The 288,358-nt window shown below is 41.6% G+C and overlaps 1 protein-coding gene and 1 long non-coding RNA gene across 2 annotated transcripts; both read right to left on the bottom strand.

Annotated features, from left to right (window-relative positions):
- Window positions 1-90,235: 90,235 nt before the first annotated feature.
- On the bottom strand, window positions 90,236-228,091 carry LOC138258620 (uncharacterized). The gene is made up of 3 exons (XR_011198459.1): window positions 227,960-228,091; window positions 102,578-102,654; window positions 90,236-90,485 (listed from the first exon to the last, which is right to left on the bottom strand). It is a non-coding gene; the product is annotated as an uncharacterized lncRNA (long non-coding RNA).
- Window positions 223,343-227,589, bottom strand: LOC138258660 (uncharacterized). Its single transcript, XM_069205976.1, has 2 exons — window positions 226,306-227,589; window positions 223,343-223,599 (listed from the first exon to the last, which is right to left on the bottom strand). The coding sequence occupies exons 1-2, from the start codon at window positions 227,465-227,467 to the stop codon at window positions 223,343-223,345; spliced, it is 1,419 nt and encodes a 472-aa protein (XP_069062077.1). The 5' UTR covers window positions 227,468-227,589.
- Window positions 228,092-288,358: the final 60,267 nt, after the last annotated feature.

The raw sequence follows: 288,358 nt of genomic DNA, 5'->3' as shown, positions 1-288,358 counted from the left end.
TTATTCCTGTAGACATAGCTTCACAATTCCCTCTTGCCTGAAGATTAGCAGGGGACAACTCAGGTGAACATACTAGTGGATGTTCACTGGAGGTCCCAGCATAGCAGGGACCTCAGCACATTGTAGACTTTTGTCTCAGCAAGAACGATTAGGATGTTGGGAGGACATGCCTATTAACTTTGACTTGCTGCAATGGGCACGTCTTGTATTCACAGTATGTCCTGGTTTTATCTATCTCCAACTCAATATTATTTCGCTGGGATGAGGACAAAAGGATCTAGAGCTGAAGAGGGACTTGATTTTTTTTATATAAACAATTTTATTGAGTTTTCATAAAATGAGCTAAAATAGCACTCAGCTAGTATGGTCATGCACGTTACAAATAACCACAGCCCAAGCACATAAAAGGGTATTAGTCTACTGGGTACAAGGCAAGATATTAAACATGGAAGTGTAAAGTTTAGTCATATTGTCCCAAGTAGTTCCCCTGTACTCGGTCATGGTTTGAGGGGCATACCAGGGCATCATAAACGTTCTCTCCTGCTATGAGTACTAGTCAACTCCCTTCGACCATTTCGCAAAAGTAGGGGGGAAGAGAGTCCCTCCATTTGGCTGCCACATCCCGACTGGCCCCTATCACGGCTGTACCCAGGAAAGACCAGTCTGCCCTTGAGCCACCGGATCCCTCAATGACCCCCAACAACAGCACCAAAGGTGAGAGAGGCACCTCCCATCCAAACACCTCCTTCAACTCTTCTGTCACATTAGCACAGATCTCCTGGAGTCTTGGGCACTGCCACACCATGTGATAAAAGTCTGCAGGGGCGTATGTGCAGTGGGGACAGGATGGCTCAGGGAGAAGGCCAGTGTGGTGCAGCCTAGCTGGTGTGAGGTATGTGCAGTAGAAGTAGTATGTCTGGATCAGATGTATCTTGTAGGAGATCATGATTACCCTTGATGCCATCACTGCATTGCACCAGTCATCATCTTTGAGTGGGCCCAGCCAGCCTTCCCAGCGGAGCAGCAAGAACTCTCGAGTGCAAGTAGTATTGATAACTAGGGTGTGGTAAATCTGAGAAATGCCTTCCCTGCCCAGTGCTCCCATGAGGAGCTTGGCATCTAATGGGCTGAACTCAGGGAGAGGTGTAGCTTGCAGTACGTGGGCACCAAGGGGAAGTCTTAGTTGTAGGTACTTAAAGAGTTGGGAGGGGGGTAACTGTGTACTCTTTGCGAGGGGACTGGAATGTGAGCATATGGGTTCCCTACCATACATCTCCCAATGTTGTTATACCTATGAGTTCCAAAGGCCTCCCCCAGCAACACCTCACCCCACCATGTAACATGCAAAAGGGGGGCTTGTTGCATGAGTTTTGTGTTCATTTGGTGTGTCATAGTGCCACCCCATAAGTGAGGAAGACCGTTCTGGTCATCTCAGGGATGATGACGGCTACTTGAGATCTGTAGAGCATACCCATTATTCGGAGGAATCCCAGATTCGTGAGCCCTAACCAGCACAATGGGTCATTCCATCCCCTGTTGAACCAGTCGTTAATTACCAAGAATGGAGAGCCTCAGTAGAAGAGATATAGGTTTGCCATTCCAAGCCCTCCATCGTAAGGGGAGCGTTGACCGTGGGTGAAATCCAGGCAGGGACTGAAGTTGTGCCAAAGAAATAAGGATGCCTCTCTGTCTTGGGCATAAAACCAGCTTTGTAGTTGGAGCATCAGGATATTTTGGAAGGCATATAGGAACCGTGGCACTATCATCATCTTATACAGGGCAGTCATGCCTATGACATTTAGTGGAAGGGATTGCCATTTGTGGAGGTCTGCCTTTGTCTTCTTCATCATGGGGGTCAAGATTAAGGGACCAGCAGATCTCCGGATAAAACGCCATCCAGATGCCCAAGTAATCAAAGCAGAGGCGGTGCACTGAGATCTCGGTTAGCCAATCAATACAGTCACAGGTGGATGACAGAGGCACTAATACTGATTTTGATGGGTTGACATGGAGGCCCAAGGTTTCTCCAACAAACTAGAGGACCTGGAGGCATCAGGCCCACTATTCGTGGGGTCAGCCAGATAAAGGAGGACATCATCTGCGTAAAGTGTGATGCGGTCCTCATGCCTGTTGTTCCATCTACAACCATGCATCTGTGTGTCTCATCGGAGGAGATGTACCAGTGCCACTATTGCCAGCGGGAAGAGGAGGGGACATTGGGTGCAACCCTGTCAGGTCCAGCAGCGGACAGAGAAGGTGTCAGAGATTACACCATTCACCTGACTCGGGCAGTGGGGTTGGTGTAGAGGATGTGGACAAGTCCACAGAATTCAGGTCCAAATCCGGCCGTCAGTAGCACCCGCTCTAAGTACGTCCAGCTCACAATGTCAAATGCTTTCTATAAGTCAATGAGAAGCACTGCCAGCGTGGAAGTGAACTGGTAACGGTGGGACAGGGCAACATGAAGTCTCCAAAGACAGTGCCACGTACTGTGGGCCAGTATAAAGACACACTGATAGGGCTGTATAAGGGTGCCCAGGACCCAGTTGAGGTGGGTAGCTAGGATTGTGGTGTAAATACTGACCTTGCTATTAATAAGGGTGATCGGGCAGTAGTCTCTAGAATAGGCCGAGGGGGACTATGTCTTTGAGATTACTTAATTGGTAGCGGGGTCAATCTCAGGTGAGAATGCGTCCTTCTGTAGCGTTTCAGTGTACAGGGCTAGGAGCTGAGGGGTCAAGGTCTGTCAGAAGGTCACACAGAATTCTATGGGGAAGCCAGGTCTCAAGACAAGACAGTTGTGGCAGAGGATATTCGTCAAGGAAATGAGGGTCAGGTACTGGGTCCACTGTACAGGGCGCCGCATACAGGTTGGCAGAGTACTTGCCAAATGTTTGCGTTATGCCGTTGAGGGTTTGGTGTGTCCACCCAAGCTCGTCTGTGACCGCAGGTACTATCCTGTTTGCCTGTGGATGAGAGGCCAGCCAGTATAACAGTTTCCTGTTCTTATCGCTCCAGCTGTATATCCTGGCAGTCGAGGCATTCCAAAGGTGCTTTGCACCTTCTAGGGATTGGAGACAGATTTCCTCCCATTTGAGATTCAACGGGACGCCGCACCCTAGGGGTCTGCGTGAGGTCCTTCTCAAGAGGAAGGGCTCGGGCCTCCAGGAGGGTGATTTGTTGGGAGCAGGCATTCTCATCACTCAAATTTGGGACTTGGCATACCCCTAATGGTTGCCTTGCCGGCTGCCGAAAGGGTGCTGACCAAGTGGACCAAACCCTTGTTAAGTTTGAAGTATGTTTTAACAGCATCTTCGACTCATTACGGAGATACCATGTGTTGAGTCGCCACACTGGGCAAATTTTCTCACAGGGGAACCCAAGTTGGAGCAAGGGAGTGTGGTCGGATATGCCTTGAGGGAGAATCTTAATGAGGGTGACCAAGCAGCAGTCTGGGGGCAACATAAAGATAAGATCTATAAGAGTTTGGTGCACTTCCAACATATGAAAATATTGACGTTGTCAGGGGTTCCATATTCTCTATACATCGCATAGGCCAACAGAGGCAGCCCAATCAGTGATGCGTCGGGCGCCGGCACACTGTTGTGCAGAAGCAGGGCCTGTAGCATCTATGTCTGGGCTGGGAACTGCATTGCAGGCACCTCCGATTATTGTCTAACCTTGGGGAAGAGTCAGCAGGAGTTTAGAGAAGTCCTGGTGGAGAGTGGCTTGTGCCAAAAGGGGTGTGTATGCACATACAAAATAAATGGTTTGCCCTTCAACTGTTCCTGTAAGGGCAAGGAATCCACCCTGCGGGTCCCGTGTTTCTTGTGTGACCACTGTGGGGAAGGAGGAGGATGGCCAGAGTGGGAGACCCTGTCAAAGCCGTGACCTATCAAGAAGGGAAAGAGGTTGCTGAGTAGATGTGTCTTCTGGAGCATATGGACATCAGAACTGTATTGGTGGGCATATTTCAGCATCGCTGCCCGCTTCACGCAGTCCAGCATCTCATTAACATTCCAGGACCAAAAAACCTATGGATATCATAGATGTGGAGTACTATAGTTTGTGGCTGAATGGGAAAAGACACATCCTGTTGTATGCGAGGCGTACGTCTGATTATGCTCTGAACCCTTACATGAAATAGTGTTAGGTTTGGGCCATGCAATAAGGAAGAAAGCGCTGATAGGTACCCAAGTGCTGTGTGAATCAAGGTGAAACAACAGGTCAAAACAATTTCAGGTAACATAACATTTTTAATTCCCAATCAACCCCCAAAATTCTTCCTCCCCATACTTCCACCATAGAAGCATCTGTTGACCTGGAATCAAAAGCTAGTGCCCAACACAACTTGAAAGAGGAATGTAATGGTAGACCCCTCCATAGTAAAGATCAATTATGGCCATCGAGACAATTAGCAAAACATCATCTTTCTGCACATCTTCCAATGCCTGGGGACCTGATGGCTAAATCTTTGGACTCTGGGATAAGTCTGTGTCCTCCGACTATCTCGCCATTGAAGGGGAGGTCTTGAACTGTGAGTCTTCTGGATTAGCTGAAGAGTCGTTGCGGTGCCTGATGAGAGGGGGAGAATTGCCATGGGGTTGGTCTCACGTTTCGCTTGGAGGTGAGGAGTGCGATTCAGACCTTTTATAGCTGTGACGTCTGTGTGAGCGGGTGCGTTGCCTCTTCAGCCTGGGGGCCACAACTGGCAATGCTTTTTCAGAAGGCTTGTCCACTCAATGGGAGGTTTCATTTGTGATAAGGAATGGACGTTCTTCGGTCAGCCATGTACAAGTGGTCTCTGGAGTTTTGAAGAAATGGGACTTGTTTCCATGGACGATGCAAAGTTGAGCTGGTAAAAGGAGTCTATATGAAAAGCCAAGCTTCTGGAACTTCTGTTTAACTGCTGTATAAGATCAGCACTGTTGCGGAATCTCTTTAGTATAGTCTGGAATGACGAGTACCTTCATCTCAGCGCACCAAAGATCCGCATGTGAGCAGGCCTCTCGCAGGATTGCATCTTTAACTTTGAAGTTGAGGATTCGTGCAATCAAAGCTCTCTGGGGTGCACTTGGAGGAGGCTTGGGGCTCAGGGCCCTAAGTGCCCACTCTATTGTGAACCAGGGGGACGGTTTATCTTGTGGCATCCAGGTCTTAATCCAGTTTTTGAGAAAGTTGGCAACTTAGGGAGGCTCAACTCCTTCCGGGATCCAGACAAAACACAAGTTGTTGCGCCACAAAAATCTTTTGGCATCTTCTGTGTGGTGGTGGAGTTCCGCAGTGTGCATGAGGAGGCAGGAGATCTGTGATTTCAGGTTTGAGACATTGTCTTCCACTTTAGAGAGGTTGGTTTTGGCGTCAGTGATCCTGACCGTGGCACTGCTCATGCCTTGGCGCAGTAGGGCGACAAATACGCATACTGCCCCAAGTTTGGTTTCCACAGCTGTTTGGGAGGTCTGGATGGCCTGAACAAGTGTGGATAGATTGCTCCAGGGGTCCTGCTGCATCCCTGGAATGTTGCCTTCGGCCTGCCCGTGGGCCACTGTAAACTGGTCCATGCAGGTGTGGGAGGGGACCGGGTCGGCGTGTCTGCCCTTCACCATGGCAGCTGGAGATTCAGGAGTGCAGCAAGCCCTCTGAGAGGGGCCTAGCCCGCTTGCCCCAAGACTGTGGCAGCACAAGCAGCCGGGTCCCAATGGGTAGCATGTCTCTGTGATGGTGGTTGGTTCCTCAGAGGTGGGGTCCATCAAGGGCAAGAACTACAGTTTATGTAGCAATGGAGTGACCTCAATACAAGTCCTGCAGTGCCTCAGTGCAGTGTCCTGGGGACAGCACGCGGCTGGCGCAGTCCATATCAAATGGGCCTCGGATCCATCTGCATAGGCCTATATTGCTGCAAGGGGACAAGAAGGCCCAACACCGGCCAAGACAGGGAAATAAGATCTGTTTGTTTCCACTGTGCAGCTATTTGCGAACAGCCATTCGGCGCTGGAGGCAGTATCAGACCCTGCACAGTAGTGCCTGGGTCGCTCCACCCTGAGGCTTATAGGTCCCAGTGGGCCCAGCAAAGAGGGCAGGAGAGAAGAGGCAGTTGGGGGCACCACAAGGTCATGAGCCCCAGACGTCAGTGGTGAGGGTTTACCTTGGCCCAGCACAAGCATGGGCTGCAGGCCTGAGAGCAGGTCCATTGCTTCTTAAAAGTGTCCGTGGCATGGCAGAGCAGTTACTTGTAGGCCTGACCGCCAGCATACGCCATCGTGCTGAGCTCCACAGGAAGGGGCTTCAGAGTCTCAGAGCCCAGCTGGAGCCTGCCGGAGACCAGAGACCAAATGGCTTGCTTTGCGGGTGGCCCAGGCGGGTCCTTCTGGCTCGATGTATCCTCCACTGCGCCCCAGCCCAGTCGGGGGTGAGGGGAATGCCAGGAGTCCTGGGTATAGTTCCAAACCCCGGTGGACCATGGGACTCGGCCGCCTGGCCCGCAACACCTATGCACAGCTGCACAAAAGCTCAGGCCCGATGGGTCAGTCGCAGGGGCGAACCCCAGAAGCGCAGGCAGGTCCGATAAGGCGGGCAGAAGGGAAACATAGCGCAACAGTAGGCTGTGGATCCTGGCCCTGCTGAGTAACGGGGAAGCTGAGAGCACACAGGTCCCTAAGGTCCCGCGGCATCGCTTGTCGGTCATACCCGCGTCACAATGTTTGAGAGTAGCATGATCTGGCCGTCACAGAGAGCAGCCGCGATGGTCGCAGCCAGTCTTCATCCACGGCAGGTCAAGGGAGAATGCACAGCAACTTGCAGGACTGCAGGTTTCTCCCTGGTTTATGGATGGCAGCGGATGACGGAGGGGTCCAGAGCACTCTTAGAGTGCCACCGCCATCTTGATGCACCAAGCCACACCCCCAGCCTTAGTTTTTAAAAGTCTGCTTTGTCGTGACATGTCAGCACTTTCAACAGTTACTGCATTTGGCCACATCATCCAACAGACTAGTCAAACAGATAAACGTGCAGATCCACCTAACATCACCATCTCCCTTAAAACTCCATCAGCTACTCTCAAAGTAGCTGATGGAGTTTTAAGGGAAATGGAGATGGATGGAAATGGAGGAAGCCTGTGGAGTGCATCAGGTCAATTTACAAGGAGTGGAATATCTGTCTAAATTTATCAGTCCTCCAGAGGGTCCTAAATCTCCATATCACACCATATCCTCCCCTGGCCCAACTGCCTACTCTGGAACATTCCCTGCCAACCAGCACCACTGCAAAGTACGCAAGGCTGATGAATGCTGAATGCCCTAGCTTCTACTCTAAAATCCTCAGAATTCCCTGACCCACGGCAATGTCACCCAACAAAATGGCTTTAGCGAGCCCCAACATGCCTCAAAATTGTTAGTTCTCCCAAGATGTTACTGTAGGAAGCAGGCTCTTTATATGCTATACCAGAAAGAGAGATAGTGTGTACAGAGCCCAAGGGTTCTCCAGAGCTACAGTTACTTTACTACTTCTGCATCTACTGCACATAGTAAACATTACAGCAAAACAATACACTACTGAATTCTCTGAACTGTGCATGTGAACATTCTATAGCTAAACAATCTGGCTTTTGTTAAGTACGTTCAAATTGTCTGGAAATAGTCTAAATAATAAATAGCTAGTAAAGATTAGCACATATATGGAATGATTTGTCTAGTCTGTATTGCATTATTAAGTTATTGAGCACCCCTCTGAGAAACCTCCAAGGCATGCAATAATACAGAGGGTATCAAGATGTTTCATGTGGTGATTATCTGTTGCCTCTTTTGGTCCAACTCTCAGTCAGGGTGTCCCTGGTACTGAACACCTGTTTTGCTTCTGACCCAACTCCCGGGCAACCAATCAGCAAGAGAGATTTCCAAACCCTAGTCCAGGACAGAAACCAGTGCAGCATAACAGCTAAGTGTTTGATCTTTAGTGTAAAGGGAGAAAAATATCAGTATGTGTTTTGGGGCAGTGGAAACCCAATAACAGAAAGAGCTATCTGACAAAGAAGAGCCAGAATGATGAGAGACAGGCCAAATAACTACTGACGGAAATAAATTTGCCCCCTTCTACTTGCTATGTAATAATAACTTTTAAAAATATTAATGGGCATATTTATAATCCCCTAGCGCCACCTTGTGCCACATTAGCATCATTATTTTTTATGTTAACGTGGTCCAACGAGGCCGAAATCCCTGCGCTGTATTTAAAGAATGCGCAATGCATGCATTGCGCTACTCTGTAACCCTTTGCGCTACATTATGACTGTGCCAGGCATAATGTATGGAAAGGAGGCGTTCCCCCGTTACGGGGGGAGGGGGGAAATGGCGCAAGGAAATCTATGAGACTTTATGCCACTTTATGGCTCAGAGCAGGCGTTAAAATGGGGCTTCAATTATTTAGAATGGGTCCCCTATGTACTCTGCGGGAGTAGCGCCAACATTTTGGCGCCACTCCTGCAGAGTACATCAATAGCGTCACATTGAATGATGCTATTGCTCCCTACTCTGCGCCATGGTACGCCGTATTTTAAATACAGCACAAAAAAGGTGGCGGTAGGGGGCTACTAAGGGGCGCAGGGAAAGTGGCACTGAACTCGGTACAGTGCTACTTTCCATAAATCTGCCCCTTAGTGCTTAATATTTTAGCTTGTGACCTTGTAGGTAATGTAAACAACTGGCCCAAAGGGCACTTCATCCACTGACCTCCAAAAGACAAAATGACTTGTGCTCCATACTGGAAGCAAAGCAGAAGCCTTCAGTTGATATCTATTCTCATCAGTGAGCACAAAACCCAAAGCCTTCTTGTGGCATGCCTCTGCTCCCTAATATTCCTCTTGCTGTCTGGGTCACCTTTACATGTGGTTCATGTAATTTTATATGTCCAATCTAGGGTGCTATTGAAGACAATGAAGTGGTTCATGGCTTTCAATGGTTGGTATCATCCAACCAGTGTTAAGGTTAGGCGGACTGGACTTTTACATTTTATTGTATATCTGCAACACGTTTAGTAAGTCTGCTCTCAACCTTTTTTAATGTATTGACTTTTTATTCTACCTCTCATGATGCCTGTGTTCAGTGGCATCTGACAGGTGTATTCATTTTTTACCTTAGTAGCAGGGTGTTATACTTATCTACAGATCTGCTAATTCTATCTGCACTCTAAAAGTTACTTAGCACGATAAAAATTGATTTTCTTCGTCTTTGTGTTGCCTATCGGGACGGCCAATTTTCCTCTTTTACTTGGGGCCATCTAGAGTAGCCATTTTGGGAGGCGCTCTAGTTGTTGTTGCTGTTTCCTTGGCCCATTATAAAGGGCCTAATTAGCCAGACGCGCAACCCTGTCTGTGCCCGTCCGTGCCCGAATGGGTCCAAGGAGCAGAAATTCTAGAATCAGGTAAGTTAATTTATTCTACAAGACAACTTCTATTGATTAGGAGTCAGTCTATAAATCCCTGTCAGCACTCTGTCAATCCTGACTGACTCTCCTATTAAAGGATGTAATTCCTGTCAATGGTCCCCTCAGCTTAAATTCTTACCAATTCCTACCAACTCATAGGAAACGACTCTGGTAAATTTCTATTTGTTAACTGTCTCTCTTTACTTGCCCATAAACTACATATTCACTCCCTGTTGAGTGAATTTGCCCCAGAAGCCCTATTTTTAATGGAAACCTGGCTATCTGAGGAATCTTACCCGGACGTATCCATGGCTCTGTCTCAGGGTTACTTAATACATCGCCTAGATAGGCCCCACTCTAAGGTTGGGGGAGTTGCAATCATTTATAAAAATTCGATCAACTGCCTCACTCAAAATGCTTTACCTGACAGTCAAAGTTTGTTGTTTTCTTTAGCTATTAGTGCTACTTTCACTCTCTCCGGAATACTGATATATCATCCCCCTGGCCCGTATGGGAAGTTCTTACAGGCTCTACCAGAATTGGCTGCAGATTTTGCCTGCAGACACCACAATTTCACCATCTTGGGCTACTTTAATATTCATATAGATGAGGCCCATAAAACAGCCGGTAAAACCCTTTTGATGGATTTGGCAGCCTTAGGTTTTGCACAGCTGATAACCGGCCCCACCTATATCAAAGGTCATACTATCGACTTAGTGTTCAGTAACCTTCTAAATCTATCTGCACAGCCTTTCTTCCCCTTAGTTTGGTCTGATCATTTTCTAATTCCGCTCATGCTCCTGCTTACATCATCTGCCCTAATTTACCAACCGCCTAGGAAGTTGACTTCACCTCAGTGGTCAAAACTGAGTTGTAGCGACTGGTAAGACACATTAGAACACACTTGTACTATCTCCTTCTTCACAGAACCTTGCTCAGCAGAGAATTTTAATGAATGGATTTCTAACTCCCTAGATATTATATTACCGATTAAGACTGCTCTAAAAAATACTGGTCAGAAGAAATCACCCTGGTTTTCTCCGCAGTTGCGTCACCAAAAAAAGGAGTGTAGCAACTGGAGAGGAAGTGGAGGAAAACCTATGACCTCGCCTCCAAACTTGAATATAGGAAAGCGATGAGATCTTATCATATGAAAATTAAATCCGCGCAGGCAGCCTACTATGCCTCTAGAATAGAACAATCCTTCAATTCCCCTAAAGAGATCTTCTCGGTATTCAAAGAAATGGCTCATGAATCTATTTTTACTAATTTAACGGAAGCAACCAAAGAACATAGTAATATTCTGGCGTGTTTTTTTCCCAAAAGAAAATCCTTGACATTCAGGCATCCTTCCCGAATAACCTGTCTCAAGACCTTAAATTGACATCTCAGGTTGATTATCACCCTCTCAGACATACTCTTTCAGTCTTTCAGCCTATGACTGAAGAACTACTTGGAAATTATCTATGAAATATAAAATCAGGATCCCCCTTGGATCCTGCCCCTCCATCCATACTAGCCCTAGGTGCGGATGTCATAGTGCCTGTCCTAACTAATATTCTTAATGAGTCTCATACAGCCGGTAAGCTACCACAAAATTGGAAACATGCTGTTATCAAACCTTTATTGAAAAAGCTATTGCTGGATGCATCTCTACTAAGCAATTACACACCTTTTTCCTATAGAATCCAAAATAGTTGAAAAACATGTCAACAAACAAGTAAAAGGCTTCTTAGGAGAACATAAGCTTCTTCATCCCATCCAAATGGGCTTCAGACCACAACATAGCACAGAAACTGCCCTTCTGGCTGTGACAGAAGACACCCGACAACGTCTAGATGCAGGTGGTTACGCGGCAATCATTCTATTAGATTTGATCGCTGTGTTTGATACGGTGGATCACAAAGTCCTCCTTCAAAGAATCATCCGAGCAGGATTTGAGGGTACTACTTTTAATTGGCTCTCCTCATTTTTGGAAGACAGGTCTTTCTAAGTCTTGGATAGGTCTTTTTTTTCCAATACTTTTCCTCTTACTTGCGGGGCTCCTCAGGGCTCCTCCCTGAGCCCCACCCTTTTTAATATTTACATGTCTCCACTGGCTAAGATTGTGGAACCTTATGATCTATCCTTAATATATTATGCTGACGACACTCAGTTGGTTTACTCCTTTTTCACCAATGTGAACTCTGATCAGGCCGCTCTATCTTCCTGTCTCTCAGATGTCGCCACTTGGATGGCAGACAGCAAGCTTAAACTCAATGATAAAAAAACTGAAGTTATGTTGGTCGGGAATTTTTCCCTACTTAAATCCCCCATTTCGACCCCAAAAGGGTTGAAAGATCTCCCCAAATGATACTATAACAAGTTTAGGTTTTTGGCTGGACTCTCGCCTTACAATGGAATATCATGCAAAAAAACTTACAGCCACTTGCTTCAATCTCTTAAGAATCCATAGGAAAAGGTTTAAATCTCTTCCTTTTCTCGCCAGAAGACTTATTACTCAGGCCCTCAGATTGTCTCGTTTGGACTATGTGAATGTCCTGTTTTTGAGTTCTCCTACTTGCGTATTAAAGAGATTCCAGGTAGTGCAAAACGCAGCAGCCTGCCTACTCATGGACATCCCTAGACATATCTGCCAAACCAGCATTATCATTTATCCACTGGATTCCTATTCAGCAAAGGATTAATTTTAAAGCTATGTGTATTGTGCACAGAGCTCTTCATGCTAAGGGTCTGGCTTTTCTCAGACGAATCATCACATTCTTCGTTCCTCGGAGATCTCTTAGATCCTCATCTGATGCTCTAATTAACACTTGTAGTGTCAAGAAAGCAAGATGGGGAGGCAGATTCTTTGCGTTTAGAGCAGCTAATATATGGAATTCCCTTCCCTTGGAACTTCGACTGGACAACTCTGAACTTTCTTTTTGTGGAAAACGGAAGATTTTGGGGGTCATTACGACCCTGGCGGATGGCGGAGAAGTGGCGGTAAGACCGGCAACAGGCTGGCTGTCAATTTTTTGCAATTATGACCATGGCGTTACTGCCATGGTCATCTGCTTCTTCTCCGTTCCGCCCGCCAGGGCGGAGACGACCGCTGGGCTGGAGACCTCGGTCTCCAGCCCGGCGGTCGTCACTATACCTCCGGCGGTATTTGGACCCGGCTGACCGTCATGGATTTCATGCGGTTTGGAACCGCCATGAAATCCATGGTGGTAAGCACTATCAGTGCCAGGGAATTCCTACCCTGGCACTGATAGGGGTTTCTACCCACTTCCCACCCCAACCAGACTCCCTCCCCTACACACCCCACCACCCCTGCCACCCCCCAAAGGTGGCAGGACCCCCCTCCCCACCCCTACCCCCAACATCACATCACTCATTCACACCCGACACGCAGGCAGGCACCACCAACACACTTACACGCACACACACCGACATTCATGCCAACAGCCACACACACAGTCAGACATGCACATCCACATAGAAACAGACACGCACACATCCATACAGACATACCCACAGACATACACGCACTCATTCCCAAACACACAACACCCCCGCAAGCATACACGCACTCACACCCCCCCTCTACATATACATACGCACACCCCTATGCACGCACACAACACACAACTGGCGGTCTTCAGCACGGCGGTCCCTCGGCGGTCTTGACAAAAGACCGCTGAGGTCAAAATGACCCCCTTTATTCTTTTCAGCATAGTCCTGTTTTTGGTTCCTCCTGTTTCCGTTCTAGCGCTGGGATGCCTCCGGGTAGCCATGATGTGCTCTATAAATCCACCAAACTAAACTAAACTAATCTGCTCCAACATTCTAATGTTTGTCTTTCTGTTTCTCTCTTTTTAATTCAGAACATTCTACTCTTACTGGGTGGAATGTTCCAACAGCCTTATAGCCATTCTGCTTCGGGCTATACTAGTTGTTAAAGGCCCTCTGCCATGTTATAGTTTGTCGCCTGTGTCTCAGGCTTATAATTCAGTTTAGGGCTTTTAACAGTTAATATAACCCTTGGCAACAGGCTATAAGGCTACATTCATAGTGTTCAAGTGCTCTTTGAACCCAAAGGATAAGAGAAGCCTGCACTGCTTCCCCCAGACTGTGAGCATTCATGTGTATATGAGAAAGGCTTGTCCTGCTCCTACATGTACTGTGCTTGCTGTGTGTTTGTCAAAGAAATTTGCTCATGGTCTCTGCCCGTGGTACCTGCTCTGTGTGTGTGAGACCTTAATCTACTGCCACTTGTGATATACCAGTTCTGTAAATGTCTGAGGAATAAAGGCAGGTGAATCTATGATGGTAAAAGGGGTAAATAAATTATTAACTTACTTATTCGAAAATCCCAAATACATATATTAGCCTACAGGGTTACTGATAAACTTTACCCATTTGAAAAATATGATTTTCAAAATTCTTTTGGTATATACTATCATTTAAAACTCTTTTTGTGTTGAAAAAAGAAAAAGAGTATTGTCTACAATGATGTGGGACAATCTGATTAATGCAGTTTAAAATTATACATTCCTTGTAGACTTTGGCAAACTGTGGATTTGTAATACATTTCTATCAAAGTAAAGTTCATTATTATGTCTTGGTTTATTTCAGCTCCCCTACCCTATGTGCTTTACAAATCAAGAAAGTACACACAGTGCAATAAAAGGAGGACAAAATCAGGTATATACATATATACAACAAGGTTACACAAATATCTGCTATAACTTTCCTTCAGCAAGCATCCATGGTGTACAGTGAGTTCAATAGTAAAAGTGATGTGAGCTGTATTGTTTAAGCCAAGACACCAAGATCTGGAGACCCCATCATTCAGATGCTGGACAGGCCAGAGAAGACAGGAGGAGAGCTGTCAAGCTGCAAAGCTAATAAAAACGTGGGTACCTTGCTCACTGTGCCACTGGATTCAAGCTGGCCTGGCTGATGAAGGGTGATACCCTGAAACCGGTCTCAGGATGCTTGTTTCCGGTCCAGGAAGGACCTGGCTTGGCAGTTCGGGCTGGACTGTTCCCATGAGGAACAGGTTCAAGACTGAATTGCATATGTCTGGGTCCAAAGTGGGGTGGCATGGTGAGCAAAAGAACCATGGATTAAACCCAGATCTGTGACTGGGGGTGAGTGTTTGCATTGTTCAGCACTCCGTCCATCATCCTTTTGTGTTGCTGAAGTTGCCCTAAGTGGGAAGGGTATGGCCAGACATGGGTCCCTTGCTCACTGTGCCACTGGATTCAAGCTAACCTGGCTGATGAAGGGTGATACCCTGAAACCGGCCTCAGGATGCTTGCTTCCAGTCCAGGGTGGACCTGGTTTGGCAGTTCGGGCTGGACCTTACCCATGAGGAACAGGGTCAAGACTGATTTGCATATGGCTGGGTCCAAACTGGGGTGGCATGGTGAGCAAAAGAACGATGGATTAAACCCAGATCTATGACTGGGGGTGAGTGTTTGCATTATTCAGCACTCCGTCCGTCATCCTTTTGTGTTGCTAATATACATATGTACAACAAGTTTACACAAACATCTGCTATAGCTTTCCTTCAGCAAGTATCCATGGTGTACAGCAAATTCAATAGTAAAAGTGATGTGAGCTGTATTGTTTAAGCCAAGACACCAAGAGTTGGAGGTCCCATAATTCAGATGCTGGACAGGCCAGAGGAGACAGGAGGAGAGCTGTCAAGCTCCAAAGCTAATAAAAAGCCAGTTTCCAAGCCTTAGGAAATAGGAAAACAGAGGGGATATTTTTTTCGGTGTTTGTTTTTTTTAGTCCAAATGCCTTTACTTGCCTCAATACTGGCATAGAGAAAACGACTGCTTTCTGTGTATATTAGGAAAGTTAACTGCACATACACACCTTACACACATTGTTGTACAATTCAGAGAACAGTATTTTATGTTATCAATAGAACACCAGTTTAGTTTGCAGACAAGAATTTTTAAACTATCAGCATAACAGTAAAGAGTCAAAAAGAGCAGAAAAGTTGTTGATGTTTTTATGTGAGAACCAAGCTTCTATGTTTGTGACAAAGGAAAATTGCATTCCTGCAGACTATGTTTAAAGAGAATGATATAACGTTAGAAGCAACAGGTATTCATGCTTCCTATTGCTATTTTAATTTCAAGTTCATTCATTAGTTCAAGTCTTCCACCCAAGGTCGATAAATATCACAATAAACATCAACAATAAAATAGAAGAAAAGAAGGTTACTACAGTTAAAAATTATGTAAAAAAATATAAAAAGTGGCGCTAGCCAGAAGTGTTTGGGACCATTACAAAGTCCAAAGCTTCTTTTTCCGTCCTCACTTTGTTATGGAGAAAGATGTTCTTGAGGAGGGGTACACATATCGTATGGAGCATGGGACAAAGAAATATAACATGTTTTAGGTCTTGATTACCACTGTACCTTAGTGGACAGATGCACTCATTATACCACATTGCATAATTTAGGAGAGAAATGTTAATGCTAAATATCATTTCTTATGTAATTTCTTAACACAAGGGGCAATGCAGGTAGATTTTTTTTTACCCAAGTGGGCTGATCAGGTAATTCCTGAGCTCGAAATTACAAACCCTTATGCGAGCAGCACAGTTTTGACCATGAGCTGCAGTTCCCTTAACCTTCAGAAAATTAGTCAACATACATTTCCAGCAGATTATTACTTGAGGGGAGTATTCAGTAATTTTTTAGCACAGAACTACAATGTATATTTGATGTTTGTTCCCTGTATTTTTGTAGGATCAAATCATAGAAATTGCTTATACAAGCATACTTTGCTTCCAGTAGTTATTAATTGGGGAAACATAGAATTAAAAAGGTTACGAACCAATGGTTTATAGCGACAAGATTAATCAGCTTGGATGTTTTCAAACATCATTTATTATATCATTAACTTAATGGGCATCAACAGGTACATACGTTTATTTGTTTTCCAAACGAGGCTATATAAATTTCTAGGTGTAATATTGGAGGGTCAGATTTATTGAAAGTTTGGCTATTAGGTGCCCCTCAAAGACAAATAACTTTTACATACTTAACTGACAGCATCATGTCATGTTCACTCAGCTCCAGGGTCATTCTATTGTTCAGCATTCCGTCCATCATCTGTTCTCTTTGCATTTTTTATATTCATAGATGTGCAGGAGTACGGGGATATGAGAGTCATTTTAGAGCAGTCAGTCCAAATTGCTGTGTCTCGACTTCCTTGCGGGAATGGTACTATTTCTGCTCTTTCCTATTAAGATAAACAACATAAAACTTCAAATATTAACCCAGACCACTAAATCAAAAAGTTATGGATGATAAGAAAATCCAAAAGTTAGTCATGCATATGACGGAAGGAAGTAAATTTAGTGTAATCACTCATATCTTGGAGTAACAAAAGTGCAACCTGTTTAGTAAACAGGAGAGAAACAGAGAATACATTGAAAATGCAAATATCAGTTTAAGGAAATAGTTTTTCACACAAATGCAGGTCATTTTATCAAACAAGGTTCAATACTGTGGCGCAAGCTGGGGAAAAGAACTTTGAAGATAATTTTACAGTTCCTTTGCAGGTATATAACCAGAAATGTAGTCCTATATCTTTTTTAAACCCATGGTTGCTACTTGATATTTCAGAATCATCTGACTTTCGCATTGCCTTAAGCACAGTTCACGATTGTCTCCTCTAGAATTTTTGTGTATTAATTCTATACCTGTAAAATGAAACATTTTATTATATGGGTGTGTCTCAGTAAAGTGCTCAGTCAAAGGATGTCCAGCCACATCCTTATGAATATTCCTATAATGTCCTTGGATCCTGATACATAGGGATCAAATAGTTCAGCCTATGTAAATTATCTTGCAGGGACAGGTAATTGCATGAATGTCAAATTTGTTGTTACAGTCAATCCATTCATGGATTCTTATTAGTTGACCAGTTTCCAATGTAACTTTCTGTGTTTTTTTGCTGCCCAGTTTACAGACGTTACAGTTATAGCAGGTATGGAACTCTGCTGGTCTAGTGAGAAAGGTAGATTTAACTGTTTGTTTATCATTGAATTCTGATTTAAACAAAAGCTGTTTTAGGTTTGGTGCCCTAATTTTGGGACAAATATGCACAACTACAACCTCGAAACACAATGAAAAAGCTCCAATCAGTGTTGGGCTTTTTAAACTTTGGCAGAATATACATTCCAGATTATGCACAGCGCATCAAACCATTGTACGACTTAATACGTCCTGATTTTACTGGTAAATTTTGGACAGTCGAACACACATGCATTTTGAAAGATTTGCAAAAAGACATGCTTGAAGCAAAACACTTGCATACAAGGGACAATCAAAAAACATTTGGTCATCAGAGTAATTGCTAGTGCCATTGGTTTCACATATGTGACATTCAATGAGGGTGAGACTGTCCAAATTGCATATAAATCACGCTTATATTCCACAGCTGAAAAACGCTTTGCTCCCATGGAGAAAATCCTCACTGCTGTCCTATATATCTGCTGTGCAACACATCTTCAAAGGAGGTCCACACAAAGCTCCGCAACCTAGGATTTAAAGTACTTTGGTTCAGCTGGACTAACTGAGTTCCTGTAGCTGGCACACGCTCCTTCGCGGTTGGCCTGAACATTTGACTTTGTGCTGGCATGACCAGATATTCACAGTTGGCACTTTACACTTCTTAGAGCTATTTCCTTAAAATAGTTGAAATTTAATATCTCCAGTTCTACTTATTGGATTTTTGTCTTTTATATTTCTTAAGGATCTATGGGCCTCATTCTGAGGCCGGCGGGCGGCGGTCGCCGCCCGCCTGGCGGGAACCGCCATATGGCCGCTCCGCAGTCGAAAGACCGCGGAGGCCATTCTGGCTTTCCCGCTGGGCTGGCGGGCGACCGCCAGAAGGCCGCCCGCCAGCCCAGCGGGAAACCCCTTCCCACGAGGAAGCCGGCTCCGAATGGAGCCGGCGGAGTGGGAAGGGTGCGACGGGTGCAGTAGCACCCGTCGCGCATTTCAGTGTCTGCTAAGCAGACACTGAAATTCAAAGTGGGGCCCTCTTACGGGGGCCCCTGCAGTGCCCATGCCATTGGCATGGGCACTGCAGGGGCACCCAGGGGCCCCATGACACCCCTCACCGCCATCCTGTTCCTGGCGGTCGGAACCGCCAGGAACAGGATGGCGGTGAGGGGGTCGGAATCCCCCATGGCGGCGCAGCAAGCTGCGCCGCCATGGGGGATTCCTCAGGGCAGCAGAAAACCGGCGGGACACCGCCGGTTTTCCTGTTCTGACCGTGGCCATACCGCCGCGGTCAGAATGCCCTGCGGAGCACCGCCAGCCTGTTGGCGGTGTTCCCGCCGGGGTCGGAATGACCCCCTATGTTTCTAACTTGGTGTGAAATTCTTGTGTGTTGTGTTTTCACTGTTTTACTGGTTGAAATACTTTACACACTGCCTCTAAGTTAAGCCTGAGTGCTGTGTGCCAAGCTACCAGAGGGTGAGCACAGGTTAATTTAGGGTTTGCCTGGAGCTTACCCTGAATAGGATTGTGGTTGCTGCTTGATCAGGACCTATACCCCAGTCAACCAATAACCCAATTTCTAAGACGTAGTCAATAAATTAGTGGCGTACAGCAAAGGACACTAGGCGCAATGTACTAAACACTGTTTGCAAACTACTGGTCCAATTGCGAACTGTCCTATGCACTAATAAATTAGTTGGCAAATTACTGAATTATAGTGGGTGGCAATTTGACCTACCTCATCAATATAAATGAAGTACATAGCAGATCGCTACCCAACAAGATTCACTGCAATCACAGGTATGTACAATGTCTATAATTGCTTTCAAATAAAGTAGTTTTTTAAAGTGAAGTCTGTTTTTCTGAAAGGAAAATGGGATGTATTTAAAAAACAGAATTGAGTGAACAATTTTAAAGAGTAAACAGTGACCCTTACGGCCACTGCTTACTCTTAAAAATTGCTTTTGTCAACATTCACAAAGTGAAAGGGTTCATTTGGTGACCCCTTCCCATTTTCTATGTGTTACCACTGCCTTTGTGTAGTCTGTAATATACTAATGTTTTTCAACTGGATTTCAGTTGCAAAACATTCATACATGCCATTGATAATTGCTATATGAGAGGGAGGACCTAAAGAAGGGGTCTCCAACCTTTTCTATTGTGAGAGCTACTTATGATCAATAAAAATCATTACGAGCTACTAATATCAATAGGGTTGTAATAGTGATTCCATCAGACAGGTTTATGTTAGTTGCCACCCTATCTAAAATTACCCAAAGTGATGACCACTGCATCGGGCAGGGTAGCCAACAGTAAAAACAGATGCTATGTCAGTTTGGAATGACTTTATGTGGGTAATACAATATAGCTATAGCTTAAATGTCCCTGGCACCTAGGTAATAATATTTATTATAATATAATAATAAATCAAGGGGTGTTGGGGAGGTTTATCACTCAGATATTAACTTTAAATATATTTTGGAAATTCAACAATCAGCTTAGTTCTGTAAATACACACATTTACACTTTGAATACACAGTTTTCAATTGAGACATACATATATTAATTCAGTCTAGCAAAGTCTTCTAATTTAGTAGACTAGACACAGGAGAGCTACTTCTAGGCAGTTGAAGAGCAACCAGTAGCTCATGAGCTACTCATTGAAGAAGCCTGACCTAAACACACCCCTTTCAGATACTGATTTATATATAGTTGTATACTTAAATCAGCACCTTTGCAAACACAAAATACCTTTGTACATCTGGCAATATGTCTAGTTATCTTATAGTGATGAACAAGTGGAAGAAGCATGACAATGGTGATCTGGGTGTAACCAATACTCAAAACTGTAGAATCAAATGACAATCATAACAGCAGTTCATTATGCCAAAAAGATTCTAAGATAGTTGGTATCATGCATTGATTATTTATATTGTGAGTTCACTGAATACACTAAAAATGATTAGGAGTAAAGTTAGAAGTGTAAACCTTCATACATGGATTAAACAAAAGGAAAGGTAATCATCGGTTAACCCTGTTAAACAACCCCCAAACACAAATATTGGCAAAGCCTGTAGCAATCAATTTAGCCATTGTTTTTGCCAATTACATGCTAATGTCTTTTTCAAGACGCATAAACAGGTATGGCCAGCAATCTTGCTTGAGTCAGAAACAAATATTTTTTTGTAGCATGGTCCACTATTTATATGTCGTTACAAACAATGCTTAGCAGTAATTAGGCCGTTCCCTGGTGGACGCCCCACAGGATACCGGAGAATTATGACATGTCCACCAGCACTGTGTGACCTTCTCACAATGGAGATATAGGGGGTTATTACAACTTTGGAGGAGGTGTTAATCCGTCCCAAAAGTGACGGTAAAGTGACAGATATACCACCAGCCCTATTACGAGTTCCATAGGATATAATGGACTCGTAATACGTCTGGTGGTATATCCGTCACTTTACCGTCACTTTTGGGACGGATTAACACCTCCTCCAAAGTTGTAATAACCCCCATAGTATGGAATCAAGCTTCATGAAAATTAGTACATCAGTAACTGTTTGCAATTCATGAATTAAACCCGTAAAATTTGTCAAGCTAGAAACTGAATAAGAATGAATGGCAATTAATTTCCTTGGAATGACCCATCCATCATCTGTTCCTTTTTGCATTTGTCGTCCTAAGTGGGAAGGGTATGCCCAGACATAGATCCCGTGCTCACTATGCCTCTGGATTCAAGCTAGCCTTAATGATGAAGGGTGATACCCTGGAACCTGTCCCAGGATGCTTGTTTATGCTCCAGGGAGGACCTGGCCTGGCAGTTTGGTCTGGACTGTTTCCATGAGGAACAGGGTCACGACTGATTTGCATATTGCTCGGTCCAAACTGGGGTGGTATGGTGAGCAAAAGAACAATGGATTAAACCCAGATCTGTGACTGTGGGTGAGTGTTTGAAAAGTTTCAGCACTTCGTCCATCATCTTTTTGTGTTGATATCCATGAATATACACACAACAGGGTTACTTTATTTTGATTGCCTAACCTTTGAGGACATGTTCTTTATTGAAGTCTCTATTTTGACTTTGGTCTTTCTTACTATCCATGTTTTTTTGGTTAAGCGATTTGGGTCATTATTTGGAGTTTTATGTTGTTTACTTCCGTAGGAATCAGCAGAAATAGTGCCCTTTCTAGACATAGCCATTTGGTCTGATTGTTCCAAGATGGTGCTCATATCCTCATACTCATATACAACCATGAATTTACACACAACAGGGTTAATTTACTTTGATTGCCTAACTTTTAAGGACATGTTCTTTACTGAAATCTCTTTTTTTCACTTGGGTCTTTGGTGTGGGGATGTCAACTCTTGCCCTCTCAGGGACTAATTGCTGTACGTACAATTGAAATAAAGAATTCTGCTTTCCCCCTTTTATCTTTCTATGATTTGGCTGGGGGGAGGACAGATAGCTACCAGTCACAGGAGCCGTAACTTAGAATTGCTGACAACGTTAACTTGCTTTTGCTTGTCCACGTACGATATAAAAATGTGGTACAGTCTGTGGGAGTTTTTTCGGATTGCACAAGATACGTTCAGTTGCTGTGATGCTCACTGCAGACCGCATTTGGGGATTTTGTAGCCACTGGTATGTTGGCAAAAGATAAGTAAAAAGGGAAAGCGTCGGCATGCCAGAAGCTCGATCAAGAGTTTTCTGAAGGGTAAAGAGGGGACTCTCTGAGTCTCAGAGGGAGATCTCAAAAGAACAAAGGGCAGAGAGGAAGATATACTTCCATGGACTCAGCATATAGGAAAAGGTATCAGCTGTGCATCTTCAGGCAGCAACAGATCTGGCCCAAGGGAAACTGCTGGGCTCTCTGAGCAAAGTCCAAATTGTCAACAGTATATTAAAAATCAATCATCATCCTCATTCATCAGGTTCAACAGGCCACATTATGCTGAAAGGGAATCATCCAATGTGGATCAATCACACCATTCCAGGTTCATTCTTTCCCACGTCTGTCAGGAGAAAACCATCTCTCTGTCCAGTTCCATGTAAGATTGAAACAAATGTTAAACTTTTAGTCCATAGGCCAGAATGTTATTTCTCCAATACCCTGTTGCCTTTCACTCTATATCTAAAACAATAGGGAATCTATTACCAAACTAGCGTCTTAGGGGAAGGAAGTCTGAAAGAAAGTTCACATTAAGCAAGATGACATTGCATTTTCTGCACAGTCACAACATACAAGAATACAGGTCTTAGCCAGGTTAACACAAATGAATCAATGTGGCACATTAATTAAGGCATTCAAATAAAACATCACACTTAATATTGCAAAATGAAGTCTTTATATAAGTTCATTAGAACCATGTGACATGAATTCAAAACTAAATAGCTCTATTAATATATTTAAATTAGTACGATGCAGAACTACATTTCTCTAAGTTTTCACATGTATATAAAATAAAAAGCATTAGAAATTCGTCTATATTACATCATAATATCAGGTGTGTCTTACTAAAAGTTGGATACCACCAGGGTTTCTAGCATTATTCTAAATAAATGCAAATTTAAAATGACTATGTGGTGCATCATTCTATTGTTAAAATCATTTGTTTTCTGTTACCCTAATGTATATATTGTCATGTAACTGTGATCACTGTGACATGAGGGACACCATCAACATTTCTGCTATATCAGTCACCCCTTCGATTGCAAGTCAAGCCAGCACAAAATAATCTAACTCTCATTTTAATGAGACAATTCAAAAGTTCAGTCCCTTAGATTGATAAGGTTGTCTAAACTCCTCCAGCATTTTGGTATTATTGTAATATATGCTCCTCCTGTTCTCCATAGCAATCTCCTCTATTCTTTGTCTATTTCTAGCTCTCCTCTCCTTCAGCTTCTTGTAAAGTTTGTAAAGTTCAAAAACCCAATAGGGGTCTCAGGGTGGTTCCCACAATTCCTCTTCCTAAATACCCCACACCATTTTCCAATGGCAGTAAATCCACTACCTATTGCCTCTCATGCACCTGTCGTTATTAACTTTTTCAGGTCCTGTTACAAGTTCGTCATGTTTGCAATGTAATTTCTTACATCCTTACTATTGTCAGATATGTAAGTGCAACAATGTTGCCTGTGTAACATTTTGCTTGTTTGAATAACTTTATTTTGATTGCCAGGATCATAAAAGTGCACAAAAATACAATACACATAAGAACATCATCACAAAGGTGAACTCCGCCTTCTTTAGTGAGTAGTATGTGTAACGCAAGATGATTTCATAAAACCATTGATCTGAAAACAACCATTTCAGTATCCATTAACAATATGGCACCTGCAGTGTCTGGAAACAATGTATCTACAATTGTTAACAGCTTTCTAACCTTGATATCATTCAAGATTTCAAGATGACACCTACTGATGGAATTATGGCACCAAAAATGTCTTCTACAATCTCTGAGGCACTAGCTCTTCTTTTAACACTGGTGGTTGATTTTTCTGTCCAAGCTGGATCATTAAAATGATCCACATGATATATCTTTGGAAAAACTACTCCTAGGTCACCTGTACTATACCAGCCGCTCAACAGCTTGTAGTAGGCATCTTTCCCACATATGAAATAAACACCTGGTGTGGCAGGGTCCTGTCCGTTCAACATAAAAAGTCCAAACACTCTTAAACAAAGACATGTCTACATTCACTTGTTCCTACAAAATGAGTGTCAATCTTTGATTTTGGTCTATATATCTATATCTATATATCTGTCTATCCCCTTTTCTATTTTTGTTTTTATGGCTCTTCTCCTCTCCTCAGCTTGCCCAATGAACTCCTTTTCTACAGGGCTAAGAAGGAAAGCCAGGTTGTTTTTGTGTGTGAAAATTGTACCAGATGTCAATGTAGGTTCTCCTACTGTGTCAATGTTTTTTCACCTTTGCAATGTTGCTCGTGTGCTTCATGACTGGGACAAATGAAAACATTGAGGGCCCGATTTAGAACTCGGCAGACAGGTTACTCCATCACAATGGTGACGAATATCCTGTCCACCGAAATCTAAATCATATTATATTCTATGGGATATAGATTTGGGAAGATGGAATATCTGTCACCGTTACGATGGAGTAACCCATCAGCCGAGTTCTAAATCAGGCCTTAAGTCATAATTTGAATAGAAGTATTGATGACACTCCTGGTGATACAACATGGTTAATAACAGACTATAAGATATGCCATATGTTAGAGGCAGCCTGTGATATTTAATTCCCTCACTTACTGAGGCAGGTAACTGGGTGCATACATAGCAGTTTCTAGCTGCCATTGTTTCTACATATTCATAAAGCAAGCGATAATATACATTTGCTGATAAATCACCGTCAGAACCATCAGTGTGTAAATATGTCTCAGCCTTGTGCAGGGGATCCTGTTGTGCAACGGTATTTACAAATTTTGGGACAACTGTAGATGTAACCTTATCTCATTCATATGCTATGCATAAACTCAATCCAATGAGCATTACTATAACCATGATAACTGTCACAGTTGCTAACCCTACGCATATATATGTACACTTTGTACTTTTATTTCGATTCAACTCCATGAGTTCTTTAATTTCAGACCAAAAGTCCCAATTCAAAAATGAAGGGTCAAAAAGTTAAAAAATCCAAGAATCAAAAATGGAAAGCAGCTTTATCCCTGTCTCTTTTCAGTCCATTTTATTTATGAGCAAAGCAATATTCAAAAATAGTTTTTTCATAAATGTAATATCATTTACAAAGTTGCTGGATCATCTAAAAGGTTTTCTAATTGCAAAAAGCTTCTAATAAAGTTCAAATGTCTCTAATAAAGACACATTTCACAATCACTAATAATCACTTTCAAGGTATAATGTCTTTCTTCATCTATTGGCAATCAGACGACAAAAAAGTTCTGTTGCAACGCAATTTCACACTCCAGAATATTGAACTGAATTTTGATAGTTAACACAAAAGGCTCCAAGTCATTGGCAGCAAAATATGACTACTGAGGGGCTAAGTACTTTCGACTAAGTACTCTTTTTCTTTTGGATCTTCTGTTTACTCTGCTCTCAGTATCACTGTCACTCTGACCTGACTATTCAGTTTCTTCAGTAATAGTCAGAGGCACTTGCACAGCTGGTACTAGATGTGTAATTCCCCTCACTGTAACCGACTCTCCTGGAGCAGTTGCTGTATCATTCAAGGGAGCTGGAACTTTGCGAGTGTGGCAGCGGTCATGAGAACCACTTAGTGGAGGCCTTTCCAACACAGTTCGAAGCATGTTTTTCTTACATGCTTTTTTTTATCATGACCCCAGGACATAGGTCATGACAAAGCTCTTGCTGTGCTGTGGCTTCTCCAGCATAATGAGACAAAAAAGGAACCACGTCCGCCAGTCCTTTGAAATAATCCAGCACAAAGAGTCAAGACATCTGTAATGTTCACAAGCACATTTGCAGGCAATGCTGGCAATCTCATGGCTCTCCCCATGATGATTTCTTGAGAGGACAGCCCAGTCTTTTTGTCAGGTGTACTGCACATACTCATCAAGGACAAGCGGCAGAGCATCAGGCCATTTCAGAGTAGTGGATGCACAAACTTTCACCAATCTGTGTTCCATTAATCTCCTCTACAAGTTCTGACGCTTCTGGCGTGTTTCCACAATATAGTCTTTGCTCAACCTGTAATGCCTCACATAACAATTTTAAGACCTCATTGTTGAAATTAGTTCCTCTGTCTGTCTCCAGAGAAGTCAAGAGGTTGAACAGACCTCCTGGGTTGCCTATCTGACTATGTGACTTGCCTATGTGACTCAATGTAACCACTGTATGTTTTCCTACATTCATATGTTGGCATTGTACACATCTGTGGCACACTGCTGCAATCATTCTGCATCTGGGGTTAAGCCATGGTCATACCAAGCCATGACATACTGTTTGACAAGACTGTTGTTCCTTCGTTTGAAATCCAAACATCATTTTCATTTATCTTAACACACCCTGCTCCAACTGACTTTGCTACTCTTCCTCAGTCACTTCCTCCTGCAATCTCTTAATTTCCTCCTATGTGTTGACGTCCATTAACATTAAGTTTTGATGTTTCTCATCATTATTATCACTCATCATTTCTCTGTTGAAAGTGCAGTGTAAAGCTCAGTCCCTGATGACCTCGTCGGCATAATTTTTGCCTAAGTTCACATAGTCTGTAGACTTCCTATGGACAATAAGCTTCACAACAGCAATTTTCTCAGGTAACTATAATGCATTCAAGAAATCATGAATTTTATCCAGTTTCCGATTGGGGAACCAGAAAAGGACAAAAACCATCTCTGGGTCCACAACTATCTGAAATCATGAACACTGTGCAAACGGCATAACCAGCTCTGAGGGTACCATCTTTGTCTCTTAATGTAAAATAATCATTTTCATCTCAGGGAACATCTTGGATGTCAGTCACATTGGGACAGTCATGTTCAAACCTCATCAAACATCCTCATGGTCATCAACATTTTCAACACAATTTGGCAAAAGAGTTGCTGGGTTCAGAACAGTACAACATTTAAGATTCACATTAGGAGCAGCAAGAATGATCTGCTCATATCGAGTCAAATGTGCACTGGTTAACTACTGTGTCTTGGTATGGGTCAATAAAAGTTCAACCGAATGGGGAATGAAAACATTCAAAGGATGACCCATAACAATGCCTTCGCACTGCTCAATGCTGATGCTAAATGCAGCGACCACCTTCAAACAACCAGGCAGTGCTGAAGCCACAAGATCAAGAGTGGCAGAAAAATAAGCCACATGCTTGTTCGCATTTCCATGGAGTTGTGTCAAAACTGAGAAAGCACATCTATCCCTCTCACAGCAAAACAATGAAAAACACTTGTTATAATCGGGCATTCCCAGAGCTGAGGCTCGGCACAAGCTTTCTCTCAGCTCAGGGAAGGCACACATACAATCGTCATCCCATGGCACCGATCAGACACATCTTTATGTGTCAGCCTCTCTAAAGGCTTAGCCAAATGGAAAACGTTTGGTATTCACTGACAACAGCAGCCAACCATTCCCAGAAACATTCAGACTTCTATCTGTGTTGTAGGGGGATTCATTTTCATAATGGTTCAGATTCTCTTGTGACACCTTTTTCACACCTTTCGCAATGTGGTGACCTAGATACAGAACGTCTCTTTTGCAGTATTGGAGTTTTGGAGGGGAAACCTTATGTCCATTCTCTTCTAAATGATTTAAGAGAGCAATTGTGTCTCTTATGCATGCTTCTTGCGTGTTTGATGCAATGAGCAAGTCATTGATGTACTGCACTAAAACTGAGTTATTTGACATTTTAAGGGAATCTAGGAACTTCTGTAAAATCTGATTAAAAATTAATGGTGACTCAGTATACCCTTGTGCAACACAACACCATGCCACAACACAACTGCAGAATTTAAATGCGTAGAGAAACTGGCTTTCTTCAAGCAATGGCACAGAAAAGAATTTGTGGTAAAGATCAATGACGGTAAACCATTCAGCTTCACAGGGGATTGAGAATACTATTACTGCAGGATTCAGTAGCACTGGACAACATGGGACTACAATCTCATTCACTTTTCTCTGGTCGTCGACTATGAAGTATTTGCCATTGGGCTTCCGCAGTCCCTGTATGGGCAAGTTACACAGACTTCCCATTATTAGGATGCTTTGTTTGATTTAGATGTCAATCAAAGGGGTAATTCTAGTAATCACTTCTTAGGACATGTTATACGGTGAAATCATTGGATACACTGCATTGGGCGTCTCTGTTATTTTAGTAGGCCCACCTCCTTTGATGAGTCCTATATCTTTTCCTGAAAAATCCCAAACCTCAGGTGTCAGTGTGTCTTTTAAATCATCAGGCAGTAGGTACAATGTGACATTTGAGCACTGCTTCTAAAGTTTATAGGGCACATCTTCCTCATTTGTCTGGATTTCTATTCCTTTAGGTGTGCAGCTAAAGGGACAGTTTAGCTTATGCTGTAAATCACGTCCAAGCAGGCTCACTGGACTTGAATCACAAATCACAAATTGGTGCTCATCTTCAAACAAACCTATTTTTATAGAGATGTATTATGTTACAGGATTTCTTAACTGCCTATTGTGAACCCCACAACCTGAATTCTGCTTCCTGAAAGGGACACATTTGGTACTTCCGCTGATCTAACTGTGGAACGTGTGGCTCCAGTGTCAACCAAAAATGACACATCATGGCCCATAATGTTGGTATGTTGGTAATGATCTACTTATAAGGATGCAGCCAGCATGTAATGCTCATCATCACAGCTGTCATCATGTAATAAGTCTGAAAATTCCTTGTCACTCAAATCCAAAGGGGAAAATTGTGATGCAAGTTGATTTACACTGACATTTTCCATCTGATTTATGTTTTGTTGCAAGGCTATCATTTGCTGCTATGTCATCAGTGTTTGTCAATCAATCAATCAAACAAGTATTTGTAAAGAGTGACTTCTAACCGGGGCGATCTGGAAGCGCTGATGGGGGACACAGGTCAGTCAAAGAGCTAGGTGTTGAAGTCCTTCCTGAACTGAGTCAGCAAGGGGGACTGCCTGAGGTGAAGCGGCAGCATGTTCCAAGTCTGCATGATGAGGTACAAGAGGGATCTTCCTCCAGTCATGTTCTTCCGGATCCTAGGGATGGTGGTGAGGTCCAATTGAGCAGAACGGAGTTGCCTGGCGATTGCGTAGAAGGCGAGGCAGTGGTTGAGGTAGGCAGGTCCGGTGTTGTGAAGGGCTTTGTAAGCATGTGTCAGGAGTTTGAAAGTGATGTGTTTGTTGACAGGGAGCTAGTGCAGGACTCACAGATATGGCGGATATATGGCTGTGACAGAGGATGTCCTGGATGAGTCTGGCTGTGGCATTCTGTATTCTCTGGAGTCTTGTTTGGAGTTTCTTGTTGATGCCAGCATAGAGTGCGTTGCCGTAGTTGAGTTTACTGCTGATGAATGCGTGGGTGACTGCTATTCTTGCATCAGTGGGGATCCACATGAAATTCTTCCAGAGAAGGTGGAGTGTGTTGAAGCACGAGTATGAGATGACATTGACTTGGCAGGCCAGAGACAGTGAGGAGTTGAGAATGATGCGATGTTGCGTGCGTGGTCGGTGAGAGATGGGTCAGTTCTGATGGTGGGCCACAAGGAGTCATCCCAGGCGGTGGGGGTGGGGACCAGTATGAGGATCTCTGTCTTATCTGAGTTGAGCTTGAGGCAGCTGTCTTTTTATCCAGTCATCGACTGCCTTCATTTTGTTGTGAAAGTTACTTTTGGCTGTTGATGGTTCGTCAGTGAGAGAGAGAATTAGCTGTGTGTCATTGGCATATGAGACAATGTTGAGCCCGTGGTGTCTGACGATCTTGGCGAGTGGGGTCATGTACACATTGAAGAGGGTGGGACTCAGAGAGGAGCCCTGAGGTGCTCGGCAGCTGGTTTCCGTCATTTTTTAGGTGAAAGGTTGGAGCCAGTCTATCTGGGTTCGGCCGGTGAAGAAGGAGCGAATCCAAACCAGGGCTTTGCAACGGATTCTGGCATTGTGTAGTCTGGTGCACAAGGTAGTGTGGGAGACGGTGTCGAAAGCAGCAGAGACGTCGAGGAGGATGAGGGCAGTTGTTTAAATGTGGTCCAATAGGGTGGGGATGTCATCCGTGGCTGGTAGGAGTGTAGTTTTGGTGCTGTGGTTGCTCCTGAATCCAGACTGGGAGGGATCTAGGATGTGGTTTGTCTCAATGAACTCAGTGAGCTGTGTGTTGATCGCTTTTTCAATTACCTTGGCTGGAAAAGGAAGCAGTGAGATTGGTCTGTAGTTCTTTAGCTCCATTGGGTCAGCAGAGGGCTTCTTCAGTATTGGGTTTATCTCAGCGTGTTTCCAGTCATCCAGGAAGGTGGCAATCTCAAATGAGTGGTTGATGGTATGGCATAGTTCAGGTGAAATGGTGGCGCTGGGTAGGTTGAAGATGTGGTGGAGGCATGGGTCTGAAGGTGCCCCAAAGTGGATGATACCCATGAGCTTCAGGGTGTCTTCTGAGGTGAGGAGGGTCCAGTGGTTCAGGGTCAGTAGAGGGTGTTGGAGTCTGTGGTGGTGCTGGTGGGTGGGTCTTTGCTTGCGAATCCTTCAAAGATGAACTGGATACTTTGGTGGAAGAAGGTGGCGAGGTTGTCACATAGGTCTTAGGGGGAGGGGAGGATGTCTGTGGTGTCCGTGCCGGGTTTCACAAATTGTGAAGAGTTCCTTGCTGCTGTGTGCGTTGGCACTGATGCGCTCCTGAATAGCTGATTGTCTAGCTGATCTGATGAACAGGTGGTGCGATGTGACAGCGTCTCTGAAGGCTTTGTGGTCTGTCATGCTCTTACTGATTCGCTTTCTCTCAAGTTGTCTGCAGGCGCTCTTGGATTCTTGGAGGTCGGGGTGAGAATCAGCTGGGTCTCCTGTGGTATTGGTTGCTGGCGTGTTACTGTCAGGAATAGAACCCTGCGCGGTCCAGGTCCCGTCCGAAACTCCGCTGCGTGGCTCTGCGGTGCTTTCTGCGCACCACTTGTCATCCCCTCTTGCTCCAAAGGTGGCCATCAACGTCGTCTGCCCTGTGGCAAAGCTCATAGAGCTGCAGGTTCAGGTCATTGGTGGACAAGATGCACTTATCAGTGAAGGGACAGCAATTCCCATGTTTTTAGAGGCAGCTGCCATCTTTGGGTGTGACAGGCCTATAAAGCACAGCCACACCCAAGCACGTTGCTCACTATTTTGAAGACTTCGATGCAGCCAGACCTTGTGGGGATTTCTCTGGAGAAGAGCAGAATTCCTGAATGGCAGAGTGTCATCCAACCGAAGTATCCTTGTTTCCATGGTGCATTCAAAAACTAGTAGGTCGTACTCGTAGCAGTAAGGCCTTGCTAAATCCAAGTTTGAAGTAAGTCGTTAATTCCAAAAGGTAAAACGCCCCTTAGCATAATGAGCAAAGCGTTTCAGGCCACACTGGTAAAGCGCCCCAGACACGACATATAAAGCGCTTCAGTTCACAGGAGTAAAGCGCACTTGGCATGGTATTCAAAGTGCTTCAGTTCACAGGAGTAAAGCACACTTGGCATGGTATTCAAAGCGCTTCAGTTCACAGGAGTAAAGCGCACTTGGCATGGTATTCAAAGCGCTTCAGTTCACAGGAATAAAGCGCACTTGGCACGACATTTAAAGTGCTTCAGTTCACAGGAGTAAAGTGCCCTTGGCCCAGCAATCAAAGTGCTTCAGTTCACAGGAGTAAAGCGCCCTTGGCACAGCATTCAAAACGCTTCAGTTCATAGGAGTAAAACGTCCTTGGCACGACATTTAAAGTGCTTCAGTTCACAGGAGTAAAGCGCACGTGGCATGGTATTCAAAGCGCTTTAGTTCACAGGAGTAAAGCGTACTTGGCACGACATTCAAACCGCTTCAGTTCATTGGAAGTAAAGCACCCTCCGCACAGCAATCAAAGCGCTTCAGTTCATATGAGTAAAGCTCCCTTGGTCCAATAATCAAGGCGCTTTAGTTTACATGAGTAAAACTTTCAGGCCTAGTTGGCAAATGTGAAAACATCTCAAAGATAAGCAAATCATAGTTTCATTGTTTTTGGAAGCATAATATGTGAGAAACATATTTAAATCTTCGATGATATGTGAGATACATATTTAAATCTTTGCAAATTTTTTAGACTGAGACCGAACGTTTTATGTTTATGAATGCATAGTAGTTGCATGATTGATGTTCAGAGTATGTCCATGGTCCAAGCTCTTGCCTTCTCAAGGTTCAGAGGTCTCAGTTCGTTCTTGTTCCATGATTCAGAGAAGGGCCACGCTCAGTTTTGTTTAATGCTCACGACATCCTGAAGTATCATGATATTACTAATTGTTCTTGTTCCATGATTCAGAGAAGGGCCACGCCCAGTTTTGTTTAATGCTCACGACATCCTGAAGTATCATTGTTTTACTAATTGTTCTTGTTCCATGATTCAGAAAAGGGCCACGCCCAGTTTTGTCTAATGCTCATGACATCCTGAAGTATCACGATTCTACCAACTCTTGCACCCACGGAGAAACCTTTGTCTATTCTGTAAGGGTCTCAACACTTGCATCCACAGAGATGCCTTTGTCTATTCCATAAAGGTCTCAACTCTTGCACACATGGAGACGCCTTTGTCTATTCCATAAGGGTCTCAACTCTTGCATTCACGGAGATGCCTTTGTTTATTCCATAAGGGTCTCAACACTTACATTCACGGAGACGCCTTTGTCTATTCCATAAGGGTCTCAACTCTTGCACACACGGAGACGCCTTTGTCTATTCCATAAGGGTCTCAACTCTTGCATTCACGGAGACGCCTTTGTCTATTCCAAAAGGGTATCAACTCTTGCATTCACGGAGACGCCTTTGTCTATTCCATAAGGGTCTCAATTCTTGCATTCACGGAGACGCCTTTGCCTAAATGTATAATTGAATTTTAATGCTGTTATGAACAAGTATATACATACATGCTTAACCATTTTTCCTTTTCAGATCTCTCTCCCTGCTGTTCCCTACCCTAATTCCCTTCCCCCGACTGGCTTCACCATAACTCTGTGCTATAATAGCTTTCTGAGTTGGTGACACCGGAAGGTGGCCTGTTGTTCGACGGCGTGCAGATCCTGAGGAAAGGACACTGTGACAGTTACCTTAGGGGGGGCTAGAATGTTGGCGCAGTAGGCAATCCATTGGTGGAGGTTGTGGTCTGAGGCGTTGGCATCTGTGGTGCCTGATGGGAAGGGCAGAGAGCAGCAGTGAGGTGGGCTTCAGTGACGTTGGTCCAGTTTCTGTGGGGTCAGGGGGTGGTGGGCGTGGTACAGTTCAGTGGGCTTGGTGAAGGAGAAACAGACACAATGGTGGTTATTCCAGTGGAGTTTGGAGGTGTGTGAGGAGATGTGGTCTTGGGTGGAGAAGACAGGGTCAAGGGTGTGTCCTGTTGAGTGTGTGGGGAGGTTGACCAGTTGTTTGAGCCCAAGGGGGGTGAGGTTCTCCGTGATGGTTGAGGTTTTCGGGTCACTGAGGTTGTTGAGGTGAAAGTAGGGGTCACAGAGGAGGATGTAGTCCATTGAGGGCATGGGGAGCGATAAGGTCGGCCAGAGATTCGCTGAAGAGGGGGCAGAGTATGGGGGCATCAGTAGATGAGGATGCCGCAGAGGGTGTTGTTCAGATTTGTCTGAATCTGAAAGTGCACGTGTTTGGCCACAGGGGTTTGGACATCAATGCTGGTCGTGAGGCAGAGTGAGTTTTTGTGGACAATGGCAACATCTCCTGGTCGGTTTACACGGTCCTTATGTGTGATCTTGTAGCCATCAGGGATGGCAGTGGTGATGTTCGTAGTTGAGGTGGTGGTAATCCAGGTCTCTGTAAAGAAGGAGACGTCAGTGCGATGGAGTCGAGGAGATCCCATACTCCTATTGTGTGCTTGACGTGGGAGCGAGTGTTGAGTAGTATGTATCTGAGGTGTCCGGGTTGTCTAGCGGAGGGGAGATTTGGTGTGCGAGGGCAGGTGAAGGTGCAGTTGTAGCAGGAGAAACAGGCCGTGGGTGTTGGCGTCTTATTGATGGATGGTGCGAAAACCAGGGTCCGCGGTGCTGGGAGTGGTCTGGACGCGGACGGGCACAGACAGGATTGCTCATTGTGGAACCTGCATTTGTTGTACTTGGGGCACATTCACATTTTGTACTCGGGTCTTTGAATTCTTTGAACCCGAACCTGATTATTTCTTTGTACTTGAGAAACTACAACATTCTGCAGTTGATTATTCACATTATCATAAGGACACTCCTGTCGCCAGTGTCCAAAATGTCCACAAGCATGACATGGGCATGTTTCCTTCAAAGTCTGAATATTCAGAACACCTCCACTATGATGCACCTGAACACCATGTCCTCTACCTCTCTGATGAACAACATTTGTCACATGATGCAGTACTCCTTGCATATCTCCTTTGTTGACCATCATATGTGGATTCTGACTAGCTTTCTATGCAGCCTTCAATTGTAAAACCATCACCTTTTATTTTAATTTCTTCTACTTCATTTCCAATTCATTGCTGTATTATTTTGCATATTGCAGGATTTCATCATTTGGTTTATTCTGCCAACAAATTAGGTGCTTCTGAATCATTTCACTTATGTCTGACTTCAATCCCTGTACAAATCTGAACACAAAATTACCCATATGTTTAGCGTCTATTGTCTCTGTATCACTACACTGTTTAAAAGCCTACAACACCCTTTCATAGTAAGCATGAATCAATTCCTTAGACTCAGAGACATTCTGTCAATTTTCAGGCCAATCAATATCTTTCAGGGACACTTTATCCTTTAAACATTCAATCACCATATAATACTTTTTAATCACTTCTTCAGATGATGCACCAGTAACTGGATCTCTTGGTGGTTCACGATCAGGCCAATCAACATGAACCTTCCATGCTTTCCACAAATCATTTGGAACCACAATGTAAAATAACATATTCAAATCTTCCCACAGACATTTTGAAAGTTTCACAAATCTCTCTGTTTGCTTGTACTGTTCCACAGGTTTCTCTCTCAACCTTGGGTAATCATTGGTGAATGACAAAATATCACCCCTTTTCCAAGGTACATGAAAATACCCTCCACCTGATATTTCTCTCATGTGCATCATTTTCACATTGCCCTCAGCTTGATTTAATACTGCTGGAGGCACAGGCTTTCTTCTGATCTATTTTCTTTGCCCATCTGCTTTCCCACTGAATGTGTGTGATTAATTCTTTAATATGCGGTTTCATTCCAGAAGACCCCTTGTTAATTACGGCTTTGGTGCTAAACTCTAATCTGTAGCTTCAATTTAACAGTTTTGATTTTTCCATTTCCACATCATATTTTTCAGCCACTTCAGCTAATTTGTCATACTCCTGTCCTGCACATTGTGTATCATCTGTGCATATGAACCGCAGTTCATCTTCTGAGTAGCTCTCTAAATGGACAAGCTCTAATGTCCTTGAAATCACTTCATTTAACTCCAATTTCAATCTGGGTGTTTCTTCTGTTGTAGTATTGCAATTTGTATTACCTGTTGCACCATGAGGACTCAAATTATCTATTCATTCAGTCAGCTGGTGTGAAGTGAAATCTTGCAAGCTTATGTTATTACTCCGCAATACTTCTGCTCTTGCTGGGCCTAAATTCAGTCTTTTTGGGGTTTGGAAGTTTAACATGTTCTCTGGCATATTGCAAGATACTAATCCTTGTAGGGTACTGTAAGTTACATGCGGGATCTGATCTGATCTGGGCATGAAACAAGGTAGGGTCCCCTGCAGTAACCTCACATCAGGCATAAATCATATCTGTTTTATCGTTCCGTTCGGATGTCCAGCTCGTGTAGGGGTCAATGGTCTAATAAGAAAATCTATTCTCTCTGTTTCAGAATTATTTAAATATACTGAATGTTTTGCACCAATTTGCAACATTCCAGTAGATGTAGTTAGTGTATTAGGAACTATCTGAACATTCACTGACTACGTATTGCTTCCAAGGGCACCTAGAACATACAAAGGAACAACTGGACCAATAGTTATAGGCATTGTTCATGTATCTGGACCCACATGATTCACAGGATTTGTGGGAAATGTCATTCCTACATGTAAACAATCGACAAGACAAGATTGAAAAGATACAGTATCACCCAGGGTTGACCAATGCGACAAAATAAATGTAAACGAAATAACATCAGAAGAACAAGACTTTCAACAATTACCATACAAAACATAAGCAACAAAATTTGAGAATTAGTATATAAGCATTGCTCAGTTCTAATGAGAATTAGTTCTGTTCAAATTATCAAAGTTTATTAAACTGAGTACAGTGGACAACCCTAAGCCTAGCCAAATTAGGGACATACATATGCGGGGTGGAACACATGTAGACAAAAGAAAAAAAGCACAAAAGAGACAAAAATAATTTGGAAAAAGGTAAGCTCAGACATCAATTGACTCACTAAGATTGGCAAAAGATAAGTAAAAAGGGTAAGCATCAGCATATCAGAAGCTTGATCAAGAGTCTTCTGCAAGGTAAAGGGGGACTCTCTAAGTCTCAGAGGGACATCTCAAAGGCGCAAAGTGCTGAGGGGAAGATACCTCTTCAATGGCTCATCATACATGAAAGTGGATCAGCTTCTCATCTGCAGGCAGCAGCAGATCGAACTCAAGGGTATCTGTAGGGCTCTGTGACCAAAGTCCAAACTGTCAACAGTATAATTTGTCAATGTCAACATGCCCTATTACACTGAAAGGGCATCATCCAATGGGGATCATTCACACAACTCCAAAACGTTACAGGTTCATTCTTTCCTAAGTCTGTCATGAGAACACTATCTCTCCGTCCAGTTCCATGTAAGTTTGAAGCAAATGTTAAACTTTTGGTCCATAGTCCTGGATTTTCTTTCTCAGAGGACACTGCTGCTTTTCTCCCTATATCTAAAATAATAGGGGATCTATTACCAAACTAGCTTCTCATGGGAACGAAGTCTGACAGAAAGTTCATGCAAAGCAAGATGACACTGCATTTTCTGCACAGTCACAAAATACAAGACTACAGACCTCAGGCTAACGCAAATGAATAAATATGACACACTAATACATTCAAATAAAACATCACATTTAATATTGTGAAATGAAGTCTTGTATTAATATGTTTCATTAGAACCATGTTACATGAATTCAAAATAAATAGCAATATTAATACATCTCAATGAGTGTGATGCACGACTACATTTCTCTGTTTACACATGTATATAAAATATAAATATTTGGAAATTCAATATCGCTTTAAAACATTCTGTTAGTTTAAAGTCTATATATCATCATAATATCACTTGTGTATTGCTAATATTTAATAAAAGTCAAATACCACTGTGGTTCTAAACAATAGTCCAAACAAATGCACATTTAAAATGACTATGTGGTGCATCATTCTACATTCAAAATTATTTGATTTCTGTTAATCTAGTGCATATATTGTCATGTAAAGGTGATCACTGTGAAATGAGGGATACCATCAATATCTCTGCCATGTCAGTATAACAATACTGATATCAAAACCAAGTAAAGAGCACAAAAGGAAGGGACCTTTTATGAAACATGGATGCTGCGGTTTAAAATAACTCATAGGATGGGAAAAGGAGATAGAGGCAAAAGATTAAGCCCGTTTACATTATCTTTTGGTTGGTAAGTAACTCCGAAATAAGTTAGAGCCCATAGAACACCATTTTTGTCCGACAGAAAGCGAGACCTCAACCTACTTGCCATCATAGCTGAAACATGGGTTTGTAAAAAGAAATTGATCAGCAAAAGCAAGATCCTCATTGCTGTAAGCCAAATGGGTATACAAGTTTTGAGCGGCATGAACAGAAGCCTGCCTAATAAAACTAGTCACAGCTACCTTGGAGGTGAATGAGAAGTCACTCATAACTGGGAGGTTCCTATTTCCCAGATAAAAGCCGTCTTTGGACAGGACTTGCTGGTTACTACCAGAAAATGTGCGCCCAATTATGGGAACACTGTTGATCCCCTGACAGCCCTAATCTTAAAGAACCAGCACAGTAAGTGATCAGATCTACAGAACATTATAAATCATTCAATGACCTGAAGGATGCACTATTTCATGAACCAGTTATTAAGACTCCTGTTAGACCTGGCATCTTTGGCGTGGTCTCCCCTGTCTTTTTTGCCTCTGCTTCCCATGTTCTGATTGTGTGCTGAACTTGCTTTTTTTGGTACTCTGGGCACATTACCACTGCTGACCAGTGCTAAAGTGCAAGTGCTCCTGTGTAAATTGTATGTGTTATTGGCTTTTCCATTATTAACACATTTGATTTACTAGTAAGTCCCAAGTAAAGTGCACTAGAGGTGCCCAGGGCCTGTAAATCAAATGCTACTAGTGGACCTGCAGCACTGGTTGTGCCACCCACATGGGTAGCCCTGTAAACATGGCACAGACCTGCCACTGCAGTGCCTGTGTGCAGTTTTGACCTGCCAATTTGACCTGGCAAGTGTACCCACTTGCCAGGCCCAAACCTTCCCTTTTTATACATGTAAAGCACCCCTAAGGTATGCCCTAGGTAGTCCTATGGACAGGGTGCAGTGTATGTTAAAGGTGGGACATGTACTGATGTGTTTTACATGTCCTAACAGTGAAACTGCCAAATTTGTTTTTCACTGTTGCAAGGCCCATCTCTCTCATAAGTTAACATGGGGGCTGCCTTTAAAAATCTTTTAAGCGTAGTTTTCCTTTGAGAGCAGATAGAAATATGGAGTTTGGGTTCTCTGAACAATTTAAAAATACATGTTTTTGTAAAGTTGTTTTTTAAATTGTGAGTTTGAAAATGCCACTTTTAGAAAGCTTAAACCTTTCTGTGACTCTGCCTGCTTGTGTATTCCCTGTCAGGGTCAGACTGTCTGCCCTGACACAATACAGTCTCTTACCCCCTGGTGTGAGTCTGGAGCCAGGCCCGAGCAAGGCAGGATCTTGTGAATAACAGAGACTTTCCTTTGAAGTTTGCCTACTTCAAAGGCAGAACGGGGTATAATTAATGGACCCGAAACCCCAGATTTTCAGACTACTTCTGGAACCAAGAGGAACCTCTGCCAAGGAGAGGAGCTTGAGGACGAGTACTGCCCCTTTGCCTGTGACTGTGCTTTGCTGGGTTGGCCTCCAGGTGCTGCTTCTGCCTGAAAGAGGACAAAGACTAGAGTTTGTGGTATATTCCTTCTTGTGAAGTGTCTCCAAGGGCTTGGACTGAGCTTGCCTTCTGTTTTGAAATCTCAGGACCATCAAAGACTCCCTGTGCCAGCACTTGGACTCTCTACTGAGACTCCTGCTCTGCCAAGTGGTGCCCTATCTAGTCCCTGGGCCCTTGAAAGGTGAAGCTGGTAGAAAAAGGACTGAAATCCATGCACAGGATGCCAGGCGGGGAAAATGTTGATGCCCCACCTGCAATGCGGCTTTAAAAACGACATGCTACCCACCTTGCGGCTGAAATCGACGCACCACCTGCATCGTGACTGGGAAATTGACACATCACCTGCATCGTGGCTGTAGAAATGATGCAACACCCGCTTGCGGCTGCTGAAAATGACTCAAACTCCACGCAGAGTGATTTTCCATCACTGTGTGTCCAGATTTCACACGCTTCATCGCTGGGTGTCAAAATTATTGTGAACCTGCGAGGATCCGAGATGCCCTGTTAGGAAATCAACACATCGCTCTCTTGTGGGGGAGAAAAACGACGCTTCGCCTATCCGACCGGAGAAGAAACAACGCACAGCCTCACTAGCAACTAAGAAATCGACACATGGCTGACTTTTCTGACGCACGTTCGCCCGTAAGGCTTTATTTGAAACGCAAACCAGGTACATTGTGTTTCCATTGTTTTCTATGGAGTAAGACTCTTTATTTGAAAAATTCATATCTTGACTTGTCTATGTTGGATTTTTGTTTTTTTGGTCTTGTTTGATTTAGATAGATATTGCCTATTTTTCTAAAATGGTGTGGTGTCCATTTTGTTGTGTTCTCACTGTATTACTGTGTGTGTGTTGGTACAAATACTTTACACATTGCCTTTGAGATAAGCCTTACTACTTGTGCCAAGCTACCAAGTGGGTGAGCAGGGGGTTATCTTTTTTTTTTAAGTTTTATTTTTATTTTAGGTGAAAATATACAAAATGTAGTAAAATAGTTATGCCTATATAGCATTAAACAGACACAATCCAGATTCTTTGAGTGGTCAGATCGCAATAACCTTGGCATATAAACCTTGATAACAGAATCAGCGAAACATTGGTTCTAGTCTATGTTCAATTTGTAACCATATCAAAGTTGCAATCATATGATATAGTGTGTCCATAATTATATTATATTAACAAGCTCTAGTTCCCATCAGAGTAACTTACCTTGCTTATAACTTACTACTCCTCTAAATAGTGTCATATAGCTGTAAATCCTTTTATGCTCCCAACACGTTTAGAGTATGCTTCCTCATATTTCTTAGTTCTTAGCATTTTATTCCACCAATTCTGCATAGTAGGAATCGTTTGAGTGCACCAATGCTTAAGTATTAATGATCGGGCTACAGCAAAAACTATCACTATAAAGTATTGTTGATATTTTATTAGCTGACGTGTTTTCTCGGAAACTCCAAACAAAACAAAGTTTGGATCTAGCTGGATCCTAAAGTTGGAGCTAAGGTTTATTAATTTCTCTATTTCCAGCCAGAACTTCATTAGTTTAGGGCAGTCTAAAAAACACGTAGCCAGTTCCCGTCCTGATGGCAACGAACGCACTTATCAGGAATTGGCAGGAACATTTTATGTATCCTTTCAGGAGTATAGTAAGCCATCCATCTAGAGAGAAAAGACATTCTTTTATAATTAGCTGCCCTCAAAGATTTATAGCCTGATTCCGAGATTATTCTCCACTCTTCATTAGTTATTAAACATTGTGTTGTTCTTAAGATATTATCCCTGATATCTGAAATCATCGACGAGGCGTGGCTATCAACTAGCAGTCTGTACCAGTTCCCTATACCAAGTACATTACTTCTAATTAAAGCCCTCCATGTTGGATGTTCCAGGGCATTTTCCGGAGGTATATTGACTCTAATGAAACGGGAAATCTGGAAAAAGCTAAAAAAAAGTTGAGATGCCATATCCCGAGCCTATTTGCAATTTCATCCCAAGCATTGTACCTGTTACTTAAAATAAAGTCGCCCATCTCTTTAAAACCCATTCTAATCCATTGGGCTATCACCATTTCTGGAAGATATAGACCAAAATATGAACACTCCTGTAACTGTAGATAAATATAACCTGTTAATATTTGATATGTTTTGCTTAAGATCTCTGCTCTTTTACCAAAATCGTAAATATATTTATATCGGTTTTTTTTGGGAAGTTTTGTGGTTTTACTAAATGCTGGGAGACTTATTGCTGATTCTGCACTCATTCTTTTAACCAAAAACAAATGCCATGATTCTGCCAATAGCCAAGAGTTGTGCCAATATATCCTGCAATGCGGCCTGATAATAAAATTGAAAATTAGGGAGCGCCAGACCCCCTTGATTTATATGGAGTTGAATAACTGAAAGCCTTACACTTGGGGCTTTCTTCCTCCATATAAAACATTGTATCATGGAATCGAGTTCACGAAAATAAGTACTGTTTATTCTTATTGGGACATTATTGAATAGAAAAAGAAACAACTGGAGAATTGACATCTTGATTAATTCATTTAACTTTATTTCGGTTAATAAAAACAAACCATTAAAGTACAATACACAACAAAAAGAGAGAGGACTTCTAAAAACAGGATGGTACTAAAAAATAAGATAAAAGCACAGTTAAAAGGGACAAGACAAGTTTTTAAAAAAATAAACAAGAAGAACAGTCAATTGAACATCACTTAATATGATGAAAGGCAATACTCAATAATGTGAATAATTCCATGAATCAGCACTGGTTAAAAATATAATGCACCAATATCTGTATACTGTGGAGCAATCACACAACCAATTTGATAAATATAAATAGATAAGTCTAAAAAATTGATTCCCCACTCTTGCTCCTAAAATTGCTGATCTCAGATGTCATAATAATACAAAAATTTCCCCTATTTCCCCCATTAAAAAACTGTCCGGGTGGATGATTTTTGCTTTAAAATTCTCACGACATAAAGTAAGGGATCAGTTCCATAGGTCTATAAATAATCCATAAGGAACCAAACCAAAGTCTATGTCCTATACAAAAAGAAGCTACAATCATGCATCCAAGTTAAATAAATATACATAGGTAAAACTAAACAATAACTACACAATTTTTTCCCTTAAACTTGCTAATCTCAACCTCCAGATAGACTCGAGAAAACTTGCCACTGGTAGAGCTATCTGGACGGACGGGTCGCATTTTAAAATTCTCTCAGCAAGGAGACAGGATCTAACTCCTAATTGTTTGAGAAGCAGGATGAGCCAAAGTGCTCTTTGTTTATGATATGCTTGACAGTGGAAGAAAACATGGGAAACAGTTTCTTCACTTTTACAACCCATCGGGCAACCTTTAGATCTATTAGTTGAACTGGACCATTTGTACGTAAGGCAGCACAGAGGGAGAGACACAATCCTAAACCTGATAAAGAGGGCACGAGCAAATGGAGATAACTTTGCATCCAAGAAGGGCTCAAATTCGTAATGACATTTAACAAGTAAAAAATTATCTGACATGGACAATGGGATAGAACCAGCAAATTGGGCAACCTGAACATTATGCCAATAAGCATCCTTTAACAGCTGTGCAGCATTTTTAGGAATAGAAATAGGATCATGCCAATAGGAACCTAACCCCAGACGGGAAAAAGATTGTTCAACGAAAACACACCATTTAGATTTAATACTAGAATCACGGCCCACCACATTTAGGAGGCCACACCGAAAAGGGATTAGGGCATCAGTTGTCCACAGCCGAATCCAAAACAGCAGGGGCCTTAGGGCAGCAATCTGTGAGATTGAAAAAAGATTTAGGTCCAGGTGAATGGGCAAGGATGGGGTACTCGATGGAACCTTTAGCATCATTTTTAAAAACTGATTTTCCGCCCTAGCCAGATTCGCCAGATTACAATGGCCCCAAAGTTCGGCTCCATATAAGGCGGCCCCCCTAGCTTGAGCTTTGTATATTTCCAGTGCAGGAGATATTGCAAATTTCGGGGAACTAGAGGCAAATCTGGCAATTCCACCTGCCCTCTGCTTCAGGCATAGTAAAGATTTATGGCGCTGGGCATGCCAAAGATGTGAATCTTCCACTTTAATACCTAGATAATCAAAGGTACCCACCCTTTCCAAAGGGACATCATCTAAATATACAGGCCTCTTCATTTTTTTTCTAATATCTCCAAAAACCATGTATTTTGTTTTTGCTGAATTAATTGATAACCCATGGTCAGTGCAAAACTCCAGGAATCTGGAGAGCAGCCTAGAAAGGCCCATAGCAGTACGTGATAGCAATAGGGTATCATCTGCAAACAGAAGACAGGGGATCTTCTGCCCGCCCAGGCTAGGGGCATCACTTTGACAGTCTAGGAGATATGGCAAACAGGCATTAATAAACAAGAGAAATAAGGTTGGCGCCAAGACACAGCCTTGCCTCACGCCCCGTGCAGTTGGGAAAGCAGGGGTCAAATCGCCAATGGTACCCCAGCGGACCTTAGCACAATTATCAGAATAAAGATCCTTGATAATATTAATCATGGAACCCAGAACACCGGTGGTGCTAAGGACCTCCCAAAGCTTGGCACGCGGGACCAGGTCAAACGCAGACTTCAAATCAACAAAGGCCACAAATAAGTGGCCTTTGTCTGCATCTACGGTCTTCCACTTGATGGTGGTAAATCAGAAGATCTGATCGATAGTGCTGATCTTGTCCCTAAATCCTGCCTAGAGATGGCTTAAGACCTGATTTTTCATTATCCATTGTTTTAGCCTAGTTAGCAACTGGTACGAAAAGATTTTCTGCAAGTTGTCTAATAAACTGATAGGCCTATAGTTCCCAGGGGAGCTCTTGTCTCCTTTTTTATGAACAGGGACAATAATCGCCATCTTCCACGAGAGCGGATAGGATCGAGATGCCATGGCAGGGTTTGATACCCTGTTTATATAGCGGGTCCACACAGATAGGTCTGATTTGTTCAGATCCGAGGGAATACCATCTTGGCCAGGGGCCCTACCAGATCTTTGAGCGCAAATTGCCATCTCTGTTTCTTTTAGGGTGAAGGGTGGCATTTCAGGCTGGCACAGTGCATAATCTATGGAAGTATCACAAAGTTCTATCCGAGGGCCATACAGTTCACGAAAATAAGAGAGCCAGGTTCCTGGGTCGATATGACATTCAGTAGTGGATGACAGGCCTGGGTTGCTGAGCGCAACCAAAGTCCAAAAGAGCTTGGCGTCGCGAGAGCTAGCAGCCTCCGCCAGAGACTCCCATAAATGCTCCTCATATTTGAGTTTTGATAGAGTGAGAGTAGAAACATAGTTCTTTCTCGCATGTGTAATGTCGTCCCGATTCTTTGCCTTTAAGGCTTCAGATAGAAGATGCTTGGCCACCCGGCACTCTTTATCAAACCATTTGCAACTAGGAGCAGAAGATTTTGTTTGGGATTTGGAAGGTTTAGTGAAAAGCTCCTTAAGTTCCGCAAAAAACCCCGCATGGGCGGACAATATTTCTGGAGGAGATAATGCAATGGAGTCCTCAAAAAGTTGGTGACGGGACATCATAATGCCAAGCTTATGGTTCAGTAAGTCAGATTTAAAAAATGAGGGCCACTTTACCGCAAACTTGTTAGTGGAAAGTTTAGACTGCACACTTCGGCCAACCAGAACAGCGGGTAGATCAAACAGGGCTACGTTGTATGCAATTTGCAGGGGGGCGTGGTCGCTAGTGTGGGGAAGACCCACCTCTACATTAGTTATGAGATGCCAAACTCGTAAGTCCAAGATGACATAATCCAAACAACTACTATAATTACCTCTGAAAAAAGTGGGCCTAGCAGGGTTATCATTTGAAAATCGGCCATTTCCAAAACGGAGGCCATAGGTAAGTGCAAGGTCTATTATCTGAGACACCCTAGGGGAAGGAGTGAGTGGCGTAGGATGAAATTGAAGTGGGGGAATGTTCCACACTACGTCCTCATCCTGAGTGGACTCAGCAAAGGCTGAGCCAAGCTCAATCTGGGCGTTAAGATCACCAGCAATAATGACTCGATATTTAGAATGGAATTCTGAAAGAACATTATGCAAGCGATAAATGGTATCAGACTGTTGGTTAAGGGAGCCTGGACGGTTATAGATATTAATACACAGCACAGGGGTACTAGACCTAGGCTGTATTACTATGGCTAAAATATCACAAGAATCAACAGCAATTTCCTTGACCCTAACCATCTCAGACATCTTGACCCAGATACATAGACCCCCAACCGCCCTTCCCCTGGGGGATTGAGTTGCCTTTTTTGTGAAAGAACAATAACCTTGTCTATACACACCACCCATTGCCCAAGTTTCCTGGAACATGCAGATAGAATAAGATTCCACAAAAGCCCCCCACTCCGGATCAGGCAATTTGCTCTTAATACCTGCCACATTCCAGGACAGCAAATACCCTTCAGAAGTTGGAGTGTTACAAGTGAGCGTACCAAAATCAGTATCCGTAATTAGTTTAGAATTAACTATAGGAATACAGAGAGAAGCACTTGGGATGGGACCACCTGGGCTGATTAAAGGTCTTTGAGACAGTACAAGTGGACCACAGGGTATGCAGTGATTAGGGAAGAGTAGTCAGTCCACATCAGATGTATCCCCTATAGTAACGGGGACTTGAGTACCACTATATTTAGGATTGTGAACCAAAGCAGCCCCATCAACAGGGTAAGGCAACAAGCCAGACTTAGGAGCAAGAACTGGAACACTGCAGGGGCTTCCCTTGGGCCTAAAAGGATGTGCGGGCAAGATCTTGTGGCCAATAGCATGCAGGCGTTCGCGGAAATGTATATCCAGGTCAGTTCTTAACGTATTGCGGGCTTCCATCTGCAAAAGTCCCCTAACTAATTCGGGGTTAGTAAGGTTAATTTTGATGGTATCACGGCCACCGGAACAACCACGTACTCGAGGAGCAAAAACAATGTCAGAATGGATAATAGAAGCACAGCCCCTGGTATGACGAATCCAATATGCCACCTTGTTAACAAGGGAGCACGTGTCTTCTCTGATATGAGATGTAAGAGGAGGAACATTGCACAAATAAATAGAATTTGAATTGGCCACATGAGTAGAAGGGGCTACAAATTGACCAAAGTCAAAGGAGGAGGGTGCTGAACGTACTGTCGAAGTGGCCGGTTGGATCCTATGGCTTGGCTTATTAGTGGGGCCCTTGTTGTGGACCCCACTTGTTGAAGAAATAGCAGGCAATGCAGCCGGGCCCAAAGGACAAGAAGGTTGTACCGGCACAGGAATCAAAGTCCGGTGAGGAGGTGAATCAATTTTTTTTAAGAGATTGAGAACCTCAAACAGTATGCCCTTTAGCTCCCCAACTTCACGTTTTAAGCTAGAGACTATTGTTAGTACGTCTTCTCCTGGAAGGTCACAGGGAGTGATAACGTGTGAAGATATCGAAAGTTGGTTAGCCCCCTCCGAGTTAGCCTGGTCTAAAGTAGGAAACCGATTAGCGCAAGGGATGCCACTGAGAATGAGATCATAAGAGGTGGCATCTAAGTTGTCCATTAGACCTGGGGGAGACAAAGGTTTAGGCAAACCCAACTGGCTAGGCAATACGGAAGCTTGCACAAGGGAATTCAAGGGCTGGGGATCAATAGAAAGGTTAGGGCCTGCTGTTAGGAACGGGAGTAAAGTCCCAGATTTCAGTCTCTTACAGGCCTTGTTCTCCTTTTCCTTAAGGATAGATTCCACCTCCTCAATTAAGTTGTCAATTTCTCTTGAGACGCAATTTGAGTGGACTTGCGCTACTCTATTAAGTTTTAGGTTTTTGGATTTAGCACTTGCAGCATCAGGACTGGTGCGCGCCTTACGCTTCCCCATGCTTGGCAAGGGAAGTAAAATAGGTAAGGCAGGGAAAAAAAGGCACTCACTACACTCTTGTAAGGTGCATGAACAAAAATTCAGAAGAGAAAACCAAGGGGGGTGGCCCAGCCCAGCCTCTTCCGGGCACTGACAGGCAAAGGACGGGCCCGCCCTTGGCCCGGGCTTCGCCCGGGCACGTCCCGCGGACGTTCCACGAAGCGGGTGCGCTCTGCTCCAATTTAAAGGGCTCACAGCCCCACCCCCAGGCTTCAGGGACCCAGCAGCAGCACTCCTCCTCGGTTTCATGAAACGCACGACCCGCGAAGCGGGCGTGCTCTGCTCCAATTTAAAGGGCTGACAGCCCCGCCCCCAGGCTCTAGGGACCCAGCAGCAGCAGTCCTCCTTGGTTTTATGAAACGCCCGACCCGCGAAGCGGGCGCGCTCAGCTCCAATTTAAAGGGCTCACAGCCCCGCCCCCAGGCTTTAGGGACCCAGCAGCAGTAGTCCTCCTCGGTTTTATGAAACGCGCGACCCGCGAAGCGGGCGCGCTCTGCTCCAATTTAAAGAGCTCACAGCCCCGCCCCCAGGCTTCAGGGACCCAGCAGCAGCAGTCCTCCTCGGTTTTCTGAAACGCGCGACCCGCGAAGCGGGCGGGCTCTGCTCCAATTTAAAGGGCTCACAGCCCTGCCCCCAGGCTTCAGGGACCCAGCAGCAGCAGTCCTCCTCGGTTTTATGAAACGCGCGACCCTAATGAAACGCGCAAAACATCTTGATTAAGTATACTCTCTCTATAAAAGTCAACAGAAGAGCTATCCATCTATCGAAAAGTGCTTGTACTTTTGCAAGTATCTTAAGATAATTAAGATGAAACAGCTGTCTGTACTTCTCCGTGAAATAAATTTCCAGATACCTAATAGGTTTGGATGAATTAGCTTGCGACTGTAAATCTTGGGAAAGATTCTATATTCCTGCATTAAATAAAATAACCTCAGTTTTACTTACATTAATCTTGTAACCCCCTACTTGAGTGAACTCATTGATCTGATCCAGTACTCTTTGAATATTGGCAATCTCTGGTTTTAAGTATTAAATAATGTCGTCGGCGAAGAGCTTGATTTTGGGCATATCAGCAATAGGAGGAGTGATTTCCTTTGTGCTGCGTATCATCTGGGTGAGAGGTTCAATAAAAAAGGCAAAGAATATGAGAGACATCCCTGTCTAGTACCCCTTTTAATCTGAATTGTGCCCCTAACCTTTGAGTTAATAACAATTCTAGCATGAGCATCCTGGTACAGCTGCCTTATCATCGAAGTAAGTTTTATTGGGAAGCCAAATTTAGTTAGAGAATGTAACAAGGCTCCCCAAATAACTTGATCAAAAGCTTTTTCTGCTTCTAACATTATCATTACCGCAGCTATAATATTGAGTGAGAAATACTCGATTGCCTGTATTAAGAAGTTTGTATTGGAAATCATCAGTCTCCTAGCTACAAAACCGTTCTGAACTTTATGTATTAATTGCTGCGTGACTGGTGTAATCCTGATAGCCCAGATCTTTGTTAAGATTTTATGTCTGCATTCAGCAGACTGATGGGACGGTATGCATTAGGTTTCAGCTGATTTTTATACTTTTTCAGAAAGCTAACTATTGTTGAGTCTTTGAACGTTGAAGGAATTACTGCTCCCTTGAGTATTGCATTATATAAAACCATTAGAAACGGTGCAAGCTCTTCACAGAAGGTTTTGTAGAATTCTACTGGAAAGCCATTGCCACCACAAGTTTTAGCACTTGGCATTTTCTGGATAGCTCCCTTAATCTCAGATGGGGTAATCTTCTGTGCTATGTCGTTTTGAACTTTCGGTGAGATTTTTGGTAACTTGATAGATTTGTAATACTGCTCTAACTGTACCAGTGAAACTGCATAGCCAGTCTCATAAATTCTAGAGTAATGTGTAATAAATACCCAAGCAATATCCTCATCCTCAGTAACAATAGTGCTAGTATCGGGATCCTGTATTTGATGTATTGTCTGCTTTTCGTAGTTTGTGTGAGTGGTCCAATATTTACCTATCTATTGACTTTCTTCATATACCTGCTGTTGATACGCCCTCGAGCTAGTTACTTCCTCAAGAACAAAAAAATATTTTAGCCTAGCCCTAGTTTGACTAAGATTCCCCCTTGCCTTTCCCTGACCTTCTGTTTTAATACATTCATCTGTCGCCTTATCTATTGCCATCTGAAGTTTTTTAATTTGAAGCTCTCGCTGTCGCATCTGGAATACTTTAAAAGAAAATAATTTGGCCCCTGGCTGTCGCTTTGAATGCCTCCCATACATTGAATAGGGATGCAGAATTTTGATTACACTGGTTGAACTCCTGTATAAATTTACTCATACCTGTGACTCACTGCTGATTGCTCAGCAAAGATCTATCAAACTGCCATCTGGGTCTTTCTTTACCTGCTAGCTCAAGTTCTACCGTCACTGAGACTGCTGAATGGTCAGAGAAAGCATTTGCCCATATCTCCGAGCCAACCCTCTTCAGCGTACAAGATGTTAAAAAGAAAGCTGTCCGGGAGGCAGTTCTGTATGTTCTGTTCTGATGCAAAAAAATGTATATTGAGTGGCTGCTGGATATTCTTCTCGCCAGGGGTCAATTAACTGGAAATCACTTTTTATTATGTTCCAAAAATATTTTAGCTGTGGGTTTTAGTTTCCTTTTTTCGTGATTAGAGGTATCTAGTTTTATATCTTGAATGAAATTAAAATCCCCTCCCATAATAAAAGGGCCGGTGGCACTCATAGCAATAATATAAAGATGCATTAGTGGCTCAGCTCCATCCATGACTGGCCCATAATAATTAACCAGATTAACTTGGGCTCCAGACAAATAAAGCTTTGAGCCAGATCCACCTCCCCTTGGGGTCTCCAATAACCTCTTTTGTGATCCAGTCGACTCTATTACTGAGGTATGTTGCCACCCCTCTGACCCCAATGAGGTGAATAAAGCCACTGTGTACTGTTTTGGAATATATATTATGGGGCAATTACTCTTCAAATGTGTTTCTTTGAAATAAATGACATTGAGGTTGAATGAAATCAACCATCTTAACATTGCCTTATATTTTTGCCTATTAGAGATACCATTCCCATTGTAGGAAATGACCTTAAGCTTGACCATGCTTGTCAGTTAGCACAATAGTGGACTTTATCCAGCTATAGCGAGAATATGCCACTTTGTAAAAAAACCTGAATTTTTTCATTCTTTGAATCCTCCCCATGTGTCTTCCCTTTTTCCATGCCTGAACCCACCCTCATCTCTCCCCTACCTCCCTGAGTGATGTGAACTCGAGGACCTCCCGCCTAGGGACTCTCAGGGCACTCCCCACCAATCGCCCTCACCCACCACCACCCCCACTTGTACTTGAGTGCATAAGTGTGGCAGTCGAGAACCCAACCCCAAGAGCGAGCAAGATTGACCATGTTGAACAAAACTGGGTGATACTGGTCCCTGCTTAAAAAAAAAAAAAGGGTAACGCATCCTTGATACGGTGATATTTTTCTATCCTTGGTCTCTTTTGGTCTGGATGGAGATTGCCCCATTTATACTATTTATTTAATTGATCTAAGAAATCCCTGGCCTTTTACACATTTTTAAAAATATCGGCCTGGCCCTTATGCAAGACTTTCAAATTTGCGAATTGAACAATGCCTGCTGGAGCCCCTGCTTTCTTTAATTGATCTATGAGGCCTACAAATTCAAGGCGCCGGCGAGCAGCAACACTGGACATATCGGAGAAAACTTTGAAAATATAGTTCTCAGTTGTTTTAAAAGTTTTTACTCTCAGCGCTTGGGATAGAACCTGCTCCTTAATCCTAATGTCCCCAAAACTTACTATAACAGCATGTGGATATTTAAAAGACAATGGTTTAGTAATGGGGACTATGAGCCCGAATAATGGATAAGTCGATCCTAAAGTCTGATTTTTTCAGAAGTATATATTTATGAATGAGATCAGATACTGCTTCTGTCGTTGAGGATGTTGCCTCAAGGTCTTCAGGAATCCCAATAAATCTCAAATTAGAACGTCGTGATCTATTTTCAATATCGTCAAGTTTAAGCCGAAGCACCTCCAATTCCAGCTGTGATTGGACCATCACTGACTCTTGCCGGGTCTGCGTATCCTCGAGGTCTGAGACTCTTTGTTCAGCCTCCAAAATCCTCTGTGAAACATGGGATATACTAGAGTTAATCTGTTCCAATTGATCATTAATTTTCCTGTTAACTTCATTTTGCGAAACCTTAAATACTCTAATCTCACTCAGTATCTGGATTAATTTCAATTCAATTGAAGATAGAGGGTCGGGAGGACAAAGAGGTCTGTGAAGTCCTACTGGGACTACCCCTGGATTTCGTTCCACAGTAAAGTGCTTCATTTCGGCCCCGGAGCTGACGTTAGAGGCAGATTTGGGGGGTGGCCTTTCAACCATGGTTCGCTTTAGCGTGGTGCCAACTAGAAGATCGTTAGTGGAGTTGGCAGAATAGTCTGAATCAGCTAGGTCCTGATGGGCATTATCCCTGCCATCCTGCTCCCCCCTTTTCCGCTGCTTTGTACAAAAAGAAGATATAGTTTCTCCCTGGAGGGATCAGTTGCTTCCATATTAAGAGAAAGTTTAGTAGTGGCAGATGACTGTGTAGGCAACAAGGTCAGGACTAAGATTTAAAGCAGCAGTGGTATTATCATTGTCTCGACTCCCTGACTGTGCTTGCAGAGCTTGCCCATTAGTTTGAAAAAGGGGGAAGATCCTATTTAAAGTCTCGACCTCTGTCGAGGTGGACTCAACATCAGAGGTACATTCCACGCCGGAGGGAGTCAAGCTGGAGCCTTGATCAGTAAATTGAGTGGTACCCATAGATGGTTGCAGAAGATCCTGGCCCGCACCTTCTATTGCTAATTGTCCACCTCCTTCTCCCTCAGATTGTCTCTGTGAGTTTCCCTGTGGAACCGACTTTCTTTTCTTGAGGGGAGTTTTAGTGCTTTTAGCTGTAGCAGCCTTGCTGGTCTGGCGTGGCCTGAGAGAGTTATTCCCAATATTTTGTCTCATAATCTTCCTTCTCTCTTTTCTCCTTATTCTTCCCTCCCCTTCTCCTCCTTTTGCCCCTTCTTCCCTGCTCCTCCTACTTATGTCTCTTAACACACATTCAATGGGCTTTGACTCCTACTGTCACTTTTCCCGGGGAAGGCTCAATCTCACTGCTGAGTGACCGTAGTCGTTAACCACTCCAGGAACTGAGGGACCAAGGTCCTAATGTCCTCGATCAGCTTTCAGGGTTGCAAGCGTGCTAGGGGGTTCTTGGTCTGGGAAGCTGGAAAAACTATGAGGGAAAGAGAATAGCCCTCAGCGGTGCAGGTCTCTCGACAGGGTCAGCAAGCCATAGATTTAAAGAAAGGCAGAACTTCTCCCTCCAGGTCTCAACCCCCACCGCTCCTCTGTACTCCACTTATTACACTTATTACAGGAGGGTGTAACATGGTGTAGAAGGTGGGGCCATATGACCCCCGAAAACTGCAGTTAGCTTGAGAAGGTATTGGCAATGTGTCCAGACCTTTCAAAACTTTTAAAGTGTCCTCACAAATTCATAATGCATTGCCTACTGCCACTCCTAGAAGCCCCCCGCCTCCGCTGATGTTTCTCTGCGAAGCTCCCTTCTGTCTTGTCAGTGCGGCCTGGGGAGCTGGGGCCATCACCGTGCTACACACCGTAGCCAAGAAAGCTCCCCTTGATGTATTCCCAGAGGTGCCCCCAATAGTTAAAAGATTTTGACTACTTGCGGCTCCTCTGGTCCTTCGGGGCGTCGTGCCCCTCTCTTCAGTCTCGCATTGTCACTCGGCATCTCACTCTTCTCCTAGGACTTGGAACGGCTCTGGCGCCTCCAAGCGCCTCCATAGGTGCTGGTCTCGCAAGACAGGGTGCCAGCAGGGTGCCTTTAAAGATTCACAAATCGCGGGGCATGTTATGATACAGCGACGCAACCATTACTGCATCTCTGCACAGCTCTGGCGTTCTGCCACAACATTTACTCGGCCCAGCGTCTCCTCTGTGATAGCAGTGGCCATCTTGCACCTAGGCCATCTGAAGAGTGAGATCTAAGTTGTCTGGGACCAAGCTTGTGGTCAACACAAACCTCTCAACTGGTTGATATTGAAGGAGTATGAAAATCACAAGTTACTTGTGAGGTCCGTCTTTCTACAAGGGTTGTTCTTCACTATAGAGGGCACTGCAGAAATGTTGCACTGGAACACTAGCGGCCATTCTTGAAGTTTTACTCAGTCTTACTATCGCACCTCTGGTGCTGAGGAGTAGCTGATCTGGGTGGCAATGGTTTTTGCGACCAACATTCTATGTATTATCTTATGAAGCTGTGCCACCTTTCCTTTGTATGTTTCTGGTAAGCCACATGTTCTCTTTCCTCTCAGTGAACTTGACAGTCTACTGAAGGTTCTCCCATTCACTGTCCTCAAAGCAGTTTAGGTTTCAATATTAACTTGTTTTTACCACTTATTTGTAGCTACATCATTTTTTTAGGCTAGATCATAGGCATAGAAGGTGATAGATATCTTTGGTTTTCACTGTGTATCATAGTTTTATGTGTGGAATATTAGTAGTAATTTAGTCATATAAATGGAACAGTATCATTGTCTCTGTGCGCTATTGGTGAACAATTTCAATTGCAGTTGTGAAGCTCTGCGTTGTCCTACCCCGAAAGTGACGGAGCGAAGGTGCATTAAAGTAGCACCCCTGTACACCAACATCAGTTCCTTGCTTCACTCTTTCTGTGTCCTTGAATATGATTACCAAAAAATAATCAGAGGTACCAGTATGCAGAACTCTAATTTGGACCTTTTTAGATGACAAAAGGAGAATACTCACAGAACACCCCAGTGGGGTAGGAATTGAGAAATCTCTGGTTAGAGAGAGTATCCACTAGAAATAGAATTACTGAATATAAGTAACTTATTCTTCTAATGGTTGCTTCTCACCGAAGATTCCTTGAATAGGTATCAAAGTAGTACCTTCCAAAGGTAAATGGCCTGTGGCATGGGTGCAGACCAGAAACTCCTGTGGGATCAAACAGGTAAAGTGTGTCTCCAGCCAGACCTGGGTATCAGTGCAGTAGTACCTCGTTACCATGTGAACTCATGCCCATGTTGCAGCCCAGCACCCGTGATAGAAACCTTGCTTTAAGTTATATGCACACTTACCATTTTGGGGCTACATCTTAGCCTGTGCATAGCAGATTTTAATGCAGGAGACTATCTACATTGAGATCTTCTGCACTGCTTTTCCCTTCTTTGCTCCCATGAATCCCACAAAGAGCTGATTGACAGCCTGATGTTGTATGGCGCGATTGATACAGAAGCTCAAGGCTTTTTTTGAGTCTAAAGAATGTAGTCTCCCACTTCCTCTTTCAATGGATGGGGTGGAGCAAAGAACTCTAGAAGGGCAATGGATTTTCTGAGGTGAAAGGGCCTTACAACGTTTGACGGTAATGCTGCTCTGGACCTCATCACCAGTTTTCTATGAAGAAGGTGGTATATGGTTGTTGGCCAAAAAGGCTTGGAACTCACTCATGTGATTAGCTTATGTTAATACTATAAGGAACACTGTCTTCAAAGACATGGAGCACAGAGGACAGCTATGCATTAATTCAAAATGATTGAATATTGCTGGGACTAAACTGAGGTGGCATGGCATGCAAAAAAATGGTAGACTAGGATGAAGATTTTAGTAATTACCTCACGGTCTTGGATGGCCTTCAGGTTCATCTGAACACTGTTGTTGCAGGACTTTGAGCCATGTAACTAGCCTGGACACCAGAGACAGACCTTGTGTGGGTCTGTCACCGACATCTGCTCATGGTTTGAAGCCTTGGGTTTTTGAGGGAGACCCCATTTTTGCACTCTGTGAACAAGTTTTGGAAAACAATCTTTTATCACTCAAAGACAAATGAGGGAGTGGGCTCCGGATCAGTGTGGGAAGGTGTGGAAAGAAAGGAACCAATGTCAGCGTGGAGGGTTTGTGGCTATTTGTGCCTTAAGTGTCACTTTTGTGGCGAGACGGACGGAACATGGAGTTTCACAATGCCACCTCCCGACATTTGACACAATTGCTAAGAGTTATCTCAGGATCCAGTCTGATATCTGGCAATAATCTCAAAATGGGGAATTGGGAGTTAGAAGTATCCATCAGACTAAGCACTGTGCATCTGTTTGTATGGCGTATGTGAACTCTTGAAGGGAAGTCTAGTAGGATGGGATGGGATGGGAAACTCTAAAAATTGTTTGTGGCGCTTGGAAGGTCTGTATCTCTGTGATTGCTGTTCATCAGGGGAGATGTGATGAAGTGTACTTGTGAATTTTATCTAGAACACCAAAACCTGCAAGGCAGTTTTCTGATATCTAAATGTGTCCTGTAGTGCTTGGATATTGATTTATCAAAATGGCAACACTAGCAGAAGTGCACAACACATTTTCAGATACAGATTAAATACAATTGCAGCCGCTCATCAGCATCCTGTCAAGAGGTACAGGGAACAGCAAGAGAAGAATTGTATTCATTTTTTGCTTTCTTTTGCACTGACCTTATGGCTTCCTCAACCCTAGGAACAGGGGTAACAGATACACTGCCTTGGGTAGCAAAGGTGCAATTCAGGAGTAGCAGCTACAGCCACTAGCGGCTTCTGACTCACTTGTATGCTTCATTGTGGAATAAAAATCACAGTTAGAGTAAATTACTCCGTCACCCTGATAAAGGTACCGTCTGCTAGATTTAGAAATGACTGCCAAGCAGGTGCCCATTTCTTAAAGCACTCCTAGTAACCGCCATCACAGCGGTTACTGCCAAAGCTTTTTCCAGTTTGGTGCAGGGCTCTGTCAACATGAAGGAGCCTTGCTTCAAACAGTTTCCTTTATTTTCAGAAAAGTCTCAAACCTGGTTTTCATATTGCAAATAAAAATAATGACATTGAATGATGGGAGACATCTCCCATGGCAAAGGGGGCATTTTGTGTTTTTTTTCTGTTCATTACCACCAGGGTTTGCTTGGCGGTGATAGACAGTAAAAAGCAAATCCTGACAAAAAGTAGTGGGAGATAAAAGTGCATTTGGTAAGAGGAAACTCTGAGAGATAACAAGCAGAAATGGTGAAAAGAAGAGGAAGAAGTACAACACAGAGAGAAAAAAGATGCCTGTTGAAACAATAAAGATGTGGAAATCCAAGCTAAACAATTGAAGTGAGAGGTAGCCAAGAAGGCTTGATCAAAATAAAGAGAAAATAGAATATTTACATAAGGGGGGAAGTGAGACACAAGCATAGCAAACAAATAGGTCACACTATTTGTATAGAAACAAAGAATCAAATAATGTGTGTGCACCTAACCAAGACTAGAGGCATAACACAACTCTATTAAGAAAGTGAGTTGAGTTGACAATGACGTGTACAACAACTACTAGTACAGAAGCTTAACCATTGAGTTGAAGGGTGGGCAGGTAGAAAATAACAGAATTAACTCTGGTGGAATTATATTATGCTCAAAGCCAGTGCTAGTCCCTGCCATGTTCCTGTGTCTATCAATTTTTGCATTTGTTCCTTCCACTGAACCACTAGCTTCAAATCATGTGCTTACAGTCTACATAAAGAAGGTTCTTAAAGCAGTTCTGAATACCATCAACATACCATACACATAGCAACACCAAGCAACCAAGCAAGACAAGCCATTTTCAGGCAGCTTCATCACACCAGCCCGTTAGAAATAGTTGGGGAAATTGTTTTGTAACTGCATATGTACAGCACCTACTGCCCTTGAGAAGGCATTGAAGCTCTTTACACATGGCAGCACGGTGCTCCGGAACCCAAGGTTAGTGGTTAGGAAAGTATTATTGGTTATTGTTAGTTACTGAAACTAATCTTGGGAGCTCAATCAAATCAACTCATGCATTCACTCCAGTTTATTTGCGGTCGATTGAAGTAAAATCAGTGGGAAAATGAAGATGTGTGAGTTTGTGAAGATACTTGTGCGGTTAAAAGAAGATGAGCTGGAGGAAATTAAGTGTGTTAGACTGCAGGGTCATCACAAACCAAAAAAAGACAGGCTGTAATCTTTTAAATACGTTTTGGGCAATTTGCAGAAATTTATTAATTGAGATTAAAGAAAACATTCATGACTAAGAGAAGTTTGTTCTCGGAGTTAAGAGGCATGCAGAGAATGGAAAGAAAGGAGAGTGGAATTTAAACGAAAAATAATTATTGAATTGCATTGACCAGAACAACTGAATATGACCTCTTTATTCTGAACTAACCAGGGACAGTGCGTGGCATATTCATGTGCTGCAATCTTAATGGTCCTTGTACTACACAAATGTACAGAAATGGTGATAAGTATAGGTAAACACACCCTTAAAATAACCAAGGTTTTGTTTAAAAATACTTATGATCTCAAAGCCGGGATGCAAAATGAACAAATTATTTACCTTTGGTAATGTTATTTCTTATGGATACTCTAGTTAATCGCATATTCCACACTTCTGAAATACCCTGAGGTACCAGATTGAATCCTAAAATTTTTCAACAATTCCCTCCCATGCCGGTAAGTGGTGTTGTGCTGCTCCACGTCTAGTCTGTCCCGCACTGGAAGTGACCGTGATGTCACATCTGCTGAAGTCACTTTCCTATGTGGGTTCCTTGTTGAGATGCTAGAAAAAGCCTACCCACAGAACAGGGAGGAGGGAGAGTCTATATGGAATCTTTGGCTAGAGAGAGTATCCACCAGAAAAAAAGGTCAATAATGTGTTCTGGTAGAAAATTCTATCTGCCGATACCGTACCTTGTTAATAGATACCAAAGCAGTACCTAGCAAGGTGATGGATCTGTGGAACAGTTGAAACTTGAAAATCCAGCAGCACTGAACAGGCAAAGTGCTTTTCCAGGTGGGCCTGGCTATTAAGGCAGAAGTGTTTTGTGAACATGTGAAATCATGCCCAAGTTGCAGCCTGGCAGATTTCCAAAAGAGGCACCTCACATGCCAATGCAGGGGTGGTGGTAAGTCCCTGGTAGAATGCGCCCTCAAGCCCTCTGAGAGCTGCCTTCAGGCCAATGCATAGCAGATCTTGATGCAGAGCTCTTTCCACTTTGAAAGTTTCCCTTCTGAACAACCTTACCCTTCGTTTTTCATGTAAACAATATAATGACCTGATTGTACACCTGATGGTCCAAGATACGATTGATGAAAGCTCAAAAGCAATTTAGGTTCAAAATGCTGAAACCTGTCTCCCTTTGTTTGAGGGATGGCATGGAGCAAAGAATGTTGGAGGGGCTATGCACAGGTTGACATGAAAAGGTGTCTCAAATTTGAGCAGCAGGGCAGCCCTACCCCATATTAACAGTGTGCCCAGAAAAAAGTGGGTATATGTTTACTGGACTTACAGTGCTTGTAACCTTGTTCACACAGCAAGCAGATGTTATCACTATGAGAAAGGCTGTCTTCAAAATCAGAAACCATAAGGAACTCCTGTGTTCTAGTGCGTGCAAACAGATTACACATCAAATACATGGGAACCAAATAAAGCTTTGCGGAAAATCCAAGGAAAAACACCCTGCACCCTTACCCACATTGCCAGTTATCCACCTGACATGTATGTTAAAGTGATAATATGGAACGGTAGGGAGACAAAATAAATCACAAAAAGTATAAATCACCAGTTCTACAAAGTATACACATATTTTTTACCTGCATTGATTCAATTCATATACATGTGCATCATGTGTCTACATCATCATCCTTAACTGAATTTAAAGACAATAGTTCTAAACTCATGTTTCAAAGAGTTGTTGAATAGTGAAAAGTAATAATATACAGACACCAAAATTGTCAGCAATACAAAATTGTCAGCAATGCAAAATTCTAAATCATGAACAGTGAAGAAGCCAACATGTGCTTCCTGGATCCAATCTGCTTCTTCAGGACTGAGAATACTATAATGATATAATTTACTAAACAAATCAAATAAAATGAAGCACAGATTTTTAAGTGCAGTATAAAAACAGAACAATTCAGAATTATGAAATACTGATTATATCATTTTCTGATACAGGAAGATGTCTGCCAACATTAAAAAATATAATAAGAGAAAAAGAAGAATGAGAGAAGAGCGAAAAGAGAAAACAAGAAAAGCCCCAACGTTTTCAGATGCGATGCAGATGTATTCCTTGTGTACCTACGTATATTCCTTGTGAATTCATGGTTAGGAGTAGTGTATGACTATACTTATTAGAAACGTTCAAATACTTTGGATGGTTGGAGCGAAGAGAACTTGACTTAGTAGAAACCTGCATACAGTTTAGGCATGTCCATATTAGTTTACCATGGCGTTGCAACGGTTGGTTCTGTTGTTTTTACTAGGTTTGAGCAGTGCCTTTAATATCCGAATTGAATTTTAGCAACTTTGATGTTGGTTTTGAACTGTTTTTAAAATATTGGTTATTGTGTATTGAGTCCACTTTATGTTCAACTATGATTTGATGGGCTAATCATCTTACAGATAGTTTGAGGTAGATGGAAATGTCTCTGTTATCCTGTGCGTTAACAAAATTATTCTTCTAGGTCAGTCTCGGTCTGGGGCACTTTTGTGTAATGTGTTGCAGTTTGGTCCTTCATGAGACTGTGGACTATGTATGTGAATTGTATTCACTCATCACCATGGATTTAAAATGGGTACTCAATCTGACAATTTTGTACATATAGTATTTCCGAAGCCTCGTGATTCAGACTTTTTATAACATGATTTTGTATCCTTGTATATTTTTGTTTGTAGCTTTATCTTTTCTTTGTTTATACCCTTAGGAAAAAAGATTGCTTTGATGACAAGATTTGACTGTTTTTTTGTCATTTCTACCTTTGGGACAGAAAGAGTTCTTTAAGCAGACATATGTTATTCCAACCAAACTGACTGTGATATAGTTTCACATCTTGTAATGTAACTTCTTATCTTCCGAGTAGCACTAGCCCTTTGAGATGTTTGTTACCACTGTTATGAGAAGTTCACACATATTGTTTAGCTTTTTCACATCTTTTTATATTCTCTAGTTCCTAAAGCTGCATATGTTTCTTATACTCTTTTGGGAGGTGTTGGAGATCTTCTTTTCCTTTTTTCTCTTTTCTCTTTTCTCTCTTCTCTTATTCTTCTTTCTGCAGGGTTATCCCCAAACATTTTGCCTTTCTCCTCTTTTTTTCCCGACCCTCCTTTTGTTGGCTTAACGACTCTGGGCACTTTACCACTGCTAACCAGTGCTAAAATGCAAGTGCTCGCTCCCTTAAAACTTTGTATGATTTGCTTAGACCCGTTTGGCATACTTATTTTACCTGTAAGTCCCTTGTAAAGTGATATACCACATACCCAGTGCCTGAAAATTAAATACTACTAGTGGGCCTGAGGCACTGCTTCTGCCACCAACAGAACTAGCCTATCAAACTTGTCTCAGGCCTGCCACTGCAGTGCCTGCGTGCACAGTTTACTGCCACATTGACTTGGCAACTCAAACTACTTACTAATGCCTGATCCCCCTTTTTAATGCACCTAAGTTACTCCTGATAGGACCTAGATAGCCCAATGGGCAGGGTGCTTTTCATGTGAAAGTAGGACATGTACTTATATGTTTTACATGTCCTAGTAGTGACAAACAGCCTGTGCTGCAAGGAATACTGCATCAGGGGACCCATCAGCACAGATGCAGTGTGCCTTCTTGGTTCCAGGCAACAGCCTCCCTACAGGAATCCCCCTTAAAGAGGCCCCACCAGAGAGCTGTCTCTCAGCGCAGCCTCTGGAGAAGGAGTGTGACCCCCAACAGTTCAGAGATCGGCAACTTGCCCCTCCCTTGTTTGGGAGACCTACCCAATATACTGTACCTGACACTTGTGTTGCCGGAGTTCACCTGAGTATTGTCCGGCCTCTCACCTGCTTCCGTGAGGGAGGGGGAAAGGGGCTGATTTGCTACAGGGACCACAGTTGCATTCCTGTCACTGAAGGGTCATATTCATCAAAAGGGGAAGTGTAGTTGTTGTCATGCCCTGGAGTCAGAATTACCATAAAGGCCATAATAAGAGCATCTGGTTGTTTGCCCTTGCCCCCCCAAAACCCGCTCCCCACCAATCAAATTCTAAAGGAAAACCCCACCAATTACAGTAATCACTATAATAGGAACCCCAGTGCTTTGGTGCTCCTGCTAAGTTGTGGTGAATCATGTGCCTCCTGTTCGCTACGTTGGCTCTATATATGTAAAAAATTAGACTGGCAAAATTGTTTATTAAGAAACTCTTCAACGTTATGAAGGAATTGACCCATAATTCCGTTCCAGTCCTTATGGACCCCTCGCAAGGCCTCTGCGATAAACTTGCCCCCTACTTCAGATATAAAATTCTTAACATACGCTCTGAATTTAACCCCCTTTCAGAATGCAATATATCTACAGAAGTGTTGGTTATCTCCATCATTCCCCTCCAGCTTTTAGCCTTTCCCCCTATTTAATCATTAAGGGGCTCCTCATGAATCTCAAGTCAGGGTCCCCACAAATAAATATTTTTCTCCCCATTGTGTCATTCTCACGCCACTCCTGAGGTGAAGTAGGAATCTGATGAATTCACAGAATTGTAAATCTGAAAATGCATCAAATTCCTTTGGGTTCCATGTGGTTTGCGTGGGAAAACTCCAAGCAGCACCCATGGAAACCTCCTTTAATGCAGTGTTATGAGTGAAAGAGGTCCACGTTTACAAGTCTGTGAAAAGCCATGCAATGTGGCCTTGCAAATATGGGCTGGCACACTGCGCACTGGAGCGTAAAGAAAATGACGCTCAGGCGGTACAGTTTGCTGCTAGGGCTTAATAAATGAGGCCCATAGTTTTGAGGCTAAGGGCCTGATTTAGATTGTGGCGGATGTCCCATCCAACCAAATCTAAATCCCGTAAGAAACAATGGGATTTAGATTTTGATGAACAGGATATCCGTCACCATTGTGATAGAGTAATCTGTCTGCCAATATCTAAATCAGGTCCCAAGAACAATCGTACCACAAGTACTTGTTTCTATATCACCAGGGCACTCAGGAAAATCTTTCCATTTATTCCATCAGAAATGCATCATTCTGTAGTGATTGTCTTGATCTCTTCTTGGCTTGACTACTACATTACTTTTTACCTGAATATTAACAATGCATCTTTGAACAAGCTTCGAGTGGTACCGATTATGGCAGCTCACCACATTCTTAATATTCTTAAACGTTTGTTAGTCAGAAAGGACATCCATGCCCTTCACTGGTATCATATCAGGAGTGCATTTCCTTCAAGGCACTCTGCTTGGTCTTCTGAGCCTTCCAACATAAAGGACGTAAAAATATCTTGTCACTTTTAATTGGTACTCAACAGGTAGAAATCTCAGATCATCTTCAGGCATGAAGATGACGATCCCCAATTTTCATAATGGCAGATGAGGTGGCTGATGCATTTCTGTTGCTGCTGCCAGGCTGTGGAACATTCAGCCCTCCCTCATCTCTAAGCTAAAATCTTTTTCGCTTTTTCAAAAAACTCTGAAAACCTGGATATTCTCATCTTTTACTTGGGCTTCTCAGACTTGTAAACTACTTTCTCCTTGGCCTAGCACTTTGATGCCTTAGGGTTTAATGTCCTTTATAAAACTTAATTTAATTTAATTTAATTTCACTTTGTTTGTGATGTTCAGCTCCTGGTGAATCTAAACTAATGTCAAAGATCCATCAGACCTAAATATAGCGAGGATTTCTCCCTGATAATGGGGCTCACCCTCCCCCCCCAAACACTCTCCAGATGTCCCCCTCCATCCACGCTCCCCCTTCAGATCCCCACTCCTGTATACATGCACACACCCGCAGACATGCATCACGCATACACCCGCTCACTCACACTGGCATACATGCATTCATACACGCATACATCTAGTCATGCTCGCAAACATCCGTACACACATTCACACTGACATGCAGACACGCATTCACATTTCCATTCTTACACGCATTCATACACATGCATACACCCACGCAAACAACACTACACACACAGACGCTTTCACGCACACACTTACACATTCATGCACACAACCCCAGACACACACACACACACACACAACACCCTCCACCCCCCTCCCTTGTTGGAAGCCCAACTTACCTTCATCTAGGTGGTCTTCTGCCAGGGAACAGGAAGGAGTGCTGCTACTGCCAGCAGAACACTGCCAGGCCGTATCACAGGTCATGATAAGGCTGGCGATGTTCTACTGGTGTGGCGGTGCTGGTGGTAGCAGCACCACCTTACCACCATCCGCCAGTATGGCTACAGCTGGATTTCCGCCCTTCTTGTGGCGGAAGTCCAGCTGTGGTCATAATCTGGCAGACGGATGGTAGCCGCAGTGACAGTCTTTTGGCGGCCGTCACCGCAGCAGTAGGCGTTTTTTACCACCAATGTCATAATGTGGGCCTATATTCCCTTTGGCGGTAAGTAATATACACAGTATATACACTAGAATGCAGAAATACCTGTAAAAACAGTTAGAAAACAGTGCAAATAGTGCAAATCACAATAGGTTGCAACCCTAGGAACCCCAATGCCCTTAGTACCTAAGTACCATATACTAGGGACTTATGAGGGGTGACCAGTATGCTAATTTGGGATGAAATTCTGGGTTACCAATAAGTAGTGACAAATTTGGGAGAAGAGAGAGCATACGCACTGGGGTCCTGGTTAGCAGGATCCCAGTGACACAGTTAAACATACTGACAAAACAGGCCAAAAACCATAAGCACAGGGTTCCTGTCTAGCAGGATCCCAGTGACATAGTCAAACACACTGACAAACAGGCCACAAATTGGGGTACCCATGCTAGAAAGAGCCTACTTTCTCACACAACCCCCTCCCAAACGAAGGACAATAAGGCTAACCTTGGCCAGTTGAGACTTTATTGTCCAAATGGTGATAAGTGGAGAGTAGATCTGCAATAGAGTGGTTACTCCCTTTATCATCCACTGTATGGTCCCTTCCCTGTGGGGAGGCACACCACCCTGTTTAGAGATTCTTAGCTAGAGACCAGTGCAAGTGTGTACTCTGAGATTCCCTATTTGTAAAGTTAAAAAGTTTTAAAGTGGGGCAGTGAGACTGGGATCCTATGTCAGGACAGGGCTGCTGTCCTAAGGATTGTAATGCTACACAGGGATACTGTCTCAACAAGGCCAGAGCATGGCAAAAGTGTGTCCCTATGGCTGTAAGAGAGGATAGGGTTGCTGTCCCTCTTGGGATAGAGCAGGACAGGGCTGCTGTCCTAAAGGCTCCACATAAGGACAGGGCTGCTGATCTATGTTTTTAGATGTAGTGGAGAGGTGCTGCACTAAATGTTCTCTGGGAGGGCTGGAGGGTTGCTCCAAATTTACTAAAACAGTGCAGTTATGCTTGTCTGTTTCAGTGTTTTCACAGAGAGGGACCTTTACCTCTGGGAGTTTAGCTATGGTAGCTGTAGGCTCCCTTGTAGCAGGCTCCACCCTAGGGGAGGTAACTCCCACCATAGGAATGGTATCCTTAGTGGTAGGATGGGGAAGGGATACTTTGATACCCTTTTTACTAGTGGGGCGAGGAGGATCCTGGGGCTTCAGGGCTCCTTCTCTTCTTTGCTTTTTCATTTCACTTGAATTGACAGGAAGCAATTTCTCAGGGATACTCAGCATGGATGCCTGGGTCCTAAACTCTACATCAGCCCAACCTAGGTCATTACCTAAGAGACAGTCTACAGGTAAGCTAGGTGACACCACCACCTGCTTAGGGCCAGTAACTCCACCCCAACTAAGTTGCACTACAGCTAAGGGGAGAGACTGTGTCGAGTTGTTGACATCAGTAATCTGGTACTTCTGTCCAAGGAGGTGTTGTGCAGGTGACACCAAGTTTTCAGTCACTAATGTGATGATAGCACCTGTATCCCTGAAGGCCTGGGCCTCAACACCATTTATTTCAATTGACTGCTTGTACTTATCCATGTTAAGGGGACAAGGGGACAAGCAGCCAAGGTGGCAAGGCCAAGGTCACCAGGTGAGACAGAAACTGTCTTGGGGGTTTCTACACCTACCCCAATTTCAATGAAGGACCCAAAAGTGAACCCAACCACACCTTTGCTTTGGCTATTGCTAGTAGTCCCACCACTATTACTACTACTACTAGGGGCACCATAAGTTGAAGTAGGTGTGGTAGTGGTGATAGGCTCAGGGGCTTTACCTGGAAAGGACTGATCCCCTGGCTATGGCCTTTTCCTCTGCACACATAGCACCAAGGCTTTTTATTGGGTGTAAAAGAAGAAGAAGTTGTATCCTCCTCCCAGAGGAGTGTTGTGTACCAGAAGAGAAATCTTTATGTTTATGTTTGCCTCCATGCTTGTCCTGAGATTTTCCACCATCTTTCTTCTTTTCTTTGTCACTGTTATAATGTAAAGAGATCAATGGTTCTTTAGAATCACGCTTTATTTTCATCTCCACTTCTCCTCATCAGCTCTCTCTCCCAACATTCTATTGTGAACTCCTCTACCTAACAGTCAGAACATTCCATTCTAAAGGGAAGGTGAGGGGGGAACGTACCACTTATATTTAAATATGTCATAACCTCTAATCTAACAAAATCTGCCTATATGTAATTACATGTTGCTACCTTAAAATATTACAACTAAATTACAACACATCTTCCCTTCCACACACAATATATACAAAGTGATCAAAAATATATACATTCAATAATAATTTGACATACCTACATTGATGTTTTAAATATATACTTTCAATAGATAATTTGACATACACTACATCGATGTTTTAAAAAAAGTTCTATTGGTACTCTCTGTATCGGCGTCACGTCTCTGCTGAATCTCCTCACTCTCGCCATTCTCCATGGAATTTCCTTCACTCCTCACGAGGGCTGATGGCTGTTGGACAATCCTGTCCATACTCCAACACTGACCATTTGTTAACGTAACCACATTGTTTTTCACTTTGGCAATATCAGAAGGACCGGAAAATTTAGTGCCTCGCATATTCGGACAAAAACCCCTTACAGGATTTTTAACATAAACCTTATCCCCCACTTTCCACTGTCGTTGTTTAGTACCATGTTTAGTATTGTATCTTTTTTTGTAATTGTTTTGATGATTTTCTATTCTAAGTCTGAATTGTGGAGTTATGGCATCACTTTTTCCTCCTCCACCTAACCATGAAGGGAAGAATTTGGTACTTGGTTTCCTGCCCTTTAGAGCAGAAAATGGAGAGATTTTTGTAACTGAATTTGGAGTAGAATGGTACGCCCATAACATGTCTCGAATAGCATTTTCAATTATTATTTGGTTTACAACAGCTAACTGGATGCACTCTTTAATCATGCGGTTGGTCCTTTCGACTAAACCATTTGCCCTGGGACAATATAGCGCTGTAGTGAGGTGGTGTATGTTTAAAGAGTTAAGAAAATCTTTCATTTTTGATGAAGTTAATTGAACTCCATTGTCAGTGATCAAGGTGGCGGGTATTCCTTCCATAGCAAAAGCATCTTTAAGGAAATTTATAACTGATTCAGTGGTGATTTGGCTTACCATTTTTACATTAATCCAATGCGAGTAATAATCAATCAGTACTAAAGCAAAACATTTCACAACACCTTTCATGTTGATAGGCCCTATGATGTCTAATGCCAATTTTGTCCAAGGCTTGTCTGGTACAGCCACAGGAGATATAGGAGTTTTACGAATAATTTTAGTTTTGTCACTGCACGCACATTTAATGCAATATTTTACTTCATTTTCTATCATAGAGTCCATATTAGGAAACCAATATCTTTCTCTAACACGAGCTTTTGTGAGGCTCCTGCCTAAATGACCTTCATGAGCCAGATTGATAATTTTGTGTATCAATCCTGCCGGTGGTATTATCTTATCATTTCTTAAAACAAAATTTCCGTTTTCATTTATTTCATGTCTAACCTCCCAATAGTTTTTTAGTGTTTCGTCCAGATCCCTCCTAAATTCCGGCCATCCCTCCTTCGCTAATGTTCTCAATAAGGATAGGGATTCATCCTTATGATCAGCCAACTTCCATTCTTCTTCACTGATAGCCAGAGTACAAACAACCATTACTGGGTATTCCGGGGTCTCATATTCTTCATTTATAGTCAACGGTACTCTAGATAGAAAATCCGCAGCACAATTATTATTACCCGGTAGGTACTCAATCTTAAAACAAAAGCTTTCCAGACCTAAAACCCATCTAGCAATTCTAGGTGTACAGTTGTAGAAACTTTTTGTAGAGAAAACATAAACTAGTGGTTTGTGGTCTGTACGTAAAGTAAATTGTGTACCCCAAAGGAAGAATTTAAAATGTTTTATAGCCCAGAAACAAGCCAGAGCTTCTCTTTCAATTACTGAGTAATTGGATTCTGCCTTATTTAAAGCCCTAGAAGCAAATGCTACAATTCTCTCTTTACCATCAACCACTTGGGATAAAGTGGCTCCCAAACCTTTTTTGCTCGCGTCAGTAGTAAGAATAGTCTTCCTTTCATGATTGAAAGTACCCAGGAATGGTGCTGTTACAATGGCTTGTTTAATCCTTTGAAATGCAGATTCATGACATTCTATCCATTTGTAAGGTGTGTGGTTTTTTAGTAACTCTCTTAGGTCATGTGATATCTCTGAGAATATCTCTTTCCTGCTTGTGGCATTGTGGGAAATTTACTGTTCTCAGGGCTTTTCCTCTAAATCAGCCTACTGTTCTCAGGGCTTTTTCTCTAAATCGGCTGCAACACTAGACTGTGCATTTTCTTTAATGTCTTCATAAATATGCATTCAACTGTTACTATTTAGATTTAATAACACGTGATGATTGCTATATTTATTTTCTAACTTTTTAATGTTTATAGTTGCACTTTGATAATATACTTGATAGTACATAGTAATTGCTATATTTTATACATACATAACTATTTAAATCACACTATCCTTTAGAAATGGCTGCAGCGGGCATGTCCCAGCCAATTCCATTTTTAAATGAAACTGGAGAACCTAACATCCCATGGAAAGAATGGTTCAAAATTTTTGAATCATATTTAATTGCCATTGGTGGAGATAAATTCAACCCACTCAGGAAACAACACATATTGTTACACAATTTAGGGACGCATGGCAGAAAAATTTATGATACATTACCTGAACCTGATTTTCCAGATGGACAAGTACAGGATGATTATGTCACCACATATACGAAATTGGAAAAACAATTTGGAGACAGAGTAAATGTGGTCTTAGAACGTCATACATTTTTCTGTCGTTCCCAAGGCAAACAAGAGAGTGTGACTAATTACGTGGCTGCTCTAAGGGGATTGAGTACATTATGTAACTTTGGGAATCTTAATGACTCACTGATTCGAGACCAAATAGTCCGTTGTACTAGTAATGTAAAAATTCAGGAAAAATTACTACAAAAACAACCTGATCTGCAGGAAGCAGTGGAAATAGCAAAATCCATTGAGCACACACAGCTATGTTTACAAGAAATCAGATCTCCTTCTGCTTCTCCTGATCAAGTTGCAGAGATTAAGGTAAATGCAGAAGAAGAAAAAGTTATGAAAATTAAAACTGGAGGTAAACAACCTATAAAAATCACTAATTCTACAACAGAATTAAAATGTTACCGCTGTGGGAGCAGCACTCATTTGGCGAACTCTACCTTTTGTCAAGCCAGGACAGCCATATGTAGAAAATGTAATAAAAAAGGCCATTTTGCCAGAGTGTGTAGGGCGGTGTCTAAATTTGATAAACAATATGAGCATAAAAAGGTAGATGATTCTCAAGAAGTTAAAAAGATAATACTGCAGGTTAAAAAGGAACAGGAAAATTCTTTTCAATATCCTCAGTGTAATACTTCCCTTGATGACAGTCCAGTAACAGTTTTCGCTGACTCTTGCTCACCCCTTAAAATCATAAATGAATTGGATTTTAAAGGTATTGGTAAAGAAATGTCCGCCAGATTGTCAAAACCAGACATTAATCCCAAGGGTTATAACAAAGACCCCATCCCTCTTAAAGGGATGTTCAAGGCTTTAATATCATTTAAGGGTCGTACCACTGTAGGGAAAGTTTATGTAGTTGAAGAAGGATCCAGTTTACTGGGTTGGCAGCATCAGAAGGAGTTGGGAATCAAACTGGACCCTAATAATCCGGAACAAGTACTGCTCATGGACAAAAATAACTCCAATGAGTTATACTTGTTGAATAAAGGATGATCCTTATGACTCCTAGATTATCCAGTCATTTAATTAAGAATAACAGTACCTCAAGTAAATGGTGGTCACTTTGATGAGGATGCAGCACAAGGGGTAGAGATGAAAGTGCCCCCTTTCGCACTCCAATCGTCGCCAGTGTTATAATGTAAAGAGATCAATGGTTCTTTAGAATCACGCTTTATTTTCATCTCCACTTCTCCTCATCAGCTCTTCACATCTCCTCTTCTCTCAGCTCTCTCTCCCAACATTCTATTGTGAACTCCTCTACCTAACAGTCAGAACATTCCATTCTAAAGGGAAGGTGAGGGGGGAACGTACCACTTATATTTAAATATGTCATAACCTCTAATCTAACAAAATCTGCCTATATGTAATTACATGTTGCTACCTTAAAATATTACAACTAAATTACAACAGTCACCCTCTGTATGAGCCTTTCTGCTCACCCTTGTTCTGACCCATTTGTCTGCCTTCTTTCCCAGTTCATTAGGACAGGTCAGATCTGAGTCTACCAAGTACTGGTGCAACAAATCAGACACACTAGTGCAGGGGAGCCCTCACATACAGGTACTTTGCACCCAGCCTTCAGGGTTAGAAGGTCTGACATGTAGGTGATTTATAAGTGACCTGGTGTAGTGAAAATGGCTGTGAATGTGAAAGGGTGCATGCACAATTTCATACAGGCTGCAATGCCAGTCTTGCAGAAGCCTTTGCATGGGCTCCCTATGGGTGGCAAAAGTAATGCTGCAGCCTATAGGTGATCCGCTGGAACCCCAATGCCCTGGGTACCTCAGTACCATATACTAGGGACTTATAAGGGGTGACCAGTATGCCAAATTTGGGATGAAATACTGGCTTAACAGTATGTAGTGACAAATTTGAGAGAAGAGAGAGAAAAAGCCCTGGGGTCCTCATTAGCAGGATACCAGTGACACAGTTAAACACACTGACAAACAGGCCTAAAATGGTGGTAACCATACTATAAAGAGGCTACTTTCTCACACGTATAAGGATAGAAAACCCTCTAGACCTCCTCTTGAATGACAATGTCAACCTACTGTGTACTCAAACAATTGCAGTTAGTAGCCATTAAATGTGTTTTTGCAGTAATAAGTCATCGGGCCGTAGAGCCTACCCCATGTTTGATCTTGTTGAGGTGACTGCTAACATTCCTCAACATTAACATTCCACATTAGCAGTTTGACCTCCGTCTTTGGTACTGTCATCAAATAACTAGCTATAACTCCTTTCCTAACAAAAAATAAATTGGTCATAGAGCATTTTGAAGGAGAATTTCAACAAGGCATTCCAAATCTAATATACTAAATACAATTCATTACATTAACCGTGCCCCTGCAACCACCTGCCTATGAATTCTGCCAAAAAGCACCTATCAAACGTCTTTGAGTGGGCACTCAGCTTCATAAATCTTAGTTTTGAGGGCCCCTCATGAAGATTATATTGCTTGAAGATAATATCAGTGGAAAGTGATATATCTGCTGGTGTACATAGACTTTCAGACCCTCCAGTTGGTCTCAAGCAACTAGTGGGCTTTCATTTTCACCACATTTTGAGCTCATCTATTATAACTATTGTAGGACAATTTACCTTAGTTACTATAAAAAACAAATACCTTCTAAATCCAAGTTGCTAATCATTTGTCTTAAGACATTATAGCAGTAAATTGTGCTCCAGGGGCAAACATGAAACATGTTCACTTTATAGTCCCTCATTTTTGCATGAGATGGATGCAGATAGCTCAAATTACTGCTCATAGGTATCAGAATAATGACACTGGAAGTAGCGGTCATATGACAGGGACACGCCTGAATCTTGAATTATAGCACTGGAATGTTGAGAGCTCTATTGAAGATAATGGGGTGCCTCTGTGCTTATAATGGCAGGGATAAGCCTCATGCTCCAACATTCCAATGTTATCTTTCTGTTTCTCCTTTTATTAATTTAGAACATTCTACCCTTTAGGGGTGGAATGTCCTAATAGCCTTATAACCCTTCTGCCTTGGGCTATACCAGTTGTTAAAGGCGTTCAAACTTGTTATAGGATCTCACCTGAGGCTCAGGCCTATAACTTAGGTTCATCGACTTTAACAATGGGTAAATACCTCAGCAGTGGGCTATAAAGCTACATTGTACTGGTAGGCTGTTTTCTCATTTAAGAGTTCTTTCTTAAATCATGATATGGAATCTAAGCCTTTAGTAAACCAATTTCTCAGTACAATTCATATAGATATCCTTGATAAATGTGGAGAAAATATATTTATAGTCATGCTGGTTCTGTGGAAGTCAACTCAATTTCCAATATATGCAGGGTAGTTGAATACAAGTTTAAACATCTCTCTGCATTAACACATGGGGTAAGTAGGGTGTTTGGAGGGATTTGGGATGCATGTGATTAATATTTATGAGGATTGAAAGGTGTGTAAGCATAAATAAGTGCATACTATGAATTACGTTTATTTTAGTTTTTTCAATATTTGTGATTAGCAGACTGTACATTAAATCGTAATGCATTGTCTTGATGAATTAAATCATTTCTGTAATGCATATTTAGATTCCATTACAAATGGTAAACATAAAAGGCTATTTCACTGGATCTCAGGGTGCCTATGCTAAACTGCTTGCGAATGTGTGGCACTTGACTAATGTGGTCTTTCAGAGTGCTAACTCCACCTAAGATGATGGTAGATCTGGCACTGTAGGTGGGTGTCTAAATTACCACCATCTTTGACAAAGCCAGCACCTCACCCTGGCAGACTCACTTGAGGAGAGAGTGGGGCATCTGCCAGCAAGACACCGATCATATGGGGGGGAGTTTTGCCTGGGAGCCGAGCAACATGGTGGCTCAGTGCTGAGGCTCTGAAGTTCCCCTCTTCGCCATCGGAGCTTTCCGAGACACAGAGATGAGATGACCACGCATATAGCTCAGGATGTCCATTTCTGAGCAACAGGTGTCAGTGTGAGGCTCTCGCCACACTGGTTGGCCCCAGAAACTGCCAAAGCTGTCTATGCTCTGCTGATCTCCAGAAACCAAAGTGGTGGGTGCACTGGTATCTGAGTGGCGGCTCACCAGTGGAGCATAAAGAGGTGAGCAGGCCTTCATTATAAAATGAGTGTGCCTCCTGAGTCCCCTAGTTACTGTCTTTTGCCCCTAATTGTGGTCTCGAACTGGTCAGCCTGTCCACCCTTCCCCATGGAGGTTATGCAATTTTGCGCCAGATGGGAACACACATGCTAACGGGCTATTGCTGTACTTGCCTACTGCTGCATTGACTCATGCTGCATAATGGGTGCAACCAGGCCTGTTGATGTACAAATTTTAATAAATGAGTTGAGTTGGGATTCTGACGCTCGTGTGGTTCAGGATTTCTCTCCACTGGACGCAGCTGCCTCTCAAAGCACATATCTATACAGAACCCTACTCTGCTCTTTTGAACCGTTTGCTTGTTGAGATCAATTGCTACCTATAGAAACAACATATTATATAATATGGTTCACACACTGCAGTTAGTTATGTCAACATCAGATTGTGTTGGTTCTTTGATTACTGTCCACAATACTCATCCACATCTACTAATAGCATTGTAAATAAAGTGAATCCATCTGTCCTCAGACCCTCAATCCTTTTCAACAGTGAGGTCAATACCGTCTTCTAATTCCACTGCCATTAGTGCTGTTCTTCACTTATTGCCTGTCTGCGAGCCTGTGTAATGGACTTGTTGTTGGGGCCACCGCCACTAAAAAATGATGGGCCCAAAGACCATCAAGGACAAGGAAGCTGAGAACACTTTGAAATGATCCAAGCAAGAATCCCCAATCCTGGATTTGCATGTGAAGAAAAAATTGGACAACCACTAAATACTAGACACAATTCTTATGAAACTAAAAGCTGTGCAGGATATTGCTCAAAGCACAATAATGAACACTCGACTACTACAAGTGGAAGTGTGTGGCATTCAGAAGGAACTAAGGATTTAAATATTAGACTCAAGACTGATGAGGGTAGGATTAGTGCTGTGGAGGATGATAGTGCTGTCCAGGTTTAACACCTTTGATGGGGTAGAAGCCCTAATAACCTTAATAACTGTGAAGTTACTGACTTGGGGGACCAAAATAGGGGGAGCAAACTGCTTATCTTTGGTCTCCAGAAAGTGGGCTTTCGCCTTTTTTTGGAAACATGGATCACGGCCACTTTTAATACCTCCTTTCCTAAAGGCTTTGAACTTGAATCTGATCACAGATTCTCTAATTTCCAAACTACAAATGCTGCCACACCGAAGCTTTTGATATTCAAACCTCTAAGTCATTAGCACACAAAAATAATCTTATCATTTATGAGGAAGATTAAATCACTTTCTTGGCGTGGTTCAAGGATCTCTACATCGCAGGACTATGTCAGAGACACTGTTCACATAGGAAAGGTTTCAATGTGCACAGGTGATCCCTTAAAGATAAATACATTCAATTGTTCATTTGTGAGGCTCTTTAAGTTCAAGGTCACCTTCCAAGGGAAGACAGTTGTCTTCAATGAACTGGCTAAACTTGAAACTGTTTTTGGGAAAAACAAATCAGAATCTTAGATGCAAAAGGGCAACGTGGTGACTTGACTGTTTAGAGCTCTTCTCTTTGACTTCCTTTTCTTACTTGAAGGATGCTGTGTAATAGAAATGGTTTAGTTCCATTTTGTATCCAGTAAAGCTAATTTACAACCTATATTTTCTGGTTTGGTATCTCCTGTAGTTATTACATATTTGTTGTTGAGTTATTATTTCATCTCTATTCTGTCCACTCTACAGGTACGAAGTTAACAAGCTAAGAAAATGGAGATTTGGAATGTTATGATTAGACTCTCTACAATGCAATTCTATAACATGCTTTAAGCACCTGGTGCTCTCTTTGTAGCCGACTTACAACTGTAGCTTGTAACCATGTCGTCCTGTGGGTAGTATCAACTTCCCATCAGCTGTGAGCAGACTACCTAACTTGCTGCATCTTTTTCTATTAGGCATGATCATCTTTGTGTTCACTGATCTAAAACATCTGTACCTTTGACTAAAGCAATGGACTCCATTGTGTCATCTGCGTAATATACATTTTAAACATGTTTTCTCCTAGATACTTAGGGGGTCTCTATGATCCCTAAATGCCTGTTGCAACTGCACCCTTATGTTAACTACTTATCAGTGTTTAAAGTAAGATGTTTCATTTGGCCACAGGAGTATGCCGAATATTAACCATGTTCTCTTAAAGATACTCAGAAGGTCTTCACGATTATTATTTGCTTGTTGTATCTTTATCCTGTTGCATTGTCTCTGAGACGGGAGGCGTCTTTTGATTTCTATAAATCTGTTTTTTTCCTTGCTCCTTTCCCACTAGTGGTCTGGTGTCCCCTTCACCCATAACTTACCTTGTCTCTCAGGGACTTTCCCACTCATGTCCATGGGGTGGGCTTTGTATTGTTATATTAGCTTTTCTCTATTTCTGCTTTGGGTTGGTTGCAGTGCTGATACTATCTTACTATCTCTCCACATTGTTCAACTACCTCTCAGGTTTTTCTTTTCCTTTGTATACATGTGGCTTTATATTTGCACTATTAGTTGCATATTGTGCATTCAATCTCACCATCATACACAATACATCCTACAAGTTTCAAATGCAAATCTATTCCATATGTCTACGCTGAAAACAACATCTCTAAATACCAAGTGATTGAATCACTCTGTGAAACCTAAGAAAATTATTGATTATTGTAAATCCTTGGGGGTGGGTGGGGTGACCTGATATTTGATAAAGAAACCAGATTTTCTTTTTATAAACAAGCCCTTTCTATGAGACACAGCTGGATTGATGACATATCTTGCTTTGCAGCTACAGGAAAGAAGTACTCACCTTGCTTTTTCAATCTTCACTAAAGATAATGATGGGGACAGATGGCTGATCTCTCAACTACAATGTGGTTCTTCTGATTATACACCATGAATATTGATGCACCAACCACTGATATTCCTCAATTTCGATGACATTTGTCAGACAAAATAGCCCCTTTGCCCTATGACATCCAATACTTGGGGTGATTTCAATTTACTCATGGATTCCACTTTAGACAAACAATCTGTGGGTATCTACAGATGACCTTGTGCCCACCACTATGCAAACTATGCCTCACTCATGATCTCTCAGATGTTTGGAGATTTCATATTCCCACAGTGACTTCTCCTTTTTCTCTTTACTATTGGATTGACTATCTTTTAGGTTACTCATCTCTGCTCCAGCCTTCGAGAGGACCCACTATAGAACCCATTGTAATATCCGACCATGCTGTCATTACTGTATCTCTGCAAATAAAACCTGTATCCTGAAATAAAAAGTCTTGGGGCATGAATCCTGAAGTGTTGGAGCAGGAAGAAGATACATATGACCTAAATAAAGCCATATAGGAATTCATATTGTTCAATTTAAGCTTGGTATCCTCTCCAGTGTCTCTGTGGGATGCCATTAAAGGCACAACTAGTGGTAAAATAATCAGCCGCATGGCTCAAGAAAGCAAATTATTACCTCATACTTGTCTCCTTAATGTAAGATCACAGATAAAGAGGAGTTGTACAAGTGCACTAAGACCCCCTTAATTGCAGTATCTTTCAGGACCCTTAAATATAAATAAAACATTGTTAGTAAATGGGTGCATCTGTGGGCCCACTCCCACAAACAACCTTTTTATTTTCTTGAAAGAGAAACAAGGCACACTTTGCATCGTTTTCAGTAATATCGGAGTAGAGAAGAAAGCAGGAGAAGAACTACACATCCCTCACTGAAAGTATACAAAATAGTCAAACAGGGGAAAACACACAGCATTCTTGTAACATTGGTAGCCTCTTCATTCCCCCTGCTGTGAGTCATACAGGCAGTAGAAGGTAAGTTAAAAAACCCTATCATTTATAGTGTTGTGAGGAAGAAGGACTGAACTGCATTATAGTAGGGCGTCCCAATAGCATTATGAAATGCGTCCCAAATGATGTTCAAGGAATTATGGGTACCTTCTAATTGTGAGTGTGATAGTACCCATAAGTCCGAAGCCCTCAATATTTTAGACATGGTAAGGTGTATGCTCCCTATTCTACCTTGTCTGCATGTATGTGTTGTGAAGGGGCGCCATGTGGCATTCAATTTAGCCATCCTGTCTTACAGTGTAGACATTAGCTTCTCCATGGTGTACAGGTTCCATATCTTTCCCCACCACAAATTTAGTGTTGGGGCCCGAGCCTGCATGCAAAGCTGAGCTATACAAAGCCGTGCTACCAATAACAGGCGGGAAAGGAACCTACAAAAGCTGAGACTGGTGATTTTGCATCCACGTTTTCCAAAGGATAATGTCGTGGTCTGAATCTGGACATATTTACATTGTCTGGACCTTCTCAGTCTCTCAGACGTTTGAAAATATTAGTCAATCACCTTGCATCTTTTCAGACATTAACTTAGTCACAAAAGTTTCATGAAAGCCTGCAACATTATCTTATAAATCCGAAAGAATCATTTACCATGAAGCGACTCAAGCACAGTTATACATAACATTCCCATAAAAATAACTACACAGTTAACCCTTGCCAAAAGCTCAGCAGGGAACAACTCATGTGAACTCCCCAGGGGGGGGGTCCACTGGAGACCCAAGCCCATCAAGGACCTTAGCACTTTATTGACTCCTTTTCTTGGCAGAGATAGGAATAACCAATAGGATGCTGGGAATGACAAGCCCAACAATAGTGCCCGCTGCCATGGGAAAGGCTTGTATACACAGCATTTCTTGGATTTAGCTGTCTCCAGATGAATATTAATGACTGGGTTTAGAATAAAAGAACAACAAGCTCAGGAAGGTCTTAGTTTTTAAAAGTTTGCTTTATTGTAACATCAGCACTTACAGTAAGTACTGCACCCAGCCACATTGTCTTAAAGATTAGCCAAATAAGCAAATAAATACAGGTTTACCTAGTCTCACCATCCACCGCCTTTAAAACTCCATAAATTCCTCTCTAGACTCCACCCACTTCAGCTTGTCATCCCCTCTAAACTTTCCTCAGCTACTGGTCCGATGAGCCTTACTCATACTTTACCCTTACAACGTACTGATTCACCAAATTTTTGTTGTGTTCCTATTTTATAAAGAACAACGTTTGCCATTGATTGGTGGCTTCTTAGACAGCAAGGATTCTAGATCACATAACAGTGATATGGAAAGGTCAATTGTTTATGCTGGGATCTGAAACATCTTGATATCTTTATGGAATTTTAAGGATTAAGGGAGTGAAATCAAGAGTTTAGTAGCCCGGATAGGAAAGACATTACCTCCAATAAGTGTTTCACAAGGACGTATTAGCAAAGTCAGATCTTGGTAGCACTAACATCATTCTTGCCTTTACTGTTTGGGGTGGGGCTAGCACTGGAAATCGTTTTTCTTTCTCATGATAGAAAATTGGAGGAAACCATAGGGCAGAATTCTATCACACAAGAAGCCACTGTTAGTAGGGGATCCAACTTATGTTTTTAATTGAAGCTGAAGGAAGAGCTCAATTGCTGTCACCCCATTTATAAAGGCTATGATTTAAAGGACCACCCCAATACCATGGTCCCTGTGTTAGATGGGTGTAACTGACATCGACTTGTAAGGGTATCATATCATTATCGTCTGCTGCTTATCAGCAGGTAAAATTACTGTCATTTTGTGCGGAAGATGAACAAAGCTTGGGTAGTATATGGGAATCATCAGTTATAAAGGGTTTGGCCAATGGATCACTTCAGGCATTCAAGAGGAAGTTATAGACTTTGAAATTTAAAATGAAAATGAAGGAAACCTCAAGTCAAACTGCAAACAGACAATTATCTGTCTAAATCAATCAAGTCCTCTAGAAGGATAGAATAGCATACTATTATCCCCTCCTGGCTCACAGGTCCACTCCAAAACACTCCCAACTGTCCTGCACCACTGTAACCTAAATATGACTGGTGAACATTAAATGCCCTAGCTTTGACACACAGAAAACCCTAAGCCTAAGAATTTCCTCACCCACCACAACAAACTCACGAAATAAAAACACTTTATCCAGCCCCACCATCACCAGGTCTGAAAACGTTATTACCAATGCACTTACTACAGAAAGTAAACATTACCCTAAAACATTGCAATACTGTAATCTCTGAACACTGCATGTGACCTTTTAATAGCCAAAACAATTTTGTCCTAAAAACATTAAATGGCTGTTATCAAGTAAGTTGTATTTGTCAGGAAATATTTTTAATAAAGCTAGTGAAATGTTTTGTCTAATGTATTTTGCATTATTAAGTTAATTAGGTCCCCTTTGAGGTACCACCAAAACATGCAGAGATGCCAAGCGTATAAGGGTATTACATATGGAGAATATCTGTTTCCTCCTGTGACCCAGCTCCCCAGCAACAAGGGAGTTCCAGGTAGCGAACACCTCTTGACCTTCTGATCCAACTCCCCAGCAACCAATCAGCAAGAAACATTTCCAAACATTTGTCCAGGGCCAGTGCAGCACGTGGAGGTGTTTGGTTCTAAGCCAGGAATATATCGATATGTTTTTTGGTACAACAGTAACTTGCTGTCTGGCTCACCTTCAAATATGGTTAATTCAGTGGATTGTATTTTTTTATGACCAGTTAGAACATTGGGATGTTGAGAGCTGTATTGAAGAAAATGAAGTGGTTCAGGGCTTACAGTGGCTGGTATCATAATTCTGCTCCAACAATCCAATGTTTGTCTTTCTGATTCTTCCTTTTTAATTCAGAACATTTTACCATTACTGGGTGGGTTGTTCTAACTCCCTTTTAGCCTTCCTGGTACTGGTTGTTAAAGGCTCTATCCCACATTATCGTCCGGAGCCTGCGGCTCAGGTCTATAACTTGTCTGATGGCCTTTAACAATTGGTATAGCCCTTGGCAGGAGGCTATAGGGCTACACTTATATTGTTCAAGTGTTCTACGTACCAAAAAGGATAAGAGAAGCCTGCACTGCTTCCACCATGCTGTGCTCATTCATATGTGTATGAGAATGGCTTGTTCTGCTGCTACTTGTACTGTGCCTGCTGTGTGTTTGAGAAAGAAATTCGCAAACAGCAGTTGCCCTCGTGGTACCTGCTCTGTGTGTGTGAGACTTCCTACAGCATCTTGTACTATACCAGTTCTATGAGTGTGCGAGGACTAAAGACAGGTGAACTTTAGCATCTGTAAATCTATGGCAGCAAAAAAGTGGTAAATTATTTACTTACTTATTTTCAATCCCAAATGCATATATTGGGGTAAGCGGTTAATAATACATTTTACTCATTTAAAAATGTGATTTTCACAATTCTTTTGTTACATACCATAATTTATAACTCTCTCTGTGTTGAAGAAATTAAAGAGTATTGTCTACAATGATGTGGGACAATGTTATTAAAGCAATTTGAAAATATACATTCCTCGTAGACTTTGGCAAACTGTGGATTTGTAATAAACTTTTGTCAAAGTAAATTATTTATTTTTGGGTTACTTTGCAGGCAAGGACGTTTAAACCATCAGCATAACAGTTAAATGAGTCAAAAGAGCAGAAAAGTTATTGATTTTTACATTTAAGAGCCAAGCTTCTATGTTTGTGACAAAATAAAAATTGCCTTCCTGCAGACTACGTTTAAAGAGAGTGATATATCTTCAGAAGCAAGTTATTCATGCTAATTTTGTATTGCTATTACAATTTCAAGTTCATTAGTTCAAGTCCTCCATCGAAGTTCAACAAATATCACAACAAACAACGATAAAATAGAAGGTGAGAAGGTTACTACAGTGTTAAAAATGATGTTAAAAATATAAAAACTGGTAATAGCCAGGAGTGTTTGCAGCCATGGCAAAGTCCAAAGCTTCTTTTTCAGTCCTCACTTTGTTACGGAGAAAGATATTCTTGAGGAGGGGTACACATATCGTATGGAGCTTGGGATAAAGAAATATAACGTTTCAGGTCTCGAATACCACTGTAACATACTGGACAGATGCACTCATTACACCACATAGTGTAATTTAGCAGAGAAACTTTAACACAAGATATACAGTTTGGGTCATTTCTTAACATGAGGGGCATTGCAGGTAGATATTTTTTTTACCTGAATGGACCGATCTGGTAATTCTTAAGTTTGAAATTACAAACCCTTTTGTGAGCAAGCTGCAGTTCCCTTAACCTTCGGAAAATGAGTCAGCAAACATTTCAGGTAGATTGTTACATGAGCGGACTATTTGGTAATTTGTTTAGCACAAAACAACAAATCTGTTTGTTAGCAGCAGTCTTTTGAACATAAACAACCAGACGTCAAGTCAAAATTAAAATTTCAAGTTGAATTTTTACCCAAATGGACCATTCAGATAATTTTTTTAGTGTGTGATGCATTTAATGTTATTACATGTAATTTTGTATAATTTTGCATATTTCCATTATAGCAAATTAAACAAGTTTTTCACACTCTAGTTGTTGGCAGAGATAAAGTGGATGATTGCTGAATAGACTTCAGTTTGAATTTTCCTGTCTCCTGTCTCATTTTGATCGCAACTTTGTTTCAGTTTACTACTGGCATGCAAGATAACTTTACAGCAGTCTTTCTTAACCTGAGCTCTGAGGACCCCTGGGGATTTGTGTTGCCTACTAAATGGGCATACTGTTGTTTAGAAAAGTAAATATAAGAAGATAAAAAAAATACATATACATAAAAAAGGAAAACTGAAAATTGAAAGCTTTAAAACACTGTGTAAATGTGAAGGAATTTGAAACTCGATGCTAAAATAAAATTGCTATCTTTACCTTGATTTGTGGGTGGAAAACATAATCTATAATGGATGATTGTTGGCCTCCACTGAAGCAGCATAGGTAAGCACCAACAAAAAGAGAGCATGCATTGGAGCAAAAGGACTCTAGCCTATCACTTGGTGAGTTTGCAAAGCTCCAACCATCCCAGTAAAATTTCAATGTTGACATACTTGTTTTATTTGGGCATTAAATATAATATTTCATGATCTGCCTTTTTGTTTCATGTACATTTGATGTGTGTACTTTTAATTTTGTATATTGTTTTGTGGATCAAATCATAGAAATTGCTTAGGCAAGAATACTTTGCTTCCAGTAGTGATTTATTAGGGATACACAGAAGTAAAATGTTAGGAACCATTAGTTTACAGTGACAGGATTTATCAGCTTGGATGTTTTCAATCATCTGTTATTGCATCATTAAGGTAATGCACATCAACAGGTGCATACGTTTTTCGTTTTCTATACGAGTGGCTATTTGCATTTCCAGGTTTAATATTAGAGTCAGATTACTTACATTTCGGCTGTTAAGTGCCCCTCAAAGACAGATAACTTTCACTTACTTGACTGAACAGTCTCATATCATGTTCACTTAGCTCTAGTGTTTTTCCAGGGAAACAAATTGCCATCTTATTCTTATTCAGTTTCTAGTTTGGCATATTTTACTGGTTTAATAAATGAAATGTAGACAGTAAGTGATGTATTGATTTTCATGAAGCTCAATGCCATACTATATCTTCATTGAGAGAAGATCACACAGTGCTGGTGAAAATTTCATAATTCCCAGGTATCTTGTGGCTTGTCCACCGGGGAATGGTCTGGGGTACTGCAGCCTAATTAAACCTAAGTATTGTTTGTGACACAAAGACCTCTAGTTCCTACTTAAGGTACTGTAGCCTTGGACATAAAAGGATTGTGTCTGAGTCCAGGGGCATCTTCTAACGACATACAAATAGTGCAACATGCTACGAAAAATATTTGTTTCTGACTCCAGACAGATTGCTGGCCATACGTGTTTATGCGACTTGAAACAGGCATTAACATGCAATTGACAAAAACAATGGCAAATTTGATACCTACTGGCTTTGCCAATCTTTATTTTTGGGGGTTGTTTAACAGGTTTGACCTACAATTACCTTGCCTTTTGTTTAATCTGTGTACAAAGGCTTACTTTTCTAACTGTATTCTTAACCATTTTTAGTGTATTCAGTGCACTTATAATAGAAACAATCAATGCATAATACCAACTGTCTTAGAATACTTTTGGCATAATGATCCCGTTGTTATGACTTTCTTTTGATGTTGCACTTTTGGGTATCGGTTACACCTAGATCACCTTTGTCCTAGTTCTTCCACTTGTTGATCACTATAAGATTACTAAACATATTGCCAGATGTACAAAGGTATTTTGTGTTTGCAAAGGTGCTTATTTAAGTATACAACTATATACAAATCAGTATTTGAAAGGGGTGTGTTAGTCCTCACTTTCATATAGCAATTATCAATGGGATGTTTGAATGTTTTGCAACTGAAATTGGGTTGCAAAACATTAGTATCTTATAGACTACACAAAGGTAGTGGTAACCCATTAGAAAATGGGAAGAGGTCCTCAAATGAAACTTTTCCCTTTGGGAATGTTGGAAAATTCATTTTTTTTAAATTAGGCAGTAGCCCTAGTAACCACTGTTTAACCTTAAATGTGTTAGCTCAGTTTCTTTTAATATGTCCCATTTTCCTTTCAGAAAATCAGACTCCACCTCAAAAAAATGACTTTATTTGAAAGCAATTTCAGACATCGTGCATACCTGTGATTGTGGTAAATCTTGGTGAGTAGCAATTTGGTATCTTCTTCTTTAATATTGATGAGGTAGGTCAAATTGCCAACCACTATAATTCAGTATTTTGCCAGCTGATCTATTAGGGCATAGGTCTGTTTGCAAAATAACTCACTGGTCGCAGAAATAATGGTCACAAATTTGGACCAGTATTTTGCAGTGTTTAGTACACCTGGCCCAGTGTCCTTTGCTGTATTCCCCTGGTTGACTGAGTACTGGAGATATTACATTTCAAAGCTTTTAGGAATATAGCTCTAAAAAGCATAAAGTGCCAGTGGATATCTGGTCATTCCGGTGCAGAGCAAAGTCAAAAGTTCAGGACAACCGCAATGGAGCATGGGCCGGCTACAGTGACCCAGTTAGGCCAGCTGAACCAAAGTACTTTAAATTCTAGGTTGCAGAGCTTTGTGTGGATCTGCTCTGAAGATGCATTGCTCAGCAGAGGAAATGTGTTGGTTTTGAGATGAGGTAAAGCAGTGGTGCAAGGTCCTTTTGTGTTGAAGATCTTGTTGTCAGGGCTAGCACTGTAAAGACTGGCGCCGAGGATTCGAGGTGAAGCATTGATTCAGACGAGCGGCAAAGCACAGAGGCATTGTTTTGGAGTCATATAGAATCTGCTGTTGACAACAGATGCAAGGAGCTTGCACCGGGAAGAGCGTCAGGTACTGGTATTTCACTGGTGGTGCTTCAGTCCCAGGACGCAGCGGCGATGCAAGTTCAAACCTTGCACCAGTTTCAAGGCAGGGGTTCTGTTTGGGATTTTGCTGTGCAGCAGAAGATGTGTTGGTTCTGATGAGTCCACAGAAGGTAATGCACCTTAGGCCCCCTTCCAAGGGACTAGGGCTGGGGTGGCACATCTTAGCAGGGTAGACACACAGATGGCAGGCTCAAGGTGCAGGAGCAGGGTTGTGGGAAGTCTGTCATGTTCCTGAGACTTTTGACCAGGATTCCAGCCAAATAGCCCTTGGAGCCACTCTATGTTCAATAGAGTTCCAGGTCCAGTTCTTCTCACCCAGCCAAGAGGGCAGCAGGCAGCAGAGCAGCACAGCAAGGCAGGGGTTCAGCAAGGCAGTAGAGTGGCAAACAAATTGCCATCTTATTCTTATTCTTATGGCAGAGTATCCAAAGGTCACAAAGTGTACTGAAGTGGTGGTGGTGGTTGAGGGCCAGTATTTATACCCAGTGATGCTTTTGAAGTGGGGAAAGACTTCAAAGACATTCATTTGAAGTGCACAGATATCGTTCCTTTTCTGCCCTGGCTGTAGACTGACTACAGGGGTATGCGGGCCCTTATGTGGGGACAGGACACAGAATGTTCATGTGTAGGTGAGGCTGGGTCCAGCTCCTCTCTCCTATCTTGCCAGTGATGGCTCATTGAGACACACCTAAGGTCCCACTGTGAGCGGCTGTGTAGCAGGAATACACAAAGCCCAACTGCCAATTTCACACAGTCATGTGATCAGCAACAGGCTGAAGCCACCAAATGGCTAAGGGAAGAAATTGGCAACTTTCTAAAAGGAACATTTTCAGAATTGTAATTTAAAATATGATTTCACCTACGCTTTACATTGTGATTCCAAACACACGAGAACTGAAGGGTTATTTCTTCCCAAAATGTAAATGTCCTATTTTTTTACTATTAGCACAAGCACCAGATTTTTCTCATTTTTATTTGCAATAGTCATATGTGAAAATATAGTTCCTCCTTTTCAATTTCATGTTTCATACATAGCAAATACAGTGTGAAATCCTACTCAGTGTTTTGTTATTATGTAAATTCCACTTTCCAAATGCCTGGTTGTCCTAATCAATATCAACCCACATAATATTGTGATACAAGATTATAGAGAACAGAATAGTGAGGGATAAAATATTGAAAGTGAGCACATATAGAGAACTATAGATTTACTATTAGTAATTCCACCTTCATGTACCTTGAAGATATATATTGCCAAGGAACATATATGTGGAGCTAGTTATACAAAATCTATACTTACCTGTCAATATTTCTGCTTCAGTATTTTTTTGACTATATCCTGTGCCACCAATATTCTAGTGTTGATATTCAGGGTGCACACCCTAAGCCTCTATTATCAAAGTCAATTAAGCTGAGTATAGTGGTCAACCCTAAACCTAGCCAAATTAGGGACATACATGTGCGAGGCTGAACACAGGTGGACAAAAGACAAACAGCACAAAAAGGACAACAATTTTTTGGAAAAAAGTAAACTGGGACATCAATTGACTCACTAAGGTTGGCAAAGATAAGTAAAAATGGAAAGCATCAGCATGTTTGAAGCTCGATCAAGAGTCTTCTGAAGGATAAAAGGGGACTTTCTTGGTCTCAGAGGGACATCTCAAAAGAACAAAGGGCAGAGAGAAAGATGCCTCACCAAGGGCTCAGCATACAGGAAATAGGATCAGCTTGGCATTTTCAGACAGCAGCAGATCTGACCCAAGGGAATCTGCAGGGCTCTCTGATCAAAGTCCAAACTGTCACCCATATATTAAAGATCAATAATAATCCAGATTTATCAATGTCAACAGGCCACATTACGCTGAAAGGGCATCAAACTAGCTTCTCATGGAAACAAAGTCTGAAAGAAGGTTCACATTAAGCTAGATGACACTGCATTTTCTGCACAGTCACCAAATACAAGATTACTGGCCTACGTTAGGCTAAGGCCTAATATATAGCACATAAATACATTCAAATAAAACATCACATTTAATATTACATAATGAAGTCTTGCATTAAAATGTTTCATTAGAACCATGTTACATGAAATCAAAACAAAATAGCTCTATTAATACATTTCAATGAGTATGAGGCAGAACTAATTTCTCCAAGTTTACGCATGTAAATAAAATGTACATCATTAGAAATTCAATATTGTTTTAATATATTCTATTAGTTTTAAGTCTATATTACATCATAACATCACTTCTGTCTAGCTAATATTTAATAAAAGTCGAATGCCAGTAGGATTTCTAACATTAGTCTAAACGAAAGCACATTTAAAATTACTATGTGGTGCATCATTCTAGATTCAAAATAATTTGGTTTCTGTTAACATAATGCATATATTGTCACGTAAAGGTGATCACTGTGACATGAAGGACACCATCAATGTTTCTGCTATGTCAATATACCAATACTAATACCAAGTAAAGAGCGCAAAAGGAATGGACCTTTTATGAAGTATGGATGCCTATGGTTTAAAATAACTTATAGGGTGGGAGAAGGAGTTAGAGGCAAAAGATTAACCCAATTTACATTTCTTTTGGTTGATAATTAACTCAGAAATAAGTTACAGCCCAAAGCAGACAACGTTTTCTGATGGGAAAAATAAACCCCAACCTACTTACTGTCATAACTGACACATGGGTTTGTGAAAAGAGTTGATCAGAAGAAGCAGGATCCTCATAGTTGCAAGCCAAATGGGGCTACAAGTTTGCAGCAGCATGAACAGAAGCCTGCCTAACAAGACTAGTCACAGCAATCTTGAAGGTGAATGCAAAGTCATTTTTTGCTGGGAGATTCCAATTTCCCATGTGAAAGCCTTATTTGGAAGGTCTGCTAACTACCAGAAAATGTGTGGCCAACTATGGGAACATAGTTGATCTCCTGACAGCCCTAACCATAAAGAACCAGCCCAGTAAGAGATCAGATCTACAGAACATTCTAAATCATTCAATGACCTGAAGGATGGACTATGTCATGAAGCAGTTATTAAGGCCACTAAACACAGCAGGCCCTTCATCATCTAAAAGCATGCTTTAGATAAGAAAGTACTGGAAGTTCTTACCAAACTCAGCAAGACTAGGAAGGTAGTAACAGTTGCCTTTATTAGTCACAGACTATGCCACCATCTAGGTCATTTGGAGAGTTAGGCCTTAGTTGTCTGGGATCAAGCTTGTGGTCAAGATAAACCCCTCAACTAGTTGATATCAGTGGAATATGAGAACCACAAGTTACTTGTGAGGTCCGTGTTCCTACAAGGATTGTACTTTGCTATAGAGGGCATTGTAGAAATATTGCATTGGAATGCTGATGGCCTTTCCTGACATTTTACTCAATCCTATGATCGCACCTCAGGTCTCAGGTGTTGAGGAGTAGCTAGTCTGATCTGGGCGGCCATGGTGTTGTGACCAACAGGCTTTGTATGATCTTATGAGGTGGTGCCACCTTTCCTTTGTACGTTTCTGGAAAGCCACATGCTTTTTTAACTCTCGGTCAACTTGCTAGTCTAGTTTTAAACTGTTTATAGATTTGGAGCTACAAAAATCTTTGGGGCTAGATCTTAGGCACAGATGGTGATATACATCTTCGGTTTTCACTGTGTATCATAATTTTGTGAGTGGAATATTAGTAGTATATTAGTCGTATAAATGCAACAGTATCATTGCCCCAGGGCGTCATTGGTAAACAACTGTTACCATATGTCTTGAAACCCTCAAGTAAAGGCTTCAAAGTTACAGACAGAGTGAGTGGCTCTAACTTCAAATCCCTCAAATTTTAAATATCTCCAGGGTGCCATACTGTATCCTGTAATTTTCATAGCAGTTCCCCTGTGTGCCGTTAAGTGGCGTTGTGCAGCTCTGTCTTGGCCTCATCCTACCCTGAAACTGATGGAGCAGATCTGCATAAACATCAGTTTCTTGCTTCACTCTTTCTGTATCCTTGAATCCAGTTATCAAAAACCAGTCAGAGATACCAGTGTGCGGAACTCTATTTTGAGACCTTTTTCAATGACAAAAGGAGAGTACTCACTGAATGGCCCAGTGGGGTAGGAATAGAGAAATCTCTGGTTAGAGAGATTATCCACTAGAAATAGAATTACTGAATATAAGTAACTTAGGGCCAGATGTAGCAAAGGGTTTTACCCATTCTGTGTCTACGAGAAAATGTGTTCGTACATATGGCCCTTGGTCTTCTAATGGTTGCTTCTAAACGCAGGTTCCTCACTTTTAGAATAGGTATTAAAGTTGTACCTTCCAAAGGTAAAGTTTCTGCGGCGTGGGTGGAGATCAGAAACTGCTGTGGGATCAAATGCGTAAACTGTGTCTCCAGACAGACCTGGGTATCAGTGCAGTAGTACCTCGTTAAAGTGTGCCCATGTTGCAGTCTGGCTCCACTGGTAGAAGCCTTGGTTCAAGTGTAATCTACTTACTAACCATTTCGGGGCTATTTTCTAGCCTGTGCATACCAGAATTTAAAGCAGGGTACTGTCCAGATTGAGATGGCTGTCTTCCCGACTGCTTTTCCCTTACTTGTTCCTGTGAATCCCACAAAGAGCTGATTGACAACCTGATGTTGTATGGAGCGATTGATAGGGAAGCTCAAGGCTCTTTTTGCGTCTAATCAATGCAGTCTCTTTTCCATTTTCAATGGATGGGGTGGAGCAAAGAACTCTAGAAGGGTGATGGATTTTCTGAGGTGAAAGGGGCCTTAAAACATTTGATGGTAATGCTGATTTGGAACTCCTCACCAGTTTTTCTGTGAAGAAGAAGGTATATTGTTGTTGGACGGCTAGATCTTGAAAACCCACTCACATGCTTAGATAATGTTAATAATATAAGGAACAATGTCTTTAAAGTCATGAAACACAGAGAACTTCTATGTATTGGTTCAAACTGATTTCAATATTTCTGGGACCAAATTGAGATGGCATGTTGTGCAAATAAATGGTAGACTAGGGTGTGGCTTTCAGTAATTACCTCCTGGTCTTGGATAGGCTTCAGGTTCAACTGAGCACATTTGTTGCAGGACTTTGAGCCGTGTAACTAGCCTGGACACCAGAGACACACCTTGTGTGAGTCTTTCACCTGCATCTGCTCATGATCTGAAGCCTGGTGTTTTTGAGGGAGATATTTTTCTTGCACTCTTTGACAAGATTTGGAAACTAATCTTCTATCACTTAAAGGAAAATGAGTGAGTGAGCACCGGATCAGTGTGGGAAGGTGTGGAAAGAAAGCAACAGATGGCAGTGTGCAGGGTTTTTGGCTAGTGTGAACAAAGGCTTGACATGAAGTGTCACAATACCACCTCCCAACATTTGAGGAAATTGTTAAGCAACATCTCTGAATACAGTCTGAACTCTGGTGGTATTCTCAAGGTGAGGAATTGGCAGTTAGCAGTATCCTTCCGAAAATGCACTGTGCATATATTTGCATAAAGTATCTGAATGTTTGAGGGTAAGTGTATCGGAAGCACAATATTTGACTGTCTGGCCGCTATACAATTGTCAGACGCTGTCTAGGAGTTTGGGTTGGGAAACTGAAATCTTTTGTGGCTGTTGCAAAGTCTGCATTTCTGTGATTGCTGTTCATCAGGGGAGATGTGATGGGATCTTCCTGGGAATTTTACCTGGAACACCAAAACTCTAGGGCAGGTCTTCTTATATCTAAATGTGTCTTGCGGTGCTTGGATACTGATTTACCAAAATGCCAAGTGTGGCAGAAGTAACATTACACACCTTTCAGATCCTGAAGAAATCACAATTGTAGCCACTAATCAGCCTCCTGTCGACTATAGAGAGGTGCAGGGAACAGCAAGAGAAGAATTTCGTAGCCTTTTTGCTTTCTGTTGCACTCACCTTGTAGCTTCATCAATCCTAGAAACTGGGGTAGCAGATACACTGCCATGGGTAGCAAAGGTGCAATTCAGGTGTAGCGGCTACAACCTCTAGTTGCTTCTGATTGGCTTACATGTTTCATTGTGGAAAAAAATCACGTTTAGTACACGCAACCATCAAGAGTATTTTCAGAGTCTAAGGCATCATTACATATTGATATTTAGGCTTTCACACTCCTCCAGCAAAAGCATCATGTTAGAGGTCACCTGAAGTATGCAAACCCTTCAAATGGTACTAAAAGCCACCTACACAGTCTTGTTTTATAGTGGTTGTAGGCCTGCATTCAGTAGTATACTTTCTCTCTGTTTCCTTCTCACAGTCACTGCAACTAGGGATGATAAATGTCTTCAATTGACAAGAAGTTGTAAAATAAATTATGTTTGCTGTGGCTTTGATTGTATAAATATGGGCTGAACAACTAACCTTGCTATGTTGGTATTATGCTTTGTGAAATAAATTGAGGAGGAAAATTAGTTCCACATCACTTACAAGAGAGATGCCATGCACTCTATTTTACTTCATCTCAAACATGTGCTCTCATCCTTTTTGCTTTATTCTTCATGTACATTAAATTATTCTGTCTGTGAGGCCGTTGTTTCTGTTTCAGGTTCCTGTGTTCACAACGAAGACATTTTTGTTTAGGTGCTCTGTGGTCTTTCAATGCCTGTAGGAGAACAGTGAAAACAAAATACCAATGGTGACTTAAAGGAACTAACAAGGTACACTCTCTGGAACGATAAGGATTTGAACAGCAACATTGGAAATTAACGTATAAAAGAAAAGTAAACAGGAGCAGAGTAAACTATGGGCCAGGTTTGAATTCAGGCGGATGACCTGTCTCTCCACAACCCTAATGGAGGTACCGTCTGCCAGATTTAGAAATGACCGCCAAGCAGGTGTCCATTTTTTTAAGCTTTGCTAGGAACTGCCATCAAGGTGGTTTCTTTAAATGCTTTTTTCAGTTTTGTGCAGGGCTCTGTTAACATGTAGAAGCCTTGCACCAAACTATTTTCTTTTTTTTCAGAAAAAAATCACAAAGCTGTTTTTTTTTGGGAAATAAAGATATTGACATCGAGCCATGGGAGTCACCTCATTTGGAGAAGGGGGACTTTTGTGGGGGTTTTTCTGTCCTTTACTGTCAGGGTTGGCTTGGCGGTGACAGACAGTAAAAAGCAAATCCTAGCAAAAAGTAGAGGGGGATAAAAGTCAATTTGATAAAAGAAAATTGGCCAGGTAAATACTCTGAGAGATAGCAAGCAGAAATTGTACAAAGAAGAGAAAGAAGGGCAAAAGAGGGAGAAAAAAGATGTCAGTTGCAACAATAAAGATGCGGAAATCCAAGGTAAAAAATGGAAGAGAGAAGTAGTCAAGAATGCATGATCAAAATATGGAGGAAATAGAAGAATTACATCAGAGAGGAAGTGATACACAAGTATAGCAACCTAATAGGTCACACTATTTTTACAGAAACAAAGAAAGAAATATTATGTGTGTACCGGAACAGGACTAGAAGCATAACTCAACTCTATAAAAAAAGTGAGGTGAGTTGACAAAGACGTGTACAACAACTACTTGTACAGAAGCTAAACCACTGAGTTGAAGGATTGGCTGATAGAAAAATGTAAAATTAACTCTGGTGGAATCGCATTATGCTCAAAGCCACTGCTAGTCCCTGCTGTGTTCCTGGGTCTATCAATTTTTGCATTAGTTCCTTCCACTGAACCACTAGCTTCAAACCATGTGCTTAGAGTCCACACAAAGAAGGTTCTTCATACAGTTCTGAATACTATAAACATACCATAGATAAAGCAGCACCAAGCAAGACAAGCCATTCTCAGGCAGCTTCATAACACAAGCCTGTTAGGAGTAGTTGGGGCAATTGTTCTGTTATTGCATTTATATAGCACTTTCTGCCTCTGAGAAGGCATTGAAACACTTTACACATGGGATGCTGCTGCTCCGGAACCTAAGGTTAGTGGTTACTTAAGTATTATTGGTTATTGTTAGTTATTGGGATTAGTCTATTGCACTCAAGCAAACCATCCCATGGATTCACTCCAGTTTATTTGTGGTAGATTAAAGTAATAGGAATTAGGTGTGATCATCAGTGGGAAAAGGAAGATGTGTGAGTTCATGAAGATACTTGGTGTGGTTAAAAGAAGATGAACTACAGGAAATTAGGTGGTGCTAGGCTGCAGGGGCATCACTTATCAAAAAAGGGAAGTCTGTAATCTTTGAAATGAGTTTTGGGCAATTTGCAGAAATACCTTAATTAGAGATTCATGTGACTAAGAGAAGTTTGTTCTCAGAGTTAAGAGGCATGCATAGAATAGAAAGGATAGAGAGTGCCATTTAAAAGAAAAAAAGGATTGAATTAATTAACCGGAGCAACTGAACAGTACCTTTGTATTCTTAACTAGCCATGGACAGTGACATATTCATGTGCTGCAATCTTAACGGTCATTGCACTACACAAATGATCATGAATGGTGATAAGTGTATATAGGCAATATCACAAAATAAAATGATGAACAGAGTGTTGAAACTTTTCAAACACTCACCCCCAGTCACAGATCTGGGTTTAATCCATCATTATTGTGCTTGCCACATCAACCCAGTTTGGACCCAGCTATATGCTAATCATTCTTGGCCCTGCTTACAATGGGAGCAGTCCAGCCCGAACTGCCAAGCCAGGTCCTCCCTGGACAGGATTCAAGCATCCTGGGACCGGTTAAGTGTAGATAAACACTCCCTTAAAAGGCCCAAGGTTTTGTTTAAAAATACTTATAATCTCAAAGCAGGGATGTAAAATGAACAAGTTACTTACCTTTGGTAATGGTAATGTTCTTTCTTTTGGATACTGTATCTAATTGCAGATTCCACACCTTTTGAATAACCTCAGGTACCAGATTGAATCCTAAGATTTTTAAACTATTCCATCCCACGCTGGTAAGTGGAATTGTGCTGTTCCACGTCTAATCTGTCCCGCACTGGAAGTGACCCTTGAGTCACATCTACGCACCACCCCTGCACACTGATTTCACTTTCTTTCTGAAGTCTGCATTAACGTCAAATAAGGAGCCACTAGATCAGTGGTTCCCAACCTTACGACTTCTGCGGACCCCCACTTTATGACTATTGGAACCCGGGAACCCCCACTGAATCATTATTGGAGTCTGGGGACCCCCTATTAAGTCATTACTGAAATCTGGGGACCTAATCTGTTAATTTTCTTTAATTTTCTAAGCAGTCGCGGAACCCCTGAGGATACTTCGCAGACCCCCAGAGGTCCCCGGACCACAGATTGGGAACCACTGCACTAGATAATTTGATTTGACAGTATACAGATCCCTAAATTGGCACCTTATTAAGATGCTATAGAAAGCCTATTACACAGAACAGGGAGGTGGGAGAGTATATATAGAATCTGCAGTTAGATGGAATATCCACCAGAAAAAATATTACCAAAGGTCAATAGCATGTTCTTCTGATGGATACTTCTAACCGCTGATACCTCATCTTTTTATTAGATACCAAAGCAGCACCAAACGAGACACCCCACATGCTCATTCAGGGTGGCATCCCTGTCCCTGGTAGAATGCGCACTTAAGCCCTCTGAGAGTTCCCTTTAGGCCAATGCATGGCAGATCTTGATGCAGAGCCCTTGCCACCTTGAAATGTTCTCTTCTGAAGTACCTTGCTTTTCCTTGTGCCTGTGAACCCAACAATGAGCTGATTGTCCACCTGATGGTCCATGGTACAATCGATGTTAAGGCTCAAAAGCATTTTAGTGTCAAATCGATGGAGCCTGTCTTCCTTTTTTGAGGTATGGCATGGAGCAAAGAATGTTGGCGGGCTAATGCACAGTTTACATGAAAAGATGCCTAAAACTTGAGCAGCAGTGCAGCCCTAGTGCCTAGTACCTGTTTGTCCAGAAAGAAGGCGGTATGTGGTTACTGGACTGACAGTGCTTGTAAACTTGTTCACATGCCAAGCAGATGTTATCCGTATGAGAAAGGCTGCCTTCATAGTCAGAAGGCATGAGGAACTGCTGTGTATTAGTGCAAACGGATTACACATCAAATACATGAGAACCAAATAACACTTTGTGGACAATCCAAGTAAAAAGGCCCTCACCCACACTCTCAATTATCCACCTGACATTTATGTTAAAGTGGTAATATGGAGTGGAGGGGAGACAAAATAATTCACAAAAAGTATAAATCACCAGTTCTACAAAGTAGGTGTTAACATATTTTTTATTTGTATTGATTCAATTCATATACGTACCAAAAGAGACACCCCACATGCCAATTCAGAGTGGCATCCCTGTCCCTGGTAGAATGCACCCCCAAGCCCTTTGAGAGTTGCCTTTAGGCCAATGCATAGCAGATTCTGATGCAGAGCCCTTTCCACCTTGAAATGTTTTCTTCTGAAGTACCTTGTTTTTCCTTGTGGCTGTGAACCCCAGCAATGAGCTGATCATCCACCTGATGGTCCATGGTACAATCGATGTTAAAGCTCAAAGGCATTTTAGGGTCAAATCGATGGAGCCGGTCTTCCTTTTTTGAGGGATGGCATGGAGCAAAGAATGTTTGAAGGGTTATGCACAGTTTGACTTGAAATAGTGTCTCAAACTTGAGCAGCAGAGCAGCCCTAGTGTCTAGTACCAGTTTGTCTAGAAAGAAGGGGGTATGTGGCTACTGGACTGACAGTGCTTGTAACCTTGTTCACATGCCAAGCAGATGTTGTCAGTACATAAAAGGCTACCTTCAAAGTCAGAAGGCAAAAGGAACTGCTGTGTATTAGTGAAAACAGATTATACATCAAATACATGAGAACCAAATAACACTTTGTGGACAATCCTAGGAAAAAGGCCCCATGCCCTCTCCCACACTCTCAGTTATCCACCTGAAATACATGCTAAAGTGATAAGATGGAGTGGTGGGGAGACAAAATAATTCACAAAAAGTATACATCACCAGTTCTACAAAGTAGGTATTAACATATTGTTTATTTGTCTTGATTCAATTCATATACTTGTGCTTTCCTGTCTATATCATCATCCTTAACTAAATCTAAAGACAATAGTTCTAAACTCATATTACAAAGAGAAAATGTTTGTTTGTTTGTATAATAAAAAGCAATAATATACTGACACGAAAATTGTCAGCAATACAAAATTCTAAATCATGAAGGGTGAAAAAGCGAACACATTCTTTGTGGATCCAATCCGCTTCTTGAGGGCTGAAAATAATATAATGATATAAATGACTCCGAAAATAGAATAAAATGAAGCACAGATTTTTAAGTGCTGTATGACAACAGAACAATTCAGAAAAATGAAATGCTGATTCTATTATAGTCTAAGAGAGGACATGATGTCTGCTGCCATTTAAAAATCTAAAGAAGAGAAACAGAAGAATAAGAGAAGAGAGAATACAGAAAAAAAGCAGATCCCAATATCTCCTGCTGGAGCATAAGAAACATATGCATCTTTAAGAACAAGAGAACATAAATAGATGTGAAAAAACAAAACATTACAATATTTGAAAGGGTGATTAATACTTTTTGTGAATTCTTTTGACTTCACACCAATCCATATTATTACATGAGAACCAATGTAAGGTCCCACCGTGGTATTACAAAAGGTTAGGGTGAAAACATGTGGATTAACCTTTTCAAGAAAAGCATTATAACCAAAGATTTAAACAACAATGGGTGGCCTGGTGATCGTCAAAAGGCTGACAAGTAACCTTTGACAATCTCCACAGTTGGGCTAAAGGAAGGACAAACAGCAGCACATCGGATAATTTGGCTTTTATTGGCACTACCCAACGAAAGGTGCACCAAGCAACAAACTTTCCCCAATGCCCAGTGTAGATGTTCTTTGTAGATGGACACTTGGCTGCCAAGATGACATCTACTACTATGGGAGATCAAAAGCAGTAGCTGTCACCACTCAATCTACATGCACTGAAGTCCAGCTTTCCAAGGTCAGGATGAAGAACTCTGCCATGTTCCTGCAACAGAAGATCTTCTCGAAGCGGTGGCCTGATCGGGTGACTATGCTCAGGCTCAAAAGGTCTGGGCACCATACTCCCCTCACCCTATCCGGAGCCACTAGAGTGACTTGGGCCTGGTTGGTCCTGATCTTTTTCAGCAGGAGAGACAGTAATAGAAAGGAATTTAGGAGTGCTATGTTCCGCTCTATATTGAATGCATCTCAGAGAGACAGCATTCTGGGGAATTCCAATGCACATCCATTTTGACACATTGTCTTCTTGACAGTTGTAGTAAAGAGATGTAGCCAGGGCTCTCTCATCTATTTGAAGATGCAATGCACCTTTTTTGGATGTGGTTGGCAATCGTGATCTGCAAGTCGCCGACGACTGATTTGATCTGCTTTGGCATTTAGATATCCCGCCAGATGGTTCACAATCAGGGAATTGCTTGACACTGAAGCCAACTCCAGAAGCAGAGCACTAGTTCACCCTGTGTGTTCCAGTACCAAATGCCTGCGAAGTTGTCGAAGAGAATTTGTACCAGCTTTCTCTTGAAGGACTGTAGGAAGGTTTTCAACACCAAGCAAAGGCGCTGAAGATCCACCTTATTTATGGGGAGCCAGGTTTCTGCCAGAGTCCAAAGCCTTCTAATTTTTTCTATTCTAAGATGACTGCCCCAGATCAGTAGGGATTTATCTATCACAACTGTCAGCTCTGGGTGAGGAAGGGAGGGGGCCTGCAGCTGGTCAAGTTGCTGTCTTTCAGCAACTATTGCAGGTCTTTTGTAGACCTCCTCTCACACCTGCATAGCATTCAACCGTTTTCCCTGGTGCTAAGTCCACTGACTGCTGATTCAAATGCAGAGCCCTTCGGTATCCTCTGGCATGTAGCAATATGCATGAGGCAAGAAGGCCAAAAAGCTGCAAAGCCCCTCTCACTGAGGTCCAGGACAGAAGAAGAAACAGAAGGTTCATAGTGCCAATTTCCTGCACGTGCTGAGCTGAGGGAAAGCTAAAAAAAACACCCCATCCAGAACAACTTTTATGAATCGGAGTCTCTGGGAAGGAGTCAGGTGTGACTTCTGTATGTTGAACCCCAAGGATGTAATCTGGAGATGGTCTATGACAGACTGCGCTGCACTTGCTTTCAGCACCCAGTTGTCAAGGTAGGGGAAGACTGCTACTCCCAACCTCCAAAGATGTGCTACACCCACCGCCATCACTTTTGTGAACACCCATCGGGCACTGCTGAAACTGAAGGGAAGCACTGAGAACTGAAAATGGGCTTGATCCACCATGAATTGCATGGTGATGTGAAACTAGGCATCCTGCAATTCCAACAGTACCATCCAGTCATCTGTATCCAGAGCGGGTAGAACTTAGCGAGACTGAGCATCTTGAATTAGTTCTTCTATAGAAGGAAGTTGAGAGGTAAAAGGTCTCAAATAGAACAAAGGCCTTAGACCTTATTCAGCACCAGAAAATGACAGGAGTAGTATCTAGTCCCTGCTTCTGATGGTGGAACTCTCTCTATGCCTCATGGGCTATAAGAGAACAGAACAGACTTCCTTCTAGAGGATGTCCAAATGGTACCCCAAAAGATGGTCTAGACTAGGTGGAATGATTAGAGGATTGGCCAGAATTGTAAGGTGTATCCTTATTGAATGATCTGGAGCACCCATGGATCTGACATAATGCTCCACCACCCTTAAAGAAAATGTTGTATTCTACCTCTAAAAGTTTGCAACATGCTAAGTGGAGCAAAATAATGCTTTTTTTGTAGTTGCGGCGTTGGGTTGGGTCATTGGTCAGTGTGCTGTCTCTGAGGACCTGGATGCCTTTGACTTCATCCCCAGCTCTGGCTTTAAATGTGTTGAGGTGTCTTCTGTTGATATCCCTAGCTGAAGCCTCAAAGGAGACAAATTGTTATGTCAGCCCCCATTTGTCACCAAATACCTGGGTGCCATTAAATTACATGTTCATCGGGGGTACCTGACCACTGCCTGAAAGTCTTGTAGATCTCATCAAGGAGTGTCACTGTAGCATCATGCTGGCACCGACCATCCTGTTCAAGTAACTGGTGGATTCCAGTCCTGATCGGATTACTTATTTTGTCAAATCCTGTCCATCTTAATGGATCAAGATGTGCAAAGTTTTCTCTGCATTCTTCTGGAATAGTCAGCAAGATCATGCCAACCATGTCACACAATGCATGTGCATAATGACTAACCTTAAGGCTAAACTGGCAGTGGAAAACTACTTTTTCATCCCTTTGATTTTCTATCTCAAGGAGAGACTGGGTCACCTCGAATGGGTCTATGCATTCTAGTGACTTTCCTATTTACCAGTGTAAACTAACAGAGTTTGTCTGAAGTATCTAGTAATATGTCTGTCAAAGCAATATTGAAGGACAAGTGTGGTTTGAAAGAAGGCTGCCCAGGCTCCAGGATATCTGTGAGCATGTGGGCTTTAGTATCAACAGAAGGTAGTTGAATGCAAGGACTTTCACATATTGTCAGATGACCACTACAAAGGATGCTGATTTCTCAGTAGAGAGTCAGTGGAGGAATTCATCCCTGTGTGTGGAGAAGAATCAAGACCACTGCCCTCCTGAACATCCTTGTAAAAAATATCTTTGGTTTACACTGACTCATCTATGTAATCCTGACTATCACCAAGACCAGGCTAACTATAATCTGAATCTGTACAAAATAAGGGTAACCCAGTGAACCTCAGGGTCCAGGTAGCAATTAGTACACAGAAGATGGCGCCTGTTGGTGCCTTCACAAATCCTTGGAAAGCCTATACTTCTTTAAGGAATCCAAACAACAACATTACACAAACAGTTTTTTAGAAAAATTAAATAAAACACAGTATTTGGTTGGAAATTAGTTCTCACAATATGTATCAATAATCGATTGCTCAAATTAAATGAACCTGAATCGGAGCCTAAATTATTCTGTACATGAGTTTCTATGTCAAGGCAATCATAAAGTACAATTTGAGCATAAAAGAGATTCTGCCCTTCGATTAGGCAAAATTGGTGGGTGAAACAACTTCAGCTGAGACCATCTTGGATAGGGTTCTGAGTCTAGTAGTAAAATGGGTTCTTCCTCCTGCATATGCAGTGCTGGAGCCAGGGTAAACATGAGGAGAGCTCCCGTGGGTTGTGGCACTAGAGCCAGAATGGGCACCGGTTGTGGAGTCAGGAGAAATCATTCTGTGGTAAAATTACTGGTGGCCTCATCAGCTTTCTGTGGTCAGTAGATGCACCAGAGAGATTCAGAAGGGTTAAAAAAATTAGCAACATGGCCACCATGAAGGATTTGACCTCCTGTGCCATCAGCAGTGGGCTCAGAAACTTGTGCTGTGTCGGGACAGGTTGGTGGGATTAGCTTCTTGCTTGGGCTTTGAGACGGAGACTGCGTGTGACAAAGGTGGGACGCCGTAGAGTCCTATTTCAACTTCTTCTGCTTTTTTTTCAGAAATGCGCTAACCTCACGATCTGGAGTCAGGCAATGATCTTTAACCAGAATGGCCAGCAGGAGTGATTCTGCACCCTTGGCTTTGATTGGGAACAGCTTATCTTTGATTTTGACAATGTACTGCGATGTAGAGTTTGGCTTCACATTCATGGTTCGCCTTTGGATTCATTCTGAAACAGTTCTTGCCAGACCTGGAGTTGCGCAAGGACCAGAGACATGAAAGGCACAGTTTGTAATGGTCAGTCACAGACATTTGTTTGCCACAATCTTTACAAGGTCTAAATGCTGTTGTTTTAGGGGGTGACAGATCCTTTACACAATGGTGACGTTGTCAGAATAGTTTTTGATGTCAAAATGGCATTCTGAACTAAACAGGGATGGAAAGTCCGCTGGATCCGTGTCAGAAGGTGCATCCATAAACAAACTGACTCCAGCATGCAGGGATGGCAAATATGTGTAGCTCCAGGGCGGAGTTGATACAGAGCCACACAATGCCACCTACCAGTGAGAAACCTGAGGTTAAACGTACCCATCGGAAATGTCCTTTTTCTCATCCAGAGCAGCCAAAAAACAAAATAGGGCTGAATAATCTGTACGTTGTGAGTGCTGTGTCCCTCTGCCCACTTATACAAAATGTATGTCTGCAGCAATAATTTGGCACTCTAGGAAGCAATAGTGAGTATAAGAGTAAATGAATACAACATCCTTATCTCTTCTGTATTGTAGTATAAATGGTCAAAAACTGTTGTGTTCAACTTAGATCAATTGCTTGTATCCGCAGCTGGAAAGATGTGAGCATTGTTCCATCAACAGCTCAAAAGTGATAGTGGCTGGCAGATGTGTCAATAAGCCTCACTTGGAGTTGTCTTAAAGTTGTTACCTGTGGAGAGGATTCTTTTTTAATTAAAGCAAGCCTCTGATCTCTTTCTTGGAATGGCTGACCGCAAAGGAGGAGAGGTGAACCAGCAGTAAGTACTGTGTAGCCTTGTATGATGTCTTCAGAGAAGAGGAGCATATTGTTGGCCTGATCTGGATGGACACGAATTGGAACTCCTCTTGTGGACGGGGATGAGAGGATTTTGGAGGGAGTGTTGACTTATTTTTTACGCTGGCGTTGTTTTGCTCTTTCTCCTGTTCACTTCTGTTTTCTTTCCTCCATAGGACCATATGGGTTCCTGTCTTTTAATCTCCGTCCTCGGCTTTTGGTGGATTTACTGAAAAAAACATGCTGCATTCCTTGCTGTGTCATTACATTGTGCTCCGCCAACTGTTTTTGTTTTTTGATTAAAGATGATATACACCAAAGCAAATAGATCTATGTGCAGCTGTAAACAGGTCTTGGTTTGACAGTTGTATCTGGCCACCAGATGGCAGTGGCCACACTGGAATGTGAGAATCTTTATCCCAGAGAGACTTACACACTTGTTATTGCAGCTGGGAGGCAGAGGTGTCCATGAAGGCATAAGGTTAACCCATGGAGAAAAAACACTTTGCTCTAATTGTGTGAGAGAGAGTGTGACCTGACACTATAGTAAAGAAAAGAAAGATAGCGCACTTGAAAAATGTCTTGAGGGACAGATCCCTCGCGAGGGCATGAGTTGAAGTTACCTTAGGGCATGAGTTATAGTTACTTGAGATAACTCCAACTATGACTGGTGAATTTCTAAGGTTTCGTACATTTAAAATGTGAGCCTAACTATAACATCCCTGTAACCTTTGTTTTTTTAAGTGAATTTCTATGCTTTTTAAAATCGATTTCCTAACTATAACGTCCCTGTAGCCTTTGTTTTTTTTTCTAATCAATTTCTATGTTTTTATTTTAATGTATAGCAATTTTCATCACTATACGTTAATCCAACCTCCGCTGCGCACACCCTTTGCCCATGCGTGACAATGGTTGGTGACAAGGCCTGGAATATGGCCAGGCCCTGAGGCACACACCCTATAAGCACCCAACCTTTAACTATGCACGTCCTTCACCCGTGTGAATCAGAGGTTGCCTGAAAGGCCTATCCTTCAGCCAGTCCCGGCTGCCAACCCCCCTAATTTCCCAATCCTCCTCTGCACACGAGCCTTTGGCCCTTCACGGCCGAAGTTGGCTGCAGGGTGTCTCTCTGGGGATGAGAATAGGTGTAAGAGGGTGTATCTGGGGGTGAGAGTGCCTGTGAGAGTGCGAGCATCAGTGTCTTAGTGGGTGCGTCAGTGTCTGCGAAGGTCTGTGAGAGGGTGTATGAGGGTGTCAGTGGGTCTGTGAGGGTGTGTTCGAGAGTCTGAGTGAGTCTAGAGTAGGTGCATGAATGTTTGAATGGGTCTGTGAGTAGGTGTGTGAGGGTCTGGATGAGACTGTGAGTGGGTACAAAAGGGTCTGAGTGGGTCTGTAAGTGGGTATGTGAATGTTTGAGTGGGTTTGTGAGTGGCTATATAATGGTCTGAGTGGAGCGTGAGTGAGAGAAAGAGAATGAGTGAGTGAGAGTTAGAGGGAGAGAGATAGAGATAGAGAGGTTTTTGGGCTTTGGTGCATAATTTACTTAGAATGAGATATTTTTGCACAAATTTAAAAGAAAAATGCATTTGCTAATTAAAAAGGAGTAAGATCACTGTAACCGTGCGCCCATCGCCACTGTTACACAACACAGCCCCGAACCAGACGGCCAATACCCTGGGGGCACGCCCAGGATAATCCCTAACCCGGAAGTACATTCTGATGCGGATTTCCGGGATCAAGAAGACAAAAGAGAAGGAGAGAGAGGAGACGGCACGCGCACAGGAGAGACGGAAGGAGCTGAGCCTGAGGAGGAAGCGAGCAAGTTGAGTACAGCATCGAGACCCACGGGAGGAAACATAGCGGACGACGAAGAATCCGATGACGAAGACACGGAGAAACCAAGGATTAACGGACAACGCTGCCACGTCCCTGGAGGGGCATGGCTCTCACAGGTATGGGCGTACCTTAATGTAAAAGTCCTACCCGAGTGGATGCGGGTAGAAAGAAAGAGAGAGAAGGGGAGCGAGGAACCCGGAAGTGACCGGGAGGAGGGGAGCTAAAAAAGAAACGCTCAGATTCCCCTAACAACACGAAAGGAGGTGGTGAAGTAAACCACTCTCATACATATCGGATAATAAAAAGAGAGAAAGAGAGAAAATTAGTACCACAGGGAAAACGGGTGAAACACGATCAAACTGTTTACTCCCCACACCAGCCCCACACCCTATCCTCACCTTCCTACTAACCTTTATCTAATTTCAAACCCAAACGTCTACACTTACCTGGTTTTTCTTTCCGTTTTCTTTTGGGGAACATCATTCTCCTTTGAGGTTGGGATCGTAACAATCACCTGGAACCCCTAGGAAAAGAACAGACAAAATATCATCTTTCTGTTCACCCGAGAAGACGGCAATAAGAAAGACATTGGCCAAGGAAGAACCGGAATGGAGTATACAATTCCCCTAACCCATATTGCAATAAAAAAAGAGCGATACCAACGAATTCTGTGTGTCCATAGTTCATTACAACCCTGTTTCGAACGAGAACCCATTACAATCACCTTTCAATATGAGCCTCAATAACATGCAGTTGAAAAGAAAGTAAAGGAGGGAAATGACTATGGATACTCCTGAAGTTGAATCAGCTCTCAGTGTGAAGGTCTGTGACCTTCACCATTACGCTACAGGATATTTTTTTCTTTTTTTCCTGCCCCTTATGAGCTATCTGGGGCAGCGGGGGGAGTCTCAAGGCCTCCCACATGGTCCTTGCTGTTTTTTTTTTTTTTTTACCCTTTACAGGCTATCTGGGACCTTGGGGGGAAGCCTCAAGGCCTCCCCGTGGTTCCATTGCTTCAGCAAGCAAGGAGCTGCTTTTAATAGCAGCTCCCTGGTTGCTGGAGTAATGCTTTTATCTGACTTCCCTGGACCCATATCTGCGTGCAAGGAAGAGAAATTAAAACTCCACTTTCTGACAGCGGGACATGTGTAGCAAACAGCTATGTCTAGGGGGTGGGCACCTTGGGACATAGCAGGAGCCGTTGTTGGGAGCTGGTGGCCCCCAGGGCCATCAGTGGCTTCTCGAGGGGGGCTGCACGGCCCCCCTCAAATGAAAAGAGACCCAGAGAGGTGATGGTCCCCGGGGCTTCGGGGGACCGAAATGGACCCCCTTTCTTTTTTTTTAGGATTTGGAGGTGGTGGTCCCCAGGGCTAGAGGTGGGCGGGCTGCATGGCCTCCCGCACCAAATATATTCAATGCCCCAACGAGGTGGTGGACCACGGGGCACTGGGAGGGCCATGCATCCTCCCTCCCACATTACATTATTTCTATGCCCCGGGGAGGTGGTGGTCCCCAGGGCAGCGGATTCATGACCTTGTCACATATTTGCTGCAAAGTTTTAAAACAAAATGCTTTTTTGCCCTGGGGGCTCCCTCTGGGATATCAGCACCAGAGCTAAGGGGTCAGGGTGTCCCGACCCTGGTTCCTTTTCTTTCTTTTTTACTTTACTTAAGCTGAGTCCCTAGCTGGCTGCCAACACTTCCTGCTTGAAGCGTTGGCAGACAATCAGAGCTCTGCACATCTCTGCACAAGGTCATTATTTTTGGGGAAGTCATCATGATCACAGATATACAAATTTGGATTTCCTTAAATTTCTTAACAACTACTGGTCGGATATACATTAAATAAGAAAGAGCATAATCTGCGTACCATAAGTTACCTTTCTGCCACATTTGGTGTAATTACGTCCAGTGGTTCGGGCTGTAGTCATGTTCAAAACTCCTATGGGAATCAACATGGGAAACGCACATAATTTGCCTCCCACCGCCTTTTTCTCGACCCCTGCTTAACAGAGCACCGCAAAAATGTCCACGTACAACCAGAACCACTGGCACACTTTTTTGTTCGAAAATGTTGTGCAGATTTGTCAAACGGTGCCAAAGAAATAGGAAAGTCAAAAAAAAAAATTCTATAGAAACATGGTCCTAATTATACCTACCTACTGGAGACCGCCAGTAGGGCCAATATCTTTATTTCATTTTAAAATCACCGAAGGTGAAACAAGTAGGAAGCAACCGGCCGACGCATTTTGGCTATTTGACTTCAACTGGGCCAAAATATATAAAATATATTCAGTGAAAAAAACAAAGATTAAGGTGACATTATAGGTAGGTGGAAATCTTCAGTAACACCTAACAGTATAGGTATTGTAACTGTAACTTGTGCCCTTAAGTAACTATAACTCACAACTCTTCCATGGAGATTTCTCATCAATAATTTTGCTACAAATGTCACAGTGATATTATGTATGATGTTTTAGAAGATATCATGAGGGATGTAATATGTGGGATAATTAGCAGTGTACAGTCTTTGGTCATGCAAGGCAAAGGGATTGGCCACATGTCCTGGCTGTGGCCAACCCCATGCATGCAGCTAACCCCACTCCACCTTTGGCCGTGCACAGTGGGGGATTTAACACAAGGCCTCATACAGGGGATCTCATCCTCAAGGGCCTTTTGTTTTTTTATGGGAACAGGACTGCATGGCCCCCTCCCTGAATCTATTATGGCTCTAGGAACTCCATCCCCCAACACATATATATTTAAAGAGGAGGTGGGCTTCATGTCCTTCCTTCCTGAACTTATTATGGCACTTGGAACCCAATTTTTTAAAATAGAGGGGACATTGTGCCCCCCCCCTCGCAGAGCCTCATCAGGCCCTGGGGAGCCCATCCCCCTGGCCTTATTTATATTGGCCAGAACCTAATCCACAGGGCCATTTATATTTAGCCTCATTTCATTGAGCACCATTAAGTCCTGGGGAACATCTGGCCCTCCTCCCTGAGCATTATGAGGCCCTAGAGACCCCATCCCCCAGAGCTGTTTTTCAAATGAAATGGGAGGAGGACCACATGACCCTGCCTCCCTGAGCCTTGGAGACCCCATCCCCCATTGCCGTTTTTTAAAATATAGGGTTGAGAGCTGCAACCCCCCTCCCCAAGGCACTATTGTCCCAGGGAACAAAATCACCTGGGGCTTGGTGAGATTTGTAGGGCAAGGATGGCACGTGGCATCCCTAGCATGCCCGATTGGAGCCCCAGGGCCACATCCCCAGGGCCAGCATAATTGTTAGGGGAAAGGGCATGTAGATCTCCTCTTCAAGCTGATTTTAACACCAGGGACCTGCTCCTATGGGGGGCAGTGTGATTATAGGGAGCAGTGTGATAATAAGGAGGACAGGGCACACAAGCCCTCTCCTTGTGCCTATTTCAGCTCAAAGGATCCCATTCCCTTGGGCCTGGGGTCATTATGAGGGCAAGGGGTACTTGTGGCCCACCTCCCCAGGCTCATTTCAGCCCCAGGGAACCCCATCACCAGGGATCAGGTACATATTTTGAAAGGAAGAGGCCACATGGACCCCTTCTCCGTGCCTCGTAAGGCTCTGGACATAACATCTATTGTAAAAGGGAGGAGAGCTGCAGCACCCCCCTCAAAAATGTGCTGGGGCTAGGAGGATGAGATCCCCGGGACAAAATTGGCCCATCAATGGAGGCAGCATGCTCAAAAATGCACATGCCCTGGGGATGTACTCTCTGGACCGAAAATCAGCCCAGGGAAGGGCATTACATGCACCTCCTCCTCCAAAAGAAAAAATACCTGTCCCCGGGTCATGAGCCCCAAGATGACTGCCACCATTTACTGGTTGATGTGTGGCAGCCAAACATATCTCATTTTGATATCTGTCGGGATCTGCAAAGCCTCCTCATCCTTAGATATACTATTTTTTTGAGCAGTAATTGCTTAAAAGCTACTGAATGGACTTATACCAAAACACATAAAGCACTCTTTCTGGATCTAGCTTTCTGCCAAATTTGTGTAAATTTATTCAGAGGTTTAGGTTGTAGCTGTGTCTGAAGTTTCTATGGGAAAATGAATGGGAAAAACACATTTTGGGACACACTTTTTTTCTTGACTCCCGCTTGACGAATCACCCTGAAACTTTCCATGTGCAAACTAAGCAAAAAAGAGCAAAAAGGCCCAAAATTATTAGACACACAAAGAAATACATTTCCTATTGCAAAACAATCCCAATTATAACTACCAAGTGACAAGCACCACTGTGTAATCTGCACTGGCCATTTTGCCCCTGAGGACCCATTTCTTTCGCCCTCCACCTTTTTAAATGGAGAGGGGGGACACAGGCCCGCTTCCCTGGGCTGATATCAGCATTAGGGATCCCATCCCCGTAGACTTCCCAATTACTAAATGGGAAGGGGCCTTCATGGCCCCTTCCCTTGGCTGATTTTGACCCCAGGGTACCCCATACCTGGGGCCCAGCCAACAAAAGATGGGTGTCCTGGAGCCCACCCAAGGCACCCACTATATCTGCGATGAGGGCCACTGGGATAGCTCCAAACAAACATGAGTAACCACGCTTGTTTTCTTAAAAATAATTGTTGAGGATCCCTTGCAAAATCACTGCAAACTTAAAAACAAAAACATGTTTTTGACCCTCGGTGGACCTTCAGAACCAGGACTAGGGCATCAGTTACTCCTACTGGGCCCCATGTTGGTTTTTTTGCATCTTCTTTTGGGACTCAGCCGAATCTGAGACTCAAGATGTCAGTTTGAAATCTGACAGATCCACGGACTCTCCGTGTCCTTAGATATGCGTACCTTTTTTTTCTTTAATAACTTTGAAATTACTGAAGAATTTGCACCAAATTACAAGAAGTGATCTTTCTGGACCAAGATCTAGGGCGCGATGTATAATTAATTCCAATAGCGATTACCAAATTGCGATTTTTTGTGAATCGCAATTAAGTAATCGCTATTGGAATGTATGAAACTACAGGAGTTTCATATAGTGATTCGCAAGGGCTCGCAAATGGACCTACCTCATTAATATTCATGAGGTAGGTCGCAATTTGCGACCCATTGTGAATGGTTAGAATCACAAGGATGGGGGCCTGTTGGGTTCATCAGACCACCATGTCTGTGGTTGCTTTTAAATAAAGAAATTGATTTCTTTTAAATGAAACCAGTTTTACTTCAAGGAAAACAGGAGGCATTTTAAAATAGAAAAATTGAAAGTTTTCTTTTCACTTTGGTGTTAACTGCGATTGTTTAGCGACCGTATTCACGGTCACAAAACAATCATACATACCTCTGCGATAAGGTATTAGGAAGGGAGGCACTTGACATGCCCCTTCCTAATACCGAATCGGTATGTAGTCGCAAATCCGATTTGTGATTCGGTAACAAGTTACCGAATCGCAAATTGGACTGGATACATCCCAAAATGCATTTTTGCAATCGCAAAAATGTTTGATACATCTGACCCCTAGTTTTCTACTAAATTTGGTGTAATTTCGTCTTCTTCTGAGTCATGCAAATATGTTAATTTATTAAATAATTTAAGTAAATGTTTCTATTGTGTATGCATTTGTCGATATATGTATATATATATATATATATATATATATATATATATATACATATATATATATATATGTATATATATATATATATATATGTATATATATATATATATATATATATATATATATATAGTGCTTTGCAACCATAATTGTGGTCACATATGCTTTCTCTTGTACAAAGGCCATTTTATTTATGAGCATGGTAACATGTTCAGGCAAGTGTGTGTCACTCACAGAAATAAATGCACTTTTAACATCAGAGAGTACTTCAAGTTTTGTCCACTGTCTTTGCTCCAAAATGAGTGGGCAACTGAGAATGTGATTTAATATACGCCAGGATTCATCTGTACACTTTGCTGAGTGCATTTGGGGCCCAGAGGCTTGAGAATTTCACACTCTGCATGGTACCAAGACAACTTGCTGCACTGCGTCAAAGGGAGACGGCAGGAGTGCGGAGTATTTATTAATCTAAGATGTGATGTAATTCTGCTCTCTCCCTGCACTGGTGCACCTAGTGCTTCCTAGGCCACTTCCGGCACCCCTGTGCCATGGTGGAAGTGTGTCACATTTTAAGTTAACTTGTTTTTTTGTGCAGGAAGGGAACCCCTTCCTGCACAAAAACAACATTTGAAGTCAACGGGGACCCAAAAACTTGATAAATCTGGGCCATGGGAATATTGGTGCATGGTGCTAGTCTGACCAGGAGAGTGATAGATTGTTTTAATGGACTGAATGTCAAGTGAATTATACTGGCTGGATTCTGAAACTGTGTGAGCTAGCCAGGTGCTTGCTTACTCTGAGTGAAAGGATGCCAACTCATATCACTATTTCACTATTAAGATAGTAATATATCAGGGAAGTTAGCATCCCTCACAGGTAGCTCACACAGTCCATTCTGCCTGGTGTGCAGTATGCAAAGAGAGACCAACTTGAACCATCAAGGGGGACTGAGACGCAAAGACCATTCGTAGCAATGCGTGAATAGTTCAAAAACAAATTTTAGGTGAGGAAACTAGGAATAGGCTATCTGATATAGAAAGTACAATGCTGTGCATTTCAAAATGTTTTTTAGCAAGTACCAATAACCATGTTTTAATCTTCTTTATTCTTTTCATAAGCACCAAAGGTCCAGAGGGCATCCGAGGGCCAAGCTGCTGCCACCACAAGTGCTACTGCGGGTAGACAACCTCCATCGCCACCAGCGCCATGGCAGATGGTTCTGCTGGACCCAGTAAGTCATTATGTTTATTATTGTTTCTTACTTTTACCTATTCCCACTAATCAAATTATGGCCTGTGTATTTATACTACGTACTTGTTTTCCAACTCCCACATCTAATGTTTGTCATACCTGCATTTCCCTGTGTTTTCTATATTTCTAGTTCTACAACTGACTTTTTCTGGTCTATAGCTTTCTCCTGCTCCCTTTCCCTTACCCATTCTAATATTTCTTATTTAGTACTGTTAGGAGAACATATTTTTTATAACATAAACTTGTGAATAGGTTTGCTGGCCCAAGGAAACTAGGCACCAAACATGTTGGTTGAGATGGCTTTCTTTATCAAACAGTCAGAAATTACACAGACAGAGATAGAGGGTTCATGACCATTGACCTCCAGTGTTGTCTTCTTATAGCAATTTCCATGACAGTGCAGCAGGGCAGTAATGAGATACTATTACCAACCTATACCATATGGATTTCAGTCACTTCCACCCCCTCATTGCCTCATCCTTTTGTAGCCTTATCCCTTCATTAGGGCTAAAAAGCTTTTGGATGATGTAACATTCCTTTTTTTGATAAAGTATTTTTATTGAACTTTTCAGACATGTGGATCATACCTGCAACATAGCAAACATGACAAATAAGGCTACCAGCAACAGCTCTCGATCAAAGCCCTTTAGAAGGATCCACATTACATTCCCAGGAGCCCACAATGATAGCACCATATTTCCCATATTTTGTTTTTTTTCTCTGGACATCACCGGCTGCATATACTGGCTCCTCCAACTTTGCACACTAGTCCATTGTGCGTTGCCACGCACCCAGGTCAGGGGAAGTATTTGAAGCCCAGTGCCCGGTGATATCTTGCCTCCCCGCCAGAGTACTCAAACCCACTAAATGTCTTTCAGATCTCTTGCCAACCAACTCCTCCAGTAAGCCCAAGATCATAATCTAGAGTGAACATTCTATTGGCTTACCCAACACACTTGCCAAGACTCCCACAAGTTGGAACTGAAATTGCTGTATAACTGGGTACAACCAAAGCACATGCATGACATTACATGGCTTTTCACAAGTTGGCAACCAACAAACCTCCCAAAGTGATATGTTTGATAGTAAGATAATAATAGAGGGGTAACATAACTACAGAGTGGTATTGATGTTGCACCTTGTGCAAAATTATTACTTCGGAGGCTAAACTAGTGTCTAAAATGGGTTAATTATGTTTTTATTCTAGGTGCAGAGACCACAGCAGCAGCAGCCAGTCAGGGACTTTGTGAGAGGCCCAGGCAGTCAAGGGAGGGGTAGTGGTACCAGTGGTGGCAGGGCAAACTGTAAGTCACCTTGCTTTCTTCTTTTCAATACTGTATTTGTTGAGCGAGGCAGACATTATAACCATCACCGCCCTACCCACAGTATTTCACAATAGAAAAATGCAGCATGTTTTAATTTAAATGTGTGTCTGCTTCAGTCAACAGCTTAGCATGAAGAAGTTTCCAATGCATACAAACCAAACACAAGGTGTGTTTCTCAGTGCCCACTCAGGCACCTACTGATGCTTCACTTCATAATTATTTCCTTCTGTCCCAGCCTACCAAAAAATCTAAATTCCATTTCGGCATGTGCTACAGTTTTCTGCCCAAGTGGCTTATATTTCATGTCTTACTTGATGGACTTAAAGTGGCTCTCAGACTTGTCCAGAGTCCAATCCATGTCCAGATCATCAGAAGGGGGAGCTTGGAGAAGATGATGGGCTACCCTTTAGTTTTCTTACTGGAGACTGTGAAGCCAATGACTGAAGAGCAAGATTTTGCTCAGCAGGAATCTCAATCTCCTGTTTTGATCCTACTTCAGGAAGAACTGTTGCTAGCTGTGGCTCCTGGTGTCCACTTTCCTGCGATGATTGGTACTTATTTGTGGCCAAGACAAACCCATGCAGAGGGAAATGGAATAACTCTTAGAAAATGATTGCTTGTGTAAGCCTATGCCATGCAGGGGATACAGAAAACAAATCAAATAACTGAAAAAAAGTATTGGTTTTGCCTCCAGAGGGACTATGAGAAATCCTATGGGAAGCAAGAAGGCAAAAGGGAAAATGGAAAAATGATTTAAAAACTGTAAATACATACTACAGTCATCCTCAACCACACTAAACTTACATCAGGAAAAAAAAGAAAAAATAAAGTAAAAATCAAAAGGCATAGGCATCTTCTATCAATCTCCCTAGCAAATGGCCTTGAAAAGTGGAAGAAAAGGAATACACTGGCTACACAAAGTGACCGAACTGGCACATAGCCACCAAACGTGAAGGCATTGGCAAAAAGACACACATAGGCCTAAAGCAAAACCAAAGCACTCTGACTACAAAACTGCTGTGGCCCACACGGTCACCAAGGGTGAAGGCAGGGACAACAAATAACACATGTATGCCTGTGGCTAAAGCAAAGCACACTTGTCAGAACCCGTTCAGAGGGTCACAGATCACATAGGGTTTATTGTGCCCAACCAATGCAGTTGAGGTATATACTCATGATGTCCCAGACTCACCCTAGTATGGATCCTACTCAATTGGGTAAAGCACCCCCTTCTGCACCTGACTCTCAATTAGTAGCAAAGCACGAGCAATTAAGTTTCCCTCGGAGATAAAGTGTAGTTATAGGTGAGTGAACACCACTCATAACTCAACTTGCAAACAGTACACACAATAAATCAATGTCCAGTCAAATAATTATTTTATGTGAAAGAAGTATTTTAATTCTATTTCTACACACGCAAAAGGTAAACAACATTCAAAAAGGAATAACGCAGTTCCCCCATGAGGTAGGCACTCTAGTAGTTCTCATCCCACTCCTCACACTAACAGATGCCCCTATAATGAGTGTTGTTATTTCTCATTCACATATGGTGACATCCAAGGCGTGTACCCATTAGGCCCTGTTACGGGGTATCCCCATCTTGCAATCAGTCTCTTAGGTATAGTTACTTAAAGTTAAGTAGGGTTGCCCACATTCAAGTGGTATATCCCATGGGGCCCGGTAGGCCCAGTTCCTAGCTTACCTGCTTCAGTGGTTCTCAACCTGGTACGGTTGCGGTGCGGTGCGGTTCTGGCCCGCATTTGCAAAGCCTGAATGCACACATTCACATGCGTAGCTCCCATCAGGCACCTGCTCTCATGCCTGAGCCGTACTCACCAGTATCATGACGATCAAGTTGCTCCAGCTCCATCCACACACAGTAGTCTTCTTCTTCTTCTTGGCTTGGAAACAAGGATAGCCTCAATCCTCTGGCAGGGGTCTGATGACATTTCCGTTGTCCTCAGGCCTTCTCAGGTGCACAGCTCCTTCCACTTGGTTGTAGCAGCAATGTTGGATCACGGGTGACGGTCAATGGCTTCAGCAATGAGAGTGGCCCACCTGGCATATGGGGGTCGCTCCCCCCACAATTGGAAGTCCTCTCCTGACTGGCCTCAAGTTGCCTCTTCTGTTACTCCCTTAGCATATAGATTTGCTGCAATTTCTTCGCACAGCTCTCCTGCACATGGTGGCCCCTTCGGGATGCACGGGATCACTAGTTCTGTGATGCAGACCATCATCAACGACCTGTTCAGTGCCACATGACTACTGTGTGCACAGTGGCTCCTCCTGGCATACGGGGTCGCACACTTCATGGTGTGACACAAGGGCAATGGGCCAATCGAAGGAGTGCAGTTCTCTTGAGGACGGTAACCCCTCCTGGCATACGGAATCACCTCTTTCACAGTGGGAAACACAGGCAACGGCCCGATTGGCAAAGTACAGTTCTCTCGTGCATAGCTACCTGTTGTGGCATACGGGCCCGCCTCTTTCAAGCTGCAACACATGGGTAGTGATCCATGTTTTTCTTCAGCATGGTGGTCTCACCTGAAATATGGAGTTGCCTCTTTCATAGTTCAACATACGGGCAATCCCTCGATTGGCGGAACACCACTCATCACACCTTCCATAGGTGGCTCCACACATCTGTGCTGCCTTCTAGACCATACTACCTCAAACATACTTTGCTCCCTCACAGGCACACCAGTCTTGGCAAGTGGGCAGGGACTGGTGCTTCAGACTCCAGGCAGGGGGTCTTGGTTGTCCCTGGGTGATGTCCCCTCACATAGCAGGGAGACTAGCAGGCTGGGCTCCTTTTCCTGGTCACAGGCAGACATCTTACAGAGCTTCCCCTACTCACACAGCCTGGCTTGCTGCTCTGCAGATTGCAAGTTGGAAGTCTCAAACTCCCCTCCTTATAGTGGTTCTGTTCCTTTGAAAGGGACATCTTGTCACTCTCTTCTTCCTCCTAAAGGGTGTTTGACATTGTAGGCAAGACTCCGAAACTGATTAACTCACAAGAAGATTCATATAAGTGACCAGAGTTCACACCTGTATGTCAACCACAGTGATATGCGCATGTAAAGGTTAATTCTGGGCCCACAGCCCTATTCTTTATGATTCCCTTATCAGTCCTATCTCTCTCTTCCTGAGATGCATCCTGACCTTCTCCTTGTGATCCCTCCCTGAATCAAAGAACACTTTGAAATGCACATAGAGAGTCTGTCTCTCCCATCCCCAGTGTTCTGTCCCACCCGGCTCACAGGAAAACAGCAATACAGAAATCTTCCTCATGGAATGCCTCCGTTCCTCATGTTTTCCTCGTACAAGCCTGGGCTTCCAAAAACTGAACCCAAGGTCCTTCATGTAATGTAGCAGTGCATACTCTATGCACTCAGTGTACATTTACGGTACATTCACTTCCCAGCACTGCTATCCTCATGCATTATGCTATCCCCAGCATCTTTACATGCAGCACACACACTCAGTTTGTGCACACTGTTAATTCCTTAGCCTCCCTCTGTGTTGTACCACAGTGTATCACTTTAAACCAGATACTGTCAACGCACACACATTGACCCTGTACACACTTTACCACACCTTACTCTCTGTGTAGTGTGTCCTGCACACTCACATGCAGTTATCACATATTTTCACTATACACGCACTTCCACATCAACCTGATGTAGGCCAAGGGTGAATGAAACACACAGCAGCGGAACTTTAAAAAAAGTGAGTGTGCCTGTAGGTCTCACTTGAGTGACAGGGAAAACTGTCCTGTTCACTACCACTGATCAACACCCAGTAGGCTGCCACCAGCGCAATAGTGCCATTTAAGTCCTGGTGAAGGCAGTAGCCCTCCACCACTATGAGGATAGTGCTTTGGATGCCCCCCATGAGACAAGCCTAAGTCATGGTGCACACACATTATCCGTGTTCCCCTGTGACAAAAAAGTCAGCATTAGGGATCCAGACAACTTACCTGTTAGGGACTCACAGCAGGGGTACACGTCTTTACCATATAGAGGACGTTTCTGTCCCAACAACCCTGACTATAAAATGGCCACTAGCCACATGGCCACCAAGAGCAAGAACACATGCAAGCCTATAGCAAAACCAAAGCACAGTAACTACAAAATGTCCGCCAGCCACCTGGCCACCAAGGGCAAATGCATGGACAACAAAGAACACATGCAGGCCTTTGACAAAAGCAAAACACACTGACTACACAAAACAAGCTGGACACCCTGCCACATGGCATGGAGAACAAAGATAGAATGGTGGCCTACGGCAAACACACATGCACCCCAAAAAACAATTGCCTCTTGACCAGCAAAGAAAGGAGGATGATAAACAAAGAAAAAAGTACAATTAATTCAGCAATGCCAAAAACAAAATTATCTGTCAACTTTAAAAATTCACTAACTAAAAATTACATCACCCAAATATGCTCACACTTTGCACAAAAACACAAAATACCAAAAAGTTGACATTTTGCACCTAATCCAAGCCCACCTGTATATTAATAGATGTTTTAAAAACAACATAATAACGTGTACCACATACACAACAGTTGTTTAATAACGGCTGGAGAAGCCTAAAAAGCTACCTGAATCATCCGTTTGGGTAGAATATTTATTTCAAAATTCAATTTGAGTTGATTTTACTGCTTGTTGAGTGGAAAAGCCACTCGAAAAGCAGCCCTCCGGACGCCAATGCTCGGGACTGCTTGTCGAAGACAATGGCGCCAGAAGGCTTCCTAACAATCAAAAATCATACTAGGGGATGCCAAATCTTGCTCTCCAGCTTCCTTGCTGGAGCCTTACATTGCTCCTGTTGTCATCACATTGCTTGAGCTGGAGCAAAATTGGACCATGCATTGATTGGTGGATTTAGGTTAGTACTCCTTGTTAAAGAGTAACATTGAGTGACCAAAATTCCACAACTTTTGAACTGATTTAGGCCCTCATTCTGACCCTGGCGGATTGAATCCGCCAGGGCCGAGGGCAGCGAATGCACCGCCAACAGGCTGGTTACCGCGCGGTCAGAAACGGGAAACCAGCGGTCTCCCGCCGGTTTCCCGCTGCCCATGGGAATCCTCCATGGCGGCGCAGCAAGCTGCGCCGCCATGGGGATTCCGACCCCCTTCCCGCCAGCCTGGTTCTGGCTGTTTACACCGCCAGAACCTGGCTGGCGGGAACGGGTGTCGTGGGGCCCCTGGGGGCCCCTGGGGGCCCCTGCAGTGCCCATGCCAATGGCATGGGCACTGCAGGGGCCCCCTAACAGGGCCCCACATTGCTTTTCAGTGTCTGCTTAGCAGACACTGAAAAGCGCGACGGGTGCCACAGCACCCGTCGCACACCTTCCACTCCCCCGGCTCCATTCGGAGCCGACATCCTCGTGGAAGGCGCTTTCCCGCTGGGCCGGCGGGCGATCTTTTGCAGATCGCCCGCCGGCCCAGCGGGAAAGTTGAAATGCCCCCCGCGGTCTTCTGACCGCGGGGCGGTGTTTGGGCGGTTTCCGCCCGGCGGGCGGCGTCCGCCGCCCGTCCGGGTCGGAATGAGGCCCTTAGTCTGATATAGGAAGGTGGAATACTTGTTAAAGAAATATATAGTTTTTTGAATTTTGAAGAAACCTTATCATATACTTACATAATATTTGTTTCATGTTGTCTGTGCTAAATGTTCCCATGGCTCAGCTTGTGTCTGGGCTCTTAGAGCCAAGAGAGACCTTTGCTCAGTTCTCCCTGTTAATTTGTTGTTCTCCCACCTCTAATTCAGTATTGTGAATAACAGTTACTCGAGTTCACCCTCTCTCAATATCTTGTCCTGGGGATGCATATTTTGTTATCTGAAATGAAGGTTGGTTTCCACAGGTCTTGGAAGGATAAGTATTCCTGCTTCTGATTTTATTAAGGACAAATTCTGCATTAGTGAACCCAAGACGTAGTATAAAAGTTATCTGTACAATTGTTTCCTAACATTAAAAAAAAAAAACAACATCAAATAATTAATTTTCACAGTTCCAGCACTCGGTCCTAATTGAGACTATGTTATTTTACTAACTGCCATTTGCTGTCCTCCTTCAGGCTGAACTCAGTGATTACTGTGACTGTCTTTTCTTTAAAAGCCACCCACTAGCATGGGTATAACTTCTTCTTTGACCTCTGCTGGTAGCAAGCAGCCAGGGTTGAATGGTGCCCTCTGCATTTACAAAAGTGAGTATGTGCAATCCTCGGCCATTCAGTGCATGCTTCCTGAGTAGTTTACGGGGCCCACAGAGGTGCTGTAGTGTAATCAGCTGCTCAGAGTCTGACTCCTGCAGCTGATAGAGTCGGAAGGAGCTAACATCAAGTTCTCTAAATGAAAACCAGTTTTGTCAGAGCTCTTGTGGACCTGGTAGGCAGTGGTGCTGTAACATTTTTCAGAGTGGGAGGGCCACCCTGCCATCAATGCCACATCACTCAACTCATAAAGATTCTGAAAAATCCATATACCACACAAAGAACAAGTTTCACAAATAAGCTACTCCCACACTGGTGTAGCTGACTTGCATTTATAAAATCATTGTTCTAAATATTTTATTAAAGCATAGTGTGGTAACACACAGTCACTTAATGCAGCAAATGTTCTATTGAAATTACCACTAAATTTGCACAGAGATACAGTTAGACTGATAGAACTATGGGGCACACCAATGAAAGTGCGTGGAATGAATTTGAGTGAGTATTTGCAATTTTACATCACCAAGTAAAGTCTTGTGATTTGTTTTGATTATTTTAATTCTTTTTTCCAACACACTTCAGTACTAGAAAATAGCACCTCATTCATGTTTCCCTAATTATTTATTAATTTTGATATGTTTGTACAGTTCATTTGTAGATATTGTATTTTTGTTATATGTCAGAAGAAAATGACATCCTATGGCAGAATAGGAAATATTACACATCCATGGTGTTTTTATGTGGATCGTTTAAGTCTCACCAACAGTGTTATCAGCTCTATCACAAGTTCCAGCCTACTCGCAATCAGGTTTTATGTCACTAACTTGCAATAGTGGTTGCAAGGCATTCATAGATATCATTGCAAGTAACAGTAAGACAAAGGTTGTCTGCTTCATGCCCCTTCCCATTTGTGATTTGAAATGAGTCGGTCACAAAAAGTGCTTTTTCAGTCAAAATTTACTTTAGCATATTCCGACTTGGGATATTGTGGTCACAAATTCTGTGATTTGTGAATCACAGCCTTTGCAATTGTACGAGCACTTATTACCTGTGGCCGTAGGTTCTCTCCCAAGTGGCTGACATTTCTACTAACACTGGGGCAGCAGGCATAAAGCATTACATTCTCATGACATTTCGACAACAGTTTTTCATTTAAATTTCTTTTTATAATGTGTAAAATTTACATTTTAGAGGAACCATGATTGCTGAAAATATGTAACTGATTGTTTTTTGTAAACTGAAAACAAAATGCCTAAATATACTGACAATAAAAAGCTCACCTTATGCCAAGCTTGATACCAACAAATTAAATAAAGAAGCACTTGTACAATGATGAAGTTCCCAACTGACAGCAGGTACCAGGCCATCCTGATGAAATACAAAACATTTTTTCCAACAATAGTAAAAGTATCCTCAGCAAAACTTTCAGTGTTCTGCAAAACACGTCTTGCAGTTACACCTGTGTGTAATCTTTCCTCCACAGAAGAGTCACACATGATGTGCAACTTGTTTTCTTTTCATTCTGAATTCATTAAGATGTTACAGTCATAGAGGTTCAGTAAACTGAGGAGGATCACCACCTTCTTCATTAAGGCTGACATTTTCCTCAAGTTACCAAGAGGGAACACTAACTTCTAGTTAAAGAACTTTCTGTTCCATAGATGCTTTGTGACATTAACCCACTCTGTGACATCATCGACTTTACATTAGAAAGGCAATTTGTCCTAAACAGAAAGAAGCCCAGTGTCATCTCCCCTCTGGTAAGACTGACAGTGATACAATGAAATAGTAAAATGGTCTAATTTGTACAACTTTAAATAAGTCAAACAAAGGTCATGTGTTTGAAAGTGGGGAGTTCCAGAAATTAAAAGCTGTAAACACAATGATAAATCCATTTTTACTGGGCTGAGGGATCAATTACAAAACGTTATTGTGATAACGTTTTAAGTTACTAATATAATGCTCTACATTTCTGGATTTTTGGTTTAAAAGGGGATGTTCATTTCAACAATATTGTTGTTTCATACAGAAAGAAGATCTAGTGAGAGGGATGTGAAGTAGAAATGTATGAAATTCCTAACTGATATGCTGAAAATGAAAGATTCTATTAAGTACCCACAAGCAATGAGTATGTAGTTATTTTTCTATTTTAATTGTATGTATTTCTGTGGCATTCGTAAAATATCACAAACAGCAAACTACATTTCCCATGAGCAGAAGTAATATGCTACATGAATCCTTTCAAACAGACCAACACACAAGATACACAGCATTGTCTCTTTCATTGCGCAAATTATTATGCCCAGCTTTTTCCGTTTCTGTCACCACATTGTACTGGTACTCTGGTTTCTGTCTGAAAGAGCCACACCAGCATTAAGTACACATGTGAGATCTCCCAGGTCATCTAAAACCAATGCCCCACATGCAAAAATTATCTCTATTTCAAACACCTGAAGATTTTGCCATTGATATATACAAGAGTAAACATTCAAACACCTCTTGTGAAAACAATATTCAAACCCTACCAAATAATACAGTATCATCACATCTAGGCGTAAGAAAGTAGCCTCCCTTTAGCTTGGTTACCCCCACGTTTGGCCTGTTTGACAGTGTGTTTGGCTGTGTCTACTGGAAACCTGCTAATCAGGACCCCAGCGGACACAGACAATTCAGTAGTTATGCTCTCTCCCTTACATTTGGTTGTTGGATACTGTTAAGACAGTATTTCATCCACAATTGGCATACTGGTGCCCTCTTATAAGTCCTTAGCATATGATACCTACTTACCCAGGGCATTGGGTTCCAGGGGATCCCTATGGGCTGCAGCATATATTTTGCCACCCATAGGGAGCACATGCAAAGGCTTTTGCAGGACTGCCATTGAAGCCTGCATGAAAAGGTTCAAGCACCCTTTCACTGCCATTTACACTGCATCAGGTCTCTTATAAGTCACCTCTTTAGCAAGCCCTCCAGCCCTGAGGGCAGGGTACAAAGTGCCTGTGTGTGAGGGCACCCATGCAGTAGCAGAGGTGCCCCCACTGATAATGAGTCAGTCACAAAATGTCCTTTTTCAGTCCAAATTAACTTTAGCACATTCTGACTTGGGATGTTGTGGTCACAAATTCTGTGATTTGTGAATCACAGCCTTTGCAATTGTACGAGCACTTATTACCTGTGCCCGTAGGTTCTCTCCCAAGTGGCTGACATTTCTACTAAAACTGGGGCAGCAGGCATAAAGCATTACATTCTCATGACATTTCGACAACAGGTTTTCATTTAAATTTATTTTTATAATGTGTAAAATTGACATTTTAGAGGAACCATGATTGCTGAAAATATGTAACTGATTGTTTTTTGTAAACTGAAAACAAAATGCCTAAATATACTGACAATAAAAAGCTCACCTTATGCCAAGCTTGATACCAACAAATTAAATAAAGAAGCACTTGTACAATGATGAAGTTCCCAACTGACAGGAGGTACCAGGCCATCCTGATGAAATACAAAACATTTCTTCCAACAATAGTAAAAGTATCCTCAGCAAAACTTTCAGTGTTCTGCAAAACAAGTCTTGCAGTTACACCTGTGTGTAATCTTTCCTCCACAGAAGAGTCACACATGATGTGCAACTTGTTTTCTTTTCATTCTGAATTCATTAAGATGTTATAGTCATAGAGGTTCAGTAAACTGAGGAGGATCACCACCTTCTTCATTAAGGCTGACATTTTCCTCAAGTTACCAAGAGGGAACACTAACTTCTAGTTAAAGAACTTTCTGTTCCATAGATGCTTTGTGACATTAACCCACTCTGTGACATCATCGACTTTACATTAGAAAGGCAATTTGTCCTAAACAGAAAGAAGCCCAGTGTCATCTCCCCTCTGGTAAGACTGGCAGTGATACAATGAAATAGTAAAATGGTCTAATTTGTACAACTTTAAATAAGTCAAACAAAGGTCATGTGTTTGAAAGTGGGGAGTTCCAGAAATTAAAAGCTGTAAACACAATGATAAATCCATTTTTACTGGGCTGAGGGATCAATTACAAAACGTTATTGTGATAAAGTTTTAAGTTACTAATATAATGCTATACATTTCTGGATTTTTGGTTTAAAAGGTGATGTTCATTTCAACAATATTGTTGTTTCATACAGAAAGAAGATCTAGTGAGAGGGATGTGAAGTAGAAGTGTATGAAATTCCTAACTGATATGCTGAAAATGAAAGATTCTATTAAGTACCCACAAGCAATGAGTATGTAGTTATTTTTCTATTTTAATTGTATGTATTTCTGTGGCATTCGTAAAATATCACTAACAGCAAACTACATTTCCCATGAGCAGAAGTAATATGATACATGAATCCTTTCAAACAGACCAACACACAAGATACACAGCATTGTCTCTTTCATTGCGCAAATTATTATGCCCAGCTTTTTCCGTTTCTGTCACCACATTGTACTGGTACTCTGGTTTCTGTCTGAAAGAGCCACACCAGCATTAAGTACACATGTGAGATCTCCCAGGTCATCTAAAACCAATGCCCCACATGCAAAAATTATCTCTCTTTCAAACACCTGAAGATTTTGCCATTGATATATACAAGAGTAAACATTCAAACACCTCTTGTGAAAACAATATTCAATCCCTACCAAATAATACAGTATCATCACATCTAGGTGTAAGAAAGTAGCCTCCCTTTAGCTTGGTTACCCCCACGTTTGGCCTGTTTGACAGTGTGTTTGGCTGTGTCTACTGGAAACCTGCTAATCAGGACCCCAGCGGACACAGACAATTCAGTAGTTATGCTCTCTCCCTTACATTTGGTTGTTGGATACTGTTAAGACAGTATTTCATCCACAATTGGCATACTGGTGCCCTCTTATAAGTCCTTAGCATATGATACCTACTTACCCAGGGCATTGGGTTCCAGGGGATCCCTATGGGCTGCAGCATATATTTTGCCACCCATAGGGAGCACATGCAAAGGCTTTTGCAGGACTGCCATTGAAGCCTGCATGAAAAGGTTCAAGCACCCTTTCACTGCCATTTACACTGCATCAGGTCTCTTATAAGTCACCTCTTTAGCAAGCCCTCCAGCCCTGAGGGCAGGGTACAAAGTGCCTGTGTGTGAGGGCACCCATGCAGTAGCAGAGGTGCCCCCACTGATAATGAGTCAGTCACAAAATGTCCTTTTTCAGTCCAAATTAACTTTAGCACATTCTGACTTGGGATGTTGTGGTCACAAATTCTGTGATTTGTGAATCACAGCCTTTGCAATTGTACGAGCACTTATTACCTGTGCCCGTAGGTTCTCTCCCAAGTGGCTGACATTTCTACTAAAACTGGGGCAGCAGGCATAAAGCATTACATTCTCATGACATTTCGACAACAGGTTTTCATTTAAATTTCTTTTTATAATGTGTAAAATTGACATTTTAGAGGAACCATGATTGCTGAAAATATGTAACTGATTGTTTTTTGTAAACTGAAAACAAAATGCCTAAATATACTGACAATAAAATGCTCACCTTATGCCAAGCTTGATACCAACAAATTAAATAAAGAAGCACTTGTACAATGATGAAGTTCCCAACTGACAGCAGGTACCAGGCCATCCTGATGAAATACAAAACATTTCTTCCAACAATAGTAAAAGTATCCTCAGCAAAACTTTCAGTGTTCTGCAAAACAAGTCTTGCAGTTACACCTGTGTGTAATCTTTCCTCCACAGAAGAGTCACACATGATGTGCAACTTGTTTTCTTTTCATTCTGAATTCATTAAGATGTTATAGTCATAGAGGTTCAGTAAACTGAGGAGGATCACCACCTTCTTCATTAAGGCTGACATTTTCCTCAAGTTACCAAGAGGGAACACTAACTTCTAGTTAAAGAACTTTCTGTTCCATAGATGCTTTGTGACATTAACCCACTCTGTGACATCATCGACTTTACATTAGAAAGGCAATTTGTCCTAAACAGAAAGAAGCCCAGTGTCATCTCCCCTCTGGTAAGACTGGCAGTGATACAATGAAATAGTAAAATGGTCTAATTTGTACAACTTTAAATAAGTCAAACAAAGGTCATGTGTTTGAAAGTGGGGAGTTCCAGAAATTAAAAGCTGTAAACACAATGATAAATCCATTTTTACTGGGCTGAGGGATCAATTACAAAACGTTATTGTGATAAAGTTTTAAGTTACTAATATAATGCTATACATTTCTGGATTTTTGGTTTAAAAGGGGATTTTCATTTCAACAATATTGTTGTTTCATACAGAAAGAAGATCTAGTGAGAGGGATGTGAAGTAGAAGTGTATGAAATTCCTAACTGATATGCTGAAAATGAAAGATTCTATTAAGTACCCACAAGCAATGAGTATGTAGTTATTTTTCTATTTTAATTGTATGTATTTCTGTGGCATTCGTAAAATATCACTAACAGCAAACTACATTTCCCATGAGCAGAAGTAATATGATACATGAATCCTTTCAAACAGACCAACACACAAGATACACAGCATTGTCTCTTTCATTGCGCAAATTATTATGCCCAGCTTTTTCCGTTTCTGTCACCACATTGTACTGGTACTCTGGTTTCTGTCTGAAAGAGCCACACCAGCATTAAGTACACATGTGAGATCTCCCAGGTCATCTAAAACCAATGCCCCACATGCAAAAATTATCTCTCTTTCAAACACCTGAAGATTTTGCCATTGATATATACAAGAGTAAACATTCAAACACCTCTTGTGAAAACAATATTCAATCCCTACCAAATAATACAGTATCATCACATCTAGGCGTAAGAAAGTAGCCTCCCTTTAGCTTGGTTACCCCCACGTTTGGCCTGTTTGACAGTGTGTTTGGCTGAGTCTACTGGGATCCTGCTAATCAGGACCCCAGCGGACACAGACAATTCAGTAGTTATGCTCTCTCCTTTACATTTGGTTGTTGGATACTGTTAAGACAGTATTTCATCCACAATTGGCATACTGGTGCCCTCTTATAAGTCCTTAGCATATGATACCTACTTACCCAGGGCATTGGGTTCCAGGGGATCCCTATGGGCTGCAGCATATATTTTGCCACACATAGGGAGCACATGCAAAGGCTTTTGCAGGACTGCCATTGAAGCCTGCATGAAAAGGTTCAAGCACCCTTTCACTGCCATTTACACTGCATCAGGTCTCTTATAAGTCACCTCTTTAGCAAGCCCTCCAGCCCTGAGGGCAGGGTACAAAGTGCCTGTGTGTGAGGGCACCCATGCAGTAGCAGAGGTGCCCCCACTGATAATGAGTCAGTCACAAAATGTCCTTTTTCAGTCCAAATTAACTTTAGCACATTCTGACTTGGGATGTTGTGGTTGAAAATCCTGTGATTTGTGAATCACAGCCTTTGCAATTGTAAGAGCACTTATTACCTGTGCCCCTAGGTTCTCTCCCAAGTGGCTGACATTTCTACTAACACTGGGGCAGCAGGCATAAAGCATTACATTCTCATGACATTTCGACAACAGGTTTTCATTTAAACTGCTTTTTATAATGTGTAAAATTTACATTTTAAAGGAGCCATGATTGCTGAAAATATGTAACTGATTGTTTTTTGCAAACTGAAAACAAAATGCCTAAATATACTGACAATAAAATGCTCACCTTATGCCAAGCTTGATACCAACAAATTAAATAAAGAAGCACTTGTACAATGATGAAGTTCCCAACTGACAGCAGGTACCTGGCCATCCTGATGAAATACAAAACATTTTTTCCAACAATAGTAAAAGTATCCTAAGCAAAACTTTCAGTATTCTGCAAAACACGTCTTGCAGTTACACCTGTCTGTAATCTTTCCTCCACAGAAGAGTCGCACATGATGTGCAACTTGTTTTCTTTTCATTCTGATTTCATTAAGATGTTATAGTCATAGAGGTTCAGTAAACTGAGGAGGATCACCACCTTCTTCATTAAGGCTGACATTTTCCTCAAGTTACCAAGAGGAAACACTAACTTCTAGTTAAAGAACTTTCTGTTCTACAGATGCTTTGTGACATTAACCCACTCTGTGACATCATCGACTTTACATTAGAAAGGCAATTTGTCCTAAACAGAAAGAAGCCCAGTGTCATCTCGCCTCTGGTAAGACTGGCAGTGATACAATGAAATAGTAAAATGGTCTAATTTGTACAACTTTAAATAAGTCAAACAAAGGTCATGTGTTTAAAAGTGGGGAGTCCAGAAATTAAAAGCTGTAAACACAACGATAAATCCATTTTTACTGGGCTGAGGGATCGAATTACAAAACGTTATTGTGATGAAGTTTTAAGTTACTAATATAATGCTATACATTTCTGGCTTTTTGGTTTAAAAGGGGATGTTCATTTCAACAATATTGTTGTTTCATACAGAAAGAAGATCTAGTGAGAGGGATGTGAAGTAGAAATTTATGAAATTCCTAACTGATATGCTGAAAATGAAAGATTCTATTAAGTACCCACAAGCAATGAGTATGTAGTTATTTTTCTATTTTAATTGTATGCATTTCTGTGGCATTCGTAAAATATCACTAACAGCAAACTATATTTCCCATGAGCAGAAGTAATATGCTACATGAATCCTTTCAAACAGACCAACACACAAGATACACAGCATTGTCTCTTTCATTGCGCAAATTATTATGCCCAGCTTTTTCAGTTTCTGTCACCACATTGTACTGGTACTCTGGTTTCTGTCTGAAAGAGCCACACCAGCATTAAGTACACATGTGAGATCTCCCAGGTCATCTAAAACCAATGCCCCACATGCAAAAATTATCTCTATTTCAAACACCTGAAGATTTTGCCATTGATATATACAAGAGTAAACATTCAAACACCTCTTGTGAAAACAATATTCAATCCCTACCAAATAATACAGTATCATCACATCTAGGCGTAAGAAAGTAGCCTCCCTTTAGCTTGGTTACCCCCACGTTTGGCCTGTTTGACAGTGTGTTTGGCTGTGTCTACTGGGAACCTGCTAATCAGGACCCCAGCGGACACAGACAATTCAGTAGTTATGCTCTCTCCCTTACATTTGGTTGTTGGATACTGTTAAGACAGTATTTCATCCACAATTGGCATACTGGTGCCCTCTTATAAGTCCTTAGCATATGATACCTACTTACCCAGGGCATTGGGTTCCAGGGGATCCCTATGGGCTGCAGCATATATTTTGCCACCCATAGGGAGCACATGCAAAGGCTTTTGCAGGACTGCCATTGAAGCCTGCATGAAAAGGTTCAAGCACCCTTTCACTGCCATTTACACTGCATCAGGTCTCTTATAAGTCACCTCCTTAGCAAGCCCTCCAGCCCTGAGGGCAGGGTACAAAGTGCCTGTGTGTGAGGGCACCCATGCAGTAGCAGAGGTGCCCCCACTGATAATGAGTCAGTCACAAAATGTCCTTTTTCAGTCCAAATTAACTTTAGCACATTCTGACTTGGGATGTTGTGGTCACAAATTCTGTGATTTGTGAATCACAGCCTTTGCAATTGTACGAGCACTTATTACCTGTGCCCGTAGGTTCTCTCCCAAGTGGCTGACATTTCTACTAACACTGGGGCAGCAGGCATAAAGCATTACATTCTCATGACATTTCGACAACAGGTTTTCATTTAAATTTCTTTTTATAATGTGTAAAATTGACATTTTAGAGGAACCATGATTGCTGAAAATATGTAACTGATTGTTTTTTGTAAACTGAAAACAAAATGCCTAAATATACTGACAATAAAAAGCTCACCTTATGCCAAGCTTGATACCAACAAATTAAATAAAGAAGCACTTGTACAATGATGAAGTTCCCAACTGACAGCAGGTACCAGGCCATCCTGATGAAATACAAAACATTTTTTCCAACAATAGTAAAAGTATCCTCAGCAAAACTTTCAGTATTCTGCAAAACACGTCTTGCAGTTACACCTGTCTGTAATCTTTCCTCCACAGAAGAGTCACACATGATGTGCAACTTGTTTTCTTTTCATTCTGATTTCATTAAGATGTTATAGTCATAGAGGTTCAGTAAACTGAGGAGGATAACCACCTTCTTCATTAAGGCTGACATTTTCCTCAAGTTACCAAGAGGAAACACTAACTTCTAGTTAAAGAACTTTCTGTTCCACAGATGCTTTGTGACATTAACCCACTCTGTGACATCATCGACTTTACATTAGAAAGGCAATTTGTCCTAAACAGAAAGAAGCCCAGTGTCATCTCGCCTCTGGTAAGACTGGCAGTGATACAATGAAATAGTAAAATGGTCTAATTTGTACAACTTTAAATAAGTCAAACAAAGGTCATGTGTTTAAAAGTGGGGAGTTCCAGAAATTAAAAGCTGTAAACACAACGATAAATCCATTTTTACTGGGCTGAGGGATCGAATTACAAAACGTTATTGTGATGAAGTTTTAAGTTACTAATATAATGCTATACATTTCTGGCTTTTTGGTTTAAAAGGGGATGTTCATTTCAACAATATTGTTCTTTCATACAGAAAGAAGATCTAGTGAGAGGGATGTGAAGTAGAAATGTATGAAATTCCTAACTGATATGCTGAAAATGAAAGATTCTATTAAGTACCCACAAGCAATGAGTATGTAGTTATTTTTCTATTTTAATTGTATGTATTTCTGTGGCATTCGTAAAATATCACAAACAGCAAACTACATTTCCCATGAGCAGAAGTAATATGCTACATGAATCCTTTCAAACAGACCAACACACAAGATACACAGCATTGTCTCTTTCATTGCGCAAATTATTATGCCCAGCTTTTTCCGTTTCTGTCACCACATTGTACTGGTACTCTGGTTTCTGTCTGAAAGAGCCACACCAGCATTAAGTACACATGTGAGATCTCCCAGGTCATCTAAAACCAATGCCCCACATGCAAAAATTATCTCTATTTCAAACACCTGAAGATTTTGCCATTGATATATACAAGAGTAAACATTCAAACACCTCTTGTGAAAACAATATTCAATCCCTACCAAATAATACAGTATCATCACATCTAGGCGTAAGAAAGTAGCCTCCCTTTAGCTTGGTTACCCCCACGTTTGGCCTGTTTGACAGTGTGTTTGGCTGTGTCTACTGGAAACCTGCTAATCAGGACCCCAGCGGACACAGACAATTCAGTAGTTATGCTCTCTCCCTTACATTTGGTTGTTGGATACTGTTAAGACAGTATTTCATCCACAATTGGCATACTGGTGCCCTCTTATAAGTCCTTAGCATATGATACCTACTTACCCAGGGCATTGGGTTCCAGGGGATCCCTATGGGCTGCAGCATATATTTTGCCACCCATAGGGAGCACATGCAAAGGCTTTTGCAGGACTGCCATTGAAGCCTGCATGAAAAGGTTCAAGCACCCTTTCACTGCCATTTACACTGCATCAGGTCTCTTATAAGTCACCTCTTTAGCAAGCCCTCCAGCCCTGAGGGCAGGGTACAAAGTGCCTGTGTGTGAGGGCACCCATGCAGTAGCAGAGGTGCCCCCACTGATAATGAGTCAGTCACAAAATGTCCTTTTTCAGTCCAAATTAACTTTAGCACATTCTGACTTGGGATGTTGTGGTCACAAATTCTGTGATTTGTGAATCACAGCCTTTGCAATTGTACGAGCACTTATTACCTGTGTCCGTAGGTTCTCTCCCAAGTGGCTGACATTTCTACTAAAACTGGGGCAGCAGGCATAAAGCATTACATTCTCATGACATTTCGACAACAGGTTTTCATTTAAATTTCTTTTTATAATGTGTAAAATTGACATTTTAGAGGAACCATGATTGCTGAAAATATGTAACTGATTGTTTTTTGTAAACTGAAAACAAAATGCCTAAATATACTGACAATAAAAAGCTCACCTTATGCCAAGCTTGATACCAACAAATTAAATAAAGAAGCACTTGTACAATGATGAAGTTCCCAACTGACAGCAGGTACCAGGCCATCCTGATGAAATACAAAACATTTCTTCCAACAATAGTAAAAGTATCCTCAGCAAAACTTTCAGTGTTCTGCAAAACAAGTCTTGCAGTTACACCTGTGTGTAATCTTTCCTCCACAGAAGAGTCACACATGATGTGTGTTGGACTTTTGGCCATACGCATGGTCATCCCTAGTCTTTTTGCCTCCTTCCTCCTGGTTTTTCTGACCTTTCGCTGTTGGCTCTAGGACTCTGAGCACTTTATCACTGCTGACCAGTGTTAAAGTGCAGGTGCTCTCCCATCTAAAGTTGGTATGATTGGCTTATACCTGATTGGCATATTTAATTTACCTATAAGTCCCTTGTACAGTGGTATCTCTATACCCAGGGCCTGTAAATTAAATACTACTAGTGGGCCTGCAGTGCTGCTTGCGCCACCCACTGAAGTAGACGTTCAAACCTGTCTCAGGCCTGCTAGCGCAGGGCCTGTGTGCGCAGTTTTCTGCCACAGGGACCTGGCATCTAAATTTACTTGCCAGGCCCAGGACTCCCCTTTTACTACATGTAAGTCACCCCTAAAGTACGCCCTGTGGGCAGGGTGCCATGTATGTAGAAAGGCAGGACATGTGCCATATTGCATGGCCTGTCCTGGTAGTGACAAACAGCCTAACTTGGTGTCTCACTGCTGTGAGTGCTGCCTTCTCATAGGATTGCATTAGAAATGCCCTGCCTTAGGTGTAGGGGTATTGTCTGATTTATGAGGGCTAGCGTAGGCGTGTTTGGTATGGTTGTAATGGTGATAATAAATACTGCTTACTGGTGTGGGTGTATTTTTTATTACTATCACAGAAATGCCACTTCTAGAAAGTGCGCATTTATCTGTGCTTATGATTCTGGTGTTTTGCAGCTTGACTCCAATCCACGTCTGGGCAGAGTGACAGTTGGGGCTTTGTGCATACTTTTCAGACAGCCTGTACACAGGGAGGGTGGAGGTGTCACTGAGGTGCATCTACATACTGAATAGTCTTCCTGGGCTGAGAGAAGGGAGAGGCGGGGCACACCTACATTTGTAAAGGCTGTGCCCTGGCCTCACACAATAGGGTCGTTAACCCCCCACTGATGTTTGGAGCCTGTGCTGAAAGGAGAGAGGGGGCACTCCCAGAACCAGTTGTAACTGGCTGGAACCTCCTCTCCCTACCACTGTAAAACACTGTAAGAACTGACTATAAGTACAGGGGAATTTTCCCCACAATTTGAACATTCTTGGAACTTGGAACTGGACACAGAACGCTGATGAATGGACTCACCAGGAAACCGCCATGGACTGCTGCTGCTGTGCTGACCTGTGACCTGCCTGGTCACTAGGAGGAACTGCCACCATCTGCACCCTTTGTGCTGGCCTGTAGCTGAGCCCACCAGCCCTGTGCTCCTTTTTGCTTAGGTTGTTCCCAGGGGCAGGGTGCTGTGGCCCCTGACCCCTGCACCGATCTCCTACAGCGTTGCTTTAGCGCTTAGGGAAAGCGCTCTTCCTTATGGCTGCTGCAGAGGATCACCGCCGCAACCGGGGCTGTTGAGGTGTCGTAGCGCTTTGAAAGCGCCTTTCTTATGCCCAGAGAAATCACCGCCGCAGCCCGGGCTTTGAACTGTGCCCTAGCGCTTTGTGAAGCGCTTCTTCGTGGATTAAATATCACCGCCGCAGCCGGGTTCTTTCTTCGTTGCTGAGCGCGAGGAGCGCGCTCAGCTCTGTGCCCCCGGGGCACAGGGAGGATCATTTTTTTAAGAAATCGGAGCAAGCCTGCTCCTCGCGTGCTCCCGGGGGACGCGCCCTTCTCAGGGCGCCCCCGGGGCACCAGCCGGCCCCACCTGGGACCGCAACGTCATCTGGACGGAGAGGGAGAGGAGGACGCCTCTCCCTCTCGTGCAGGAGTCCCGGAGGACTCTCCTGCGATTCCAGGCCGGGCGGCAGCCTCATCGGAGGCTCGCCCTGGCCCCCAGCTCTCTTGTTGGCCCCCTCGCGGGCCAGGAGTCTTCTATCACGGGGTCTCCCACTGGCAGGGCCACGGAGGTCCAGGGAGACCCCAGGGTTTAGCGGGTCCCCGGAGGGGCCCGCGTTTCTGAGAGGGGGGAGCGCGAGGCGCCCCCCTCCACCTGCAAGGATTTCCCTGACTTGGGCCCCCCCCTGGAGAGGGCCGGTGAAGGCCCGGGGGGCCCCCCAATGATCCCGGGTCCCAGAAGGGGCCCGGCAAGGAATCAGAGAGGGTGCGTGCCGCCCCTCTCTAGTTGCCAAGTTAGGGAGGCCCCCGTTTTGCGCAGAAGAGTGCCGGGGGCCCCATTTATTCGTTTCAGGCACGGAGGTGCCTTTTCATCATTTACAGGTACTTTTTAAAATGGACCAATATGATTAAGAGTTAAAGTTCTTTCTACAGACTTTATTGATTGTGTTATATTGCCTACCTGTTCTATGATGCTTTTACATATGTGTGCACATGTTCCTTTTATGGGCATGACTTGCTAATATGTTTCCCTAACTTGCCATAGGTTTTCTAATGTTCCTAGTATGGGCGTTTTATGATATTCTTATGACAAGTGTGCTAATGTGATAACGTGTTTCCTGACTACTGCTTATGTTGCAGAATACTGAGTAACCTGTGTGTTATGTGTGACTACTGCTAGTTTGCAGAGTAACTAATGTGTAACGTTCTGACAACTGCTAAGGTAGCAGGATAGTACTCTTATGTGATGTTGGTCTAATAATTACGTTGTGTACAATACAGTGTATTTTCATATAATCTGGTGTTGTGTTTCCTTTGTGGTGGGGATATTGCGTCACATGTATGTGTGTGTTGTGCAAACGCTTTACGCATTGCCTCCGGGTTAAGCCTGACTGCTCGTGCCAAGCTACCAAGGGGGTGAGCAGGGGTTATCTTGGACGTGTAACTCCCTTGCCCTGACTAGAGTGGGTAAGTTCTGCCTGGCTGAGGTACATACCCTAGCCAACCAGAAACCCCATTTCTAACATTGGAAGTCAGCGGTGAGGATAGGACTTGCGCTTGCACAATACCATTGTGACTCATTATTTCACTACAAGGATTGCGTTTAGACCATCACATGTTTGGCTTCTCTTAACTTTCTCTCTTTGGTCATTTTTCCTGTTTTCAGTTCTCACGCTTGGGTATTGTGGTTGTCACAGTTGAGTTATTTGTACCTTTTCAAGATGGGGCTTACCTTTGATTTAGAGGACCTGCCGTTTTATACGCAGGGGGAATTAGAGGGGTTCTGTAGAGAGAGAGGGCTGCCTGTAGAAGGGGACCTCAGGAGATCTCTGAATTTCTTTGAAAGGTTTGTGACATTTACCCAGGGAGGGAGTGTGCGTAGGGGGTACCCAGAGGATCCTGAGTGTAGCGAGGGTTCCCAATGGGAGGGCTCCCAGACCTCATCCCTAGAGAGTGGTAGAGAGACTGATCAGGAGGGTGAGAATGACCGGTTGGGGACGCCAGTTGACAGGGAAGGCCCCAGTGATAGGGAGTCCCTTGCTGGGTCCAGTGTAAGAAGCAGGGCTACCTCTCATTCCTTGACGCCTGATGAGCTATGAGATAGGCGGGAAGAGAGGGACCTGAAGTTGCAGTTAGCGCGCCTAGCTGTTGAGGAGAGAAGGGCTGAGGTAGAGAAGGCCTTAGTACAGGAGAGAATGGCAGAGGCAGAGAGGGCCTTTGCCAGAGAAAGACTCGCTCTAGAGCGCAGTCTGAAGGTTCTGGACTCACCAGCGTTGCAGGTGGAGTCCAGTGGTGGCAGCAATGTACAGTGCTGTAGCAAAGAGGTTACTCACATACCCATAGATCTGGTACCTAGGTTCCAAGAGGGGGGTGACATACGTCAGTGGTTAAAGGAATATGAGAAGGCTCTGGTAGAGCGCAGGATCCCTGAGAAGGATTGGGGAACTGGCCTAGGGAGTTTTATTCCTGAGGAGGGGAGGGATGCCCTACTGACTCTAGAAGAGAGTGACAGGGAGGGGTACTCCGCTGTGAAGAACGCACTGATTGTGAAGTATGGTTTCTCCCCTGAGGAATACAGAAAAAGGTTTAGGGGTGGTAAGAAACTGTCCCACCAGTCTTGGGAGGAGTTTGTGGAGGCTTGCTGCATTGCACTAGATGGATGGGTGAAGGGTAGCACAGTAAACAATTTTGAAGGGCTGTTTAATCTGATTCTCAGAGAGCACCTGTTTCGTTGTTGTTTTTCAGAGTTACGCCAACACTTGTCAGTGTGTGAGCTCTCTGACCCCAGGGAGCTTGCAAAGGAGGCAGACTTCTGGTTGCGTACCAGAGGGTCTGGTGTGACATTAGGGGGTGTTCCTAATGAGAGTGGTCTAGGTGTTTCCCAACCAGGTGTGGTGGGAAAGGCTTGTGTCCCAGGTAGGTCCCAGTGTATTGGGGCGGGTAAGGCACCCCATGTCCAGTCTCAGAGGAGAGGGAATGGGGTTGGGCTGAGGCCCAGGGTACCCGAGCTCCAGTCCCAGGTCCTGGGGGGTTCCATGAGTGAACGCCAGGAGGTGAGCCTAGCCTGTGCCGTAGGGCCAGCTGTTCAGAAGGATCCCATTTTGTCATTAGGACTTGGGCGGGTGGCTGGTGATAGCGTTCCGCCGGTCCTGGTGTCTGGTAGTCTAGCTCTACAGCGGAGGAGGCGGAAATCCAGGCATAGGGTTGAGAGGGGGCTGCGGGCCCCAGTGGAGAACCTGGAGGGTCAGGGGTCAGCTCTGAGTGCAGAGCCCCCCAGGAATGACCTTGGTGAGACCATTTCTGGGCTGGGGGGAATCCAGACTCTGTCCGATGGGCAGAGGTCAGGAGACTTGCGCCAGCCAGACTCTTGTGTGGCCCTTGGGGAAAGTGTTTCCCTGGTGGGGGGTAGGTGTGCCCCCCAGGAAGTCCTGGTGCGCCAGGCAATGATTCAACCGCAGGGTGGTGACTCTGGGTTGGATGATCAGGTTCAGGGGGTAAACTCTGACCTGATGGGGAGTACGTGTGCTCCCAAGGAAGTCCTGGTGCGCCAGGCAGTGGTTCAACCGCAGGGTAGTGACTCTGGGTTGGATTGCCAGATTCAGGGGGTAAGCTCTGATCTGGTAGGGGGTAGGTGTGCTCCCAAGGAAGTCCTGGTTCGCTGGGCAATGGTCCAGTCTAAGGGTGTCGTCCCTGGACTAGATAGACAGGTTCCGGGGGTAAACTCTGACCTGGTTGGGGGGGCGGTTAGTGTGCTCACCCCCCTGTGTGAAACTTCTGGTGGCTTCTCCCGAGGTGGGGAGACGCAGGACTCTGGAAGTGGGGTTCAGGGAGGGGGAAGCCCGCCCCGGACCCCGGTGCAACCCAAGGGTGTCGTCCCTAGGTTGGGTGGTCAGTCGCCAGGTAGTGATCATGGGCTGGCGAGAAAGTTGTGCAGGGCTGCTGTACCCAGCACCCTGGCAAGTGTGGATTCTGGTGATACCCCTCCTAGGAGAGGAGGGCGGGATCCTAGAAGGAGGGGTAGAGGGAGGAGAGCCTCGCCTCTAGCCCCTGTAGAACCTATGGGTGCGGACCCTAGGTTGGTGGATCAGTGGCAGGGTAGAGCCCCTGAACTGATCGGAAAGGGAGTGGAGACAGGTTGCTTTGCACCTGGGGCTACCGCCCCCCACTCATTATGGTTTCAGAGACCAGAGGCTCCTAGATGGCCTGGGGCCTGGTTCTGGCCATTGGCAGCTAGAGAATCCCCGTGGGTTGGTCTAGGCTGCCTGGGACGCATTGACAGAGAGATCCCAGTGGAGTCAGGAAGGCGTAGAACTGGAACATGCCCCTGCTGTTGTGGGCCTGGGTCCTTGTTCTATCGCCCCAATCAGGAAAGTACATCAAGGTATTGATTGTTCTCCCCTGGATTTTGGCTGGTAGGGGGTTGTGTTGGACTTTTGGCCATACGCATGGTCATCCCTAGTCTTTTTGCCTCCTTCCTCCTGGTTTTTCTGACCTTTCGCTGTTGGCTCTAGGACTCTGAGCACTTTATCACTGCTGACCAGTGTTAAAGTGCAGGTGCTCTCCCATCTAAAGTTGGTATGATTGGCTTATACCTGATTGGCATATTTAATTTACCTATAAGTCCCTTGTACAGTGGTATCTCTATACCCAGGGCCTGTAAATTAAATACTACTAGTGGGCCTGCAGCGCTGCTTGCGCCACCCACTGAAGTAGACGTTCAAACCTGTCTCAGGCCTGCTAGCGCAGGGCCTGTGTGCGCAGTTTTCTGCCACAGGGACCTGGCATCTAAATTTACTTGCCAGGCCCAGGACTCCCCTTTTACTACATGTAAGTCACCCCTAAAGTACGCCCTGTGGGCAGGGTGCCATGTATGTAGAAAGGCAGGACATGTGCCATATTGCATGGCCTGTCCTGGTAGTGACAAACAGCCTAACTTGGTGTCTCACTGCTGTGAGTGCTGCCTTCTCATAGGATTGCATTAGAAATGCCCTGCCTTAGGTGTAGGGGTATTGTCTGATTTATGAGGGCTAGCGTAGGCGTGTTTGGTATGGTTGTGATGGTGATAATAAATACTGCTTACTGGTGTGGGTGTATTTTTTATTACTATCACAGAAATGCCACTTCTAGAAAGTGCGCATTTATCTGTGCTTATGATTCTGGTGTTTTGCAGCTTGACTCCAATCCACGTCTGGGCAGAGTGACAGTTGGGGCTTTGTGCATACTTTTCAGACAGCCTGTACACAGGGAGGGTGGAGGTGTCACTGAGGTGCATCTACATACTGAATAGTCTTCCTGGGCTGAGAGAAGGGAGAGGCGGGGCACACCTACATTTGTAAAGGCTGTGCCCTGGCCTCACACAATAGGGTCGTTAACCCCCCACTGATGTTTGGAGCCTGTGCTGAAAGGAGAGAGGGGGCACTCCCAGAACCAGTTGTAACTGGCTGGAACCTCCTCTCCCTACCACTGTAAAACACTGTAAGAACTGACTATAAGTACAGGGGAATTTTCCCCACAATTTGAACATTCTTGGAACTTGGAACTGGACACAGAACGCTGATGAATGGACTCACCAGGAAACCGCCATGGACTGCTGCTGCTGTGCTGACCTGTGACCTGCCTGGTCACTAGGAGGAACTGACACCATCTGCACCCTTTGTGCTGGCCTGTAGCTGAGCCCACCAGCCCTGTGCTCCTTTTTGCTTAGGTTGTTCCCAGGGGCAGGGTGCTGTGGCCCCTGACCCCTGCACCGATCTCCTACAGCGTTGCTTTAGCGCTTAGGGAAAGCGCTCTTCCTTATGGCTGCTGCAGAGGATCACCGCCGCAACCGGGGCTGTTGAGGTGTCGTAGCGCTTTGAAAGCGCCTTTCTTATGCCCAGAGAACTCACCGCCGCAGCCCGGGCTTTGAACTGTGCCCTAGCGCTTTGTGAAGCGCTTCTTCGTGGATTAAATATCACCGCCGCAGCCGGGTTCTTTCTTCGTTGCTGAGCGCGAGGAGCGCGCTCAGCTCTGTGCCCCCGGGGCACAGGGAGGATCATTTTTTTAAGAAATCGGAGCAAGCCTGCTCCTCGCGTGCTCCCGGGGGACGCGCCCTTCTCAGGGCGCCCCCGGGGCACCAGCCGGCCCCACCTGGGACCGCAACGTCATCTGGATGGAGAGGGAGAGGAGGACGCCTCTCCCTCTCGTGCAGGAGTCCCGGAGGACTCTCCTGCGATTCCAGGCCGGGCGGCAGCCTCATCGGAGGCTCGCCCTGGCCCCCAGCTCTCTTGTTGGCCCCCTCGCGGGCCAGGAGTCTTCTATCACGGGGTCTCCCACTGGCAGGGCCACGGAGGTCCAGGGAGACCCCAGGGTTTAGCGGGTCCCCGGAGGGGCCCGCGTTTCTGAGAGGGGGGAGCGCGAGGCGCCCCCCTCCACCTGCAAGGATTTCCCTGACTTGGGCCCCCCCCTGGAGAGGGCCGGTGAAGGCCCGGGGGGCCCCCCAATGATCCCGGGTCCCAGAAGGGGCCCGGCAAGGAATCAGAGAGGGTGCGTGCCGCCCCTCTCTAGTTGCCAAGTTAGGGAGGCCCCCGTTTTGCGCAGAAGAGCGCCGGGGGCCCCATTTATTCGTTTCAGGCACGGAGGTGCCTTTTCATCATTTACAGGTACTTTTTAAAATGGACCAATATGATTAAGAGTTAAAGTTCTTTCTACAGACTTTATTGATTGTGTTATATTGCCTACCTGTTCTATGATGCTTTTACATATGTGTGCACATGTTCCTTTTATGGGCATGACTTGCTAATATGTTTCCCTAACTTGCCATAGGTTTTCTAATGTTCCTAGTATGGGCGTTTTATGATATTCTTATGACAAGTGTGCTAATGTGATAACGTGTTTCCTGACTACTGCTTATGTTGCAGAATACTGAGTAACCTGTGTGTTATGTGTGACTACTGCTAGTTTGCAGAGTAACTAATGTGTAACGTTCTGACAACTGCTAAGGTAGCAGGATAGTACTGTTATGTGATGTTGGTCTAATAATTACGTTGTGTACAATACAGTGTATTTTCATATAATCTGGTGTTGTGTTTCCTTTGTGGTGGGGATATTGCGTCACATGTATGTGTGTGTTGTGCAAACGCTTTACGCATTGCCTCCGGGTTAAGCCTGACTGCTCGTGCCAAGCTACCAAGGGGGTGAGCAGGGGTTATCTTGGACGTGTAACTCCCTTGCCCTGACTAGAGTGGGTAAGTTCTGCCTGGCTGAGGTACATACCCTAGCCAACCAGAAACCCCATTTCTAACAATGTGCAACTTGTTTTCTTTTCATTCTGAATTCATTAAGATGTTATAGTCATAGAGGTTCAGTAAACTGAGGAGGATCACCACCTTCTTCATTAAGGCTGACATTTTCCTCAAGTTACCAAGAGGGAACACTAACTTCTAGTTAAAGAACTTTCTGTTCCATAGATGCTTTGTGACATTAACCCACTCTGTGACATCATCGACTTTACATTAGAAAGGCAATTTGTCATAAACAGAAAGAAGCCCAGTGTCATCTCCCCTCTGGTAAGACTGGCAGTGATACAATGAAATAGTAAAATGGTCTAATTTGTACAACTTTAAATAAGTCAAACAAAGGTCATGTGTTTGAAAGTGGGGAGTTCCAGAAATTAAAAGCTGTAAACACAATGATAAATCCATTTTTACTGGGCTGAGGGATCAATTACAAAACGTTATTGTGATAAAGTTTTAAGTTACTAATATAATGCTATACATTTCTGGATTTTTGGTTTAAAAGGGGATGTTCATTTCAACAATATTGTTGTTTCATACAGAAAGAAGATCTAGTGAGAGGGATGTGAAGTAGAAGTGTATGAAATTCCTAACTGATATGCTGAAAATGAAAGATTCTATTAAGTACCCACAAGCAATGAGTATGTAGTTATTTTTCTATTTTAATTGTATGTATTTCTGTGGCATTCGTAAAATATCACTAACAGCAAACTACATTTCCCATGAGCAGAAGTAATATGATACATGAATCCTTTCAAACAGACCAACACACAAGATACACAGCATTGTCTCTTTCATTGCGCAAATTATTATGCCCAGCTTTTTCCGTTTCTGTCACCACATTGTACTGGTACTCTGGTTTCTGTCTGAAAGAGCCACACCAGCATTAAGTACACATGTGAGATCTCCCAGGTCATCTAAAACCAATGCCCCACATGCAAAAATTATCTCTCTTTCAAACACCTGAAGATTTTGCCATTGATATATACAAGAGTAAACATTCAAACACCTCTTGTGAAAACAATATTCAATCCCTACCAAATAATACAGTATCATCACATCTAGGCGTAAGAAAGTAGCCTCCCTTTAGCTTGGTTACCCCCACGTTTGGCCTGTTTGACAGTGTGTTTGGCTGTGTCTACTGGAAACCTGCTAATCAGGACCCCAGCGGACACAGACAATTCAGTAGTTATGCTCTCTCCCTTACATTTGGTTGTTGGATACTGTTAAGACAGTATTTCATCCACAATTGGCATACTGGTGCCCTCTTATAAGTCCTTAGCATATGATACCTACTTACCCAGGGCATTGGGTTCCAGGGGATCCCTATGGGCTGCAGCATATATTTTTCCACCCATAGGGAGCACATGCAAAGGCTTTTGCAGGACTGCCATTGAAGCCTGCATGAAAAGGTTCAAGCACCCTTTCACTGCCATTTACACTGCATCAGGTCTCTTATAAGTCACCTCTTTAGCAAGCCCTCCAGCCCTGAGGGCAGGGTACAAAGTGCCTGTGTGTGAGGGCACCCATGCAGTAGCAGAGGTGCCCCCACTGATAATGAGTCAGTCACAAAATGTCCTTTTTCAGTCCAAATTAACTTTAGCACATTCTGACTTGGGATGTTGTGGTCACAAATTCTGTGATTTGTGAATCACAGCCTTTGCAATTGTACGAGCACTTATTACCTGTGCCCGTAGGTTCTCTCCCAAGTGGCTGACATTTCTACTAAAACTGGGGCAGCAGGCATAAAGCATTACATTCTCATGACATTTCGACAACAGGTTTTCATTTAAATTTCTTTTTATAATGTGTAAAATTGACATTTTAGAGGAACCATGATTGCTGAAAATATGTAACTGATTGTTTTTTGTAAACTGAAAACAAAATGCCTAAATATACTGACAATAAAATGCTCACCTTATGCCAAGCTTGATACCAACAAATTAAATAAAGAAGCACTTGTACAATGATGAAGTTCCCAACTGACAGCAGGTACCAGGCCATCCTGATGAAATACAAAACATTTCTTCCAACAATAGTAAAAGTATCCTCAGCAAAACTTTCAGTGTTCTGCAAAACAAGTCTTGCAGTTACACCTGTGTGTAATCTTTCCTCCACAGAAGAGTCACACATGATGTGCAACTTGTTTTCTTTTCATTCTGAATTCATTAAGATGTTATAGTCATAGAGGTTCAGTAAACTGAGGAGGATCACCACCTTCTTCATTAAGGCTGACATTTTCCTCAAGTTACCAAGAGGGAACACTAACTTCTAGTTAAAGAACTTTCTGTTCCATAGATGCTTTGTGACATTAACCCACTCTGTGACATCATCGACTTTACATTAGAAAGGCAATTTGTCCTAAACAGAAAGAAGCCCAGTGTCATCTCCCCTCTGGTAAGACTGGCAGTGATACAATGAAATAGTAAAATGGTCTAATTTGTACAACTTTAAATAAGTCAAACAAAGGTCATGTGTTTGAAAGTGGGGAGTTCCAGAAATTAAAAGCTGTAAACACAATGATAAATCCATTTTTACTGGGCTGAGGGATCAATTACAAAACGTTATTGTGATAAAGTTTTAAGTTACTAATATAATGCTATACATTTCTGGATTTTTGGTTTAAAAGGGGATGTTCATTTCAACAATATTGTTGTTTCATACAGAAAGAAGATCTAGTGAGAGGGATGTGAAGTAGAAGTGTATGAAATTCCTAACTGATATGCTGAAAATGAAAGATTCTATTAAGTACCCACAAGCAATGAGTATGTAGTTATTTTTCTATTTTAATTGTATGTATTTCTGTGGCATTCGTAAAATATCACTAACAGCAAACTACATTTCCCATGAGCAGAAGTAATATGATACATGAATCCTTTCAAACAGACCAACACACAAGATACACAGCATTGTCTCTTTCATTGCGCAAATTATTATGCCCAGCTTTTTCCGTTTCTGTCACCACATTGTACTGGTACTCTGGTTTCTGTCTGAAAGAGCCACACCAGCATTAAGTACACATGTGAGATCTCCCAGGTCATCTAAAACCAATGCCCCACATGCAAAAATTATCTCTCTTTCAAACACCTGAAGATTTTGCCATTGATATATACAAGAGTAAACATTCAAACACCTCTTGTGAAAACAATATTCAATCCCTACCAAATAATACAGTATCATCACATCTAGGCGTAAGAAAGTAGCCTCCCTTTAGCTTGGTTACCCCCACGTTTGGCCTGTTTGACAGTGTGTTTGGCTGAGTCTACTGGGATCCTGCTAATCAGGACCCCAGCGGACACAGACAATTCAGTAGTTATGCTCTCTCCTTTACATTTGGTTGTTGGATACTGTTAAGACAGTATTTCATCCACAATTGGCATACTGGTGCCCTCTTATAAGTCCTTAGCATATGATACCTACTTACCCAGGGCATTGGGTTCCAGGGGATCCCTATGGGCTGCAGCATATATTTTGCCACACATAGGGAGCACATGCAAAGGCTTTTGCAGGACTGCCATTGAAGCCTGCATGAAAAGGTTCAAGCACCCTTTCACTGCCATTTACACTGCATCAGGTCTCTTATAAGTCACCTCTTTAGCAAGACCTCCAGCCCTGAGGGCAGGGTACAAAGTGCCTGTGTGTGAGGGCACCCATGCAGTAGCAGAGGTGCCCCCACTGATAATGAGTCTGTCACAAAATGTCCTTTTTCAGTCCAAATTAACTTTAGCACATTCTGACTTGGGATGTTGTGGTTGAAAATCCTGTGATTTGTGAATCACAGCCTTTGCAATTGTAAGAGCACTTATTACCTGTGCCCCTAGGTTCTCTCCCAAGTGGCTGACATTTCTACTAACACTGGGGCAGCAGGCATAAAGCATTACATTCTCACGACATTTCGACAACAGGTTTTCATTTAAACTGCTTTTTATAATGTGTAAAATTTACATTTTAAAGGACCCATGATTGCTGAAAATATGTAACTGATTGTTTTTTGCAAACTGAAAACAAAATGCCTAAACATACTGACAATAAAAAGCTCACCTTATGCCAAGCTTGATACCAACAAATTAAATAAAGAAGCACTTGTACAATGATGAAGTTCCCAACTGACAGCAGGTACCTGGCCATCCTGATGAAATACAAAACATTTTTTCCAACAATAGTAAAAGTATCCTCAGCAAAACTTTCAGTATTCTGCAAAACACGTCTTGCAGTTACACCTGTCTGTAATCTTTCCTCCACAGAAGAGTCGCACATGATGTGCAACTTGTTTTCTTTTCATTCTGATTTCATTAAGATGTTATAGTCATAGAGGTTCAGTAAACTGAGGAGGATCACCACCTTCTTCATTAAGGCTGACATTTTCCTCAAGTTACCAAGAGGAAACACTAACTTCTAGTTAAAGAACTTTCTGTTCCACAGATGCTTTGTGACATTAACCCACTCTGTGACATCATCGACTTTACATTAGAAAGGCAATTTGTCCTAAACAGAAAGAAGCCCAGTGTCATCTCGCCTCTGGTAAGACTGGCAGTGATACAATGAAATAGTAAAATGGTCTAATTTGTACAACTTTAAATAAGTCAAACAAAGGTCATGTGTTTAAAAGTGGGGAGTCCAGAAATTAAAAGCTGTAAACACAACGATAAATCCATTTTTACTGGGCTGAGGGATCGAATTACAAAACGTTATTGTGATGAAGTTTTAAGTTACTAATATAATGCTATACATTTCTGGCTTTTTGGTTTAAAAGGGGATGTTCATTTCAACAATATTGTTGTTTCATACAGAAAGAAGATCTAGTGAGAGGGATGTGAAGTAGAAATGTATGAAATTCCTAACTGATATGCTGAAAATGAAAGATTCTATTAAGTACCCACAAGCAATGAGTATGTAGTTATTTTTCTATTTTAATTGTATGCATTTCTGTGGCATTCGTAAAATATCACTAACAGCAAACTATATTTCCCATGAGCAGAAGTAATATGCTACATGAATCCTTTCAAACAGACCAACACACAAGATACACAGCATTGTCTCTTTCATTGCGCAAATTATTATGCCCAGCTTTTTCAGTTTCTGTCACCACATTGTACTGGTACTCTGGTTTCTGTCTGAAAGAGCCACACCAGCATTAAGTACACATGTGAGATCTCCCAGGTCATCTAAAACCAATGCCCCACATGCAAAAATTATCTCTCTTTCAAACACCTGAAGATTTTGCCATTGATATATACAAGAGTAAACATTCAAACACCTCTTGTGAAAACAATATTCAATCCCTACCAAATAATACAGTATCATCACATCTAGGCGTAAGAAAGTAGCCTCCCTTTAGCTTGGTTACCCCCACGTTTGGCCTGTTTGACAGTGTGTTTGGCTGTGTCTACTGGAAACCTGCTAATCAGGACCCCAGCGGACACAGACAATTCAGTAGTTATGCTCTCTCCCTTACATTTGGTTGTTGGATACTGTTAAGACAGTATTTCATCCACAATTGGCATACTGGTGCCCTCTTATAAGTCCTTAGCATATGATACCTACTTACCCAGGGCATTGGGTTCCAGGGGATCCCTATGGGCTGCAGCATATATTTTTCCACCCATAGGGAGCACATGCAAAGGCTTTTGCAGGACTGCCATTGAAGCCTGCATGAAAAGGTTCAAGCACCCTTTCACTGCCATTTACACTGCATCAGGTCTCTTATAAGTCACCTCTTTAGCAAGCCCTCCAGCCCTGAGGGCAGGGTACAAAGTGCCTGTGTGTGAGGGCACCCATGCAGTAGCAGAGGTGCCCCCACTGATAATGAGTCAGTCACAAAATGTCCTTTTTCAGTCCAAATTAACTTTAGCACATTCTGACTTGGGATGTTGTGGTCACAAATTCTGTGATTTGTGAATCACAGCCTTTGCAATTGTACGAGCACTTATTACCTGTGCCCGTAGGTTCTCTCCCAAGTGGCTGACATTTCTACTAAAACTGGGGCAGCAGGCATAAAGCATTACATTCTCATGACATTTCGACAACAGGTTTTCATTTAAATTTCTTTTTATAATGTGTAAAATTGACATTTTAGAGGAACCATGATTGCTGAAAATATGTAACTGATTGTTTTTTGTAAACTGAAAACAAAATGCCTAAATATACTGACAATAAAATGCTCACCTTATGCCAAGCTTGATACCAACAAATTAAATAAAGAAGCACTTGTACAATGATGAAGTTCCCAACTGACAGCAGGTACCAGGCCATCCTGATGAAATACAAAACATTTCTTCCAACAATAGTAAAAGTATCCTCAGCAAAACTTTCAGTGTTCTGCAAAACAAGTCTTGCAGTTACACCTGTGTGTAATCTTTCCTCCACAGAAGAGTCACACATGATGTGCAACTTGTTTTCTTTTCATTCTGAATTCATTAAGATGTTATAGTCATAGAGGTTCAGTAAACTGAGGAGGATCACCACCTTCTTCATTAAGGCTGACATTTTCCTCAAGTTACCAAGAGGGAACACTAACTTCTAGTTAAAGAACTTTCTGTTCCAGAGATGCTTTGTGACATTAACCCACTCTGTGACATCATCGACTTTACATTAGAAAGGCAATTTGTCCTAAACAGAAAGAAGCCCAGTGTCATCTCCCCTCTGGTAAGACTGGCAGTGATACAATGAAATAGTAAAATGGTCTAATTTGTACAACTTTAAATAAGTCAAACAAAGGTCATGTGTTTGAAAGTGGGGAGTTCCAGAAATTAAAAGCTGTAAACACAATGATAAATCCATTTTTACTGGGCTGAGGGATCAATTACAAAACGTTATTGTGATAAAGTTTTAAGTTACTAATATAATGCTATACATTTCTGGATTTTTGGTTTAAAAGGGGATGTTCATTTCAACAATATTGTTGTTTCATACAGAAAGAAGATCTAGTGAGAGGGATGTGAAGTAGAAGTGTATGAAATTCCTAACTGATATGCTGAAAATGAAAGATTCTATTAAGTACCCACAAGCAATGAGTATGTAGTTATTTTTCTATTTTAATTGTATGTATTTCTGTGGCATTCGTAAAATATCACTAACAGCAAACTACATTTCCCATGAGCAGAAGTAATATGATACATGAATCCTTTCAAACAGACCAACACACAAGATACACAGCATTGTCTCTTTCATTGCGCAAATTATTATGCCCAGCTTTTTCCGTTTCTGTCACCACATTGTACTGGTACTCTGGTTTCTGTCTGAAAGAGCCACACCAGCATTAAGTACACATGTGAGATCTCCCAGGTCATCTAAAACCAATGCCCCACATGCAAAAATTATCTCTCTTTCAAACACCTGAAGATTTTGCCATTGATATATACAAGAGTAAACATTCAAACACCTCTTGTGAAAACAATATTCAATCCCTACCAAATAATACAGTATCATCACATCTAGGCGTAAGAAAGTAGCCTCCCTTTAGCTTGGTTACCCCCACGTTTGGCCTGTTTGACAGTGTGTTTGGCTGAGTCTACTGGGATCCTGCTAATCAGGACCCCAGCGGACACAGACAATTCAGTAGTTATGCTCTCTCCTTTACATTTGGTTGTTGGATACTGTTAAGACAGTATTTCATCCACAATTGGCATACTGGTGCCCTCTTATAAGTCCTTAGCATATGATACCTACTTACCCAGGGCATTGGGTTCCAGGGGATCCCTATGGGCTGCAGCATATATTTTGCCACACATAGGGAGCACATGCAAAGGCTTTTGCAGGACTGCCATTGAAGCCTGCATGAAAAGGTTCAAGCACCCTTTCACTGCCATTTACACTGCATCAGGTCTCTTATAAGTCACCTCTTTAGCAAGCCCTCCAGCCCTGAGGGCAGGGTACAAAGTGCCTGTGTGTGAGGGCACCCATGCAGTAGCAGAGGTGCCCCCACTGATAATGAGTCAGTCACAAAATGTCCTTTTTCAGTCCAAATTAACTTTAGCACATTCTGACTTGGGATGTTGTGGTTGAAAATCCTGTGATTTGTGAATCACAGCCTTTGCAATTGTAAGAGCACTTATTACCTGTGCCCCTAGGTTCTCTCCCAAGTGGCTGACATTTCTACTAACACTGGGGCAGCAGGCATAAAGCATTACATTCTCACGACATTTCGACAACAGGTTTTCATTTAAACTGCTTTTTATAATGTGTAAAATTTACATTTTAAAGGAGCCATGATTGCTGAAAATATGTAACTGATTGTTTTTTGCAAACTGAAAACAAAATGCCTAAACATACTGACAATAAAAAGCTCACCTTATGCCAAGCTTGATACCAACAAATTAAATAAAGAAGCACTTGTACAATGATGAAGTTCCCAACTGACAGCAGGTACCTGGCCATCCTGATGAAATACAAAACATTTTTTCCAACAATAGTAAAAGTATCCTCAGCAAAACTTTCAGTATTCTGCAAAACACGTCTTGCAGTTACACCTGTCTGTAATCTTTCCTCCACAGAAGAGTCGCACATGATGTGCAACTTGTTTTCTTTTCATTCTGATTTCATTAAGATGTTATAGTCATAGAGGTTCAGTAAACTGAGGAGGATCACCACCTTCTTCATTAAGGCTGACATTTTCCTCAAGTTACCAAGAGGAAACACTAACTTCTAGTTAAAGAACTTTCTGTTCCACAGATGCTTTGTGACATTAACCCACTCTGTGACATCATCGACTTTACATTAGAAAGGCAATTTGTCCTAAACAGAAAGAAGCCCAGTGTCATCTCGCCTCTGGTAAGACTGGCAGTGATACAATGAAATAGTAAAATGGTCTAATTTGTACAACTTTAAATAAGTCAAACAAAGGTCATGTGTTTAAAAGTGGGGAGTCCAGAAATTAAAAGCTGTAAACACAACGATAAATCCATTTTTACTGGGCTGAGGGATCGAATTACAAAACGTTATTGTGATGAAGTTTTAAGTTACTAATATAATGCTATACATTTCTGGCTTTTTGGTTTAAAAGGGGATGTTCATTTCAACAATATTGTTGTTTCATACAGAAAGAAGATCTAGTGAGAGGGATGTGAAGTAGAAATGTATGAAATTCCTAACTGATATGCTGAAAATGAAAGATTCTATTAAGTACCCACAAGCAATGAGTATGTAGTTATTTTTCTATTTTAATTGTATGCATTTCTGTGGCATTCGTAAAATATCACTAACAGCAAACTATATTTCCCATGAGCAGAAGTAATATGCTACATGAATCCTTTCAAACAGACCAACACACAAGATACACAGCATTGTCTCTTTCATTGCGCAAATTATTATGCCCAGCTTTTTCAGTTTCTGTCACCACATTGTACTGGTACTCTGGTTTCTGTCTGAAAGAGCCACACCAGCATTAAGTACACATGTGAGATCTCCCAGGTCATCTAAAACCAATGCCCCACATGCAAAAATTATCTCTATTTCAAACACCTGAAGATTTTGCCATTGATATATACTAGAGTAAACATTCAAACACCTCTTGTGAAAACAATATTCAATCCCTACCAAATAATACAGTATCATCACATCTAGGCGTAAGAAAGTAGCCTCCCTTTAGCTTGGTTACCCCCACGTTTGGCCTGTTTGACAGTGTGTTTGGCTGTGTCTACTGGGAACCTGCTAATCAGGACCCCAGCGGACACAGACAATTCAGTAGTTATGCTCTCTCCCTTACATTTGGTTGTTGGATACTGTTAAGACAGTATTTCATCCACAATTGGCATACTGGTGCCCTCTTATAAGTCCTTAGCATGTGATACCTACTTACCCAGGGCACTGGGTTCCAGGGGATCCCTATGGGCTGCAGCATATATTTTGCCACCCATAGGGAGCACATGCAAAGGCTTTTGCAGGACTGCCATTGAAGCCTGCATGAAAAGGTTCAAGCACCCTTTCACTGCCATTTACACTGCATCAGGTCTCTTATAAGTCACCTCCTTAGCAAGCCCTCCAGCCCTGAGGGCAGGGTACAAAGTGCCTGTGTGTGAGGGCACCCATGCAGTAGCAGAGGGGCCCCCACTGATAATGAGTCAGTCACAAAATGTCCTATTTCAGTCCAAATTAACTTTAGCACATTCCGACTTGGGATGTTGTGGTTGAAAATCCTGTGATTTGTGAATCACAGCCTTTGCAATTGTAAGAGCACTTATTACCTGTGCCCCTAGGTTCTCTCCCAAGTGGCTGACATTTCTACTAACACTGGGGCAGCAGGCATAAAGCATTACATTCTCATGACATTTCGACAGCAGGTTTTCATTTAAACTGCTTTTTATAATGTGTAAAATTTACATTTTAAAGGAGCCATGATTGCTGAAAATATGTAACTGATTGTTTTTTGCAAACTGAAAACAAAATGCCTAAACATACTGACAATAAAAAGCTCACCTTATGCCAAGCTTGATACCAACAAATTAAATAAAGAAGCACTTGTACAATGATGAAGTTCCCAACTGACAGCAGGTACCAGGCCATCCTGATGAAATACAAAACATTTTTTCCAACAATAGTAAAAGTATCCTCAGCAAAACTTTCAGTATTCTGCAAGACACGTCTTGCAGTTACACCTGTCTGTAATCTTTCCTCCACAGAAGAGTCACACATGATGTGCAACTTGTTTTCTTTTCATTCTGATTTCATTAAGATGTTATAGTCATAGAGGTTTAGTAAACTGAGGAGGATCACCACCTTCTTCATTAAGGCTGACATTTTCCTCAAGTTACCAAGAGGGAACACTAACTTCTAGTTAAAGAACTTTCTGTTCCATAGATGCTTTGTGACATTAACCCACTCTGTGACATCATCAACTTTACATTAGAAAGGCAATTTGTCCTAAACAGAAAGAAGCCCAGTGTCATCTCCCCTCTGGTAGGACTGGCAGTGATACAATGAAATAGTAAAATGGTCTAATTTGTACAACTTTAAATAAGTCAAACAAAGGTCATGTGTTTGAAAGTGGGGAATTCCAGAAATTAAAAGCTGTAAACACAATGATAAATCCATTTTTACTGGGCTGAGGGATCAATTACAAAACGTTATTGTGATAAAGTTTTAAGTTACTAATATATTGCTATACATTTCTGGATTTTTGGTTGAAAAGGGGATGTTCATTTCAACAATATTGTTGTTTCATACAGAAAGAAGATCTAGTGAGAGGGATGTGAAGTAGAAATGTATGAAATTCCTAACTGATATGCTGAAAATGAAAGATTCTATTAAGTACCCACAAGCAATGAGTATGTAGTTATTTTTCTATTTTAATTGTATGTATTTCTGTGGCATTCGTAAAATATCACTAACAGCAAACTACATTTCCCATGAGCAGAAGTAATATGCTACTTGAATCCTTTCAAACAAACCAACACACAAGATACACATCATTGTCTCTTTCATTGCGCAAATTATTATGCCCAGCTTTTTCCGTTTCTGTCACCACATTGTACTGGTACTCTGGTTTCTGTCTGAAAGAGCCACACCAGCATTAAGTACACATGTGAGATCTCCAAGGTCATCTAAAACCAATGCCCCACATGCAAAAATGATCTCTATTTCAAACACCTGAAGATTTTGCCATTGATATATACAAGAGTAAACATTCAAACACCTCTTGTGAAAACAATATTCAATCCCTACCAAATAATACAGTATCATCACATCTAGGCGTAAGAAAGTAGCCTCCCTTTAGCTTGGTTACCCCCACGTTTGACCTGTTTGACAGTGTGTTTGGCTGTGTCTACTGGGAACCTGCTAATCAGGACCCCAGCGGACACAGACAATTCAGTAGTTATGCTCTCTCCCTTACATTTGGTTGTTGGATACTGTTAAGACAGTATTTCATCCACAATTGGCATACTGGTGCCCTCTTATAAGTCCTTAGCATATGATACCTACTTACCCAGGGCATTGGGTTCCAGGGGATCCCTATGGGCTGCAGCATATATGTTGCCACCCATAGGGAGCACATGCAAAGGCTTTTGCAGGACTGCCATTGAAGCCTGCATGAAAAGGTTCAAGCACCCTTTCACTGCCATTTACACTGCATCAGGTCTCTTATAAGTCACCTCTTTAGCAAGCCCTCCAGCCCTGAGGGCAGGGTACAAAGTGCCTGTGTGTGAGGGCACCCATGCAGTAGCAGAGGTGCCCCCACTGATAATGAGTCAGTCACAAAATGTCCTTTTTCAGTCCAAATTAACTTTAGCACATTCTGACTTGGGGTGTTGTGGTTGAAAATCCTGTGATTTGTGAATCACAGCCTTTGCAATTGTAAGAGCACTTATTACCTGTGCCCCTAGGTTCTCTCCCAAGTGGCTGACATTTCTACTAACACTGGGGCAGCAGGCATAAAGCATTACATTCTCATGACATTTCGACAACAGGTTTTCATTTAAACTGCTTTTTATAATGTGTAAAATTTACATTTTAAAGGAGCCATGATTGCTGAAAATATGTAACTGATTGTTTTTTGCAAACTGAAAACAAAATGCCTAAACATACTGACAATAAAAAGCTCACCTTATGCCAAGCTTGATACCAACAAATTAAATAAAGAAGCACTTGTACAATGATGAAGTTCCCAACTGACAGCAGGTACCAGGCCATCCTGATGAAATACAAAACATTTTTTCCAACAATAGTAAAAGTATCCTCAGCAAAACTTTCAGTATTCTGCAAAACACGTCTTGCAGTTACACCTGTCTGTAATCTTTCCTCCACAGAAGAGTCACACATGATGTGCAACTTGTTTTCTTTTCATTCTGATTTCATTAAGATGTTATAGTCATAGAGGTTCAGTAAACTGAGGAGGATCACCACCTTCTTCATTAAGGCTGACATTTTCCTCAAGTTACCAAGAGGAAACACTAACTTCTAGTTAAAGAACTTTCTGTTCCACAGATGCTTTGTGACATTAACCCACTCTGTGACATCATCGACTTTACATTAGAAAGGCAATTTGTCCCAAACAGAAAGAAGCCCAGAGTCATCTCGCCTCTGGTAAGACTGGCAGTGATACAATGAAATAGTAAAATGGTCTAATTTTTACAACTTTAAATAAGTCAAACAAAGGTCATGTGTTTAAAAGTGGGGAGTTCCAGAAATTAAAAGCTGTAAATACAATGTAAAATCCATTTTTACTGGGCTGAGTGATCGAATTACAAAACGTTATTGTGATGAAGTTTTAAATCACTAATATAATGCTATACATTTCTGGCTTTTTGGTTTAAAAGGGGATGTTCATTTCAACAATATTGTTCTTTCATACAGAAAGAAGATCTAGTGAGAGGGATGTGAAGTAGAAATGTATGAAATTCCTAACTGATATCCTGAAAATGAAAGATTCTATTAAGAACCCCCAAGCAATGAGTATGTAGTTATTTTTCTATTTTAATTGTATGTATTTCTGTGGCATTCGTAAAATATCACTAACAGCAAACTACATTTCCCATGAGCAGAAGTAATATGCTACATGAATCCTTTAAAACAGACCAACACACAAGATACACAGCATTGTCTCTTTCATTGCGCAAATTATTATGCCCAGCTTTTTCTGTTTCTGTCACCACATTGTACTGGTACTCTGGTTTCTGTGTGAAAGAGCCACACCAGCATTAAGTACACATGTGAGATCTCCCAGGTCATCTAAAACCAATGCCCCACATGCCAAAAATATCTCTATTTCAAACACCTGAAGATTTTGCCATTGATACATACAACTGTAAACATTCAAACACCTCTTGTGAAAACAGTATTCAATCTATACCAAAGAATACAGTATCATCACATCCAGGCACAAGAAAGTAGCCTCCCTTTAGCTTGGTTACCCCCACGTTTGGCCTGTTTGACAGTGTGTTTGGCTATGTCTACTGGGATCCTGCTAATCAGGACCCCAGCGGACACAGACAATTCAGTAGTTATGCTCTCTCCCTTACATTTGGTTGTTGGATACTGTTAAGACAGTATTTCATCCACAATTGGCATACTGGTGCCCTCTTATAAGTGCTACTTACCCAGGGCATTGGGTTCCAGGGGATCCCTATGGGCTGCAGCATATATTTTGCCACCCATAGGGAGCACATGCAAAGGCTTTCGCAGGACTGCCATTGAAGCCTGCATGAAAAGGTTCAAGCACCCTTTCACTGCCATTTACACTGCACCAGGTCACTTATAAGTCACCTCTTTAGCAAGCCCTCCAGCCCTGAGGGCAGGGTACAAAGTGCCTGTGTGTGAGGGCACCCATGCAGTAGCAGAGGTGCCCCCACTGATAATGAGTCAGTCACAAAATGTCCTTTTTCAGTCCAAATTAACTTTAGCACATTCCGACTTGGGATGTTGTGGTTGAAAATCCTGTGATTTGTGAATCACAGCCTTTGCAATTGTAAGAGCACTTATTACCTGTGCCCCTAGGTTCTCTCCCAAGTGGCTGACATTTCTACTAACACTGGGGCAGCAGGCATAAAGCATTACATTCTCATGACATTTCGACAACAGGTTTTCATTTAAACTGCTTTTTATAATGTGTAAAATTTACATTTTAAAAGGAGCCATGATTGCTGAAAATATGTAACTGATTGTTTTTTGCAAACTGAAAACAAAATGCCTAAACATACTGACAATAAAAAGCTCACCTTATGCCAAGCTTGATACCAACAAATTAAATAAAGAAGCACTTGTACAATGATGAAGTTCCCAACTGACAGCAGGTACCAGGCCATCCTGATGTAATACAAAACATTTTTTCCAACAATAGTAAAAGTATCCTCAGCAAAACTTTCAGTATTCTGCAAGACACGTCTTGCAGTTACACCTGTCTGTAATCTTTCCTCCACAGAAGAGTCACACATGATGTGCAACTTGTTTTCTTTTCATTCTGATTTCATTACGATGTTATAGTCATAGAGGTTTAGTAAACTGAGGAGGATCACCACCTTCTTCATTAAGGCTGACATTTTCCTCAAGTTACCAAGAGGGAACACTAACTTCTAGTTAAAGAACTTTCTGTTCCACAGATGCTTTGTGACATTAAGCCACTCTGTGACATCATCGACTTTACATTAGAAAGGCAATTTGTCCTAAACAGAAAGAAGCCCAGTGTCATCTCGCCTCTGGTAAGACTGGCAGTGATACAATGAAATAGTAAAATGGTCTAATTTGTACAACTTTAAAAAAGTCAAACAACGGTCATGTGTTTAAAAGTGGGGAGTTCCAGAAATTAAAAGCTGTAAACACAATGATAAATCCATTTTTACTCGGCTGAGGGATTGAATTACAAAACATTATTGTGATAAAGTTTTAAGTTACTAATATGCTATACATTTCTGGCTTTTTGGTTTAAAAGGGGATGTTCATTTCAACAATATTGTTCTTTCATACAGAAAGAAGATCTAGTGAGAGGGATGTGAAGTAGAAATGTATGAAATTCCTAACTGATATGCTGAAAATGAAAGATTCTATTAAGTACCCCCAAGCAATGAGTATGTATTCCTGTTTCTATTTTAATTTTATGTATTTCTGTGGCATTCATAAAATATCACTAACAGCAAACTACATTTCCCATGAGCAGAAGTAATATGCTACATGAATCCTTTAAAACAGACCAACACACAAGATACACAGCATTGTCTCTTTCATTGCGCAAATTATTATGCCCAGCCTTTTCTGTTTCTGTCACCACATTGTACTGGTACTCTGGTTTCTGTCTGAAAGAGCCACACCAGCATTAAGTACACATGTGAGATCTCCCAGGTCATCTAAACCAATGCCCCACATGCAAAACTTATCTCAATTTCAAACACCTGAAGATTTTGCCATTGATACATACAAGGGTAAACATTCAAACACCTCTTGTGAAAACAGTATTCAATCCCTACCAAAGAATACAGTATCATCACATCTAGGCGTAAGAAAGTAGCCTCCCTTTAGCTTGGTTACCCCCACGTTTGGCCTGTTTGACAGTGTGTTTGGCTGTGTCTACTGGGAACCTGCTAATCAGGACCCCAGCGGACACAGACAATTCAGTAGTTATGCTCTCTCCCTTACATTTGGTTGTTGGATACTGTTAAGACAGTATTTTATCCACAATTGGCATACTGGTGCCCTCTTTTAAGTCCTTAGCATATGATACCTACTTACCCAGGGCATTGGGTTCCAGGGGATCCCTATGGGCTGCAGCATATATTTTGCCACCCATAGGGAGCACATGCAAAGGCTTTTGCAGGACTGCCATTGAAGCCTGCATGAAAAGGTTCAAGCACCCTTTCACTGCCATTTACACTGCACCAGGTCTCTTATAAGTCACCTCTTTAGCAAGCCCTCCAGCCCTGAGGGCAGGGTACAAAGTGCCTGTGTGTGAGGGCACCCATGCAGTAGCAGAGGTGCCCCCACTGATAATGAGTCAGTCACAAAATGTCCTTTTTCAGTCCACATTAACTTTAGCACATTCTGACTTGGGATGTTGTGGTTGAAAATCCTGTGATTTGTGAATCACAGCCTTTGCAAATGTAAGAGCACTTATTACCTGTGCCCCTAGGTTCTCTCCCAAGTGGCTGACATTTCTACTAACACTGGGGCAGCAGGCATAAAGCATTACATTCTCATGACATTTCGACAACAGGTTTTCATTTAAACTGCTTTTTATAATTTGTAAAATTTACATTTTAAAGGAGCCATGATTGCTGAAAATATGTAACTGATTGTTTTTTGCAAACTGAAAACAAAATGCCTAAACATACTGACAATAAAAAGCTCACCTTATGCCAAGCTTGATACCAACAAATTAAAAAAAGAAGCACTTGTACAATGATGAAGTTCCCAACTGACAGCAGGTACCAGGCCATCCTGATGAAATACAAAACATTTTTTCCAACAATAGTAAAAGTATCCTAAGCAAAGCTTTCAGTATTCTGCAAAACACGTCTTGCAGTTACACCTGTCTGTAATCTTTCCTCCACAGAAGAGTCACACATGATGTGCAACTTGTTTTCTTTTCATTCTGATTTCATTAAGATGTTATAGTCATAGAGGTTCGGTAAACTGAGGAGGATCACCACCTTCTTCATTAAGGCTGACATTTTCCTCAAGTTACCAAGAGGAAACACTAACTTCTAGTTAAAGAACTTTCTGTTCCACAGATGCTTTGTGACATTAACCCACTCTGTGACATCATCGACTTTACATTAGAAAGGCAATTTGTCCCAAACAGAAAGAAGCCCAGTGTCATCTCGCCTCTGGTAAGACTGGCAGTGATACAATGAAATAGTAAAATGGTCTAATTTTTACAACTTTAAATAAGTCAAACAAAGGTCATGTGTTTAAAAGTGGGGAGTTCCAGAAATTAAAAGCTGTAAAAACAATGATAAATCAATTTTTACTGGGCTGAGGGATCGAATTACAAAACGTTATTGTGATGAAGTTTTAAATTACTAATACAATGCTATACATTTCTGGCTTTTTGGTTTAAAAGGGGATGTTCATTTCAACAATATTGTTCTTTCATACAGAAAGAAGATCTAGTGAGAGGGATGTGAAGTAGAAATGTATGAAATTCCTAACTGATATGCTGAAAATGAAAGATTCTATTAAGAACCCCCAAGCAATGAGTATGCAGTTATTTTTCTATTTTAATTGTATGTATTTCTGTGGCATTCGTAAAATATCACTAACAGCAAACTACATTTCCCATCAGCAGAAGTAATATGCTACATGAATCGTTTAAAACAGACCAACACACAAGATACACAGCATTGTCTCTTTCATTGCGCAAATTATTATGCCCAGCTTTTTCTGTTTCTGTCACCACATTGTACTGGTACTCTGGTTTCTGTGTGAAAGAGCCACACCTGCATTAAGTACACATGTGAGATCTCCCAGGTCATCTAAAACCAATGCCCCACATGCCAAAAATATCTCTATTTCAAACACCTGAAGATTTTGCCATTGATACATACAACTGTAAACATTCAAACACCTCTTGTGAAAACAATATTCAATCTATACCAAAGAATACAGTATCATCACATCTAGGCATAAGAAAGTAGCCTCCCTTTAGCTTGGTTACCCCCACGTTTGGCCTGTTTGACAGTGTGTTTGGCTATGTCTACTGGGATCCTGCTAATCAGGACCCCAGCGGACACAGACAATTCAGTAGTTATGCTCTCTCCCTTACATTTGGTTGTTGGATACTGTTAAGACAGTATTTCATCCACAATTGGCATACTGGTGCCCTCTTATAAGTGCTACTTACCCAGGGCATTGGGTTCCAGGGGATCCCTATGGGCTGCAGCATATATTTTGCCACCCATAGGGAGCACATGCAAAGGCTTTCGCAGGACTGCCATTGAAGCCTGCATGAAAAGGTTCAAGCACCCTTTCACTGCCATTTACACTGCACCAGGTCACTTATAAGTCACCTCTTTAGCAAGCCCTCCAGCCCTGAGGGCAGGGTACAAAGTGCCTGTGTGTGAGGGCACCCATGCAGTAGCAGAGGTGCCCCCACTGATAATGAGTCAGTCACAAAATGTCCTTTTTCAGTCCAAATTAACTTTAGCACATTCTGACTTGGGGTGTTGTGGTTGAAAATCCTGTGATTTGTGAATCACAGCCTTTGCAATTGTAAGAGCACTTATTACCTGTGCCCCTAGGTTCTCTCCCAAGTGGCTGACATTTCTACTAACACTGGGGCAGCAGGCATAAAGCATTACATTCTCATGACATTTCGACAACAGGTTTTCATTTAAACTGCTTTTTATAATGTGTAAAATTTACATTTTAAAGGAGCCATGATTGCTGAAAATATGTAACTGATTGTTTTTTGCAAACTGAAAACAAAATGCCTAAACATACTGACAATAAAAAGCTCACCTTATGCCAAGCTTGATACCAACAAATTAAATAAAGAAGCACTTGTACAATGATGAAGTTCCCAACTGACAGCAGGTACCAGGCCATCCTGATGAAATACAAAACATTTTTTCCAACAATAGTAAAAGTATCCTCAGCAAAACTTTCAGTATTCTGCAAAACACGTCTTGCAGTTACACCTGTCTGTAATCTTTCCTCCACAGAAGAGTCACACATGATGTGCAACTTGTTTTCTTTTCATTCTGATTTCATTAAGATGTTATAGTCATAGAGGTTCAGTAAACTGAGGAGGATCACCACCTTCTTCATTAAGGCTGACATTTTCCTCAAGTTACCAAGAGGAAACACTAACTTCTAGTTAAAGAACTTTCTGTTCCACAGATGCTTTGTGACATTAACCCACTCTGTGACATCATCGACTTTACATTAGAAAGGCAATTTGTCCCAAACAGAAAGAAGCCCAGAGTCATCTCGCCTCTGGTAAGACTGGCAGTGATACAATGAAATAGTAAAATGGTCTAATTTTTACAACTTTAAATAAGTCAAACAAAGGTCATGTGTTTAAAAGTGGGGAGTTCCAGAAATTAAAAGCTGTAAATACAATGTAAAATCCATTTTTACTGGGCTGAGTGATCGAATTACAAAACGTTATTGTGATGAAGTTTTAAATCACTAATATAATGCTATACATTTCTGGCTTTTTGGTTTAAAAGGGGATGTTCATTTCAACAATATTGTTCTTTCATACAGAAAGAAGATCTAGTGAGAGGGATGTGAAGTAGAAATGTATGAAATTCCTAACTGATATCCTGAAAATGAAAGATTCTATTAAGAACCCCCAAGCAATGAGTATGTAGTTATTTTTCTATTTTAATTGTATGTATTTCTGTGGCATTCGTAAAATATCACTAACAGCAAACTACATTTCCCATGAGCAGAAGTAATATGCTACATGAATCCTTTAAAACAGACCAACACACAAGATACACAGCATTGTCTCTTTCATTGCGCAAATTATTATGCCCAGCTTTTTCTGTTTCTGTCACCACATTGTACTGGTACTCTGGTTTCTGTGTGAAAGAGCCACACCAGCATTAAGTACACATGTGAGATCTCCCAGGTCATCTAAAACCAATGCCCCACATGCCAAAAATATCTCTATTTCAAACACCTGAAGATTTTGCCATTGATACATACAACTGTAAACATTCAAACACCTCTTGTGAAAACAGTATTCAATCTATACCAAAGAATACAGTATCATCACATCCAGGCACAAGAAAGTAGCCTCCCTTTAGCTTGGTTACCCCCACGTTTGGCCTGTTTGACAGTGTGTTTGGCTATGTCTACTGGGATCCTGCTAATCAGGACCCCAGCGGACACAGACAATTCAGTAGTTATGCTCTCTCCCTTACATTTGGTTGTTGGATACTGTTAAGACAGTATTTCATCCACAATTGGCATACTGGTGCCCTCTTATAAGTGCTACTTACCCAGGGCATTGGGTTCCAGGGGATCCCTATGGGCTGCAGCATATATTTTGCCACCCATAGGGAGCACATGCAAAGGCTTTCGCAGGACTGCCATTGAAGCCTGCATGAAAAGGTTCAAGCACCCTTTCACTGCCATTTACACTGCACCAGGTCACTTATAAGTCACCTCTTTAGCAAGCCCTCCAGCCCTGAGGGCAGGGTACAAAGTGCCTGTGTGTGAGGGCACCCATGCAGTAGCAGAGGTGCCCCCACTGATAATGAGTCAGTCACAAAATGTCCTTTTTCAGTCCAAATTAACTTTAGCACATTCCGACTTGGGATGTTGTGGTTGAAAATCCTGTGATTTGTGAATCACAGCCTTTGCAATTGTAAGAGCACTTATTACCTGTGCCCCTAGGTTCTCTCCCAAGTGGCTGACATTTCTACTAACACTGGGGCAGCAGGCATAAAGCATTACATTCTCATGACATTTCGACAACAGGTTTTCATTTAAACTGCTTTTTATAATGTGTAAAATTTACATTTTAAAAGGAGCCATGATTGCTGAAAATATGTAACTGATTGTTTTTTGCAAACTGAAAACAAAATGCCTAAACATACTGACAATAAAAAGCTCACCTTATGCCAAGCTTGATACCAACAAATTAAATAAAGAAGCACTTGTACAATGATGAAGTTCCCAACTGACAGCAGGTACCAGGCCATCCTGATGTAATACAAAACATTTTTTCCAACAATAGTAAAAGTATCCTCAGCAAAACTTTCAGTATTCTGCAAGACACGTCTTGCAGTTACACCTGTCTGTAATCTTTCCTCCACAGAAGAGTCACACATGATGTGCAACTTGTTTTCTTTTCATTCTGATTTCATTACGATGTTATAGTCATAGAGGTTTAGTAAACTGAGGAGGATCACCACCTTCTTCATTAAGGCTGACATTTTCCTCAAGTTACCAAGAGGGAACACTAACTTCTAGTTAAAGAACTTTCTGTTCCACAGATGCTTTGTGACGTTAAGCCACTCTGTGACATCATCGACTTTACATTAGAAAGGCAATTTGTCCTAAACAGAAAGAAGCCCAGTGTCATCTCGCCTCTGGTAAGACTGGCAGTGATACAATGAAATAGTAAAATGGTCTAATTTGTACAACTTTAAAAAAGTCAAACAACGGTCATGTGTTTAAAAGTGGGGAGTTCCAGAAATTAAAAGCTGTAAACACAATGATAAATCCATTTTTACTCGGCTGAGGGATTGAATTACAAAACATTATTGTGATAAAGTTTTAAGTTACTAATATGCTATACATTTCTGGCTTTTTGGTTTAAAAGGGGATGTTCATTTCAACAATATTGTTCTTTCATACAGAAAGAAGATCTAGTGAGAGGGATGTGAAGTAGAAATGTATGAAATTCCTAACTGATATGCTGAAAATGAAAGATTCTATTAAGTACCCCCAAGCAATGAGTATGTATTCCTGTTTCTATTTTAATTTTATGTATTTCTGTGGCATTCATAAAATATCACTAACAGCAAACTACATTTCCCATGAGCAGAAGTAATATGCTACATGAATCCTTTAAAACAGACCAACACACAAGATACACAGCATTGTCTCTTTCATTGCGCAAATTATTATGCCCAGCCTTTTCTGTTTCTGTCACCACATTGTACTGGTACTCTGGTTTCTGTCTGAAAGAGCCACACCAGCATTAAGTACACATGTGAGATCTCCCAGGTCATCTAAACCAATGCCCCACATGCAAAACTTATCTCAATTTCAAACACCTGAAGATTTTGCCATTGATACATACAAGGGTAAACATTCAAACACCTCTTGTGAAAACAGTATTCAATCCCTACCAAAGAATACAGTATCATCACATCTAGGCGTAAGAAAGTAGCCTCCCTTTAGCTTGGTTACCCCCACGTTTGGCCTGTTTGACAGTGTGTTTGGCTGTGTCTACTGGGAACCTGCTAATCAGGACCCCAGCGGACACAGACAATTCAGTAGTTATGCTCTCTCCCTTACATTTGGTTGTTGGATACTGTTAAGACAGTATTTTATCCACAATTGGCATACTGGTGCCCTCTTTTAAGTCCTTAGCATATGATACCTACTTACCCAGGGCATTGGGTTCCAGGGGATCCCTATGGGCTGCAGCATATATTTTGCCACCCATAGGGAGCACATGCAAAGGCTTTTGCAGGACTGCCATTGAAGCCTGCATGAAAAGGTTCAAGCACCCTTTCACTGCCATTTACACTGCACCAGGTCTCTTATAAGTCACCTCTTTAGCAAGCCCTCCAGCCCTGAGGGCAGGGTACAAAGTGCCTGTGTGTGAGGGCACCCATGCAGTAGCAGAGGTGCCCCCACTGATAATGAGTCAGTCACAAAATGTCCTTTTTCAGTCCACATTAACTTTAGCACATTCTGACTTGGGATGTTGTGGTTGAAAATCCTGTGATTTGTGAATCACAGCCTTTGCAAATGTAAGAGCACTTATTACCTGTGCCCCTAGGTTCTCTCCCAAGTGGCTGACATTTCTACTAACACTGGGGCAGCAGGCATAAAGCATTACATTCTCATGACATTTCGACAACAGGTTTTCATTTAAACTGCTTTTTATAATTTGTAAAATTTACATTTTAAAGGAGCCATGATTGCTGAAAATATGTAACTGATTGTTTTTTGCAAACTGAAAACAAAATGCCTAAACATACTGACAATAAAAAGCTCACCTTATGCCAAGCTTGATACCAACAAATTAAAAAAAGAAGCACTTGTACAATGATGAAGTTCCCAACTGACAGCAGGTACCAGGCCATCCTGATGAAATACAAAACATTTTTTCCAACAATAGTAAAAGTATCCTAAGCAAAGCTTTCAGTATTCTGCAAAACACGTCTTGCAGTTACACCTGTCTGTAATCTTTCCTCCACAGAAGAGTCACACATGATGTGCAACTTGTTTTCTTTTCATTCTGATTTCATTAAGATGTTATAGTCATAGAGGTTCGGTAAACTGAGGAGGATCACCACCTTCTTCATTAAGGCTGACATTTTCCTCAAGTTACCAAGAGGAAACACTAACTTCTAGTTAAAGAACTTTCTGTTCCACAGATGCTTTGTGACATTAACCCACTCTGTGACATCATCGACTTTACATTAGAAAGGCAATTTGTCCCAAACAGAAAGAAGCCCAGTGTCATCTCGCCTCTGGTAAGACTGGCAGTGATACAATGAAATAGTAAAATGGTCTAATTTTTACAACTTTAAATAAGTCAAACAAAGGTCATGTGTTTAAAAGTGGGGAGTTCCAGAAATTAAAAGCTGTAAAAACAATGATAAATCAATTTTTACTGGGCTGAGGGATCGAATTACAAAACGTTATTGTGATGAAGTTTTAAATTACTAATACAATGCTATACATTTCTGGCTTTTTGGTTTAAAAGGGGATGTTCATTTCAACAATATTGTTCTTTCATACAGAAAGAAGATCTAGTGAGAGGGATGTGAAGTAGAAATGTATGAAATTCCTAACTGATATGCTGAAAATGAAAGATTCTATTAAGAACCCCCAAGCAATGAGTATGCAGTTATTTTTCTATTTTAATTGTATGTATTTCTGTGGCATTCGTAAAATATCACTAACAGCAAACTACATTTCCCATCAGCAGAAGTAATATGCTACATGAATCGTTTAAAACAGACCAACACACAAGATACACAGCATTGTCTCTTTCATTGCGCAAATTATTATGCCCAGCTTTTTCTGTTTCTGTCACCACATTGTACTGGTACTCTGGTTTCTGTGTGAAAGAGCCACACCTGCATTAAGTACACATGTGAGATCTCCCAGGTCATCTAAAACCAATGCCCCACATGCCAAAAATATCTCTATTTCAAACACCTGAAGATTTTGCCATTGATACATACAACTGTAAACATTCAAACACCTCTTGTGAAAACAATATTCAATCTATACCAAAGAATACAGTATCATCACATCTAGGCATAAGAAAGTAGCCTCCCTTTAGCTTGGTTACCCCCACGTTTGGCCTGTTTGACAGTGTGTTTGGCTATGTCTACTGGGATCCTGCTAATCAGGACCCCAGCGGACACAGACAATTCAGTAGTTATGCTCTCTCCCTTACATTTGGTTGTTGGATACTGTTAAGACAGTATTTCATCCACAATTGGCATACTGGTGCCCTCTTATAAGTGCTACTTACCCAGGGCATTGGGTTCCAGGGGATCCCTATGGGCTGCAGCATATATTTTGCCACCCATAGGGAGCACATGCAAAGGCTTTCGCAGGACTGCCATTGAAGCCTGCATGAAAAGGTTCAAGCACCCTTTCACTGCCATTTACACTGCACCAGGTCACTTATAAGTCACCTCTTTAGCAAGCCCTCCAGCCCTGAGGGCAGGGTACAAAGTGCCTGTGTGTGAGGGCACCCATGCAGTAGCAGAGGTGCCCCCACTGATAATGAGTCAGTCACAAAATGTCCTTTTTCAGTCCAAATTAACTTTAGCACATTCCGACTTGGGATGTTGTGGTTGAAAATCCTGTGATTTGTGAATCACAGCCTTTGCAATTGTAAGAGCACTTATTACCTGTGCCCCTAGGTTCTCTCCCAAGTGGCTGACATTTCTACTAACACTGGGGCAGCAGGCATAAAGCATTACATTCTCATGACATTTCGACAACAGGTTTTCATTTAAACTGCTTTTTATAATGTGTAAAATTTACATTTTAAAGGAGCCATGATTGCTGAAAATATGTAACTGATTGTTTTTTGCAAACTGAAAACAAAATGCCTAAACATACTGACAATAAAAAGCTCACCTTATGCCAAGCTTGATACCAACAAATTAAATAAAGAAGCACTTGTACAATGATGAAGTTCCCAACTGACAGCAGGTACCAGGCCATCCTGATGAAATACAAAACATTTTTTCCAACAATAGTAAAAGTATCCTCAGCAAAACTTTCAGTATTCTGCAAGACACGTCTTGCAGTTACACCTGTCTGTAATCTTTCCTCCACAGAAGAGTCACACATGATGTGCAACTTGTTTTCTTTTCATTCTGATTTCATTAAGATGTTATAGTCATAGAGGTTCAGTAAACTGAGGAGGATCACCACCTTCTTCATTAAGGCTGACATTTTCCTCAAGTTACCAAGAGGAAACACTAACTTCTAGTTAAAGAACTTTCTGTTCCACAGATGCTTTGTGACATTAACCCACTCTGTGACATCATCGACTTTACATTAGAAAGGCAATTTGTCCCAAACAGAAAGAAGCCCAGAGTCATCTCGCCTCTGGTAAGACTGGCAGTGATATAATGAAATAGTAAAATGGTCTAATTTTTACAACTTTAAATAAGTCAAACAAAGGTCATGTGTTTAAAAGTGGGGAGTTCCAGAAATTAAAAGCTGTAAATACAATGTAAAATCCATTTTTACTGGGCTGAGTGATCGAATTACAAAACGTTATTGTGATGAAGTTTTAAATCACTAATATAATGCTATACATTTCTGGCTTTTTGGTTTAAAAGGGGATGTTCATTTCAACAATATTGTTCTTTCATACAGAAAGAAGATCTAGTGAGAGGGATGTGAAGTAGAAATGTATGAAATTCCTAACTGATATGCTGAAAATGAAAGATTCTATTAAGAACCCCCAAGCAATGAGTATGTAGTTATTTTTCTATTTTAATTGTATGTATTTCTGTGGCATTCGTAAAATATCACTAACAGCAAACTACATTTCCCATGAGCAGAAGTAATATGCTACATGAATCCTTTAAAACAGACCAACACACAAGATACACAGCATTGTCTCTTTCATTGCGCAAATTATTATGCCCAGCTTTTTCTGTTTCTGTCACCACATTGTACTGGTACTCTGGTTTCTGTGTGAAAGAGCCACACCAGCATTAAGTACACATGTGAGATCTCCCAGGTCATCTAAAACCAATGCCCCACATGCCAAAAATATATCTATTTCAAACACCTGAAGATTTTGCCATTGATACATACAACTGTAAACATTCAAACACCTCTTGTGAAAACAGTATTCAATCTATACCAAAGAATACAGTATCATCACATCTAGGCATAAGAAAGTAGCCTCCCTTTAGCTTGGTTACCCCCACGTTTGGCCTGTTTGACAGTGTGTTTGGCTATGTCTACTGGGATCCTGCTAATCAGGACCCCAGCGGACACAGACAATTCAGTAGTTATGCTCTCTCCCTTACATTTGGTTGTTGGATACTGTTAAGACAGTATTTCATCCACAATTGGCATACTGGTGCCCTCTTATAAGTGCTACTTACCCAGGGCATTGGGTTCCAGGGGATCCCTATGGGCTGCAGCATATATTTTGCCACCCATAGGGAGCACATGCAAAGGCTTTTGCAGGACTGCCATTGAAGCCTGCATGAAAAGGTTCAAGCACCCTTTCACTGCCATTTACACTGCACCAGGTCTCTTATAAGTCACCTCTTTAGCAAGCCCTCCAGCCCTGAGGGCAGGGTACAAAGTGCCTGTGTGTGAGGGCACCCATGCAGTAGCAGAGGTGCCCCCACTGATAATGAGTCAGTCACAAAATGTCCTTTTTCAGTCCACATTAACTTTAGCACATTCTGACTTGGGATGTTGTGGTTGAAAATCCTGTGATTTGTGAATCACAGCCTTTGCAAATGTAAGAGCACTTATTACCTGTGCCCCTAGTTTCTCTCCCAAGTGGCTGACATTTCTACTAACACTGGGGCAGCAGGCATAAAGCATTACATTCTCATGACATTTCGACAACAGGTTTTCATTTAAACTGCTTTTTATAATGTGTAAAATTTACATTTTAAAGGAGCCATGATTGCTGAAAATATGTAACTGATTGTTTTTTGCAAACTGAAAACAAAATGCCTAAACATACTGACAATAAAAAGCTCACCTTATGCCAAGCTTGATACCAACAAATTAAAAAAAGAAGCACTTGTACAATGATGAAGTTCCCAACTGACAGCAGGTACCAGGCCATCCTGATGAAATACAAAACATTTTTTCCAACAATAGTAAAAGTATCCTAAGCAAAACTTTCAGTATTCTGCAAAACACGTCTTGCAGTTACACCTGTCTGTAATCTTTCCTCCACAGAAGAGTCACACATGATGTGCAACTTGTTTTCTTTTCATTCTGATTTCATTAAGATGTTATAGTCATAGAGGTTCGGTAAACTGAGGAGGATCACCACCTTCTTCATTAAGGCTGACATTTTCCTCAAGTTACCAAGAGGAAACACTAACTTCTAGTTAAAGAACTTTCTGTTCCACAGATGCTTTGTGACATTAACCCACTCTGTGACATCATCGACTTTACATTAGAAAGGCAATTTGTCCCAAACAGAAAGAAGCCCAGTGTCATCTCGCCTCTGGTAAGACTGGCAGTGATACAATGAAATAGTAAAATGGTCTAATTTTTACAACTTTAAATAAGTCAAACAAAGGTCATGTGTTTAAAAGTGGGGAGTTCCAGAAATTAAAAGCTGTAAATACAATGTAAAATCCATTTTTACTGGGCTGAGTGATCGAATTACAAAACGTTATTGTGATGAAGTTTTAAATCACTAATATAATGCTATACATTTCTGGCTTTTTGGTTTAAAAGGGGATGTTCATTTCAACAATATTGTTCTTTCATACAGAAAGAAGATCTAGTGAGAGGGATGTGAAGTAGAAATGTATGAAATTCCTAACTGATATGCTGAAAATGAAAGATTCTATTAAGAACCCCCAAGCAATGAGTATGTAGTTATTTTTCTATTTTAATTGTATGTATTTCTGTGGCATTCGTAAAATATCACTAACAGCAAACTACATTTCCCATGAGCAGAAGTAATATGCTACATGAATCCTTTAAAACAGACCAACACACAAGATACACAGCATTGTCTCTTTCATTGCGCAAATTATTATGCCCAGCTTTTTCTGTTTCTGTCACCACATTGTACTGGTACTCTGGTTTCTGTGTGAAAGAGCCACACCAGCATTAAGTACACATGTGAGATCTCCCAGGTCATCTAAAACCAATGCCCCACATGCCAAAAATATCTCTATTTCAAACACCTGAAGATTTTGCCATTGATACATACAACTGTAAACATTCAAACACCTCTTGTGAAAACAGTATTCAATCTATACCAAAGAATACAGTATCATCACATCTAGGCATAAGAAAGTAGCCTCCCTTTAGCTTGGTTACCCCCACGTTTGGCCTGTTTGACAGTGTGTTTGGCTATGTCTACTGGGATCCTGCTAATCAGGACCCCAGCGGACACAGACAATTCAGTAGTTATGCTCTCTCCCTTACATTTGGTTGTTGGATACTGTTAAGACAGTATTTCATCCACAATTGGCATACTGGTGCCCTCTTATAAGTGCTACTTACCCAGGGCATTGGGTTCCAGGGGATCCCTATGGGCTGCAGCATATATTTTGCCACCCATAGGGAGCACATGCAAAGGCTTTTGCAGGACTGCCATTGAAGCCTGCATGAAAAGGTTCAAGCACCCTTTCACTGCCATTTACACTGCACCAGGTCTCTTATAAGTCACCTCTTTAGCAAGCCCTCCAGCCCTGAGGGCAGGGTACAAAGTGCCTGTGTGTGAGGGCACCCATGCAGTAGCAGAGGTGCCCCCACTGATAATGAGTCAGTCACAAAATGTCCTTTTTCAGTCCACATTAACTTTAGCACATTCTGACTTGGGATGTTGTGGTTGAAAATCCTGTGATTTGTGAATCACAGCCTTTGCAAATGTAAGAGCACTTATTACCTGTGCCCCTAGGTTCTCTCCCAAGTGGCTGACATTTCTACTAACACTGGGGCAGCAGGCATAAAGCATTACATTCTCATGACATTTCGACAACAGGTTTTCATTTAAACTGCTTTTTATAATGTGTAAAATTTACATTTTAAAGGAGCCATGATTGCTGAAAATATGTAACTGATTGTTTTTTGCAAACTGAAAACAAAATGCCTAAACATACTGACAATAAAAAGCTCACCTTATGCCAAGCTTGATACCAACAAATTAAAAAAAGAAGCACTTGTACAATGATGAAGTTCCCAACTGACAGCAGGTACCAGGCCATCCTGATGAAATACAAAACATTTTTTCCAACAATAGTAAAAGTATCCTAAGCAAAACTTTCAGTATTCTGCAAAACACGTCTTGCAGTTACACCTGTCTGTAATCTTTCCTCCACAGAAGAGTCACACATGATGTGCAACTTGTTTTCTTTTCATTCTGATTTCATTAAGATGTTATAGTCATAGAGGTTCGGTAAACTGAGGAGGATCACCACCTTCTTCATTAAGGCTGACATTTTCCTCAAGTTACCAAGAGGAAACACTAACTTCTAGTTAAAGAACTTTCTGTTCCACAGATGCTTTGTGACATTAACCCACTCTGTGACATCATCGACTTTACATTAGAAAGGCAATTTGACCCAAACAGAAAGAAGCCCAGTGTCATCTCGCCTCTGGTAAGACTGGCAGTGATACAATGAAATAGTAAAATGGTCTAATTTTTACAACTTTAAATAAGTCAAACAAAGGTCATGTGTTTAAAAGTGGGGAGTTCCAGAAATTAAAAGCTGTAAACACAATGATAAATCAATTTTTACTGGGCTGAGGGATCGAATTACAAAACGTTATTGTGATGAAGTTTTAAATTACTAATACAATGCTATACATTTCTGGCTTTTTGGTTTAAAAGGGGATGTTCATTTCAACAATATTGTTCTTTCATACAGAAAGAAGATCTAGTGAGAGGGATGTGAAGTAGAAATGTATGAAATTCCTAACTGATATGCTGAAAATGAAAGATTCTATTAAGAACCCCCAAGCAATGAGTATGCAGTTATTTTTCTATTTTAATTGTATGTATTTCTGTGGCATTCGTAAAATATCACTAACAGCAAACTACATTTCCCATCAGCAGAAGTAATATGCTACATGAATCCTTTAAAACAGACCAACACACAAGATACACAGCATTGTCTCTTTCATTGCGCAAATTATTATGCCCAGCTTTTTCTGTTTCTGTCACCACATTGTACTGGTACTCTGGTTTCTGTGTGAAAGAGCCACACCTGCATTAAGTACACATGTGAGATCTCCCAGGTCATCTAAAACCAATGCCCCACATGCCAAAAATATATCTATTTCAAACACCTGAAGATTTTGCCATTGATACATACAACTGTAAACATTCAAACACCTCTTGTGAAAACAATATTCAATCTATACCAAAGAATACAGTATCATCACATCTAGGCATAAGAAAGTAGCCTCCCTTTAGCTTGGTTACCCCCACGTTTGGCCTGTTTGACAGTGTGTTTGGCTATGTCTACTGGGATCCTGCTAATCAGGACCCCAGCGGACACAGACAATTCAGTAGTTATGCTCTCTTTCCCTTACATTTGGTTGTTGGATACTGTTAAGACAGTATTTCATCCACAATTGGCATACTGGTGCCCTCTTATAAGTGCTACTTACCCAGGGCATTGGGTTCCAGGGGATCCCTATGGGCTGCAGCATATATTTTGCCACCCATAGGGAGCACATGCAAAGGCTTTCGCAGGACTGCCATTGAAGCCTGCATGAAAAGGTTCAAGCACCCTTTCACTGCCATTTACACTGCACCAGGTCACTTATAAGTCACCTCTTTAGCAAGCCCTCCAGCCCTGAGGGCAGGGTACAAAGTGCCTGTGTGTGAGGGCACCCATGCAGTAGCAGAGGTGCCCCCACTGATAATGAGTCAGTCACAAAATGTCCTTTTTCAGTCCAAATTAACTTTAGCACATTCCGACTTGGGATGTTGTGGTTGAAAATCCTGTGATTTGTGAATCACAGCCTTTGCAATTGTAAGAGCACTTATTACCTGTGCCCCTAGGTTCTCTCCCAAGTGGCTGACATTTCTACTAACACTGGGGCAGCAGGCATGAAGCATTACATTCTCATGACATTTCGACAACAGGTTTTCATTTAAACTGCTTTTTATAATGTGTAAAATTTACATTTTAAAGGAGCCATGATTGCTGAAAATATGTAACTGATTGTTTTTTGCAAACTGAAAACAAAATGCCTAAACATACTGACAATAAAAAGCTCACCTTATGCCAAGCTTGATACCAACAAATTCAATAAAGAAGCACTTGTACAATGATGAAGTTCCCAACTGACAGCAGGTACCAGGCCATCCTGATGAAATACAAAACATTTTTTCCAACAATAGTAAAAGTATCCTCAGCAAAACTTTCAGTATTCTGCAAGACACGTCTTGCAGTTACACCTGTCTGTAATCTTTCCTCCACAGAAGAGTCACACATGATGTGCAACTTGTTTTCTTTTCATTCTGATTTCATTAAGATGTTATAGTCATAGAGGTTTAGTAAACTGAGGAGGATCACCACCTTCTTCATTAAGGCTGACATTTTCCTCAAGTTACCAAGAGGGAACACTAACTTCTAGTTAAAGAACTTTCTGTTCCACAGATGCTTTGTGACATTAAGCCACTCTGTGACATCATCGACTTTACATTAGAAAGGCAATTTGTCCTAAACAGAAAGAAGCCCAGTGTCATCTCGCCTCTGGTAAGACTGGCAGTGATACAATGAAATAGTAAAATGGTCTAATTTGCACAACTTTAAAAAAGTCAAACAACGGTCATGTGTTTAAAAGTGGGGAGTTCCAGAAATTAAAAGCTGTAAACACAATGATAACTCCATTTTTACTCGGCTGAGGGATTGAATTACAAAACATTATTGTGATAAAGTTTTAAGTTACTAATATGCTATACATTTCTGGCTTTTTGGTTTAAAAGGGGATGTTCATTTCAACAATATTGTTCTTTCATACAGAAAGAAGATCTAGTGAGAGGGATGTGAAGTAGAAATGTATGAAATTCCTAACTGATATGCTGAAAATGAAAGATCCTATTAAGTACCCCCAAGCAATGAGTATGTATTCCTGTTTCTATTTTAATTGTATGTATTTCTGTGGCATTCATAAAATATCACTAACAGCAAACTACATTTCCCATGAGCAGAAGTAATATGCTACATGAATCCTTTAAAACAGACCAACACACAAGATACACAGCATTGTCTCTTTCATTGCGCAAATTATTATGCCCAGCCTTTTCTGTTTCTGTCACCACATTGTACTGGTACTCTGGTTTCTGTCTGAAAGAGCCACACCAGCATTAAGTACACATGGGAGATCTCCCAGGTCATCTAAACCAATGCCCCACATGCAAAACTTATCTCAATTTCAAACACCTGAAGATTTTGCCATTGATACATACAAGGGTAAACATTCAAACACCTCTTGTGAAAACAGTATTCAATCCCTACCAAAGAATACAGTATCATCACATCTAGGCGTAAGAAAGTAGCCTCCCTTTAGCTTGGTTACCCCCACGTTTGGCCTGTTTGACAGTGTGTTTGGCTGTGTCTACTGGGAACCTGCTAATCAGGACCCCAGCGGACACAGACAATTCAGTAGTTATGCTCTCTCCCTTACATTTGGTTGTTGGATACTGTTAAGACAGTATTTCATCCACAATTGGCATACTGGTGCCCTCTTTTAAGTCCTTAGCATATGATACCTACTTACCCAGGGCATTGGGTTCCAGGGGATCCCTATGGGCTGCAGCATATATTTTGCCACCCATAGGGAGCACATGCAAAGGCTTTTGCAGGACTGCCATTGAAGCCTGCATGAAAAGGTTCAAGCACCCTTTCACTGCCATTTACACTGCACCAGGTCTCTTATAAGTCACCTCTTTAGCAAGCCCTCCAGCCCTGAGGGCAGGGTACAAAGTGCCTGTGTGTGAGGGCACCCATGCAGTAGCAGAGGTGCCCCCACTGATAATGAGTCAGTCACAAAATGTCCTTTTTCAGTCCACATTAACTTTAGCACATTCTGACTTGGGATGTTGTGGTTGAAAATCCTGTGATTTGTGAATCACAGCCTTTGCAAATGTAAGAGCACTTATTACCTGTGCCCCTAGGTTCTCTCCCAAGTGGCTGACATTTCTACTAACACTGGGGCAGCAGGCATAAAGCATTACATTCTCATGACATTTCGACAACAGGTTTTCATTTAAACTGCTTTTTATAATGTGTAAAATTTACATTTTAAAGGAGCCATGATTGCTGAAAATATGTAACTGATTGTTTTTTGCAAACTGAAAACAAAATGCCTAAACATACTGACAATAAAAAGCTCACCTTATGCCAAGCTTGATACCAACAAATTAAATAAAGAAGCACTTGTACAATGATGAAGTTCCCAACTGACAGCAGGTACCAGGCCATCCTGATGAAATACAAAACATTTTTTCCAACAATAGTAAAAGTATCCTCAGCAAAACTTTCAGTATTCTGCAAGACACGTCTTGCAGTTACACCTGTCTGTAATCTTTCCTCCACAGAAGAGTCACACATGATGTGCAACTTGTTTTCTTTTCATTCTGATTTCATTAAGATGTTATAGTCATAGAGGTTTAGTAAACTGAGGAGGATCACCACCTTCTTCATTAAGGCTGACATTTTCCTCAAGTTACCAAGAGGGAACACTAACTTCTAGTTAAAGAACTTTCTGTTCCACAGATGCTTTGTGACATTAAGCCACTCTGTGACATCATCGACTTTACATTAGAAAGGCAATTTGTCCTAAACAGAAAGAAGCCCAGTGTCATCTCGCCTCTGGTAAGACTGGCAGTGATACAATGAAATAGTAAAATGGTCTAATTTGTACAACTTTAAAAAAGTCAAACAACGGTCATGTGTTTAAAAGTGGGGAGTTCCAGAAATTAAAAGCTGTAAACACAATGATAACTCCATTTTTACTCGGCTGAGGGATTGAATTACAAAACATTATTGTGATAAAGTTTTAAGTTACTAATATGCTATACATTTCTGTTTTTTTGGTTTAAAAGGGGATGTTCATTTCAACAATATTGTTCTTTCATACAGAAAGAAGATCTAGTGAGAGGGATGTGAAGTAGAAATGTATGAAATTCCTAACTGATATGCTGAAAATGAAAGATTCGATTAAGTACCCCCAAGCAATGAGTATGTATTCCTGTTTCTATTTTAATTTTATGTATTTCTGTGGCATTCATAAAATATCACTAACAGCAAACTACATTTCCCATAAGCAGAAGTAATATGCTACATGAATCCTTTAAAACAGACCAACACACAAGATACACAGCATTGTCTCTTTCATTGCGCAAATTATTATGCCCAGCCTTTTCTGTTTCTGTCACCACATTGTACTGGTACTCTGGTTTCTGTCTGAAAGAGCCACACCAGCATTAAGTACACATGTGAGATCTCCCAGGTCATCTAAACCAATGCCCCACATGCAAAACGTATCTCAATTTCAAACACCTGAAGATTTTGCCATTGATACATACAAGGGTAAACATTCAAACACCTCTTGTGAAAACAGTATTCAATCCCTACCAAAGAATACAGTATCATCACATCTAGGCGTAAGAAAGTAGCCTCCCTTTAGCTTGGTTACCCCCACGTTTGGCCTGTTTGACAGTGTGTTTGGCTGTGTCTACTGGGAACCTGCTAATCAGGACCCCAGCGGACACAGACAATTCAGTAGTTATGCTCTTTCCCTTACATTTGGTTGTTGGATACTGTTAAGACAGTATTTCATCCACAATTGGCATACTGGTGCCCTCTTTTAAGTCCTTAGCATATGATACCTACTTACCCAGGGCATTGGGTTCCAGGGGATCCCTATGGGCTGCAGCATATATTTTGCCACCCATAGGGAGCACATGCAAAGGCTTTTGCAGGACTGCCATTGAAGCCTGCATGAAAAGGTTCAAGCACCCTTTCACTGCCATTTACACTGCACCAGGTCTCTTATAAGTCACCTCTTTAGCAAGCCCTCCAGCCCTGAGGGCAGGGTACAAAGTGCCTGTGTGTGAGGGCACCCATGCAGTAGCAGAGGTGCCCCCACTGATAATGAGTCAGTCACAAAATGTCCTTTTTCAGTCCACATTAACTTTAGCACATTCTGACTTGGGATGTTGTGGTTGAAAATCCTGTGATTTGTGAATCACAGCCTTTGCAAATGTAAGAGCACTTATTACCTGTGCCCCTAGGTTCTCTCCCAAGTGGCTGACATTTCTACTAACACTGGGGCAGCAGGCATAAAGCATTACATTCTCATGACATTTCGACAACAGGTTTTCATTTAAACTGCTTTTTATAATGTGTAAAATTTACATTTTAAAGGAGCCATGATTGCTGAAAATATGTAACTGATTGTTTTTTGCAAACTGAAAACAAAATGCCTAAACATACTGACAATAAAAAGCTCACCTTATGCCAAGCTTGATACCAACAAATTAAAAAAAGAAGCACTTGTATAATGATGAAGTTCCCAACTGACAGCAGGTACCAGGCCATCCTGATGAAATACAAAACATTTTTTCCAACAATAGTAGTAGTATCCTAAGCAAAACTTTCAGTATTCTGCAAAACACGTCTTGCAGTTACACCTGTCTGTAATCTTTCCTCCACAGAAGAGTCACACATGATGTGCAACTTGTTTTCTTTTCATTCTGATTTAATTAAGATGTTATAGTCATAGAGGTTCGGTAAACTGAGGAGGATCACCACCTTCTTCATTAAGGCTGACATTTTCCTCAAGTTACCAAGAGGAAACACTAACTTCTAGTTAAAGAACTTTCTGTTCCACAGATGCTTTGTGACATTAACCCACTCTGTGACATCATCGACTTTACATTAGAAAGGCAATTTGTCCCAAACAGAAAGAAGCCCAGTGTCATCTCGCCTCTGGTAAGACTGGCAGTGATACAATGAAATAGTAAAATGGTCTAATTTTTACAACTTTAAATAAGTCATACAAAGGTCATGTGTTTAAAAGTGGGGAGTTCCAGAAATTAAAAGCTGTAAACACAATGATAAATCAATTTTTACTGGGCTGAGGGATCGAATTACAAAACGTTATTGTGATGAAGTTTTAAATTACTAATACAATGCTATACATTTCTGGCTTTTTGGTTTAAAAGGGGATGTTCATTTCAACAATATTGTTCTTTCATACAGAAAGAAGATCTAGTGAGAGGGATGTGAAGTAGAAATGTATGAAATTCCTAACTGATATGCTGAAAATGAAAGATTCTATTAAGTACCCCCAAGCAATGAGTATGTATTCCTGTTTCTATTTTAATTTTATGTATTTCTGTGGCATTCGTAAAATATCACTAACAGCAAACTACATTTCCCATGAGCAGAAGTAATATGCTACATGAATCCTTTAAAACAGACCAACACACAAGATACACAGCATTGTCTCTTTCATTGCGCAAATTATTATGCCCAGCTTTTTCCGTTTCTGTCACCACATTGTACTGGTACTCTGGTTTCTGTCTGAAAGAGCCACACCAGCATTAAGTACACATTTGAGATCTCCCAGGTCATCTAAAACCAATGCCCCACATGCAAAAATTATCTCTATTTCAAACACCTGAAGATTTTGCCATTGATATATACAAGAGTAAACATTCAAACACCTCTTGTGAAAACAATATTCAATCCCTACCAAATAATACAGTATCATCACATCTAGGCGTAAGAAAGTAGCCTCCCTTTAGCTTGGTTACCCCTAGTTTGGCCTGTTTGACAGTGTGTTTGGCTGTGTCTACTGGGAACCTGCTAATCAGGACCCCAGCGGACACAGACAATTCAGTAGTTATGCTCTCTCCCTTACATTTGGTTGTTGGATACTGTTAAGACAGTATTTCATCCACAATTGGCATACTGGTGCCCTCTTATAAGTCCTTAGCATATGATACCTACTTACCCAGGGCATTGGGTTCCAGGGGATCCCTATGGGCTGCAGCATATATTTTGCCACCCATAGGGAGCACATGCAAAGGCTTTTGCAGGACTGCCATTGAAGCCTGCATGAAAAGGTTCAAGCACCCTTTCACTGCCATTTACACTGCACCAGGTCACTTATAAGTCACCTCTTTAGCAAGCCCTCCAGCCCTGAGGGCAGGGTACAAAGTACCTGTGTGTTAGGGCACCCATGCAGTAGCAGAGGTGCCCCCACTGATAATGAGTCAGTCACAAAATGTCCTTTTTCAGTCCAAATTAACTTTAGCACATTCTGACTTGGGGTGTTGTGGTTGAAAATCCTGTGATTTGTGAATCACAGCCTTTGCAATTGTAAGAGCACTTATTACCTGTGCCCCTAGGTTCTCTCCTAAGTGGCTGACATTTCTACTAACACTGGGGCAGCAGGCATAAAGCATTACATTCTCATGACATTTCGACAACAGGTTTTCATTTAAACTGCTTTTTATAATGTGTACAATTTACATTTTAAAGGAGCCATGATTGCTGAAAATATGTAACTGATTGTTTTTTGCAAACTGAAAACAAAATGCCTAAACATACTGACAATAAAAAGCTCACCTTATGCCAAGCTTGATACCAACAAATTAAAAAAAGAAGCACTTGTACAATGATGAAGTTCCCAACTGACAGCAGGTACCAGGCCATCCTGATGAAATACAAAACATTTTTTCCAACAATAGTAAAAGTATCCTAAGCAAAACTTTCAGTATTCTGCAAAACACGTCTTGCAGTTACACCTGTCTGTAATCTTACCTCCACAGAAGAGTCACACATGATGTGCAACTTGTTTTCTTTTCATTCTGATTTCATTAAGATGTTATAGTCATAGAGGTTCGGTAAACTGAGGAGGATCACCACCTTCTTCATTAAGGCTGACATTTTCCTCAAGTTACCAAGAGGAAACACTAACTTCTAGTTAAAGAACTTTCTGTTCCACAGATGCTTTGTGACATTAACCCACTCTGTGACATCATCGACTTTACATTAGAAAGGCAATTTGTCCCAAACAGAAAGAAGCCCAGTGTCATCTCGCCTCTGGTAAGACTGGCAGTGATACAATGAAATAGTAAAATGGTCTAATTTTTACAACTTTAAATAAGTCAAACAAAGGTCATGTGTTTAAAAGTGGGGAGTTCCAGAAATTAAAAGCTGTAAACACAATGATAAATCAATTTTTACTGGGCTGAGGGATCGAATTACAAAACGTTATTGTGATGAAGTTTTAAATTACTAATACAATGCTATACATTTCTGGCTTTTTGGTTTAAAAGGGGATGTTCATTTCAACAATATTGTTCTTTCATACAGAAAGAAGATCTAGTGAGAGGGATGTGAAGTAGAAATGTATGAAATTCCTAACTGATATGCTGAAAATGAAAGATTCTATTAAGAACCCCCAAGCAATGAGTATGCAGTTATTTTTCTATTTTAATTGTATGTATTTCTGTGGCATTCGTAAAATATCACTAACAGCAAACTACATTTCCCATCAGCAGAAGTAATATGCTACATGAATCCTTTAAAACAGACCAACACACAAGATACACAGCATTGTCTCTTTCATTGCGCAAATTATTATGCCCAGCTTTTTCTGTTTCTGTCACCACATTGTACTGGTACTCTGGTTTCTGTGTGAAAGAGCCACACCAGCATTAAGTGCACATGTGAGATCTCCCAGGTCATCTAAAACCAATGCCCCACATGCCAAAAATATCTCTATTTCAAACACCTGAAGATTTTGCCATTGATACATACAACTGTAAACATTCAAACACCTCTTGTGAAAACAATATTCAATCTATACCAAAGAATACAGTATCATCACATCTAGGCATAAGAAAGTAGCCTCCCTTTAGCTTGGTTACCCCCACGTTTGGCCTGTTTGACAGTGTGTTTGGCTATGTCTACTGGGATCCTGCTAATCAGGACCCCAGCGGACACAGACAATTCAGTAGTTATGCTCTCTCCCTTACATTTGGTTGTTGGATACTGTTAAGACAGTATTTCATCCACAATTGGCATACTGGTGCCCTCTTATAAGTGCTACTTACCCAGGGCATTGGGTTCCAGGGGATCCCTATGGGCTGCAGCATATATTTTGCCACCCATAGGGAGCACATGCAAAGGCTTTCGCAGGACTGCCATTGAAGCCTGCATGAAAAGGTTCAAGCACCCTTTCACTGCCATTTACACTGCACCAGGTCACTTATAAGTCAACTCTTTAGCAAGCCCTCCAGCCCTGAGGGCAGGGTACAAAGTGCCTGTGTGTGAGGGCACCCATGCAGTAGCAGAGGTGCCCCCACTGATAATGAGTCAGTCACAAAATGTCCTTTTTCAGTCCAAATTAACTTTAGCACATTCCGACTTGGGATGTTGTGGTTGAAAATCCTGTGATTTGTGAATCACAGCCTTTGCAATTGTAAGAGCACTTATTACCTGTGCCCCTAGGTTCTCTCCCAAGTGGCTGACATTTCTACTAACACTGGGGCAGCAGGCATAAAGCATTACATTCTCATGACATTTCGACAACAGGTTTTCATTTAAACTGCTTTTTATAATGTGTAAAATTTACATTTTAAAGGAGCCATGATTGCTGAAAATATGTAACTGATTGTTTTTTGCAAACTGAAAACAAAATGCCTAAACATACTGACAATAAAAAGCTCACCTTATGCCAAGCTTGATACCAACAAATTAAATAAAGAAGCACTTGTACAATGATGAAGTTCCCAACTGACAGCAGGTACCAGGCCATCCTGATGAAATACAAAACATTTTTTCCAACAATAGTAAAAGTATCCTCAGCAAAACTTTCAGTATTCTGCAAGACACGTCTTGCAGTTACACCTGTCTGTAATCTTTCCTCCACAGAAGAGTCACACATGATGTGCAACTTGTTTTCTTTTCATTCTGATTTCATTAAGATGTTATAGTCATAGAGGTTCAGTAAACTGAGGAGGATCACCACCTTCTTCATTAAGGCTGACATTTTCCTCAAGTTACCAAGAGGAAACACTAACTTCTAGTTAAAGAACTTTCTGTTCCACAGATGCTTTGTGACATTAACCCACTCTGTGACATCATCGACTTTACATTAGAAAGGCAATTTGTCCCAAACAGAAAGAAGCCCAGAGTCATCTCGCCTCTGGTAAGACTGGCAGTGATACAATGAAATAGTAAAATGGTCTAATTTTTACAACTTTAAATAAGTCAAACAAAGGTCATGTGTTTAAAAGTGGGGAGTTCCAGAAATTAAAAGCTGTAAATACAATGTAAAATCCATTTTTACTGGGCTGAGTGATCGAATTACAAAACGTTATTGTGATGAAGTTTTAAATCACTAATATAATGCTATACATTTCTGGCTTTTTGGTTTAAAAGGGGATGTTCATTTCAACAATATTGTTCTTTCATACAGAAAGAAGATCTAGTGAGAGGGATGTGAAGTAGAAATGTATGAAATTCCTAACTGATATGCTGAAAATGAAAGATTCTATTAAGAACCCCCAAGCAATGAGTATGTAGTTATTTTTCTATTTTAATTGTATGTATTTCTGTGGCATTCGTAAAATATCACTAACAGCAAACTACATTTCCCATGAGCAGAAGTAATATGCTACATGAATCCTTTAAAACAGACCAACACACAAGATACACAGCATTGTCTCTTTCATTGCGCAAATTATTATGCCCAGCTTTTTCTGTTTCTGTCACCACATTGTACTGGTACTCTGGTTTCTGTGTGAAAGAGCCACACCAGCATTAAGTACACATGTGAGATCTCCCAGGTCATCTAAAACCAATGCCCCACATGCCAAAAATATCTCTATTTCAAACACCTGAAGATTTTGCCATTGATACATACAACTGTAAACATTCAAACACCTCTTGTGAAAACAGTATTCAATCTATACCAAAGAATACAGTATCATCACATCTAGGCGTAAGAAAGTAGCCTCCCTTTAGCTTGGTTACCCCCACGTTTGGCCTGTTTGACAGTGTGTTTGGCTATGTCTACTGGGATCCTGCTAATCAGGACCCCAGCGGACACAGACAATTCAGTAGTTATGCTCTCTCCCTTACATTTGGTTGTTGGATACTGTTAAGACAGTATTTCATCCACAATTGGCATACTGGTGCCCTCTTATAAGTGCTACTTACCCAGGGCATTGGGTTCCAGGGGATCCCTATGGGCTGCAGCATATATTTTGCCACCCATAGGGAGCACATGCAAAGGCTTTTGCAGGACTGCCATTGAAGCCTGCATGAAAAGGTTCAAGCACCCTTTCACTGCCATTTACACTGCACCAGGTCTCTTATAAGTCACCTCTTTAGCAAGCCCTCCAGCCCTGAGGGCAGGGTACAAAGTGCCTGTGTGTGAGGGCACCCATGCAGTAGCAGAGGTGCCCCCACTGATAATGAGTCAGTCACAAAATGTCCTTTTTCAGTCCACATTAACTTTAGCACATTCTGACTTGGGATGTTGTGGTTGAAAATCCTGTGATTTGTGAATCACAGCCTTTGCAAATGTAAGAGCACTTATTACCTGTGCCCCTAGGTTCTCTCCCAAGTGGCTGACATTTCTACTAACACTGGGGCAGCAGGCATAAAGCATTACATTCTCATGACATTTCGACAACAGGTTTTCATTTAAACTGCTTTTTATAATGTGTAAAATTTACATTTTAAAGGAGCCATGATTGCTGAAAATATGTAACTGATTGTTTTTTGCAAACTGAAAACAAAATGCCTAAACATACTGACAATAAAAAGCTCACCTTATGCCAAGCTTGATACCAACAAATTAAAAAAAGAAGCACTTGTACAATGATGAAGTTCCCAACTGACAGCAGGTACCAGGCCATCCTGATGAAATACAAAACATTTTTTCCAACAATAGTAAAAGTATCCTAAGCAAAACTTTCAGTATTCTGCAAAACACGTCTTGCAGTTACACCTGTCTGTAATCTTTCCTCCACAGAAGAGTCACACATGATGTGCAACTTGTTTTCTTTTCATTCTGATTTCATTAAGATGTTATAGTCATAGAGGTTCGGTAAACTGAGGAGGATCACCACCTTCTTCATTAAGGCTGACATTTTCCTCAAGTTACCAAGAGGAAACACTAACTTCTAGTTAAAGAACTTTCTGTTCCACAGATGCTTTGTGACATTAACCCACTCTGTGACATCATCGACTTTACATTAGAAAGGCAATTTGTCCCAAACAGAAAGAAGCCCAGTGTCATCTCGCCTCTGGTAAGACTGGCAGTGATACAATGAAATAGTAAAATGGTCTAATTTTTACAACTTTAAATAAGTCAAACAAAGGTCATGTGTTTAAAAGTGGGGAGTTCCAGAAATTAAAAGCTGTAAACACAATGATAAATCAATTTTTACTGGGCTGAGGGATCGAATTACAAAACGTTATTGTGATGAAGTTTTAAATTACTAATACAATGCTATACATTTCTGGCTTTTTGGTTTAAAAGGGGATGTTCATTTCAACAATATTGTTCTTTCATACAGAAAGAAGATCTAGTGAGAGGGATGTGAAGTAGAAATGTATGAAATTCCTAACTGATATGCTGAAAATGAAAGATTCTATTAAGAACCCCCAAGCAATGAGTATGCAGTTATTTTTCTATTTTAATTGTATGTATTTCTGTGGCATTCGTAAAATATCACTAACAGCAAACTACATTTCCCATCAGCAGAAGTAATATGCTACATGAATCCTTTAAAACAGACCAACACACAAGATACACAGCATTGTCTCTTTCATTGCGCAAATTATTATGCCCAGCTTTTTCTGTTTCTGTCACCACATTGTACTGGTACTCTGGTTTCTGTGTGAAAGAGCCACACCTGCATTAAGTACACATGTGAGATCTCCCAGGTCATCTAAAACCAATGCCCCACATGCCAAAAATATCTCTATTTCAAACACCTGAAGATTTTGCCATTGATACATACAACTGTAAACATTCAAAAACCTCTTGTGAAAACAATATTCAATCTATACCAAAGAATACAGTATCATCACATCTAGGCATAAGAAAGTAGCCTCCCTTTAGCTTGGTTACCCCCACGTTTGGCCTGTTTGACAGTGTGTTTGGCTATGTCTACTGGGATCCTGCTAATCAGGACCCCAGCGGACACAGACAATTCAGTAGTTATGCTCTCTTTCCCTTACATTTGGTTGTTGGATACTGTTAAGACAGTATTTCATCCACAATTGGCATACTGGTGCCCTCTTATAAGTGCTACTTACCCAGGGCATTGGGTTCCAGGGGATCCCTATGGGCTGCAGCATATATTTTGCCACCCATAGGGAGCACATGCAAAGGCTTTCGCAGGACTGCCATTGAAGCCTGCATGAAAAGTTTCAAGCACCCTTTCACTGCCATTTACACTGCACCAGGTCACTTATAAGTCACCTCTTTAGCAAGCCCTCCAGCCCTGAGGGCAGGGTACAAAGTGCCTGTGTGTGAGGGCACCCATGCAGTAGCAGAGGTGCCCCCACTGATAATGAGTCAGTCACAAAATGTCCTTTTTCAGTCCAAATTAACTTTAGCACATTCCGACTTGGGATGTTGTGTTTGAAAATCCTGTGATTTGTGAATCACAGCCTTTGCAATTGTAAGAGCACTTATTACCTGTGCCCCTAGGTTCTCTCCCAAGTGGCTGACATTTCTACTAACACTGGGGCAGCAGGCATGAAGCATTACATTCTCATGACATTTCGACAACAGGTTTTCATTTAAACTGCTTTTTATAATGTGTAAAATTTACATTTTAAAGGAGCCATGATAGCTGAAAATATGTAACTGATTGTTTTTTGCAAACTGAAAACAAAATGCCTAAACATACTGACAATAAAAAGCTCACCTTATGCCAAGCTTGATACCAACAAATTCAATAAAGAAGCACTTGTACAATGATGAAGTTCCCAACTGACAGCAGGTACCAGGCCATCCTGATGAAATACAAAACATTTTTTCCAACAATAGTAAAAGTATCCTCAGCAAAACTTTCAGTATTCTGCAAGACACGTCTTGCAGTTACACCTGTCTGTAATCTTTCCTCCACAGAAGAGTCACACATGATGTGCAACTTGTTTTCTTTTCATTCTGATTTCATTAAGATGTTATAGTCATAGAGGTTTAGTAAACTGAGGAGGATCACCACCTTCTTCATTAAGGCTGACATTTTCCTCAAGTTACCAAGAGGGAACACTAACTTCTAGTTAAAGAACTTTCTGTTCCACAGATGCTTTGTGACATTAAGCCACTCTGTGACATCATCGACTTTACATTAGAAAGGCAATTTGTTCTAAACAGAAAGAAGCCCAGTGTCATCTCGCCTCTGGTAAGACTGGCAGTGATACAATGAAATAGTAAAATGGTCTAATTTGCACAACTTTAAAAAAGTCAAACAACGGTCATGTGTTTAAAAGTGGGGAGTTCCAGAAATTAAAAGCTGTAAACACAATGATAACTCCATTTTTACTCGGCTGAGGGATTGAATTACAAAACATTATTGTGATAAAGTTTTAAGTTACTAATATGCTATACATTTCTGGCTTTTTGGTTTAAAAGGGGATGTTCATTTCAACAATATTGTTCTTTCATACAGAAAGAAGATCTAGTGAGAGGGATGTGAAGTAGAAATGTATGAAATTCCTAACTGATATGCTGAAAATGAAAGATCCTATTAAGTACCCCCAAGCAATGAGTATGTATTCCTGTTTCTATTTTAATTTTATGTATTTCTGTGGCATTCATAAAATATCACTAACAGCAAACTACATTTCCCATGAGCAGAAGTAATATGCTACATGAATCCTTTAAAACAGACCAACACACAAGATACACAGCATTGTCTCTTTCATTGCGCAAATTATTATGCCCAGCCTTTTCTGTTTCTGTCACCACATTGTACTGGTACTCTGGTTTCTGTCTGAAAGAGCCACACCAGCATTAAGTACACATGTGAGATCTCCCAGGTCATCTAAACCAATGCCCCACATGCAAACCTTATCTCAATTTCAAACACCTGAAGATTTTGCCATTGATACATACAAGGGTAAACATTCAAACACCTCTTGTGAAAACAGTATTCAATCCCTACCAAAGAATACAGTATCATCACATCTAGGCGTAAGAAAGTAGCCTCCCTTTAGCTTGGTTACCCCCACGTTTGGCCTGTTTGACAGTGTGTTTGGCTGTGTCTACTGGGAACCTGCTAATCAGGACCCCAGCGGACACAGACAATTCAGTAGTTATGCTCTCTCCCTTACATTTGGTTGTTGGATACTGTTAAGACAGTATTTCATCCACAATTGGCATACTGGTGCCCTCTTTTAAGTCCTTAGCATATGATACCTACTTACCCAGGGCATTGGGTTCCAGGGGATCCCTATGGGCTGCAGCATATATTTTGCCACCCATAGGGAGCACATGCAAAAGCTTTTGCAGGACTGCCATTGAAGCCTGCATGAAAAGGTTCAAGCACCCTTTCACTGCCATTTACACTGCACCAGGTCTCTTATAAGTCACCTCTTTAGCAAGCCCTCCAGCCCTGAGGGCAGGGTACAAAGTGCCTGTGTGTGAGGGCACCCATGCAGTAGCAGAGGTGCCCCCACTGATAATGAGTCAGTCACAAAATGTCCTTTTTCAGTCCACATTAACTTTAGCACATTCTGACTTGGGATGTTGTGGTTGAAAATCCTGTGATTTGTGAATCACAGCCTTTGCAAATGTAAGAGCACTTATTACCTGTGCCCCTAGGTTCTCTCCCAAGTGGCTGACATTTCTACTAACACTGGGGCAGCAGGCATAAAGCATTACATTCTCATGACATTTCAACAACAGGTTTTCATTTAAACTGCTTTTTATAATGTGTAAAATTTACATTTTAAAGGAGCCATGATTGCTGAAAATATGTAACTGATTGTTTTTTGCAAACTGAAAACAAAATGCCTAAACATACTGACAATAAAAAGCTCACCTTATGCCAAGCTTGATACCAACAAATTAAATAAAGAAGCACTTGTACAATGATGAAGTTCCCAACTGACAGCAGGTACCAGGCCATCCTGATGAAATACAAAACATTTTTTCCAACAATAGTAAAAGTATCCTCAGCAAAACTTTCAGTATTCTGCAAGACACGTCTTGCAGTTACACCTGTCTGTAATCTTTCCTCCACAGAAGAGTCACACATGATGTGCAACTTGTTTTCTTTTCATTCTGATTTCATTAAGATGTTATAGTCATAGAGGTTTAGTAAACTGAGGAGGATCACCACCTTCTTCATTAAGGCTGACATTTTCCTCAAGTTACCAAGAGGGAACACTAACTTCTAGTTAAAGAACTTTCTGTTCCACAGATGCTTTGTGACATTAAGCCACTCTGTGACATCATCGACTTTACATTAGAAAGGCAATTTGTCCTAAACAGAAAGAAGCCCAGTGTCATCTCGCCTCTGGTAAGACTGGCAGTGATACAATGAAATAGTAAAATGGTCTAATTTGTACAACTTTAAAAAAGTCAAACAACGGTCATGTGTTTAAAAGTGGGGAGTTCCAGAAATTAAAAGCTGTAAACACAATGATAACTCCATTTTTACTCGGCTGAGGGATTGAATTACAAAACATTATTGTGATAAAGTTTTAAGTTACTAATATGCTATACATTTCTGGCTTTTTGGTTTAAAAGGGGATGTTCATTTCAACAATATTGTTCTTTCATACAGAAAGAAGATCTAGTGAGAGGGATGTGAAGTAGAAATGTATGAAATTCCTAACTGATATGCTGAAAATGAAAGATTCGATTAAGTACCCCCAAGCAATGAGTATGTATTCCTGTTTCTATTTTAATTTTATGTATTTCTGTGGCATTCGTAAAATATCACTAACAGCAAACTACATTTCCCATAAGCAGAAGTAATATGCTACATGAATCCTTTAAAACAGACCAACACACAAGATACACAGCATTGTCTCTTTCATTGCGCAAATTATTATGCCCAGCCTTTTCTGTTTCTGTCACCACATTGTACTGGTACTCTGGTTTCTGTCTGAAAGAGCCACACCAGCATTAAGTACACATGTGAGATCTCCCAGGTCATCTAAACCAATGCCCCACATGCAAAACGTATCTCAATTTCAAACACCTGAAGATTTTGCCATTGATATATACAAGAGTAAACGTTCAAACACCTCTTGTGAAAACAATATTCAATCCCTACCAAATAATACAGTATCATCACATCTAGGCGTAAGAAAGTAGCCTCCCTTTAGCTTGGTTACCCCTAGTTTGGCCTGTTTGACAGTGTGTTTGGCTGTGTCTACTGGGAACCTGCTAATCAGGACCCCAGCGGACACAGACAATTCAGTAGTTATGCTCTCTCCCTTACATTTGGTTGTTGGATACTGTTAAGACAGTATTTCATCCACAATTGGCATACTGGTGCCCTCTTATAAGTCCTTAGCATATGATACCTACTTACCCAGGGCATTGGGTTCCAGGGGATCCCTATGGGCTGCAGTATATATTTTGCCACCCATAGGGAGCACATGCAAAGGCTTTTGCAGGACTGCCATTGAAGCCTGCATGAAAAGGTTCAAGCACCCTTTCACTGCCATTTACACTGCACCAGGTCACTTATAAGTCACCTCTTTAGCAAGCCCTCCAGCCCTGAGGGCAGGGTACAAAGTACCTGTGTGTGAGGGCACCCATGCAGTAGCAGAGGTGCCCCCACTGATAATGAGTCAGTCACAAAATGTCCTTTTTCAGTCCAAATTAACTTTAGCACATTCTGACTTGGGGTGTTGTGGTTGAAAATCCTGTGATTTGTGAATCACAGCCTTTGCAATTGTAAGAGCACTTATTACCTGTGCCCCTAGGTTCTCTCCTAAGTGGCTGACATTTCTACTAACACTGGGGCAGCAGGCATAAAGCATTACATTCTCATGACATTTCGACAACAGGTTTTCATTTAAACTGCTTTTTATAATGTGTAAAATTTACATTTTAAAGGAGCCATGATTGCTGAAAATATGTAACTGATTGTTTTTTGCAAACTGAAAACAAAATGCCTAAACATACTGACAATAAAAAGCTCACCTTATGCCAAGCTTGATACCAACAAATTAAAAAAAGAAGCACTTGTACAATGATGAAGTTCCCAACTGACAGCAGGTACCAGGCCATCCTGATGAAATACAAAACATTTTTTCCAACAATAGTAAAAGTATCCTAAGCAAAACTTTCAGTATTCTGCAAAACACGTCTTGCAGTTACACCTGTCTGTAATCTTACCTCCACAGAAGAGTCACACATGATGTGCAACTTGTTTTCTTTTCATTCTGATTTCATTAAGATGTTATAGTCATAGAGGTTCGGTAAACTGAGGAGGATCACCACCTTCTTCATTAAGGCTGACATTTTCCTCAAGTTACCAAGAGGAAACACTAACTTCTAGTTAAAGAACTTTCTGTTCCACAGATGCTTTGTGACATTAACCCACTCTGTGACATCATCGACTTTACATTAGAAAGGCAATTTGTCCCAAACAGAAAGAAGCCCAGTGTCATCTCGCCTCTGGTAAGACTGGCAGTGATACAATGAAATAGTAAAATGGTCTAATTTTTACAACTTTAAATAAGTCAAACAAAGGTCATGTGTTTAAAAGTGGGGAGTTCCAGAAATTAAAAGCTGTAAACACAATGATAAATCAATTTTTACTGGGCTGAGGGATCGAATTACAAAACGTTATTGTGATGAAGTTTTAAATTACTAATACAATGCTATACATTTCTGGCTTTTTGGTTTAAAAGGGGATGTTCATTTCAACAATATTGTTCTTTCATACAGAAAGAAGATCTAGTGAGAGGGATGTGAAGTAGAAATGTATGAAATTCCTAACTGATATGCTGAAAATGAAAGATTCTATTAAGAACCCCCAAGCAATGAGTATGCAGTTATTTTTCTATTTTAATTGTATGTATTTCTGTGGCATTCGTAAAATATCACTAACAGCAAACTACATTTCCCATCAGCAGAAGTAATATGCTACATGAATCCTTTAAAACAGACCAACACACAAGATACACAGCATTGTCTCTTTCATTGCGCAAATTATTATGCCCAGCTTTTTCTGTTTCTGTCACCACATTGTACTGGTACTCTGGTTTCTGTGTGAAAGAGCCACACCAGCATTAAGTGCACATGTGAGATCTCCCAGGTCATCTAAAACCAATGCCCCACATGCCAAAAATATCTCTATTTCAAACACCTGAAGATTTTGCCATTGATACATACAACTGTAAACATTCAAACACCTCTTGTGAAAACAATATTCAATCTATACCAAAGAATACAGTATCATCACATCTAGGCATAAGAAAGTAGCCTCCCTTTAGCTTGGTTACCCCCACGTTTGGCCTGTTTGACAGTGTGTTTGGCTATGTCTACTGGGATCCTGCTAATCAGGACCCCAGCGGACACAGACAATTCAGTAGTTATGCTCTCTCCCTTACATTTGGTTGTTGGATACTGTTAAGACAGTATTTCATCCACAATTGGCATACTGGTGCCCTCTTATAAGTGCTACTTACCCAGGGCATTGGGTTCCAGGGGATCCCTATGGGCTGCAGCATATATTTTGCCACCCATAGGGAGCACATGCAAAGGCTTTCGCAGGACTGCCATTGAAGCCTGCATGAAAAGGTTCAAGCACCCTTTCACTGCCATTTACACTGCACCAGGTCACTTATAAGTCACCTCTTTAGCAAGCCCTCCAGCCCTGAGGGCAGGGTACAAAGTGCCTGTGTGTGAGGGCACCCATGCAGTAGCAGAGGTGCCCCCACTGATAATGAGTCAGTCACAAAATGTCCTTTTTCAGTCCAAATTAACTTTAGCACATTCCGACTTGGGATGTTGTGGTTGAAAATCCTGTGATTTGTGAATCACAGCCTTTGCAATTGTAAGAGCACTTATTACCTGTGCCCCTAGGTTCTCTCCCAAGTGGCTGACATTTCTACTAACACTGGGGCAGCAGGCATAAAGCATTACATTCTCATGACATTTCGACAACAGGTTTTCATTTAAACTGCTTTTTATAATGTGTAAAATTTACATTTTAAAGGAGCCATGATTGCTGAAAATATGTAACTGATTGTTTTTTGCAAACTGAAAACAAAATGCCTAAACATACTGACAATAAAAAGCTCACCTTATGCCAAGCTTGATACCAACAAATTCAATAAAGAAGCACTTGTACAATGATGAAGTTCCCAACTGACAGCAGGTACCAGGCCATCCTGATGAAATACAAAACATTTTTTCCAACAATAGTAAAAGTATCCTCAGCAAAACTTTCAGTATTCTGCAAGACACGTCTTGCAGTTACACCTGTCTGTAATCTTTCCTCCACAGAAGAGTCACACATGATGTGCAACTTGTTTTCTTTTCATTCTGATTTCATTAAGATGTTATAGTCATAGAGGTTTAGTAAACTGAGGAGGATCACCACCTTCTTCATTAAGGCTGACATTTTCCTCAAGTTACCAAGAGGGAACACTAACTTCTAGTTAAAGAACTTTCTGTTCCACAGATGCTTTGTGACATTAAGCCACGCTGTGACATCATCGACTTTACATTAGAAAGGCAATTTGTCATAAACAGAAAGAAGCCCAGTGTCATCTCGCCTCTGGTAAGACTGGCAGTGATACAATGAAATAGTAAAATGGTCTAATTTGTACAACTTTAAAAAAGTCAAACAACGGTCATGTGTTTAAAAGTGGGGAGTTCCAGAAATTAAAAGCTGTAAACACAATGATAACTCCATTTTTACTCGGCTGAGGGATTGAATTACAAAACATTATTGTGATAAAGTTTTAAGTTACTAATATGCTATACATTTCTGGCTTTTTGGTTTAAAAGGGGATGTTCATTTCAACAATATTGTTCTTTCATACAGAAAGAAGATCTAGTGAGAGGGATGTGAAGTAGAAATGTATGAAATTCCTAACTGATATGCTGAAAATGAAAGATTCTATTAAGTACCCCCAAGCAATGAGTATGTATTCCTGTTTCTATTTTAATTTTATGTATTTCTGTGGCATTCATAAAATATCACTAACAGCAAACTACATTTCCCATGAGCAGAAGTAATATGCTACATGAATCCTTTAAAACAGACCAACACACAAGATACACAGCATTGTCTCTTTCATTGCGCAAATTATTATGCCCAGCCTTTTCTGTTTCTGTCACCACATTGTACTGGTACTCTGGTTTCTGTCTGAAAGAGCCACACCAGCATTAAGTACACATGTGAGATCTCCCAGGTCATCTAAACCAATGCCCCACATGCAAAACTTATCTCAATTTCAAACACCTGAAGATTTTGCCATTGATACATACAAGGGTAAACATTCAAACACCTCTTGTGAAAACAGTATTCAATCCCTACCAAAGAATACAGTATCATCACATCTAGGCGTAAGAAAGTAGCCTCCCTTTTGCTTGGTTACCCCCACGTTTGGCCTGTTTGACAGTGTGTTTGGCTGTGTCTACTGGGAACCTGCTAATCAGGACCCCAGCGGACACAGACAATTCAGTAGTTATGCTCTCTCCCTTACATTTGGTTGTTGGATACTGTTAAGACAGTATTTCATCCACAATTGGCATACTGGTGCCCTCTTTTAAGTCCTTAGCATATGATACCTTCTTACCCAGGGCATTGGGTTCCAGGGGATCCCTATGGGCTGCAGCATATATTTTGCCACCCATAGGGAGCACATGCAAAGGCTTTTGCAGGACTGCCATTGAAGCCTGCATGAAAAGGTTCAAGCACCCTTTCACTGCCATTTACACTGCACCAGGTCTCTTATAAGTCACCTCTTTAGCAAGCCCTCCAGCCCTGAGGGCAGGGTACAAAGTGCCTGTGTGTGAGGGCACCCATGCAGTAGCAGAGGTGCCCCCACTGATAATGAGTCAGTCACAAAATGTCCTTTTTCAGTCCACATTAACTTTAGCACATTCTGACTTGGGATGTTGTGGTTGAAAATCCTGTGATTTGTGAATCACAGCCTTTGCAAATGTAAGAGCACTTATTACCTGTGCCCCTAGGTTCTCTCCCAAGTGGCTGACATTTCTACTAACACTGGGGCAGCAGGCATAAAGCATTACATTCTCATGACATTTCGACAACAGGTTTTCATTTAAACTGCTTTTTATAATGTGTAAAATTTACATTTTAAAGGAGCCATGATTGCTGAAAATATGTAACTGATTGTTTTTTGCAAACTGAAAACAAAATGCCTAAACATACTGACAATAAAAAGCTCACCTTATGCCAAGCTTGATACCAACAAATTAAATAAAGAAGCACTTGTACAATGATGAAGTTCCCAACTGACAGCAGGTACCAGGCCATCCTGATGAAATACAAAACATTTTTTCCAACAATAGTAAAAGTATCCTCAGCAAAACTTTCAGTATTCTGCAAGACACGTCTTGCAGTTACACCTGTCTGTAATCTTTCCTCCACAGAAGAGTCACACATGATGTGCAACTTGTTTTCTTTTCATTCTGATTTCATTAAGATGTTATAGTCATAGAGGTTTAGTAAACTGAGGAGGATCACCACCTTCTTCATTAAGGCTGACATTTTCCTCAAGTTACCAAGAGGGAACACTAACTTCTAGTTAAAGAACTTTCTGTTCCACAGATGCTTTGTGACATTAAGCCACTCTGTGACATCATCGACTTTACATTAGAAAGGCAATTTGTCCTAAACAGAAAGAAGCCCAGTGTCATCTCGCCTCTGGTAAGACTGGCAGTGATACAATGAAATAGTAAAATGGTCTAATTTGTACAACTTTAAAAAAGTCAAACAACGGTCATGTGTTTAAAAGTGGGGAGTTCCAGAAATTAAAAGCTGTAAACACAATGATAACTCCATTTTTACTCGGCTGAGGGATTGAATTACAAAACATTATTGTGATAAAGTTTTAAGTTACTAATATGCTATACATTTCTGGCTTTTTGGTTTAAAAGGGGATGTTCATTTCAACAATATTGTTCTTTCATACAGAAAGAAGATCTAGTGAGAGGGATGTGAAGTAGAAATGTATGAAATTCCTAACTGATATGCTGAAAATGAAAGATTCTATTAAGTACCCCCAAGCAATGAGTATGTATTCCTGTTTCTATTTTAATTTTATGTATTTCTGTGGCATTCATAAAATATCACTAACAGCAAACTACATTTCCCATAAGCAGAAGTAATATGCTACATGAATCCTTTAAAACAGACCAACACACAAGACACAGAGCATTGTCTCTTTCATTGCGCAAATTATTATGCCCAGCCTTTTCTGTTTCTGTCACCACATTGTACTGGTACTCTGGTTTCTGTCTGAAAGAGCCACACCAGCATTAAGTACACATGTGAGATCTCCCAGGTCATCTAAACCAATGCCCCACATGCAAAACTTATCTCAATTTCAAACACCTGAAGATTTTGCCATTGATAAATACAAGGGTAAACATTCAAACACCTCTTGTGAAAACAGTATTCAATCCCTACCAAAGAATACAGTATCATCACATCTAGGCGTAAGAAATTAGCCTCCCTTTAGCTTGGTTACCCCCACGTTTGGCCTGTTTGACAGTGTGTTTGGCTGTGTCTACTGGGAACCTGCTAATCAGGACCCCAGCGGACACAGACAATTCAGTAGTTATGCTCTCTCCCTTACATTTGGTTGTTGGATACTGTTAAGACAGTATTTCATCCACAATTGGCATACTGGTGCCCTCTTTTAAGTCCTTAGCATATGATACCTACTTACCCAGGGCATTGGGTTCCAGGGGATCCCTATGGGCTGCAGCATATATTTTGCCACCCATAGTGAGCACATGCAAAGGCTTTTGCAGGACTGCCATTGAAGCCTGCATGAAAAGGTTCAAGCACCCTTTCACTGCCATTTACACTGCACCAGGTCTCTTATAAGTCGCCTCTTTAGCAAGCCCTCCAGCCCTGAGGGCAGGGTACAAAGTGCCTGTGTGTGAGGGCACCCATGCAGTAGCAGAGGTGCCCCCACTGATAATGAGTCAGTCACAAAATGTCCTTTTTCAGTCCACATTAACTTTAGCACATTCTGACTTGGGATGTTGTGGTTGAAAATCCTGTGATTTGTGAATCACAGCCTTTGCAAATGTAAGAGCACTTATTACCTGTGCCCCTAGGTTCTCTCCCAAGTGGCTGACATTTCTACTAACACTGGGGCAGCAGGCATAAAGCATTACATTCTCATGACATTTCGACAACAGGTTTTCATTTAAACTGCTTTTTATAATGTGTAAAATTTACATTTTAAAGGAGCCATGATTGCTGAAAATATGTAACTGATTGTTTTTTGCAAACTGAAAACAAAATGCCTAAACATACTGACAATAAAAAGCTCACCTTATGCCAAGCTTGATACCAACAAATTAAAAAAAGAAGCACTTGTATAATGATGAAGTTCCCAACTGACAGCAGGTACCAGGCCATCCTGATGAAATACAAAACATTTTTTCCAACAATAGTAGTAGTATCCTAAGCAAAACTTTCAGTATTCTGCAAAACACGTCTTGCAGTTACACCTGTCTGTAATCTTTCCTCCACAGAAGAGTCACACATGATGTGCAACTTGTTTTCTTTTCATTCTGATTTAATTAAGATGTTATAGTCATAGAGGTTCGGTAAACTGAGGAGGATCACCACCTTCTTCATTAAGGCTGACATTTTCCTCAAGTTACCAAGAGGAAACACTAACTTCTAGTTAAAGAACTTTCTGTTCCACAGATGCTTTGTGACATTAACCCACTCTGTGACATCATCGACTTTACATTAGAAAGGCAATTTGTCCCAAACAGAAAGAAGCCCAGTGTCATCTCGCCTCTGGTAAGACTGGCAGTGATACAATGAAATAGTAAAATGGTCTAATTTTTACAACTTTAAATAAGTCAAACAAAGGTCATGTGTTTAAAAGTGGGGAGTTCCAGAAATTAAAAGCTGTAAACACAATGATAAATCAATTTTTACTGGGCTGAGGGATCGAATTACAAAACGTTATTGTGATGAAGTTTTAAATTACTAATACAATGCTATACATTTCTGGCTTTTTGGTTTAAAAGGGGATGTTCATTTCAACAATATTGTTCTTTCATACAGAAAGAAGATCTAGTGAGAGGGATGTGAAGTAGAAATGTATGAAATTCCTAACTGATATGCTGAAAATGAAAGATTCTATTAAGTACCCCCAAGCAATGAGTATGTATTCCTGTTTCTATTTTAATTTTATGTATTTCTGTGGCATTCGTAAAATATCACTAACAGCAAACTACATTTCCCATGAGCAGAAGTAATATGCTACATGAATCCTTTAAAACAGACCAACACACAAGATACACAGCATTGTCTCTTTCATTGCGCAAATTATTATGCCCAGCTTTTTCCGTTTCTGTCACCACATTGTACTGGTACTCTGGTTTCTGTCTGAAAGAGCCACACCAGCATTAAGTACACATTTGAGATCTCCCAGGTCATCTAAAACCAATGCCCCACATGCAAACATTATCTCTATTTCAAACACCTGAAGATTTTGCCATTGATATATACAAGAGTAAACGTTCAAACACCTCTTGTGAAAACAATATTCAATCCCTACCAAATAATACAGTATCATCACATCTAGGCGTAAGAAAGTAGCCTCCCTTTAGCTTGGTTACCCCTAGTTTGGCCTGTTTGACAGTGTGTTTGGCTGTGTCTACTGGGAACCTGCTAATCAGGACCCCAGCGGACACAGACAATTCAGTAGTTATGCTCTCTCCCTTACATTTGGTTGTTGGATACTGTTAAGACAGTATTTCATCCACAATTGGCATACTGGTGCCCTCTTATAAGTCCTTAGCATATGATACCTACTTACCCAGGGCATTGGGTTCCAGGGGATCCCTATGGGCTGCAGTATATATTTTGCCACCCATAGGGAGCACATGCAAAGGCTTTTGCAGGACTGCCATTGAAGCCTGCATGAAAAGGTTCAAGCACCCTTTCACTGCCATTTACACTGCACCAGGTCACTTATAAGTCACCTCTTTAGCAAGCCCTCCAGCCCTGAGGGCAGGGTACAAAGTACCTGTGTGTGAGGGCACCCATGCAGTAGCAGAGGTGCCCCCACTGATAATGAGTCAGTCACAAAATGTCCTTTTTCAGTCCAAATTAACTTTAGCACATTCTGACTTGGGGTGTTGTGGTTGAAAATCCTGTGATTTGTGAATCACAGCCTTTGCAATTGTAAGAGCACTTATTACCTGTGCCCCTAGGTTCTCTCCTAAGTGGCTGACATTTCTACTAACACTGGGGCAGCAGGCATAAAGCATTACATTCTCATGACATTTCGACAACAGGTTTTCATTTAAACTGCTTTTTATAATGTGTAAAATTTACATTTTAAGGGAGCCATGATTGCTGAAAATATGTAACTGATTGTTTTTTGCAAACTGAAAACAAAATGCCTAAACATACTGACAATAAAAAGCTCACCTTATGCCAAGCTTGATACCAACAAATTAAAAAAAGAAGCACTTGTACAATGATGAAGTTCCCAACTGACAGCAGGTACCAGGCCATCCTGATGAAATACAAAACATTTTTTCCAACAATAGTAAAAGTATCCTAAGCAAAACTTTCAGTATTCTGCAAAACACGTCTTGCAGTTACACCTGTCTGTAATCTTACCTCCACAGAAGAGTCACACATGATGTGCAACTTGTTTTCTTTTCATTCTGATTTCATTAAGATGTTATAGTCATAGAGGTTCGGTAAACTGAGGAGGATCACCACCTTCTTCATTAAGGCTGACATTTTCCTCAAGTTACCAAGAGGAAACACTAACTTCTAGTTAAAGAACTTTCTGTTCCACAGATGCTTTGTGACATTAACCCACTCTGTGACATCATCGACTTTACATTAGAAAGGCAATTTGTCCCAAACAGAAAGAAGCCCAGTGTCATCTCGCCTCTGGTAAGACTGGCAGTGATACAATGAAATAGTAAAATGGTCTAATTTTTACAACTTTAAATAAGTCAAACAAAGGTCATGTGTTTAAAAGTGGGGAGTTCCAGAAATTAAAAGCTGTAAACACAATGATAAATCAATTTTTACTGGGCTGAGGGATCGAATTACAAAACGTTATTGTGATGAAGTTTTAAATTACTAATACAATGCTATACATTTCTGGCTTTTTGGTTTAAAAGGGGATGTTCATTTCAACAATATTGTTCTTTCATACAGAAAGAAGATCTAGTGAGAGGGATGTGAAGTAGAAATGTATGAAATTCCTAACTGATATGCTGAAAATGAAAGATTCTATTAAGAACCCCCAAGCAATGAGTATGCAGTTATTTTTCTATTTTAATTGTATGTATTTCTGTGGCATTCGTAAAATATCACTAACAGCAAACTACATTTCCCATCAGCAGAAGTAATATGCTACATGAATCCTTTAAAACAGACCAACACACAAGATACACAGCATTGTCTCTTTCATTGCGCAAATTATTATGCCCAGCTTTTTCTGTTTCTGTCACCACATTGTACTGGTACTCTGTTTTCTGTGTGAAAGAGCCACACCAGCATTAAGTGCACATGTGAGATCTCCCAGGTCATCTAAAACCAATGCCCCACATGCCAAAAATATCTCTATTTCAAACACCTGAAGATTTTGCCATTGATACATACAACTGTAAACATTCAAACACCTCTTGTGAAAACAATATTCAATCTATACCAAAGAATACAGTATCATCACATCTAGGCATAAGAAAGTAGCCTCCCTTTAGCTTGGTTACCCCCACGTTTGGCCTGTTTGACAGTGTGTTTGGCTATGTCTACTGGGATCCTGCTAATCAGGACCCCAGCGGACACAGACAATTCAGTAGTTATGCTCTCTCCCTTACATTTGGTTGTTGGATACTGTTAAGACAGTATTTCATCCACAATTGGCATACTGGTGCCCTCTTATAAGTGCTACTTACCCAGGGCATTGGGTTCCAGGGGATCCCTATGGGCTGCAGCATATATTTTGCCACCCATAGGGAGCACATGCAAAGGCTTTCGCAGGACTGCCATTGAAGCCTGCATGAAAAGGTTCAAGCACCCTTTCACTGCCATTTACACTGCACCAGGTCACTTATAAGTCACCTCTTTAGCAAGCCCTCCAGCCCTGAGGGCAGGGTACAAAGTGCCTGTGTGTGAGGGCACCCATGCAGTAGCAGAGGTGCCCCCACTGATAATGAGTCAGTCACAAAATGTCCTTTTTCAGTCCAAATTAACTTTAGCACATTCCGACTTGGGATGTTGTGGTTGAAAATCCTGTGATTTGTGAATCACAGCCTTTGCAATTGTAAGAGCACTTATTACCTGTGCCCCTAGGTTCTCTCCCAAGTGGCTGACATTTCTACTAACACTGGGGCAGCAGGCATAAAGCATTACATTCTCATGACATTTCGACAACAGGTTTTCATTTAAACTGCTTTTTATAATGTGTAAAATTTACATTTTAAAGGAGCCATGATTGCTGAAAATATGTAACTGATTGTTTTTTGCAAACTGAAAACAAAATGCCTAAACATACTGACAATAAAAAGCTCACCTTATGCCAAGCTTGATACCAACAAATTCAATAAAGAAGCACTTGTACAATGATGAAGTTCCCAACTGACAGCAGGTACCAGGCCATCCTGATGAAATACAAAACATTTTTTCCAACAATAGTAAAAGTATCCTCAGCAAAACTTTCAGTATTCTGCAAGACACGTCTTGCAGTTACACCTGTCTGTAATCTTTCCTCCACAGAAGAGTCACACATGATGTGCAACTTGTTTTCTTTTCATTCTGATTTCATTAAGATGTTATAGTCATAGAGGTTTAGTAAACTGAGGAGGATCACCACCTTCTTCATTAAGGCTGACATTTTCCTCAAGTTACCAAGAGGGAACACTAACTTCTAGTTAAAGAACTTTCTGTTCCACAGATGCTTTGTGACATTAAGCCACGCTGTGACATCATCGACTTTACATTAGAAAGGCAATTTGTCATAAACAGAAAGAAGCCCAGTGTCATCTCGCCTCTGGTAAGACTGGCAGTGATACAATGAAATAGTAAAATGGTCTAATTTGTACAACTTTAAAAAAGTCAAACAACGGTCATGTGTTTAAAAGTGGGGAGTTCCAGAAATTAAAAGCTGTAAACACAATGATAACTCCATTTTTACTCGGCTGAGGGATTGAATTACAAAACATTATTGTGATAAAGTTTTAAGTTACTAATATGCTATACATTTCTGGCTTTTTGGTTTAAAAGGGGATGTTCATTTCAACAATATTGTTCTTTCATACAGAAAGAAGATCTAGTGTGAGGGATGTGAAGTAGAAATGTATGAAATTCCTAACTGATATGCTGAAAATGAAAGATTCTATTAAGTACCCCCAAGCAATGAGTATGTATTCCTGTTTCTATTTTAATTTTATGTATTTCTGTGGCATTCATAAAATATCACTAACAGCAAACTACATTTCCCATGAGCAGAAGTAATATGCTACATGAATCCTTTAAAACAGACCAACACACAAGATACACAGCATTGTCTCTTTCATTGCGCAAATTATTATGCCCAGCCTTTTCTGTTTCTGTCACCACATTGTACTGGTACTCTGGTTTCTGTCTGAAAGAGCCACACCAGCATTAAGTACACATGTGAGATCTCCCAGGTCATCTAAACCAATGCCCCACATGCAAAACTTATCTCAATTTCAAACACCTGAAGATTTTGCCATTGATACATACAAGGGTAAACATTCAAACACCTCTTGTGAAAACAGTATTCAATCCCTACCAAAGAATACAGTATCATCACATCTAGGCGTAAGAAAGTAGCCTCCCTTTTGCTTGGTTACCCCCACGTTTGGCCTGTTTGACAGTGTGTTTGGCTGTGTCTACTGGGAACCTGCTAATCAGGACCCCAGCGGACACAGACAATTCAGTAGTTATGCTCTCTCCCTTACATTTGGTTGTTGGATAATGTTAAGACAGTATTTCATCCACAATTGGCATACTGGTGCCCTCTTTTAAGTCCTTAGCATATGATACCTTCTTACCCAGGGCATTGGGTTCCAGGGGATCCCTATGGGCTGCAGCATATATTTTGCCACCCATAGGGAGCACATGCAAAGGCTTTTGCAGGACTGCCATTGAAGCCTGCATGAAAAGGTTCAAGCACCCTTTCACTGCCATTTACACTGCACCAGGTCTCTTATAAGTCACCTCTTTAGCAAGCCCTCCAGCCCTGAGGGCAGGGTACAAAGTGCCTGTGTGTGAGGGCACCCATGCAGTAGCAGAGGTGCCCCCACTGATAATGAGTCAGTCACAAAATGTCCTTTTTCAGTCCACATTAACTTTAGCACATTCTGACTTGGGATGTTGTGGTTGAAAATCCTGTGATTTGTGAATCACAGCCTTTGCAAATGTAAGAGCACTTATTACCTGTGCCCCTAGGTTCTCTCCCAAGTGGCTGACATTTCTACTAACACTGGGGCAGCAGGCATAAAGCATTACATTCTCATGACATTTCGACAACAGGTTTTCATTTAAACTGCTTTTTATAATGTGTAAAATTTACATTTTAAAGGAGCCATGATTGCTGAAAATATGTAACTGATTGTTTTTTGCAAACTGAAAACAAAATGCCTAAACATACTGACAATAAAAAGCTCACCTTATGCCAAGCTTGATACCAACAAATTAAATAAAGAAGCACTTGTACAATGATGAAGTTCCCAACTGACAGCAGGTACCAGGCCATCCTGATGAAATACAAAACATTTTTTCCAACAATAGTAAAAGTATCCTCAGCAAAACTTTCAGTATTCTGCAAGACACGTCTTGCAGTTACACCTGTCTGTAATCTTTCCTCCACAGAAGAGTCACACATGATGTGCAACTTGTTTTCTTTTCATTCTGATTTCATTAAGATGTTATAGTCATAGAGGTTTAGTAAACTGAGGAGGATCACCACCTTCTTCATTAAGGCTGACATTTTCCTCAAGTTACCAAGAGGGAACACTAACTTCTAGTTAAAGAACTTTCTGTTCCACAGATGCTTTGTGACATTAAGCCACTCTGTGACATCATCGACTTTACATTAGAAAGGCAATTTGTCCTAAACAGAAAGAAGCCCAGTGTCATCTCGCCTCTGGTAAGACTGGCAGTGATACAATGAAATAGTAAAATGGTCTAATTTGTACAACTTTAAAAAAGTCAAACAACGGTCATGTGTTTAAAAGTGGGGAGTTCCAGAAATTAAAAGCTGTAAACACAATGATAAATCCATTTTTACTCGGCTGAGGGATTGAATTACAAAACATTATTGTGATAAAGTTTTAAGTTACTAATATGCTATACATTTCTGGCTTTTTGGTTTAAAAGGGGATGTTCATTTCAACAATATTGTTCTTTCATACAGAAAGAAGATCTAGTGAGAGGGATGTGAAGTAGAAATGTATGAAATTCCTAACTGATATGCTGAAAATGAAAGATTCTATTAAGTACCCCCAAGCAATGAGTATGTATTCCTGTTTCTATTTTAATTTTATGTATTTCTGTGGCATTCATAAAATATCACTAACAGCAAACTACATTTCCCATAAGCAGAAGTAATATGCTACATGAATCCTTTAAAACAGACCAACACACAAGACACAGAGCATTGTCTCTTTCATTGCGCAAATTATTATGCCCAGCCTTTTCTGTTTCTGTCACCACATTGTACTGGTACTCTGGTTTCTGTCTGAAAGAGCCACACCAGCATTAAGTACACATGTGAGATCTCCCAGGTCATCTAAACCAATGCCCCACATGCAAAACTTATCTCAATTTCAAACACCTGAAGATTTTGCCATTGATAAATACAAGGGTAAACATTCAAACACCTCTTGTGAAAACAGTATTCAATCCCTACCAAAGAATACAGTATCATCACATCTAGGCGTAAGAAATTAGCCTCCCTTTAGCTTGGTTACCCCCACGTTTGGCCTGTTTGACAGTGTGTTTGGCTGTGTCTACTGGGAACCTGCTAATCAGGACCCCAGCGGACACAGACAATTCAGTAGTTATGCTCTCTCCCTTACATTTGGTTGTTGGATACTGTTAAGACAGTATTTCATCCACAATTGGCATACTGGTGCCCTCTTATAAGTGCTACTTACCCAGGGCATTGGGTTCCAGGGGATCACTATGGGCTGCAGCATATATTTTGCCACCCATAGGGAGCACATGCAAAGGCTTTTGCAGGACTGCCATTGAAGCCTGCATGAAAAGGTTCAAGCACCCTTTCACTGCCATTTACACTGCACCAGGTCTCTTATAAGTCACCTCTTTAGCAAGCCCTCCAGCCCTGAGGGCAGGGTACAAAGTGCCTGTGTGTGAGGGCACCCATGCAGTAGCAGAGGTGCCCCCACTGATAATGAGTCAGTCACAAAATGTCCTTTTTCAGTCCACATTAACTTTAGCACATTCTGACTTGGGATGTTGTGGTTGAAAATCCTGTGATTTGTGAATCACAGCCTTTGCAAATGTAAGAGCACTTATTACCTGTGCCCCTAGGTTCTCTCCCAAGTGGCTGACATTTCTACTAACACTGGGGCAGCAGGCATAAAGCATTACATTCTCATGACATTTCGACAACAGGTTTTCATTTAAACTGCTTTTTATAATGTGTAAAATTTACATTTTAAAGGAGCCATGATTGCTGAAAATATGTAACTGATTGTTTTTTGCAAACTGAAAACAAAATGCCTAAACATACTGACAATAAAAAGCTCACCTTATGCCAAGCTTGATACCAACAAATTAAATAAAGAAGCACTTGTACAATGATGAAGTTCCCAACTGACAGCAGGTACCAGGCCATCCTGATGAAATACAAAACATTTTTTCCAACAATAGTAAAAGTATCCTCAGCAAAACTTTCAGTATTCTGCAAGACACGTCTTGCAGTTACACCTGTCTGTAATCTTTCCTCCACAGAAGAGTCACACATGATGTGCAACTTGTTTTCTTTTCATTCTGATTTCATTAAGATGTTATAGTCATAGAGGTTTAGTAAACTGAGGAGGATCACCACCTTCTTCATTAAGGCTGACATTTTCCTCAAGTTACCAAGAGGGAACACTAACTTCTAGTTAAAGAACTTTCTGTTCCACAGATGCTTTGTGACATTAAGCCACTCTGTGACATCATCGACTTTACATTAGAAAGGCAATTTGTCCTAAACAGAAAGAAGCCCAGTGTCATCTCGCCTCTGGTAAGACTGGCAGTGATACAATGAAATAGTAAAATGGTCTAATTTGTACAACTTTAAAAAAGTCAAACAACGGTCATGTGTTTAAAAGTGGGGAGTTCCAGAAATTAAAAGCTGTAAACACAATGATAACTCCATTTTTACTCGGCTGAGGGATTGAATTACAAAACATTATTGTGATAAAGTTTTAAGTTACTAATATGCTATACATTTCTGGCTTTTTGGTTTAAAAGGGGATGTTCATTTCAACAATATTGTTCTTTCATACAGAAAGAAGATCTAGTGAGAGGGATGTGAAGTAGAAATGTATGAAATTCCTAACTGATATGCTGAAAATGAAAGATTCTATTAAGTACCCCCAAGCAATGAGTATGTATTCCTGTTTCTATTTTAATTTTATGTATTTCTGTGGCATTCATAAAATATCACTAACAGCAAACTACATTTCCCATAAGCAGAAGTAATATGCTACATGAATCCTTTAAAACAGACCAACACACAAGACACAGAGCATTGTCTCTTTCATTGCGCAAATTATTATGCCCAGCCTTTTCTGTTTCTGTCACCACATTGTACTGGTACTCTGGTTTCTGTCTGAAAGAGCCACACCAGCATTAAGTACACATGTGAGATCTCCCAGGTCATCTAAACCAATGCCCCACATGCAAAACTTATCTCAATTTCAAACACCTGAAGATTTTGCCATTGATAAATACAAGGGTAAACATTCAAACACCTCTTGTGAAAACAGTATTCAATCCCTACCAAAGAATACAGTATCATCACATCTAGGCGTAAGAAAGTAGCCTCCCTTTAGCTTGGTTACCCCCACGTTTGGCCTGTTTGACAGTGTGTTTGGCTGTGTCTACTGGGAACCTGCTAATCAGGACCCCAGCGGACACAGACAATTCAGTAGTTATGCTCTCTCCCTTACATTTGGTTGTTGGATACTGTTAAGACAGTATTTCATCCACAATTGGCATACTGGTGCCCTCTTTTAAGTCCTTAGCATATGATACCTACTTACCCAGGGCATTGGGTTCCAGGGGATCCCTATGGGCTGCAGCATATATTTTGCCACCCATAGGGAGCACATGCAAAGGCTTTTGCAGGACTGCCATTGAAGCCTGCATGAAAAGGTTCAAGCACCCTTTCACTGCCATTTACACTGCACCAGGTCTCTTATAAGTCACCTCTTTAGCAAGCCCTCCAGCCCTGAGGGCAGGGTACAAAGTGCCTGTGTGTGAGGGCACCCATGCAGTAGCAGAGGTGCCCCCACTGATAATGAGTCAGTCACAAAATGTCCTTTTTCAGTCCACATTAACTTTAGCACATTCTGACTTGGGATGTTGTGGTTGAAAATCCTGTGATTTGTGAATCACAGCCTTTGCAAATGTAAGAGCACTTATTACCTGTGCCCCTAGGTTCTCTCCCAAGTGGCTGACATTTCTACTAACACTGGGGCAGCAGGCATAAAGCATTACATTCTCATGACATTTCGACAACAGGTTTTCATTTAAGCTGCTTTTTATAATGTGTAAAATTTACATTTTAAAGGAGCCATGATTGCTGAAAATATGTAACTGATTGTTTTTTGCAAACTGAAAACAAAATGCCTAAACATACTGACAATAAAAAGCTCACCTTATGCCAAGCTTGATACCAACAAATTAAAAAAAGAAGCACTTGTATAATGATGAAGTTCCCAACTGACAGCAGGTACCAGGCCATCCTGATGAAATACAAAACATTTTTTCCAACAATAGTAAAAGTATCCTAAGCAAAACTTTCAGTATTCTGCAAAACACGTCTTGCAGTTACACCTGTCTGTAATCTTTCCTCCACAGAAGAGTCACACATGATGTGCAACTTGTTTTCTTTTCATTCTGATTTAATTAAGATGTTATAGTCATAGAGGTTCGGTAAACTGAGGAGGATCACCACCTTCTTCATTAAGGCTGACATTTTCCTCAAGTTACCAAGAGGAAACACTAACTTCTAGTTAAAGAACTTTCTGTTCCACAGATGCTTTGTGACATTAACCCACTCTGTGACATCATCGACTTTACATTAGAAAGGCAATTTGTCCCAAACAGAAAGAAGCCCAGTGTCATCTCTCCTCTGGTAAGACTGGCAGTGATACAATGAAATAGTAAAATAGTCTAATTTTTACAACTTTAAATAAGTCAAACAAAGGTCATGTGTTTAAAAGTGGGGAGTTCCAGAAATTAAAAGCTGTAAACACAATGATAAATCAATTTTTACTGGGCTGAGGGATCGAATTACAAAACGTTATTGTGATGAAGTTTTAAATTACTAATACAATGCTATACATTTCTGGCTTTTTGGTTTAAAAGGGGATGTTCATTTCAACAATATTGTTCTTTCATACAGAAAGAAGATCTAGTGAGAGGGATGTGAAGTAGAAATGTATGAAATTCCTAACTGATATGCTGAAAATGAAAGATTCTATTAAGTACCCCCAAGCAATGAGTATGTATTCCTGTTTCTATTTTAATTTTATGTATTTCTGTGGCATTCGTAAAATATCACTAACAGCAAACTACATTTCCCATGAGCAGAAGTAATATGCTACATGAATCCTTTAAAACAGACCAACACACAAGATACACAGCATTGTCTCTTTCATTGCGCAAATTATTATGCCCAGCTTTTTCCGTTTCTGTCACCACATTGTACTGGTACTCTGGTTTCTGTCTGAAAGAGCCACACCAGCATTAAGTACACATGTGAGATCTCCCAGGTCATCTAAAACCAATGCCCCACATGCAAAAATTATCTCTATTTCAAACACCTGAAGATTTTGCCATTGATATATACAAGAGTAAACATTCAAACACCTCTTGTGAAAACAATATTCAATCCCTACCAAATAATACAGTATCATCACATCTAGGCGTAAGAAAGTAGCCTCCCTTTAGCTTGGTTACCCCCACGTTTGGCCTGTTTGACAGTGTGTTTGGCTGTGTCTACTGGGAACCTGCTAATCAGGACCCCAGCGGACACAGACAATTCAGTAGTTATGCTCTCTCCCGTACATTTGGTTGTTGGATACTGTTAAGACAGTATTTCATCCACAATTGGCATACTGGTGCCCTCTTATAAGTCCTTAGCATATGATACCTACTTACCCAGGGCATTGGGTTCCAGGGGATCCCTATGGGCTGCAGCATATATTTTGCCACCCATAGGGAGCACATGCAAAGGCTTTTGCAGGACTGCCATTGAAGCCTGCATGAAAAGGTTCAAGCACCCTTTCACTGCCATTTACACTGCACCAGGTCACTTATAAGTCACCTCTTTAGCAAGCCCTCCAGCCCTGAGGGCAGGGTACAAAGTACCTGTGTGTTAGGGCACCCATGCAGTAGCAGAGGTGCCCCCACTGATAATGAGTCAGTCACAAAATGTCCTTTTTCAGTCCAAATTAACTTTAGCACATTCTGACTTGGGGTGTTGTGGTTGAAAATCCTGTGATTTGTGAATCACAGCCTTTGCAATTGTAAGAGCACTTAATACCTGTGCCCCTAGGTTCTCTCCCAAGTGGCTGACATTTCTACTAACACTGGGGCAGCAGGCATAAAGCATTACATTCTCATGACATTTCGACAACAGGTTTTCATTTAAACTGCTTTTTATAATGTGTAAAATTTACATTTTAAAGGAGCCATGATTGCTGAAAATATGTAACTGATTGTTTTTTGCAAACTGAAAACAAAATGCCTAAACATACTGACAATAAAAAGCTCACCTTATGCCAAGCTTGATACCAACAAATTAAAAAAAGAAGCACTTGTACAATGATGAAGTTCCCAACTGACAGCAGGTACCAGGCCATCCTGATGAAATACAAAACATTTTTTCCAACAATAGTAAAAGTATCCTAAGCAAAACTTTCAGTATTCTGCAAAACACGTCTTGCAGTTACACCTGTCTGTAATCTTACCTCCACAGAAGAGTCACACATGATGTGCAACTTGTTTTCTTTTCATTCTGATTTCATTAAGATGTTATAGTCATAGAGGTTCGGTAAACTGAGGAGGATCACCACCTTCTTCATTAAGGCTGACATTTTCCTCAAGTTACCAAGAGGAAACACTAACTTCTAGTTAAAGAACTTTCTGTTCCACAGATGCTTTGTGACATTAACCCACTCTGTGACATCATCGACTTTACATTAGAAAGGCAATTTGTCCCAAACAGAAAGAAGCCCAGTGTCATCTCGCCTCTGGTAAGACTGGCAGTGATACAATGAAATAGTAAAATGGTCTAATTTTTACAACTTTAAATAAGTCAAACAAAGGTCATGTGTTTAAAAGTGGGGAGTTCCAGAAATTAAAAGCTGTAAACACAATGATAAATCAATTTTTACTGGGCTGAGGGATCGAATTACAAAACGTTATTGTGATGAAGTTTTAAATTACTAATACAATGCTATACATTTCTGGCTTTTTGGTTTAAAAGGGGATGTTCATTTCAACAATATTGTTCTTTCATACAGAAAGAAGATCTAGTGAGAGGGATGTGAAGTAGAAATGTATGAAATTCCTAACTGATATGCTGAAAATGAAAGATTCTATTAAGAACCCCCAAGCAATGAGTATGCAGTTATTTTTCTATTTTAATTGTATGTATTTCTGTGGCATTCGTAAAATATCACTAACAGCAAACTACATTTCCCATCAGCAGAAGTAATATGCTACATGAATCCTTTAAAACAGACCAACACACAAGATACACAGCATTGTCTCTTTCATTGCGCAAATTATTATGCCCAGCTTTTTCTGTTTCTGTCACCACATTGTACTGGTACTCTGGTTTCTGTGTGAAAGAGCCACACCAGCATTAAGTGCACATGTGAGATCTCCCAGGTCATCTAAAACCAATGCCCCACATGCCAAAAATATCTCTATTTCAAACACCTGAAGATTTTGCCATTGATACATACAACTGTAAACATTCAAACACCTCTTGTGAAAACAATATTCAATCTATACCAAAGAATACAGTATCATCACATCTAGGCATAAGAAAGTAGCCTCCCTTTAGCTTGGTTACCCCCACGTTTGGCCTGTTTGACAGTGTGTTTGGCTATGTCTACTGGGATCCTGCTAATCAGGACCCCAGCGGACACAGACAATTCAGTAGTTATGCTCTCTCCCTTACATTTGGTTGTTGGATACTGTTAAGACAGTATTTCATCCACAATTGGCATACTGGTGCCCTCTTATAAGTGCTACTTACCCAGGGCATTGGGTTCCAGGGGATCCCTATGGGCTGCAGCATATATTTTGCCACCCATAGGGAGCACATGCAAAGGCTTTCGCAGGACTGCCATTGAAGCCTGCATGAAAAGGTTCAAGCACCCTTTCACTGCCATTTACACTGCACCAGGTCACTTATAAGTCACCTCTTTAGCAAGCCCTCCAGCCCTGAGGGCAGGGTACAAAGTGCCTGTGTGTGAGGGCACCCATGCAGTAGCAGAGGTGCCCCCACTGATAATGAGTCAGTCACAAAATGTCCTTTTTCAGTCCAAATTAACTTTAGCACATTCCGACTTGGGATGTTGTGGTTGAAAATCCTGTGATTTGTGAATCACAGCCTTTGCAATTGTAAGAGCACTTATTACCTGTGCCCCTAGGTTCTCTCCCAAGTGGCTGACATTTCTACTAACACTGGGGCAGCAGGCATAAAGCATTACATTCTCATGACATTTCGACAACAGGTTTTCATTTAAACTGCTTTTTATAATGTGTAAAATTTACATTTTAAAGGAGCCATGATTGCTGAAAATATGTAACTGATTGTTTTTTGCAAACTGAAAACAAAATGCCTAAACATACTGACAATAAAAAGCTCACCTTATGCCAAGCTTGATACCAACAAATTCAATAAAGAAGCACTTGTACAATGATGAAGTTCCCAACTGACAGCAGGTACCAGGCCATCCTGATGAAATACAAAACATTTTTTCCAACAATAGTAAAAGTATCCTCAGCAAAACTTTCAGTATTCTGCAAGACACGTCTTGCAGTTACACCTGTCTGTAATCTTTCCTCCACAGAAGAGTCACACATGATGTGCAACTTGTTTTCTTTTCATTCTGATTTCATTAAGATGTTATAGTCATAGAGGTTTAGTAAACTGAGGAGGATCACCACCTTCTTCATTAAGGCTGACATTTTCCTCAAGTTACCAAGAGGGAACACTAACTTCTAGTTAAAGAACTTTCTGTTCCACAGATGCTTTGTGACATTAAGCCACGCTGTGACATCATCGACTTTACATTAGAAAGGCAATTTGTCATAAACAGAAAGAAGCCCAGTGTCATCTCGCCTCTGGTAAGACTGGCAGTGATACAATGAAATAGTAAAATGGTCTAATTTGTACAACTTTAAAAAAGTCAAACAACGGTCATGTGTTTAAAAGTGGGGAGTTCCAGAAATTAAAAGCTGTAAACACAATGATAACTCCATTTTTACTCGGCTGAGGGATTGAATTACAAAACATTATTGTGATAAAGTTTTAAGTTACTAATATGCTATACATTTCTGGCTTTTTGGTTTAAAAGGGGATGTTCATTTCAACAATATTGTTCTTTCATACAGAAAGAAGATCTAGTGAGAGGGATGTGAAGTAGAAATGTATGAAATTCCTAACTGATATGCTGAAAATGAAAGATTCTATTAAGTACCCCCAAGCAATGAGTATGTATTCCTGTTTCTATTTTAATTGTATGTATTTCTGTGGCATTCATAAAATATCACTAACAGCAAACTACATTTCCCATGAGCAGAAGTAATATGCTACATGAATCCTTTAAAACAGACCAACACACAAGATACACAGCATTGTCTCTTTCATTGCGCAAATTATTATGCCCAGCCTTTTCTGTTTCTGTCACCACATTGTACTGGTACTCTGGTTTCTGTCTGAAAGAGCCACACCAGCATTAAGTACACATGTGAGATCTCCCAGGTCATCTAAACCAATGCCCCACATGCAAAACTTATCTCAATTTCAAACACCTGAAGATTTTGCCATTGATACATACAAGGGTAAACATTCAAACACCTCTTGTGAAAACAGTATTCAATCCCTACCAAAGAATACAGTATCATCACATCTAGGCGTAAGAAAGTAGCCTCCCTTTTGCTTGGTTACCCCCACGTTTGGCCTGTTTGACAGTGTGTTTGGCTGTGTCTACTGGGAACCTGCTAATCAGGACCCCAGCGGACACAGACATTTCAGTAGTTATGCTCTCTCCCTTACATTTGGTTGTTGGATACTGTTAAGACAGTATTTCATCCACAATTGGCATACTGGTGCCCTCTTTTAAGTCCTTAGCATATGATACCTTCTTACCCAGGGCATTGGGTTCCAGGGGATCCCTATGGGCTGCAGCATATATTTTGCCACCCATAGGGAGCACATGCAAAGGCTTTTGCAGGACTGCCATTGAAGCCTGCATGAAAAGGTTCAAGCACCCTTTCACTGCCATTTACACTGCACCAGGTCTCTTATAAGTCACCTCTTTAGCAAGCCCTCCAGCCCTGAGGGCAGGGTACAAAGTGCCTGTGTGTGAGGGCACCCATGCAGTAGCAGAGGTGCCCCCACTGATAATGAGTCAGTCACAAAATGTCCTTTTTCAGTCCACATTAACTTTAGCACATTCTGACTTGGGATGTTGTGGTTGAAAATCCTGTGATTTGTGAATCACAGCCTTTGCAAATGTAAGAGCACTTATTACCTGTGCCCCTAGGTTCTCTCCCAAGTGGCTGACATTTCTACTAACACTGGGGCAGCAGGCATAAAGCATTACATTCTCATGACATTTCGACAACAGGTTTTCATTTAAACTGCTTTTTATAATGTGTAAAATTTACATTTTAAAGGAGCCATGATTGCTGAAAATATGTAACTGATTGTTTTTTGCAAACTGAAAACAAAATGCCTAAACATACTGACAATAAAAAGCTCACCTTATGCCAAGCTTGATACCAACAAATTAAATAAAGAAGCACTTGTACAATGATGAAGTTCCCAACTGACAGCAGGTACCAGGCCATCCTGATGAAATACAAAACATTTTTTCCAACAATAGTAAAAGTATCCTCAGCAAAACTTTCAGTATTCTGCAAGACACGTCTTGCAGTTACACCTGTCTGTAATCTTTCCTCCACAGAAGAGTCACACATGATGTGCAACTTGTTTTCTTTTCATTCTGATTTCATTAAGATGTTATAGTCATAGAGGTTTAGTAAACTGAGGAGGATCACCACCTTCTTCATTAAGGCTGACATTTTCCTCAAGTTACCAAGAGGGAACACTAACTTCTAGTTAAAGAACTTTCTGTTCCACAGATGCTTTGTGACATTAAGCCACTCTGTGACATCATCGACTTTACATTAGAAAGGCAATTTGTCCTAAACAGAAAGAAGCCCAGTGTCATCTCGCCTCTGGTAAGACTGGCAGTGATACAATGAAATAGTAAAATGGTCTAATTTGTACAACTTTAAAAAAGTCAAACAACGGTCATGTGTTTAAAAGTGGGGAGTTCCAGAAATTAAAAGCTGTAAACACAATGATAACTCCATTTTTACTCGGCTGAGGGATTGAATTACAAAACATTATTGTGATAAAGTTTTAAGTTACTAATATGCTATACATTTCTGGCTTTTTGGTTTAAAAGGGGATGTTCATTTCAACAATATTGTTCTTTCATACAGAAAGAAGATCTAGTGAGAGGGATGTGAAGTAGAAATGTATGAAATTCCTAACTGATATGCTGAAAATGAAAGATTCTATTAAGTACCCCCAAGCAATGAGTATGTATTCCTGTTTCTATTTTAATTTTATGTATTTCTGTGGCATTCATAAAATATCACTAACAGCAAACTACATTTCCCATAAGCAGAAGTAATATGCTACATGAATCCTTTAAAACAGACCAACACACAAGACACAGAGCATTGTCTCTTTCATTGCGCAAATTATTATGCCCAGCCTTTTCTGTTTCTGTCACCACATTGTACTGGTACTCTGGTTTCTGTCTGAAAGAGCCACACCAGCATTAAGTACACATGTGAGATCTCCCAGGTCATCTAAACCAATGCCCCACATGCAAAACTTATCTCAATTTCAAACACCTGAAGATTTTGCCATTGATAAATACAAGGGTAAACATTCAAACACCTCTTGTGAAAACAGTATTCAATCCCTACCAAAGAATACAGTATCATCACATCTAGGCGTAAGAAAGTAGCCTCCCTTTAGCTTGGTTACCCCCACGTTTGGCCTGTTTGACAGTGTGTTTGGCTGTGTCTACTGGGAACCTGCTAATCAGGACCCCAGCGGACACAGACAATTCAGTAGTTATGCTCTCTCCCTTACATTTGGTTGTTGGATACTGTTAAGACAGTATTTCATCCACAATTGGCATACTGGTGCCCTCTTTTAAGTCCTTAGCATATGATACCTACTTACCCAGGGCATTGGGTTCCAGGGGATCCCTATGGGCTGCAGCATATATTTTGCCACCCATAGGGAGCACATGCAAAGGCTTTTGCAGGACTGCCATTGAAGCCTGCATGAAAAGGTTCAAGCACCCTTTCACTGCCATTTACACTGCACCAGGTCTCTTATAAGTCACCTCTTTAGCAAGCCCTCCAGCCCTGAGGGCAGGGTACAAAGTGCCTGTGTGTGAGGGCACCCATGCAGTAGCAGAGGTGCCCCCACTGATAATGAGTCAGTCACAAAATGTCCTTTTTCAGTCCACATTAACTTTAGCACATTCTGACTTGGGATGTTGTGGTTGAAAATCCTGTGATTTGTGAATCACAGCCTTTGCAAATGTAAGAGCACTTATTACCTGTGCCCCTAGGTTCTCTCCCAAGTGGCTGACATTTCTACTAACACTGGGGCAGCAGGCATAAAGCATTACATTCTCATGACATTTCGACAACAGGTTTTCATTTAAACTGCTTTTTATAATGTGTAAAATTTACATTTTAAAGGAGCCATGATTGCTGAAAATATGTAACTGATTGTTTTTTGCAAACTGAAAACAAAATGCCTAAACATACTGACAATAAAAAGCTCACCTTATGCCAAGCTTGATACCAACAAATTAAAAAAAGAAGCACTTGTATAATGATGAAGTTCCCAACTGACAGCAGGTACCAGGCCATCCTGATGAAATACAAAACATTTTTTCCAACAATAGTAAAAGTATCCTAAGCAAAACTTTCAGTATTCTGCAAAACACGTCTTGCAGTTACACCTGTCTGTAATCTTTCCTCCACAGAAGAGTCACACATGATGTGCAACTTGTTTTCTTTTCATTCTGATTTAATTAAGATGTTATAGTCATAGAGGTTCGGTAAACTGAGGAGGATCACCACCTTCTTCATTAAGGCTGACATTTTCCTCAAGTTACCAAGAGGAAACACTAACTTCTAGTTAAAGAACTTTCTGTTCCACAGATGCTTTGTGACATTAACCCACTCTGTGACATCATCGACTTTACATTAGAAAGGCAATTTGTCCCAAACAGAAAGAAGCCCAGTGTCATCTCGCCTCTGGTAAGACTGGCAGTGATACAATGAAATAGTAAAATAGTCTAATTTTTACAACTTTAAATAAGTCAAACAAAGGTCATGTGTTTAAAAGTGGGGAGTTCCAGAAATTAAAAGCTGTAAACACAATGATAAATCAATTTTTACTGGGCTGAGGGATCGAATTACAAAACGTTATTGTGATGAAGTTTTAAATTACTAATACAATGCTATACATTTCTGGCTTTTTGGTTTAAAAGGGGATGTTCATTTCAACAATATTGTTCTTTCATACAGAAAGAAGATCTAGTGAGAGGGATGTGAAGTAGAAATGTATGAAATTCCTAACTGATATGCTGAAAATGAAAGATTCTATTAAGTACCCCCAAGCAATGAGTATGTATTCCTGTTTCTATTTTAATTTTATGTATTTCTGTGGCATTCGTAAAATATCACTAACAGCAAACTACATTTCCCATGAGCAGAAGTAATATGCTACATGAATCCTTTAAAACAGACCAACACACAAGATACACAGCATTGTCTCTTTCATTGCGCAAATTATTATGCCCAGCTTTTTCCGTTTCTGTCACCACATTGTACTGGTACTCTGGTTTCTGTCTGAAAGAGCCACACCAGCATTAAGTACACATGTGAGATCTCCCAGGTCATCTAAAACCAATGCCCCACATGCAAAAATTATCTCTATTTCAAACACCTGAAGATTTTGCCATTGATATATACAAGAGTAAACATTCAAACACCTCTTGTGAAAACAATATTCAATCCCTACCAAATAATACAGTATCATCACATCTAGGCGTAAGAAAGTAGCCTCCCTTTAGCTTGGTTACCCCCACGTTTGGCCTGTTTGACAGTGTGTTTGGCTGTGTCTACTGGGAACCTGCTAATCAGGACCCCAGCGGACACAGACAATTCAGTAGTTATGCTCTCTCCCGTACATTTGGTTGTTGGATACTGTTAAGACAGTATTTCATCCACAATTGGCATACTGGTGCCCTCTTATAAGTCCTTAGCATATGATACCTACTTACCCAGGGCATTGGGTTCCAGGGGATCCCTATGGGCTGCAGCATATATTTTGCCACCCATAGGGAGCACATGCAAAGGCTTTTGCAGGACTGCCATTGAAGCCTGCATGAAAAGGTTCAAGCACCCTTTCACTGCCATTTACACTGCACCAGGTCACTTATAAGTCACCTCTTTAGCAAGCCCTCCAGCCCTGAGGGCAGGGTACAAAGTACCTGTGTGTTAGGGCGCCCATGCAGTAGCAGAGGTGCCCCCACTGATAATGAGTCAGTTACAAAATGTCCTTTTTCAGTCCAAATTAACTTTAGCACATTCTGACTTGGGGTGTTGTGGTTGAAAATCCTGTGATTTGTGAATCACAGCCTTTGCAATTGTAAGAGCACTTAATACCTGTGCCCCTAGGTTCTCTCCCAAGTGGCTGACATTTCTACTAACACTGGGGCAGCAGGCATAAAGCATTACATTCTCATGACATTTCGACAACAGGTTTTCATTTAAACTGCTTTTTATAATGTGTAAAATTTACATTTTAAAGGAGCCATGATTGCTGAAAATATGTAACTGATTGTTTTTTGCAAACTGAAAACAAAATGCCTAAACATACTGACAATAAAAAGCTCACCTTATGCCAAGCTTGATACCAACAAATTAAATAAAGAAGCACTTGTACAATGATGAAGTTCCCAACTGACAGCAGTGTTGTATCCTCCATTGAAATAAGGAAACTCCAAGGGGCTTGTTTTGTCTCAAACAAGAAGATTTATTCCTCTGTCAAGACCAACGTCCTCCAGCCACTGAGTCAAAGCAGCAACCAACTGCCCAGCTCAGAACCTGTGAGGTCATCGGAATTCCAGCTGATACATTCCATAAAGACATATTACACATTTAGATAGAATTATAAAACACAACACATCTTCCCCCTTCCAAACAAACTGACCCCCCCAAAACAACAAAAACCCCAATAAAATGTGGCCACCCTCAATACATAACATATTGATTCAGATACTTGGGTTTAGATACGTTCCTTCTAGGTCTGTCCAACACTTCCCTCGTATCCAACCGAATCACACCTTCATTGGACCTCTCAGATTGGTCCAAAACGCCAGTAGTGTGAGTACCACTACCAACATCCAATGCTCCATGACCCTGAAAGTCACCTTCTGAACTCCCTAAGAGCGGCCCAGAACCTTCTTCCTCAAGGTCTACACCTTGTCTCACGTCCTTGCACACTCCCCGCTCCAAGGAACCACCATCCCCTATAATAACATCATAACCTCCATCAAACCAAACATCAGACAACCCTCTATTCAGCTCTGAAACCGGAACAGCAACCTTCACCACATTCCTCATGCTCCACCATTTGCCTCCTTCCACCATAACAGAATGTTTAGACACCCTAATAACCTTAGTGATGGGAAAAAAACTAGAAACTCCTTTCCTTTTCCCTTGAGGTTTCTTCACTCTAACTGCATCACCGACAGCAAAAGGAAATGCCTTAACTCTTTTGAGATTGTCATATCTCCTCTTACTCCTACTTTGATGTCTCTCTACGTTTTCTCTTACCTGACTGAGATCAACGTTTGCATCACTCCCCAAGGTTTCTTGCACCACCCACTCAGGAGAGAGTTCATTACCCGAGTGCCTGCCCTTCAAAAGCACAAAAGGAGCAACGCCTGTAGAAGAATGTGGCGTGTTGTGATAACTCCAGATCCTTTCTGAAACCGCTTCTTGCACGTTAACCCCCAAACTGACAGCCAATTGAATGGTCTCCTTGATCATCCTGTTCACCCTTTCTACTAAACCATTCCCTTGCGGACTATATAAAGCAGTAGTAAGATGCTTTATATTACATTTCCTTAAAAAATTCACCATCCGATGTGAGATAAATTGTACACCATTGTCAGAGACCAAAAACTCAGGAATCCCCTCCCAATGAAAAATCTCCTTCAAGAAATCAATCACGCTGGTAGTGTTCGGTTCTCTCAAAAATTTATATGATACCCATTTAGAAAAATAATCCACTGCAACCAATACATATTTCTTCACATCATTGCAAGCTCCTAACGGACCCATAAAATCTATACCCAACTTCTGCCACGGCTTGTCAGGGAAGGGTACAGAACACAAAGGCACCTCCCTGGTGTGCAAACTTTTATCCGCTACTCTACAACTACCACAATTCTTAATTACTACTTCTACTTCAGAATCCATACCTGGCCACCAATAATATAAACGTAACCGTCTTCTCGTACCAGTAATGCCAACATGCCCTTGATGAGCCAATTTTATTAGTCTGAGCCTTAGCTCGCTGGGAGGAATCAAACGTTCACCCCTCAAAACCAAATCGTCTTCCACATTTAACTCCTCCTTGATCTTGCCATAAGATTTCATTACATCCGACAATCCCCCACCCGTAGGCCAACCTTCACGAATATACTTTTTAAGGAGTAGTAAAAACGTATCCTTGCTCACCGCCTCTTTCCAAACCAGCCTAGAGATGACTTCACCAGCTGCAACCACACCATCAATCATGCCCACCACGACATCTTCCTCGACTGACAGTTTCTCAAACCCAGTGTCATTGACAGGACACCTAGACAGGAAGTCTGCCCTGCAGTTATTAGTCCCTGCAATGTGCTTCATCTTCATATTAAATTCATACAACCTGGCTAACAATCTGGTCAGCCTAGGACTGGTTTTATTAAAAACCTTGTCGTTCCAAAGATAGACCAAAGGCTTGTGATCGGTGACAAGCGTGAACTCCCTTCCCCAAACATATGTTGAGAAATGATTAACTCCCCATACACAAGCCAACGCCTCCCTCTCAATCGTGCTATAATTCATCTCAGCATCCGATAAATGTCTAGATGCAAATGCGATTGTATGCTCCTTCCCTTTCTCCATCTGACTAAGAATGGCTCCCAAACCAACACCACTTGCATCCACAGTAATTACTGAAGGTAGATTCTCGTCAAATGGGTGAAGAGCAGGAACCTGTACAATGAGAGACTTAAGCGTGGAAAAAGCTTGCTCCTGCTCCTCCAGCCATAAAAACTTTTCCCCCTTCCTGAGAATCCTCCTTAACGGTTCCGACAAGTAAGCAAAATTTTGCACAAAACGTGAGTAGTACTCACAAAGACCCAAAAAGGATCTCACCTGATCTTTATTGTTAGGAGTAGGAGAATTCTCAATAGCCATTAATAAGTCTCTTTTAGAAAGAATGCCTTGTGCAGAAATTTGATGGCCTAGATAATCAACAGAATCTACCATAAACTTACACTTGTCTTTTCTAACCGTTATCCCATGATCATTCAGAATTCCCAACACTCTGTCCAACATGAGTACATGGTCTTGAAAAGATTCCGGACCAATTAAAATGTCATCCTGGTAAGCTAAAACACCCTGTATGTCGCTGAATAACTGAAACATAAGTTTCTGGAATACGGACGCCGCGGAGGCTAAGCCAAACGGCATTCGCAAAAATCTAAAAGCCCCAAACGGGGTAATAAACGTGGTGAGTGAACGGGATTCCTTACTTAACTCCACTTGATGATAGGCAGACCTAAGGTCAATCGTAGAGAAAACCTTCATTCCCCCCAAACGAGCCAATAACTCTTGAATTTTGGGCAAAGGAAAACAATCAACCAAAATGTTTTTGTTTAAAGATCTCAAGTCAATACATAATCTTAACTCTCCAGTCTTCTTAACCGCGACTACAATTGGAGACACCCATTGTGAAGAGTCAACTGGTTCAATAACTCCATCACTGCATAAATCACACAGATGCTCTTTCAATTTTCCCCTGACACTCAAAGGTACATTACGTACCCTATGTACAACAGGAACAGCATCAGGTTTGAGAATAATTCTATGTTCATACCCCCTCACTAAACCAAGTTTATTGCTGAAAACTTCAGAGTGTTTAATAAGAACTGTGGTTCTAAAAATTCTGGACCCATGTAATTTACTTTGCCACAGCAGTACGATTTTAGTATCAAAAGACTGATAATGACTAGTACACTAAGCATGAGCATTATCGCTCAATTCCAGCAGCGTTTTCACCTCGAAATCGCCATTTTCGTCCTGCACTTGTGGCTCCCATTTTTAAAAGTTGCCCTCTCATAGGCTTATAATACAGTCAGATTTGATTCCAAGGACACGTACACCTTGATTGACTTTTCTCTGACCTGGGCAAGCTGGAACCATTGCCTCAGGCCAAACATGTTTGGTCAGTCCCTCTCCCAGTGGCCGAATCAGATAGCATCAATGCACACCATGCCATAAAACCCTTATTATCGCTCACACACCCTGCCTAATCTTGCTCACACCTGCACCTGCTCTTTTCTTCTTTTTACTTTACGAGGGGGAGGTGCCCGTTTTTATTGGGGGTCCACACTTATCTGATGTAAAATACTAGGCCTTGCCAGGTAATTTATTATGGGTTGGATGACATGAAATATGAGGTTTCATCATGACACTGTTTTTTCCTTTGTAGTGAAAACATGTGAATGACCAACCAAAATGTCAAGAATGTTTGCCTGAAGCTTAAAAAACTGTATATAAGGAAACCTGATTTTGCATTGACAGACAGTCTCCTGAGAACATACAAACCGTGCTGTTGTATTTCTAGGACGCTTGTTACTTGGTTGCAGCCAATAAATTTGATCTTTGACTTCACCTAGAAGACTCTGAGTTTCTGTGGTCTGAATCAGGAAAGTACCCGAGGTCTTTGGGTGTACCCTGGCACCGCTGGGTTACCGGATCAGTACCGGTTCTGAAAAACCCAGTACCTCAGAACATCCTGGATGGAATCTAGTTTAACCTCCACTTTCCCCACCAATGTAATGGGTTGATCGGTGCCTGGCCTAAGCACCATACCAAACTGCCCTTGATCCTTCCACCCCAAAATATTGTACCCTCTCTTGGCAACATACACTTTAGAGTCAATGTTCTTGTGCTGGTAACTAATTTTTCCAATAAAGTACCCCAACATATCAATCTCTTGGCCATCAAATGCTATGGTTTTTATATCAGGAGCAGATAAAGGAGAGTCACTCCAAAAGGAATGATAATTTGGGTCAGAAACAATCGTTATTGGTGAACCTGAATCCACCGTAACTTTCAATTTAACTTCAACAATCATGACTTCACAAACCGGGTCTTTGGAACGCTTAAGACCAGACTTACAATTGGATGCATCATTAACTATCAGAACACACTTTTTGGAAAGATGCAAATCACCACACTCACCCACTTGCCTCTCAAACAATTGTTGCTGTTCAACCAACATTACTTTTTGATCTTGTTTACACACTCGAGCGAAATGACCAGTCTTCTTACACTTCATACATGTTTTCCCTAAAGCTGGACAAATAGGAGAATTGGCCAAGTGTGAATTAGAGCCACACCTGAAACACAACAGCTTTTTGGTGTTGCTCTTTTTCAAATCCGGGGTAGTGGGCATAATAGTTTTAGATTTCTGTGATACCAAACAAACATCTTCAACTGGTGACCCTCTCACTTTACCCAATTCTTTAGAGGCTAACATAGAACGTTCAATCCCTCTAGCAATTTCCAATGTTTCCTTCAACGTTGGGTCTCTACAACATAAGATCTTTTCTTGAATTTTAGAATCATAACAATTAACAACAAGTTGATCTCTAAGATACTGGTCCAAAGGACCTACAAATTCACAAGTAGACGCTAAAATCCGAAGTTCAGCTACAAAACTGTCAATTGATTCATGCTGAAGTTGTTTCTGTGTGAAAAATTTGTGTCTCTCAACGATGATGCTGAGGTCATCTTTGAAGTGGTTTTCTAATCTTCTCACAGCTTCGGTGAACACGTCCCAATCACCAGTGGCAAAAGGTTGCGCCTGGGGTTGATGGTCGAAAATTCTTTGCCCTTCTGTGCCAAGGCAATTATACAAAATCGCCTCTTTGCGAGCAGCAGAAAAGTTAACCCCATCAATAGCAACCAAATAGCTCTCAAAGGATTTAAACCAATGTTGCCATCTTATCACAGGGATGCCAGGTTCAGGAAGAAAAGTTAATGGTAAGTTAGCTGTTTGCATATTGAAGGTAAAATAAAAACAAAAGCCAGCTGGGTGAGAGCGTGCAAAGCGCCAGTTAAAAATACACTTGCTGCACGTAATTTGCACAACGTGTGTGCAAAACTCGCGATGAGACTGAAAACTAGGCGAGTATTGTGTCTCAACAACCAACTTGAGGCCGATACCGAGTCGAATGATTCCAAAAGGCTTTGTAAGTCCTTGTCATGTGTAGATCACGCACAGTTCAATAATATGGCAGAATAACTAAAACTGAAAAATCGATGAAGATCAACACCGCCAGAAAGTTGACTTCTCTGTCAACAGTAACAACTTATCGCAAACATCCAGCCTACGAAGGATAGAGAACATGCAAACGTGGCGTCTGTTACTTAGCAACCGACATTGTAGCAAACCAGGAATGCACGCGTCCGGACGCCGTAATCTCTCGTGGATCCGAAACTATTTAACTGATTGGCTCGCTCTTCCGCATGGCGTCCGTTACCTGGCAACCAAATAATGTTGCACGTAAGTGAAAAACAAAGCAAAACGGCGCTTTAAAAATGTTACCGCAGTCATCCAGTGAACATCTCCGAACAAGGAAACCGGCAGCAATGTCATTGATTACAGAAGTAACTGAATGAAAGGCCGTGAGGACACGAAGAAATAGTTGCGGTCGCGTGGGTTCAAATGGTGTTGACCAGCTCGTCGCCAAAAGATGTTGTATCCTCCATTGAAATAAGGAAACTCCAAGCGGCTTGTTTTGTCTCAAACAAGAAGATTTATTTCTCTGTCAACACCAACGTCCAGCCACCGAGTCAAAGCAGTAACCAACTGCTCAGCTCAGAACCTGTGAGATCATCGGAATTCCAGCTGATACATTCCATAAAGACATATTACACATTTAGATAGAATTACAAAACACAACACCTCCCTTTAGCTTGGTTACCCCCACGTTTGGCCTGTTTGACAGTGTGTTTGGCTGTATCTATTGGGATCCTGCTAATCAGGACCCCAGCGGACACAGACAATTCAGTAGTTATGCTCTCTCCCTTACATTTGGTTGTTGGATACTGTTAAGACAGTATTTCATCCACAATTGGCATACTGGTGCCCTCTTATAAGTCCTTAGCATATGATACCTACTTGCCCTGGGCATTGGGTTCCAGGGGATCCCTATGGGCTGCAGCATATATTTTGCCACCAATAGGAGCACATGCAAAAGCTTTTGCAGGACTGCCATTGAAGCCTGCATGAAAAGGTTCAAGCACCCTTTCACTGCCATTTACACTGCACCAGGTCTCTTATAAGTCACCTCTTTAGCAAGCCCTCCAGCCCTGAGGGCAGGGTACAAAGAGCCTGTGTGTGAGGGCACCCATGCAGTAGCAGAGGTGCCCCCACTGATAATGAGTCAGTCACAAAATGTCCTTTTTCAGTCCCCATTAACTTTAGCACATTCCGACTTGGGATGTTTTGGTTGAAAATCCTGTGATTTGTGAATCACAGCCTTTGCAATTGTAAGAGCACTTATTACCTGTGCCCCTAGGTTCTCTCCCAAGTGGCTGACATTTCTACTAACACTGGGGCAGCAGGCATAAAGCATTACAGTCTCATGACATTTCGACAACAGGTTTTCATTTAAACTGCTTTTTATAATGTGTAAAATTTACATTTTAAAGGAGCCATGATTGCTGAAAATATGTAACTGATTATTTTTTGCAAACTGAAAACAAAATGCCTAAACATACTGACAATAAAAAGCTCACCTTATGCCAAGCTTGATACCAACAAACTAAATAAAGAAGCACTTGTACAATGATGAAGTTCCCAACTGACAGCAGGTACCAGGCCATCCTGATGAAATACAAAACATTTTTTCCAACAATAGTAAAAGTATCCTCAGCAAAACGTTCAGTATTCTGCAAAACATGTCTTGCAGTTACACCTGTCTGTAATCTTTCCTCCACAGAAGAGTCACACATGATGTGCAACTTGTTTTCTTTTCATTCTGATTTCATTAAGATGTTATAGTCATAGAGGTTTAGTAAACTGAGGAGGATCACCACCTTCTTCATTAAGGCTGACATTTTCCTCAAGTTACCAAGAGGGAACACTAACTTCTAGTTAAAGAACTTTCTGTTCCACAGATGCTTTGTGACATTAACCCACTCTGTGACATCATCGACTTTACATTAGAAAGGCAATTTGTCCTAAACAGAAAGAAGCCCAGTGTCATCTTGCCTCTGGTAAGGCTGGCAGTAATACAATGAAATAGTAAAATGGTCTAATTTGTACAACTTTAAATAAGTCAAACAAAGGTCATGTGTTTAAAAGTGGGGAGTTCCAGAAATTAAAAGCTGTAAACACAATGATAAATCCATTTTTACTGGGCTGAGGGATCGAATTACAAAACGTTATTGTGATGAAGTTTTAAGTTACTAATATAATGCTATACATTTCTGGCTTTTTGGTTTAAAAGGGGATGTTCATTTCAACAATATTGTTCTTTCATACAGAAAGAAGATCTAGTGAGAGGGATGTGAAGTAGAAATGTATGAAATTCCTAACTGATATGCTGAAAATGAAAGATTCTACTAAGTACCCCCAAGCAATAAGTATGTATTACTGTTTCTATTTTAATTTTATGTATTTCTGTGGCATTCGTAAAATATCACTAATAGCAAACTACATTTCCCATGAGCAGAAGTAATATGCTACATGAATCCTTTAAAACAGACCAACACACAAGATACACAGCATTGTCTCTTTCATTGCGCAAATTATTATGCCCAGCTTTTTCTGTTTCTGTCACCACATTGTACTGGTACTCTGGTTTCTGTCTGAAAGAGCCACACCAGCATTAAGTACACATGTGAGATCTCCCAGGTCATCTAAACCAATGCCCCACATGCAAAAATTATCTCTATTTCAAACACCTGAATATTTTGCCATTGATACATACAAGGGAAAACATTCAAACACCTCTTGTGAAAACAGTATTCAATCCCTACCAAAGAATACAGTATCATCACATCTAGGCGTAAGAAAGTAGCCTCCCTTTAGCTTGGTTACCCCCACGTTTGGCCTGTTTGACAGTGTGTTTGGCTGTGTCTACTGGGATCCTGCTAATCAGGACCCCAGCGGACACAGACAATTCAGTAGTTATGCTCTCTCCCTTACATTTGGTTGTTGGATACTGTTAAGACAGTATTTCATCCACAATTGGCATACTGGTGCCCTCTTATAAGTCCTTAGCATATGATACCTACTTACCCAGGACATTGGGTTCCAGGGGATCCCTATGGGCTGCAGCATATATTTTGCCACCCATAGGGAGCACATGCAAAGGCTTTCGCAGGACTGCCATTGAAGCCTGCATGAAAAGGTTCAAGCACCCTTTCACTGCCATTTACACTTCACCAGGTCTCTTATAAGTCACCTCTTTATCAAGCCCTCCAGCCCTGAGGGCAGGGTACAAAGTGCCTGTGTGTGAGAGCACCCATGCACTAGCAGAGGTGCCCCCACTGATAATGAGTCAGTCACAAAATGTGCTTTTTCAGTCAAAATTAAGTTTAGCACATCCCGACTTGGGATGTTGTGGTTGCAAATCCTGTGATTTGTGAATCACGGCCTTTGCAATTGTAAGAGCACTTATAACCTAGGTTCTCTCGCAAGTGGCTGACATTTCTACTAACACTGGGGCAGCAGGTATAAAGCGTTACATTCTCATGACATTTCGACAACAGGTTTTCATTTCAACTGCTTTTTATAATGTGTAATATTTACATTTTAGAGGAACCATGATTGCTGAAAATATGTAACTGATTGTTTTTTGTAAACTGAAAACAAAATTCCTAAACATACTGACAATAAAAAGCTCACCTTATGCCAAGCTTGATACCAACAAATTAAATAAAGAAGTACTTGTACCATGATGAAGTTCCCAAATGACAGCAGGTACCAGGCCATCCTGATGCAATACAAAACATTTTTTTGAACATTCGTAAAAGTATCCTCAGCAAAATTTTCAGTGTTCTGCAAAACACGTCTTGCAGTTACACTTGTTTATAATCTTTACTCCACAGAGGAGTCACACATGATGAGCAACTTGTTTTCCTCCTATTCTGAATTAATTAAGATATTATAGTCGTCACAGAGGTTCAGTAAACTGAGGAGGATCACCACCTTCTTTATTAAGGCTGACATTTTCCTCAAGTTACCAAGACAGAACTTCTAGTTAAAGAACTTTCTGTTCCACAGATGCTTTGTGACATTAGCCCACTCTGTGACATCATGAACTTTACATTAGAAAGGTGTTGTAATGAGATTCCAAAAGCAAGGTGGAAAAAGGTTTTGTTTATTCTTAGTAAAGTTCCCAGCAACGGAGAGGCTGGTTGACAGGAGCAAGCATAGAGAAGCAACTGACTCGTAAATCAAACAATGCATTCCAAATAGAATACAAAGGAAGGATCTCGTGCACAGACGCACGCACGAGGAAATAAAACAAAAGGAAATGAAACAAACGTGGATAAATATAACATTCCTATGAACTGTTTAAAACATGCCTACTTTACAAACTACTACATATCTCCTCTCTTCAATATTATAATAAAAATAATTAATAAATAAATAACTTAGCACAAAACAAAATCAGCATATTTTTTGGGTAGTACAGATACTCTTTTAGGAAGATCTACACTATCATTGTTGACTCTTTCATGCACATAATCTTTGACTTGTACATTATCCTGCTTATTGACATTTGGCACAATAGGCACAAAAGTGGAATCAATAATCTCAAAGTCCTCATTGCAATCAATAGGAGTCTCCTCATTACCCACAATACCAGGTGTCAACTGAGATCTTTCTGTGTTACTGTCACGTTCAAAATCTGAAAGAGAAAAGTATTGCGATTTATCCATACAAATGTTCTTCATCACCCCTGAGGACAAATCCATATATGAATTAGGATCATGTTTTTCAGTACTATTAGTGACTTTAGCAACTCTGCTTAGACTCCACCATGAATCATTATTCAACTTGACTGAGGTTTTTCCCACACATACAACCTTGAATGCTTTTGAAAACTTTGACTCACCCTTTCTCACTCGATAAGGAAGTTTGATCCTGAAAAAATCCCCAATTTTCACCTTAGTATTATCAATATTATTTTTGTCTAATTCTCCCTTATTTTTCTTCTCAACTTTTCTTTTAGCCTCAAAATACATTTTTCTAAGGTCAATAATGGGTAATTCTTTTCTCAACCAAGAAGGGGATAAAGTGGTACATGGAACACGCCCTTTGAGCATGGAAAATGGTGAAAACCCAGTTGTCAAATTGGGGGACGAATGATATGCCCAAATCTTTTCTTCAACAAATTCTTTGACATTAAACCTATTGATTATGGCCGATTGTACAGCCTCCACAATAACCCTATTAAATCTTTCCACAAGGCCATTCATATTTGGAGCATAAAGCAAAGTTTTTAAATGCAAAATATTATTGACTTTCATGAATTCCTGAAACTTAAAGGATGTGAACTGTTTACCATTGTCGGTGACAATGCTAGATGGTAACCCCTCCTTAAAAAAACATTCTTTTAAAAATCTTATAACACTGTCAGTGGTGGGTTGGACAATCCATTTGACCTCTGCCCATTTAGAAAAGTAATCAATAAGTACAATGATATACATCTTGCACCTAGCTAGATTATCATATGGTCCCAAAATATCCAATGCTACTTTGTTCCATGGTCTTGATGGAAACTCAGATTTAACAGGTACACATTTACTGGTGACAAGAGTTTGATCAGAATTAGAGCAAATGACACATTGTTTGACAAATCCTGAAATTTGCCTATCCATATAAGGCCACCAAAACATTTCTCTTATTTTATTTTTAGTTAAGGTTTCCCCTAAGTGTCCTGCGTGAGCTAACTTAATAATATTGGGGCGAAGCGCCTTAGGGGGAATCACACAATCATCTTTAAAGATTAAATCCCCTGATACTGAAATTGAATTTCTGACCTTCCAACATATCTGCATAGATGGTGACAACACCTTTTCACGAGGCCATTCTGTGTTACAAAATTTTTGAATGTTTTGTAATTCTTCATCCTCACTACAACTCTTACACCAGGCATCCTTTGAAAACACATCCTTACATAGGGGTAAAATATCATCTATAGTAGCAACCACACATTCTTCTAATGTCTCAGGAAACAATTTAACAGAATTGTCAGGTAATCTGGATAGACAGTCAGCCACACAATTGAGAATTCCTTGAATATGTACTGCTCTGAAATTATACTCATATATTTTTGATAAAATCCTGACTAGACGAGAAGATGCTCTACCAGTACCGTTACTGTTTAGCAATGCTAATAAGGGTTTGTGATCTGTTTTAATGGTAAATTCTCTGCCCCACAAATAAGTTTTAAAATGTTCCACTGCCCATGTGCATGCTAAAGCTTCTCTCTCAATAGTTGAATACTTAGATTCAGAAACTGAAAGAGGTCTTGAAGCGAAAGCCACAGTATTTTCTGTGACATGATTTTTCTGAGTAAGTATTGCCCCTAACCCTTCAGAGCTGGCATCAACGTAAACAGCACAACATAAATTTTGATTGAACTGAGACAATGGTGCCGCCTCAATAATGCTTTTTTTAAGTTTATCATACGCCTCCTGATGTTCACTCAACCATGTAAATTTTACTCCTTTCTTAAGTAAATTTCTTAAAGGTAACGCTATTTGGGAAAAATGAAACACAAACCGAGAGTAAAATTCACACAAGCCCAGGTAAGATCTTAATTGATCTTTATCAGAGGGTATGCCCATCTCTTTTATAGCTTGCAACAAACAAGCTTTAGGAGCTATACCCTTCGAAGATATGGTGTGTCCTAAATACTCTACCTCCTGGGTTAAAAATTTACATTTTTCCATTTGTAGTGTCATCCCTTTTTCTTGTAAAACTGACAGTACTTTTGACAATCTCATATTATGAGAATCAATGGTATCAGCAAAAATTAGGATGTCGTCTTGAAAAGCCATAACTCCATCCATGTTTGTAAATAGCCTATGCATAAGCTTTTGGAATACGGATGCAGCGGATGCCAACCCAAACGGCATGCGGGTATATCTGAAAGCCCCTTCTGGAGTTATAAATGTAGTTAAATGTCTGCATTTCTCATCAAGAGTAATCTGATGATATGCTGATTTGAGATCAAGAGATGTAAAGAATTTTGCTCCACCCAAAAGTGCAAAAAGTTCTTGAATCTTTGGTAGAGGATGGCAATCAACAATAATTTGTTTATTTAATGATCTCAAATCTGCACATAATCTCAAAGACCCACTCTTTTTTTTAACTAAAACTATGGGAGAAACCCATTCAGAGGAGTCTACTGGTTCAATGACACCATCCTTAAGTAATTGATCAAGCAAAATACTAAGTTCTTTCCTGACACTAAGTGGAACATCTCTCAACTTGTGTCTGACTGGTAAAGCTCCCACTTTCAGTTTAATGTTATGTGTGAATCCTTTAACAGTACCCAATTCTTTTCTAAAGACATTTTTGTACTCTGAAATAATCACTTCAATACCTTGCTGTATGGTCATGCAATACACCGGAACATCAGCAGATGGATCCAAAACCATTCCAAGATTACCTTGATGTCTCCATCCCAAAACATGCTGTCCTTTGTCAACTACATAAATTTTACCTAAAATATTGTGATCATGACAAGAAATAGAAGCTACAAAGTAACCTAAAATATTAATTATTGTCTGACTGTAACCATAAGCCTTAATGTCATTGCTCTCCAACTTCCGTCCAGACCAGTTTTTGTTGAAAAATGCCTCAGATATGATAGAAAAAGGTGATCCAGAATCCACTAGCATTATAGTTGAGAATCCATCAATGATAACTTCGCACTTTGGAGGACGATATATCTGGTTGTCAATATCAGTGTTAAAAATATTATGTTGCTTAGACTTATCTTCTGTAATCATCAAGACTACGCTTTCAACATCTTGGATACAATGTTCAGTCTCTAATTGTTTTCCAACAATCGAATTGACATTCCTTTGAGATCTGCAAACTGTCGAAAAATGTCCAGTTTTACCACATTTGAAACACTCTTTAAATAAGGCAGGACAGGTTGATTTGTTGGTATGCAAATTTGATCCACATCGCATACATTTTAATTTGTTTAGATTATTTTTGTTGTACCCTTTGCTGTACTTATTTTTGTTGACATTGCGTATGGCAGCTACTTCAAGATGATTATCTTTGTCATCATTTAATGTCTTACACGATCGTATTGACCTTTCAATACCTTTAACAACTTCTATTACTTCTTTGAGTGATGGATTTTTGTGTCTCAGAAGTTGTTCTTGAATTTTTTTGTTATAACAGTGCATAATAACTTGATCCCGAATATATTGATCAGTAATGACACCAAAATCACAAGTTGAAGCCAAAATGCGAAGAGCAGCCACATATCCTTCAACAGGTTCTGTGGAAAATTGGTGCCGTGAATAAAAGTTAAAACGTTCTGTAACTACATTTGGTTCAACTGTGAAATGTAATTGTAATCTGTCCAAAGCTTCAGAAAAAACATCATAATCATTTATATCAGTTCCTTCAGGTGGTTTATGTGGAGGTAAATGATCAAATATTTCCTGAGCTTCTGTGCCAATAACGTTTAATAGAAGCCCTTTTTTTCTAGTCGCAGAAAACGAATTTCCATCAATGGCAATCATAAAATATTAAATAAACCATGCCATTTGCTCCACTTCATGGGTACATCCCCTGGATTTTGTTGTAGTGGCGGAGGTGGATTACAACACTGTTGCATTGTTAAATACAAATAAATGTATATAACTATATATATATATATATATTTAAATAATCAAATCAGAAACAAAACAAAAAAAATAGGAGCTGGTACTCAGTTTTTGACAGATTAATAATGAAATTAGGTTGCTGGCATGTTGAGCAAAACAAAACTCAAGTCGGGTTATGTGTGACTAATTTGAAGAATACAATGAAAAGAAAACAAAATGGGGTCACATAAGTTAAGTTCCAGCTGAAGACTGGCTGTTAAATAGGTGCTGCCAGGGCTCCGAATTTGAAATGTAAACAGTAGCTTAGAAGGAAAGCTACAAGCGGAGAACAGCCTTAATTGCTGACCCAGGCTGAGCAAGTCAATAAATCAGGGAGATAGCTGAAGATAACAAACATCCATTTCCTACCGACTGATGAAGAGAAGCCAAAGTCCCGTAGTTGTAGTGAAAAAATGATTTCAATCAACTCGTAATCTTTCTCGGATGTGACAGGCAATGCTGGGAACACTCGTCGCCAAAATGTTGTAATGAGATTCCAAAAGCAAGGTGGAAAAAGGTTTTGTTTATTCTTAGTAAAGTTCCCAGCAACGGAGAGGCTGGTTGACAGGAGCAAGCATAGAGAAGCAACTGACTCGTAAATCAAACAATGCATTCCAAATAGAATACAAAGGAAGGATCTCGTGCACAGACGCACGCACGAGGAAATAAAACAAAAGGAAATGAAACAAACGTGGATAAATATAACATTCCTATGAACTGTTTAAAACATGCCTACTTTACAAACTACTACAAAAGGCAATTTGTCCTAACCTGAAAGAAGCCTAGTGTCATCTCGCCTCTGGTAAGACTGGCAGTGATACAATGAAATAGTAAAATGGTCTAATTTATACAACTTTGAATAAGTCAAACAAAGGTCATGTGTTTGAATGTGGGAAGTTCAGAAATTAAAAGCTGTAAACACAATGATAAATCCATTTTTACTGGGCTGAGGGATTGAACTACAAAACTTTATTGTGATGAAGTTTTAAGTTATTAATATAATGTTATACATTTCGAACTTTTTGGTTTAAAAGGGGATGTTCATTTCAACAATATTGTTCTTTCATAACTGAAAGAAGACCTAGTGAGAGGCATGTGAAGTAGAAATTTATGAAATTCCTAGCTGATATGGTGGAAAGTAAGATTGTAATTAATACCCAGAAGCAATGAGTATGTATTTCTTTTTCTTTTTTCATTTAATGTATTTCTGTGGCATTCGTAAAATATCAGTAACAGCAAACTACATTTCCCATGAGCAGAGATAATATGCTACATGAATTCTTTAAAACAGACCAACACACAAGATACACAGCATTGTCTCTTTCATTGCGCAAATTATTATGCCCAGCTTTTTCTGTTTCTGTCACCACATTGTACTGTTACTCTGGTTTCTGTCTAAATGAGCCACACCAGCATTAAGTAAACATGTGGGATCTCCCATGCCATCTAAAACCAATGCCCCACATGCAAAAATTATCTCTATTTCAAACATCTGAAGATTTTGCCCTCGATACATACAAGGGTAAACATTCAAACACCTCTTGTGAAAACAGTATTCAATCCCTACCAAAGAATACAGTATCATCACATCTAGGTGTAGGAAAATTGCCTCCTTCTAGCTTGGTTACCCCCACGTTTGGCCTGTTTGTCAGTGTGTTTGACTGTGCCTGCTGGGATCCTGCTAATCAGGACCCCAGTAGACACAGACACCTCAGTAGTTATGCTCTCTCCCTTACATTTGGTTGTTGAGTACTGTTAAGACAGTATTTCATCCACAATTGGCATACTGGTGCCCTCTTATGAGTCCTTAGTATATGATACCTAGTTACCCAGGGCATTGGGTTCCAGGGGATCCCTATCGACTGCAGCATTTATTTTACCACCCATAGGGAGCACATGCAAAGACTTCTGCAGGACTGCCATTGAAGCCTGCCTGAAAAGGTGCAAGCACCCTTTCACTGCCATTTACACTGCACCAGGTCACTTATAAGTCACCTCTTTAGCAAGCCCTCCAGCCCTGAGGGCAGGGTACAAAATGCTTGTGTGTGAGGGCACCCATACACTAGCAGAGGTGCCCCCACTGATAATGAGTCAGTCACAAAATGTGCTTTTTCAGTCAAAATTAACTTTAGTACATTCAGACTTGAGATGTTGTGGTTGCAAATCCTGTGATTTGTGAATCACGGCCTTTGCAATTGTAAGATCACTTATTACCTGTGCCCCTAGGTTCTCTCCCAAGTGACTGACATTTCTACTAACACTGGGACAGCAGGCATAAAGCATTACATTCTCATGACATTTTGACAACAGGTTTTCATTTAAACTGCTTTTTATAATGTGTACAATTTACATTTTAGAGGAACCATGATTGCTGAAAATATGTAACTGATTGTTTTTTGTAAACTGAAAACAAAATGCCTAAACATACTGACAATAAAAAGCTCACCTTATGCCAAGCTTGATACCAACAAATTAAATAAAGAAGTACTTGTACCATGATGAAGTTCCCAAATGACAGCAGGTACCAGGCCATCCTGATGAAATACAAAACATTTTTTCCAACATTAGTAAAAGTATTCTCAGCAAAACTCTCAGTGTTCTGCAAAACATGTCTTGCTGTTACACCTGTTTGTAATCTTTCCTCCACAGAAGAGTCACACATGATGTGCAACTTGTTTCTTCCTATTCTGAATTCATTAGGATGTTATAGTCGTCACAGAGGTTCAGTAAACTGAGGAGGATCACCACCTTCTTTATTAATGCTGACATTTTCCTCAAGTTACCAAGACGGAACACTAACTTCTAGTTAAAGAACTTTCTGTTCCACAGATGCTTTGTGACATTAGCCCACTCTGTGACATCATGAACTTTACATTAGAAAGGCAATTTGTCCTAACCTGAAAGAAGCCTAGTGTCATGTCGCCTCTGGTAAGACTGGCAGTGATACAATGAAATAGTAAAATGGTCTAATTTATACAACTTTGAATAAGTCAAAAAAAGGTCATGTGTTTGAATGTGGGAAGTTCAGAAATTAAAAGCTGTAAACACAATGATAAATCCATTTTTACTGGGCTGAGGGATTGAACTACAAAACGTTATTGTGATGAAGTTTTAAGTTATTAATATAATGTTATACATTTCTAACTTTTTGGTTTAAAAGGGGATGTTCATTTCAACAATATTGTTCTTTCATAACTGAAAGAAGATCTAGTGAAAGGGATGTGAAGTAGAAATGTATGAAATTCCTAACTGATATGCTGAAAATGAAAGATTCTATTAAGTACCCCCAAGCAATGAGTATGTATTCCTGTTTCTATTTTAATGTGATGTATTTCTGAGGCATTTGTCAAATATCACTAACAGCAAACTACATTTCCCATGAGCAGAAGTAATATGCTACATGAATCCTTTAAAACAGACCAACACACAAGATACACAGCATTGTCTCTTTCATTGCGCAAATTATTATGCCCAGCTTTTTCCGTTTCTGTCACCACATTGTACTGGTACTCTGGTTTCTGTCTGAAAGAGCCACACCAGCATTAAGTACACATGTGAGATCTCCCAGGTCATCTAAACCAATGTCCCACATGCAAAAATTATCTCTATTTCAAACACCTGAAGATTTTGCCATTGATACATACAAGGGTAAACATTCAAACACCTCTTGTGAAAACAGTATTCAATCCCTACCAAAGAATACAGTATCATCACATCTAGGCGTAAGAAAGTAGCCTCCCTTTAGCTTGGTTACCCCCACGTTTGGCCTGTTTGACAGTGTGTTTGGCTGTGTCTATTGGGATCCTGCTAATCAGGACCCCAGGGGACACAGACAATTCAGTAGTTATGCTCTCTCCCTTACATTTGGTTGTTGGATACTGTTAAGACAGTATTTCATCCACAATTGGCATACTGGTGCCCTCTTATAAGTCCTTATCATATGATACCTACTTACCCAGGGCATTGGGTTCCAGGGGATCCCTATGGGCTGCAGCATATATTTTGCCACCCATAGGGAGCACATGCAAAGGCTTTCGCAGGACTGCCATTGAAGCCTGCATGAAAAGGTTCAAGCACCCTTTCACTGCCATTTACACTTCACCAGGTCTCTTATAAGTCACCTCTTTATCAAGCCCTCCAGCCCTGAGGGCAGGGTACAAAGTGCCTGTGTGTGAGGGCACCCATGCACTCGCAGAGGTGCCCCCACTGATAATTAGTCAGTCACAAAATGTGCTTTTTCAGTCAAAATTAAGTTTAGCACATTCCGACTTGGGATGTTGTGGTTGGAAATCCTGTGATTTGTGAATCACGGCCTTTGCAATTGTAAGAGCACTTGTAACCTGTGCCCCTAGGTTCTCTCGCAAGTGGCTGACATTTCTACTAACACTGGGGCAGCAGGTATAAAGCATTACATTCTCATGACATTTCGACAACAGGTTTTCATTTAAACTGCTTTTTATAATGTGTAAAATTTACATTTTAGAGGAACCATGATTGCTGATAATATGTAACTGATTGTTTTTTGTAAACTGAATACAAAATTCCTAAACATACTGACAATAAAAAGCTCACCTTATGCCAAGCTTGATACCAACAAATTAAATAAAGAAGTACTTCTACCATGATGAAGTTCCCAAATGACAGCAGGTACCAGGCCATCCTGATGAAATACAAAACATTTTTTCCAACATTCGTAAAAGTATCCTCAGCAAAACTTTCAGTGTTCTGCAAAACACGTTTTGCAGTTACACCTGTTTATAATCTTTCCTCCACAGAGGAGTCCCACATGATGAGCAACTTGTTTTCTTCCTATTCTGAATTAATTAGGATGTTATAGTCGTCACAGAGGTTCAGTAATCTGAGGAATTTCTGTTCCACAGATGCTTTGTGACATGAACCCACTCTGTGACATCATCAACATTACATTAGAAAGGCAATTTGTCCTAACGTGAAAGAAGCCTAGTGTCATCTCGCCTCTGGTGAGACTGGCAGTGATACAATGAAATAGTAAAATGGTCTAATTTATACAACTTTGAATAAGTCAATCAAAGGTCATGTGTTTGAATGTGGGAAGTTCCAGAAATTAAAAGCTTTAAACACAATGATAAATCCATTGTTACTGGGCTGAGGGATTGAATTACAAAACATTATTGTGATGAAGTTTTAAGTTATTAATATAATGTTATACATTTCTAACGTTTTGGTTTAAAAGGGGATGTTCATTTCAACAATATTGTTCTTTCATAACAGAAAGAATATCTAGTGAGAGGGATGTGAAGTAGAAATGTATGACATTCCTAGCTGATATGGTGGAAAGTAAGAGTGTATTAAATACCCAGAAGCAATGAGTATGTATTTCTTTTTCTTTTTTCATTTCATGTATTTCTGTGGCATTCGTAAAATATCAGTAACAGCAAACTACATTTCCCATGAGCAGAGATAATATGCTACATGAATTCTTTAAAACAGACCAACACACAAGATACACAGCATTGTCTCTTTCATTGCGCAAATTATTATGCCCAGCTTTTTCTGTTTCTGTCACCACATTGTACTGTTACTCTGGTTTCTGTCTGAGAGAGCCACACCAGCATTAAGTAAACATGTGAGATCTCCCATGTCATCTAAAACCAATGCCTCACATGCAAAAATGATCTCTATTTCAAACATCAGAAGATTTTGCCCTTGATACATACAAGGGTAAACATTCAAACACCTCTTGTGAAAACAGTATTCAATCCCTACCAAAGAATACAGTATCATCACATCTAGGTGTAGGAAAATTGCCTCCTTCTAGCTTGGTTACCCCCAAGTTTGGCCTGTTTGTCAGTGTGTTTGACTGTGCCTGCTGGGCAGTAGACACAGACACCTCAGTAGTTATGCTCTCTCCCTTACATTTGGTTGTTGAGTACTGTTAAGACAGTATTTCATCCACAATTGGCATACTGGTGCCCTCTTATGAGTCCTTAGTATATGAAACCTAGTTACCCAGTGCATTGGGTTCCAGGGGATCCCTATGGGCTGCAGCATTTATTTTGCCACCCATAGGGAGCACATGCAAAGACGTCTGCAGGACTGCCATTGAAGCCTGCCTGAAAAGGTGCAAGCACCCTTTCACTGCCATTTACACTGCACCAGGTCACTTATAAGTCACCTCTTTAGCAAGCCCTCCAGCCCTGAGGGCAGGGTACAAAGTGCCTGTGTGTGAGGGCACCCATGCACTAGCAGAGGTGCCCCCACTGATAATGAGTCAGTCACAAAATGTGCTTTTTCAGTCAAAATTAACTTTAGTACATTCAGACTTGAGATGTTGTGGTTGCAAATGCTGTGATTTGTGAATCACGGCCTTTGCAGTTGTAAGAGCACTTATTACCTGTGCCCCTAGGTTCTCTCCGTAGTGGCTGACATTTCTACTAACACTGGGACAGCAGTCATAAAGCATTACATTCTCATGACATTTCGACAACAGGTTTTCATTTAAACTGCTTTTTATAATGTGTACAATTTACATTTTAGAGGAACCATGATTGCTGAAAATATGTAACTGATTGTTTTTTGTAAACTGAAAACAAAATGCCTAAACATACTGACAATAAAAAGCTCACCTTATGCCAAGCTTGATACCAACAAATTAAATAAAGAAGTACTTCTACCATGATGAAGTTCCCAAATGACAGCAGGTACCAGGCCATCCTGATGAAATACAAAACATTTTTTCCAACATTCGTAAAAGTATTCTCAGCAAAACTCTCAGTGTTCTGCAAAACATGTCTTGCAGTTACACCTGTTTGTAATCTTTACTCCACAGAGGAGTCACACATGATGAGCAACTTGTTTTCTTCCTATTCTGAATTAATTAAGATGTTATAGTCGTCACAGAGGTTCAGTAAACTGAGGAGGATCACCACCTTCTTTATTAATGCTGACATTTTCCTTAAGTTACCAAGACGGAACACTAACTTCTAGTTAAAGAACTTTCTGTTCCACAGATGCTTTGTGACATTAGCCCACTCTGTGACATCATGAACTTTACATTAGAAAGGCAATTTGTCCTAACCTGAAAGAAGCCTAGTGTCATGTCGCCTCTGGTAAGACTGGCAGTGATACAATGAAATAGTAAAATGGTCTAATTTATACAACTTTGAATAAGTCAAACAAAGGTCATGTGTTTGAATGTGGGAAGTTCAGAAATTAAAAGCTGTAAACACAATGATAAATCCATTTTTACTGGGCTGAGGGATTGAACTACAAAACGTTATTGTGATGAAGTTTTAAGTTATTAATATAATGTTATACATTTCTAACTTTTTGGTTTAAAAGGGGATGTTCATTTCAACAATATTGTTCTTTCATAACTGAAAGAAGATCTAGTGAAAGGGATGTGAAGTAGAAATGTATGAAATTCCTAACTGATATGCTGAAAATGAAAGATTCTATTAAGTACCCCCAAGCAATGAGTATGTATTCCTGTTTCTATTTTAATGTGATGTATTTCTGAGGCATTTGTCAAATATCACTAACAGCAAACTACATTTCCCATGAGCAGAAGTAATATGCTACATGAATCCTTTAAAACAGACCAACACACAAGATACACAGCATTGTCTCTTTCATTGCGCAAATTATTATGCCCAGCTTTTTCTGTTTCTGTCATCACATTGTACTGTTACTCTGGTTTCTGTCTGAAAGAGACACCCCAGCATTAAGTAAACATGTGAGATCTCCCATGTCATCTAAAACCAATGCCCCACATGCAAAAATGATCTCTATTTGAAACATCTGAAGATTTTGCCCTTGATACATACAAGGGTAAACATTCAAATACCTCTTGTGAAAACAGTATTCAGTCCCTACCAAAGAATACAGTATCATCACATCTAGGTGTAGGAAAATTGCCTCCTCCTAGCTTGGTCACCCCCAAGTTTGGCCTGTTTGTCAGTGTGTTTGACTGTGCCTGCTGGCATCCTGCTAATCAGGACCCCAGTAGACACAGACAGCTCAATAGTTATGCTCTCTCGCTTACATTTGGTTGTTGGATACTGTTAAGACAGTATTTCATTCACAATTGGCACACTGGTGCCCTCTTACGAGTCCTTAGTATATGATACCTAGTTACCCAGGGCATTGGGTTCCAGGGGATCCCTATGGGCTGCAGCATTTAATTTGCCACCCATAGGGAGCACATGCAAAGACGTCTGCAGGACTGCCATTAAAGCCTGCCTAAAAAGGTGCAGGCACCCTTTCACTGCCATCTACACTGCACCAGGTCACTTATAAGTCACCTCTTTAGCAAGCCCTCCAGCCCTGAGGGCAGGGTACAAAGTGCCTGTGTGTGAGGGCACACATGCACTAGCCGAGGTGTCCCCACTGATAATGAGTCAGTCACAAAATGTGCTTTTTCAGTCAAAATTAACTTTAGCACATTCCGACTTGGGATGTTGTGGTTGCAAATCCTGTGATTTGTGAATCACGGCCTTTACAATTGTAAGAGCACTTATTACCTGGGCCCCTAGGTTCTCTCTCAAGTGGCTGATATTTCCACTAACACTGGGGCAGAAGGTGTAAAGCATTACATTCTCATGACATTTCGACAACAGGTTTTCATTTACACTACTTTTTATAATGTGTAAAATTTACATTTTAGGGGAACCATGATTGCTGAAAATATGTAACTGATTGTTTTTTGTAAACTGAAAACAAAATGCCTAAACATACTGACAATAAAAAGCTCACCTTATGCCAAGCTTGATACTGCTAACGCGTCCGTCTATGTTAATTTATACACATCAGGACTCGTTTTAGGCCGATGAATCTTTGGACCCAGTGGTGAGACACCGTAAGACGAGATAACTGATCAATATGACAATCAATATGTCATTAACATTATCAACAGTTAATACCAAAATATATTTCACTTTAGTCATTAATAAACCTTCGGCGCAATCATGACCTTTCAGTCACGAATAACCACACCTTAATGGAGATTTTAGTGAATTTTATTCCATATTGATTACAATCTAATAGCAAATGCATTAATCTCAAAACCAAGAAGCATATGAACATAATCACAAGGTGACAACTACGATGAGCTTTCAATAATTCAAAGATCAGGAACATAAGATAATTATGCGAATAAGAACAGACCGCAATACATGATACCTCCTAAAGGTCTTAGTTCAGCATAGCACCACGTCAGTCACGTCAGTCCGTCAGTCTAATGAATACCTCATCTAACCTCAAATTAGCATTAGCATGTTGGGCTTCATGCAAAACAATTTAGAACATCAATTTGGAAAACGTCTAACTAAGATACCTAATTAAACATACAGCACTTGGTACCTAGAAAGAAAAGGCAAATAGATTTCATAAGTATTATAATTACCCTCCTCGAGATAGGTCAGCATACAGGATCAGTCTTCGTCTTCAGGACATCAGTTGAATCACCGTCAGTCTATCTAAGTTAAAGGCAAGGGACACTCTCCCCTTAAGGGGGAAAGGGTAAGGGGGCAGCCTATGGGCAAGGATGGTTGTCTAAGTCTCAAGTCACCAAATAGAGTGACAGAGTTTCTGGACGCAATCGATAACATTCCCTACCTAATGTGTCTGTCTCTTGTGTCATGGGTTTTTATCCCTTTTTCCAAAATACATTCCCCCAAAATTCTATTGGTTAGTCACTACACCCCACTATCGGTAACCAATCAAATTATACATTAAGTAATGCATTTATCATTTCATGATATTTCTCTAACTCCTAATTGGTCTTCATAATTGACGTTTTTCGTAGGTGGCATATCCGGGGTTACTTCATTTCCTTGGCACACGTCAGGTCAAAAGTTCTCTTCTCCTCGCTTTATTGTCCTTGAAAGTGTCCATGTTTGTTTCGAAGCCTCATAATTTATACTAAAAGCTACTAGCATGCGAATGGGAAAATCCTGAAATGTTGCAAATAAGTAAAGAAAAAGAACAATCGCTGGGTCATGGTCTTTTGCAAGTCAGCACACTGGAGAAACAGAAAAATACGCTTTAATATGAGAGTTACACAGCTAATTCTCGACTCACGCAAACTTAAGATATATGAGTTCTAATGAATGCAGCTTTATACGTGTTAATGTGCTCAGTTGGGCATAATATAAATGATTATTTCTTACAGTTGACATTAGTTTACACAGGTGAACAATTCTCCATGTTTATGAATACGTTTCAATGAATAATATTATTAATACAGCATTGTTAAACATAAGCATTTCACGTCTATAATATGTAATGTTTAAACTACGCTCTCTCAGTCCCTCCTCTGAGGACGCTCGTCATCACACAATCTTTTGATCTTAATTTTTCACCTTGCGCAATTTCATTGAACATTTTCTCTCTTTCACTTTCTTCATTATGTCGGGCTCCTTTAGACCAATTTCTTTTTATTTTGTCATTAATTTAGCATGTCCCCCATAATCCTAATAGGCAAATCAAAACAATTAATAGACCTATCATAATTTTTGCAAGTACCCCATTCCAAATGTTGGTAAACCAGCTTCCCACTCGGGCAATTCCTTTTCCAAATTTTTCCCAAACACCAGGTTCTTTTAGATCCTTCAAATCTGTACTATCTCTAGTAAGGTTAGTAAGCATGCTTCTAATTTTCTTACTGTTATCGGGTATATATGAACAACAATGACGTTCATTAAGCATTTTGCACACACCTCCACTCTTTGCTAAAAGAATGTCTAGAGTAAGCCGGTTTCGAAGAGTCATAGCTCTTTCTGCAGCAAGTTCAGTATCCATCAGAAGTATAGCTCCTGTAAAATTTGTCAGCATGTTATCCACAATAGTAGACAACTTTTGAATTTTCATAAAATTTAAGATAACCCCCACTGATGGGATTATAGCTCCAAATATGTCACCAATGACAGCCGCCACTGATTCTCACTTTTGTCTAGTATGTTGTAATTCAGACGTTTTAGGTATTTGTTTTAAGTCATCAATCTGGTATATCTTTGGGAATACTATTCCCAAATAACATGTCCCATACCATCCCTTAGGGAGACGGTAATATGCATTTAACCCACAGATGTAATAGATTCCAGGAATCGCTGGGTCTTGTCCATTTAACATAAAGGTCCATTTACTCTGAAACAGAAACACATGTCTACATTCACTCGTACCCACAAATAGATTGTCTTGATCAGACTTTGGCCTATATACACACAATCTTCCTACATGCAATGCATCTATAGCTAACTTGCCTTGTGTTTTAATTGCCGTGTAAGCATAATCATTTGCATAGGTACGTTTTTCTAAGCCTTTTTCTAACCTTTCCTTCAATGCTTTGCGTCTATCATCTGTGTGATCTAAAAAGCTTTTCTCTACAGGAGACAGTAAGCAAGTCAAATTATTGCGATGTGCATAAGCAGTTCCAAATGTAAGTGTTGGCTCAAAGAATCCTCTAACTATTTTAATATCATGCTCTTTAGCTAACTTATTTAAGAATTCAATCACAGGCACAAAAGAAAACACAACATCCAAATTTGAATAAAAGTATTGCACATGCTCTTGATTATAAAATCTTGTTAATAGCAAGCTGCAGCTAATCCCATAAGTAAGAGGGAGGCTATGATAAGTAACTCCCTCCTGCACAGATGAAGGAATTTTTAGTACACACATGACAATCTTTCGCATCCATAGTTTCCACATACTCATTTAGTAAGTGATAGAAGACATTAGTAGAAAGTTCCCCTTTTGCATTAGTTCCCTCATGCAGATGTCTGGCATCTTGCTCAAATTTCTCCCACGGTGCTAGTTTACTAGCAGTAGTAGTCTCAGGTTTTGAAGTTGCATTAATAGTTTCACTCTCTCTCCACAGCATTCCTACAATCACTCCCACGATCATTATTGCACATACAACACCTACCATAAGTCCTAACCAACCACAAACCTTACTTCCCTTGCTACTATGAGCCATGTTTGTATAGAATCAGAATAGCAGATGAACAATCAACTCAAGAAGGCAAACTTCTCTGCGTATTTTACAGCGTCTTCACTCACTCCAGGACCCTTTTCGTAAATTCAGGTTAGCAGCTTGTCGTAATCAGGTTTTCTTGAAGTCAAATCCAGGTTTAATGTCTCTTTCCGGTAGTTTTCTAAAGTCTCTTTTCCTTTTCAGCTTTCACGATTTTTTTTTTACACATTTTCTTGTAGAATACCTTCAGGTACCGTAGTATTGGCCTGGCACTTCTCGATCAAAGCAGAATGCTAAGAATTCTTGTTGCCATTCAGAGGTTGTAGCATATGCCCATTCAGGACCTGTATATCTTCGGTTTGCTATTCTATTTCTTTTTAGTTTTCGTTCACCTTGTTGTTCTCCTTCACTCAGATCATCTGCCTGTGAAGTATCGCTTTCCTCTGTTATTGTCTCGTTTGCTATTTCTCTTATTCTAAGATGTGACTTGTCTGGCCAATTTTCACCTCTGTGTGTCTTGTTTCGGTGTTTTCTTTCGGGACGTTGGACAGCATCCTCCTCTTGTGACATGGCGTTTTCTCTTGTCGGACTTGTAACCGGTTCAGAAGACTCTGATCTGTTTCGACTTGAATTTACAACTTCTCCTTCTCTGTCGTCTTCCGGTTATATGCTGTATTCAGGCTCTGAATTGTATTTGTCTACTTCTGGGAGAACCTCTCCTTGTCTTAGTTCTCCTGCTGCCTCAACTGAGATAGGCACTCTGTCACCTCTCTCGAACTCGCCGTCAGCTTGAGGGACAAGGCTGTTCTCAGTGGGCTCTCCTGTAGTCTCAGATCTTTCTTGACTAATCTCTGACTCTGAGACTTCTTCTCCTGAAGTTGCTGCACCGGAATCTTCAAGTTCCTCTTCAACAGGACACGCTGCCCTCTTTGTGTGACTGGCATGTATCCAGTTGGGAACCCCGGCACACTTCACAGCAGTAGTGGTTGTCAATATTACTTGATATGACCCCTTCCAACGTGGCTCAAGACACGATTTCCTCACGTGCTTCTTGACAACCACCCAATCTCCAGCTTGCAAAGAATGTCCTGGTTCGCCGATTGGTGGCAATGTGTTAGCTTCCACCTGGTGAGAGAAAGAGCGAATCACGTCAGCCAAACTTTTGCAGTAATCCAACACCATATCATCTGTAATATTCACTAGTGCATTTGCAGGTACCGCTGGTAACCTCATTGCTCTACCCATGAGGATTTCATGGGGGGACAGTCCCGTTTTCTTATCTGGCGTGTTTCTCATAGACATCAGTACTAGAGGTAATGCATCTGGCCATTTCATGTTTGTTGCTGCACACATTTTTGCTATTCTTGATCTTAAGGTACCGTTCATCTGTTCAACTAGTCCTGATGCTTCAGGGCGATAGCTACAATGCAACTTCTGCTCAATGTTGAGTGCTGCACACAGAAGCTTAATCACTTCATTGTCGAAGTGTCTTCCCCTATCTGATTCTATAGAAACTGGAAACCCGAACCTTGGTATTAACTCTCTGAGTAATAGTTTTGCAACTGTAAGACTGTCATTCCTACGTGTGGGATATGCCTCAATCCAATGACTGAAAACACACACAATCACCAACACGTACTTCAATCCTCCACAAACAGGCATTTCAATGAAATCCATTTGCATTTTGTTAAATGGACCTCCAGCTCTTCCAATGTGGCTCAAAGTTACCACTGTTCCCTTTTCAGCGTTCATCTGTTGACAGATGATGCACCTGTGACAAGTAATTTCTGCAGCATGTCTGAATTTTGGATTGAACCAATCAATTTTAAAAGATCTGATCATGGCATCTCTTCCCAAATGTGCCTGCCCATGATACAATTGGGAAAATTGTGATAGAAGACTATTTGGCAGAACCAATTTTCCTTCCTCTGAAACCCACATATCATCTGCTCTTTGTACACATTGCATTTTCTGCCAGGAACGTTTTTCTTCTTTGCTAGCGCGGCTTTGTAATGTCTTTAATTCGTCTAAGGTATCAACCACTCGTAATGCTAGGCTTAAAGTCATGTCGTTCTCAGGTTGTGGTAACAATTCCCACTGCTCCTTAAATGATATACAGTTTAATGCACAAAATCTTGCAACTTGGTCTGCATAACCATTCCCCATTGACACAAAGTCTTGTGATCTGGTGTGAGCACTGCACTTCACCACGGCAATTTCAAGAGGCAACTGAATCGCATGTAACAAATCTCTTATTTGTTCTTCATTTTTCACTGGTGAACCAGAGGATGTCATGAAACCCCTCTGTGACCAGAGTTGACCAAAATCATGCACAATTCCAAATCCATATCTGCTGTCAGTATAGATTGTGACTTTCAAATTCACAGCAGCGTGGCAGGCTTTTGTAAGAGCTATTAATTCTGCCACCTGTGCGGAAAACACTTTCTCGAGCCAGAAGGCCTCGACTATACCAGATATGGTACATACTGCGTAACCAGCTCTCAATGTTCCTGTCGAATCTCTTAAACAGGACCCATCAACGAACATAATGTAATCGTTTTCTTTTAACTGGGTATCCTGTATGTCTGGGCGAGGTTTGGTACAGAGCTCAGTTACCTCAAGACAATCATGCTCAAATTCTTCCCCATCTTTGATTTCTGTATTCTCATTGGGAAGTAGAGTTGCCGGGTTTAGCACAGTGCATCTTTTTAATGTAACATTTGGTGACCCCAGAATAATCGTCTCATATTTGGTAAGTCGTGCATTTGACATGTGTTGCGTCTTGGTTCGTGTCAACAGAATTTCGACAGAATGTGGGACCAATATTGTCAAAGGGTATCCCATGACTATGCCCTCACATTGTGAAAGGCTTTGACCAACTGCTGCGACTGCTCGCAAACAACCCGGTAAGGCTGCTGCGACAGGGTCTAAAGTAGCTGAAAAATATGCTACCGGGCGATTTGCATCTCCGTGGACCTGTGTTAAAACAGACAAAGAACAAGCATCACGTTCATGACAGAACAACAGAAAAGGATTCTCATAATCAGGCATTCCTAATGCTGGAGCCCTGCACATGCACTCCTTCAGCTCTAAAAATGACTCAAGCTCTTCTTTTGTCAAAGTGATTGTGTATGGTTCATCCTTGACCTCTTTTCCTGTCAATTTTATTAAGGGTTTTGAGATGATTGAGAAATTGGGTATCCACTGGCGACAGTAACCCACCATTCCCAAAAACATCCTGACATCTCTCTTTGTTGTTGGGGGATTCATTTGTAAAACAGCTGTTATTCTTTCTTTTGATATTCTTCGGGACCCTTTCTCAATCAGATGCCCCAAATATTTCACTTCTTTTTGACAGTATTGCAACTTCTTAGGTGACACTTTATGTCCATTCTTTCCCAGATGATTCAACAATGCAATGGTATCGTATTTACAGCTGTCTCTGGTTTTGGATGCAATCAACAAATCGTCAATGTACTGTACAAGAGCCGAATTAAAAGGCAGCACAAGAGGTTCCAAATCCTTCTTCAATATCTGATTAAAGATGGATGGTGACTCAGAAAACCCCCGAGGAATTCTGCACCAGCTGTACACCTTATCCAGGAATTTGAAGCTGAACATAAATTGGCTATCTTCGTGTAGAGGTATTGAGAAAAATGCTTGTGATAGGTCGACTACAGTAAACCATTCAGCGTCACAAGGAACCTGGAACATTATTACCGTTGAGTTAGGTACCACAGGGCAGCATTTTAACACAATTTTGTTTATTTTTCTCAAATCCTGCACGATTCGAACCTTTCCACAGGGCTTCTTTAAACCCATAATAGGTGAGTTACACGGACTGCTCAGAACTTCTTTCAAAACTCCCTGTCTGAGAAAATCTGCAATTATCTGTGTCACTTCAATGAGGACATCCTGAGTCATGTGGTATTGTGGTACTTGTGGGAACACTGCATTTGGTTTTATTTGCACCTTGACTGGCCCTACTCCCTTGATTAATCCAACCTCTTTTCCAGTCAAATCCCACACTTTCTCTGTTACAGACCCTTGTAGATCAGCAGGTAGATCGATTAGTGTAAACACTGGGAATAGAGTAATTAGAGGGTAATCTTCGTTCGTCTCTCCTCTTTCTTCTATGAATTGACCCTCATCTCCTTCATCATCACTGTTTGTCTGAACTTCTATTCCATCGTTGGAACAGGTAATTGAACATTTGGTCTTACATAGTAAGTCCCTTCCTAGTAAGGACACTGGACTTGAATAGCATACAACAAATCTATGCAGGCCTTGGAAATTTCCAATTTCAACCTGCACTGGGTCAGTAATTGGATTTGTCAGGTACTGGTTAGCCACACCAACCACTCGTATGGTGCGCCCTGAAAGAGGTAATCTCGGTACTTCTACACTGCGAACTGTAGAGCGTGTCGCTCCTGTATCAACTAGGAATGAAACCTTATATCCCATTACTTTTCCCTCTACGTATGGGCCTCTCTGATCTACCTCTAAAGAGGCTGCAAGCCTGCATTCTTCACTGTCTGAGCTGTCGTCTGACCATTCTTCATTCATGTCACTTTCACCTCGTAATGGGAATTGTTGTACAGTGTTGTTTTGGTTTGTTACCTGGCCTGTGACCTGCTGAGGAAGCGTCACCTGTTGCTGTCCCATCGGAGTTAGGGGTAACTGCATTTGCTGTCTAGGCACCATAGGAATCTGCTGTTGTATTGATTGTACTGGCACTGTTTGGAAATGCAGCATTTGCATTTGTTGCATGGGTTGTACCCCTGGCATTTGCACCAAATAATTCTGAAAATTCGGGTTCTGGTGTCTCAATCTTGGACCTCGTGGATTTTTTAGTGTACCGGCATTAATGCTCTGCTGAACTATACCATCCTGCACCACATTCGGACAATCCCGTTTCCAATGCCCCATGCCCCCGCACGCAAGACATGGTGACATCTTCTTCATTACCTGACCATCATTTTGATTCATATCCGAATTACGGCTCACAAAACCTCGACCTCTACCTCTCGGCTGTGCCTGAAACACACCATTCATTTGCGGTTGTTGCTGTATCATCTGCTGAACACCATTTCCCTGAATTCCAGCCTGTGCAGCCCTTATCTGCATCACCATCACTTTCTCCTTCAACTTTTTCTGCTTCAACTCAATTTCATCACTACAGTATTTCGCATACTGCAACACTTCATCAATCGGGTTAGCTTGCCAACAAATCAAATGATTTTTAATCATCTGGCTGACCTCTGGTCTCAGCCCTTCGACGAACCTAAACACAAGATGATTCATGTCCTTTGGTTCGATGGTCTCAGTACCACTGTAATGTTTGAATGCTTTCAACAGTCTCTCATAATACGCATGTATTGATTCTTTAACCTCTTACGAAGTCCGGTCGATTTTCTGCCAATCAGTCACCTTCGGCGACACCTTTTGTTTCAAAAACTCAATTACTTTATGATAATATTTCATCACCTCTTCAGAAGGTGCTCCAGTCACCTTATCCCTTGCCGGCTCCTTCGTGGGCCAATCTACCCCTCTCTTGCATTCAAGCCACAAGTCTGGCGGAACAATGATCTCAAATAAAGTATTCAGGTCTTCCCAAAGACACTTCGCAAGCTTCACGAATCTATCTGTCTGTTGATACCACTCGATCGGCTTTTCTCTTAACCTAGGATAATCATTCGTAAAGGACAAAATGTATCCCCTTGACCAAGGCACATGCACTAAGACACCACCAGCTGTTTCTCTCATAGGTAGGATTTTTACAGTGTCTAGATTGGGTGTGGTTGTTACTTCATTAGACCCTGGGCTATCTCTTTTTCCTTTATCTCTTTTCTTTGCCCACTGGCCTTCCCATTTCTCTAGGGCTCCCCAAATTTGTGCACTTTGCAACAACTCTTTCAAATGTGCCTTCATGCCTGCAGATCTGATGTGTTCAAAATCTTTAGTGTCAAAATCTAATCTGTAGCTCCTTCTCAAATGTTTTGTGTTACCAATATCAATATTGTATTTGTCTGCCAAATTCGTTAATCTCTGGTGTACTTTACCTACCTCTTTGGTAATCTTAGGGCATAAGTACCTCAATTCTGCCTCAGTGTATGATTCCAACCTATTCACTCCCATTGTTCCTTCCACCAACTCAGCAGCTTCTGCTCCTAGTCGTACAAGATTTAGACATTCATCTTGTTTTTCCTTTTCAGGATCAATTTCGGTCACTGTAGTTTTTCGTGAAGCACATGTTTTCTCTAACCACTCATTTAACTGCTGTACTGTAAAGCCTTGCAGTGATATGTTCCCTGCATGTATCATTGGAGTGTGGGAAGTATTCGTACTCATAGTTTGGGGGGGTCAAGATTCCCAACCCTGCTTGCCGCATTGCTTCAAGGGGTGCCCCTATTGGACTAAGGTCCATTAAGGGTATCGGTTGTTCGCATACCTGTCCTCCCTGAGCCATTGTTTGTGGAGTTCTAATAGGCCCTCCTCTTGTCGCTTCATGCGTCATAACTCCCTGTTCACATGTCTTTGTTTTCTCCTGTGCATATAACGGCACCGGGGGACCGACAGTAATAGGTAGTGATATAGCGGCAGGTATCTGACCTGGTCCCAAGCTTCTTGGAGCTGCAACACCATAGGTCTGTTCTAGTGTACCTGGTACAGGTACTAACGGTGGTCCTGCTACAGGGTTATACCCAGGAATCAGCTGTGGCGGTTGCGACACTAGCTTTGGAGTTGACTCAATCTGAATCAGCCTTGACTTTGTGTATATCGGGTCTGGCGGCACCACCAAGTTCGTAGTAGTCTCAAGCACTGGAACATCAGGATAAATTCTTTTTATCTGCGGTAAAGGCTGCAACTGTATCGGCAAGTCTGGTGCAGTGGGTACACTGTCACCATTCTGTATTGAGGCTGTATTGCTAGTCTGTACCGTATCAGTAACTCCCTTCTCTTGCGTCTGGTTCCCAGGATCCAAGCTAGTACTCGGGACACTGTCGCTCACCGCATACGGTGGTGGACGATCATGTAGTAATCTTTCCATAAACGCCTCATCATCTGAATCATCCTCTTCTTCCCAGGACCTTTTGTTCTCTTTAATTTTATCTGAATCTTTGTTGGTTTTACAAGAAGCTTTCTTTCCCTGTGTCTCTTCTCACTGTGTTATTGCTGGAAACAGCTTTAACCCATCTACTATTCCTCGTCTCCACATTTTATTCTCATTGTCCCAACTAGCCTCTGCATAGGATTTTTCTGCTCTTGTCAATCTTCTGTGAAACCTTTCCTGCCTATGTTTAAGAGCCATCAGGTCCCTAATCGCCAAAGCCTCGTATTGTGCCGGTCTCGGAGGTGGTTTCTGCGTACTTAACATCCACCTCAAATTTTCTAATACCTTTGGATTGAATGTCTCATGTTCTGGAAACGCTAGACACCCTTCTTTCTCTGTTAATTTGCGCGATTGTTTTATCCATAAACAAGGTGCAACACCCTTTTCCTCCATAACTGTATAAGCTGGAGTACCCTCAGGTGGTGTAGGTTCCCCATCGGTTGCAACAATGTATACATCTCCTTTCAAAGCGCTTTTGAATGCCTTTACAAAATTCATTTTTTGCAATTCTTTTATCAGAAAACGGCTTAATTCCCAGGACACTCTTCACCTACCCTTTTCTCAACCTATTGCCTCTCACGGACGGCAGCCAATCCGTGCGCGACCCCTCTCGGCATCTGACCTATCATCAAACGCGGCACCTCTGATGTCGTCACACTCACACACACTGCAGCTGACAAAGTCTTGCGGCTTGTCCGCTCTTCACTAGCTCTTTACAATTCATACAAACTAATGCGAATTATTGCAAGCACCTTAAAATGACAACACAAATCTGTTGGTTTACTACCGGAAGGGTAACGCATTCGCTTCAGAACTTTACAGAGATTTCACTTGAAGCCTCGGCCGCTACTTTCTCCTTCTCAGTTTCCACACACGTAAGCAGAATTCGACCTGCAAATCCTACTCTCGACTTGTCAATGACTCCTTCTAGTGCACTTTAGAACTTGTCAAATCTCCATCGAAGGTTTCACACATGCATCATAACTCGAAACTTGGCTTGTCAACCACGCCCGATTGACCTATTAAACCGCACAGATTACGACATAGACCACATTTATCATCATACTCCGGAGCCTTAGACCTCAATAGGTCCGTATACAACAACCAACCACGTGGATAATTTTGAGCAATAAGCGCTGCATTCATATGAAGTACGCCGACTTCCCTACTCTCATACTGTGGAGTACGCACACTCCTTCTAATTAACACTAAATTTGTCCTAAACACACACAAATTTTTCACAACCACCTGCAAGATGCATAAGATTTAATAAGCGCAAAGACCCTAACCACGCATACTATGGCGCCGAGAACATTCCCAACTCATTTAGGCAGGCCTCCGAGATCCCGGGAAAGCCCATGGCGAACCTAGCAACTCATCATCTCTCCAAATTTCATTATCACAGAAAACAAATTAAACAATGAAACTCCGTCCTAGGGCCCCCAAGGGCCAAACCGTCGCTCTGTTACCAGAACTGCTAACGCGTCCGTCTATGTTAATTTATACACATCAGGACTCGTTTTAGGCCGATGAATCTTTGGACCCAGTGGTGAGACACCGTAAGACAAGATAACTGATCAATATGTCAATCAATATGTCAATAACATTATCAACAGTTAATACCAAAATATATTTCACTTTAGTCATTAATAAACCTTCGGCGCAATCATGACCTTTCAGTCACGAATAACCACACCTTAATGGAGATTTTAGTGAATTTTATTCCCTATTGATTACAATCTAATAGCAAATGCATTAATCTCAAAACCAAGAAGCATATGAACATAATCACAAGAGTACTTGTGGTTGGACAAGACTCCAACGTAAAAGTGAGTGTGAGTGATCGTAGATGTTATAGACCGACAGCCTCTTTTTTAATTGGGGAAGTTCAACTAAACCTCATGGTGGACTCGGGTTCGTTGTACACCATTATTCCTGAGAGTCTTTTTAGACGTTTTTGGGGTAAAGAAGAGTTATTACCTAAGGATATATCCCCGGGGGGATATCAAGGGGTGGAAATTATGTTGCTGGGTTACATGTTGAAGGAGATTCATTTTGGGGGTAGGAAAGTTCTTGGAAAAGTTTATGTGTCTGTTGAGGGCCCACCTATATTGGGTTGGATGCATCAATATGATCTCAACATTGTCATCAGTCCCAGAGCGTCCAATCAGGTTTTGTTGGTTGCAAATATACTTTTGGAAGATATTTTGGAAGGTGCTGGGGATGTCTTTAAAAAAGAATTAGGATGTCTAAAGGGCTACGTGCATAGAATAGTATTGAGAGAGGATGCTCATCCTATCCAACATAAAGTCCACAAGATACCATTTGTGGTAAGAGAGGAAGTCAAGAACGTGATTAACAACATGTTGATTGAGGGTATCATTGAACCGGTTGAAGTGTCTCCATGGATTTCCCCGGTTGTTATTACCGGAAATCGGATGGGAAGGTTCGGTTATGTGTGGACTTGAGGTCTGTAAATCAGAACATTGTCGTTGATACTTACCCTTTACCCAATATAAATGAGTTGTTATCTGCGGTAAAAAATGGTAGGTTTTTTTCTAAATTAGATTTGAGGAGTGCTTACCATCAGATTAGACTTCATCCTGATTCCAAGCATGTCACGGCATTTGTCACTCCGGATGGTATCTTCCAATTTACTTGTATGCCTTTTGGTTTGGCTTCCGCTGCGAGTGTGTTTCAGCGATTGATGGGTCAGATGTTTGGAAAATTCAAGGATGTATTATTTTTTCAAGATGATATACTTGTGATGGGTGATACCGTTGATGAACACAATGTCACACTGAGGAAAGTACTCAAGATCATTGGAGATTCTGGTCTAAGCTTGAATAAGGAGAAGTGTATTTTCTTGGTAGAGGAAATTGACTATCTTGGGTATTCTATTGCTAAAGGTAGTATTAAACCAAAGAAAAGCCTGTTGGAAGTCATCAAATGTGCACCTGCACCAGCTGACAAAGACCAGTTGAGGTCCTTTTTGGGACTGGTGGAGTATTACTCCAAGTTTGTACATAAATTTGTGAGCAAGACTGAGTGTCTAAGGAAGTTGTTGAGGAAAGGGAGTAAGTTTTGTTGGTTTGAGGAACAAGTGGATGGTTTTAATCGTATTAAAGATGAGATTTGTGGTGCAGGTATTTTGTCAGCTTTTGATATTAATTTACGTTCTATCCTGACTGTGGATGCCAGTGGGACTGGTTTAGGAGCTGTGTTGTCACAAGTTCATGGAAAGCAAGAGAAGACAGTCGCGTTTGCGTCTCGTACGTTGACACAAACGGAACGGAACTATTCTGTTATTGAGCGGGAAGCTTTAGCGGCTGTTTGGGGCACAGAACATTTCAGAACGTATTTGTGGGGGTTGGAGTTTACTTTAAGGAGTGATCACAAACCCTTATTGAGAATATTATCGGCTGGTGGTGCTGGTAAGGGGTCAGCGAGGTTAGCTAGACTATCTGCAAGATTGCAAGAGTATCTGTATCGTGTAGAGTATGTTCAGGGTTGGAGAAATGTTCAGGCTGATTGTCTGTCCAAGTTGTCTCTTGACTGGGAAAAGGTGGATGCCCAGTTGGTAAAATCTTGTGATACAGATGATGCTGTGGCCTCTATTGGTAGTGTTGTTGAATGGGGTTTAGGTACATTTACATTGGATGAATGGAAGAATGAGATGGCAGTTGTTATTGTCTTAAAAGTGTTTTTAGATTAGTTTCCTTGGGAATTTGAAGGGAGAGTACGCTTCCACTGTCTGTTAGGCCTTTCTTGGATGTGTTGGATGAGCTGTCGTGTTGTGGGGACAGTGTATTGATGCGAGGGGAACGTTTTGTTCCGCCGGTGGGATTGAGGTTTAAGTTATTTTCTTTAGCTCATGAGGGTCATTTGGGTCAGGGGATGACTAGCAGAAGATTGAAAGAAAAATTTTGGTGGCCTGGTTTGGATGGGCAGGTTAAGTGTTGGGTGGAGCAGTGTGCACTATGCAAAGAGAGTGAGAAAAGGTTGAAAGTGGGAGTGGGTAGGGTGGAAGGCCATATTGAAGATCCGGGAAAACCTTGGCACACGATTTGTTTAGATTTCATTGGTCCATTAATGGAAGTTCCCTTTCAAATGCGTTTTGCTGTTGTAATTGTGGATGTTCACTCTAGATGGTTAGTGGTTAGATTTGTACATGATGTTACCACGACCACGACTATAAAAGTTTTGGAAGACATTTTCATGGAGGAAGGTATTCCCAGGGTTCTTATCACGGATAATGGCACTCAATTAACTTCGAATGAGATGTGTTTGTTTTTGAAGAATTGTGGAGTGCGACACACCAGGACGTCTCTGTACTACCCACAGGGTAATGGAATTGTTGAGAGGATTAACAGATTAATCAAGGAAACTATACAGCTAGCTTTGGCTAATCACTGTAGTGTGCAGAAGATGATAATTGATGTGGTACGAGCATATCGCTCCACGATTCATAGTACTATTGGTGTGGCTCCTTTCAGTGTGATGAGAGGGAGACCGATGGGGACGAAATTGGTTCCTTCTTGGCTTCAAGAGTGGGTTGCATCTGGTGGTAGTAACAAGACGGGTGTTCCCTGTCAGCATGATCACGGACTGAGTGTGGGTGACTGGGTCAAGGTTAAGTCAGGTAGAGTAAGAGCGGGTGTTTCAAAATTTAGAGGCCCCTTTCGTGTGAAGAAGGTTGGAAGATTTCAAGTTGAGACTGAGGAAGGAGAGAAGTGGAATGTGAGAAATGTGGCTCTTTATCAGAAGGGGGGGGAGTGTGTTTCTAGTCAGGTGGAGGATGAATGTTCTAGCTCCTTCTTTTGGAGTGTTGATGGTAAGTCACAGTACTAATTCTGATACTTTAAGAAATGATGGTAGAGAATCTACTCCTGGTAGGGGTCATGTTTCTGAGGCTGGAGAGAGTGAATCACAAAGTGTAACTCAAGAGATTGAGAAGTCTCGAACAGAAGGAGTGGTTCGTGAGCAATTGATGAGGTCTCGCAGATGTCCTGGTTATCTTAAAGATTATATTTTGAAGTGATTTAGTTTTATAATTGTTTTTGATCTGAAAAACTGTAATATTAAGTAACAACTTGTTTTTTGTTTAAGTTATGTTTTATGCTAGATATTTCCTTTTGTACACAATTTATGTGAAGGCAAGAAGATATGTTGTGTATGGGTTCGGTGCGCGTTCTTCAGAACGTTTGTGTTCAGTGGATTCTGGAGATGACAGTTTGACTTGTTTCTCCGAGTTGCTGGATGCTAGGTCGCGCATTACCATTAAAGTTGTTTACAATGCCTTTATTGTAGACCAATACTTTCATTCACCACACCCTCCAGCCCTGAGGGCAGGGTACAAAGTGCCTGTGTGTGAGGGCACCCATGCACTAGCAGAGGTGCCCCCACTGATAATGAGTCAGTCACAAAATGTGCTTTTTCAATCAAAATTAACTTTAGCACATTCCGACTTGGGATGTTGTGGTTGCAAATCCTGTGATTTGTGAATCACGGCCTTTGCAATTGTAAGAGCACTTATTACCTGTGCCCCTAGGTTCTCTCCAAAGTGGCTGACATTTCTACTAACACTGGGACAGCAGGCATAAAGCATTGTCCTGGTTCGCCGATTGGTGGCAATGTGTTAGCTTCCACCTGGTGAGAGAAAGAGCGAATCACGTCAGCCAAACTTTTGCAGTAATCCAACACCATATCATCTGTAATATTCACTAGTGCATTTGCAGGTACCGCTGGTAACCTCATTGCTCTACCCATGAGGATTTCATGGGGGGACAGTCCCGTTTTCTTATCTGGCGTGTTTCTCATAGACATCAGTACTAGAGGTAATGCATCTGGCCATTTCATGTTTGTTGCTGCACACATTTTTGCTATTCTTGATCTTAAGGTACCGTTCATCTGTTCAACTAGTCCTGATGCTTCAGGGCGATAGCTACAATGCAACTTCTGCTCAATGTTGAGTGCTGCACACAGAAGCTTAATCACTTCATTGTCGAAGTGTCTTCCCCTATCTGATTCTATAGAAACTGGAAACCCGAACCTTGGTATTAACTCTCTGAGTAATAGTTTTGCAACTGTAAGACTGTCATTCCTACGTGTGGGATATGCCTCAATCCAATGACTGAAAACACACACAATCACCAACACGTACTTCAATCCTCCACAAACAGGCATTTCAATGAAATCCATTTGCATTTTGTTAAATGGACCTCCAGCTCTTCCAATGTGGCTCAAAGTTACCACTGTTCCCTTTTCAGCGTTCATCTGTTGACAGATGATGCACCTGTGACAAGTAATTTCTGCAGCATGTCTGAATTTTGGATTGAACCAATCAATTTTAAAAGATCTGATCATGGCATCTCTTCCCAAATGTGCCTGCCCATGATACAATTGGGAAAATTGTGATAGAAGACTATTTGGCAGAACCAATTTTCCTTCCTCTGAAACCCACATATCATCTGCTCTTTGTACACATTGCATTTTCTGCCAGGAACGTTTTTCTTCTTTGCTAGCGCGGCTTTGTAATGTCTTTAATTCGTCTAAGGTATCAACCACTCGTAATGCTAGGCTTAAAGTCATGTCGTTCTCAGGTTGTGGTAACAATTCCCACTGCTCCTTAAATGATATACAGTTTAATGCACAAAATCTTGCAACTTGGTCTGCATAACCATTCCCCATTGACACAAAGTCTTGTGATCTGGTGTGAGCACTGCACTTCACCACGGCAATTTCAAGAGGCAACTGAATCGCATGTAACAAATCTCTTATTTGTTCTTCATTTTTCACTGGTGAACCAGAGGATGTCATGAAACCCCTCTGTGACCAGAGTTGACCAAAATCATGCACAATTCCAAATCCATATCTGCTGTCAGTATAGATTGTGACTTTCAAATTCACAGCAGCGTGGCAGGCTTTTGTAAGAGCTATTAATTCTGCCACCTGTGCGGAAAACACTTTCTCGAGCCAGAAGGCCTCGACTATACCAGATATGGTACATACTGCGTAACCAGCTCTCAATGTTCCTGTCGAATCTCTTAAACAGGACCCATCAACGAACATAATGTAATCGTTTTCTTTTAACTGGGTATCCTGTATGTCTGGGCGAGGTTTGGTACAGAGCTCAGTTACCTCAAGACAATCATGCTCAAATTCTTCCCCATCTTTGATTTCTGTATTCTCATTGGGAAGTAGAGTTGCCGGGTTTAGCACAGTGCATCTTTTTAATGTAACATTTGGTGACCCCAGAATAATCGTCTCATATTTGGTAAGTCGTGCATTTGACATGTGTTGCGTCTTGGTTCGTGTCAACAGAATTTCGACAGAATGTGGGACCAATATTGTCAAAGGGTATCCCATGACTATGCCCTCACATTGTGAAAGGCTTTGACCAACTGCTGCGACTGCTCGCAAACAACCCGGTAAGGCTGCTGCGACAGGGTCTAAAGTAGCTGAAAAATATGCTACCGGGCGATTTGCATCTCCGTGGACCTGTGTTAAAACAGACAAAGAACAAGCATCACGTTCATGACAGAACAACAGAAAAGGATTCTCATAATCAGGCATTCCTAATGCTGGAGCCCTGCACATGCACTCCTTCAGCTCTAAAAATGACTCAAGCTCTTCTTTTGTCAAAGTGATTGTGTATGGTTCATCCTTGACCTCTTTTCCTGTCAATTTTATTAAGGGTTTTGAGATGATTGAGAAATTGGGTATCCACTGGCGACAGTAACCCACCATTCCCAAAAACATCCTGACATCTCTCTTTGTTGTTGGGGGATTCATTTGTAAAACAGCTGTTATTCTTTCTTTTGATATTCTTCGGGACCCTTTCTCAATCAGATGCCCCAAATATTTCACTTCTTTTTGACAGTATTGCAACTTCTTAGGTGACACTTTATGTCCATTCTTTCCCAGATGATTCAACAATGCAATGGTATCGTATTTACAGCTGTCTCTGGTTTTGGATGCAATCAACAAATCGTCAATGTACTGTACAAGAGCCGAATTAAAAGGCAGCACAAGAGGTTCCAAATCCTTCTTCAATATCTGATTAAAGATGGATGGTGACTCAGAAAACCCCCGAGGAATTCTGCACCAGCTGTACACCTTATCCAGGAATTTGAAGCTGAACATAAATTGGCTATCTTCGTGTAGAGGTATTGAGAAAAATGCTTGTGATAGGTCGACTACAGTAAACCATTCAGCGTCACAAGGAACCTGGAACATTATTACCGTTGAGTTAGGTACCACAGGGCAGCATTTTAACACAATTTTGTTTATTTTTCTCAAATCCTGCACGATTCGAACCTTTCCACAGGGCTTCTTTAAACCCATAATAGGTGAGTTACACGGACTGCTCAGAACTTCTTTCAAAACTCCCTGTCTGAGAAAATCTGCAATTATCTGTGTCACTTCAATGAGGACATCCTGAGTCATGTGGTATTGTGGTACTTGTGGGAACACTGCATTTGGTTTTATTTGCACCTTGACTGGCCCTACTCCCTTGATTAATCCAACCTCTTTTCCAGTCAAATCCCACACTTTCTCTGTTACAGACCCTTGTAGATCAGCAGGTAGATCGATTAGTGTAAACACTGGGAATAGAGTAATTAGAGGGTAATCTTCGTTCGTCTCTCCTCTTTCTTCTATGAATTGACCCTCATCTCCTTCATCATCACTGTTTGTCTGAACTTCTATTCCATCGTTGGAACAGGTAATTGAACATTTGGTCTTACATAGTAAGTCCCTTCCTAGTAAGGACACTGGACTTGAATAGCATACAACAAATCTATGCAGGCCTTGGAAATTTCCAATTTCAACCTGCACTGGGTCAGTAATTGGATTTGTCAGGTACTGGTTAGCCACACCAACCACTCGTATGGTGCGCCCTGAAAGAGGTAATCTCGGTACTTCTACACTGCGAACTGTAGAGCGTGTCGCTCCTGTATCAACTAGGAATGAAACCTTATATCCCATTACTTTTCCCTCTACGTATGGGCCTCTCTGATCTACCTCTAAAGAGGCTGCAAGCCTGCATTCTTCACTGTCTGAGCTGTCGTCTGACCATTCTTCATTCATGTCACTTTCACCTCGTAATGGGAATTGTTGTACAGTGTTGTTTTGGTTTGTTACCTGGCCTGTGACCTGCTGAGGAAGCGTCACCTGTTGCTGTCCCATCGGAGTTAGGGGTAACTGCATTTGCTGTCTAGGCACCATAGGAATCTGCTGTTGTATTGATTGTACTGGCACTGTTTGGAAATGCAGCATTTGCATTTGTTGCATGGGTTGTACCCCTGGCATTTGCACCAAATAATTCTGAAAATTCGGGTTCTGGTGTCTCAATCTTGGACCTCGTGGATTTTTTAGTGTACCGGCATTAATGCTCTGCTGAACTATACCATCCTGCACCACATTCGGACAATCCCGTTTCCAATGCCCCATGCCCCCGCACGCAAGACATGGTGACATCTTCTTCATTACCTGACCATCATTTTGATTCATATCCGAATTACGGCTCACAAAACCTCGACCTCTACCTCTCGGCTGTGCCTGAAACACACCATTCATTTGCGGTTGTTGCTGTATCATCTGCTGAACACCATTTCCCTGAATTCCAGCCTGTGCAGCCCTTATCTGCATCACCATCACTTTCTCCTTCAACTTTTTCTGCTTCAACTCAATTTCATCACTACAGTATTTCGCATACTGCAACACTTCATCAATCGGGTTAGCTTGCCAACAAATCAAATGATTTTTAATCATCTGGCTGACCTCTGGTCTCAGCCCTTCGACGAACCTAAACACAAGATGATTCATGTCCTTTGGTTCGATGGTCTCAGTACCACTGTAATGTTTGAATGCTTTCAACAGTCTCTCATAATACGCATGTATTGATTCTTTAACCTCTTACGAAGTCCGGTCGATTTTCTGCCAATCAGTCACCTTCGGCGACACCTTTTGTTTCAAAAACTCAATTACTTTATGATAATATTTCATCACCTCTTCAGAAGGTGCTCCAGTCACCTTATCCCTTGCCGGCTCCTTCGTGGGCCAATCTACCCCTCTCTTGCATTCAAGCCACAAGTCTGGCGGAACAATGATCTCAAATAAAGTATTCAGGTCTTCCCAAAGACACTTCGCAAGCTTCACGAATCTATCTGTCTGTTGATACCACTCGATCGGCTTTTCTCTTAACCTAGGATAATCATTCGTAAAGGACAAAATGTATCCCCTTGACCAAGGCACATGCACTAAGACACCACCAGCTGTTTCTCTCATAGGTAGGATTTTTACAGTGTCTAGATTGGGTGTGGTTGTTACTTCATTAGACCCTGGGCTATCTCTTTTTCCTTTATCTCTTTTCTTTGCCCACTGGCCTTCCCATTTCTCTAGGGCTCCCCAAATTTGTGCACTTTGCAACAACTCTTTCAAATGTGCCTTCATGCCTGCAGATCTGATGTGTTCAAAATCTTTAGTGTCAAAATCTAATCTGTAGCTCCTTCTCAAATGTTTTGTGTTACCAATATCAATATTGTATTTGTCTGCCAAATTCGTTAATCTCTGGTGTACTTTACCTACCTCTTTGGTAATCTTAGGGCATAAGTACCTCAATTCTGCCTCAGTGTATGATTCCAACCTATTCACTCCCATTGTTCCTTCCACCAACTCAGCAGCTTCTGCTCCTAGTCGTACAAGATTTAGACATTCATCTTGTTTTTCCTTTTCAGGATCAATTTCGGTCACTGTAGTTTTTCGTGAAGCACATGTTTTCTCTAACCACTCATTTAACTGCTGTACTGTAAAGCCTTGCAGTGATATGTTCCCTGCATGTATCATTGGAGTGTGGGAAGTATTCGTACTCATAGTTTGGGGGGGTCAAGATTCCCAACCCTGCTTGCCGCATTGCTTCAAGGGGTGCCCCTATTGGACTAAGGTCCATTAAGGGTATCGGTTGTTCGCATACCTGTCCTCCCTGAGCCATTGTTTGTGGAGTTCTAATAGGCCCTCCTCTTGTCGCTTCATGCGTCATAACTCCCTGTTCACATGTCTTTGTTTTCTCCTGTGCATATAACGGCACCGGGGGACCGACAGTAATAGGTAGTGATATAGCGGCAGGTATCTGACCTGGTCCCAAGCTTCTTGGAGCTGCAACACCATAGGTCTGTTCTAGTGTACCTGGTACAGGTACTAACGGTGGTCCTGCTACAGGGTTATACCCAGGAATCAGCTGTGGCGGTTGCGACACTAGCTTTGGAGTTGACTCAATCTGAATCAGCCTTGACTTTGTGTATATCGGGTCTGGCGGCACCACCAAGTTCGTAGTAGTCTCAAGCACTGGAACATCAGGATAAATTCTTTTTATCTGCGGTAAAGGCTGCAACTGTATCGGCAAGTCTGGTGCAGTGGGTACACTGTCACCATTCTGTATTGAGGCTGTATTGCTAGTCTGTACCGTATCAGTAACTCCCTTCTCTTGCGTCTGGTTCCCAGGATCCAAGCTAGTACTCGGGACACTGTCGCTCACCGCATACGGTGGTGGACGATCATGTAGTAATCTTTCCATAAACGCCTCATCATCTGAATCATCCTCTTCTTCCCAGGACCTTTTGTTCTCTTTAATTTTATCTGAATCTTTGTTGGTTTTACAAGAAGCTTTCTTTCCCTGTGTCTCTTCTCACTGTGTTATTGCTGGAAACAGCTTTAACCCATCTACTATTCCTCGTCTCCACATTTTATTCTCATTGTCCCAACTAGCCTCTGCATAGGATTTTTCTGCTCTTGTCAATCTTCTGTGAAACCTTTCCTGCCTATGTTTAAGAGCCATCAGGTCCCTAATCGCCAAAGCCTCGTATTGTGCCGGTCTCGGAGGTGGTTTCTGCGTACTTAACATCCACCTCAAATTTTCTAATACCTTTGGATTGAATGTCTCATGTTCTGGAAACGCTAGACACCCTTCTTTCTCTGTTAATTTGCGCGATTGTTTTATCCATAAACAAGGTGCAACACCCTTTTCCTCCATAACTGTATAAGCTGGAGTACCCTCAGGTGGTGTAGGTTCCCCATCGGTTGCAACAATGTATACATCTCCTTTCAAAGCGCTTTTGAATGCCTTTACAAAATTCATTTTTTGCAATTCTTTTATCAGAAAACGGCTTAATTCCCAGGACACTCTTCACCTACCCTTTTCTCAACCTATTGCCTCTCACGGACGGCAGCCAATCCGTGCGCGACCCCTCTCGGCATCTGACCTATCATCAAACGCGGCACCTCTGATGTCGTCACACTCACACACACTGCAGCTGACAAAGTCTTGCGGCTTGTCCGCTCTTCACTAGCTCTTTACAATTCATACAAACTAATGCGAATTATTGCAAGCACCTTAAAATGACAACACAAATCTGTTGGTTTACTACCGGAAGGGTAACGCATTCGCTTCAGAACTTTACAGAGATTTCACTTGAAGCCTCGGCCGCTACTTTCTCCTTCTCAGTTTCCACACACGTAAGCAGAATTCGACCTGCAAATCCTACTCTCGACTTGTCAATGACTCCTTCTAGTGCACTTTAGAACTTGTCAAATCTCCATCGAAGGTTTCACACATGCATCATAACTCGAAACTTGGCTTGTCAACCACGCCCGATTGACCTATTAAACCGCACAGATTACGACATAGACCACATTTATCATCATACTCCGGAGCCTTAGACCTCAATAGGTCCGTATACAACAACCAACCACGTGGATAATTTTGAGCAATAAGCGCTGCATTCATATGAAGTACGCCGACTTCCCTACTCTCATACTGTGGAGTACGCACACTCCTTCTAATTAACACTAAATTTGTCCTAAACACACACAAATTTTTCACAACCACCTGCAAGATGCATAAGATTTAATAAGCGCAAAGACCCTAACCACGCATACTATGGCGCCGAGAACATTCCCAACTCATTTAGGCAGGCCTCCGAGATCCCGGGAAAGCCCATGGCGAACCTAGCAACTCATCATCTCTCCAAATTTCATTATCACAGAAAACAAATTAAACAATGAAACTCCGTCCTAGGGCCCCCAAGGGCCAAACCGTCGCTCTGTTACCAGAACTGCTAACGCGTCCGTCTATGTTAATTTATACACATCAGGACTCGTTTTAGGCCGATGAATCTTTGGACCCAGTGGTGAGACACCGTAAGACAAGATAACTGATCAATATGTCAATCAATATGTCAATAACATTATCAACAGTTAATACCAAAATATATTTCACTTTAGTCATTAATAAACCTTCGGCGCAATCATGACCTTTCAGTCACGAATAACCACACCTTAATGGAGATTTTAGTGAATTTTATTCCCTATTGATTACAATCTAATAGCAAATGCATTAATCTCAAAACCAAGAAGCATATGAACATAATCACAAGAGTACTTGTGGTTGGACAAGACTCCAACGTAAAAGTGAGTGTGAGTGATCGTAGATGTTATAGACCGACAGCCTCTTTTTTAATTGGGGAAGTTCAACTAAACCTCATGGTGGACTCGGGTTCGTTGTACACCATTATTCCTGAGAGTCTTTTTAGACGTTTTTGGGGTAAAGAAGAGTTATTACCTAAGGATATATCCCCGGGGGGATATCAAGGGGTGGAAATTATGTTGCTGGGTTACATGTTGAAGGAGATTCATTTTGGGGGTAGGAAAGTTCTTGGAAAAGTTTATGTGTCTGTTGAGGGCCCACCTATATTGGGTTGGATGCATCAATATGATCTCAACATTGTCATCAGTCCCAGAGCGTCCAATCAGGTTTTGTTGGTTGCAAATATACTTTTGGAAGATATTTTGGAAGGTGCTGGGGATGTCTTTAAAAAAGAATTAGGATGTCTAAAGGGCTACGTGCATAGAATAGTATTGAGAGAGGATGCTCATCCTATCCAACATAAAGTCCACAAGATACCATTTGTGGTAAGAGAGGAAGTCAAGAACGTGATTAACAACATGTTGATTGAGGGTATCATTGAACCGGTTGAAGTGTCTCCATGGATTTCCCCGGTTGTTATTACCGGAAATCGGATGGGAAGGTTCGGTTATGTGTGGACTTGAGGTCTGTAAATCAGAACATTGTCGTTGATACTTACCCTTTACCCAATATAAATGAGTTGTTATCTGCGGTAAAAAATGGTAGGTTTTTTTCTAAATTAGATTTGAGGAGTGCTTACCATCAGATTAGACTTCATCCTGATTCCAAGCATGTCACGGCATTTGTCACTCCGGATGGTATCTTCCAATTTACTTGTATGCCTTTTGGTTTGGCTTCCGCTGCGAGTGTGTTTCAGCGATTGATGGGTCAGATGTTTGGAAAATTCAAGGATGTATTATTTTTTCAAGATGATATACTTGTGATGGGTGATACCGTTGATGAACACAATGTCACACTGAGGAAAGTACTCAAGATCATTGGAGATTCTGGTCTAAGCTTGAATAAGGAGAAGTGTATTTTCTTGGTAGAGGAAATTGACTATCTTGGGTATTCTATTGCTAAAGGTAGTATTAAACCAAAGAAAAGCCTGTTGGAAGTCATCAAATGTGCACCTGCACCAGCTGACAAAGACCAGTTGAGGTCCTTTTTGGGACTGGTGGAGTATTACTCCAAGTTTGTACATAAATTTGTGAGCAAGACTGAGTGTCTAAGGAAGTTGTTGAGGAAAGGGAGTAAGTTTTGTTGGTTTGAGGAACAAGTGGATGGTTTTAATCGTATTAAAGATGAGATTTGTGGTGCAGGTATTTTGTCAGCTTTTGATATTAATTTACGTTCTATCCTGACTGTGGATGCCAGTGGGACTGGTTTAGGAGCTGTGTTGTCACAAGTTCATGGAAAGCAAGAGAAGACAGTCGCGTTTGCGTCTCGTACGTTGACACAAACGGAACGGAACTATTCTGTTATTGAGCGGGAAGCTTTAGCGGCTGTTTGGGGCACAGAACATTTCAGAACGTATTTGTGGGGGTTGGAGTTTACTTTAAGGAGTGATCACAAACCCTTATTGAGAATATTATCGGCTGGTGGTGCTGGTAAGGGGTCAGCGAGGTTAGCTAGACTATCTGCAAGATTGCAAGAGTATCTGTATCGTGTAGAGTATGTTCAGGGTTGGAGAAATGTTCAGGCTGATTGTCTGTCCAAGTTGTCTCTTGACTGGGAAAAGGTGGATGCCCAGTTGGTAAAATCTTGTGATACAGATGATGCTGTGGCCTCTATTGGTAGTGTTGTTGAATGGGGTTTAGGTACATTTACATTGGATGAATGGAAGAATGAGATGGCAGTTGTTATTGTCTTAAAAGTGTTTTTAGATTAGTTTCCTTGGGAATTTGAAGGGAGAGTACGCTTCCACTGTCTGTTAGGCCTTTCTTGGATGTGTTGGATGAGCTGTCGTGTTGTGGGGACAGTGTATTGATGCGAGGGGAACGTTTTGTTCCGCCGGTGGGATTGAGGTTTAAGTTATTTTCTTTAGCTCATGAGGGTCATTTGGGTCAGGGGATGACTAGCAGAAGATTGAAAGAAAAATTTTGGTGGCCTGGTTTGGATGGGCAGGTTAAGTGTTGGGTGGAGCAGTGTGCACTATGCAAAGAGAGTGAGAAAAGGTTGAAAGTGGGAGTGGGTAGGGTGGAAGGCCATATTGAAGATCCGGGAAAACCTTGGCACACGATTTGTTTAGATTTCATTGGTCCATTAATGGAAGTTCCCTTTCAAATGCGTTTTGCTGTTGTAATTGTGGATGTTCACTCTAGATGGTTAGTGGTTAGATTTGTACATGATGTTACCACGACCACGACTATAAAAGTTTTGGAAGACATTTTCATGGAGGAAGGTATTCCCAGGGTTCTTATCACGGATAATGGCACTCAATTAACTTCGAATGAGATGTGTTTGTTTTTGAAGAATTGTGGAGTGCGACACACCAGGACGTCTCTGTACTACCCACAGGGTAATGGAATTGTTGAGAGGATTAACAGATTAATCAAGGAAACTATACAGCTAGCTTTGGCTAATCACTGTAGTGTGCAGAAGATGATAATTGATGTGGTACGAGCATATCGCTCCACGATTCATAGTACTATTGGTGTGGCTCCTTTCAGTGTGATGAGAGGGAGACCGATGGGGACGAAATTGGTTCCTTCTTGGCTTCAAGAGTGGGTTGCATCTGGTGGTAGTAACAAGACGGGTGTTCCCTGTCAGCATGATCACGGACTGAGTGTGGGTGACTGGGTCAAGGTTAAGTCAGGTAGAGTAAGAGCGGGTGTTTCAAAATTTAGAGGCCCCTTTCGTGTGAAGAAGGTTGGAAGATTTCAAGTTGAGACTGAGGAAGGAGAGAAGTGGAATGTGAGAAATGTGGCTCTTTATCAGAAGGGGGGGGAGTGTGTTTCTAGTCAGGTGGAGGATGAATGTTCTAGCTCCTTCTTTTGGAGTGTTGATGGTAAGTCACAGTACTAATTCTGATACTTTAAGAAATGATGGTAGAGAATCTACTCCTGGTAGGGGTCATGTTTCTGAGGCTGGAGAGAGTGAATCACAAAGTGTAACTCAAGAGATTGAGAAGTCTCGAACAGAAGGAGTGGTTCGTGAGCAATTGATGAGGTCTCGCAGATGTCCTGGTTATCTTAAAGATTATATTTTGAAGTGATTTAGTTTTATAATTGTTTTTGATCTGAAAAACTGTAATATTAAGTAACAACTTGTTTTTTGTTTAAGTTATGTTTTATGCTAGATATTTCCTTTTGTACACAATTTATGTGAAGGCAAGAAGATATGTTGTGTATGGGTTCGGTGCGCGTTCTTCAGAACGTTTGTGTTCAGTGGATTCTGGAGATGACAGTTTGACTTGTTTCTCCGAGTTGCTGGATGCTAGGTCGCGCATTACCATTAAAGTTGTTTACAATGCCTTTATTGTAGACCAATACTTTCATTCACCACACCCTCCAGCCCTGAGGGCAGGGTACAAAGTGCCTGTGTGTGAGGGCACCCATGCACTAGCAGAGGTGCCCCCACTGATAATGAGTCAGTCACAAAATGTGCTTTTTCAATCAAAATTAACTTTAGCACATTCCGACTTGGGATGTTGTGGTTGCAAATCCTGTGATTTGTGAATCACGGCCTTTGCAATTGTAAGAGCACTTATTACCTGTGCCCCTAGGTTCTCTCCAAAGTGGCTGACATTTCTACTAACACTGGGACAGCAGGCATAAAGCATTACATTCTCATGACATTTCGACAACAAACTGCTTTTTATAATGTGTAAAATTTACATTTTAGAGGAACCATGATTGCTGAAAATATGTAACTGATTGTTTTTTGTAAACTGAAAACAAAATGCCTAAACATACTGACAATAAAAAGCTCACCTTATGCCACGCTTGATACCAACAACTGAAATAAAGAAGTACTTGTACCATGATGAAGTTCCCAAATGACAGGAGGTACCAGGCCATCCTGATGAAATACAAAACATTTTTTCCATCATTAGTAAAAGTATCCTCAGCAAAACTTTCAGTGTTCTGCAAAACACGTCTTGCAGTTACACCTGTTTGTAATCTTTCCTCCACAGAGGAGTCATACATGATGCGCAACTTGTTTTCTTCCTATTCTGAATTAATTAAGATGTTATAGTCGTCACAGAGGTTCAGTAAACTGAGGAGGATCACCACCTTCTTTATTAAGGCTGATATTTTCCTCAAGTTACAAAGACGGAACACTAACTTCTAGTTAAAGAACTTTCTGTTCCACAGATGCTTTGTGACATTAACCCACTCTGTGACATCATCAACTTTACATTAGAAAGGCAATTTGTCCTAACCTGAAAGAAGTCTAGTGTCATCTCGCCTCTGGTAAGACTGGCAGTGATACAATGAAATAGTAAAATGGTCTAATTTATACAACTTTGAATAAGTCAAACAAAGGTCATGTGTTTGAATGTGGGAAGTTCCAGAAATTAAAAGCTGTAAACACAATGATAAATCCATTGTTACTGGGCTGAGGGATTGAATTACAAAACGTTATTGTGATGAAGTTTTAAGTTATTAATATAATGTTATACATTTCTAACTTTTTGGTTTAAAAGGGGATGTTCATTTTAACAATAGTGTTCTTTCATAACAGAAAGAAGATCTAGTGAGAGGGATGTGAAGTAGAAATGTATGAAATTCCTAGCTGATATGGTGGAAAGTAAGATTCTATTAAATACCCAGAAGCAATGAGTATGTATTTCTTTTTCTTTTTTCATTTAATGTATTTCTGTGGCATTCGTAAAATATCAGTAACAGCAAACTACATTTCACATGAGCAGAGATAATATGCTCTATGAATTCTTTAAAACAGACCAACACACAAAGTACACAGCATTGTCTTTTTCATTGCGCAAATTATTATGCCCAGCTTTTTCTGTTTCTGTCACCACATTGTACTGTTACTCTGGTTTCTGTCTGGAAGAGCCACACCAGCATTAAGTAAACATGTGAGATCTCCCATGTCATCTAAAACCAATGCCCCACATGCAAAAATTATCTCTATTTCAAACATCTGAAGATTTTGCCCTTGATACATACAAGGGTAAACATTCAAACACCTCTTGTGAAAACAGTATTCAATCCCTACCAAAGAATACAGTATCATCACATCTAGGTGTAGGAAAGTAGCCTCCTTCTAGCTTGGTTACCCCCACGTTTGGCCTGTTTGTCAGTGTGTTTGACTGTGTCTGCTGTGATCCTACTAATCAGGACCCCAGTAGACACAGACACCTCAGTAGTTATGCTCTCTCCCTTAAATGTGGTTGTTGGATACTGTTAAGACAGTATTTCATCCACAATTGGCACACTGGTGCCCTCTTATGAGCCCTTAGTATATGATACCTAGTTACCCAGGGCATTGGGTTCCAGGGGATCGCTATGGACTGCAGCATTTATTTTGCCACCCATAGGGAGCACATGCAAAGACGTCTGCAGGACTGTCATTGAAGCCTGCCTGAAAAGGTGCAAGCACCCTTTCACTGCCATTTACACTGCACCAGGTCACTTATAAGTCACCTCTTTAGCAAGCCCTCCAGCCCTGATAAAGTGCCTGTGTGTGAGGGCACCCATGCACTAGCAGAGGTGCCCCCACTGATAATGAGTCAGTCACAAAATGTGCTTTTTCAGTCAAAATTAACTTTAGCACATTCCGACTTGGGATGTTGTGGTTGCAAATCCTGTGATTTGTGAATCACGGTCTTTGCAAATGTAAGAGCACTTATTACCTGTGCCCCTAGGTTCTCTCCTAAGTGGCTGACATTTCTACTAACACTGGGGCAGCAGGCATAAAGCATTACATTCTCATGACATTTCGACAACAGGTTTTCATTTAAACTGCTTTTTATAATGTGTACAATTTATATTTTAGAGGAACCATGGTTGCTGAAAATATGTAACTGATTGTTTTTTGTAAACTGAAAACAAGATGCCTAAACATACTGACAATAAAAAGCTCACCTTATGCCAAGCTTGATACCAACAAATTAAATAAAGAATTACTTGTACCATGATGAAGTTCCCAAATGACAGCAGGTACCAGGCCATCCTGATGAAATACAAAACATTTTTTCCAACATTAGTAAAGGTATTCTCAGCAAAACTTTCAGTGTTCTGCAAAACACGTCTTGCAGTTACACCTGTTTTTAATCTTTCCTCCACAGAAGAGTCACACATGACGTGCAACTTGTTTTCTTCCTATTCTGAATTCATTAAGATGTTATAGCCGTCACGGAGGTTCAGTAAACTGAGGAGGATCACCACCTTCTTTATTAAGGCTGACATTTTCCTCAAGTTACCAAGACGGAACACTAACTTCTAGTTAAAGAACTTTCTGTTCCACAGATGCTTTGTGACATTAACCCACTCTGTAACATCATCAACTTTACATTAGAAAGGCAATTTGTCCTAACCTGAAAGAAGCCCAGTGTCATCTCGCCTCTGGTAAGGCTGGCAGTGATACAATGAAATAGTAATGATAACGCGTCCCTTTATGATAATTTACTACCCATTAGGACTCGTTTTAGGCCAATGAATCTTTTGACCCAGTTGAGAGACACCTTAGGACGAGATAGCTAATCAAAATGTCATTCAATACGTCAATAATGTCATCAATATTTATTACAACAATGCATTTTACTTTAGTCAGAGACATTAATCAACTTGAGACACCACCATGACCTTGCAGTCATGAATAATCACACCAGTTTAGTAGACTTTTATGAGTTTTATTCCCTATTTAGTTACAATTCTAAAAGTAGATGCGTTGATCTCAAAACCAAGAAACAAAACAGCATAGTCACGATATGGCAACTCTGATAAGATTTCATTAAGGCAAGAATCACAAACATCAGAACATAACACGGTGTGAACATAGATCAACTGTAGCAGAGTGTCATCAACGCGTCAGTTCAACAAAGCATAGATTCAGTCGTTTGTCTATTTACGTCAGTTTAGTGAGCACCGGTCCTAACCACTGATTAGCATTGGCATGTTGGACTTCATGCAAAACTATTTAGAACACCAATTTGGAAAACATCTAGCTATGGTCTCTGTCAAAAGTAAGCAGTTGGTACCTAGAAAGGAAAAGCAAACAGACAAATCACAATTTCATTGTCATAGTTCCCCTCCAAGGTTTAGGTCAGCACTCAGGTTCAGTCTTCGTCTTCAGGACATCAGTCGATTCGCCATTAGTCAAACTCAGCTCCGGGGCAAAAAGAGGCACTTCCATCATAAGACGGCAAAGTGTAAAATGGGCAATCTAAGGACGAGAATGTTTTTAAATAAACCAATAAGTCACCAAGCAGAGTGACAAAGTTTCTGGATAAAATCAATAGCATTCCCTAACCCACCTAAATGGCTCCCTGTGTCATGGGTTTTTATCCCTTTTTTGTAGTACATTCCGTCCGGTATGATTTCATCCTTCTGTAATTCTTTGCACATCTTTTGGTCAGTAGCTCCATTGTCTTTACCGGTTAGAACGACCTGTACATTATATTAATCTACACTGTTGCATTTTAGCTAAACATTTCTACCAGCAAGATGATTTTCATGAGAACGGATCCACTATGGTTACATTCAGCTTCTAGTTGAAGAAAAACAAGAGGTCATGTCCTATTGCAAGTCAGCACACTGCACGTTTAGAAAAACACAGTTAATATGAGAGCAAGGCAGCTAAGCTTCATGCTAACTTAAGACCTACAAGATTCATTTAGCATAACTGTAATAACATAATCATTAATAATTAGTAGAAAACCATATTTTAATACAAATATTCATAAGCATTAGTCAATTTCATTAGTCCTCGTATATATTGACGGCCACTCCCCGTGGTCACATTTCAAGTGCACGTTTTAAGCAAATCTCATTAATTCAGTTTCTATGCAGCATTATCACACATTATTTCATAAACATTTCATGTTAATATAGATTATATAAACTACACTCTCTCAGTCCCTCCTCTGATGACGTTCGTCATCACACAAACCTTTCCTTTTTTAACCTTTCACTTTAAATTTTTCACCTTACGCATAATGCGCATTTCAACATCTTGGCCTTTGTGTGAGCTCTCCCAAATTTCATTAAACATTTTCTCCCTTTCATTTTCTTCATTCCTTTTGTTACGGTTGGTCCAATTTCTTTTAATTCTTTCATTAATTTTGCATGCTCCTCATAAACCCAATAAACAAATTAAGACAATTAATAGACTCCCTAATATTTTTGCAAGCACCCCGTTCCAAATATTACTAAACCAACTCCCTACTCTGGCAATTCCTTTTCCAACCTTCTCCCATACTCCAGGTTCTTTCAAATCTGCACTATCTCTAGTTAAGTTAGTAAGCATACCTCTAATCTTTTTACTATTATCCGGGATAAATGAGCAACAATGACGCTCGTTGAGCATCTTGCAGACTCCGCCGCTCTTTGCTAAAAGAATGTCTAAAGCAAACCGATTTTGAAGAGTCATAGCTCTTTCCGCTGTGAAGTTTGTCAGCATGTTATCCACAATAGTAGACAACTTTCGAATTTTTATGGAGTTTAAGATAACCCCTACTGAAGGAATTATGGCTCCAAATATGTTACTCACGACAGCAGCCGCTGTCTCTTGTTTTTGTCTAGCATGTTGCAATTCAGACATTTTAGGTATTTGTTTTAAGTCATCAATCTGGTAGATCTTTGCGAAAACTATCCCCAAATAACATGTCCCATACCATCCCTTAGGGAGACGGTAATAAGCATTAAGTCCACATATATAATAGATCCCAGGGATCGCTGGATCCTGTCCATTTAACATGAATGTCCACTTACTCTGGAACAAAAACACATGCCTGCATTCACTCGTTCCCACAAATAAGGTGTCATGATCAGATTTTGGCCTATATATACAAAGCCTTCCTACATGTAATACAACTATAGTTTGCCTTGCGTCTTTATTGTGGTGTAAGCATAATCATTTGCATATGTGCGTTTGTCTAATCCTTTTTCTAGCCTTTCTTTAAGTGCTTTGCGTCTATCATCAGTGTGATCTAAGAATCTTTTCTCCACAGGTGTTAGTAAGCAGGTCAGATTGTTGCGGTGTGCATAAGCTGTTCCAAAGGTTAGTGTTGGCTTAAAGAAACCTCTAACTAATTTCATGCTATGCTCTTTAGCTAACTTGTTCAGAAACTCAATCACAGGCACAAAGGAAAACACCACATCCAAATTTGAATAAAAATATTGCACATGCTCCTTATCATAGAATATTGTTAGCAGCAGGCTCCAGCTTATCCCGTAAGTTAATGGCAAGCTATGATAAGTGACCCCCTCCCGTACTGATGAAGGAATCTTTGTGCACACATAACAGTTTTTCGCATCCATTGTATCAACATACTCATTCAGCAAGCGATAGAAGACATTAGTGGGGAGTTCCCCCTTTGAATTAGTTTCCTCATGCAAGTGTTGCATATCTTGCTCAAACTTTTCCCACGGAGTTAGTGTAGCAGTGTCAGGTTTTGAAGCATTGTTAGTCGCTTTCTTATCCAACCACCGCATTCCCACAATCACACCTACAATTATTATTGCACACACAATACCTAGAATAACACTTAACCAACCACACACTTTACCCTTTTTTCTACTACCTCTATTGTAAGCCATGGTCTGTAAAGGATCAGATAGCAGAATAACTCGAAGCAAACAATCAACTTGAGGACGATTTAAAAGTTCTCTTTTTTTTTTCTCAAAGTCTCTCTTTCTCTCTGCTTATATTTACAGCGTTTTGCTCACGCCAGGACCCCTTTTGTGAAATCAGGTTAGCAGCTTGTCATATCCGGTTTTTCAAAGTCAATTCAGGTTTCAAGAGTCACATCTGGTAATTTATAAGTCTCTTTCCTTCAGCTTTCAGCTGTCAATTTTGATTTCAATTTTAACACAGACTCTTGCTTAAAGTGGTTTCAGGTACCGTAGTATTGGCCTGGTACTTCTCGATCAAAGCAAAACGCTAAGAATTCTTGTTGCCACTCAGATTTTGTGGCATATGCCCATTCAGGACCTGCGTACCTTCTGTTTGCAACTCTCCTTCTTTTCAGCCTGCGTTCACTCTGCAGCTCTCCTTCACACAGATCCTTCTGGTTGTGTCAATTTCTTCCTCTATTGTCTCACCTGGGACGATCTTTTCTCTTGCAGCTTGTTTCTTTGGCCAGTTATCACCTTTATGCGTTTTCTTCCTGCTTGGCCTTTCAGAACACTGAACAGCACCCTCCTCTTGTGCTATAGTGTTTTCTCTTGACGGACCTGCAACTGGCTCGGGAGATGCCGGTGTGCTTTGGCCTTCCTCTATTATTTCCCCTTCTTCCTCTGGGTCTGTAACAGGTTCAAGCTCTAACCCGTATCCGTCTACTTCTGGGAGAACCTCTCCTTGACTTAGTTCTCCTGCTGCCTCTACTGGGATAGGCTCACTGTCACCTCTTTCGAACTCGTTTACTGCTTGAGGGACTAGGCCGTCCTCAGTGGGCTCTCTTGCAGTCTCAGTTCCCCTTTGACTGTTCTCCGGCCCTGAGACTTCCTTCTCCGGAATTGCTGAGTCGGAAACTTCAAGTTCCTCATCAGTCGGACATGACACCTTCTTTGTGTGACTGGCAGGTATCCAGTTTGGAACACCTGCACATTTCACAGCAGTAGTTGTTGTCAGTATTACTTGATATGGCCCCTTCCAGCACGGCTCCAAACACGACTTCTTTACGTGTTTCTTGACAACCACCCAGTCACCGGTTTGCAGGTTGTGACCTAGATCACTGATCGGTGGCAATGTGTTGGCCTCCACCTGGTGGGAAAAAGAGCGGACCACATCAGCCAAACCTTTGCAGTAGTCCAACACCATATCATCCGTGATATTCACAAGAGCATTTGCAGGTACTGTGGGCAACCCCATAGCTCTCCCCATCAAGATTTCATGGGGTGATAGTCCTGTCTTCTTATCAGGTGCGTTTCTCATTGACATTAGCACTAAAGGCAATGCATCTGGCCACTTCATATTGGTAGCTGCACACATTTTTGCCATTCTCGACTTCAAAGTACCATTCATCTGTTCCACTAGTCCTGATGCTTCGGGCGATAGCTACAATGCAGCTTCCGTTCAATGTCTAATGCAGCACACAAGAGCTTTATCACTTCATTGTCGAAGTGTCTGCCCCTATCTGATTCTAAAGAGACCGGAAAACCGAACCTTGGTATTAACTCTCTAAGCACCAGCTTTGCAACTGTGAGACTGTCATTTCTACGTGTAGGATAGGGTTCAATCCAATGACTGTAAACGCACACAATCACCAACACGTACCTCAAGCCTCCACATACAGGCATCTCAATGAAATCCATCTGCATCTTGCTAAACGGACCTCCAGCTCTCCCTATGTGGCTCAAAGTCACCACTGTCCCTTTTCCTGGATTTATCTGTTGACAGATGATGCACCTGTGACAGGTAACCTCTGCGCCTTGTCTGAATTTCGGATTGAACCAATCAATTTTGAATAATCTGATCATTGCGTCTCTCCCAAGGTGTGCCTGACCATGGCAAAGTCTTGCAAACTGTGACAAAAGACTGTTTGGCAAAACCAGTTTCCCCTCCTCTGAGACCCACAAGTCGTCAGCTCTCTGTACACATTGCATTCTCTGCCAGGAGCTTTTCTCTTCCCTACTAGCACGACCCTGCAGTGATTTTAGCTCATCTAATGTGTCAACAACTCTTAATGCAAAGTTCAGGCATGTCTCATTTTCAGTGTGCGGTAGCATTTCCCACTGATCCTTGAACGATATACAGTTCAATGCGCAAAACCTTGCGACTTGATCTGCATAACCGTTTCTCATTGACACAAAGTCCTGTGACTTAACATGAGCATTGCATTTCACCACGGCAATTTCAAGAAGCAACTGAACCGCATGCAACAAATCCTTAATCTGTTCGCCATTTTTCACTGGTGAGCCAGAAGAGGTCATAAAACCCCTCTGTGACCACAATTAGCCAAAATCATGTACAATGCCGAACCCATATCTGTTGTCAGTATAGATGGTAACTTTCAGATTTTCAGCTGCGTGGCATGCCTTAGTAAGGGCAATTAATTCAGCCACTTGTGCGGAATACACTCTTTCGAGCCAGGAGGCTTCTATAATACCAGTGATTGTACACACAGCATATCCAGCTCTCAGTATTCCGACTGAGTCTCTCAAACATGATCCATCAACAAACATAATGCAGTAATTTTCTTTTAACTGCGTGTCTTTAATGTCAGGTCTAGGTTTGGTGCATAGTTCTGTTACCTCAAGACAGTCATGTTCCACTTCCTCCGAATTACTAATCTCAGAGGGTTATTACAACTTTGGAGGAGGTGTTAATCTGTCCCAAAAGTGACGGATATACCACCAGCCGTATTACGAGTTCCATAGGATATAATGGACTCGTAATATGGCTGGTGGTATATCCGTCACTTTATCGTCACTTTTGGGACGGATTAACACCTCCTCCAAAGTTGTAATAACCCCCTCAGTGTTTTCAACAGGAAGTAGAGTTGCCAGGTTCAATACAGTACATCGCTTCAAGGAGACATTTGGCGACCCCAGAATAATTGTCTCATATCGGGAAAGTCGGGCATTTGTCATGTGCTGAGTCTTAGTTCAGGTCAACAGAATTTCAACTGAATGCGGAACCATTACTGTTAAGGGATGTCCCATCACTATGCCTTCACACTGTGTGAGGCTCTGACCAACTGCTGCAACTGCAGGCAAACAACCCGGTAAGGCTGCGGCAACTGGGTCCAAGGTAGCTGAAAAATATGCTACAGGGCGGTTTGCACCTCCATGGACCTGTGTCAAAACAGACAAAGAACAAGCATCACGTTTATGACAAAACAGTAGAAAAGGTTTCGTGTAATCAAGCATACCTAAGGCTGGTGTCCTGCACATGCACTCTCTCAATTCCATGAATGACTCAAGCTCTTCCTTGGACAAAGCTATGGTATACGGTTCACCCTTAGTTTCTTTGCCTGTCAATTTTATCAATGGTTTGGAGATAATCGAAAAGTTGGGAATCCACTGGCGACAGTAGCCCACCATTCCCAAAAACATTCTGACATCTCTCTTTGTTGTTGGGGGATTCATCTGCAGTATGGCTGTCACCCTTTTCTTTGATATTCTCCTGGATCCTTTCTCAATCATAGGCCCTAAGTATTTCACCTCTTTTTTACAATACTGTAGCTTCTTTGGGGACACTTTATGTCCGTTCTTTCCCAAGTGGTTCAGTAAGGCAATTGTGTCATACCTACAGTCGTCTTTTGTTCTGGACGCAATCAGCAAGTCATCAATATACTGCACTAGAGTCGAACTTAAAGGTAATTCTAGCGACTCCAAGTCCTTCTTTAATATTTGATTGAAGATGGAAGGTGACTCAGAAAACCCTTGAGGAATTCTTCACCAGCTGTACACCTTGTCCAGGAATTTGAAACTGAATAAAAATTGGCTGTCCTCATGAAGAGGCACCGAAAAGAACGCTTGTGACAAATCCACAACTGTGAACCACTCTGCTTCACACGGAACCTGAAACATAATCACTGCTGGATTTGGCACTATGGGGCAACCTTTTACCACAATCTTGTTTATTTTCCTCAAGTCCTGCACAATTCAAACCTTCCCACAAGGCTTTTTCAACCCAATTATTGGTGAATTACATGGACTGCTCAATACTTCCTTCAGGACTCCTTGCTTTACAAAGTCTGCAATTCTCTGCGACACCTGTATAAGGAAATCTTGTGCCATGTGATACTGCGGCACCTGGGGAAACACTGCATTTGGCTTCACCTGTACTTTGACAGGTTCAACTCCTTTTATTAATCCCACTTCTTTTCCTGTCAGGTCCCACACTTTTTCTGTCACCGTTCCTTGCAATTCAGCTGGCAAGTCAGTTACCGTAAGCATCGGGAATAGGGTTATCAAAGGGTAGACTTCATTTGCGGTCTCTGTTTCTGATTCTGTAAATTGCCCATCATCCCCCTCATCATCACTGTTTGTCTGCACCTCAATTCATCATTAGAACAGGTAATCAAACATTTTGTCTTGCACAGTTAGGGCCATATTTATACTTTTTGACGCACAACTGCGCCAACGCAGTTGTGCGTCAAAAAATGTAACGCCGGCTAACGCCATTCCAAAGCGCCATGCGGGCGCCTTATTTATTGAATGACGTTAGCCGGTGCTGTGGACTGGTGTGCGTCAAAACAAATGACCCACACCAGGCAGCGCCGACGTAGGGGAAAATGGAGCTTGGGTGTCAAAAAATGGGGCAAGTCAGGTCTGCGGCAAAATATTGGCCTCAACCCGATTTGCGCCTTTTTTTTTTACTCCCAACCCCCATTGAAATAACTCCTGTCTTAGCAAAGACAGGAGTCATGCCCCCTTGCCCAATGACCATGCCCAGGGGACTTATGTCCCCTGGGCATGGTCATTGGGCATAGTGGCATGTAGGGGGGCACAAATCAGGCCCCCCTATGCCACAAAAAAATAAAAATAAAAATACTTACCTGAACTTACCTTAAGTTCCCTGGGATGGGTCCCTCCATCCTTGGGTGTCCTCCTGGGGTGGGCAAGGGTGGCAGGGGGTGTCCCTGGGGGCATGGGAGGGCACCTCTGGGCTCCTTCCGAGCCCACAGGTCCCTTAACGCCTGCCCTGACCAGGCGTTAAAAAATGACGCAAAAGTGGCTGGGCGTCATTTTTTCTGACCCGCCCACTCCCTTGCGTCATTTTTGCACAGGAGTTTAAATAAGGCGCACATGCCTTGGAGTCATTTTTTAGAAGGGAACGCCTACCTTGCATATCATTAACGCAAGGTTGGTGTCCACGCAAAAAAATTACGCAAACTCCAAGATCTTTGGCGCTAGACGGATCTAACGCCAAAGTATAAATATGGAGTTAGCTTTGCGTCGGATTTGCGTAAAAAAAAACGACGCAATTCCGGCGCAAACAGAGTATAAATATGCCCCTAAGTCTCTTTCAAGTAGCGACACAGGACTCGAACCGCAGACTACAAACTTATTCAGTCCCTGAAAGTTGCCAATCTCGACTTGAACCGGATCGTTAATTGGGTTTGTCAAATACTGATTTGCTACCCCTACTACTCTTATAGTACGCCCTGAAAGTGGCAGCTTCGGGACCTCTGCACTTCTGACTGTAGAGCGTGTATCTCCTGTGTCAACCAAGAATGATACCTTGTGAGCCATCACCTTTCCCTCTACATAGGGTACCCTCTGATCTACTTCTAGGGACGCTGCAAGCCTGCACTATTCGCTGTCTGAACTGTCGTCCGACCATTCATCATTCATTCCATCTTCACCACGCAATGGGAACTACTGTACTGTGATATTTTGACTCATCATTTGGCTTGTGACCTGCTGAGGAAGTCTCACCTGTTGCTGTCCCATTAGAGCTAATGGTAATTGCATTTGCTGTCTAGGTACCATGGGAACCTGCTGTTGTACCTGCTGCATTTGTTCTGGTTGAACACGCGGCATTTGCATTTGCTGCATGGGCTGTAACCCCTGCATCAGGACCATGTTATTCTGGAAGTTCTGATTTAGACCTCTCAATTTTGGACCCCTCACATTTTGAATTTGTTGAACGACACCATCATGTACCACATTCGGGCATTCCCGCTTCCAATGCCCCACGCCCCCGCACGTGTGACATGGTGACATCTTTTTCATCCCCTGTGCATCATTTTGAACCACCACAGTATTTAAGTCTGGACCGCGATTCACTAAACCTCGGCCTCGGCCTCTCGGTTGAGCCTGAAACACGCTATTCCCTTGCGGTTGCTGCTGTACCATCTGCTGGATTCCATTCCCTTGCATACCTGCCTGCGCTGCCCTTATCTGCATCACCATCACTTTCTCCTTCAACTTTATCTGCTTCAACTCAATCTCGTCACTACAGTATTTTGCATACTGCAACACCTCATCAATCGGCTTCGCTTGCCAACAAATCAAATGATTCTTAATCATCTGGCTGACCTCTGGTCTCAGCCCTTCAACAAATCTGAACACAAGATGGTTCATGTCTTTCGGCTCAATAGTCTCAGTACCACTGTAATGCTTGAACGCTTTCAACAACCTCTCATAATAAGCATGGATGGACTCTTCAACCTCCTGTGAGGTCCAGTCAATTTTCTGCCAGTCACTTTCGGCGACACTTTCTGCTTCAAAAACTCAATCACTTTATGATAGTACTTCATCACCTCCTCGGACGGTGCTCCAGTCACCTTATCCCTTGCCGGTTCCTGCGTCGGCCAGTCTACACCTCTCTTGCACTCAAGCCATAAGTCAGGTGGAACAATGATCTCAAACAAAGTATTCAAGTCTTCCCAGAGACAATTCGTGAGTTTCACAAACCTGTCTGTCTGCTGATACCACTCTATCGGTTTCTCCCTCAACCTGTGATAATCATTTGTAAAAGACAGAGGGGGTCATTATGACCCTGGTAGAAGGCGGAGGACCGGCGGTAAGACCGCCAACAGGCTGCCGATCTTACTTTGTGGAATTATGACCATGGCGGTTACTGCCATGGTCATCCGCCGGTTCTCCGTTCCGCCCAGCGGCCGTCACTATACCGCCGGCGGTATTTGGACCCGGCTTACCGCCATGGGTTTCCAGCGGTTTGAACCGCCATGAAATCCTAGTCGGTAAGCACTATCAGTGCCAGGGAATTCCTTCCCTGGCAGTGTTAGGAGTCTCCCCCACCCCGGGGAGGCTGAGGCTTTAGTCTGGCTTGATCCTGGACTGTCAACTTTTTCCTTATCTCTTTTCTTTGCCCATCTGCCTTCCCACTTTTCCAAGGCTCCCCAGATTTGCGCACTTTGCAGTATTTCTTTAAGATGCGCTTTTATTCCGGCTGACCTCATGTGATCAAAATCTTTAGAGTCGAAGTCTAATCTGTAACTCCTTTTCAAATGTTTAGTATTCTCAATATCAATATTGTATTTGTCTGCCAGGTTCGCCAGCCTCTGATGCACCTTGCCCACTTCTTTAGTGATTTTGGGGCACAAGTATCTCAATTCTGCTTCTGTGTATGATTTTAATCTGTTTACCCCTATTGTCCCTTCCACTAGTTCAGCAACTTCCACACCCAGTCTCACAAAGTTTAGGTACTCGTCTCTTTCAGATTTCTCTGCAGTCACCGCGGCAGTTTGTGAAGCATGAGTCTTTTCTAACCACTCTTTCAACTGTTGCACCGTAAAACCTTGCAGTGAAATATTCCCTGCATGCATCATTGGCGATTGTGAAGCGTTGGTACTTATTGTCTGTGGGGTTAGCACACCTAGCCCTGCCTGTCTCATTGCTTCTAAAGGTGTTTCAGCTGGACTAAGGTCTAACAAGGACCTGGGTCCTTCAACTGATTGCTCTCCCGGATCCATTAACTGAGGAGTTCCTATGGACCCTCCTCTTATTGCATCTTGGGTCATTACTCCCTGATCACACATAGCAGGCTTACTCTGTGCATACAATGGCACCAGTGGGCCAACAGTAATCGGCAATGATATGGCAGCTGGTGTCTGACTTGGTCCCATACCCCGCGGAGCAGTAACTCCCAAGGCTTGATTCACTGAAGCTGGGGCTGGTACTAACGGAGGTCCTGCTGCTGGACTATACCCCGGAATCAGCTGTTGCTGCGGCTGGGGCAGCAATTGTGGAGTTGGCTGAATCTGCACTAACCCCGATTTTGTATATATTGGATCCGGCGGACTATCAGATTCGTAGTAGCCTCTAGTACTGGGACGTCTGGATAGATTCTCTGTATCTTCGGTGGAGGTTGCAACTGTATCTGCATGTCTGGCGCAGTGGGTACACTGACACCATTCTGTATCAAACCCGTATCACTAGTCTGTACTGTATCAGTAACTCCCTTCTCCTGCGTCTGGTTCCCAGGACCCGCACTAGTGCTCGGGGCATTGTCGTCTACTGCATAAGGTGGCGGGCGATCATGTAACAACTGATTAAGAAACTCTACGTCATCTGAGTCGTCTTCTTCTATCCAGGACCTCTTAGTCTCTTTAGGCTTATTAGAGTCTTTGTCTGTCTTACAAGTGGCTTTCTTTCCCTGTGTCTCGTCTCCCTGTGTTATTGCTGGGAACAATTTAAGTCAGTCAACTATTTCCCATCTCCACATTTTGCTCTCATTGTCCCATCTAGCCTCAGCTAAGGTCTTTTCTGCCCTTCTCATTCTTCTCTCAAATTTCTGCTGTCTCTGTTTGATGGCCATTAAATCCCAGACTGCTAATGCCTCGTACTGAGCTGGCCTCGGAGGTGGCTTTTGTACACTTTACATCCACCTCAAATTTTCTAAAATTCTCGTATTGAACGTTCCGTGTTCTGGAAACGCCAAACATCCCTCCTTTTCTGTTAATTTGCACCACTGTTTCATCCATAAGCAAGGCGCGACTCCCTTCTCCTCCATTACTATATAAGCTGGAGTACCCTCAGGCGGTGTAGGCTCCCCTTCACTCGCCATAATGTATGCGTCTCCTTTCAGAGCGCTCCTAAAAGCCTTGATAAAATTCATCTTTGCGTCTTTTCTTTGTTTGTATTTAATCAGGAAGTGACTTTAATTCCCAGGACACTCTTCACCCACCTTTCTCAACCTATTGCCTCTCACGGACGGCTGCCAATCCCTGCGCGACCCCTCTAGGCAACTGACCTATCCCAGCGCGACACCACTGACGTCACACTCACACACTGCAGCTGACAATGTCTTGCGGCTTGTCCGCCCCTCCCTGGATTCACACCAAACTAATGCAATATATTGCGAGCACCTCAACAACAACAACTCAGATTTGTCGGTTTACTACAGGAAGGGTACACAATCGCTTCAGAACCTTACAGAGATTTCACTTGAAGCCTCGGCTGCTACTCTCTTCTTCTCAGTTCCTGCATATGCAAGCAGAATTCGACCCGCAAATCCTACTCTCGACTTGTCAATGCTTCGTTCTAGTGCACTTTAGAACTGGCCAAATCTCCATCGAAGGTTTCATCCACACATTTAGACTCAAACTCGACTTGTCAACCACGCCCGATTGACCTATTAAACCGCACAAATTACAACATAAACCCAAGTGTCTCCTACACTTGCCAATATACTCCGGAGTCTTAGACCGCGACGGGTCCGTACAATACCATATGTGGATAATTTTTTGCACAAAGCGCCACACTCATATGAAGTACGCCGACTTCCCTACTCTCATACTGTGGAGTACGCCCACTCCTGCTAAAACAACATTACCTGGCCTAAACACACATAGGGGGTCATTACAAGTTTGGTGGGCGGCTACCGCCGCCCGCCAAGCGGTAACCGCCGTGCGGCCGCCAATGCCACCGCACTCCCGCGGACCCCATTACGACATCCCCACTGGGCCGGCGGGCGCAAACCAAGTTTACGCCCGCCGGCCCAGGGGGGATGAGACCGCAACATAGGAGCCGGCTCCTAATGGAGCCGGCGGTGTTGCGGCCGTGCGACGGGTGCAGTAGCACCCGTCGCGCTTTTCACTGTCTGCTATGCAGACAGTGAAAAGCTGCCTGGGGCCCTGTTAGGGGGCCCCTGCACTGCCCATGCCAGTGGCATGGGCAGTGCAGGGGCCCCCAGGGGCCCCAGGACACCCCTTACCGCCAGCCTCTTCCTGGCGGTGCAAACCGCCAGAAACCGGCTGGCGGTAGGGGGGTCATAATCCCCAGGGCAGCGCTGCACCGCCGGGGCTAAAACGGTGGGAAACCACCGACCCCGGCGGTGCGACCGCGACGCTACCGCTGCGGTCGTAATACGGGTCTCCGTACCGCCAGCCTGTTGGCGGTACAGACGCCACATTACCCTTGGCGGTCTCAGACCGCCAGAGTCGTAATGACCCCCATAATCTTGACAAATCACCTGCAAAATGCATAAGCTGAGCAAGCGCAAATTCTACACCACACATGCTAAAACGCCAGGAACATTTCCAACTCATTTAGGCAGGCTCCGAGATCCCGGGAAAGTCATGGTGAATTTGGAAACACATAATATCTCCAATTTGCATTATCTCAGAAAAACAATCTAAACAATAATTCTCCGTCCTAGGGCCCCAAAGGGCCAAACCGTCGCTCTGCTACCAGAACTGATAACGTGTCCCTTTATGATAATTTACTATACATTAGGACTTGTTTTAGGCCAATGAATATTCTGACCCGGTTGAGAGACACCTTAGGACGAGATAGCTAATCAATATGTCAATCAATACGTCAATAATGTCATCAATATTTATTACAACAATGCATTTTACTTTAGTCAAAGACATTAATCAACTTGAGACACCACCATGACCTTGCAGTCATGAATAACCACACCAGTTTAGTAGAATTTTATGAGTTTTATTCCCTAATTAGTTACAATTCTAAAAGTAGATGTGTTAATCTCAAAACCAAGAAACAAAACAGCATAGTCACGATATGGCAACTCTGATAAGATTTCATTAAGGCAAGAATCACAACACAGCTTGAACATAGATCAACTGTAGCAGAGTATCATCAACACGTCAGTTCAACAAAGCATAGATTCAGTCGTTTGTCTATTTGCGTCAGTTTAGTGAGCACCTGTCCTAACCACTGAGTAGCATTGGCATGTTGGACTTCATGCAAAACAATTTAGAACACCAATTTGGAAAACATCTAGCTATGGTCTCTGTCAAAAGTAAGCAGTTGGTTCCTAGAAAGGAAACGCAAACAGACAAGTCACAATTTCATTGTCCTAGTTACCCTACAAGGTATAGGTCAGGACTCAGGTTCAGTCTTCGTCTTCAGGACATCAGTCGATTCGCCATTAGTCAAACTCAGCTCCGGGGCAAAAACGGGGCACTTCCCTCATAAGGAGGCAAAGTGTAAAATGGGCAATCTAAGGACGAGAATGGTTTTAAATAAACCAATAAGTCACCAAGCAGTGTGACAAAGTTTCTGGATAAAATCAATAGCATTCCCTAACCCACCTAAATGGCTCCCCATGTCATGGGTTTTTATCCCTTTTTCGTAGTACATTACCCTAAAATTTCATTGGTCCACGGTTATACCCCACTATCTTTACCCTATTAGAAAACAGATTATGTAATTAATCTTTCACCCCATACTAATTTTCAGACATTTTATTGGTCCATGTGATGGACGTCTTCAGAGGTAGCACGTCTGATATGATTTTATCCTTCTGTAATTCTTTGCACATCTTTTGGTCAGTAGCTCCATTGTCTTCACCGGTTAGAATGACCTTGTACATTATATTAATCTACACTGTTGCATTTTAGCTAAACATTTCTACCAGCAAGATGATTTTCATGAGAACGATCCACTATGGTTACATTCGGCTTCTAGTGGAAGAAAAACAAGAGGTCATGTCCTTTTGCGAGTCAGCACACTGCACGTTTAGAAAAACACATTTAATATGAGAGCCAGGCAGCTATGCTTCGGCTCAGGCTAACTTAAGGCCTACAAGATTCATTTAGCATAACTGTAATAACATAATCATTAATAATTATTACAAAACCATATTTTAATACAAATATTCATAAGCATTAGTCAATTTCATTAGTCCTCGTATACATTGACGACCACTCCCCGTGGTCACATTTCAAGTGCACGTTTTAAGCAAATCTCATTAATTCATTTTCTATGCGGCATTATCACACATTATTTCATAAAAATTTCATGTTAATATAAATTATATAAACTACACTCTCTCAGTAAAATGGTCTAATTTATACAACTTTGAATAAGTGAAACAAAGGTCATGTGTTTGACTGTGGGAAGTTCCAGAAATTAAAAGCTGTAAACACAATGATGAATCCATTTTTACTGGACTGAGGGATTGAATTACAAAACGGTATTGTGATGAAGTTTTAAGTTATTAATATAATGTCATACATTTCTAACTTTTTGGTTTAAAAGGGGATGTTTATTTCAACAATATTGTTCTTTCATAACAGAAAGAAGATCTAGTGAGAGGGATGTGAAGTAGAAATGTATAAAATTCCTAGCTGATATGGTGTAAAGTAAGATTCTATTAAATACCCAGAAGCAATGAGTATGCATTTCTTTTTCTTTTTTCATTTCATGTATTTCTGTGGCATTCGTAAAATATCACTAACAGCAAACTACATTTCCCATGAGCAGAGATAATATGCTACATGAATTCTTTAAAACAGACCAATACACAAGATACACAGCATTGTCTCTTTCTTTGCGCAAATTATTATGCCCAGCTTTTTCTGTTTCTGTCACCACATTGTACTGTTACTCTGGTTTCTGTCTGAAAGAGCCACACCAGCATTAAGTAAACATGTGAGATCTCCCATGTCATCTAAAACCAATGCTCCACATGCAAAAAGTATCTCTATATTTCTAACATCTGAAGATTTTGCCCTTGATGCATACAAGGGTAAACATTCAAACACCTCTTTTGTAAACAGTATGCAATCCCTACCAAAGATTACAGTATCATCACTTCTAGGTGTAGGAAAGTAGCCTCCTTCTAGCTTGGTTACCCCCATGTTTGGCCTGTTTGTCAGTGTGTTTGACTGTGTCTGCTGGGATCCTGCTAATCAGGACCCCAGTAGACGCAGACACCTCAGTAGTTATGCGCTCTACCTTAAATTTCATTGTTGCATACTGTTAAAACAGTATTTCATCCACAATTGGCATACTGGTGCCCTCTTATAAGTCCTTAGTATATGAATACTAATTACCCAGGGCATTGGTTTCCAGGGGATCCCTATGGGCTGCAGCATATATTTTGCCACCCATAGGGAGCACATGCAAAGGCTTCTGCAGGACTGCCATTAAAGCCTGCGCGAAAAGGTGCAAGCACGCTTTCATTGCCATTTACACTGCACCGGGTAACTTATAAGTCACCTCTTTAGCAAGCCCTCCGGCCCTGAGGGCAGGGTACAAAGTGACTGTGTGTGAGGGCACCCCTGCACTAGCAGAGGGCCCCCACTGACAATAAGTCAGTCACAAAATGTGCTTTTTCAGTCAAAATTAACTTTAGCACATTCTGACTTGGGATATTGTGGTTGCACATCCTGTGATTTGTGAATCACAGCCTTTGCAATTGTAAGAGCACCTATTACCTGTGCCCCTAGGTTCTCTCCCAAGTGGCTGACATTTCTACTAACACTGGGGCAGCAGGCATTACATTCTCATGACATTTCGACAACAGGTTTTCATTGAAATTGCTTTTTATAATGTGTAAAATTTACATTTTAGAGGAACCATGATTGCTGAAAATATGTAACTGATTGTTTTTTGTAAACTGAAAACTAAATGCCTAAGCATACTGACAATAAAAAGCTCACCTCATGCCAGCTTGAACCAACAAATTAAATAAAGAAGCACTTATACCATGATGAAGTTCCCAAATGACAGCAGGTACCAGGCCATCCTGATGAAATACAAAACATTTTTTCCAACAATAGTAAAAGTATCCTCAGCAAAACTTTAGTGTTCTGCAAAACATATCTTACAGTTACACCTGTTTGTAATCTTTCCTCCACAGAAGAGTCACACATGATGTGCAACTTGTTTTCTTCCCATTCTGAATTCATTAAGATGTTATAGTCACAGAGGTTCAGTAAACTGAGGAGGATCACCACCTTTTTTATTAACGGCTGACATTTTCCTCAAGTTACCAAGGCGGAACACTAACTTCTAGTTAAAGAACTTTCTGTTCCACAGATGCTTTGTGACATTAAACCACTCTGTGACATCATCAACTTTACACTCGAAAGGCAATTTGTCCTAAACAGAAAGAAGCCCAGTGTCATGTCACCTCTGGTAAGACTGCCAGTGATACAATGAAATAGTAAAATGGTCTAATTTGTAGAACTTTAAATAAGTCAAACAAAGGTCATGTGTGTGAAAGTGGGAAGTTTCAGAAATTAAAAGCTGTACACAATGATAAATCCATTCTTACTGGGCTGAGGAATAGAATTACAAAACGTTATTGTGATGACATTTTCAGTTATTAATATAATGTTATACATTTCTGACTTTTTGCTTTTAAAAGGGGATGTTCATTACAACAATATTGTTCTTTCATAACAGAAAGAAGATCTAGTGAGAGGGATGTGAAGTAGAAATGTATCAAATTCCTGGCTGATTTGCTGGAAAGTAAGATTCTATTGCGTACCCACAAGCAATGAGTATGCATTTCTTTTTCTTTTTCTATTTCATGTATTTCTGTGGCATTCGTAAAATATCACTAACAGCAAACGACATTTCCCATGAGCAGAAGTAATATGCTACATGAATTCTTCAAAAGAAACCAACACACAAGATACACAGCATTTTCTCTTTCATTGCACAAATTATTATGCCCCGCTTTTTCTGTTTCTGTCACCACATTGTACTGTTACTCTGGTTTCTGTCTGAAAAAGCCACACCAGCATTAAGTACACATGTGAGATTTCCCATGTCATCTAAAACCAATGCCCCACATGCAAAAATGATCTCTATTTCAAACATCTGAAGATTTTGCCCTTGATACATACAAGGGTAAACATTGAAACTGCTCTTGTAAAAACAGTATTCAGTCCCTACCAAAGAATACAGTATTATCATATCTAGGTGTAGGAAAGTAGCCTCCATCTAGCTTGGTTACCCCCATGTTTCGCCTGTTTGTCAGTGTGTTTGACTGTGTCTACTGGGATCCTGCTAATCAGGACCCCAGTAGGCACAGACACCGCAGTAGTTACGCTGTCTCCCTTACATTTGGTTGTTGGATACTGTTAAGACAGTATTTCATCCACAATTGGAATACTGGTGCCCTTTTATAAGTCCTTAGTATATGATACCTAGTTACCCAGGGCATTGGGTTCCAGGGGATCCCTATGGGCTGCAGCATATATTTTGCCACCCATAGGAAGCACATGCAAAGGTTCTGCAGGACTGCCATTGAGGTCTGCGTGAAAAGGTGCAAGCACCCTTTCACTGCCATTTACACTGCACCAGGTCACTTATAAGTCACCTCTTTAGCAAGCCCTCCAGCCCTGAGGGCAGGGTACAAAGTACCTGTGTGTGAGGGCACCCCTGCACTAGCAGAGGTGCCCCATGACCTCCAGGACCATTTTCCAAGACTTTGTGAGTGTGGGGACGCCATTTTACGTGTGTACTGAACTTAGATCACTACCTATGTCCAGCTATATAATAGTAACTCCAAACATAGGCATGTTTGGTATCAAATATTTAGGAATCATACCTGCATGCTTTTGCAAGCATTGGTTGTATGATCCTATGCACTGTGGTGGCTCCTTAGAGGACCCCGAGTACTGCCATAACAGCCTTCTCAGGTTTTCCAGGCAGCCCCAGCTTCTGCCAACTCACAGACAGGTTTTTAACCTCCTGTGGCTTGAAAAGCTCAAGCCCCGGAAGGTAGAACAAAGGATTTCCTTTCAGAGTGGGGGGCGTAACACCCTCTCCCTTTGGAAATGGATGTTACAGGCTTGAGGGTTTGCCCCCCCCAAGCCACCGGAAATTATTTGAAGGGCACATTTGGTGCCCTCCTTGTATAATCCAGTCTACACCGGTTCAGGGACCCCGAGTCCCTGCTCTGGCATGAAACTGGGTAAAGGAAAGGGGCGTGATAACCCCCCTGTCCATCACCACCCCAGGGGTGGTGCTCAGAGCTCCTCCAGATGGTCCCTGGGTTTTGCCATCTTTGATTTAAGGTTGGCAGGGAACTCTGGGAGCATCTGAGTGGCCAGTGCCAGCAGGTAATGTCAGAGCCCTCCGCTAATAGGTGCTTACCTGGTTAGCTGACCAATCCCCCTTTCAGGGCTATTTAGGGTCTCTCTTTTGGGTGGTTCTTCAGATTCAGATTGCAAGACTCCAGTAGGAATCCTCTGCATCCTTCACTTAAACATCTCACCGAAGAAGTGCATCTGGACCCTCCAAGGACTCTACAAACTGCAACAAAGAAGCAAGATGCCTTCTGCAACATTGTATCTTCAGGTCCTGCTAGCAACTTCAACTGTTTACCGGTCGTGCATCCTCTAAGGACAGCCCTTCTTCAGCCTGCACCAGAAGAGCAAAGGAATCTCCCTTGGGGGGAGTCACTACCTGCTTCAGCAGGCACCTACTTCAAAGACGACCAACTGCGTGGATCCCCTCTCCTGCTGAGCTGTTTGGATCCTGCATCATTGGTGGTGGACTGAAGTTTCGATGGTCCTGATGTCCTACTGTCCAACTTTGGTGGAGGTAAGAGCTTTCCTTCCCACGCAAGAGAGTACCCTCTTGCACCACATGTTTTGCAGTTGCCAGGCCTGTTGGCATCCTTCCTTTAAGTTCTTCATGCATCTTGCAGCTCTGGCCCCCAGCACTCTATCCTGCGATGCACAGCTTCCTGAGTGGTTCTCTGGCGGCGTGGGAGCCGTTGTCATCGTGCTGTGTGGGGCTCTTTTTCACCTTCCTACAGGCCCTGGAATCCACTGTTCGTGTCTTGCGGTCTTCTTCTGGTTCCCGCCTAATCTTTGTTCTTATTTCTGTGTGTGTTCTGGGAAGGTTACTGTGTTTTACTCCTGCTTTTCTTGGCTTTGGGTTGGGTTCCAGTACTTACTTTTGGGGTTTTCTACTACTCCCAGCTCCCCTCTACACACTACATTTGCCTAGGTGGGAAACTGACATTCCACTTTCTTAGTATATAGTTTGTGTTCCCCCTAGACCCATTTCTAACTATTGTGATGTTAACTAATTGCACTGTTTGCAAACTGTTTTTGCACCTGTTTATGTATAATAGTGTATCTAATTTGTGTATAACTTACCTCCTAAGGGAGTATAGTCTCTATGGTATTTTTGGTATCTGTGTCACCAAAATAAAGTACCTTTATTTTTGTAACACTGAGCATTTACTTTCATGTGTGTGAGTACTGTGTGACTACAGTGGTATTGCATGAGCATTGCATGTCTCCTAGAGAAGCATTGGCTGTTCATCCACAGCTACCCCTAGAGAACCTGGATTCTAGACACTGGCTACACTACACTAATAAGGGAAAACTGGAATAACTGGACCTGGTATAAGGTTTAAGTAACATAGGTACCCACTACAAACCAGGCCAGCCTCGTACACTAGGGGCTTCCACTGGCCATGACAGCAGACAGCTTTATTGTTGGCTGGGATAATCTTACATCTGCGTTCTCAGATGTATCTTATGATTCTATCATTATATACAGTTAATGTTATATTCTGTATTGAATGCCCATTTCCAGGTTTACAAAAGTTCTAAGGTTACTGACAAACCTCAAGGCCATATCGACCACCTTCTTTTTAAAATAGAACCTCCTAGAGGTGAATTCTGCTGTGCTGTTTTCATAATATGCTCCTGGGAACCTCCCATTAATACCCAGAGGCCATAGTCTCCTTAACAAGCAAGCACCAAAGCATGAGACAACAAGACCTGCCTCTTGCATTGCCTATGTAGCTAGAGATAGGAAGAAAAATGTCCATAGGTTTTCCAAATAGAAAACCAATAACTGCCTAATGCATTTTGGCTGAATCTTCATTATGATGCCTTTAAATTCTTTGAGGCACTTTATAACACATATCTTAAGATAATTCAGAAAAGAAGGGTAGAAGATGGATCAAGTATTAGTTTGTCCCCCTAGCAATTGTAAACAATACTCCTTTTGGAGTAAATATGTATCGTCTGTATAGATCCAGTTATCAGGTTATCTTCTGTTCAAAAGATTTAAGGCTCGCTCACTCCTATATGGTTCCAAATAGAGAAACATCATCAGTTTGTCAGAAAGTTTTTTCACCCATAGCAATCCATTTGCCAGCCAAATGAAGAACAGATTAAGCATCTTGTTTACAAGCCCAAACAGTTGTATTTGGGTCCAATGGAATCTAAATAAGTGCAAACTAGAGGGTACCCCCTCAGATGAAAAATGCTCCACCGGGGTGTATGGCCTGCTGAGAAGGCTACTCTGAAGGAGCTAAGCATTGTCTCTGTCATTCTGCCCTGCATCAATTCTGACAATGCTGGAAATAAGGGAAGAAGGATTGAAGTATTCTGGGGAAGTCTAAAACTGAAAACCATCCTTGAGTTTTCCCAAATTGGGGGTCACCAAAAAAAAA

Source organism: Pleurodeles waltl, chromosome 9, assembly GCF_031143425.1.
Source record: "Pleurodeles waltl isolate 20211129_DDA chromosome 9, aPleWal1.hap1.20221129, whole genome shotgun sequence".
NCBI lineage: Eukaryota > Metazoa > Chordata > Amphibia > Caudata > Salamandridae > Pleurodeles > Pleurodeles waltl.
Note: the sequence above shows the minus strand (reverse complement) of the source record. Positions and strands in the feature narration are given on the sequence as shown.

Coding starts and splice junctions, on each gene's coding strand:
- LOC138258660 (XM_069205976.1), bottom strand. CDS start 227,467: ATGATTGCCATTGATGGAAATTCGTTTTCTGCGACTAGAAAAAAAGGG. Junction 223,600..226,305: donor TTGCATGACCATACAGCAAG/GTATTGAAGTGA, acceptor TTTCTCTTTCAG/ATTTTGAACGTGACAGTAAC.